The following is a 288358-nucleotide window of genomic DNA, read 5'->3' on the forward strand; positions in this document are numbered from 1 at the left end:
TTTCTTCTACAATCTTCTTTTTTCAGCCCAAGATCAATTTTCCCACGCTGTGTAAAATGACACAGAGCACTGTGATTGGATGGATTTCAAGCCATCCAATCACAGTGCTCTGTGTCATTTTACACAGCGTGTGAAAGATCAATTTTCCCACGCTGTGTAAAATGACACAGAGCACTGTGATTGGATGGATTTCAAGCCATCCAATAACAGTGCTCTGTGTCATTTTACACGCGTGGGAAAGTTCTTTGGAATTTTCCCACGCTGTGTAAAATGACAAAGAGCACTCTGATTGGCTTAAACCAGCCAATCAGAGTGTTCTTAGCCTAATTGCAGGGCGTGGCAAGGCTTTATAAGCCTTCCCCCGCCCTGCAGAGCTCAGTCTGCGCAGAGCCCTCCATGGGTGAAGATGGATTATTTTTTTGTGCGGTCGTTTTTTTTTTTTTGTTTTTTTTTTAATTGCGTCGGTTATTATGGTTTTTTTTTTGGCCTTTTTTGGGGCTGAAAAAAGAAGATTGTAGAAGAAAGAAAACATCAAATGGTAAGTTGTTTTTATCTATTTTTTTTTTACAGGGTTTTAGTTAAAGGTCCCCCCCCTCATTATTTTTAGGGTGAGGGGGTAGGCAGGTAGATCTTTTTTTTTGGGGGGGGGGGAAGGGTTAACAGGGGCACCCCCCTCCCTTTGTATTTAGGGCCCCCACCCACCGCTCAGGGGTGGGGGCCGGGGGGGACAATAGGTCCCCCCCTTATTGTTAATTTTAGGGCCCCCACCCACCGCTCAGGGGTGGGGGCCGGGGGGGACAATAGGTCCCCCCCCTTATTGTTAATTTTAGGGCCCCCACCCACCGCTCAGGGGTGGGGGCCGGGGGGGGACAATAGGTCCCCCCCTTATTGTTAATTTTAGGGCCCCCACCCACCGCTCAGGGGTGGGGGCCGGGGGGGGACAATAGGTCCCCACTTATTGTTAATTTTAGGGCCCCCACCCACCGCTCAGGGGTGGGGGCCGGGGGGGGACAATAGGTCCCCCCCTTATTGTTAATTTTAGGGCCCCCACCCACCGCTCAGGGGTGGGGGCCGGGGGGGGGACAATAGGTCCCCCCCCTTATTGTTAATTTTAGGGCCCCCACCCGCCGCCCAGGGGTGGGGGCCGGGGGGGACAATAGGTCCCCCCCTTATTGTTAATTTTAGGGCCCCCACCCACCGCTCAGGGGTGGGGGCCGGGGGGGGGACAATAGGTCCCCCCTTATTGTTATTTTTAGGGCCCCCACCCGCCGCACAGGGGTGGGGGCCGGAGAGGGGGAGGACAGTAGGTCCCCCCCTCATTATCTTTATGGCCCCCACCCGCCGCCCAGGGGTGGGGGCCGGGGGGGGACAGTAGCCCCCCCTCATTATCTTTATGGCCCCCACCCGCCGCCCAGGGGTGGGGGCCGGGGGCGGAGGACAGTAGGTCCCCCCCCCTCATTATCATTATGGCCCCCACCCGAACCCAGGGGTGGGGGCCGGGGGGGGAAGGAGAGTAGGTCTCCTCCCCCCCCCCCCTTCAACCACTATTGTGGGTTTTAAAATTCGCCTGCCTATTGAAGGCTATGGCGGTTCGCACGGTTCGCCGGTTCGCGAACATTTGCGGACGTTCGCGTCCGCCGTTCGCGAACCGAAAATTCTATGTTCGCGACATCACTACCTATGGCATCAAAAAACTTAACTACATTACTGATTATACTGTTGTGTTTTTTTTTTACCCTTGTAACAGATGACATGTGGGTGGATAGATGCATTTAATGGTATTTATGGCAGTTCTTGGCAGATTTTTTTAAAATTTATTTTTTATTTAAGTCTACCTAATGCATGCCAAGAGCTTGTTCTTGTTATTGTTAAATGTTGCTGAAAATACAGTTGATTCTTAATGGTTGAAAAAAAAAAAAAAAAAAAACAACAACTAAAGATTATAGACTTTATTCAGTGTAACATATTTGTTTCTTTATTTTTAACGCATTGGTAATTCACATGCTTTCCTGCATTCAAATAAACAATAAATAAGAAAACGGAAGTTAAAGTCAAGCATCAAAGAACTGGTAGATATTCACAATGCCGAATCCATGCATTAAGAAAGCTTAACATGTAAGCCCTTGACTACATGTATGTTTATGTTATTCTCAGCTCAATGCTTTTTCCCCCCCTTTGTGCCTGTTGATGTTGCGCGTGCTGCAGCTGCTGTTTATGTCTTATACATAAGAGAGAGAGCAAGTGAATGTGGCTTCATTATTCGCCTCGGACTGGCAGCCTATTTCAGTGGGATTTTTTTTTTTTTTTTTTTTACACCTGATTCACTCTGTGCTGCTCCTTACTTGAAGGCAGATCCTTTGACTTAAGAAGATTAGATGCATGAACGACACAGCAAGCTATCTGTGCTTTTCAAGGAAGAGATTTGGCTCCAAAATAGGGCACTAAGCTTTTCAGCCTTATGCCTATTTACCTAGTCAGCACGACGCAGTGTCTCAGGGTGCTTAGTAGCCTCCTGGGGCATCAGCTGGGAAACAAAAGCAGAAGTGGCAGCCGCAGAAAATGTGGAAGTCTGTGCCATTAGAGAGCGCGCCTGCTAATAATGGCCTGTGAGACCCAGGTTTCCTTGGTTTCCATGGTTTCCATTAGGTACCATAGAAATTGAATTGCTCCTGCTTTTGGGGGAGTGGAAGGGTGCCCGAATGACAGAGCATATTACTTAGAACTTGCTGTGTTCATCCTTTTGACAAAACTAACTGGATTGCATTTTGTTTCCTCTCTGAATTTTGAATATATTACATTTTTATTTTTTTTGAAGATACTCCTTTTTTCCTTATATGTGTATTTCTCTAGTAATTCCTTGGTTTTTGTGCTTTTTATTAGTATTTTGCTTGTGTAGCATTAAGCTTGGAAAATCAAGGATATGATCTTTAACACAGGTGGACTACAAAGGGGGAGTGATATTTTAATTTATTGGTCAGGTGTTGGCTACCTGCATCAGCAGCAGTATGCCCCTGCAACAGATATCTGTAGTCCCTGCTCGGGAGACTACTAACAATGGAAGAAGTTCAATGGGCAGAAACAAAGAAAAGACCAAAGAAATCGAGGTAGGTAAGGGATTGCTTTCCATGTGTAATGTACATGCTACTTCCTTGCTTCCAGAAAGTTAAAATAGTCAAAATAAGACAGGGCAAGTGCAAATGTTTTTTTTTTACTAAAGGCATTTAATATGAGAGTTAGAATAACCAATATGTGTATGTATATATATGTATATATACATACATACATAAGTGTGTTTACAAAAATTTCTTTAACTGTCCCTTTAAAACTCATTGTTATTTTTGTAACTATAAATTAATATATTTCTGTCATTTGTTAAGTCATCCTTTGTGCGTGGTTTTTGTATAATTATTATTACAGAATGTTCAGTGATTTGAAGTGGTTATGGTGGTAGGAGTCAGTATGCGCATGCGTTTCAGCTTGAAACACTGCAGAAACTGTGATATTTGTAGTTGTGTGCGGGGGATAGTTGCATCCCCAGCACACATGATATTTGTATCCCAGATCTCTGTTCCAGGAGCCCTTAATCATTAATTCTATACATAAAATACATCTGTGGGTCAGCACTGTAATGATAAACTGTTTATTGAGCATATTACATTATATATGTACATGTGTATATACACAGTCTCATGTATATGAATTATGTTTAAATTACATCTGAATGTCTTGCTCTAGCAAGTTTTACAATGGATTTTTTTTTTTTTTTTGCTCCTTTTGCTTCACATAAAAGTCAGGAATTGGCCGAGGTAGCTGAGCCAGTTCCCTGTCCTCCCGATGCTTTTTATGGGACAATTAGTGAACTATCGCGCACGAGTGATGTCATGCGCATTCAGCTCTCATATTTCTCTCATGGAACACTGCAGCCAAGAATCCACATCTCAATAATTGAAATATTCAATGCAAACACTCATGCAAGTGAATGGGAGGCTGAGACGACTTTTGTTCTCTTGTGTATTCATTTCCCATTCTTTTTTATCGCTCATACATATGCAGCATTCCACTGCTCCCTAGAAGAAATTTTGATCTGGGCCTCTTGGCAGTGAGCAATGATTTCTCTACTGAGAGCTGAAATATCCTGCATAGAGCAGATACCTGATTGGCTGAGAGTGTCGGCTTATATTTCGGCCAGCGAGCTTAACCATGCATCACCAGGCTTAGCGTAAAGATATACTATGAGCATGAAAACAACATTAGCCTAATGAAGTAGTCTTTGTATAGAGATCATGCCCCTGCAATCTGACTGTTTAGTCCTCTGCCATTTAAAAGTGAAATCATTTTTGTCTCTGTTAATGTGACCCTAGGAAAACTCCCTGGGCTCTGACTAAAACAGCCTTTATGCTAAAAAAAAAAAAGCTTTCATTTGCAATCAGAACTTACAGCACAGTGTGTTTACTTTAGAAGCTACCTTCTGCTCTTTCAATTAAACTTTGCTTTACCACATGAGGCTGTTCCAGGCTGTAGCAGGCTACTCAAAAAGCAAGAGATAAGACATTTGAAATAAATCACACTTGCAATAAGAGAAACTAAACATTTTCACCTCTCAGGAGGTGTGTGTGAAGGCTGTGTAAATATCAGCCAAGGGAAATGTGTCAGGGGCTACATAAATAAATTGAATAGTTCCCCGGGTAAACTAGATGAATGATCTAGACACTAAAACCACTTAATCAAACTAAATGTGTGTTGGTGTTTGGGTTGTCCCTTTAGGGCAGAGAACTTCTGACTCTCATAGAAGAGGTCACCAGTTCTTGATGGAGCCTAGGTAAGTTGTCAAACCATTAGCAAACCGTTTGACTACTTACATTGGGGGCCTCTAAAGCACACCTGACATCACAAACACTACAGACTACAATGTGATGTTTTTTTTGTGCTTGGAATTATTCTTTAATGATACAACTTGATATTCTAGCTATTGTTATAGTTGTATTATGGCATGCTGTTGGTTGGTTGTAAAAATAGATCCTACTTGCGTCGTGACACAGAAATGCTCCAGCTGGCATTAGTTTAATTTGCTGTATGTGGCCAATTTCTCTGTTTTCTGTCTTGTATAAGATTTTTGATTTGTTTCCAAGCTACATTTTCCTTTGGGAAGATGACGAGTAATGTAGCTGAAAGGTTGAAGATGTGACAGGAAGGTTGTGGCTTTCATGTGGCATTAGGTGGCCTGTATTAACCAGAATGTGTCAGCACTAACTGAGGAGGGATGAGTCGCACATTTATAATTGGTTCTTAAATAAAGAACAAATAATACATTTTTGTTCTCCTGAAATATAAAAGTTATTAATAGAGTATTTCAACCAATATAAAAAAATCGGCATAATAACTGTACGCCTGTGCATTATTTAATGGATGATTTACTAAACTCAAGCTAAGAGGAGTAGACTAGAGTTGGTATGAAATCTTAGTAATTTTGCCCAGTAAGAAGTTAAGTTCATTCAATTCATATCCTAACTGTTCCTGACTTATTTCTAGCGGTAAACTTGACATTTAAACTAAAATAACTTAAGTTCCTTAACCCCTTAAGGACACATGATGTGTGTGACATGTCATGATTCCCTTTTATTCCAGAAGTTTGGTCCTTAAGGGGTTAAATAACCCCCTTTGCTTAAAGGCAGCAATCATCACTGTGTGTACACAAAAAAAAAATCTCCCATTTAATAGGTACATATCCAAGAAGGTAGGTAAAAGTCAAACTCAAGTATGCACTGACTCTCAATTCTCCCATTATTACGGATGTTTATCAATCTATCAGAAATGCGTTTGCTTGCTTTTATTTCTATAACCCTGCTGACACCAGTTTAATAATATTTATTTTAAAGACACTACACTTCACTATAGTGGTAATGATGCCGGGAGTAACTTAGCCCTACCCATTTCCTGGTAATGGGGCAAACCATTTTACAATGAATTGCCCTCTTACCTGGGTTCTTTCCAGGTGCTGAGAATCCTTCCTGTTCTGGTGATATATATCTGGCTTCTGCAGATCTGCCGAAGCCGGATACCGGTCCAGTCATTATTCATTATTGGATGAGAGAGTTAGCTGAACTCTTAGTCAATGAATGCCATGAATTAGTCGATGAATAAACAGAATTGACATTAACCAGCCCAGAATTCATGTTCCTCTGTGGCTAATGACTCCTCAATGATGCTGTCAGAGTTGGTGTTACACTTCTAGCAGCAGTGGGGTTTAACTCTGGATATACAGTGTTTTGGCACCATAGTGCTCATACAGGCACCATGATTACTGAAGTGGTCATGGTGCTTGGAGTAACCATTTAAGTAACCATTTAAGTGGTTCAAGCAGGGCCGGCTTTAGGCATCCTGTGCAAAGAACATTCACAGAGTCTCTCCCTGGTCACAAACCCTCATCATTCACAATCCCAGGTGTCTCTTTGGTACCTTTAACTCTCTTCTTTGCCCTGCTGTGGCCAGCCCCCAAACTAACCTTACAGCCGTTTGCTTTCCATGCTTCTTTACTGACAAGATTAAACAGCAAAGGAAATAATTATCTTTCTCAACCACACCTACATCATGCCTTTCCTGTACTTCAGACATTCTCCTAGGCTACTGAACAAGAGGTGGCTATGCTTTTTTTTATTCCTCTCGCCACACCATTTGCTCGCTTGATCCTGTCCAGTCTCACCTTATCAGATCTCTCTCCTCTTGTCTTGTGCCTTCCTTAACACATATCTTCAACTGCATTGTCCCTGCTGCCCTTAAACATGCTACTGTAGTACCCATCTTAAAAAAAAAAAAAAAAAAATCTCTTCACCCATCCTCCCCTATTAACTATCGTCCTATATCCCTGCTCCCTTTTACCTCAAAGTGTATAGAAAAACCTAGTCTTTACCCATCTGGCTTGCATCCTCAATTTCAACTCTCTCCTTGACCCTCTTCAGTCTGGCTCTTATTAAAGTTACTAACGACATTATCACAGCTAAATCAAAAGGTCACTACTCTATAATAATTCTTCTTGACCTCTCTTGTGCCTTTGACACTGTTGATCATGTTCTCCAGGGGAGGGCTGGCAGCCTTAGGCCTGGGGGGCAAAACCAGTCAAGTGGTCCATTGCGCCACCAAATCAGTTCACCATCCATGCCCACCTTTTCCTGGTTTTATAACGGATATTGATGTTATGCTAATCAGTAGCTCTTTGCCATACCCGCTCCTTCACGGCTCTGACTTTCAATGTTGTCAGAGCACAGGCTGAGAATCTCTGAGCCTGTGCTCCGACTCACTAACTGAGCGCCGGAACCACGAGGGAGAGGATATGATCTGACTGCACCTACTGCTGGTGCGCACCAGTGGACCACCAGCGAATCGTTTAAATTAAATATGCTGGTGTACCCAACTTGTGAGCTGTGTTGGCCGCCGGGTGCCTCTGTTGTCATGGCACCCTGCGTGACCGCACAGCTTGCCCACCCCAACGGCAGGCCCTGCTGACACACACTGACGTTACTACTTAGACATCCCTCAATATTAATACAGACATCAGAGTAAACACCAATAAACTTTGGAAACAGAGCTGATCCCCCCCAAATTTATAAAGGTTTGCTTAGAGGATGTATTGTAAGATTAAATCATGCCTCCTCCTCTCTCTCCCCCATGCGCTGCTCTGTAGGCTGGGAGGAAGTGAAGAGTAATCACAGTCTCCCAGCACAACGCCACCTGTGGCTGCATGGGGAACAGCTGTTTAATGTAATGCTTGCAGGACGGCCATCTGCCGCAGAACCTCTTTGTTTCCGTCTCTGCAAAGGGCTCCAGGCACTGCTTGTTCTGAGTGTGAGCCACTGTAAATTAGGGGCAGAGGGCACTTGCACTGCGGTCAAGACGGGTCTGGACAGGAGGAGAGTGCAGTGCAATCAGTGCACTCCCCTCCTGTGGGTCACCAGTAGACTGGTGCACCTGCCCAGGATCAGAGCCGGTGCAAGGATTTTTGCCGCCCTAGACAAAATATAAATTTACCGCCCCCCCATGTGACATCACAATGCCCCACCCATATGATCTGCCATATTAACTAACGCCAGTGCTGCACACAGTGTGTGTTTACATTAAAAAGCCTGCAGGGACCAGCTATAGACACCAGAACCACTTCATTAAGCTATAGTGTCCCTTTAATGTGAGGTAAATTATAGATTAGTGTCACTAATAATATACTAGATTGCCTACTTACAATTAGATGAGGATGATGATGGGCTGCAGTTTGGCTCCACTGGTCTGGTGTAGAACAGGATCTCTGGAGGCTGTTTGCAACTGTGGTCACAAAATTCAATGTTCTGGGAGAATTGGAAGCAGCTCCATTTTTTGGGGGCCTCTTACACAGCTCAAGGTCTGGGCCCCAGGGCCTGACGGTGAGTATGCCCATAAGGCCCACTCATAAGTCCACTTATATGTTCCACCCACCCATGAGTTCGCTCACAGGGAGTGGAGTGTGTAGGGGATGTGTTATGTGTTATTGTAGAGGATCTAATATGTGTGCTTATGGTATGTAGTGTATAGGGATACCAGTTTGTGCAGGTGATGCAGTGTGTTTGTGTGTAGTGGAAGCAGTTTGTATTTGTGTATAAGGGATGTATTATGTGTTTCTGGTTGTGTGTAAGGGATGCATTGTGTGAATCTGTGTTTGTATGCATAAGGGATGCGAGGTGTGTGTCTGTATGTGTGTGCATTGAGTGTAAGAGATGCATTGTGTTTCTGTGTGTATGTAAGAAAAACAGTGTGTGTGTTTGCATGTGTGTGTAAGGGTTTGCATTGTATGTTTCTGTGTATGTGTGCAAATGATGCATTGTCTTTGTGTGTAAGGGTTGCATTGTGTGTGTGTGTGTAATGGATGCATTGTGTGTTTCTCTGTGTGTAAGGGAGGCATGTTGTGTTTCTGTGTATGTATAGGGATGCATTGTGTTTTTCTGTGTACGTATAGGGATGCATTGGGTGTGTGTGTGTGTGCGCGCGTAGTGTGAAAGAGCTCCCTGTCTTGCCCCCTGTCCTATAGAGCTGTCCCTTCTGTCCCTTAGAGCTCTCCCCTGCCCCTTAGTGGTCTCTCCTCTCCCCCACCCTCCCCTAGCAGTCTCTTCTAACACTTACCCACCCTCCCTGTGCTCTTCTCATCCACCCTCCACCCTCCCTGTGTTCTTCTCACTCCTCCCTCTGTGTGTTCTCCTCACCCCCCTGTGTTCTTCTTACCCCCCCTGTGTTCTTCTTACTTCCCCCCTTTTTCTTCTTACTCCCCCCTTGTTCTTCTTACCCCCTTCTTCTTATTACTCCCCCTTCTTCTTACCCCACTCTTCTTCTTCTTACCCCCTCTTCTTCTTCTTACCCCCACTTCTTCTTCTTAACCCCTTCTTCTTCTTACCCCCACTTCTTCTTCTTAACCCCTTCTTCTTCTTACCCCATTCTTCTTCCCCCATTCTTCTTCTTCTTACACCCCCTTCTTCTTCTTACACCCCCTTCTTCTTCTTACTCCCCCTCTTCTTCTTACTCCCCCTTCTTCTTCTTACTTCCCCCTCTTCTTCTTACTCCCCCTTCTTCTTCTTACCCCCCTCTTCTTCTTACCCCCTTCTTCTAATTACTCCCCACTCTTGTTCTTCTTACTCCCCACTCTTTTTCTTACCCCCCTTCTTCTTCTTACCCCCCTCTTTTTCTTATCCCCCCTTCTTCTTACTCCCCCCTCTTCTTACTCCCCCCTTCTTCGTCTTACTCCCCCCTTCTTCGTCTTACTCTCCACTCTTCTTCATCTTACTCTCCACTCTTCTTTTTCTTACTCCCTCCTCTTCTTCTTCTTACTCCCCCCTCTTTTTCTTACTCCCTCCTTCTTCTTCTTACCCCCTCTTTTTCTTATCTCCCCTCCTTCTTACTCCCCCCTCCCCTTACTCCCCTCCCCCTCTTCTTCCCCCTCTTTTTCTTTTCTCCCCTCCTTCTTACACTCCCCCTCCCCGCTTCTTACTCCCCCGCTTCTTACTCCCCCTCTTCTTACTCCCCCTCTTCTTACTCCCCCTCTTCTTACTCCCACTCCCCTTACTCCCCCCTCCTCTTACTCCCCTCTCCCCTTACTCCCCCCTCCCCTCTTACTCCCCCCTCTTATTATCCCCATCCCCTCTTCTTACTCTCCCCTCGCCTTTTCTTACTCCCCCCTCCTCTTACTCCCCCCTCCTCTTACTCCCCCCTCCTCTTACTCCCTTCTCCCCTCTTCTTACTCCCCCTCCCATCTTCTTACTCCCCCTCCCATCTTCTTACTCCCCCCTCCCCTCTTCTTACTCCCCCCCTCCCCTCTTCTTACTCCCCCCCTCCCCTCTTCTTACTCCCCCTTCTTCTTACTCCCCCTTCTTCTTACTCTCCCCCTCCCCTCTTCTTACTCCCCACTCCCCCCTCTTCTTACTCCCCCCTCCCCTCTTCCTACTCCCCCTCCCCTCTTCTTACTCCCCCCTCCCCTCTTCTTACTCTCCCCCTCCCCTCTTCTTACTCCCCCCCTCCCCTCTTCTTACTCCCCCTTCTTCTTACTCTCCCCTCTTCTTACTCCCCCCTCCTCCCCTCTTCTTACTCCCCCCTCCCCTCTTCTTACTCCCCCATCCCCTCTTCTTACACCCCCCTCTTCTTACACCCCCCTCTTCTTACTCTTCCCCCCTCCCCTCTTCTTACTCTTCCCCCCTCCCCTCTTCTTACTCTCCCCCCTCCCCTCTTCTTACTCTCCCCCCTCCCCTCTTCTTACTCTCCCCCCTCCCCTCTTCTTACTCTCCCCCCTCCCCTCTTCTTAGTCCCCACCCCCTTCTTCTTACCCCCTCCCCTGTAGCGTGGCCGAGCTGCTCTCCGGTCCGCGGGGCCCGGCCGGAGTGATGGGAAGGTGCACGCTCAGTGTGCACTTCCTGTCAGTCCGGCCGGTTACAGGAAACAGAAACTCCGCGCGGAACAGGAGTTTCTGTTTCCTTTACCCAGCCGGACTGACAGGAAGGTGCACACTCAGTGTGCACCTTCCTATCACTCCGGCCGGGCACCGCGGACCGGAGAGCAGCTCGGCCACGCTACAGGGGAGGGGAGGGGAGGGAAAAGCAGCTGCAGCCGTCTGAGCGCTCTTTACAGAGCGCTCAGGCGGCTGCAGCATTTAAAGGGCCGGTCCGCCGCGGCCGGTCCTAAAAGAATTTCGGGCGGCCTGGGGGGCAATTGCCTCCCTGCCCCCCGGCCCAGCCCGCCCCTGATGTTCTCCTTCTCCAAACTTTTCAATCACTTGGTCTCTGTGACACTGTCCTCTTGTGGTTTCCCTCCTATCTCTCCCAATGCTTATTCAGTGTCTCTTTCTAATGACACCTCCTCCCATTGCCCTGTTTCAAATGGAGTCCTCCAATGCTCTGTTCTTGGTTCCCTTCTCTTTTCTCTTTATAGTGCTTCTCTTGGAAATGTTATTACCTCATTCTGCCCCTTTCTTAACCCCTTCAGGACGGAGTCAATAGTGCACGTTCTGATCAAAACAAAACGTAAACAAAAACTAGAATTTACGCTATATGTCTGTTCACCCGTAGTTCTCCTCTTTCAAATTATATGCACCCACACTTATTATATATCATTTTGTTCAGGAGAAACAGGGCTTTAATTTATAATTAACTGTTCATATACGGAACATAATTTATTATGAATAAAATTTTTAAAAAAATGTGAGAAAATAAGATTTTTTTTAAATTTGCATTTCCGTCTGACATTTTAACTGTGAATGTCATAATACTGTTAGGTTTTACAGGTTTTATGTTGTTTTGGAAAGTTACAGGGTCAAATATAGAACGTTCCATTTTCAAATAGAAATTTGCCAGATTGGTAATGTTACCTTTGAGACGGTGTGGTAGCCCAGGAATGAGAATAACCCCCATAATGGCATACCATTTGAAAAAGTAGACAACCAAAGGTATTGAAAGTGGGGTATGTTTAGTCTTTTTTAGTAGCCTCTTAGTCGCCAACACTGGCCAAAGTTAGCGTTCATATTTGATTTTGTGTTAAAAAAGCAAAAAACAAATATTTGGCCAGTGTTTGTGACTAAGTGGCTACTAAGAAAGACTGGACATACCCCACTTGCAATACTTCGGGTTGTCTACTTTTGCAAATGGCATGCCATCATGGGGGTAATTCTCATTCCTGGGCTACCATACGCTTTCAAAGACAACATAACCAATCTGGCAAATTTCAATGTCAAAAAAATGAAATGCAAGCCTTATATGTGACTCTCTAACTTTCCAAAACACCATAAAACCTGTACATGGGGGGTACTGTTTTTCTTGGGAGACTTCACTAAACACAAATATTAGTGTTTTAAAACAGTAAAACATATTACAACAATAATATAGACCATAAAAGTGCCGTTCGTTTGTAAAAAATGCGAAAAACTTCACTTTTACTTAAAATATAATCATGTAATACAATTTACGAGTTTGAAACACTAATATTTAAGTTCAGCGAAGTCTGCCGAGTAAAACAGTACCCCCTATGTACAGGTTTTATGGTGTCTTGGAGAGTTACAGGGTCAAATATAGTGCTTGCGAATTAAATTCTCTGCACTTTCTCCCTGTGTTGTCAGGCATTTCATTCAAATTTTTATTAATCAAATCACATAATTATGTTAAAAGATTATTTAAATATACACGTAGAATTTTAATATATATGCATTTGTAGGTATTTAAATTCTACGTGTATACTAATGTAATCTTTTATGTAATTATATGTATTTATCTATATATATATATATATATATATATATATATATATATATATATTTGCGGTTATTTGTATTTTATATATAGATAGATATATATATATATAGAATGTCATTATAAGTGTATTTTGTTACCGATATATATATATATATATATATATATATATATATATATATATATATATTAACAAAATACAGTTAGAATGAAATTACATATGCATAATTTATATTAAATTTTGTTTCAATATTTTATTTATTTATTTTAGTATTTTATTTATTATTTTAATTATACGTATTTATATATAATATATATATCTAAAAATATTTTAAAATTATTTTTACATGTTTCATATTTTTTTTTATTACTTCCCACCAGCAGGGGGACTGTCTGATATTTTATACCGTCCCCCTGCTGGCAGATCCATAGCCAGCTATAGGGGGCCATGTGATCGCTCTTTGAGAGCGATCACATGGCCCCCGGGGGCCTCATTTGCCGGAGGGGGGCTGCCTGGGCTGTCAGGCAGCCCCCCAGAAGAGGATCGCGGCGGAGGTAAATAAATCTCACCTCCAGGGGCTCAAAGCCGTTACGACGTTCCATGCTGTCATAACGGCTTTAAAGCACATTTAATGCGGGACGGCATGGAACGTCGTAACGGCGTTAAGGGGTTAAGCAAATTGCTACGAAGGAACTTGTCCATGCTCTAGTAATCTCTCGCTTAGACTATTGTAACTCTCTCCTAATTGGTCTTCCCAGTAGCTGTACTGCCCTGCTACAGTATGTAACAAATGCTGCCGCCAGACTGATTTTCCTCTCCTGTCGCTACTCACACCTCTCCCCTCTGTCAGTCCTTACATTGACAGTCACATACACACACATACATACAGAAAGACAGACACAAACACAGGTACAGGCAGTCACATAAACAGGGAGACATGATATACATGCTATATCACATTAATGGCTGACCTTGGCACTGAAAATGTTGATGACCTACATTTCCCATGTTGTTCAACAAGAGATTTAGGGAAGTTTGTGGTGTGTGTTTGGGCAATGTAATGTGTGTAGGGAATATATGTGTATGTTTAGAGAACCAAGTTTATGTGTGCATGTGTTGGGGATACCGTTTATTTAAGTTTAAGGGAGGAAGTGTGTGTGTCTGTCTATAATGGATGAAGTGTGTGTCTATGATGGACGCAGTGTGTGTATAAGGAATGCACATTATAGAAGATTTGGAATAAGGGCAAATGTCTAAAGCAATCTGTCAGCAGCCATGCTTGCTACATTAGAATGTTTATCCAATACACAGGTACATTGCATTCCCATATTACTGAGCAAAACTCATTATTAAACTGTAATCAATTTTAATAACATAGTGGTGATTAGTGAGCAGTAATGGTTTAATTACTTTGAAGTGAAAAAAAAGGTGGCATACTGCAGTTTCACTTGACTGGAGTCTTTTATATTGCTGGTGTTACTGGTCAAGTCTGTATTAACCTGATTTACAATGAAAACTGCCAAACCATGTAATATACTCACAGTAAGTATCCTGCATGGCAACAGTTCGGAGCAATCATTATTAGATCTATTAGAATAACAAAGAAAACACCAATTCAAATAAATGTTCTTTAACGATCAGAACTGCCAGATAATAAACATTACATCGTGCATTTATATTGCATAACTATGAGGGATCAGCATCTTTTGAAAAATACAGAATACACTAGCCAATTAGTAGCCTTGGACCCCTAGGTATTGGTAATTACCATATTTTTCCATGTATAGGACTGTTGTTTTTCAAAAATATTTTTGTCTAAAATTGCGGGGTCGTCTTATACACGGAATGTCACTGTAAGAGTTACAAAAAACACGTGTGCGCGGGGTCTAAGCCACGAAGGCGCCTGTTGCATTTTTGAGCCACGGCCCACACACTTACCTGGTCTCCCTCCTGGCGTTCCATTTCTGAATGCTGTGGCAAGGAGGAAGAGGTCCCTATATGCGTGGGAGCTTCAGCAGACGTCAGCACTTACCAACTTAGCTCCAGAGACATGCCACACCATGAAAGGAGCAGCTATATTAAGGTATGCTCCACCTCAGGTAGATCTTGCTTTCTGATTTATATTTATGGAGGAGGAAATGGGGATCAGGGAGCAGAGGGAATACTGCTGTGATGTCCCAGCATGTCCTTACACCACCTGCTGTATTGTGGAAGCTGTAGTCTCCCAGCATGCACTATAGAGCCATTAACTTCACAGAGTACCGTAGCTCAGGGGAGGCATAAGAATCAGTAGTGTGTTGTTCTCCTCAAAAGTCACCTCTAAAATATCAAAGGTGTTCTATTTGATGTTTAAAATATGTGCTTCTTAGTTTTGGGTTAAAAAAAATAGGGGTCTTCTTATACATGGGGGCATTTTATACACAGGAAAATATGGTAATTTGTTATCAAAATCTAACTTTGGATTTAACAAACATCTGCCACACACCTGCCCAGTTCTCCATCTTTGGGGGCTCTACCCACGTAACTTTACGTATTCAACACCTGACCAAATGTGACACCATGTCTCATTTTTTTGTAGCACACTTGCTGGTGACACCATTACTGGGCACAGTAGTTTATATGGCAAATTAAGCAGTTAAGAGTAAGACTGTATAGCACAGGAGGTAGAAGAAATTGGTTCTCTAGCAAATAATCCTTGCCTTTGTACCAATGCCATTTTGCAAACTTGCAGAGAATTAATTTCCATGTCAAAAAATGTATCCTCTCCCTCCCCCCTCTCAATTGTGACATTCATACCTTTGCTTTCTCCAGATCACTACAGTCCATTACACATCAAACTTCATGGCTGTATTCGGCTGCTAGTAAAGAAGGAGCAAAGTAGGACTCAGAGCATAACAAGAATATCATAGGTATTAGGTGTATGCTGAGAAACTGGCATACACGCTCTATATTTGTGTGTGTGTGTGTGTATATATATATATATATATATATATATATACAGTGGGACCTTGGTTTACGAATATAATGCGTTCTCTGGGACGTTTCTTATTGTGAAAGATTTGTAAACCTAAACACGGTTTCCCATAGGAATACATTGAAAACCAATGAATCCGTTCCGGAGGTCAGAAAAAAGTCAAAATGAGCTGGCATGGAAACCAACCCCCAATGCAGAACACACAATAAAAGGCATGCAAATGACGAAGCTCAGCTCCCTACCTTTCCACAGCTGCAAACAATTTACAGAATGGCTCCAAAACTCAATGCAAAAGCCGCTTCAACACCTCCACACTCGATGCCACGTGCTACCCACAGGCTCCAGCATGCAGGGGGCGGTGCTATAAACCTCCCAGGTGCAATGCATCCTGGGGAAACTTGCTTTGTATTGCGAAAAAAAATTGTAAACCGAGGCATTATTTTCAATGGATTTTCATTTGTAAAACGAAAATTATGTTAACCGAGGCGATTGTAAACCGAGGTCCCACTGTATATATAGTTGCATTATACCTCATTTATGTGAGAATTATGCCAAATACAAACACTGCTCTGTTATTCCTAGTAGCTTTTTTTTTTAGAAAGTTAGAATCCCAGAAAGGCCACTAGTTTCCTTTAACATACCCATAAACAGGATATTTCACATTTTTTTATATATATTTATCACACCTATTGTATATAACAAAAAATTGCATTTCTGCTTGTATATAAATATTTTGACCATGTGCAAAATATTGCACTATAGACACAACGTTTTGAAAATGTGATAAATATTTCTATAAAGAATGAATGAATAAATGAAAAATTAAAATTGTATATATTTTAATAATTTTAACTTGTAGATATTCCTGGACAGCAATTTATAAACAAAATTGCTGATTTTATCATATGTTTGCAGAGCACTCTGAGCACCATAACCACTACAGTGCGCTGTAGTCGATACAGTGCTTTGAGTTCCCAGGAGTCACATGCCAGTTAATTTGTCACACCCTTTCAGAATGGTTTGACACTTACTGTGTCTGGCATTTGCAGTCCTTTGGTCCAAGCTGGTCTGAAAGGCAGATTTTCATTCTGCATTATCATACTAACTCATACCAGGTTTATACAGTATTCATTAGCTGAATGTGCCAACTCACAGCTTATAAACCATTTGACAGATTACTGACAGATGGTGCCTGGGGACTGCTGGCACCATAACCACTACAGCAGGCATGTCTTTGCAAATTAATAACATATTCCATGTCACTGTATGAAGAACAGGACACAAATCAAGTAATTGGTGATATAAATGTAATAATAATAATAATTGTTTCTTGAGGCTTGCACCGCACTGTTATATACATATATAGGTTAAACCCCTTAAGGACCAAACTTCTGGAATAAAAGGGAATCATGTTAAACTGCATTTCCAGTTAAATCTTTTGTTAAAAATAGTTGGGTTTGTATTATACAACAGGCATGTACTTTTTGCCTTTCCGTAATCTCTGTTACATATCCTCTTGCACATATGAGGGCAGGTCAACCTCTTGTAGAGGATAAAAGGCAATTATGTTTTGTCCAGCCTTTAAATGAAAAAGAGTAAAAATAACCAAACAAAAAGATCACTGTTGATGTATTTTTCAAAACCATACAGTCTTTATCCTAAAATAAAAAAATACATTTGCAGAAACTTCCACACACTTACTGGGTTACTCATCTGCGTGAAAATTAAAACTGAATTTAAAGGGACACTCCACTTCCCAAATACAAAAAAATAATAATTATCACTATTTAGTAGATATACTGGATTTGGAAGACCATAAATCCTTCTGGACAACTCCATATATCCCAATGTGGGGATTATACCGCCTATGAATTATGCAGCAGAGCTCTTAGAAGCTCTATATAGTGTTTTTGTTTTTTGGCATCAGCGTTATATGTTTATTCTGTTTTAATACATTGCACCATTATTTGTCGCCTTTCTCACCCTTTTTTAAACTCTGCTGTTTGCTAAGGAATACATCCATATAAAGTTTTATGACTGTGTAGATGTATTACCTCACTGTGGTTACAATTTAACTGTATATTTTTTGGGCATAGTCACACATGAAGCATAAAGCACATATGCTGAGTCTGGAGTGTCCCTTTGAGGTCAAACTAGTTGAACTGGAAAAATTCTCAGTTGAAGTCAGCTATGCCTTCAGTTTGGCTTATTTGGCCTTAAATAAAGGGGCTTTTTAGGCTCCAAAATGTGAGTTGGGTTTCTTTCCTTCTCTTAATTATTATGTAGGGATCATTTCACAGGTATGTTTTGTTTTCCCACTAGGAAAAATTTGGCCTGCACATTTTCTAATCAGAGAGGTCCAGTGATTGGGTGTGGAGCCACATATGGGGCATATTGTGTTTTCACCAATGATAAGCACATCTGCATAAAGTGAGTATGTTCGTTATATGCTCTTCCAAGGCAGATCATGTGCAGAGCCCTTCTTAAAAGCTCTTGCATTGGAAAAAGGCCCTGTGTAATCCGTTCGAGTTAGGCCTGAAAATAAAGATGGACATCTGCAGTCTCGAAGTATGAGTTGCAAGCATTTTTAGAGGAATGGCTTCCACAACTATATTCCTGTAGCCTTAACATTTGTAGTTGGGGACATAAAGCTGTACATGACCCAATTCTTAAGGCAAAGTCAGTTGAAGTGTGCCGGAAAGAGTTAGGCCTGGAAATAGATGACAAAAATATGATTACAATATTATCGAAAACAATCTTTATACAAGGAATTATCAAGATAAAATACCTGATGTGTAGCGAGTTTTTTCACAGATGAAGGACTGTGGTACTTAGAGGCATAACATTTTGAAGAAGTGTCCTCAGAAATAGAGGAAGTTCAATAAAAAATAATCAATGATGAGCATGTGTCTTTAGTGATAGAGGAAATTCAGTAACAAACCATTTATTTATGAGCATGTGTCCTCAGTGATAGAGGAAGTGGAGTATCAATGACTTTTTGATAAGCAGATGTCCTCAATGATAGAGGAAGCTCAGTAACTAACCATTTTAAAGAGCATGAGTCCTTGGTGGTAGAGGAAGCTCAGTAACAATTAGCCATTTTGATGAGCAAATATCCTCAGTAAGCCTCTTAGAGCAGATAGGTGAGCCTACACAAAGAGAATGTTTGTTTGTTCTACAGATAAAAAGGAGAATTTACATAGCAGCAAAATACACTGTGGTTAATCACATAGATTAAAATTATTGTATAGCAGAACCCCACATCAGCAAAACCCCAAGCTATATAAAAATCACGTCCCACATCAAAAGCTTATAGCAAAGTGACTGCCTATCAGTGCGCCAAACTCACTAAGTAACAATTGGAGCCTGGAGCTCCACAGCAATGAAATTACAAATGTGTATGTATGACAGGGTTCCCAAACAGCATGGCCCTAACAACCTGAGAGAATAGAACACAGAAATCCACAATTCAACCCACCAACTGAGTGATTGCATCATAGAGCTTCATAGCAAGTAATGCACTGGGCATTACAATACATACTTATGTAACAGCCCCCTGAGAATGGCTTTTAATCAAAAATAATCACCAAACTGAGACCCAACCAGTGACTTGCAAGCCCTCCCTACTCACCACCCTTTTACTAGACTATATGCATTGGGAACACTGTGACTCAGATATGTTTTGGACCGGAAATAACGTGGTTTCGTCCAGAATGCCTGCTGTCTTGAAGTACGATTTGCAAGTGTATAAAAGGTTGGCTAACATCACCCACAACTACAGGCCAGAGTCCTGAACATTAACAACGTATTTTTTTTTCTTTCAAAAAAACGGATTATTTAAAAATGTTTTATTGCTCCCTCCCTTCTTCTTACCTTTGGGCAGGGAGGGGGACTTTGAAAGCCTCAGTGGTACTTGGTGACTCTAGACCTGCACTGTCGCCAAGTGCAGGCCAAGATCTCTCTTCTCTCGAGCTCCTGCACTGTTCTTTGTTGGAGCATTGCCGTGGTAATTGTTGTGGGTTACCAAACCACAGAGGTGCCGGTTAGAGCCTCCCTCTAAAGCTTAAAGCACTGATTTATGATTTTTCCTTTTTGTTTGCACCCTCCCTTTTCTCGTTTTGATCCAGCTTGATGCTGGATTGGAAATGAGTATATCCTGTTAGAATTTCATTAAGGGTTATTTTTCTCTGGGGAGGAGTGTCCGTATCTATTGGGGAGGGGAGACCTCAGTTATGCAAGGCTCCTTTTAATACTTTTATTATTTTTGAATTACAACACCCATGTTGCCCAGAAAGGGGTAGGCCTGCTCATTAAAGGACTGAAGTGGCCTGTCTTATTAGCCCCATCCTGCTAAGAGTGCTGCTGAATGATGCAATTGTGCCATGCTGCTCAATGGTAACTGTCTGGTGTCCACAGATACTAAATCAGGACTGCTTGAAAGGCCCCTAAAATCAAGACTGTTGGGAAGCATTGGTATTGTTGTTCAAAGTTTGCTACTCCACTTTCAAATCGCCACAATGCAGCATGTATTGATCATTAAAATCATAATGTCAGGGATTTAAAGTGTACATTTTAGCTAGAACTAAAAACAGCATTATCGGGAGACTTTTTTTTTGCAAATTTGCTATTTCTGCATAAAAGTTGGAATTCACTTTGAACTTCCTTTTAATTCACAATTTACACTTTAGTGAAAAACACTTTAACAAAGTTGTTCATTAAATTGTGAACTGCAGGGAATTCTATGTAAATATCATATTTTTTGCCAAAATAGTCAAACTGAAAATATAAGTTGGCTAAATACAAAATCACCCTAATTATAATATGTAAAGGTGATAACGAGTACCGTATATACTCGAGTATAAGCCGAGTTTTTTAGCACATTTTTTGTGCTAAAAAACCCCAACTCGGCTTATACTCGAGTCAATAGTCTGTATTATGGCAATTTGCATTGCCATAATACAGACAGGGGCTGTGGGGGCTGCAGAGAGCGTTACTTACCTTTCCTGCAGCTCCTGTCAGCTCTCTCCTCCTCCACGCCGTCCATTCAGCACCGCGGTCATCTCCCAGTGTAAGTCTCGCGAGAGCCGCGGCTCTCGCGAGACTTACACTGGGAGCTGACAGAGGGAGCTGCACGGACGGCGCGGAGGAGGAGAGAGCTGACAGGAGCTGCAGGACAGGTAAGTACAGCTCTGCCAGCCCCCCTCTCCCCCCCCCCCACTGAACTGCCAATGCTGGACCACCAGGGAAGGAGAGCCCCCCTCCCTGCCATATATCAAGCAGGGAGGGGGGACGAAAAAAAAATAATTAGGGATAATAAAAAAATTATAATAATTAAATAATAAATAATACAATAATAATAATTAAATTAAATAAATAAAAATAATAAATAATAATAATAAAAAAATTAAAATAATAAAAAAATTAAAATAATAAAACAAATTAAAATAAAAAATTGCCCACCCCCCACCAAGGCTCTGCAACACACACACACACACACACACATACACACACACTGCATTCATACACACACACTGCATTCATTATACACACACTGTAAATAAATATTCAATTAATATATTTTTTTTTAGGATCTAATTTTATTTGGAAATTTACCAGTAGCTGCTGCATTTCTCACCCTAGTCTTATACTCGAGTCAATAAGTTTTCCCAGTTTTTTGGGGTAAAATTAGGGGCCTCGGCTTATATTCGGGTCGGCTTATATTCGAGTATATACGGTAATACTTATCAATCGTTAAGTATTAGCCTCCCTTGGATCACCCTCCGTCAGCGATCCCACATAAACCAAAGAATATATACAGAAAATAGGGAACCAGCTGATTATCTAAAAATGAACAAATGTACAAAACACAGTGTGAATCCACATTAATTGAATTATAAGCACTATAATCAAATGAACTCACACGATAGCAGCATTATTAAGCTTGTATAAGGTGCCTCCCTGGAAATGGGGATCCACTTCGCTAGATATTCACCACTAAGATGCAGGACTCCAGGTGGTACTTTGAAAAATAGCAGCTTTAATTGGTACAGCATAAAATTCTTAAAATAAGTAGTGACTGTATAGTAGGTCCTACGTGTTTCACCCTAGAGATATAGGACTTCCTCAGGTACCAAACAATAAAAACAGTAATCACAAATATAAATGCAACCCCCTCCCGCAAGTTCCTTAAATAGGGTTAATCCCTAAGTCCATCTGTAATCCAGTGGACATCTTCTTTCTTCTGATTGGACTTGTGTTGGTTAGAATCATCTGTTGTGCTTGATGCACTTATTCTTCAGTTCATCACAAGTGTTATTTTCATATTCATCCATGTAACCGGAAGTAGTGTGTGTTCCAACGCTATACTTCCGTGTATTCCATGTAACCCGAAGTGATATGCGTTCCAGCCATAGTTATTATGCGCTCCATCACAGACGATCGTCTATGATACCTTAGTGTTTCGATTGTGATGGAGCCCCACTGGAAATTACCATGGAGGAAAAACTATACTAAAGAAAAAAGACTGTTAGACTATAACACAGTTAAGTGTATACATACAGGGAGTGCAGAATTATTAGGCAAATGAGTATTTTGACCACATCATCCTCTTTATGCATGTTGTCTTACTCCAAGCTGTATAGGCTCGAAAGCCTACTACCAATTAAGCATATTAGGTGATGTGCATCTCTGTAATGAGAAGGGGTGTGGTCTAATGACATCAACACCCTATATCAGGTGTGCATAATTATTAGGCAACTTCCTTTCCTTTGGCAAAATGGGTCAAAAGATGGACTTGACAGGCTCAGAAAAGTCAAAAATAGTGAGATATCTTGCAGAGGGATGCAGCACTCTTAAAATTGCAAAGCTTCTGAAGCGTGATCATCGAACAATCAAGCGTTTCATTCAAAATAGTCAACAGGGTAGCAAGAAGCGTGTGGAAAAACCAAGGCGCAAAATAACTGCCCATGAACTGAGAAAAGTCAAGCGTGTAGCTGCCAAGATGCCACTTGCCACCAGTTTGGCCATATTTCAGAGCTGCAACATCACTGGAGTGCCCAAAAGCACAAGGTGTGCAATACTCAGAGACATGGCCAAGGTAAGAAAGGCTGAAAGACTACCACCACTGAACAAGACACACAAGCTGAAACGTCAAGACTGGGCCAAGAAATATCTCAAGACTGATTTTTCTAAGGTTTTATGGACTGATGAAATGAGAGTGAGTCTTGATGGGCCAGATGGATGGGCCCGTGGCTGGATTGGTAGAGGGCAGAGAGCTCCAGTATGACTCAGACGCCAGCAAGGTGGAGGTGGAGTACTGGTTTGGGCTGGTATCATCAAAGATGAGCTTGTGGGGCCTTTTCGGGTTGAGGATGGAGTCAAGCTCAACTCCCAGTCCTACTGCCAGTTTGTGGAAGACACCTTCTTCAAGCAGTGGTACAGGAAGAAGTCTGCATCCTTCAAGAAAAACATGATTTTCATGCAGGACAATGCTCCGTCACACGCGTCCAAGTACTCCACAGCGTGGCTGGCAAGAAAGGGTATAAAAGAAGAAAATCTAATGACATGGCCTCCTTGTTCACCTGATCTGAACCCCATTGAGAACCTGTGGTCCATCATCAAATGTGAGATTTACAAGGAAGGAAAACAGTACACCTCTCTGAACAGTGTCTGGGAGGCTGTGGTTGCTGCTGCACGCAATGTTGATGGTGAACAGATCAAAACACTGACAGAATCCATGGATGGCAGGCTTTTGAGTGTCCTTGCAAAGAAAGGTGGCTATATTGGTCACTGATTTGTTTTTGTTATGTTTTTGAATGTCAGAAATGTATATTTGTGAATGTTGAGATGTTATAATGGTTTCACTGGTAAAAATAAATAATTTAAATGGGTATACATTTGTTTTTTGTTAAGTTGCCTAATAATTATGCACAGTAATAGTCACCTGCACACACAGATATCCCCCTAAAATAGCTATAACTAAAAACAAACTAAAAACTACTTCCAAAACTATTCAGCTTTGATATTAATGAGTTTTTTGGGTTCATTGAGAACATGGTTGTTGTTCAATAATAAAATTAATCCTCAAAAATACAACTTGCCTAATAATTCTGCACTCCCTGTATAGTTTCTCTCTGATCCTTAGTGATTTAAATCTCCTTCTGTGAATCAAATAAGTTTTGTTTAAAAGTGAGAATTATATTATAGATTGGTATACTCCTCAAAATGAATTTCATCTAACATTTAATTTATCATGTGATAAGTGCTAACTTCAATATTGGTATTTACAATGCAAAGGATGCAATTAGATAACTAATATTACAGAGGGTAGCTTATTTTTTTTTTTATCTGTGCGATTGTGATTGAGGCTGTTTTGAAATTTATTGCAATTTGAATGTTCTTCGTATACATAATATATATTGTTTTTGAACCATTTGTTCTGAAATCATTTGCACACAGATAATGCAACATAATGAAAAAAATACAAAAGGAATATTAACAATACTTACTTTTCCATATTTTCTTACAATCATTTTAATACAACTACTGCAGAATAAGAAAATATATTTATTTATTAGTCCTGTTTGAGGAAATTCTTCATGTGTCCAGATTTCAATCAATATTTTAAAGCTGTAGTGCACATTTTGCAATCATTAAATTATTATTTTAAAGCTAAACATTTACAATTCTTTGGAGGGAACCATAAGTTTAACAGCAGTCACAAAATGTAGAACGTCTATACAAATGCATATATATTTAGTAAGTAGGCCTCCCAAGGCTATTTAATAAAGAACAGGACATTTTTCATTCACAAAACTCTTGATACAGTTCTTTTCCACTTAAACAAATGGTTAACGGTTTTTGATAACCATTTTAGTGCACAAAAACTCCACTTTGGGTTACACCATATCAGCTGAGCAAATTATCAGGTCAATATTCCAGCCGATTTTAGAATTCAGACGTAATTTTGCCAGAATTTGTTAAACCATTTCACAAAATAGAGCACATAAATACAACATATCCTAATTTTGGCACATCATTTGCAAATGATGGCACCATTAATGACAACTCTTTGTACTCTATTTTAAGCCAATGTTCTACCCAAGAACAAGAATTTTCATCTAGACCGTTTTTTTTGAGTTTGAACACTAACCCTTTTTGAATATAGGAACCCCATCTGCCTTCCTCCAATCCCTCCGGAATACTTCCTGAAAGAAAATAATCTTGAAAGGTTAAAAACAGAGCTTCACTTATTTCTACACTTAGTTCCTTAAGTACTCATGGATGAATATTGTCAGGCCCTGGTGCTTTGTTTATATTGACTTTCTTTAGTTGCTACAGCACCTTGTCTTGAGTTAACCAATTACATTTTTTCTGCAATTTTTTGGCTATTGCCATGGGTTCTTCATACATTATATATATATATATATATGGAGGAGAAATGGAGAAATAGTTATTTAAAATGTCTGCCTTTTCCTGGTCTTCATTAACTAACCCCACCATTCCAGTATTTAGTGTACCTACACTTTCATTTATTTATTTTTTTAATTTATGTACTTAAAGAATCCTTTGGGGTTGGTTTTGCTCTCTTTGGCTATCATTTTTTCATTTTGAAGTTTAGTGAATATAAGCGCCTATTTGCACGCATTATTGGCTTCCTTATATCTTTTATAGGAAGCATCTGATTTGTCTGATTTAAATGCTTTTAATGCCCTTTTCTTATTTTTACTCTCTTGTTTTACTTCTCTACTAAGCCACATTGGTTTCAATGTGTTTCTTTTATATTTATTACCCAATGGTACATACTGAGAAACGTGCCTTTCTAATATTTGTTGGAAGATGTTCCATTTATCCTCAGTGTTCTTTTCACTAAAGAGTTTATACCAGCCAATATATTGTAAAGCTGCCCTTAACTTATAGAAATTGGCCATTTTAAAATGATATGTTTTAGTATACCCCATGTGCTTCTGTTTTTTTGAGTTTATTTCAAAGGACACTATATTGTGATCACTATTTCCCAAGTGCTCATCTACTTGAAGGTCAAAAGATCAACTTTGTTTGTTAGAACCAGGTCCAGACAAGCGTCCTTTCTAGATGCTGCTTGTACAAGTTGTGACATGAAGGTGTCATTTAACAAGTTCTAAAACCTAATACCCTTTGCTACTAGTCCCTCTGTCCCAATTTATGTCCGGGTAATTAAAATCTCGAATAATTAAAGTGTTTCTCAAATTTGCAGCTTTCTCAGTTTGCTCAAATATCTGTTGCTCCTCGTCAATATTAACATTAGATGGTTTATAACATATCCCAACCAATAGTTGATTGCCCTTATTTTGCCCCATGCAGATATTTACCCATAAAGCTTCCACATTCGCAAAATATATGGAGCTATATATTCCCAAGTACAATTATAAATGTGCTGTGCCACGGTACATAGTTCCAAATTCAGTGTTTTTATTACAGGGTTATTTTCTAAAGTGAATCACTGCGAATCCAAAGTGAATTTCAAATGTTAGGCCAAACGAAGCCTAATTAGAAAAAATCTTAAGGGCCAATTCTATTTTCAATTTGACTATTTGGGTCTTAAATTTTAAATTCACTTCAATTTCAGTGTTATTTACTAAAGTGAGAATTCATAGTGAATTCAATATGAATTTTAAATGTAAGGTCAAAATCCCACCCACAATCGATCTCATTCTAGACCCCATGGTTACAAAACCCATTCACACCTCCTGTCACTTTCTCTCCTCCTGCTTCTAGCAGCTGGTGATGTCTCTCCCAATCCTGGGACCTTCACCTTCTCTACACACACACACACTAAGAAAACCAGAAATCCCACAAACCTCATCACAATACACTGCCCTTTACCCTCACTTACAACATTTAGTGTGCACTGTGGAACACACGCTCCATCTGCAGTAATTTGAAATCAACAGCCATACACAACTTTTTTATCTCAAACTCACTCACACCACTTGCACTTACAGAGACCTGGCTGTCCCCCTCTGATAGCGCTACTCCTGCCACTTTATGTTTTGGTGGGTTACAATTCTCTCACACTCCCAGACTCAACTGAAAAGGAGGTGGTGTAGGCATCCTTCTCTCCCCTCAATGTATCTTTCAACCAATCATAACCCCTTCCCTATCCTTTTCTTCTTTTGAAGTTCACACCGTATGCCTATTTAAACCCACTCCTTGTGGGGATATTTATGGGATAATAATTGTAAACAGAGAGAATTGCCCACGATTTCAATTGTCAGATCCCTAATCGTTATCGTGTGAAATGAAAGGTAAAACCATATACCGGTAATTAAAATTGCAAATTGTTATAAAAATATAATTTTTATTTTTATATTCAAATGATAATAATATAAGTAACATGCATGATAATAATCAATGGAATTTTCAGTATAACATGAATATGCAATACAATATGGCAATAATCAATGAATATTCAGTATAAAACAATATATGCAATACAATAGGCCATTTACTTCCTGCCAAATCACAAATGTGGGGTGTGGTTGCCTTCTAGGTAATAATTTTAATATTTGGACTCTAGATGGCAGCCTTGTTCCACTACACATACCTATCCAGGAAAGAGTTAACTTCTCCTGGTGGCTATTTTTGACGTCATTTACGTTATCTTTATGTAGCCAATAACTTATTTTATCTGTCAGATCAAGAGGATTTCTTCGGACTTATCCAGACTATGCGTCTGCAAATTCTGCTATAATTCCTAAAATTGATAGTTTGTGAACTAAGTTTCACCTTAAACTATAATGGGACGTTGTACAATATCGAAAGTAAAATTTAATTATTTAATCTCCTCTGTCACCTAAGTCTGGGGATAGAATTTATTATAGTTGCATTCGCAATTAGACAGTCTGTCCACCCCCAATCTCAATGTCTTATCTATTTGGTTTGTTTATATACACATTCCATTCAGCTTGGGCAAAGCAGTCAGTTTCAGAGAAAGGATAGAAATTTTGTGTCTCTTTGTTAACTTGAAGATACAAAATGGAGTCTGGTCTGTTTAGCAATGACTTCAGAACATACACTTTGTATTTCTATCATAGCACAAAATGTCTGCCGATATAAATACCCTGACATAACCCCCCTTTAGTGCATATCATAGCCAAATAATTTAGCTAATGAGTAGGCACTATGGAAGTCACAAGACATTGTGCAATCACATCATTTCTAACATAGGCTCTTGCACGGAATGAACATTTTCGTATGCTTTTGTACCTGTAAGTGTTTTGAACTTAACGCTTAGCACAATCAACCATAATAACATTATCATAACACACCCAATAACAATCTTAACATGGATGAACCAGTCAACACGATCAATAAGGTCAGTATCTAACTCAGAGTATTTAAATGTGTCCACAGAAATGTTATCTTTCTTGATTGACATTTGGATAGTGTGGTTGGGCTTATGGTCCAGCAAGAACTTTAGATTAGGATCTAGAGGGATATCTAGATTCTGGAAGGGATCCACCATCTCAATAGCACTTTCGAGGACGTCAGTGTACACTGGGTATAGCGTAACGTCACCGATGGTGATACGAGAGTCGTGGGGTACCTTGATCAGTGATACAGGTGCTGGTAAGGCAATTACTTTATTAGTCACCTGGTCCCTGCGAAAAACCACTCATGTTTTTAAGACACGTGCTGACCAACCATTTATTTTTAACTAAGATAGCATGTACTAACGGATTACTGTCGGTTTTTGACATAGTCACTTGACATGTTTCAGAGCCATGTTTAAGGTACTCGATCCCACACAAAGCATTGGTAGAATCGTACACAAAAGGTTTTCCATCACATTGGAAATTATTGTCTTTGAATTTCTCACAGTCATTCAAAATGGGTATTGAAAAGCCAAAACGTCTGGGGTTTGGACTTTTACATGGATATTTTCCTTCCATGTACCAACGTTGTAGATTGTTTTCATTTGAAAAATGTTTTTGGGAGTTACATATGGTATGGCCAATAAAAAGCAAATCTCCATACGTTCCGGATCAATTAAGAGAGGTATAGCGCTTCCCATCTCAAAGGCCAGATTTAATTGCATAGGCTCAATTGTTTCTCCATCCACATTGGCAAGCATCGCATGAACAATATCCTTGGATACAAAATACAGAGGTATGCGTCCCCCTGCCAATTCGATCATTCCAGTTTGCACTTCGTCGAGAAAAGCAAGTGTGTGGAATAATATTGGGTCATGCAGAAATAAAAGTTCACGCTTAAATAAGTCATGACTTTGGTGCAACTCAGTGGATTTGGCAATTAACTCCGAATGCAAATTTGTTGTAACAACTGTGTCTTCCACAATAGTTAACACGTCTTGGAGAAGTGTTCTTTGCTCTTTTATCACCTGATGAATATCGTTAATGTGTTGCTTTAGCGCATAGATTTCCATATCCAGCTTTTGGACAGTAATAGAGTTGGCTGCAGACATTCCAGTTGCGACAACTGCACCAACAGTGGCACAAACTAATGCAACAATTATAGCGGTGAGGAACCTTTTGGGTCGGTTACTCATCGAAATAGAACTGGATACAAATGGTTTCCGGGCTTGCTCCAAGATGTTTCGCACACGGTCCTGTGCTCTTTGGAGGTGCATCTGGTACCAAGTCTGTAACTCAGGAAGCTGCATCGATGAAATGTTGTACGCCTTCTCGATGGAAATCTTGGGGTCCAAGCTGACGAACACACGTCGGGTAAGGATCCTCTTCTCTGTTAAGATGAACCCTAGTGTCTCTTGAATCAGGATGCCGGTGGATGGTCCCATCTCTGCGATCGGGTCGGTCCGTAGCTCTTGGCACAGGAGCAGTACGATCCAGAAACACGCCACATCCTTCTTGGACATCTTTCGACAGTCACGGATCAGGAACTCGTTTCAGACTTATCTACTAATGATTCAAGGTTTGTTAAGTATACAAACTTATAACAGTATGACATCACTTGGCCTAGGACAACACATTATTACGATTCATCAACATATGTATTCTCTCTAATTCTATTTTTATAACTTCATCCCTCACTACATTTATTACTGACTCCTCAGCAATATGCCTATAGCAACTAAACACGTTAGTAACCTGCTTAGAAAATGTAGTTATTGGATGGCAAGGAAATGGTTAATGACATGAACGTACATGAGATCATGGCACATCACAACATTTTACATCATACTATACCACGTGAATCAAGCATTCATCCAGGTTAGTCGTTCACCCTTCTGCATCTGAATCCACACCTATAATCCTTAATTGAGATTTAGGATGACAAGCACGCAACTGGTTAATGTGAACCCATTTTTCAATAAAATCACCATTCTTATGGATTTTTATTTTGTACGCTACTGGGGAAATTTTGTCAATGATGACATATGGCCCTTTCCAAGAAGGTAAAAATTTATTTTCCTTGACTTGATTTTGCGCAAAATTATACAGATAGACTTGATCTGATCTCATATTCCTTTTTCGTGGTTTTTAAATCGTAATAGGTCTTAACCCCTGTCGCTGCTTTTTCTAGATTCTTTTGGGCAAAAGCAAACGCATGCTGTAAATGCTTGCGCAAATCTTCGATATACTGATGCGTAGTGGCAGCATTGATCAAATTATGATCCGAAGTACGATATAGTAAATGCTGTGGTAAAACCATCTTTCTTCCTGTCATCAATTCAAAAGGTGACAATTTGGTAGCAGTGCTAGGTGTAGCTCTAATCACCATTAAAACTAGGGGCAATTTAATGTCCCAGTCTTTACCAGACTCCTTAACGTACTTCTTCAGAATATTAACGATAGACTGGTTATATCGCTCTACCCCCCCGCTAGACGCAGCGCGGTATGCAATATGTAGCTTTCGTTTAACACCTAGAATATTCCACATCTTAGCCATTACTTCGCTGGTAAAATGACTACCTCTGTCTGACTCAATTCTTTGAGGCAGACCGAACCTGGAAAAGACATGGTTAATCAGCAAAGTGGCGCACACGGTACTCGTGTTCTCTTTACAAGGCAAACATTCTATCCACTTTGTGTACATACATGTAACGGTTAACATGTATTTGTTACCTCTTGAAGATCTTGTTACAGGACCTATAAAGTCAATTTGGATATCAGACCAGGGTAATGACACCCCCCTCTTCTGAAGTGGTGCACGATGGGTTGGGCCATGGGGTTGATATTGCGGACAAATCAAGCATCCCTGACAGTATGTCTTAACATCTCTTAACATGTGTGGCCAATATGCATAATCACGCAATATCTCATATGTTATCTTATCACCACGATGCCCAGATGTAGGTGCATCATGTGCGTGTTGGAGCATTAACCCTCGGTATACAGTTGGGACTACCCATTGTTGAATACCATGTTTAGAAGTTCTGACCAGCAACCCATCCATGATACTAAATTGGACTTTATATCTCATCAAGATTCGTAAATCTTCATTATCTTTGCAATCCTCATCTGTGATGGGATTGGCAGTAGGGTCTTCTATATGTTTATAGAATATACCAATGACAGGATCGTTCTTCTGACTGGTAATCAGGTCCTCACTAGGAGCTTCTTGACTCCATTGCACGACATTTAAGTCAGCATTATCTCTAGCCTGTCGTCTAGTTATGGCCTCAACGTGAATTGAACCCATAAGATCATCAATATTTAGGGTTTCACCATCGATGGCTGCTTGTTTTGCCAGTGAATCGGCTAAGTCATTACCATCCTTGTCAATACCTTCTATTTTAGAATGGCCTTTGGTTTTCTTCCAATATATGGTTAAACCATGTTCCTTAACCAACTCATCGATTTTGCAAAACAATTTCCCATGTTTAACAGGTTTGTTATTGCTTTTCAGCATTTGGTTACGTTTCCAGCTAGGCAGATATTCAACGAAACTGTTGCGAACATAGTTGGAATCAGTTATGATAACAAATTCTTTGATACTATATTCTATTGCCATTTGAATGGTCTTATATACTGCACAGAGTTCGGCTATCTGACTGCTTTTGGGACCAATACTGTATCCTATAGATACATTGGGATAATCACCTATCCAGGCGATTCCGATACCTGCAACTAACTTCCGTTCAGCACCAGCGACGTGGTGATATGAACAACCATCAATGTATACCCACGGTAGTGGTCGACAGTATTCCTCGTCATAAACTTTATAAGGGGAAAGCAATTGCTCTTCTAGGAAGTCATCTCCGGTGTCATTATCATCCAGAGATGGAGCAGTACAATCATGTAATTCTGCTAAACCTTGGGCAACTGGGCTTCTCTTATTATGTTTATAACGGACTTCTAACGGCCATCCCTGTAAGGATAGAGTCCATGCAGTAATCCGACTGTTAGAGAGATTACCGTCTCTAATTCTTTCACTCTGCAGATACTGTAGAGGTTGGTGAGCTGTTTCTACAATTATTTTCTCACCTTGGATATAGCTACGAAAATTTTGTAGTGCCCAGACAGTCGACAATAACGCCTTCTCACACGTGTTGAATTTAACTTCAACAGGTGACAAAGTCTTGCTAGCATATGCAATAACTTTGTTTAAACTGTCCTGCTTCTGATACAGAACAGCACTTATGCTTAAATCGGTATATCCTGTCTCCAGTTAGAAGGGTTTACCCCCCTCTGGGTATGCTAAACAGGGTGCCTGAGTGAGCTTCCTCCTCAGTTCACTTACCGCTAGGTCCTGAGGCTCCCCCCAGTTCCAGGTAGTTTCCTTTTTAAGCAGGTGTAAGAGTGGTTTTGTTATTTCTGCATAGTTATCTATAAACTTACGGGAGTAGTTAGTCATACCAAGGAACGATCTTAATTCCCTGATATTTGAAGGTGTTTTAGCCTTTAGTACGGCTTCAACCTTCTTCCTCTGGGGATTTAATCCTTCAGAGGTTACCTCATGTCCGAGGAAATTGACATGGGTGCGACACCATTGTGCCTTTTGTAAAGACAGTTTAATCCCTGCCTCTCTTAACTGAGTGAGAACATGTCTAATCTCTATGATATGCTTATCAAAGGAAGTGCTTTTCAGCAAGACATCGTCGACATAAGATAACGTTCCTCTCTCGAGTGCGTCAGGCATAGCTTTATGCATGAACACAGCGAATTCATGACCAGAGTTTATGTAACCGAAAGGCATACGGGTCCAGGTATACTGCTGCTTTCCAAATGTGAAGGCCAATTTGTATTGGTCTTCATTATGGACTGGTACAGTCCAATATCCCTGCGCACAGTCAAGGGCAGTGAATATTTTGGCTCCCTGCATTTGTACCAAACATTGGTCTATGTATGGCACTGGCCAACCAGACATATAGACGCGTTTATTTAACTGTCGTAAGTCAGCGCATAAACGCCATTGTCCATTAGGTTTCAGAATTCCCAAGATCGGATTATTATACGAACTGTGCACTGGACGTATAATACCCCTTTCCTTTAGATTCTGAATGATGTCTTGTAGACCATCGTATGACGCTAATGGGAGTCTATATTGTTTGAAAAAAACAGGTGGTAAATTTGGATCAGTTTGTATTCTGGCTACGTGGAGGTTAGTTAACCCACAGTCGTAGGAATCTTTGGCAAAAATATCTTGGAATTCCAAAAGGATTTCCTTTAGCTGCTGTCGCTCAGCATCGTTGGAGCAACCATCAGCTAAAGATATTTGCTCTTCTAGCCTTTCCTGAAATCCTGGAAAGATTTCGGGCTGGCCTATCTCATAAGCTTCTTCAAGCCTAGAAGTTAGGTCAGTTCGGTGTTGACTTACCTTTTCTCTTTGGTCGTGATACTCTTGTGATTCCTGCTCATTGAGCGGATGATCGAAGGTGATTGATGCTTCTTCGATTTTACACGAGCCGTCTTCGACATTGAAGGGATATACAGATAGGATAGTGAATAATCCTTCTGGGGAGGATTGGAATATTTGATCGACTATTTCGTCCTCAGTTAAGTATTCTTCAGGGATGAGGCCTATAATTTGGTTTTGGAAACCAAATATATAGTACTCAGCATCCAATGCTAGACCTAATAATGTTCCTTTTGGTAAAGTAACACTATTGGGTGTAACATTGTTGACCATTATATAGGTGGGATTCTTACCAATACTTACCATTGGTGTATGTGTTACCACCACCCCTAATTGTTGTATCCTGTTGGATAAACAGATTAGGGCATCAGAGTTTTCTAATCTCTGACCCTCCTTGACCTGTAGGGGTAAAAGAACGTTACTTGTCCCTTGTGAAATGGTTATGTCATCAGGCACTTGGATACTTACCGCATATGGGAGTATTTGTCCTGATTTCAGGGCATTTTCCTCGTGAAGGTATCCACAAGGATTGCCTTTTAACCTTGTCCACAAGTTGGAATTAATCAGGTCAAGGTGTATGGCAAAACGATGTATGACATCATTGCCAATGTAAACCTGATAGCGAGGTTCGTCTATCACTAGGAATACATGTTTAACTGTCTTATTTCCGATGTAAATAGATAGTAAACATTTTGCTATCACATTGTGACTCTCTGATTCGCCATCCAGGTTCTGGATCCACCTGTCATGTGGGGAAGCGTACCTGATCATTTTAGGATTAGCGATCTGCTTTAACAGACTTCTGCTAATATAGCTGTTCTCACTCTTTAAGTCCAGCTTTGCATTCCTATTTCTTCCTAAGTCATTTATCTGAATAGGAAAGAATAAGCTGTCATTAACCCTTTCAATTCTGGCAAGGAATTGAGCATGACCTGCCAGATCTACAGATTCAACATAGTCCCTGTGGAGAGAAATGGTTAAAACATCACCTTCCAGAGAGACATTCTGGATCCTCTCTGGAGCAATTCTTACGGAATGCTCATCTACAGGTGCGATTGCGTCATTCACCTGCAGGATAGTCACGTCAGGTGACTGACTATTCCTAAAATGTACCTCTATCGAGTCAGGTCTTTCTTCTATTACATGGCAGTTACGATCAGATTGTACATGTGATTTCTCATAGGTTATAGGAACCTTAGCTTGTGACCATACAATTCCATTCACACAGTCAATAATTGTGTTAAGTCTTCTGAGTATGTCTATACCCAGAATCAGTTGGTTATAGGGGAGATCTACCACTATCACCGGGTGTCTAAAGGTTTTGTTACCTATTTTAAACTTTAACCAAGTATTGCCAATAACATGAAGTGCATTTCCTCCAACACTCAACAGAGCATTGGGGAAATCTCTTAGCTTCGGCTTATCCGTTGCCAAGTCCATTACCTGCTGGAAGTAGGTATTGGATAAGATCGTGGCTTGTGAACCAGTATCTATTAACCCTTTGAAAGGTTGGGGTAGCGAATCCTGTATTTCTACAGACATGTAGTACCTTCCTTCATGTTCTTCTAATTCACATAAGAATTTAGAATGTGTCAACATATTACTTGTTTTCCATACATTACCGGTCACAGCAGTAGTTTCTACCTGTACTGAGGAATGCTCAGTCTTACCCACAGGCCCATCCTTTTCAGGAATATCTTGAACTGTCAAGCGGGAACTAGTGGTCGGCATCTCATCAGTTAACCCTTTCAGGGTCGGATCCTGGAAACTAGTGGTTGCTGGGGCTACTTTAGCCTTTGGCTGAAAGGAAAAAACAGGAACACGTTGCGCCTCCTTCACCCGGAAGTGAAGTGACGGGATAGGCAATAGGTTTCCTAACACAACTATTGTTTATTTGACTGTTAGTACCTGGAAAGGAAACAGGGTTAGGTATTACATCTACGGATAACCTAGCCTGTTTAGTCACTGTAGCTATATTTGCTGCGGCACTTGTTGTTGCAGTTGCAATTGCACAGGTGTCTCTGCAATTTGAGCTGTCCCTAAAAAAGGATTGATAGCAAAGGCTTTGTTAATCTTTGTTATTTTCTCCATTAATTTGCCCATCTGGTCTGTCAATTGACCAACCTGACGACGCAAATTATTTCCCCCATTGCCGTTTTGTCTTTGCCCATTAGAATTTGGCTGGGATGGCTGAGACTGTTGGGAGTTATTGGGAGCAGATTGATTGTTTCTGTTCCCATATCTCCTATTTCCCTGAGGATTCCTTCTCCATTGGGAATTGCCTTGGTTTTTATTAACCCAGGGGCGTTTATTCCCATTGGAATTGGATTTTTCAGAGTTATTGTCAGAGGAGTTTGCAGAATTGCTTCTGGCGTTTTCCTGTTTCTGAGGCTTTGGTGTTTTCAAAACCTCAGAATAGGTCCTCTTTTTCTGTTGGGTTTCTAAACCTAACTGAATTTTAGTCTCTGACACCATTTTATCACCAGGTTTCTTAACCTTTGGCTGATTTTCGTCATGTGCATGGTGTATGGTATACGATTTCATGCACTGACTGACTAGCCATTCTAATGGTAGTTTACAATCATAATCTCTTGCTAGATTCATTTGTATACTTACTGGCATGGCATGAAAATACAGATCTTTGAAATCTGTGCTTTCATACCTGGGTTTTCTTTGGGCCACGGAGTATGCATTTTTAAGAATTACTAAAAATTCTCTGGGGCTTTGATCTGGACGGCACTTTAAGTTATAAAGCGCCTTCTTTGCAGAAGCAACGGTTTTATACTTACCATATTCCATGATTATTTCATATTTCATCTTGGACCAGGACATTAATTGCATAGCTTGAAGACTTTCAAGATGAACACGGCACATTGAATCAAAGGTCCATGTAATGAACCATTTCTTTTGAATGTCCTCATACATGCCCAATGAATTCATTGCTCTATCATAATTTTCCAGATGTTCAGATATGTTTCCTGAACCTCTAGAAAATTGTGGGACAGTCTCTCTAAGGAACTTAACAACCTTTGGCGATTCATAAACAGACGTCGCTGTTTTGCGACTTCTGTTTCTGTGTTTGGGTAAACGTCTATGCGATCTGTCTGCTGAAGAGGAATTAGACCCATACAACAGTGCAGATGGCATATCATTCACATGGCCTTCAGAGTGGACAGTGCAATCACTTTCACTCCCATCACTCTGAGCTTCTCGTTCACGGTCATAATTCTGATTAGCATCAGAATCCTGCCAGTGTACAGAACCATGTCTGTTTTCATTCCTATCACCTTGAACTGGACTCTCCCTCTCAAGTTTGGCCAAGACAGCTTTTTCAAACTGTTCTGCCCAAGATTGCCAAGGTTGTTTGGCAATGCCAGGAGATGGAGAATTCTGTTTCACAGGTGATATTCCTGAATTACTCACCTCATTCCTTACAGTCTGTTTTATGAAAACCTGGTCTGGTGTGGGAACATCATAACAAGGAGGGGATTTATAGATAGTCTTTTCTTTCATTTTTGTGCACCTTTTTGGCACAGAATGATGGCTATCAACCTCACAGCCTGATTCCTGGCTTTCCTTTTCATATTTATCCAATTGCATTTTGAGCTGATTTATTTCCTGTGCATATTTATCCATCAAAGCTGTCATTTCTTTTTCATGATCAGACTGACGAGTTTTATGCTCAGCAAGTAAATCTTGGAGTTTCCCATCTTGAATGCCAAATTGTTCACTGTACGTGTCCAGTTTGGTATTCAATACCTTGTTTTCATCTAACGCCTTAAGAAGTGCTGTATAAAGAAAGGCCAAGAGTGTATTATGTACCCCATCTTTTTCTCTATGTTCTTTTGTTCAGCAATTACATTAAGGTTTCTTAGTATGTGTTCATCAGTTATCATCGTGCATTTAGCATCCCATTCAATGCTTTTTAACCAAACATCATAGCTTAAATCATTTTTCATATGTTTATGAATATTGATTAGAGCATTTTTTTCTTAGGTCTTCAATTATTTCACAATTATCTGTTACAGATGTATCGCTGCCGCTGGCCATATTTTATACAGTGATTTAATCTCGATACAAAACTCTTTTCTATATTAAGATTAATATTGCATGAATTACACAAATATTATTGTATATGGAATATAATTTTAACTTAAACGATCTCAGCAGTGCCTCCAATTTGTGGGGATATTTATGGGATAATAATTGTAAACAGAGAGCATTGCCCACGATTTCAATTCTCAGATCCCTAATAGTTATCGTGTTAAATGAAAGGTAAAACCATATACCGGTAATTAAAATCACAAATTGTTATAAAAATATAATTTTTATTTTTATATTCAAATGATAATAATATAAGTAACATGCATGATAATAATCAATGGAATTTTCAGTATAACATGAATATGCAATACAATATGGCAATAATCAATGAATATTCAGTATAAAACAATATATGCAATACAATAGGCCATTTACTTCCTGGTTAATATAAACACCTCTACAGCATTTAGCTGTCAGGACAATTTATGATAGGCTTCACAGAGACAAAGAATGTGAAGTTTCACTGGGAGACAGAGAATTCTTCAGCGTGTAGCGTAAGGCAATAAAGCCATAAAGACTTTCTGCTGGCAGAGTAACCCTTTCAATGCTGGCTAGACCTCCTAAGTAGTTAAGATCTACTCCTATGTAATTTAAATAAACATTTAACCAGTCATCAACCATTTCCTTGATTTTATCCAATGAGAGAAATCTACTATGTTATATTAGCTGATATTTTATTAATTTGTCTAAACAGATATTTAATCTTATTTATAGCAAATCAACACAGCTGGATAATATCACGATATTCTAATATGTGATTAATCACATAAATACATTATTATTGTTTTTATCTGCAGAATAAAAAGCTTAATTATGTATTTCTTATTTAGCTAAGATTTCTAAATCGAAATCTGATCGTGAATTATTCAGTCATATATCATGCTATTAATTTTAATTAATTAATTAAATGCTAGTATATTTACCAGTTTAAGTAGATATTTTCTCATCAGATGTTCTCAGGTAGCTAAATGTCATGGGTCTCTTTCTCTGCATGGAGTGTAAGAGTTTCTTGGTTACTCTGATCACCCGATTCTGCCTGGATCTCTCTGAATCTCCCGAGAGTGTTGTAATGTCTCTCTCTTCAATCTTTGAATTTTCGAATCTCCCTTTGTCTTAACTTTTTAAAGGGGAAATTCCTCTAAGTGATAGCCAATCACAAATGTGGGGTGTGGTTGCCTTCTAGGTAATCATTTTAATATTTGGACTCTAGATGGCAGCCTTGTTCCACTACACATACCTATCCAGGAAAGAGTTAACTTCTCCTGGTGGCTATTTTTGACGTCATTTACGTTATCTTTATGTAGCCAATAACTTATTTTATCTGTCAGATCAAGAGGATTTCTTCGGACTTATCCCGACTATGCGTCTGCAAATTCTGCTATAATTCCTAAAATTGATAGTTTGTGAACTAAGTTTCACCTTAAACTATAATGGGACGTTGTACAATATCGAAAGTAAAATTTAATTATTTAATCTCCTCTGTCACCTAAGTCTGGGGATAGAATTTATTATAGTTGCATTCGCAATTAGACAGTCTGTCCACCCCCAATCTCAATGTCTTATCTATTTGGTTTGTTTATATACACATTCCATTCAGCTTGGGCAAAGCAGTCAGTTTCAGAGAAAGGATAGAAATTTTGTGTCTCTTTGTTAACTTGAAGATACAAAATGGAGTCTGGTCTGTTTAGCAATGACTTCAGAACATACACTTTGTATTTCTATCATAGCACAAAATGTCTGCCGATATAAATACCCTGACATCCTTTAAGAATTGCTATCATCTACCATCCCCCTGGTCATCCTAGGCTATTCATTGAGCACATTTCTTCCTGGCTTCCCCACTTCCTCTCATCTAGCACTCTTTCCCTTGGGGTTTCAATATCCCAATCAACAACCTCAACTGCACTGATGCCTCTCATCTGCTCTCTGTAACCTCCTCCTTTGGCCTTACGCAATGCTCCAATTTAGCAATCCATACAGTGGGAAACACTCTTGATCTCGCCTTTCCCAATCTCTGTACCGCCTCTAATCTCGGCAATATTCCTTTCCCTCTATCGAACCACCATCTACTGACTTTTGAGATCGGCATACCTACGACCCAATTGACACCACCATCTGAACATCAATCTCACAGAAACCTCCAATGTCTTGACCTAGAGCATTTCTCCACTAATCTCCAGACTCTCCTTTTACCCATCTCAAACCTCACCTGTCCTAACTCTGCAACCTCCTTCTACAATTCCACCCTCTCCTCTCAACTAGACATCATCGCACCTCCTACATTTAAATGCAGCAATCACCCCCAACAACAACCTTGGCACACCAATCTGACTCAATATTTCCAAAAATGCTCCAGAACTGCTGAACACTGTTGGAGAAAGTCTCACTGTGCATCTGACTTTCTCCAGTATAAATTTATGCTGCACTCATACAGCTCGGCTCTTTCCTCTGCAAAAGTAAATTACTTCAATACCCTCATAACCACACTCTCCCGTGAACCCAAACGACAATTTCACACATTTAACTCTCTTCTTCACCCTATTGTTCCTCCTCCACCTACTAACTTAACCGCCTCAGTCTTTGCAACTCACTTCACTGACGATCTCTACAATCAGGGAAGACACCTCTCATATTTCTTCTTCCCCTTACAATACTTCCCCTAACCTCACTCCCTCTGCTCTTCTATGTTCATTTGTACCCGCTACAGCGGAAGAGGTTTCTGCTCTGCTCCAGTCCTCCCGTCCCACCAATTGCTCCCTAGATCCAATTCCCTCGCATCTCATCTGTACTCTGTCTTCTGTCTCTCTCCTCTGGCATATTTCCATTACCCTTCAAACATGCAATTGTAACCCCAACCTTGATCCTAACTCCCAGTCCAACTACCGTCCTATCTCGCTACTGCCTTTGGCATCCAAGATCCTTGAAAGAGTTGTGTATGCGAGATTGACAGACTTCCTTGAGTCCAACTCTCTGCCAGACCCGCTTCAGTCTGGTTTCCATGCTAAGCACTCTGTGGAAACGGCTCGGATCAAAGTATCCAATGATCTACTCGCTGCAAAATCTCGTGGTCACTACTCTATCCTAATTATGCTTGACCTTTCTCCAGCTTTTGACACTGTTGATCATCAACAGCTTCTTTTCATCCTCCGCAATATCGATCTACAAGATATTGCTCTCTCCTGGTGCTCCTCCCACTTCTCCCAGCGCTCTTTCAGTGTTTCTTTCTCTTGCTCTGCTTCTTCTCCCAAACTCCTCTCTGTTGGTGCCCCCCCAAGGTTCAGTCATTGATCCCCTACTGTTCTTCATCTATACTGCCTCCCTTGGTAAACTCAAACTTTGGATTCCAAAATCATTTCTATGCGGATGACACGCAAATCTATCTGTCCTCTCCTGATCTCTCCTCATCCCTCTTGCCTAGTGTCTCTGACTGCCTCTCTGCTATTTCTAACTGGATGGCTGCCCACTTCCTTAAACTCAACTTAACCAAAACTAAAATTTGGGTCTTTCCTCCCTCAAGTGTTGCTACTCCTGTGTCTGTCTCCCTCCAAGTCAATGGTGCTAACATCAGCTCCACCATGCAGGCTCGCTGCCTAGTTGTTTTTTTTGACTCTGACCTCTCCTTCATGCTTCATGTTCAGTCTATTGCCAAATCCTGCCACTTCCATCTCAAAAACATTGCACGTATCCGACCCTACTTAATGCCAGATGCGACTAAGGTGCTTGTCCATTCCACTGTCCTTTCTCACCTTGACTACTGTAATCCGCTTCTCAGTGGTCTTACGCTCCCCCCCAATTAGTTTTTAGGGCCCCCACCGACCGGTCAGGGGTGGGGGCCATGGGGGAGGACATTAGGTCCCCCCCTAATTAGTTTTTAGGGCCCCCACCCAATGCTCAGGGGTGGGGGCCAGGGGGGGAGGACATTAGGTCCCCCCCTCATTCTAATTTAGGGCCCCCACCCACCGCTCAGGGGTGGGGGCTGGGGGGAGAACAATAGGCCCCCCTTTAGTTTAAAAGCTGGGTGGGAGCTCGGGAGGGGCCACTGGCTGCTCACTGTTTAATAGACATGCCCCTACTCACAGTATTGCGAGTAGGGGCACAATTTACTAATACTAAGTAATTTTTACTTAGTATTAGTAAATTTGGCTGAAAGACCAATTTAGGTCTTTCAGCCTTTTGGTAGATAACTCTCTAATACCGTGGGAATTAGGGAGTTATCTACCAAGCGGCTGCAAGAGAAGTTCCGAAATCCCGAAGTCCCGAAGTGCCAAAGTTGCCGAAGTTCCAAAATGCCGAATTGCCGAGGTCCCAAAGTTCTGAAGTTGCCGAAGTGCCGAATTTCGGAATGCCGAACCAAAACGAAAATGTTTCCCATGCACATTCCTAATGTAAACAATGCAAATAAGAGAATTATAAACAAGAGCAGAAAGATTAGAAAGAAGCTGCTCAACACCAGGAATACATAGTGACCAGGTGTCAGCACTGTTTATTGTGCAATCTTAATCAGAAGATAATTGCCTCTATTTAATAAAACAATACCTGTTGTTCAGACAGCTATGAATAACACATTGTATAATATATATTCATGTGCACATTGGCTTATACTCTGCAAACTATGTATTCATACTGCAAAGCCTGTGCATATCATACATTTTAATACTAAGCATTCTTAGATTTTGAAACTAACCATGTACATTCTAATTTAATTTAGAATACTTCTGCTTTCTCCATTAACAAGTTTGCAAAGGTGTCAATCGATTTCACCTGGTTGGTCACATCTAAAATAATGTGAACCTTTTGTTGCTGGGAAGATAATTCCAGATCAGCAACATCTGATTATGTCAGGTGACATTCACGGACTAGTGGTGATGTTTAACTGCTTGCTATACACTGAGATATTTAGCAAACATTTTCAAACTGGTGTCATAAGAAATGTTAATTTTGAGAATTGTGTATTTTATATTAAGCAAGCTATATTGGAGTTATGGGCTCCAGATCTGCCATGATTTCTTGGACATATATTCATCCTAAACACTGATAGCCAATAGATGAAAAATGCTGCCTTGTAGTATGTAAAGTCTATATGTTGAGGGATAGAAATTTACTCATTAAAGTGACCTGTAGCTTTTGGGGATCTTTGCCAACTTCCCAAAATGATACCCAAAAGTGACAGATCTGGTATGACAGATCCATGAAAGAGCCTATATATAGATTGAGGTCTGAATCCCACAGCCATAAATTGTGACAACTGCTGGAATTAGACAATAGTTGACATTGGAGCTCCACCTTTGGTCAACATATGTCAACCTCAGATTCAACAAATGATAAAGTAGTCCCTTTATCTTATGATATCTTTGAATTGTATTGGAATTTCAGTAAAATTCCAACACAGTCTTGATCAGTATTTCATTAAGATTATAATTTATGCAGTTTGGATTTACCTGTGGAGTATTGCTCAATGACTAAGACACCACAGGTAAATCCCAGGGGAATTGATTAGTTTAGGTTAGAAAGCATCTGTGCACAAGTCTACCAAAAGGAATTCCTTAATTAATAGATTTTCCTCTTCCAGTAAATCAATTATCCATAGTACATGACAGCATGGTTCATGTGCTGCCATCAGGATGAAGACTTCATGCTTCTGCCACCCATATTGCTGCCTCATATAAAGTAATTACTCTTATTGCTGCCTCATATAAAATAAAGTAAAGTAATTACTCTTTTTTTTTAATTCTATTGCCCATGTTTGCAATAAATAATATGACAATACCAGATTTTTCTATGTAAATTCTATGCTCAAACACTTCCACATCCCATCAGCAGTCCTAACTAGGTGAATAACTGTGGCACACACACAAATAGCATGTTGGCACCAACCTCATTAACTGACATATGATACTGTCTTACAGTAAGTAGCCCACAGAAGCAAAATAGTGTGGTTGTCCCCAAGACCCATGAAAAAAGTAGAAGAGCTGGCGTTCATTGAACTGGCATTAGGGCCTGGAGATGTCTGACACTGTCCCTCTATTTCGTGTTAAACCATTTTCAAGCAGTTTAGCACTAAATAAAGGTCCACGACCACTCACAGGTCAGCCCTTACTGCAGGTATGGCTAAAGCAGAGTTTATACACTTCCTTCTAGACATACTGATTCATACCTTCAATGGATGCTGTGGTAGGCTGAATGTGGTCAGCTGCCACTCTCAGAGAATCACAGCCACCCATTGCTGCTAAGTAGTGATGTCGCGAACATGATATTTTCCGTTCGCAATAATGATGGAAAAGTTGTTTCAAGGGGACTAACACCTGGACTGTGGCATGCCGGAGGGGGATCCATGGCAAAACTCCCATGGAAAATTACATAGTTGATGCAGAGTCTGGTTTTAATCCATAAAGGGCATAAATCACCTAACATTCCTAAATTGTTTGGAATAACGTGCTTTAAAACATCAGGTATGATGTTGTATCGATCAGGTAGTGTAAGGGTTACGCCCACTTCACAGTGACAGACCAAACTCCCTGTTTAACGCACCGCAAACAGTCCATTTGCACAACCACAAACTCCCCATTTGCACAAGGTTGGATACCAAGCTAGCCATGTCCCGTTCCTTGTCCTCACGGATGTCATTGAAGGTCTCTTCCTCCACCCAGCCACGTACAACACCAAGGGTCCCCAAAAGGTGACAAGCCACCTGTATTTTTTTTTTTTTTTAATGTACACTACTGTTACACCAGATATGAGTTGCACTGGTGTGACACTGTGCCCTGGCAGGCCCTGAAAGGCACACGTGTGAAGGAAACTGACTGCTATTATATTAGTCAAAAAAGTTTGGGGATAGTTTGGGCTATGGGGGGATAATGTATAATAAACACAGGTTACTGGCACAGGTCACTGGTTGTGGGGAGATAATGTATAATAAACACAGGTTACTGGCTATGGGAGGATAATGTATAATAAACACAGGTTACTGGCTATGGAGGATAATGTATAATAAACACAAAAAAATGAATGCAGCTTCAGAATTAATCTAAATTGTATGCTGTCTAGGAGGGTCTGCTGCTGATTGGCTGGAATGTGTCTGCTGACTGTGAGGTACAGGGTCAAAGTTTACTCAATGATGACGAATAGGGGGCGGACCGAACATCGCATATGTTCGCCATCTGTGGCGAACGGTGACACGCTATGTTCGCCAGGAACTATTCGCCAGCAAACCGTTCGGGACATCACTACTGCTAAGGCTAAACATTCCTTATTAGCTCAAGCAGCTAGGGATAAGAATCAGCTGTTTTAAACAATACAAATGGTTTAATGCTGAATGGAAGGACAGCAGCAGGAGACTCCAAACATATATGAAGCAGTTATAGTACCTATAGTGATCCCCTGGTCCTTAGCACCCCTTTAAAATAAATACAGTGGAACCTTGGAACTCGAACAGTCTCCTTCTCAAACAATTCGGAAGTTGAACAAACATTTTGAGCAAAAAATGTCTCTGTACGTGAACAAATCATGCCACAAACATGTTCAATTAGACACATTTTAAATGCCTGAAGAACAGTTACCTATCCCCATCCAAACAATATCTCTTTGTCTTTCCACTTACGCCATCAACTTTCATCCTTACAGGTAACGTAAAGTTAAATTTTTATTTAATTTACTGAACAGTGTGTTTATTATTTTTTCACTATATGATGTTTCACATGTAAGGCATTATTAAACTGTAAAATTTATGTTAAAATTCTGTAATTTTGGGGGTCTAGAACGGATTAATCAAATTTGCATTAATTCTTATGGGAAATATTGATTCGGTCCTCGAACAAATCAAAACTCGAACAGCCTTCTGGAACGGATTAAGTTCCACTGTATTTCTATATGCAAATACGCACACAATTAATTCATGCATTAAATAAACTAAAGAGCTGATGGAAATGTAAACACAGCTATAATATCTCCATATACCAAAAGGGCATTTCCCGTCCAATGTAATTAGCTAGATTTAATTACAGGTAATTGCAGTACAGTGTGTTCCCTCCACAGACTCTGATGTAAAATAAAATGCCGAGAAGTACATTGCAATTGATTTATTGATTGATTGATTGATTGGGACCAATCTCAGCTAATAGTACTTTGTTTTCATATTATTTTTTTTTGCAGTAAAAAATCTTGTCCATTAACTCACTCACCATCATTTATACTCTGGTTATGATTACCAGTCTGTAGAAGAACTAATTTCTCTGCCAGAATCCACTAGTTACAGTTATAGTTTCTGCAAAGTTTCTGAAAATGTAAGCTCATCCCTTCTTCCAAGGTAGAAAACAGAGAAAGGTTGCGCCAAAGTTAAAAAATAATCAGTAAAAACTATACAGCAATAAAAATAATAATAGTAAATAAGTTCCAATGTGTGTCAGAAGGTCAAATGGTTTTAGTCTCTAATTCCGCTGTGGGGGTGACTTCTCTTGTTGTAATGGTTCACATTATAGTTACATATAGTTGTGTATAAAAAATGATAATGGTGCATATATCTAACCAAAAAATCATTTATTATTTTAAAACACAATATAAAATAACCATAACGCGTTTCACCGCTGGGGCTTTATCAAAATGGTATAACCTATTGGTTATACCATTTTGATAAAGCCCCAGCGGTGAAACGCGTTATGGTTATTTTATATTGTGTTTTAAAATAATAAATGATTTTTTGGTTAGATATATGCACCATTATCATTTTTTATACACAACTATAATTTTTATTATTTCAACTATCTTTCCTGGCATTTTTATAATATATATCCTGAAGTGGGGATTATACCGCTAACGCTACCCAAAAAGTGCAGTGAGACCTGCACTTCTTTTGTGAGTATATTTTATCTTATTTTATTCATCACCCCAAAAATACCATCAGAGAGCACTATCTGCTGTTTTTATCTTCTTCTTCTGAAAGTTGGACCAAACCCCTGGAGGACAAGCACCAACACATCCTGTAAGCGGGGATTATTCCGCTATATGCCTACAAACCCAGAGCTGGCTATAGCTCATCTAAATGTGAGTGAAATACATATGATTTAATACTACTACGTTTACTGTAATACACTCCGCACGATTGGTCCTCTCTTCTTGTGTCTTCCATATCACGAGACGGTGTGAACCATTACAACAAGAGAAGTCACCCCCACAGCGGAATTAGAGACTAAAACCATTTGACCTTCTGACACACATTGGAACTTATTTACTATTATTATTTTTATTGCTGTATAGTTTTTACTGATTATTTTTTAACTTTGGCGCAACCTTTCTCTGTTTTCTACCTTGTATTCCTTGTATAGAGGGTTAGAGGGTTACCCTCTATAAGGTCGCTGCCTGTCCAATATATTATTAGCGCTAACCTACACCCCTTTTTCTTTCATCCCTTCTTCCAAATAGTACAGAAACGTTTAATGGATCACTTTATTTTTACATTAGGAGGTGGGGGTGGGGGGGAGGAGGGGCAGAGGGAATGTACTCTACCGTTTCACTGTTAGCATTACATTCATGTTCAAGAGAGTGATAAAAATTGCTATAGCAGTTTTTTTTTTTCATTCTTTATTTTGGTGTGCATAGAAATTACAAACTTGCCGTAACTTCCACAACAGCAGGTGTCGGCGGTTCTGGGATATCAAACATAAGTTACAACTGCACAATTTTTATCTTTAACATACAAGCTTGGTTTCAGGCGAAGTAGTAGCTATGTCAGTGAACATGCAGCATGCAGCGTAGAAGAGTAGATTAGAACGTGCATGCAAACTGACATTAAAATGAAATGATTGCATACATGTACAAGCTCTGGTGTCTGACAATGATATTTGCTCTAATTCTTGCGTCCTAGGCCCTGAGTCTTGCTATAAGGTTATGTCAAGTAAAACGTGAATAAAACAAGAGGTAATGCAAGGTGAACTGTGGTACAATAACTTAAATATATTGTATGCTTATAAAGTACAAGTAAAAGTAAAATGGTGACCCGCAGAGGCTATTAGCTACACGTAAGTGAGAGTAATCTGGCATTAGACAGGTAGATAATAATCTGCTCGTAAAATGGAGAGAGCACGTTGCTTAATGAGGAGCAGATGACGGTTCTGCACTTATTAACAAAGTTAGGTGTGTAAGGATTAAGTGCTCGGAGACTCGGCTATTCTTGCATACGTGTTTTTTGACAAGAGTGTGGTCGGAGCATGTAAATAAATTTCCGCTAACTTTCTAAGCACCTGCCCTATGCACGCTAGGATACTGTAAAGAAACATGAGATTACAAGATGATATACAATATGAGATAATGGTCATGTGTATAGGACATGTTAAGCATGTGTAAATTAGCGCCTATTTATGTAATAGACATCTACATTACGACACAAAAGTCTCCCTGAGTCCCCCAAGTACAAGTCCCTGTTGATCAGCATGGTGAGATGTGTGTCTCCGGGATCTCGGGTTCGTGCCGTGGCTCAGGTTGCTGTCTGGCTGGTTCACCCGATGCCTTGTACTGGCTGGGACCTTCTCTGCTGCAAGCGCTCTTGTTGCCTCGTTGTAGTGCCGCTTATCAACGGGTGCTGATGGGGTCGGATAGCTGGATCGGGCTGCTGGAGCAGGGTCACCCCCGATGTCGTGGTTGCTTGTGGAGGTTTCATGCCTGGTTTCAACTGGCCCCTCCGCAGTGTTGCTTTGCGTACGCGAGGTGAGTGTCGAGCTTTGTGCCTCCATCTTGTGACTTTGGTTGCTGGCTTGTGCTGCGGGGCGTATGGAGGTTGTCGAGGTAAGTGGCTTTCGGTTGTTCGTAGGACCCCTTGGTGCAGTTTGCTCTCGAGTTTACGCCAAAAGTCTTCAAAGATTCGGTCCAGGCTGGACTTTGGGTCTTGTTGTGTGTCGTGGCTGATTGGGGCCTGCGTGGTCTCCGCCATCTTAGGCAGGCTCTGCAGCTCTCCGGCTTGCCCCCCCAAGGGTACTGCCGTGTTGCAGAGGGTCCCCCGAGGTGGACCGGGATCACCCCCACCGGTCCAAGGGAGGGGGTTGCGGGTTGCCCATTTGTAGCAGCCGGACTCCGGGGAGCCCCAGACTGGGAGGTCAGCCGCCTCTCCCGTCCGGTATTCACCGGGCCTTTTGCCCTTGTGGGCAGCGCTGACTGTTCGGTGTCCTCTCACGGGCCGCATTACCGGTTCACCGTGGGGCTTGATAGCAGGTTGGTCGCTTGAAGGCATGCTTTAGTGCATTTTGTGGGTGAGAAATGCAGTTTTAGCTGTTTCCAGTGAGGAGCTCTAGCTAGGCACGTCTTCCCTCCATGGCAGTCAGGCCCCGCCCCCTGCTATAGCAGTTTTAAATACCGTATATACTCGAGTATAAGCCGAGTTTTTCAGCCCATTTTTTGGGCTGAAAAACCCCAACTCGGCTTATACTCGAGTCAAGGTCTGTATTATGGCAATTTGCATTGCCATAATACAGACTGGGGGAGAAGGGGGCTGGCAGAGCTGTACTTACCTTTCCTGCAGCTCCTGTCAGCTCTCTCCTCCTCTGCGCCGTCCGGTAGCACCTCGGTCAGCTCCCAGTGTAAATCTCGCGAGAGCCGCGGCTCTCGCGAGACTTACAGTGTAAGCTGACAGAAGAGCAGAACGGACGGCGCAGAGGAGGAGAGAGCTGACAGGAGCTGCAGGAAAAGTAAGTTACGGGGCGTGGCCTGACGCCGGAGCTGAGCAGCCGCATGTTAGAGTAGCTCCCGGCGGTGAAACCGAAAACGAGCAGAAAATAAGCGGAACACAGAGCAAACCAATCTAAACAGCTAGGAGACAGACACCACAATGTCCCAGCGCCAAAAAACCAAGTCTGGGAAGACAGAACGTGCCTCATTTTTCCTGGCAAAGAATGCGGCCTCCAAGCTCAGAGAAGAACTGGAGCCCGAGCAAGATGGCGGCGGACACAGCAAGCGGGAGCACTCCCTCTCACCACAAGCGTCCCCAACTCGGGAGCCAGAAGAACAACTTATCACGATGGAGGGAATTCGTGCACTCATGGCAGAATTCTCAGAATCCTTACAACATAACATACAAAAGCAGATTCAGTCCCTGGCGACTGAACTCCGCAAAGACATACAAGAAATTGGTAACCGCACATCTCAAATTGAAACCAAGATGGACGAATACGCTGGAGCACACAACAGCCTAGCAGACAAACTCCAAGAAATGGAGGAAACTCTGGAAACGCAGAGACTGAAAATAGCTGATATGGAGGACAGATCCAGGAGGAACAACCTTAGGTTTCGGGGAATCCCGGAGACGGTACAAAACGCTAACCTGAACGATTACCTCCTGGACATGTTCCACGAACTCACGCCCGAAATTCATCCAGATCAACTCATCATAGACAGGGCCCACAGACTACGCAGGCCGAAACACCTTCCACCGACAGCGGCGAGAGATGTGATTGCGAGGATCCACTTTTTCCATGCAAAAGAAAGGATTATAAAGGCCAGCAGAAATGCAGACCTACCGGGAAAATATGGGACCATTAAAATCTTCGCGGACCTATCGGCGGACACCCTGCACTTCAGAAAATCTATGTCGGGTATAACCTCTATCTTGAGAGAACAAAGCATAATCTACCGCTGGGGATACCCGGCCAAACTGCTGATCTCCTATCAAGATGGAATACACGCCGTTAACAACGCTACGCAAGGACTCCAGAGATTGAAGGATTGGGGTCTCCCAATCCCGACAACGGCCCCAACCCATGCGACTACTGTTTCGCGGATGTCACCGGAATGGGCGACTCGCTAATTTCATCGTTCCTGCTCATCGACACGTAACTATGAACCACACACTACACATATTGCACTAATGACTGTTCCAGTTAGCTCTCTACGGGCTGCCACGTTCGCCCAGTTCCAGGGACAATGAGAACCCAACAGAGACATTCTTATGGACACTACTAACTGTATTGAAGGCAGCGACTTCGCTGGCTAGACTCCGGCACTGCCCAATTAGCATTCATACATAACCACGACAATATACTCTGCAAAGTAATGTTTCAAGTTTTACTAGTAGTACAGTTGTGAACCATGACATGTTTATTGGTTGTACCATAGTTAAGATGCAAATGCTCGAGGTTTTACGGTGATTGACACTACACAATAGTCAGTGTTACCACCACCCCCCCCACACCTCGCGCCTGCCCACCAGGCGACGAGTTACGGCCCCTCTCCTGGGAGCCGATTTGGGTACGAGACCCACAGGTTAACCCCTTCTCCCCCTGTCCCCCCCCAAAACCCACAAACCTTCCAAAAACCCATATACCTTTTTCATGTACCGAGACAAGATTTCATTTGCATGTGCTGAAGCCCCAAGATGTTAAACAAGCACACCCACCAAGTGACTTACAGAGACTAAATCCAGCGTCCACTACCCCAGTATCACCCTAGTATGAAAGTGTTGACATACAATGTTAAGGGACTTAATTCCCCGGGCAAACGTAGATTATTGTTACAAGAACTGAAGGACCAATCGGTAGATATTGCCTGTATACAAGAGACGCATTTCAAAAAACAAAAAACCCCTGAAATCTTCACTAAACTATTCCCGAACCAATATCACGCCCTTTCAGAAAACAAATCGAAAGGTACCTCCATACTAATACATAAGGATGTGGCATTCCAAGAACAAACTTGCTCCATTGATCCCCAAGGTAGATATATTATACTAGTAGGCCTTTTCAACAACGTACAATATACCCTTGTGTCCGTTTACTTCCCTAACACTGGGGCGGAACGCTACCTTAAACAGCTCCTGGTAGAAATTGACAAACACAAACAGGGAGGTCTAGTATTGAGTGGGGACTTTAATTTCTTTACATCTCCTGAATTAGACACTTCGGCCCACCCCAAGGAGGTGAGGAAAAAAACCATGCTGGCTGCAGGTAAAACTTTAGGAAAACTATTGACGAGGCACAACCTGTATGATAGCTGGAGAGTACTACACCCAAACGAGAGAGACTACTCTTTCCACTCGACGGTGCATAACACGTATACCCGTATAGACACCTTCTATGTTGATCAACCCACCTTGGCACAGGTCTCGGCCTGTACCATTGGAGACATAACTTGGTCCGATCACAGCCCAATCTATTTGAAATTGCACGATTCCTTTCAATTTAAGGGTAGGGGTCAGTGGAGATTGAATGAATCTTTGTTACATGACCAACCATTTGTAGACCAGATGAGGGCAGACCTCACTGAATTTTTCCACACCAATGCGACCAAGGATGTTTCAGATACGACGGTGTGGTCGGCACACAAGGCAGTAGTACGGGGCTTATTTATTAGGCGTGCATCTTACCTTAAGAAACACAGGCAAAAGACACTAATAGATTGTCAGAAACAATTAGCAATCCTCAACTCACTCAACAAACAGTCCCCCTCCCCAACCCTGGCGACCAAAATCCAAACCTTGTCCGACCAACTCATGGACTTACAAGCAGAAAAGACAGCATATTTCCTCCACAAAATGAAGGCAACCTCTTACCACCACAGCGGAAAGGCCACCAAATACTTAGCTAACAGACTAAGAGACAGAATAACAGCCTCTAAAATAGCACACCTCCTAGGCCCAAATAATAAAAAGATTCTGAACCCACCGGATATCACCCAAGAATTCGCAAATTATTATGCGGGGCTTTACAACCTGAAAGACCAACCGGGAATCATTGCCCGGGATGTCAAGACCATTAACGAATACCTGACCCATCTCCCCCTCCCCACTATTACACAATACCAACTTGACGCTCTGGTTAAGCCTATCACCCTAGATGAAGTGCTGCGCACCATAAACCAACTCCCTACAGGGAAATCCCCGGGGGCAGATGGCCTATCTAATGCATACTATAAAAAATTTGCAGGGATATTAGGACCGTGGCTAGTAAAGATATTCCAGACCACGACAACTACTGGCGAGCTCCCCCCGGAAATGCTACTAGCAACAATAGTTACCCTACCCAAACCAGGTAAAACCCCAGATCAATGCAAAAATTTTAGACCCATCTCACTCCTAAACACGGATGCCAAAATTTACGCAAAGATACTGGCCTCCAGACTAGGACCAATCTTACCATCACTCATACATGATGACCAGACTGGGTTTGTGCTGGGTAGACAAGGACTGGACAACACCCGAAAATTATCCCTCACTCTAGAGAGAATGAGGAGGTCAGGCCCAGGCGGCCTGCTATTAGCATTAGACGCAGAAAAGGCATTCGACCGTCTGAGGTGGCCATTTCTCCGACAGGTATTAGAGAGATACGGTCTCCCACCCCAATTCATTAAACAAATATTCGCACTCTACTCCCATCCCGCGGCCCAAGTACTCCAAGCGGGATTTATGTCGCAACCATTCCAAATTACAAACGGCACACGTCAGGGATGCCCGTTGTCCCCCTTACTCTACGTACTGGCCTTAGAACCCTTACTTACCGCAATTAGAACCCACCCGGAGATCACAGGAGTTGATTGGCATGATCGCCAAATACGGATAGGGGCATTTGCGGATGACATTCTGCTATACGTCTCCAGACCAGAAAGCTCCCTACCATATATCATGAAAATCATTAAGGACTATGGAGAGCTGTCCTATTACTCCCTTAATACCACCAAGACACAAGCGATGGGTCTCCGCCTTGACACACAAACGATCTCCAACTTACGCAAACAATACCAATTTGAATGGAGAAAGAACAACATAAAATACCTAGGCCTTACATTTACTAAAAACATAGCAGATATGTTCCCCTCTAACTATAACAGGGTGTGGAGGGAATGCACAGAAGTGCTCAGGGGCTGGGACAGACTCTTTCTGACATGGTCGGACCGCATAACGGCGATAAAAATGACTATTCTACCCAAACTGCAATATGTCTTTAGGAACCTCCCCATGCGAGCGCCACAAGCATATTTCAAGGACATACAAGCTAAACTGACGCAATTCATTTGGGGAAAAGGCCGAGCTAGAATCTCCCAAAAGGTATTGATGGCCCCGATTAAACAGGGTGGGATGGCATTCCCCCATGTCAAGTCATATCACCAAGCAGCAGTACTCACCTCCCTGCTGACCCACATTAATAAGGAGTCACAACCTCAATGGGTGCAAATGGAATCAGACTCAATAGAACCCTTTCAAATCTCCAACTTACTTTGGCTGAACAAAAAATCTAGACCTAAAACCCCAGACATACCTGCACAACTGGCCCTTGCCCTCCACACTTGGGATTTGCACAGATCAAAACTCGACACTGGGCAACCCATCTCTTTGGCAACTCCCATAGAAGCCATAACATACTGCATACCGACATTTCACGCCAAACCATGGATTGCTAATGGGGTCACCCACCTATCGCAGATGTGTAAAGAGGGCAAATTGCTTGATTTCACTAAACTAAGCTCAGAGTATAATATCCCAAACACATCACATTACTCTTATGTACAACTCCAATCTTTCCTAAACAAACAACCCAAAGAAAAACCCCAAAAAAGTCACACACAAGGACCGAATACCCTCTCCATTTGGGAAAAAATTGGTATTGCAGGAAAACCCCCAACTAAGTTTAAACCACTTTCAGAATGTTACAAACTCCTACAACAATACCAACCTTTCCACAGTTCGACCCAAGCCAAACAATGGGAATCGGACCTGAATCTAAACATCCCTGAAAGCAGATGGCGGCACATCACCTCGTCGGTGAGGAAATTGATCAAATCCGCCCCACTACTAGAACAACACCAGAAAACATTATACAGGTGGTACATGGTCCCGACAAGGTTACATAAAATATACCCGAACACAACCCAAACATGTTGGCGATGTGACCGAGAACAGGGCACGGTCTTGCACATCTGGTGGAGATGCACACGGTTAGCCAGGTTCTGGAAAGAAGTTCATAAACTTATAGCAGAGGTCACGGCCGTAGTCATAGACTTTAAACCCGCAACCTGTCTATTACTAGATTTTCCCGAAACTCTACCCCCCACAACAAAGAAGCTAATATACCATATGCTACTGACTGCACAAAAACTAATAGCTAGAACATGGAAATCTACCACACCCCCTTTGATTCCACACCTCGTCCAAGAGCTAGACAAACAGATGTCCTACGAAACACAGTTTGGTAAACTTTCTCCCCAATCACGTCATGCCCAAGGGGCATGGGAAAAATGGCGCAAATGGAGAGGGGTTAGCTCACCCAAACAGGGAAGTACTAAGTTAGACGTAGTCTAAGACGAGACACAAGACACTTACACGCAGAAGTACTGAACCAGTCCGCTACACTCACCAAAACAAACCAATAGGCAAAATTTTGTAGGGAGAGAGGAGTATTTCCCGAGAGAATAGAAGTGAGACAAAGAAAGGCATGGGGATAATAGCAGGCTGGGATGAATGGGTAGACAGGCTCCAGCGGGTGGATTGTGTAGAAGGTGTACAAGGTAGCACCGAAGTTCTCAATTCCTCAGTATGTACGAAATATGTATATGTTATGATAAAGGTATAAACCATTGTATTGTGTTGTATCAACCCCCTCCCCCCCCCCCCTCTTCCCTTCTGTACCCTCCCCCATCCCATTTGGTTGGAAAAATCAATAAAATACAAATTACAAAAAAAAAAAGAAAAGTAAGTTACAGCTCTGCCAGCCCCCCTCTCCCCCCCACTGAACTGCCACTGGACCACCAGGGAAGGAGAGCCCCCCTCCCTGCCATATATCAAGCAGGGAGGGGGGACGAAAAAAAAAATATATAAATAAAATAAGAAATAATAAAAAAATAATAATAATAAAAAAAATTAATAATAACAAAAAAAAGGGGTATAAGGACCACTATGGGAGGGGGGGGGGTATAATTGGGCCACTATGGGAGGGAGGGGGTGGGTTAAGGACCACTATGGGAGGGAGGGGGGTATAATTGGGCCACTATGGGAGGGAGGGGGTATAATTGGGCCACTATGGGAGGGAGGGGGGTATAAGGACCACTATGGGAGGGAGGGGGGGTATAAGGACCACTATGGGAGGGAGGGGGGATAAGGACCACTATGGGAGGGAGGGGGGGGATAAGGACCACTATGGGAGGGAGGGGGGGGATAAGGACCACTATGGGAGGGAGGGGGGGGGATAAGGACCACTATGGGAGGGAGGGGGGGGGATAAGGACCACTATGGGAGGGAGGGGGGGGGATAAGGACCACTATGGGAGGGAGGGGGGGGGGATAAGGACCACTATGGGAGGGAGGGGGGATAAGGACCACTATTGGAGGGAGGGGGGATAAGGACCACTATTGGAGGGAGGGGGGGTATAAGGACCACTATGGGAGGGAGGGGGGGTATAAGGACCACTATGGGAGGGGGTGGGATAAAGACCACTATGGGAGGGAGGGGGGGTATAAGGACCACTATGGGAGGGAGGGGGGTATATGGACCACTATGGGAGGGGATAAGGACCACTATGTGAGGGAGAAGGGGGATAAGGACCACTATGAGAGGGAGGGGGTGGGATAAGGACCACTATGGGAGGGGAGGGGGAAGTAAGGACCACTAGGGGAGGGGAGGGTAAGGACCACTAGGGGAGGGGTGAGTCAGGACCACTAGGGGGTGAAGGAACACGGGGGTGGGGAGGTAAGGACCACTGAGGGAGGAGGGGGGGAAGTCAGGACATATGGGGGGGGAGGGGGCGGCAAATTTTTTTTTGCCTACGGCGGCAAATATCCTTGCACCGGCCCTGCACACACTGCATTCACACACTGCATTCATACACACACGCTGCATTCATACACACACGCTGCACTCATACACACACACACGCTGCACTCATACACACACACACGCTGCACTCATACACACACACACGCTGCACTCATACACACACACACGCTGCACTCATACACACACACACGCTGCACTCATGCACACACGTTGCACACACTGCATTCATTATACACACACTGTAAATAAATATTCAATTAATATATTTTTTTTAGGATCTAATTTTATTTAGAAATTTACCAGTAGCTGCTGCATTTCCCACCCTAGTCTTATACTCGAGTCAATAAGTTTTCCCAGTTTTTTGGGATAAAATTAGGGGCCTCGGCTTATATTCGGGTCGGCTTATACTCGAGTATATACGGTACCTTTATTTTAGAAAAATATGATTTAACTGTGTTTCTTGAATGTTGACATGTCTGTTGCAATGTTTAGTAAACTCCACTAGTCGTAATGCCTTCAGGATTCTTACCTATGCGTATGGTATTTATTTGGGAAAACTTGCATTTTGGACCTTGTATGAAACACTGCAAGATAAAGGTAGACATACTTAAAGTGACACACTTGCAGATAGCTATAAAACCAGAGCTTTAAACTGTTAATATAATTCCCAAAGATAGTGCTCCACTTGCATATACACAATATATCAGATCTGGGAAAAATGCATGAAAACACAATGCTTATCAAAAAATAAGGTCCTCCAGTGCTTCACAGGTTGAATGTTAACTTCAATTCGAAACTGTATTCGATGTACTCTTGGACCGAATACCAGCATGCATTCCAGAAGTGCAGTGAGATGACTTTATGCGTTTCACTGAAGACATTATAGTGATCAGCCCAACGCATTTTGTAGGAGAGTCCTACTTCATCAGACATATCGCATGCGGAGTGAAGTAAGACTATAGGGCGCATTGCAATTCAATTCACAGAGGTAAAACTATAGACATGGATTTAACTATATGTATGCCTTGAAGACATAAATACATCAAATAAAAACCTTTTTAGGTAAAAAAAAAAAATGACCTACTCCTTTATAAAAAGAAGACACCTAGTCTTGTTAATAAAAACCGACAGTGATGTTGATTCCTACTACTATAAAAAGTAAGAAGAATGAATACAAGGTGTATTAAATAATGAATATCACGGGCTGGCAGCTACATACATTCACAAGCGTCTAAAATTGAGTGGTAGCTCAAAAGGATATAGAAAAGTATGTGCGCTCAGAAACAAATATGTGGAAAAATATGATAGCTATATTTATTGAGATATAACTCCTATACATTAACTATACATAAAATAAATCAAGACAAACACTAAATGAATAAAAATCACAATTTCTGCATGGACCCACTATAGTAATTAATTTACCAATGAACCCTCTATTACAGATACATGATATAAAGTGAAGTGTAGATAATTATATCAATTGACTCTATATTATAGATATAAAATAAAGTATCCAAACAGCTGCCCAAAGGATAAAACTGTGTCACAAAACACAGTATTGTAAACTATTAAGAATAGACAAATATATAAAAATACACACAATAATAATAAAAGTACCTGCCTCTGTGTGGGCCCCCCACCGAGGTAGTCAAAGAAAAAACAAAAAAAGGGGGAGAGAGGGAGTTCTATGCGGCAAGCTTCCGACCCACTTCAAAGGGGATCCGTCGAGAAACTATGATATACACCGCGGTCGGTATCTTCAAAAAAAAAGTAACAATAATGTTGTAGATAATTAAATGCAAAGCTATGGTAATGACACAATTAATTAGCACATAAAAACCAGTGGACACCCGTCATGTAGTTGAAGGTGATCAAAGCTAAACACTGGTAGTAAGGTGTTACAGACTGGAGGAAAAATTCCAGAAACACTGTTTCAAATGTAAATGGATACTTAAAATCAGTTCCGAAATAGAGATTGCTAAAATGAATTTCAGTATATGGGAACTAGTTGGGGTCTGACTAGAGATGTCGCAAACATAAAATTTTCTGTTCGCGAACGGCGAACTTCCGTGAATTTTAAAACCCACAGGGACTCTTTCTGGCCACAATAGTGATGGAAAAGTTGTTTCAAGGGGACTAACACCTGGACTGTGGCATGCCGGAGGGGGATCCATGGCAAAACTCCCATGGAAAATTACATAGTTGATGCAGAGTCTGGTTTTAATCCATAAAGGGCATAAATCACCTAACATTCCTAAATTGTTTGGAATAACGTGCTTTAAAACATCAGGTATGATGTTGTATCGATCAGGTAGTGTAAGGGTTAAGCCCGCTTCACAGTGACAGACCAAACTCCCCGTTTAACGCACCGCAAACAGTCCATTTGCACAACCGCAAACTCCCCATTTGCACAAGGTTGGATACCAAGCTAGCCATGTCCCATTCCTTGTCCTCACTGATGTCGTTGAAGGTCTCTTCCTCCACCCAGCCACGTACAACACCAAGGGTCCCCGAAAGGTGACAACAAGCCCCCTGTATTTTTTTTTTTTTAAATGTACACTACTGTTACACCAGATATGAGTTGCACTGGTGTGACACTGTGCCCTGCAGGCCCTGAAACGCACACGTGTGAAGGAAACTGACTGCTATTATATTATAGTCAAAAAAGATTTTTGTTTTTTTTAAATGCAAGCTTTTGTGACACCAGATATGAGTGGTGGCACTGGGCAAGTGGGCACAGTATACGCTGTGAGCCTGACACACATGCTGGCAGGCAGGCAACTGCAATTAGATTACACAGGAAAAACAAAAAGCAGACTGATGTTCTAGCCCTAAAAAGGGCTTTTTAGGGTGCTGTCCTTACAGCAGAGATCAGATGAGCCCTTCAGGACTGTAGTGGACACTGAATACACTAGCCTAGCTATCAATTTCCCTAGTAAAATTCCCTATTAAATTAGCAACAGCTACACTGTCCCTCCTCTCACTAATAATGCAGCTTCCGGGGGGCGGGGCCTAGCTGTCATGGAGGAAATACGCACTTCGTGTGAGCTCCCTCAATATCTCACTTTAAGCAGCTATCAACAAGCGAATTTCACCCCAGAAGGGGATGACCCAGCAATGTTGCTCCTACCTGACCGACCCAACATGCTTAATAGCGGTCAGCAACTTACTTACCTCCGCGTGGCAAGTGTGGCCTGGTGCTCACAGGGCGGGAGAAGCGGCCGATCTCCCGATCCTGGGATGCCCAGGAGCAGCTACTTCCTGGCAGGAGCTCTGTTACCCCCCCTCGGACCGGTGGGGGTTATCCACCCCTGAGAGGCTGTCTGGAGCTAATGGACGCACAGAGCACAGCCACCCAGGCTGACATACTCATCTGCGACTCTCCCAATATGGCGGCAGCCGCGTGTCCTCCTGGTACCAGCAAAGCATGGCAGGATATTGAGTCTAAGCTGGACAGACTCTTTAATCAATTTTGGAAGCAAATAACAAGCAGGAAGCCCCAACAAGCTCCACCACAGCCCCAACAAGCTCCACCACAGCTAAGCGAAGCAGTCCCCATTAAAATCCACCAATGCAAAAGGCGTTGCAGATGGGACCGGAGGCACAAACAGAAATGCAGAGCCTGCCCCACATCAAGCACTCGCCTCCACCTTAAGCCACCACAATCCCACACCGGACGTGAAGCACCACCGGGACAGATCCGACCACCCGACAAAACAAGCTTCCACCACCTCAAGCCGCGAACCCGGCACTCAGCCAGAGACTTGCCTTTGTTGTTCCAGGTATCAGGGACTCCCAGGGTCTGCACCTGGCGCCCAGAAGGGATCGGATGACCACAAGCAGTAAACAGCAGCCTGCCAAGCATGTCCCACTATAGCCGATCCTCCACACCATGCTTTTGATCACATTAACTGCTCTCTGCACATTAACTAATCGTAAAGTAGCAAGCGTTTAAACATGTCATTATTTCACCTCCTAATGAGTTTATTGTCGTAGTTCCTTACATGCCTTTACCTTAACCGTTCATGTATTATGTTATTCACTAGTCTCATCTCATGGGGCGACTCACACTTGATTTATAACTAGTGGTGGAGCTGCTGATATAAATACACAGTTGATAACATGCAAGCTGCACCCTAAACATGACAGCCATCTTTCACAACAATGTACTGCTATATACTCATACCCTCAGTGCAACTAGCCATGATATATGCACGTTCAGCCTAGCATGCTCAAATATAACTCAAATATATACACTTCTGTCTAAAAAAAAATAAAAAAATAATACAAAAAAAAAAAGAATGCAGCTTCAGAATTAATCTAAATTGTATGCTGTCTAGGAGGTGAGAGGGTCTGGGAGGGAGGGTCTGCTGCTGATTGGCTGGAATGTGTCTGCTGACTGTGAGGTACAGGGTCAAAGTTTACTCAATGATGACGAATAGGGGGCAGACCGAACATCGCATATGTTCGCCGTCCGTGGCGAACGTGAACAAGCTATGTTCCCCAGGAACTATTCGCCAGCAAACCGTTCGGGACATCTCTAGGTCTGACGTATCGACAAGATTAAGTTGTTATAGTGCCTAAAGCATTTCATTAATGGAAGGCCCTCATATTTCAAAGCCTAAAGTGTCTTACAGCAGTGCCAGTGTGACTTGTAAAATCTACTCCATATATTGATGTACCCGTCCAGTTTAGACTTCCTCCTTAGCAGGGTGGCCATGAAGCCATTTGAAACATTGGCACTTACACAATAACATACATAAAATCTATAATCCGTAAGATATAGACAGGATTAAGTAGTACTCATGTCATGCAATACAACTCTAAAATTTGCATTTCTTTTCTGTTCTCTTATGTTCACATGATTAGAGGAGATAACTTGTCACCCTATTTCTTTGTAAATATTACAAAGCTCAGTTTAAAGATTAATGCAATTGAGTAAATCTAATTTGCAATAACAAATTGCCTCCCATTGTTTAAACATAATGATAAATTAGGATATTTCCTTTCCTTGCACAATCTGAACAGAAAATTGAGCTACTGGAACAAGAGGTACTAAGCATCCATGAAAGCTTACAATTAAGAAGGATTAGAGGAACAGATTAAAGTAGAGGCATTTAGATGGCAAACATTGATTAAAAGGTCATCAGAGCTGGGGGACTCATTTTCACTGAGATGTCAGCTTTATGTAGCAGGTCAGTTATGCAACGTTAACCTCTTTAATACTGAGCATTTTAGAAAAAATAAAAAAATAAACTATTCCAAAATGTATAGAAATAGTTAAACATTTATGTTCATAGATTGTTTTTTAAATGTAAGACAACGGAATGTGTAGGGGAAATATTATTTATTCGACATTTAGTTGCAAAGATAATAAAGGAGTTTTTAAATAATAGTATAATAATGCAATTTGTATTGCACCCTACACTTCTGATTCTAAGAGGTGTAGTGGCAGGTAGGGGAGAGGAAAAGAGATATACATGTGGAGAGATAGGTGGGGACCTAATAAGTAGGGAGGAGAAATGGGGAGACCGAATTAGGGGAATGATATAGACTTGTGGGGGGGAAAGAGAAGAGACAGGGACGTAATGGGGATAGACAGGAAGTCTTTCAGCCAATAAAGGATTAAATAAAGATGTAGATTGATGCAGATTTGTTGAGGATCTACACATGTTGGCAGCCCCTGTTCTATGAAGTGGGTCAAAAAATGTCTTGCACAGAGGTCCTCTGTTAGTTCGTTTCACCAGTGACAAATGATTAGACGTAGTCTGTTAGAAAAAAAACTGAAATAAAGTAAAATATTCTATAATGTAAACTACACATTTTATGTGTAGATAAAAGTGAGGGACAAGAATGTATATAATATAGTCAAAACTGCTACTTATTATTACTACTGAAGAACATCTTTAAAGCGGCTCTGGCCTCTTCTGGTATCTTTGCATACTATGCAAAGACCCCTGATAGTGACATCACTGCTTGGTGTGTGGTGGCCTTGGGGTGCAATTCAGGAGAGTTAGGATTACTTGATTCTGTACTCTGTGGGTGTTGCTGCCATCTTCACTCTTCAACTTCAACTAGCATTTCATCTGCAAGGAGCCCATATCAGTGCTGTACTCTCATGCACGCAAGACAGGGAGAGCCTTCATAGATATTATTTGTTGTTGAGTAAGATAATCCCTTATTCCCGCAGTCATCATCAATGACAGCTGGGGGGAGGCGGGAGGGTAGTTCAACCTAAAAGAGGCTTTGGTGTTGGAGAGTGGAATCTGGGCCTTTCCCTCTGGTGCCTATATTCTAATATACCTGAACAAAATTGGAAATGGTTAAGGGTTCCCCTTAAAGGTGTACAGAATGATCAGAATTAGCTGACATTTTGTGTAGTAAGAAACATAAAATGTACTGCTCAACTCTCCAAGCGGGTATGTTGAACTATTTATTGGTTTTGTGCATTACATGCTGGTGTGGTGGAACTTGGGTAATTGCACCATCTTTTAACATTTCAGTGTGTGATGGCTAGTTTTTTGAAACGGAGATGAGAAAGTGCTTGCCTACTCCTGTCGTGGACTGGTTAATTACAATGGAGCAATTCTATTTTTATTATAGGACCACCATGATTTGCTTCATAAAGTGTTATTGAGCACAGTGAGAATTTCCAGAAATTAAAAAAAACTGAACTGGAAAATCTCTGACAGCTATGCTTCTAGTGCACCTATTTTTCCCTTTAATTTGAAGTTCACATTGCATTCCTGACTTTTTTATTTATTGCATAAGCCTGAGCTTTGCAAATGAGTGTGAATGGCATATTTACTGCACAACTTCATGCTAACTGACAAAAAGTAGTTTACTAAAAATCTAAATTATAGTTTTATATTTTCTATCTAGACATGGTACACAGGTACGGTTTTATTAAAAATGTGAATAAGAAATATAAATCATATTTTGTGTAAATATAGAAGGTTTTGTGTTTCGTAACGTACAGCAAAAATGTGTATAAAATAAATGCATTTTATGTTTAAGAGACAGGTCATAGATTGTAAATGTACCCATTAATATTTTTTTAATATCATATTTAGCAGTCTGACATGCAATCTTTGGGTCACTGAGGTGAAAGTATGTTGATAATGGTGCCATTTAACAGCTTTAAGATTAGCATATGCAATTTGTGAATCACACATGCCTGTCCATCAGCTCTCAGCCTAATACCAGAGCTCAAGACAAAACTTCCACATTAATTCCAGCAGTGGGAGGTTGACTGAGGAGGCAGTGTAGATGAGCGCCAACTTCTTCCCAGAAAACAGTTTAACCCCATGAAGTAAGAACACACCCAGGGAATCCAGCTGCATGATTACTTATCTGAGATGAAAGTGTTTTGCTCAATAACCAAACATTATTTGGTTACTGTTTTTGTTCCGCGTTGCCCTCTAAATTCAGCTATTACGCTGTTACTCTTTTGCTGACCACCAGATTGAACACATACTGCTAAACAGCGCACACATACAAATAGTTTTACATTTTATGAAGCTACCTAAAACCACCTATATCAGCAAACAAATATGGGGAATCATTCACAATACCCCAATATGGGTGGGTCCTACACTAATTCCAACGATGGAGACAAATCAAATTGTGCTAATGCTAACATTTGCTTGCGTCCACCAAATGTTGATTACATTTTGTATTCTCTTAGCTAGTTAGCTACACCTTTCATTGACCCTCAAACTTCATGTAGGGCCACTCGTGATGCCTGATTAGGGACTAGTTTTACCTAAATAGTGTTACAGGGAATTGTCTAGTAAGTTGTTAAGTTCTACTTATGTACTTGCTGTACTGCTTATGTTGTTTTAAAGGGACACTATAGTCATCATTACACTGAAGTCTCACTACTCAATTCTCTGCCATTTAGGACTTAAAGAGACACTCCAACGGATTGTTTTCCTGGCACTGCAGGTCCCCTCTCCCTCCCACCTCCCATCCCCGGTTGCTGAAAGGGTCAAAATCCCTTCAGGGACTTACCAGAGGCAGCAACGATGTCCCTCGCCGCTGCTTCTTGGTCAGCCCACGCTGAGACAGATCCCGCCCGCCGGCGGGGGAGACGTAATGCGCATGTGCGGTAATGCCGTACACGCACATTACACCTCTCCATAGGAAAGCATTGAAAATGCTTTCCTATGGGGATTTTAGCGACGCTGAAGGTCCTCACACAGCGTGTGAATCAGGAAGTGCCCTCTAGTGGCTGTCTAGTAGACAGCCACTAGAGGAGGAGGTAACCCTGCAAGGTAATTATTGCAGTTTATAAAAACTGCAATAATTACAGTTGCAGGGTTAAGGGCAGTGGGAGTTGGCACCCAGACCACTCAAATGGGCAGAAGTGGTCTGGGTGCCTGGAGTGTCCCTTTAAATAATGTTATTTCAGTCCATGCAACCCTAGCCACACCTCTCCTTGCTGTGACTAAATTAGCCTGCATGAAAAAAAATTAAATCAGATGTTAACTTACTTTAGAATTTATTTTATCTTCTGCTCTATACATTTAAAGGATCACTATAGGGTTAGGAACACAAACATGTATTCCTGACCCTATAGTGTTAACACCACCATCTAGCCCCCCTGGGCCCCTCATGCCTCCATAAATATAGTAAAAATTTTACTGTTTTCAAGCCTGCAGCTGTAATTCTGCATGCTGTTAGACTCAGAAAAACAAGCAGTCTGCTGTCACGTGGTAGCCTGATCCAATCACAGTGCTTCCCCATAGGATTGGCTGAGACTGACAAAGAGGCAAATCAGGGGCAGAGCCAGCATGATTCAAACACAGCCCTGGCCAATCAACATCTCATCATAGAGATTAATTGAATCTCGATGAGGAAAGTTCATTGTCTGCATGCAGAGGGAGGAGACACTGAATCACAGGATGTTGTGCACAGTGCTGCCCTGTGCTCTGCTGACAGCAGGTCCCTCTGGTTCACTCTGAGTGACTGCAACTAACTTTCAATGTAAACACTGTAGATAATTCCATAATTTGAAAGCAATATATCAAAGACTCACACTTCATAAATGCCCTGTTGTTCAGAAATGTAGCTGTATATCATGCCCATAGTATTATTACCCAGAAATGTATTAGGCACAGATAAAGGAATGTACAGGTCTTTATAGTGGTTATGGTCTCAGGACAGCCATGGTACTTCCCCACTGTAAGTGGCCAAACTGCTTTTGAATGGTGTGACTTCTTACCTGGGGTACTTCAGGTGCTGCTCCCTCAACCACTAATGCTATAGAGCTTTTCGTTTTAAAAACCATTCCTAAGCTAAGCAATGCTGGGTGTACTTTATTCAGTGTGACCAGATCCACAAAGTATCGTGGGGCACATATCATATATACATATATATGGGCAGCACTTGAAAAGGGTAGCCCTGCAGTATGTAGAATTCAAAAGAATGTGTCTGAGATTAGGCAATGAAGAATCCTGCAGAATATGCATTAGATGTACTGCAGGGCAACCCTTTTCATGCATTTTCATAAACATGACAAAAGTATATGTGTCCCTGTAGACCTAGTGGATCTGGTCACACTGGCTTTATTACCTTTGAGCGATTCAAAACATATTTGACTGACAACAGGTAAGTGATCTGACACTCCTAGCACCATAACCTCTACAGCTCTGTAGTGGTTATGGTGTTTTAGGTATTCTTTCAAAGTGAAATTACAACTTAACTTTAAAGGGACATAACAGGTAGATGTCCATATGTAATCTCATATGCTTTTTGAATAAACGATTAATGATGTGCACTGTGCACCCAGACATTCTAGTATGTGTATATATATATATATATATATATATATATATATATATATATAAATAAAAGAAACCAAGAGGGCTGCACTCACCTAAACATGCATACATTATAGGGTACTGCTGGGGCCAAAATATACCAAATACAGAATCCAGCACACTCGCTTATTAACTAAACAGTGATTTAAAATCTTAGAGATTGTAATAGTTTTATTTAAAAACACCTCACCTAGGCAAAAAATGATGGGGGTTTAGTTACATTATATGATCATACATTGCATAAGCCTGCCAACTACGTCAAAGTACAACATATTTGGCAGGTCCTATCCTAATAGCAGCCTAATGCTTGCTCTTATGAGATTAATCCACTTACTTGGCAAATACTTCCTTACTGGGACTCTCTGCAAGTCAAGGCTAAATAGGGTCCTGGAATGAGGCACCTGTAACAGGGAGGTGTGCAAAACCAAGGAGTTGGCTTGGACTCCCAAATATATAAAAGAAACCAAGAGGGCTGCACTCACCTAAACATGCATACATTTTAGGGTGCTGCTGGGGCCAAAATATACCAAATACCTGGATTCTGTATTTGGTATATATATATATATATATATATATATATATATATATATATATATATATATATATATATTATATTCTTGATATAAGTACTGTGTAAGGACTGAAATGTTGACTACAGTCTTGTTTTGAAACGGCTGGAATAAAAGCTGTGATATTGCATTGAATTAAAAATGACCTTGAGTGTGTTTCTTAAATTTCTATTTGTTACCTGGTCTGAGCTACTAGCACTGGGGCACTAACTGCAGTGGACACTGATATACATCAGCTAAAATAAACATTTGATTTCAATCATATAATACCTGATACAACTGTTCATGCCCTCCTCTGTCCTGCATATTTTTGGAAGCAAATGGAATAGATAAAAATCCTAACGCTTGAAGCATTTAAGGAAAATGGTTCAGCTTCCAGGCTAGTCATAAACCTGCAGGGCCAGCAGAATCTCATTTGCTTTCATGAAATATGCAAAACCTTGGCATATCTGACTTACTGTGCATAGGTGATATGGGGATTAACTTCAACAGACTTCATTAGGCACTAAACATTGTAGGAGGCCCCATCTGAATGAGGAAGCATTTAATCATTTTTACTTTTATTGTGTTTTAACACGGCTAAGAAGAAGTAGTACAGAGTTTTAGCTATGCAGCACTAAGGCAGGACAGAGCTGAATGCAGACCGAAATAGAATGCCACGCAGAGGAACGGGCTCCCGAGAGTGAAGTCCCAGGGCTAGGTCTGCAGGTGACCTTTTCATTTCACATTTTTATTCATTGCAACAGTAATGTAAAGGACAAGCGTGTTTGCATGTTAGCCAACTGTGGAATTTGAACATTCTTCAGTCTTTAGTTTAAAAATAATTAATACATTTACAATATTCTAATAGGATCCACAAGGTAGTTTCTGCGTGCACAGTGAACACGTTTCAGAAATGTAACCCTTCAATGACCAATGACACATATTATATTGCACGCTATAAAGTAATTATGTTCTAAGGGGTTAATCTGTATAATTGGTATGCATAGGTTAAAGCCTTTACGGAGGGGGGGGGGGGAGGGATGTTAATTATATATTTAATTAAATGGGGAGTTTCTATAATCAAAGAATACACATGAATGCATTTAGCATAGAAAGTCTCCATTTCTATAGTAAGGAAGATTGACATCTACCTACATCATATCTGATGTATTGATTAGGATCATTTTGTCAAAACACGTTTTTCTAGTGTACACTCATATAAGCAATAATCTTTGCATCCCGCACCTGAAAATATGCACTCAAAAAATAAGAAAAATACCCCTCAGTACCGCTTGTAATGTTCTCATTCTTGTCTAGAGTCACTGCAGTCAGAAAATGACTAAAACATAATCGCTCCTGTCCTTCATATTTCTATGAGGGACTCACACATGCAGATACCTGACATTGCATTTAAATGTACCTCATATGTGCGCGTCTTTAATTTATGGAATCCAACAATAAATGTGGATGGAAGCTGCTCTCATATGCTCCGTACAGATAAACACTAAATTCAGAGGATATTAAGTCTGTATGGAGTGGCTCTGATTCCATTTAAAAAAAAAACAAAGCCTTGGCATGTACAGAGTGAGCCCACAGTTGCCCCCTCTACAGTTTTAAAGATTTTAACGTGAAAAAGGTAAGGGAGAAGGAATACTGAGGGAGACAAAACATGTTACTTACATGGAAGTAAGCATATTAAAAAGGCTTGGAATAATTATAGCAAGTATGTCTACAGTTTGTATGCAGTGAATAATTTATTTAAATTGTCACCTGTAAGGGAACAAGTATGGGATCGTATAGGTATATCCAAAAACTTAAATTAATGCCTTATTGTGATTTCTAAAAAATGTCTTTTCCAGCTTGTAATCATTTGTATATGCCACTTGATTGGTGAGTGTGATTTAAATGAGCCCAACTGTTATTTTTTCGGAAGATCCAAGAAGAGGTTCAGGCACAACAAGGTTCAGCTTCAGGCAGCTTTGTTGGAAAATTTTGAACATCCATCTAACTGTTAATTTTTGGACTGACATACGCATTGCATTGAATAATGTCTGACATTATCTTTAAATGTATACAGCTATGTTACACAAATAAGCATAACATTTAGCTCCACTACAATTTCTTTCTTTGAAATGTGCTTGATCATTCGATACACTAGGTATAGCTGTTGGTTTAGGAAACATGATATATGTGGGATGCACACAGAACTCACTCTGGTTGTAAGATATTTATGACAGTCAGCTGTATTGATGTCTAGAAAGACATGGAATGTTATCGGATTCCTACCACATTGCTTTGGTTTAGAGTTATTAACATATGCAGTGGCGTCACAAGGAGGGAGGTGCGGACCACGGGGGGAGAGGGGGTTACACCAGGGACAGTGCGTCATTTAGGGTGCACCAGTTCTGGGGACGCAGTATACAAGTGACCTGGCAGGAGGGAAGCACACAGTGCTCCCTCCTGCCAGTCACTCTGAGTAGAGTGGCTGGGTGTTGTGGACTGCGCTACAGGAAACAGAGGGGAGGGGGGGAAGAGGGGATATGCCACCGGGGGAGGGAGATACCACCAGGGGAGTGGGGAGAGACCACTAAAGGACAGGAGGGGAGGGAGGAGAGTTTACTAAGGGACCTGGGAATGGGAGGGGAACGACACACAGAGGAGCCACAAACCCTCTCTTTCACTATACACACATACACAATGCATCCTTACACATAAACACAGCAACACGCCATGCATCCCTTACACGCTCAGCCTCACACACAATGCATCCATTACACACACTTAATGCACCCCTTACATACACAGAAACACACCATGCATCCCTTACACATACAAACACAGATTCACACAATGCATCCCACACACACACATACACAGAAACACACTACATCCCTTATACACAAACACCCTCTTGTTTTCTATCCCTTACACACACACTGCATCCCCTATACACACACACTAGATCCCGTGCACAAACTGGTATTCCTATACACTACATTCCATAAGAACACATACACATTACCTACTCTACAATAATACATAACATATCACCTACACACATACACTCCACTCCCTGTAAGCGAACTTGGATGTGGGCCATGTAGGTGAACTTATGGGCGGGCCTTGAAGGCACACTCACGGTCAGGCCCTGAGGACCCAAACCTGGAGCTGTGTAAGGGGCCTCAAAAAATTTAGCTGCTTCCTGTTTGTTGATTTTTGTGAGCAGAGTTACAAACAGCCTCCAGAGAGCCTGTTCTACACCTGACGAGTGGAGCCAGATTGCAGCTTGAGCTCATCAACCTCTTTTCCTCATCTGGTGGTAAATAGTCTAACTAATCTCTAATTTACATTAAAGGGACAATATAGTCACCGGAACCACTGCAGCTTGATGTAGGGGTTCTGGTGTCAATAGCCTGTTCCTGCAGGCTTTTTAATGTAAACACACTGCCTTTTCAGAGAAAAGTCACTGTGTGCAGCACTGGCGTTAACTCATATGGCAGATCATATGAGTGGGGCATTGTGTCACATGGTGGGCAGGGCATATGAAGGGGCAGCACATTTTTGTTTGCCTAGGGCGGCAAAAATCCTTGCACCGGCCCTGAAAGGAGTTATGATTTAAGAGTTATATTAGTAAAAAAAAAAAAAAAAAAACACATTATTAAAGGGACACTATAGTCACCTGAACAACTTTAGCTTAATGAAGCCGTTTTGGTGTATAGAACATGCCCCTGTAGCCTCACTGCTCAATCCTCTACCATTTAGGAGTTAAATCCCTTTGTTTATGAGCCTTAGTCACACCTCCCTGCATGTGACTTGCACAGCCTTCCATAAACACTTCCTGTAAAGAGAGCCCTATTTAGGCTTTCTTTATTGCAAGTTCTGTTTAATTAAGATTGTATTATCCCCTGCTATGTTAATAGCTTGCTAGACCCTACAAGAGCCTCCTGTATGTGATTAAAGTTCAATTTAGAGATTGAGATACAATTATTTAAGGTAAATTACATCTGTTTGAAAATGAAACCAGTTTTTTTTTCATGCAGGCTCTGTCAATCAGAGCCAGGGGAGGTGTGGCTAGGGCTGCATAAACAGAAACAACGTGATTTAACTCCTAAATGATAGTGAATTGAGCAATGACATTGCAGGGGAATGATCTATACACTAAAACTGCTTTATTTAGCTAAAGTAATTTAGGTGACTTTAACCCCTTAAGGACACATGACATGTGTGACATATCATGATTCCCTTTTATTCCAGAAGTTTGGTCCTTAAGGGGTTAAGCCCTTAAGGACCCATGACATGTGTGACATGTCATGATTCCCTTTTATTCCAGAAGTTTGGTCCTTAAGGGGTTAAGGGTGACACCGTGAGTTACCGCACCAGGTGACACCAACCCTAGTGACGCCACTGAAAATATGATTCATTCATTTTTTATTAATTACAACATTTAATATTTACGTTTTGTTCTCTATGATTACTATTTAAGAGAGATGGGTCATCTTCAAAAATGGGTGTAAAACATAAACAAAAATCACATGTATTTGTACTGTATACTTCCATTAACATTTAGTCCTCTGATGTAAAAAGTTAATGGCAGTCAGGAGTAGCTGCTCCTTCTAAGAGCCGAGGCAACAGACACTCTAATACGGATGGGATTGAATATATAAAAAAGTCTAGACAGGTTTTGGTAGTGGTAGGGGACTCTATTATTAATAAAGTAAACAGGATAATCTGTGAATCTGATCACATCAACAGGACAGATTGTGATGTCCTGGGTGTTCGGATTGCCATGTTGCTGACAGTGTGGATGTATTATTGGAAAGGGTTGGAGAAGACCCAGCTATCCTGGTCCATATTAGTACCAATACAGCAAAATAAGGCAAAAATATATACACTAAAAAGCTTATTACCTAAAATGTGGCTATTCTTATAGTTGCAAGCTTGTAACAATGCTACAATTGAAAATACATTTATAGGGTACTCACGGCTCCAGTGTTCGTAAAGGAAAGTCACTAAGGGTTTTGAAATAGTTCTTTAATGAAATGCATAAATTGTTCAAAAGCTATTGTACATGTTATGTTCTACTCTACGATTATGCCTGTATTATACTTGTGAGTAATTATTTCATTTGGTTATGGGTTTACAAATAAAACTTATTGTTTTTAGTTATCTTTTTAGTAATACTCTGTATGTTCCTGCTTTTATCATGTTGTATAGGTTCCCATGACAAAGCCAGGGGACCTAAAAATTAGGTTCAGGGAATTAAGAAACAAACATATAAATCACCTTTGCCACAGTACAGTACAATACTCTGATACAGTGGAAAGGCAGCATGAAGGTTACATCTTTGCTGAAGTCATTGTGTAGGAAGGAGGATTTAGGCCTTTAATAACACTGGTCTCATTTTGCACTTGGGTAAGCTGTGTTTGATTACACCTATATGGAAGAGGGTGGTGAACTAGTGGTGGGGGAGGCACACAGAATCTCCAGTAATAAAATAGAGATTGAATTTAGCTCTGACAAAACCACCTCTTCAGGCAGAGAATTCCATATCCTTATTGCTCTAACTTAGATAAAATCTCCTTCTTTCCAGCCTAAATGTGTTACCTCGTGTCCTATGTATAGCCCTGTTTATGAATAGATTTCCAGATAATGGTTTGTACTGGCCCCGAATATATTTGTATAATGTTATCGTATCCCCTCTCAGGCGCCGTTTTTCCAAACTAAACAGATTTAATTTTTTTAACCTTCCTTCATAACTAAAATGCTCCATTCCTTTTATCAATTTTGTAGCATGATATCTTTCATTAGAAAAGGTGCCCAAAATTGCACAGCATATTCAAGGTGTGGTCGTACCAGAGATTTATAGAGAGGCAAAATTATATTTTCATCCAGAGAGTTTATGCCCCTATTTATACATGACAAACCCTTACTAGCCTTAGCAACTGCAGATTGACATTGCATATTGCTGCCTAACAATTCCCAAATCCTTCTCATGTGTGGTTATCCCTAATTCGCTACCATTTAGGGTGTAAATTGCTTGTGCATTCTTAACCTCGAAGTGCATAACTTTGCATTTCTCTACGTTAAATTTCATCTGCCATTTTAGTGTCCAGCCCCCTAATCTATCCAAATCCCTTTGCAGCAAAGCAATATCCTGCTCACATTTTATTACTTTACAAAGTTTTGTGTCATCTGCAAACACTGATACATGGCTTTCAATGCCTATTTCAAGATCATTTATAAATATGTTAAATAGAAGCGGTCCCAAAACAGAACCCTGAGGGACACCACTTACCACTTTTGTCCAGCCTGAAAATTGACCATTAATGACAACTCGTTGTACTCTATCCTTAACCCCTTAAGGACACATGACATGTGTGACATGTCATGATTCCCTTTTATTCCAGAAGCTTGGTCCTTAAGCCAATGTTCTACCTGTTGTGGTCACCGGCCCGCCGAGCCTCACGGCCACGCCGACAACACAAGCTTACCTGCTCGTCGGCGAGCCGGGAACCGCTCCTTCCGTTCTTCCGGGCATCACGCCCGAATCAAACATGGCGCCGATCACGTGGTCGCGCCTAAGAGTAGCTCCGCCCCCGGAAATTATACCAACGTGTCAACGCACACGCACGTTTTGGGGTCAGAGGTCGCCCTCTGACCAATCATAGCCTAGAGAGGGGTATTTAAACCCCTAGCTTTTCCCATTACTTTGCCATGTCGTGGTTTCAGTTTCCTGATTTCCTGAGAGTGCTATTTCCGTGATTCTGATTTCCTGGTATCCTGATCCTTGGCGTTTCCCTGGTTATTCTGATCTCTGGTTTCCCTGACTTGGCTTGTTTTATCGGTATTGAGTATTTTCTGGCTTCCTTGACCTCGGCTTTCCCTTTGACCATTCTCTGTCTGTAGCGTATTAGTCCGGCCATTCTAAGGTCCGGTTTACGCTCTATCTTGTTATTTTCCTTTTCTTACCTATGTATATGTTTACATAATCTCTGCGTGCTGGACCACATTACTAGTCGCGACACTACCCAAGAACAAGAATATTCATCTAGACCAATTTCTTTTAGTTTGAAGACTAACCTATTGTGAGGAACTATATCAAATGCCTTGGCAAAATCCAAGTAGATCAAATCCACTGCAACACCCTGATCTATACTTCTACTTACTTCTTCGTAGAATGCAATTAGGTTAGTTTGACATGACCTATGTTTCATAAAACCAGTACATTCCTGAATATTATCCCTTAATAGCCCTTCAAATATTTTCCTGGTTACAGAAGTTAAGCTCACAGGTCTATAACTTCCAGGCAAGGATTTTGAACCCTTTTAAGAAAAAATAGGAACAACATCTGCCTTCCTCCAATCCTCCGGTAAAATACCTGAAACAAAAGAATCTTGAAAAATTAAATACAGAGGTTTACTTTTTTCCCCACTTAGCTCCTTAAGTACTTGTGGGTGAATACCATCAGGCCCCAGAGCTTTATTTACATTAATTTTATTTAGTTGCTGTAACACCTTGTCTCGAGTTATCCAATCACAAGTTATCTGCAAGTTTTTTGCAGCAATCATTTGCATATCTCTTGCCATAGGATCCTCATTAATATATACTGAAGAAAAATTATTTAAAATTTCTGCTTTTTCCTGGTCTTCATTAGCTAACAAACCCAACTCTGTTTCCAGTGTACCTACACTTTCATTTTTTTGTTTTTTTTAGAATTGAAGTACTTGAAAACATTTTGGGGGTTGGTTTTGCATTCTTTGGCTATCAATTTCTCATTTTCTAAATTAGCCACTTTAATTGCCTTTTTGCAAGCGTTATTGGCTTCCTTATATCTTGTATAGGATGCCTCTGATTTGTCCAATTTAAATGCTTTAAATGCCATTTTCTTATTTTTAATCTCTTATTTTACTTCTCTACTAACCCACATTGGTTTTAATTTGTTTCTTATATATTTGTGGTCTGTTAATATCGTATAGTGAAATACCTTGTGATTGGAATTAAGTCGGTGTGGTGTGCCGGAACCGACGTAGAGGGTAGGCCTGAAAAAGAGGGCCTCCCTGAATGAATTGTATAAGAGGAAGAGGTGGGTGGGGTGAACAGCGTGCGGACGGCAGGTAGGAAGGGGGGGAGTAGCGTTTATATGGAACGCTTAACTCCTCCCACAAATACAGGCCTTACGGCCTTAAACTTATCACCCAATGGGTGAGAAATGTACCTTACTTATATTTGTTTGAATAGTTTCCATTTATCCTCAGTGTTTTTATCACTAAGGCGTTTATGTCAGTCGATAGAGCTGCCCTAATCTTATTGAAATTGGCTTTTTTTAAATTACAAGTTTTAGTATACCTCACGTGCTTTTTCTTTTTTGAGTTGATTTAAAAAATTACCATTTTGTGATCACTATTTCCCAAATGCTCTTCTGCTTGAATTTTGGTTAAAAGATCAACATTGTTTGTTATAACGAGATCCAGACAAGCATCCTTTCTAGTTGATGCTTGTACCAGTTGTGACATAAAGGTGTCATTTAACACATTCAAAAACCTGATTCCCCTTGCTGAAGTACTAGTCCCTCTATCCCAGTTTATGTCCGAGTAATTAAAATCTCCAATAATTAACGTGTTCCTCCGATTTGCACCTTTCCCAATTTGCTCTAACAACTTATTCCAACCAATAATCGATTCCCCTTCATTTGCCCCTAGCAGATATCTACCCATAAAGCTTCCACATTTTCCTCGTCACACTCCACATGCCTAAGGTTTGACTTTAACTCATGGTTGACATACAAACATACCCCACCACCCTTCTTGTTTTTCCTATCATTCCTAAATAACGTGTGTATATATATATATAGGAAACATGGGGGGATGTGTATTGTTTATTGTGTATATATATATATATATATATATATATATATATGTGTGTGTGTGTGTGTGTGTGTGTGTGTGTATATATATATATATATATATATATATAATTTTATTATTAAAGGAACACTATAAGGTCAGGAACACAAACCTGTATTTCTGACCCTATAGTGCTAAACCATTCCTGACCATTGAGGTGGCTTCCCCCTTAAAAGCAAAGAAGAAAAAACAACACACCCTATTTCCAATGCCGCGCGAGTCCGCCGGCGCTGTCCCTGACCCCTTGGTGACATCCATGGGGATAGCATTGGATTGGCTAAAATCGGCAAGTGGGTCAATCAGCACCTTTTCATAGAGTGGTATTGAATCAATGCATCTCTATGAGAAAAATACAGCATCCCCATGCAGAGTGTGGAGACGCTGAACGGCAGTGCTGCCTACTGTGCAGCACTGAGCCAGGAAGCACCTCCAGTGGCCATCTGAGGAGCGGCCACTCGGAGGTGTTCCTAGGGGCAACGTAAACACTGCCTTTTCTGTGAAAAGGCAGTGTTTGCATTTAAATGCCTGCATATAATGATTATACTCACCAGAACAACTACATTAAGCTATAGTTGTTCTGGTGAATATAGTGTCCCTTTAAATTAAAATGTTATAGAAAATTAAATTTTATACAAAAAACTAAATAGATGAGAAATAAATAATATACTATACTTATAGTAGCATAATTTATTGCATCACTGGACACAAGTAACTCTCTGAGCTCCCTGTCCAAGCACCATTCCAAGTTATACCCCCTAGCCCAAAATTACATATTTACACTGCCCACTTGCAACATTAAAACCACTGACAGGTGAAGTGAACCACACTGATTATATTGTTATAAAGGCACATGTCAAGGATTCGGGTATATTAGGCGGAAAGTGAACAGTCAGTTCTTGAATTTCATGTGTTGGAAGCAGGTAAAAAGTGCAAGCGAAAAGATCTAAGTGACTTTGACAAGGGACAAATAGTGATGGCTAGATGACTTGGTAGGATAACCAGTGAACTGATGTAAATTTCTTGGGCACCCAAGGCTCACTAATGCACGTGGCCAAGTCTGTCTGGTCCAGTCACACACAAGATAAAATAATTCCCAATGACACCAATAGTTATTGCACAAAAGAGATTTTAATGCTTTATTATATGCATGATAAAGTGCAAAATGTACAAAACAAAGATACAAGAAAGTACAAGTGTAAAGTACTGCATGCATAACAATAAAGTGCTCTAGACATAAAGTGCTAACACCATAAACCCATTCAATATCTGTAAGGTATACTGACCTAGGGTAGGAGACCACAAAGTCCAGATGTTTGAGGAAGGCCAAGTGACAGAACATCGGGGCTTTGTGGTCTCCTGCTCTAGGTCCGTATACCTGACAGATATTGAATACAGTTAAGCATGCACTAACATTGTGTGCACTGATGACACACAAGGCCTACTGTAGCTCAAATTGCTGAAAAACTTAATGTAAGACATAATAGAAAGGTGTCAGAACCAAGGACGAACTGATTTGGCCAGGGGCGGGCTGGGACGGGGGGCAGGGAGGCCAGCCACCCTAAGCCACCCTAAGGCCACCCTAAATCCAGGGCCGTCTGTATCCAGCAAAAAAAATAAAAATGTCCCCCCCCCATGGGCCCACGTATAGGGCCGGCATACCCATAAAGTGGCTCAGACAGTTGCCTTAGGGCGCCAGAAGAGGGGGGCGCAAAAATCTGAATCCCCTGCCTCTGGCACCTAACAAGAATACAAGCCTCTGTAGAATTGAAAATAATGAAGACGAGAAGTCCTAACAAACAAGTGCCAAACAAGCAAAAGTGATCACCATGGCAACATCAATCATTTTAAAAATGTTAATATTTTTTGCAGGGTTGTGCTTCTAAGACCACCAATCTCTCTTTCCAGTCTTTTAAATCAGGAATTAGGTTATGTAAATAAGTACTGTATCAGTTTAGTGGTATATGTATTTTTAGAGGAGTATAGTAAAATACTTTTGCCTCTTGATTTTCTTCTGTACCGAATGTATTCATCTGGGGACAATGATAGGAACTATATGCAAAAAGATACATGATTAAGAACATCCATGTGAGTATTAAAGACATTCTAAAATAAAGGTTGAAACGTTGAATATACTTCAACATCATTTGCTCAATTTTTATGCTGGATGTCTTTGGATTTATTTTCTGTTTTTAACATAGTTTCCCAATCTCTATTTATAATCTATTAATTTACTTCAGACAAAAGAAATGGAAGTAGTACAGTCAAATCCATGTATCTATCAGCTACAATATGCTTACACTATACATTAAACACTTACAAAGTCTGCTGTCAACACAGTCTGATGTTTGAAATGAAAGGATGCACGGAGGCAGAATAAAATAGATACATAAACAGAACAGATACAGTAGAATAGTAAATATTTAATGATGCACTGATATGAAGAAATGATTGACAACTGGGGGCAACAATCGAAATTGTGCGAAAAAATGGAATTAAAATTAGGTATTGCATGCTATTTCAAAAAGTTAAGAGCATTAATGTGGGAAGAATCTGACACAGACACAGAATATATTTTGAAACGTTTATTTGCAGATCGTTTACTGTGGCACAAAATATGTAAAATTGTTTAGGAAAATCTCTTTTTTTACTTATAATAAATAACTCCTTACATTCACTTTCTGTGTATTTTCCGTATTTTGCATTGATTTTAATGCTATGAATTTAGTTTCCAATTTCTTTGCTCTTTGCTACGTCTTAAATGTTGCCTCATTCTTTGTTTGTACGTTAGTCTTTTTATAATCAGCACACTAGAGAATTGCTACGACTATATTGTATAATTAAAGTATTTGCAAACAAAATATAATTGCTGCTCAGCAAAATACAATTCTCATAATATGTTATTTATTGGCGAGTCAGCACCCCTTGAGAATTAAATCTATAATGAATAAATTGTGTGATTTAACTATAATTCTAACCCAGGGGTAACCTAAAATAAAATATCAGTTTTGTTAATAAGTGAAGAACATCTCCAGCAAGAACATTCAATACATATTCATGTTATTGAACAGACGTATAGAAGGGAGCCGCTTCTTGTGTATTTTCTGCTACAGGGAAAACTTTATGGAACCAGAAAGGTCAATTTCATACCCTGTTTCATTATCAACCAAATGGTAATCAAACACTATGAAAGAATATTTTAGAACAAAACCTAAAAAAATCCATTAAAGTATTGGTGACAAATCTAAGAATGTGATATGACCCATTACCCCTTTGGATAAAATTGTAACAAAACATCTATTAGGAAATGGTTGGACTACAGAGTTCCTGCATAGACTCCCCAGTGCTGACAGAATTCCACGCCTGTTTTGTGTGTCTAATAATAATAAAGTGAGTGTTCATGACTAGTCTACTGCCTATGCTTTTGGTTCTTGACCAGTCTGAATATGAAGAATAAATGAGTTTAGAATATCAAGTATATCAACTCAACCCGTAAAAATCTACAAAACAGCTGGTGTCAAACTCAGGAACGTGATGTCACCATTACTATTTATTGCGGTTTAAGTCACTATACTTCTGACAGTCATTTAAGCTTGATTTGTGAATCAGTTGATAGCATCATGGATCACATTTATTACTGCTTACTAGTCGGCGGTTGGTTATTGCATAAGCTTCACATGGCCCAAAATATTCCTAATTATATCTACCCTGTTTTAAATGCTACAGTATTGTGTTTATCCTGAACTGTCTGTTGTGCTCGTAATGATTTATACAGATTCAGCCATCAAACTAGATTTCCAAGACTAGAAATAATATAGAAAAAAATGGCTAAAGGGTTAGACAACGTCCAACCCTAGAGTCACAAATAGGACTAGATGGGCAATGAAATGGGCATAACCCAGAGTAGTGAATCAAAAAAGGATCCCCAGATGTCAAAGGTTGCTGGAAGGGAGAATAAATTCAGCTTCCAACACACATTAACCAGAGGTGTGCCCATGCAGAGGAGTATATGGCTCAATTACCATGTTTTGTACTGGATCACAAGAAAAAAAACAAAAAAAAAACTTTAATATAGAAATACATATAGACAACAAAAAAACAGTAAAGGATAAGGAAAAACAGTGCTGCCCTCTGGGGGTCTAGGTCGTAGATGGAGTCTAAATAGTATAGTACAATAAATTATGGCTAATGCCTAGTGTCAATAGGTTATCGAAATTAATCTAGATAATGGAGGAGGAAGTCACTCCTCTATATATTGGAGATAATAGGGACAGAAAAAGAGAAATGTCTACCTATAGAGTGAGTGCATCTGATATAGACAGGTGCTGCTAATAGTAGGGGCAACCCTGAAATAGTATATGAACCAGAATGCACATCCCTCTTGGTTGTGCCTGTAATCTAAGCTGTTTGCTTATAAACAATAATCCGTATGTTAGAGTCAGGTAGAGAAGGCAACGTCAGATCAATAGGTATGTTAATAAACAAATTAACTCTCAACCTGAAGTGCCAAATATCTCACACCTGAAATACGTGTGTCTGTGGCCACCGTGGCAAAGAGTCCAAAGGCAGCGAAAAACAGCCGCTAATTGGTGGACTTTAATCCATATAGTAGAGTCAGGTAAAGGAGGCAACTCCAAATTGATTAATATGTTAATAGTTCGAGTTAACTATCAATTATAGAAGTGCCCAGTATCTTATACCTAAGACAAATTTGCCGTAGCCACAACCAGTAAATAACACCCAAAATGCCACCCTTATAAGAAGTGGCTAAAGCAGTGTCCAAAAAGCTAGAATGCAGCTTAGAAAACCTTATGTAGAAAGTAGACTTATTGAAAGATCTCCTGTCTCATAGCATTGTAAGGTCGGCAAAGGGCAAAAGAGAACCCTAATACACCTGTCTAATAGTAAATGCTAACTGAACCCTATTAAACACTAATGGTCCCAAAATAGGAACTGACTAGACCATCCATCACGACCCATAACCCGTGAAAATAACCCCAAAAGTGAAAATAAAAAAGCTAACTAGGAGCCTAAGTATGGCATCATAATCGCCTAGAAGCCTAAATCTAGCGTCCTTGCTGACGCGCGTTTCGGCGCTATGTGGCGCCTTTATCAAAAGCAGAAGAATACCTGTACCCCGCCGGGCTTTTTAAACGGTGGGGCCCTGCCCATCCGTGTATGTCATGCGGCCAATCATGAGCCGCCACGGAGCTAAGAGGGGAGGGGCTACCGTCCGACAGAATCGGATAGGATAATATGTCCGAGGGGGGCGTGTAGCAGCGAACAGAATCGCTGTATCAGGCAGAGGTTTATGTTAACCCCTGAAGTCCCTAGTTATAAGCGGCGGAATGTACATATTAAAGTAACAAAAGATACAGGACGTGTATCTATATTGTATTGAAGCAAGTATGTACTTAAGGGCCAAATAGGGATAAAAATAAAGAGTAGAACACAGTCTCTCAACCTAAATAGGTATAGAAAGTAGGGGCAATAAGGTATTCATAGCACCCTAGAAATGGACTGTTGCTACGTTTTCTAAGAAATTAAAGATGTACATATTAGAAAACATGGGGAGTGTAATGAGCTGGGTAGCCTACCAATGAAAAATGTGTAACTTATAACGTATTATGCATAGATGGTATATGGTGGGTAATTTTCACAGAATTTAAAAATGTATAATATCCTGATTACTGGATGTATTACAGTCATATAATTTGTAAGGTCATATTTACAAAAAATGATCATGTTTGATGGATATTTACACTCATGTAGTTTGTAGGATCAGACAACTTTATTGGCTATTTACAGAGAAGTGAATAGTATTTACAAAAAAGTTCCATATTTACAGAGGATAATATTATTAAGTCCTGTTTACTGGATATTAACAGTCATATAGTTATAATGGTTATTTACAAATATATACAGAGATGTTTATAGAGATGTGGTATTGCCGAGAAAAGTTCCAAAGTTACAAAAAACTATTGGAAAATTGTATTCGAGAAAAGGAGAAAAGGAAAACCCTTCATTCAGGCCTTGAGGGCTCAAAGTCTTCAGTTGGAAAATCCAAAAGCATTCCGTCTGTCTAAGGAATTTGTCATAATTCCCTCGTCTGGGATTTCGTTTAACTAGTTCCAAACCGCAAAAACGCAACCCTTTTGGGTTGCTATCGTGATATTCACTAATATGTCTTGAGATAGGGCTATCAGTCAAGTTCTTACATGATCTGATATGCTCCTGTATCCGTTTCTTAAAGGGACGGAATGTCTTGCCCACATATTTTTTGTTGCATTCACAAGTCAAAAGATAGACAATGCCTGCTGTATTGCAGTTAAAGAAGGAGGTTAAATTGAATTCCACCTTCTCTAAACTGTCTTTCACTTTTTTTGAATCCTTTTTTATGAATTTGCAAGAGATGCATCTTCCACAGCCGAAAGTTCCCACTAGTGGGGTCTGAAGCCATGTTCTGGGAGATGGTAAAGTTTTCAGGTGACTGGGGGCTAAAAGGTCTCTTAGATTCTTTCCTCTACGAGCTGTGATGGTAACATTTGGAGCTAGCACCTCCTGTAAGTGTAAGTCACTCGTTAGCAGAGGCCAGAAGCGACCTAGGGAATTTTTGATGTTCTCCCAACCTGCGTCATAGGTGGCAATCAGACGCAGAACCCTTGGGTTCTTCAGATGGTTTCTGGATATTCTCACAGATCAAATTCTTACGGTCCGAATCCAGGGCTCTCTTATATGCTCGTTTTAGGCATCTCTTAGGATACCCTTTTGCCCTGAAGTGTTCTCTTAGTGTACTGGCCTTGATCTTGAATTCCTCGATCGTACTGCAGTTACGTCTGATCCTGAGGTACTGACCAGTGGGAATACCCTTTTTCAGGGGTGTCGGATGGAAACTGTCCCATCTCAGGAGATTATTAGATGCAGATGGCTTTCGATAAAGAGTGGTATGTATCTTGTTTTCCGACGTAATGGAGATCGTTAGGTCCAAGAAATTTAGGCTAGAGCCCCAAACTCATTCGTAAACCGTAAATTTTCACCATTGATATTCAGAATCTGAACAAACTCGTTAAAGTCCTCAAGGTTACCTAACCACACAATTAGGACGTCATCTATATAGCGACGCCAAAGATAAATCAAGGGGAGATATTGGGAAATCCCTGTGTGTTGGGATAGCTGTTCTTCCCACCACCCTAAGTGGAGGTTGGCATACGATGGGGCACAAGCTGTCCCCATCGCAGTCCCCCTAATTTGGTGGTTAAATTTGTTCTTGAAAGTAAAATAATTGTGTGTGAGTATAAATTCGAGTAGTTCGAGACAAAATGCAGTGTGTGGGCTCGCAGAGACACTTCTTTGTCCTAGAAAGTGGTTAATGTGACTGATACCATTTGAGTGGGGAATTGATGAGTACAGTGCCTCAATGTCCAAGCTACACAGTTTAGCCAGAGGAGGTACCTCAAGATTAGCTAGAAGGGCGAGAGTCTGTTTCGTATCTTGAAGGTAAGATGGAAGTTTTTCGACAAACGGTCTTAAAATTTTGTCTATGTAGATACTCCCATTCTGTGTCAGATTCTCCATGCCCGAAACTATAGGGCGACCCGGGGGTAAAGTCATGCTTTTGTGCACTTTGGGCAGGCAGTAGAAAGTTGCTATCTTGGGGTACCGATTGAGGATGAATTCGTATTCATCCCCTGATAGCAACCCTCTACTGCGGCCATTGTCCAGAATCTCCTTGTACTTCATAAGAAAGTCATTGGTGGGATCTGACTTTAAAACTTTATAGGTATTTTCATCTTCTAAAACAGTAAGTACCATTTTCACATAGTGGGTGAGATCCATCATAACGATGTTCCCACCCTTGTCTGCAGGTTTTATGATGATTTCAGTGTTGTTTCCAAGTGATTTTAAGGCTGTTTGTTCTTTTCTGGACAAATTCATGTTTGGGCAAAAATCAAGAGATCTTGTATCTAGTTTGTCTATTTAATTTTTCATAGTTTCTAGAAACAGATCAATATTGCGATAGTTGCCCAAGTATGGGGTGAATTTACTTTTAAGTTTTAGTTCGGTATATTTAGGTTGGTCAGGTTAGATTTCCAAGACTAGACAAGATTTCCCTCTTCCATCAGGTTAAAAAAAGTCAAGTGAACTTTTATTCTTTATGTCAACTTTATCATAGCCAACTTACTGACAGTAGTACTATTAACACTTAGTAGTAGTTCCACACTACGATCCGGCCATCAAACCAAGAGGTGCTCCATACCGAAATAGATAACCCAACAACTACAATTGTTTGTAGTTTGTCAGCTCTTAGCAATCTCTCAATTAAAGTCTATGGAATCAATCTCCAGCCATAGGCAAGTACTAAGGCAAAGATATCCACTAAAAAAAATATTCCAAGAACCATAAATTGATTTAACCAATATGACTCTTTCAATTATCAATCAAAACATATGACATTACAATTATGCATTCATATAAGATATTTCAAAACCTTACAGATTTTGCCTGGCTACATGTATGGCCACAAGTTAGACAAACTTTGCAATGCCAAGTGGTGGGGTAACTCCTTGGTCCAGGTCTTTTGAGCTTGGTGACAGAGCGGGATGGCATTGTAGAGACTACCAACATATCTATAAGGGTAAAACTGTCCTTTTTCAATATTTGGCCCCTTCTACCTTTAGCTCAGTGGCAGGGGTGGAAGCCCTTGATATATTTCCTTGGTAAGTACTCTATCAGATATGCCTTGGGCTAACCCTTTGAGTGATGGTCTCCTACAATGGCAGAATACATGTCTGCATCTAACAGGAGGATTTGATGCTCTGAGATTCCCTATCTCGGAGGTTTACTATTTCTGTCTCTACCTGCCTCGCCATGTAACTTTCTTGTAGAGTTCCTCTACCAAGTCCCCATTGGGCAACAATTGTATCCCTTGAACTGTTTGCTGGTTCTGCATAACATTTGTTTTTTGCTTCTTGTTTGATCATCTGGACATACTTTTTTGTTGTTTTTGGGTCTCTATTTAACAGTCTCCTCTCAGTTCCTCAAGGGATAAATATTACTCTCTGCATAAAATTATATATATAATTCACAAACACCAAAAAACAAAACAAACAAAGCAAAAACTGAGAAACTTTAAACAAAACAAACAAAAAGCCCAAAACAACAATAAAAAAAGAAAAAAGAAAAAAGCAATAAAAAAAAACAATAACTACATAAATAATCTAAATACTAAACACATGTGAGTGTGACTACATTTATTTTCTCAAAAATACTATAAGTTCTGCTCTATTCAGTGTTTTTAATATGTTAAAGGTTGCAATTTGAACAACACAAGTAACGGCAAGTTAAGTTGTATAATTTTTAGATGTGTTAGAAACATAGAAACATAGAATGTGACGACAGATAAAAACCATTCGGCCCGTCTAGTCTTCCCAATTTTCTAAATACTTTCATTAGTCCCTGGCCTTATCTTAAGTCTAGGATAGTCTTATGCCTATGCCACGCATGCTTAAACGCTCTCACTGTGTTAACCTCTGCCACGTCAGCTGGAAGGCTATTCCATGCATCCAATACCCTCTCAGTAAAGTGATACTTCCTGAAATTATTGTTAAACCTTTGCCCCTCTAATTTAAGACTATGTCCTCTTGTTGTGGTAGGTTTTCTTCTTTTAAATATAGTCTCCTACTTTACTGTGTTACCGTATATACTCGAGTATAAGCCGAGTTTTTCAGCCCATTTTTTGGGCTGAAAAACCCCAACTCGGCTTATACTCGAGTCAAGGTCTGTATTATGGCAATTTGCATTGCCATAATACAGACCGGGGGAGAGGGGGGCTGGCAGAGCTGTACTTACCTGTTCTGCAGCTCCTGTCAGCTCTCTCCTCCTCCGCGCCGTCCGTTCAGCACCTCGGTCAGCTCCCAGTGTAAGTCTCGCGAGAGCCGCGGCTCTCGCGAGACTTACAGTGTGAGCTGATAGAAGGAGCTGCACGGACGGCGCAGAGGAGGAGAGAGCTGACAGGAGCTGCAGAACAGGTAAGTACAGCTCTGCCAGCCCCCCTCTCCCCCCCCCCACTGAACTGCCACTGGACCACCAGGGAAGGAGAGCCCCCCTCCCTGCCATGTATCAAGCAGGGAGGGGGGACGAAAAAAAAATAAAATAAGAAATAATAATAAAAAAATATATAATAATAATAATAAAAAATAATAATAAAAAAAAGGGGGTATAAGGACCACTGTGGGAGGGGGGGGGGTATAAGGACCACTATGGGAGGGAGGGGGTGGGATAAGGACCACTATGGGAGGGAGGGGGGTATAAGGACCGCTATGGGAGGGAGGGGGGGATAAGGACCACTATTGGAGGGAGGGGGTGGGATAAGGACCACTATGGGAGGGAGGGGGGTATAAGGACCGCTATGGGAGGGAGGGGGGGATAAGGACCACTATGGGAGGGAGGGGGGGGGTATAAGGACCACTATGGGAGGGAGGGGGGGGATAAGGACCACTATGGGAGGGAGGGGGGGGATAAGGACCACTATGGGAGGGAGGGGGGGGATAAGGACCACTATGGAAGGGAGGGGGGATAAGGACCACTATCGGAGGCAGGGGGGTGGGATAAGGACCACTATGGGAGGGAGGGGGGGAGAAAAGGAACACTATGGGAGGGAGGGGGGGATAAGGACCACTATGGGAGGAAGGGAGGGGGGGATAAGGACCACTATGGGAGGGAGGGGGATAAGGACCACTATGGGAGGGAGGGGGGGGATAAGGACCACTAGGGGAGGGAGGGGGGGATAAGGACCACTAGGGGAGGGAGGGGGGGATAAGGACCACTAGGGGAGGGGAGGGGGAAGTAAGGACCACTAGGGGAGGGGAGGGGGAAGTAAGGACCACTAGGGGAGGGGTGAGTTAGGACCACTGGGGGAGGGGGGTGAAGGAACATGGGGGTGGGGAGGTAAGGACCACTGAGGGAGGAGGAGGGGAGGTCAGGACATATGGGGGGGGCAAATATCCTTGCACCGGCCCTGCACACACTGCATTCATACACTGCATTCATACACACACTGCATTCATACACACACTGCACTCATACACACACACTGCACTCACACACACTGCATTCATACACACACACACTGCATTCATACACACACACACTGCATTCATACACACACACACTGCACTCATACACACACACGCTGCACTCATACACACACACGCTGCACTCATACAGACACTGCACTCATACACACACGCTGCACTCATACACACACACGCTGCACTCATACGCACACACTGCATTCATTATACACACACTGTAAATAAATATTCAATTAATATATTTTTTTTAGGATCTAATTTTATTTAGAAATTTACCAGTAGCTGCTGCATTTCCCACCCTAGTCTTATACTCGAGTCAATAAGTTTTCCCAGTTTTTTGGGGAAAAATTAGGGGCCTCGGCTTATATTCGGGTCGGCTTATACTCGAGTATATACGGTAATTCCCTTTATGTATTTAAATGTTTCTATCATATCCCCCTGTCTCGTCTTTCCTCCAAACTATGCATGTTAAGATCCTTTAACCCCATAATGACCACAGACGTATAGGGTATGTCAGGCAAAAAACTGTTAACGACCATTGACGTACCCTGTAATTACAGCGCTGGAAGCGATCTCTAAGGGTCACTCTTGATGTCAAGGCAGCCTGCAATACCCCCCCCCTCACTGCCGGGCTGCTAGGTGATCGCTCCCCCGGAGCGATTACTTCCGGGTTGCCCCACGTGGCGCCAGGCAGTGAGGCAGAGCATTGGAAGCCATCAGGCAGGCTTCCGATGCTCTGCCTGTGTGTGGAGTGCCATGAGGGATCGAGGCACTCAGTGAAGATAACATTTTTAAAATAAATAAATTAACCCCTTTCTTCCCTCCCCCGTCCTCCATTACCATGTACTTACCCGATCGCCGCCGTTCCCCCGCCGACGATCAGAGTTCTTCTTCACTGGGGGAACTGTCTGAGAGCACAGACAGTCCCCCCTCTTCAAAAAAAGGACCCCGAAAGGGCCGTGTGGCTGCAAAAGGCATCCAGCAGTGGGACTGCCTGAATTGACAGGCAGTCCCCCTGCTGGTGAAAAAAGTTAATAAATGTAAAAAAATATATATGTTTTATATATATATATATATATATATATATATATATATATATAATATATTGTGTGTGTGTGTATATGTATATATATATATATATATAATATTGTGTGTGTGTATATGTATATATATATATATTCTTATAAAAATAAATAATTTAAAAAGTAAAAATAAATAAAAAAATGATATATGCAATTTTATTCTAACTGCATTTGGGTATCAATATAAATGTATATATATATATATATATTGATATCAAAATACACTTAGAATGTATACATAAATAAAAACAATACGAAATATACATATGTCAATATATATAATTACATAAATAATTTCATAAATATACAAGTAGATTTAAAATATATACATATGTATATATAAATCCTATGTGCATATTTATGTAATATTTTTACATAATTAAGTAATTTTATTGATTGCAATTTGGGGGACCTGCCTGACAACTCAGGCCAAAAGTCCAGAGAATTTAATTTGCTAGCACTATATTTAACCCTGTAACTTTCCAAGGCACCCTAAAACCTGTACATGGGGGGGGGGGGGGGGGGTGGGGGGGGGGGTGGGGAGGGGTACTGTTTTAAAAGAGTAAAACATATCACGGTAATGATATTGTCAGTGAAAGTGACATTTTTTGCATTTTTCATACACAAACAGCATATCCTCTAAGAAGCTAACAAGGCCCTGGTCTGGACGGATTTATGATTCCATTTTATGAATTCCACTTTATGAATTCATTCCCTGATTGAGGGGGCTGATGATTTTTTTTTTTTTTTTTTTTAGTTTTTTTTTTTTTTACAATTAATAGGAATAATAATTTTTTAGTTTTTTTTTACAATTAATAGGAATAAGCATATTTGCTGTCAGAAGTTGATTGAGAAGGAAACACTTTTTAGGTATTGGGAGTTGATAAAGAAGAAATAGAAGAACCTCTTGTGTTTTAGGTATTTAAACTGAGAAAAATTGTGCTGGGGTAGTTATCCTTGTCCAATATGCTTGGATTATAAGGCAAGACCACCATATATGCCCTGGTGTGCTTCTATATAGAGTGCATCTCCAGCAGTAATCTGTGGCATTGGAGAAGAAGTGTATTTGTGTATTTGTGATGATGTGTAGTGCCATCTGGAGATTCTTTTATAATTACTTTCCTAGGTGGTGTTACTTATCGATGATTTGTAGATGTTTGAAAATATGCATTTCCATTCTGTTTCGGTTTTGTTAAATGAATAGAAGGGCTTGCCAGGTGGGAAAAGTGGGTTAGTAGTCAATGAATAGAGGGGGCAAGAGTAGCTAGAGGCTAGCAAGGCTTTGATTTGAGATCATATCTATATAGTTGGTGCTATGGTAGAGTGGGAAAGATTTGTCGACTTAAAATATATACTTCCAGATTTATGCCAGTTAATTATATGGAGTGGTTCCTGAAACCCTGACCCAGTTGTACCCAGTATTTATGGTTTTAAGGTTGTGAGCATTCATATATCCTCGTGAGAATTACCACTTTTTAATACGTTTTCAGATTTGGAAGAGATAGACCTCCTTTATGACTTGTCAGTACTTTGAAGGGTATTCTGTACTTTGAATGGTATTAGTAGGTATTGGCATGGGCAGAGCTTGCAGTAGGTATAGTATTTCCAGAATCTTGTTCATTTTTAAGATATGGATCCTGCAGAACCAACCATATAATGTTTTTTTCCAATTTGTCAGATCTCTTGTGATTATTTGTAAAAGGGGTGGGAAAAAGAGGCTAATAGAGCTTATTTATGTTGTGTGTGTGTGTGAGGTAAACCCCTAGATATTTGACTGCAGTTTCTGCCCCTAGGAAAATTGAATTTTCTCTGAAGGGATAATTTGGTTGGTTAGTCTATGTTTAGTGGTAGGATTTCACTTTTCGTAAATTGACGTGGAAATCTAAAAAGTCTGTTTTAGATATAGATTTTCTCAATGATGTGGGGCATATAAGTCAGTTGGTCCGTAATCAATAAAAGTAAGTCATCAGCAAAGGCTGCTAGTTTAAATTCATTGTCTTGTATCTGTAGGCCATTAATGTATGGGTGATCTCCGATACCTTGGAGAAACGGTTCCATAATGAGAATAAAAGTAGTGGGGAGACCGGGCACCCCTGTCTCGTGTCATTACTGTTTAAGACAGGATCTCATAGTTGGCCATTAACTCTGATCTAAAGCCTTCATCCATTGTAGCCAATTCAAACTGAAACCCATGGCTTTAATGGTTTCAAATAGTAGGGACCCGTCCAACCTATCAAACGTCTTTTCCGTGTCTATGGAAAGTAAGAGGCTCTGTGCTTGGTTCGTTGTTTAGAAATAAATTAAATTAAGCATTTAAGTGGTTTGTTTGTTTTTTTGCCTCAAATTCAGGTACAAAACCTACCTGGTCAAGATGGACTAGTCCCTGCAAAAGGCGGTTGGCTAATATTTTTGGTAAATTTTTTGGTTTATATTTATCAGTTAGATTAAGCAATAGCTCTTGCAAATCTTTCCCTGGTTTCGTAATTAGAGAAATATGAGCTTCCAGAGCTCAGTCTAGGAGGAATGTACAGTGGGAAAGAAAGGAAAGGCCCCAAGAAAGTTTGGAGAAAAGTCAATATATTTCAATAGGATGCAATAGTGCAAAGTAGTAATTATAGGTTAAGATATCCTCAAGATATCCTATAATTAGTACCCTATAGTCACTATGTTGCACTATTGTATCCATTTGTTTGTTTTTAATTATGCACTTATGATGTTGCTGTATCATGTTCTCGTCACCAACATTCAATTGGAAGCTTTCTGCTCACTCACCGTCAGCTATTGTGACTTCTCCTGGCTGAGGGTGATTGCTCTGGCAGTCCATTTGGCACATTAGCGGCATGCATTCCATATATAGATATTGTTTTTTCAGTTTTTTTAAATAAATTTTCCCAATGCAGGCAACATTGTTATTCATAATTACATGAACAATGTAGATCATATACAAAGATGGGTAGGAGAAGAAAGAAGGGTTATGGATAGAATAAAGTAGGGAAGAATAGGTTGGAGAGCTTAGAGAAGGGGAGGTATGTAAGGGGAAAATAGTCAAGATTGATGACAACTTAAGATAGGGAGAAGGAGGAAGAACTACATGACCATGAATGTCTTAACGGTCTGGAATCGCATTGTGGGAGACAGCAACTCTTGAAATGCAGAAATCAGAGTTTGGTTAGATGTAAGATGGTTTCTTCTGTACAAGTAAGTTCCCATTATGTCAGTGGGTGTAAGGGGTATACCCCTGCTGGTCAGGTTATTGTATGTCTAGAAGATGGTTACCATAGTTCGAGATGCCAGTTGGAGAAGAGTTGCTGAATGGTAACGCAGGTCGTTGTGCTGTGGAATGTCAGAGTTCCAGAATCTTTATATGGATCCGCAAAGAGATGGTTTCCAGAGATCAAGAGAGTCCAGGTAACGTAAATCCTGTAAATCTGTGTCCTTTGACAATGTCACTTGAAAATGTTCATGCAAGAGGTACAGGTGCGTGACAGGAGATTGCGGTTTGTGCATTTGAGAGTAATAATTTAGTGAGATTTGCGATTACTTTTAGGTGACCTAGATCCCATGGAGATGTCACCTTGGTAGCTGTGGTAGCTGAGAAAGAGGCATCAGTTGAACTGGATCATATCAGTCCGTAATATGTACTTCAAGCAAGTTCCGGCACCATATTGGGGCATTTGGCACCTGATTGTAGTTCCTCATTATTGCAGAATAATTTTGCTAACTCTCCCGATTTCCCTAGAGGAAGATATCAGGTGGTTGCAGGAATGGGAGGACTATTTTGGTAGGTTGTTTGCTTGATGCTGATCTATTTGCTGCTGGTGCACTTGGAGTTCTCTCAGAATAGGGCCATTCAGCGCAGAGGTTGGCTAGGCCCCCTGGAACTCCTTTCTTTCTGTATAGTTCTTATTTAGATTCAATATTCATGTGCTATTTTAAGTTTTTTGCAATGGTCTTATGCTCTTCTCTTTTATTTATTGGAGTTGTGTAATATTCTCTATTGCTAATTAAAAAAAAAAAAGTAAAACATTGTACTGGCAGATTGCATTTTCAATTCCTGTACTGCACACTGGCTGATGCTATCCATGCATTTATTTTCCATAACAATTAATTTGACTAACAAGCAGTGTTGAGGCCCTAAATATAATAAATGTCTCAGACTGTCCTGGATTAGTTACAGCAGATGCTGTTTTCGTGTCAATTTGCTAAAAATAAAGATTAATAACATGTATTTGGGGAAACAAAATACAATATCTTGATTCTGGTCATATTCATAAAGCACTAACTTTTTTTTTTTGTATTGTCTTTTTTATGGCATATATGCATATTATGTATTTAATGTAGCAGTAAACTAGATTAAAAAAGCAAGCCTTTACCCAAGCAGTGATTAAAGTTAACCTACATAATTTTATGAACACCTGCCAAATGTAACGGATTTGAATTTATGGAACATGTAGAAAACTGCCTAGAACTAATTCTTTACCTTTACTTCACTCCTGCTTTTAAAGCCAACACTAAAGGGAAGAAATAACACAATTTGATGAGAAAAAAATGATGCTACTAACATAAAAAATATTATAGATGAAAGCTCTGACATGCAGATAAATTTGATTTATGGGCAAATGTTTGTAAATTATATCAAAATATAGATGAAAATGGGTTAGCTCTTCCCTATCCCTAATTAGACAGGAACAGAATTAAAATAGAGGTATAAATGCCCCCTCCCACCACCACTCCCTCAGTCTTGTAAACAGCAATATCCCAGGGCGGGATCCTTGTGCTGCCATGGCCTATGAACAGGAAAGGAAAATGGCGGTAAGTATGGATATATTTTCATCTTTCCTGGCCATATCCATGGCAGCACAACAATGGGTAATACCCAAGCAATAACCAAGGGAGGGAATAAAGAAAAACTCAGACTCAGTAATTTTAGAGATGCTGGTGTATTAGAAAACCACACGTGAAATTGTAGACAAATCAACTAAGATGAGCTGACTGCGGACAAAACAGATTTGCTAAAAAAGGTCTAACTGGCTGGCTTTTACATCAATCTGGTAATGTTTTATAAAAGTATTCAGAGAGGGCCATGTGGCTGCTTTGCAGATGAGTTCTGGTGATAAATTAGCCGCTGCTGCCCAAGATGAGGAAAGGGACCTCGTAGAGTGAGCCTTGAGTCCCTCAGGAATTTTCACATTCGATGCCTTGTAAGCCTGAATGATTGTGGCTACTATCCATCTACTGATGGCTATTTTAGAAGCTTGAAGCCCTCTTCTGGGACCATTGGGGATGATGAACAGTCTTTGAGAGTTACGACAAGCTGATGATTTCTGTAGATAGACAGACAGACATCTCACAAGATCTAATGACGAAGGATTGGGTTCTGCATAATTTTCAGGAATCTCCGAATGAAGAGCTGGGAGTACTCGTTAATGTGAAAAGCTGATACTACTTTAGGACGAAATTCAGGAACAGTCCTCAAAATAACTCTGTCCTTATGGAATACTGTAAAAGGCTCTTTGGACGATAAGGCATGGAGTTCAGAAGCCCTTCTGCCTGAAGCTAAGGCCACCAATAGTACTGTCTTTATGGTGAGAAAGTGAGGAGAGATGGATTCTAGAGGTTCAAAAGGAGGACTACTCAGAGCTTTTAATACCAGGGGTAGATCCCATGGTGGAGCAAAGGCTTGATAGGAGGCTTTTTCTTTAATACTGCTGCCATAAATCTAATCACATCCGTGTTTAAGGCCCATCTTTGATCTGTAAGGGCTGAAATGGTAAAATATGTACTTTCAGGGTATTGTAACTTAACCCCTTGTCGAGACCTAATTGCAGGAATTCCAGGATATCTTTGGTAGAGATTGTCTGAATGTTAATTTTTATTAGATGTAGCCCAGGAGGAAAACACATCCCAGATTCTGTAGTAAGTAGTAGATGTAGAGCGTCTCCTTGCTTGCAGCAGAGTCTCAATTACAGAATGAGAAAAACCTTTACCTTTTAACTGTTCCCTTTCAATTGCCATGCCATCAGCTTGAGGGAGGCAGGGTCTGGGTGGAGAATAGGACCTTGATGTAGAAGCGAAGGAACCTTTGGAAGCTGCCAAGGGTCTGCATTGCAAAGGCTCAATAGCAGGGGAAACCACGGTGTCAGGGTACCTGAGGTCTCTACCTCTAAAAGAGGTGGAGACTTAGTAGTTTATCCGTCCAAACGAGCTGTTTCCTTCGTTCCTCGCGGTTCATCCAGTCACTTAAACACCGACCGCGAGGAATCTACGTCCTTTTCTAGCGGGACGCTCAATACGTGACGTCATGACGCTATCACGAGCGACCTGCCACTCAAGTGTCCGATATCCAATCGGTACTTGTCAGAGGCGTGTCTACCATCCGGAGCCAGGGTATTTAAGCTTACTTCTCACTTCAGCTCATTGCCCTGTCGTGGTTCTAGCTTGTCTAGTCACTCAGTGCTCTGGTATTCTAGTTTGCTCTATTGGTTTTGACTCGGCTTGTTGTACTACCCTGCTTATCTCTGTTATCCCTTGACCCGGCTTGTCTCTCGTTTATCTGTCTTCTCGTTCCCTCGACCTCGGCTTGTCTCTGACTATTCTCTATTACTCTTGGTACGTTAGTCCGGCCATTCTAAGGCCCGGTATACGTACCTTTCCACTCTTTGTACCCTGCGTGTTGGATCCCTGTCCCGATCCTGACATTACGACAGGGCCAATGGATCCTGCAGGTACAAACAGTCAGCTTGGTTCTTCTGATCCCAGGTTTGACGCCATGGAGCATAGGATGGATCAGATGGCTCTAGCACTACAGGCACTTTTGTCTCGTGCTAGTAACCCACCTGAGGAGACACGTACTCCTTCTATTTCTCCTGCAGTCTCAGGTCTAGAGGTAGCCACTGTAGGTGCTTCTTCCCGTATTACCCCACCAGTACGTTATGGCGGGTCACCGGAGAAGTGTCGTGGCTTTCTGAACCAGATTAGCATCCATTTCGAATTACAACCCCGCTCTTATCCTACAGATAGAGCGAAGGTTGGATTTGTTATTACTTTACTCATTGAGAAAGCTCTGAGATGGGCCAATCCTTTATGGGAGAATGATAATCCACTAGTCTATAATTATAATGCCTTTGTAGCTGCGTTTAGAAGAACTTTTGACCCTCCTGGTAGAAAGGTCAATGCAGCTAGATTACTGTTGCGCCTTAGACAGGACGATCGAACACTTGTGGATTATGCACTAGAGTTCAGGTCCTTGGCGGCAGAAGTTAAGTGGAACGAACAGGCTTATATAGATGTGTTTCTGAATGGGTTATCAGATGTAATTCTTGACGAGGTCGCTACTAGAGAACTCCCTGAGAATTTGGAGGATTTAATTTCTTTTATATCTCGTATTGATGAACGCCTAAGAGAGAGGCAGAACACTCGAGATAGGAACCATAGACCCTCCTTTAAACTAGCGCCTACCTTTCAAAATTCTGAGTTCGAGGACTTACGTATTTCTGAACCTATGCAGATAGGCAGTACTCATCTCACAGAGAGGGAGAGACAGTACAGGAGAAGGGAGGGTTTATGTATGTATTGTGGAGTCAGAGGTCATTTACGCCTAAATTGTCCTAATCGTTCGGGAAACGCTCGCACCTAAGTTTCTCTAGAGGACAGGCCTTGGGTGTTTCTACTTTGTCCTCTATTCACAACTACAAAGAGTTCAGGCTTCTGTTACCCGTTTCTTTAAAGTGGGAAAAGGGAGTAGTAAAGACTATGGCACTAATTGATTCTGGAGCTGCTGAGAGCTTTATAGATCAGGGTTTTGCTGCCAAGCATGCTATTCCATCCCAGTTAAAAGAGACACCACTGGCTGTTGAGGCCATCGATGGTAGACCGTTACTTGAGCCTGTTATTTTCCGTGAGACCATACCGATTAACTTAACTGCTGGCATCCTACATAGAGAGGACATATCCTTACTGCTCATTTCTTCTCCGTCTATTCCCATAGTCCTGGGGTACTCCTGGTTGAGGAGACATAACCCTATTATTAATTGGGAGTCAGGGGAGATAGTTTCATGGGGACAGAATTGTCAAGAGAAATGCTTGCGGAAGGTCTCACCTCTCTGCTTAACCAACACCTCGGCTAACTCTGACAACCCTACAGAGACACAAATTCCGCCTCAGTATCTAGATTTAAAGGCAGTATTTGACAAAAAGAAAGCCGATACCTTACCCCCACACAGGTCCTTTGATTGCAAAATTAACCTACTCCCTGGTACCATGCCGCCCAGAGGTCATGTATACCCGTTATCTACAAAAGAGAACTCAGTTCTAGAGGAGTATATTCACGAAAATTTAGACAAGGGATTCATTAGGAGGTCCTCCTCTCCTGCCGGGGCTGGATTTTTTTTTTGTTAAAAAGAAGGATGGTTCTTTAAGACCTTGTATTGATTATCGAGGCCTAAATAAGATAACCATTAAAAATACCTACCCGATTCCCTTGATCACCGAACTCTTCGATCGTTTGAAGGGCTCTACAATTTTCACCAAGTTAGATCTCAGAGGGGCATATAACTTGGTGAGAATCCAGCAGGGACATGAATGGATGACGGCATTCAATACTCGATATGGCCACTATGAATATACAGTTATGCCTTTTGGGTTATGCAATGCACCAGCTGTATTCCAGGATCTGATAAATGAGGTTCTTAGGGAATTTCAGCAAGATTGCGTCATTGTATACCTAGATGATATACTCATACATTCTAGTGAGATTGAGACTCATCACAAGCAAGTCAGGAGGGTTTTGCACAAGCTTCTCCAGCATGGCTTGTACTGCAAGTTGGAGAAATGTAGCTTTGATCAAACCCAGGTAACCTTTCTCGGCTATGTGATCTCTGGGGAGGGATTTAAGATGGATCCGGATAAGCTCCAGTCCATTCTAGAGTGGCCTTTACCCAAAGGTCTTAAAGCCGTACAGAGATTTATTGGTTTTTCTAATTATTATAGGCGCTTTATTAAGGGTTATTCTTCAATTATCGCGCCTATCACCAATATGACCAAACAGGGGGCTGATACTAAGAATTGGACTACTGAAGCTCTTCTTGCGTTCAAAACTCTCAAGGAGCTTTTCGCTTCCGCTCCAATTTTAGTTCACCCCGACACTTCCCTGCCTTTCCTACTTGAGGTAGACGCATCAGAGACTGGTTTAGGTGCTGTCCTATCTCAAAGGTTGGGTGTTGATAAACCATTACATCCATGTGGATTTTTCTCTAAAAAATTGTCTGGTACAGAGAGCAGATATGACATTGGTGACAGAGAATTACTAGCGGTTATCAAGGCTTTGAAAGAGTGGAGACATTTATTGGAAGGTACATTACATCCTGTTACCATTCTAACGGACCACAAAAATTTGTCTTATATCGGAGAGGCCAAGCGTTTGTCCTCCAGGCAAGCTCGTTGGTCGTTATTTCTTACCCATTTCAATTACGTTCTGACTTACAGACCTGGGTCAAAAAATTCTAAAGCCGATGCGCTATCTCGCCAATATGAGCCTTCTGCTTCAGTTGAACCACTTTTGTCCTCCATTGTACCCAAATGCAATATTATTGCTAATACCAGTCTCAAAATCCATTCTCCGCTACTTGACCAGATCTTGAAGTCACAACATCTGGCACCCGGAAACACTCCTGAGGGAAGAAACTTTGTCCCTCCTGAACTCCAACTGGAGCTCTTACAATGTTTTCACGAAAGTAAAGTAGCTGGTCATCCTGGTATTCGCAAGACATACTCTCTGATATCCAAGGATTTCTGGTGGTCTTCACTACGAAAAGATATTGAGGAGTTCGTCGCAGCTTGTGAGACTTGTGCCAAGACTAAACAACCTCATACATCTCCTTGTGGTCTGTTACACCCCTTGGACATTCCTGAGAGACCTTGGTCCTGTTTGTCCATAGACTTTATCGTAGATTTGCCTGCTTCCAAGAGACAGACTGTTATTCTCACGGTGGTGGATAGATTTACTAAGATGGCCCATTTCGTGCCATTGCCTAAACTTCCGACTTCTCCTGAATTGGCAGAGATTTTTGCGAGAGAGGTTTTTCGCCTACATGGGATTCCTTCGGAGATTGTTTCTGATAGAGGTTCTCAATTTGTCTCACGTTTCTGGAGATCCTTTTGTTCTCAAATGGGAATCAAATTGAACTTCTCCTCTGCCTATCACCCTCAGTCTAACGGAGCTGCTGAACGTACCAATCAAAAGATCGAGCAGTATCTACGTTGCTTTGTTTCCGAACACCAGGACGATTGGGTCGGTTTGATTCCTTGGGCGGAGTTCGCACACAATAACCTTGTTTGTGATTCAACTCGTTCTAGCCCTTTCTTCATGAACTATGGCTTTCATCCTTCAATTTTTCCTTCGGTTTCCTCTTCTCAGGGGATACCGTCGGTTGATGATCATGTCGCCAACCTGAAGAAATTATGGGATCAGACTCGGCAAATTCTGTTACATAATTCCTCGTTGTTCAAGAAACACGCTGACAAGCATAGAAGAGCGGCTCCTGTCTTTGTTCCTGGGGATAGGGTGTGGTTGAGTACTAAGAATATTCGCCTAAAAGTTCCATCTATGAAATTTGCTCCTCGCTACATAGGTCCTTACAGGGTTCTCACTCGTATCAACCCGGTTGCGTATCGCCTTGCTCTGCCACCTGCCTTACGCATTCCTAACTCTTTTCATGTCTCCTTGTTGAAACCTCTTATTTGCAACAAATTCTCCTCTAAGGTTTCCTCACCTCGTCCTGTTCAGGTGGAGGGTCGGGAGGAGTACGAGGTCAGCTCCATCATTGATTCCAGAATTTCAAGGGGAAAATTGCAATATCTGGTCAACTGGAGGGGATATGGTCCTGAGGAGAGGAGTTGGGTACCTCAGGAGGACGTTCATGCCTCTCGCCTTCGCAGAGCATTTCACCTTCGCTTCCCATCTCGTCCCGGTTCCTTCCGCCCGGTGGGCGTATCTGAGAGGGGGGGTACTGTCAGGGTACCTGAGGTCTCTACCTCTAAAAGAGGTGGAGACTTAGTAGTTTATCCGTCCAAACGAGCTGTTTCCTTCGTTCCTCGCGGTTCATCCAGTCACTTAAACACCGACCGCGAGGAATCTACGTCCTTTTCTAGCGGGACGCTCAATACGTGACGTCATGACGCTATCACGAGCGACCTGCCACTCAAGTGTCCGATATCCAATCGGTACTTGTCAGAGGCGTGTCTACCATCCGGAGCCAGGGTATTTAAGCTTACTTCTCACTTCAGCTCATTGCCCTGTCGTGGTTCTAGCTTGTCTAGTCACTCAGTGCTCTGGTATTCTAGTTTGCTCTATTGGTTTTGACTCGGCTTGTTGTACTACCCTGCTTATCTCTGTTATCCCTTGACCCGGCTTGTCTCTCGTTTATCTGTCTTCTCGTTCCCTCGACCTCGGCTTGTCTCTGACTATTCTCTATTACTCTCGGTACGTTAGTCCGGCCATTCTAAGGCCCGGTATACGTACCTTTCCACTCTTTGTACCCTGCGTGTTGGATCCCTGTCCCGATCCTGACACACGGCCTGCGAGGCCAAAAGGGGGCTATGAAGATGATGGATACCATCTCTTGTCTCAACCGTCTCAGAAGTGGAAAGATGAGAGGTGTAGGAGGGAATGCGTAACCTAGGTGGAATTGCCAATCGCTTGATAGAGCATCTCTTCCTACGACCAGAGGATCGATGTTCTTTGAGAAGAAGTTTCTCACTTTCCTGTTCTTGTTTGCTGCCATGAGGTCTATTTGTGGCATTCCCCATATTCGCATAATTTCCTCGAATATTTTGCTTGACAGACTCCATTCCCCTGGGTCTAATTCCACTCTGCTCAGGAAATCTGCAATGGAATTCTGGATTCCCGGAAGATGAACTGCTGATATGCCTGCTAGATGTTTCTGCGAAAAGGACATCAGAGGCTTCATAATTGACATCATTTTCCGACTCCTTGTTCCTCCTTGATGATTTATGTAGGTGACTACCGTGGCATTGTCCATTCTGATTTTGACCCACTTGGAGCGTATGAAGGGGAGAACATTTTCTAGAGCTCTTAGTACTGCCATCAGTTCTAATAGGTTGGAGGGAGTCTCTGTTGCTGGAAAAGTCAATTTCCCTTGAATAAATTGATCTTGCAGGTGAGCTCCCCATCCCCATTGGCATGCATCCGTGGTAACGACGGTCCATGTGATGTTCCCCAAGGAACACATCAGTGATTGATGGACCTGAGGAGGAATCTTGATAGGCTGTCGTGGATTTCCTGTTCTGAACTGGAGGATGAAGTTCTTCTGGAATTTCTTCATCCTCCATTGGGCCCATCTTGTTAGCCCTATGGTGGAGGACATTAAGCCTATAAGACTCATGCATTTCTCTGCTGAGGTCACATTGGATGCCAATATGTCTTTGACTTTCTTTATAAATGTTGTACCTCTTTCTGGAGACAGTTGCACCGTGCCTGCTAGTGTGTTGAATATGGAACCCAAATATTTCATCTTCTGAGCTGGATGTAATTGACTCTTCCTCTCATTTATCTTCCATCCATGGAGGTGTAGGAAACGCATACAGATGTGCCCATGGGTCTGAAGGGTATCTTTGTCCTCTGCCAAAATAAGGATGTCGTCCAGGTAATGGTAAATGGCTATGCCCTTTTTCCTGAGCTCTGCAATTAAGACACCAAGACTTTGTAAAATGTTCATGGAGCTGTGCTGAGACCGAATGGTAGGGCCCGGAATTGAGAATGCCCTTTTCGCACCGCAAAACGACGGAACTTCTGATGTTCTGCTGCAATAGGGATGTGGAAATAGGCATCTGCCAAGTCTATAGAAATCATCCATTGGTGTGGAAAAACAACCTTTATGATGGATTGAATTGACTTCATTTTGAACTTTCGGATGAGTAGGAACTGATTTAGCTTGCTTAAGTCTAGGATAGGTCTCCAACCACCTGAAGCCTTTCTGGTGAGGAAAAGATGAGCGTAAAAACCTTGACCCTGTAGGCTCCGAGGAACCTGAATGATGACCCTTTCTTCCTGGAGTGTAGAGACGAAATCCTTCAAGGCTTTTCTTTTTTCTACTTCTCCTGGCCATTTGGTTATTTGAAAAGAATGAGCTGGAGGGGGTCTGAAGAATTCTAAACGATATCCTCTTCTTATGATATCCAACACACATCTGTCTGTGGTGGATTGTTCCCATGCTTCTCGGAAAAGTAACAGACGTGCCCCCACTCCTACTGACTGGGGGGGAGGGGGACCCGTCATAAGGATCTGGGATTTTTGTGAAATGAGGTGCCTCTAGATTTTCCACCTCTAGAAGATGACTGACCCCCTCTCCATGGCTAGGGTCTTCCATGCTCTCTTCCTGGTTTATAAGATCTAGCATCTCGAAAGGAATAATAGTCTGGATATCTTTTGGACCGAAAGGATCCTCTGGGATTACGATCCTGTGGGAGAGGCTCTTTTGCCTTCGGCTGCTCTCTTGATACATTCATCCAGGTTTTTCCCAAACAACATGTCTCCGTGGAATGGTAAGGCACATAAACTGGATTTAGAAGAGGTATCTGCTATCCAGGATCTTAACCATAAAGCTCTTCTGGCTGAGACAGAGAGAGCCATATTTCTGGCTAAGGCCTTAACCAGGTCCACCGAAGTGTCAGAAGTAAAGTCTACTGCTAGATTTATATCTTTGAGACTTTCTAGAAGACTGGATCTGCTTCTGCCTCTTTGAATGTCCGCTTCTAGATTTTCCATCCAGATTTTTAAAGCTCTGGAAACTGAAGTAAGAGCTACTGCTGGATGGAGGCCTGTGCCTGCTGCCACATAAGCCTTAGCGAGATCCATCTTTTTATCCATGGGATCTCTAAATGAAATTGTGTCGTCAACTGGTAGGGTAGTGTGTTTGGCCAGTCTTACTACGGCCGCATCTATCTTAGGAGCCGAATCCCAACAGCTGGAGTCCTTCGTTTCGAATGGATAAAGATGAGCAATTCTGCCTTGAGTTGTCCGTTTTCTGCGTGTGTTAGACCATTCGTCTTCAATCAGTTCTTTGATTGTCTCGTGAACTGGAAAAGCAGCTCTTTTCTTTTTTTTAGATCGGCAAAATATCTGCTGGAAGTAGAAGGTTGTTCAGAGGATACTTCCTTGAGGCTCAAGGACTTACGGACTCTAGCTATTAAGTGATCTACTTGAGCAGGCTCCATAAATTCTGGGGCTAAGGATTCTTCTTCTGAAGAGGACAGCACTTCTCTATAGGAGTCCATGGATTCACCTGAGGATTCCTCCTGAGAGAAATTAAAGGGTTCAGCAAATCTGGGCATTTTGTGAGATTTTCCGGCTTCTCTGATGCCCTGAGAAACAGTTTGTTTAATAAACTGCATTATATCCGGAGTATATTGTTTTTATTGGCAATTTTAACTTGCTACCCCTAGGGTCACTGCAAGTGGCTCCCGGTCACTAAAGGAGCATCTCCAGGGGGTTTTCCTTTGCGCAGGGCCACGTACTGGAGACTTCCCAAGGAAGAGAGGCTGAACTCCCTTGGGGCCGAAGGAAAAACCCTCAGGTTAGCCAAAAAAGAAAGATGTTCTCAGTCTATAATGACTAGAGTCCTATAGGGATAGGACAGGAACAAAAATACTGAGGGAGTGGTGGTGGTACCTCTATTTTAATTCTGTTCCTGTCTAATTAGGGATAGGGAGGAGCTAACCCATTGTTGTGCTGCCATGGATATGGCCAGGAAATCTATATATATATTATTATTTTTTATACGACAGTATGATACGCCCAGTTTATCTTTTTTCTAAATCCATATTAAAATGGATGCAGATGGAATCTTTATTGACATATGTACTTATTATGATTAAAAGTTACATTATCTAGAGATATAATTTAGAATAAAAAAATAATTTAAAAGAAGATAAAATGATCTTAAATGCAAATTAGGGATATGTCATTCATTTCAGTTAAGTGTCACATTATTTTGACTGAAGAATTACAAAGGCATGAAGTCTGTATCTGTGTAAATCATAATTTGTCAAGCTCTGTATTTCATATATCTTGCATTTTTTCTGAATATATAAAACTAGAAAAGTAATTTGATGTAACTTAAAATTTGCAATTAAAATATTCCATATGTCCATCAGAAAAATGTTCATGCGAATAGGTTTAAAAAACAGAAAGAAGGTGTCACAGTATATAAACAGACACTGGATAGACAGAGGAAGTGCAGTGACATACAACTGGGACTTAGAATGCTTGTGCTTGACCAAAGGAGCAAATGATAACAGAAAGATCAAGGACAAGTCAGAGGAAGCCATAGATCAGGCAAGTGAAAGACAAGCCTGGTCAAGGATGACAGAGATCAGAATAGTCAAGGAAAGTCAAATACCATAAAACCAACACACTATAAACACACAATTGTGACCAGAAAGAAACCACAACAGAGCAGAGTCCACGAGAGAGACTGGCATATTTATACCTACTGAGGCTTTATCATTCCTTTGCAGCCATAGTGTGTTAGTTTATTGTCGCTTAAATGACACAGGGTGTTCCACACCTTTATTTTAATACATGCAGGAACTCTATGAGTTCTACACCAGAAGTAATGTGAGAACAACAAAAATGGTCAGTATGGAGCCGGTAAGAATGGTCACAAAAATGACACATACTTTGCGATGTGCTGCAGCTACATACAGTTAAATGGTTACTTCAAGCACCATGACCACTTACATGCTTTGAAGGAGTCATGAATGAGTCATGAATGTAGGATTTCTGGATGTGCAGTGCTACACATCACGAGTTAACTGCACTTGTGTGTCGGGCACATGAGACCCTGACGAGTCAGGCAAGACCTAGACAGAACAGGGAAATGCGAGATGCACTGACGCTGGGGAGAGAGACCAGTTGTGTCCTCTCCCTGTGAGATGCACTGACGCTGGGGAGAGAGACCGGTCTTCTCCTCTCCCTGTGAGATGCACTGATGCTGGGGGGCGAGACCGGTTGTCTCCTCTCCCTGTAGGATGCAATGCCGCTGGGGAGAGAGACTGGTTGTCTCCTCTCCCTGTGAGATGCACTGCCACTGGGGAGAGAGACCAGTTGTCTCCTCTCCCTGTGAGATGCACTGCCGCTGGTAGAGAGATCAACAGTCTCCTCTCCATGTAGGATGCACTGCCGCTGGGGAGAGAGACCGGTTGTCTCCTCTCCCTGAAACTCACCCTGCCGCTGGGGAGTGAGACGGATTGTCAGTCTGGGACTGCCACCCAACTTTCCTGTAGGGTATTCTGAATTGAGTGGAGCAGATGTTGGTAGTCCTGCTCCAGCTCCTACTCCAGTGTCACTAGATAGGTCAGGTCTGGTCTCACCTCGTTGAGGTTATCCCAATCTTGCATACCCTCCCTGTAGTTGTAGATTTCATAAAATTGGGCCTACTTAGTGCTCCTGAATTCTGGTTCTGTAAAGGCTTCCCACAACAGGCCAGGTCCATCGTAATCATCACCCTCAGGGCTCCGCCGTCCAGGGGGTATGCTGAGCTGTATACCACCAGAGCGCCTGGTATGCGTCCTCTAGCCACAGCTCCTGCCATACCCAGTGCTCGAGCTCCTTCACCCACTCCTCCAGGGGCTGATCTCCCAGGAGGGGCATCTGCAGGGCCATTCGCATCTGCCACCGCTGCTCCTCACTCGGGAGACTCTCACCCCGCCGCCAGTCGACATCCTCCAGGGCCGCACGCCAGACTGCATTCCGGCATGCATCCCTGTAGTCTTGTAGTCCCTGTAGGTTCTATACTGCCTCAGCCAGGGGCGCTGTACGGGGACAAGCGTTGCCCTAATCCACGAACGGTGTCTTCCAGGCTGCTTTACCTTGTACTAGGAAGCCGTCCCACTGCAGTCACCAAATGTAACGGACCCTCCGTCAATCGATGCTTCTAGTGCTTACCAAGGACCATCAGCACTGCATCAGACACCATAAGCACTGCAGACCCCACGAACCACCTCTGCCTGTGATATAATTGATAAAGACAATGGACTAACTCAATTAACTCTAAGCAGAAACAACATACATTTTTACAAACCCCCAAAAGTACCCCAAAATATAACATATCCCCACAAAACCCCGATCTGGGTGAATAACATATCCAAAAATCACCCAGATAGGTTCCGGGGTTCAGGAATTTCTTGGAAGTTTTATTTTTTATCACCGTGCACGTGGTCCCATGCCCAAAACAGTTCCATACACTCAACGACAAAACCCTGCTGGACAATTTAAGATGGCCGCTGCCACATGTTTGAATCTGTTCCGGTTAAAAGTCCAAGGGGCAGAAACAGTACTTTTGAACATGTGTTATCACAGGGCCCACAGTCCCAGGGTAGAAGGCTGGCAAACAGGCCCCTCCAAAAACCAGTGGCGAGGTTACTTTCGCCACACTACCTATCTACCCAATTTTATATCTCTTCTTCCTAGCCCCACAGTTTCCTGTCTCTCATCATGCACCCATCTTTGATTCACTCTCAATGCTCCAATGTTTAAAAAAATTCCTTGACGACTCCTATGTCCCCTCATTGTGAGAGTTTGTGATCTGCACCTCTTATGGGTGCAGATCAGTCAGTGCTCCTTCACAGCCTAGCTATTCTATGTGACTTACAGTAATGCATCCTGTGTTCTGACGAGTGCTGAACTAGAAGGAGCATCAACTGATTCTGTTCACAATTTTATTACTGTTATTCTAAATCACATTCTTATTCATAAGGGTAATATTTCAATCAATTTTGTTCAGCAGGTGACATGTCTGCATTTTTAATTTGTGGTTTGATCTTGATGATCTATAATTACTTCTTCTAATGAAAAAATGAACAGTTCTAAAACGGTACCCCAGACTGGATTATATTTATTACATTGTATTGTTTACCTATATGTTATATTACATACCTTTAAAGACTACATTGCAGGTGCAACACTTCTGTGATAAATTAAACCTGTATAGTAAACTATTTGTAAAAATACTTTGAATCACTCTATTCAGTTCAGTGCGTATTTCCGGACTGCCTACTTGATCAACTTAGAAATACAATTTAAAGTTCTTTTTGAACTTCTCGTATTGTGTTCAGTGATTAAGTCATTTATTCAGAGAAAACTGTGTGAAAATGTAGCTCTATTTCAGACACAATTCTTGCAAAATAAAACACCATACCTTGGGAAAAAAAGCAGCAGCTGAGGTGATAACGAACATAAAATTCTGCATGAGTCATTTATATCATAACCGGGATATAGTTTAAAGTGTCAGGCTTTAACTTGTCAGTACCATAAACACATTGCGTTACTCAAAAATTGCATTGTACTTCGTGCCAATCAGAAAGCCTAGATTTAGTTCTAGGTTGCCAGTGTCAATTTATTTTACCTATTGTGTATTGAGCCTGAACCCACTGCGCACATTATTAATATTATTATTATTATTGCCATTTATATAGCGCCGATTCTGTAGCGCTTTACAATATTATGAGAGGAATTACAAGAAAACTTACAGGAACGATAGGTTGAAGAGGACCCTGCTCAAATGAGCATACAGTCTATAGGAGGTGGGGCATAAAACACATTAGGACAGGAAATAGCAATCAAATAAGGTGGGAGTGAAGCAGAGCTGGAGGAGAGAATAGTGTGCTGCCCTTTAGGGGAGAGCAAGACACAGGTATATAAGGTAGAGGTTACTCTGGTAGGCCATGAGCTTTCCTAAAGAAATGGGTTTTAAGGCACTTCTTAAATAATTGAAGACTATGGGAGAGTCTGATGGCTGTAGGCAGGCTATTCCAAAGGAAGGGAGCCGCCCAAGAGAAGTCCTGCAAGCGTGAGTTGGCTGTACGGGTGCGAGCAGCAGACAGGAGAAGGTCACAGGAAGGGGGGAGAGACCGAGAAGGAGCATACCTATGAATCAGTGAAGAGATGTAGGAGGGGCTAGAATTTTTCAATGTTTAATAGGTATGGGTTAGTACTTTGAATTGACTCCTATTGGATACAGGAAGCCAATGTAAGGACTGACAGAGGGGTGAGGTGTGAGCGGACCAACTAGAGAGGAAAATCAGTCTGGTAGCGGCATTTATTACAGACTGTAGCAGGCCAAAATGGCTTTTGGGAAGACCAATTAGGAAAGGATTACAATAATCCATGCGGGAAATTACTAGAGCATGGACAAACCTTAGTAGCATCTTGCATAGGAAAAAGGGAGCAGGGATATGGAGCGATAGTTAGAGGGGGAGGATGGTTTGAGATGTTTTTTTAGGCTAGATACTACAGTGGCATGTTTAAGGTCAGCAGGGACAACGCCAGAAGAGAGAGAGCAGTTGAAGATGTGTGTTAAGGAAGACAAAAGACAAGGGGAGAGAGATCTGATAAGGTGAGATGGGACAGGATCAAGCAGGCAAGTGGTGGGGCAAGAGGAAAGGAGAAGCGCAGCCAACTCTTGTTCAGTAGCCGGAGAGAAAGTCTGAAGGGTAGGAAAGACATGATCTATGTGTGGTTGAGAAAGAGAGCGGCAAGATAGGGAGAATTCTTTCTTTAGCTGTTCAATCTTTTCGGTAAAGTAGCATGCAAAGCTATCTGCTGTAAGGTTAGTTTGGTGGGTGTCCACCGCAGGGTGAAGAAGGGAGTTAAAGGTGTCAAAGAGACGCCTGGGATTGCAGGAGCATGAACTAATGAGAGAGGAAAAGTATGACTGTTTGGCGAGGGCAAGGGCTGCACTGTATGAACACAATATGAATCTATAATAGAGAAAGTCTAAATGGGTGTGAGACTTCCTCCAGGAGTGGTCAGCACAATGGGAGCATCTTTGCAGGTAGCGTGTTGATTTTGTATGCCACGGTTGGGTGTGTGTCCTCCTCGAGGTGCATGTTTGGAGCCGGGCTGCAGCATTCAATGCAGAGGTGAGGGTAGTGCTATATGTGGAGATGGCCAGTGAGGGATAGGAAAGGGAAGGGATGGATAGTTGTTGTGGATCAATATCAGCTGACAGCTGCTGGAGGTCAATAAAATTAAGGTTCCTCCTGAGTTGAGGTTGTTGGGTGAGGGGGTACTCGAGAGTAAATGATAAGAGGTGGTGATCAGAGAGAGGAAATGGAGTGTTGCAGATATTAGATACTGTACATGCATAAGAGAAAATGAGGATGAGGGTATTGCCAGCTACATGGGTGGGATAATTAGCCCACTGTGATAGCCTGACAGAGGAAGTAATTGAAAGTAGCTTAGAGGCTACTGAGGGTTAATGAATTAGGGATGGAATATTAGAAGAGAGGAAGTAGGGTACTCAGGCAGCAAAATGGTCAAGGAAGAGGAGAGGGGAACCAGGGGGGGGGGGCAATAAATAATAGTAATGTTAGCAGAGAAGGGTTTGACTCAAATGAATTTCAAATGATTTGAAAGAGAGGGAAGGGGGTGGGTAGAGGTTTCAAAGAGCAGTGATGTTTACATTCAGAGTGTCTTGGGTTGTGGGTAAGTTAAATACCTCCAAAGGATAAAGATGCAGGGGTAGCAGTGTCAGAGGGGGGAGACCCATGTTTCTGTTAAGGCTAGTAAATCTAGGGAACAAGAGATGAAGAGGTCGTGGACAGCAATGGATTTTGTAATATTGCAGACAGAGCGTGCATTCCAGAGGGCATTATTGAAGGAGGATTTAGAGTTACATGAGATGGGTATGAGATTGGTTTGGTTCCTTGAGTTAGTACGTGGTGGGAATGAGGTTTGGGAGAGAGGGAGTGCACTATCCTTTCAGAGGGAGAACCAAACATATTTGAATAGTTCCGATAGTCTACATTTATACAGACCTAGGTTTATATTCCAAATCTATTACTAATGTAGAAATCATCTTATGTTCGTTATTTTGCATTTTGATATAGCAATTAAATGTTTTTTTTTTGTTGTTTTTTTAATGGAGCAGTAGCAATATAGGTATGTACCATTCTATTTACTCTATAATAGTCATTATGAATAACATTAAGCATCCCACCTTTGTTACAACTAAGTTAATAAAATAATATTGTTATAACTGGTGAATAAAAAGCTCACGTTGGTAACGTAATGGTTGGCATTACTATAATTAATATTAATTTCTGACTTAAACATAATTTTATACACTATTATTTATTGCAAAAAGTTCTGTTGACTCATATGTTTATAAATATACACATTATTTCTCTTGTTACATTTTTACAAAGAGAAAAAAAGCCTTAGCAACTAAATTGAAACAAATTAATTCTCAGCAATAGGCATTTTAATTGCAGTAGCTTTTTGTGCTATATATGAATATTTATGAATTCATAAAAAATCATGCATAGTTTAATTGCAATAAACACAGTTAAATTGCTGTTTCACCCATCATGTCAGTGGTATTCTACATAAATATAATGCTTTAAACACTACATAACAAAAATATTTTTCAGTGTTTTTATTACAATCTATAGTACTTTCAATGATTTGTATATTTATTTTGTAAAAAATAGTAACAAAAAAATGGCTTTTGCTACGTACCAAAAAGCACAAAAAGAATTGAAGGTGAACATCAATTTGGTATATGCTTTTTATTTTTATTTTTATTTTACAATTGTCTTCTCATAGTTCAGAACTGTATATTATTTTTCCTGGTTATGTGCCATCTTCCCATGATTCAAGATCTATGAATGTATATGTATATGTGCTATAAATGAGATAGACTTTTATATCAGTTCCTTATTACTTTTCATTGTCACCTTCTTAACCCCACAATTAAACAGGGAGGTCTCCACATGGCTATCCCTATCCTAAACTCCTATACCCGGTCCCTACAGCAGATCTAGGCAGTAGGAGCAGAATAATATGCTACCAGTTCATACTCACACTTTGCTACAAATGGAGTGTAAGTCTGTGTAGGGAATTTCAGTCAATCAATGTAATCTACACACCCTAACAGAGAGATTGATGCCGGACAACAATGTTCCACAGTAATGTGCAGTTAGTGTAAGTGAATCACAGAGCTCTATGTAATGTCCATAATCTATAAGTACATCACAGAGCTCTTCAGCAAGGTGCATGCATGCATATTTAAAGTGACATGCATGCATATTTAAAGTGACAAAGGATTCAGGAGATAGAAGGGATGTAAGGAACTAGAAACCACTTAAGACAATGCCTTGAGATTTTCCTGTACCTAAGGCTCTAATGTATTATGAGCAAAAGGAATGTTTCGCCTTTACACTAAGTCAGTGGCCTTGAGTAAATTTGGCAGAGAGGCTTTGAAGTTTAAGTTCTGGTTGACTGATTTTAGCTCCACGTTCTGCACCTTGGCACTGCCAATGCAATGCAAGGTCATTTTGGTGCTTGTCTAAACACCATAATCTCCATTGTGAATAGAAGTTAAAGTGCCTTTTCTCCACAGGATTAAGAAGGTCTCATCCCAAGAAGACTCTTTACGTTGCTTTTCTTCTTTTCAGTGCTTTGGAGTCAAATACAGACTTCTTTCTTGTCATCTATAGGTGATATACATTTTTTATTTGCTTCAGTCAGTGTGGAGTTTTACTGTGTTTTGTTCTAATGACTTAAAGGACCACTATAGTGCCAGGAAAACATACTCGTTTTCCTGGCACTATAGTGCCCTGAGGGTGACCCCACCCTCAGGGTCCCCCTCCCGCCAGGCTCTGGTGTGAGGAAGGGGTTAAACTTACCTCTTTCTCCAGCGCTGGGCGGGGAGCTCTCCTCCTCCTCTCCGCCTCCGATCCTCCCTTTCGGCTGAATGCGCATGCGCGGCAAGAGCTGCGCGCGCATTCAGCCGGTCTCATAGGAAAGCATTTACAATGCTTTCCTATGGAGGCTTGCGTGCTCTCACTGTGATTTTCACAGTGAGAATCATGCAAGCGCCTCTAGCGGCTGTCAGTGAGACAGCCACTAGAGGATTTGGAGGCTGGATTAACCCTAATATAAACATAGCAGTTTCTCTGAAACTACTATGTTTATAAAAAAAAAAAAAGGGTTAATCCTAGAGGGACCTGGCACCCAGACCACTTCATTAAGCTGAAGTGGTCTGGGTGCCTAGAGTGGTCCTTTAAGGACCTTTCATGCTATCCTCCACAGAGTGACGTCTTCTGCTGTTAGGACAAATGTCATAACGTTTTGGTGTGAGCCAGCTTAAATCGTAGTATTGCTCACACCATGGAGATTAAGGGATCAATACCCAAGGCTTCCCTGTGTCAGCTGGGGCTATTTGATAACCCACGTCGCAAAACAAACCATACATTACTCCTACTTTTAAATAGTAGCATAGCACGCTCAATGATAATTCTTATATAAAACCCAAATCCCCGTTGAACTCACAAAAGTAACTTTATTTAATACTTTACGTAGATGTGTTAAGATGCTATTATACATGATACACAGTATGCTACTGTTCTAATTTGTGATACAAAAATGTATCTGTTGAAAGAAATTCCTGAAGTAATTACTTTGGCAGCAAAAAAACATTTCCATGGTAGGTAGTATATTTTCAGTAGTTCTGAAAAAAACTTTCAATTTTTATTCATACTTATCCAAATCTCTATAGATTATTGCTTAAAATGCTATTCAGATTTCCAATAATTTTTATATTATATCGGCTGTTGCACACATTCTTAAGAGACAATAAAGAACAATAAAGCATTTAACAACAATATCCTAACTGCTTACTTAACAACAAAGTAATGGCTAACAAAATAACATACCTAACATCACGTGTGTACAATACTTTACAATTCGCATCCAAAGGAAAAAAAAACACCTAAACTATTCCTAATAAAATACAAAATACAATTTTGTGCATTAGGGACTAGGTGTACATGGAGATGCACAAGAATACAACAGACAAAGGTCTGTGAAGGGTGATCCACATGATCCTCTATAGATCTTATCTTGTGATGTGGGAATTGACTAAACTTGATGGTTGAAGTTTCACTTTTTGTCATCTTGACATAGCTGCTTTAAAGAAATATATATATGAATGAAATACTCCATAATAACTTATTAAATTGTTAATAGTTTTACATTTTTTTTTAAAGTTTATAGCATGAAGATTCCTGAAAACAATTTTATTAGACGATAGTGGTGATTTGCACAAATTATTTATAAAAGTTATTGTGAAGGAATTGCCCATCACTGTTCGGCTATTAACGTTCGTGTTGGCATCCTGTGTAAGTTTGTTCATTGTTTTGTTCGGTTCCCAAACCGAGACCACCCCAGAGACCAATTAGAACATGGAACGTTCTGTATCTTGTATAAAAACCACAGAGAAGATCATTAATCGAATGCTCCACTAGGTGGCCGCCATTTCGTGCATATGAATACACGTGGTTGGGACAATGGATGGCGGCCATCTTGTCTCCTGAACGCTCTAGCGGGACCTGGTTGTCGAGTGTCTGGAACTCATTTTAGCCAGGCACTCTCATGAACACCGGTCTCTATGGAGCTACTCTATGTTCTCGTTTCCATTCACCTAGACGAACGGCATTCGGGAGTTCCAGAATACCAAACACAGGGAGCATTCTCCATGGACCAGCTTGACTTTATCTTATGTGGTTTTCATGCAAAACCCCATGAAAGGAGACCAGCTCTTGACACACTTTTCAATTAACTCTTTCTGTTTTTTTTGACCTGGTGGCAGACCGGTCAAATCTTCTCTGCGGTGCCAATCACAAACTACCAAATGGATCTGGGTGATTTTTGGATATATTGTTCCCCCAGATCCAGGCTACCCAGGCTACTTTTGTGGGGTTCCCATGCATTTTGGGGTGCTTTTGGGGTGTTATAAAATTTTAACTTTTTCTGGACCAGGAGATAATTGAGTTTAGTACATTCTGACTCAATAATCTCTCTGGCTCAGAGGAGGAGTTTCCTGACTGTATAAATTTGATGCCTGTTTTCCATTTGTGACAAACCTCCCTGCCTCTGGATTATAACCTTAATATTGGTTTTGTCTGTTTTTTCTTGAGTCCACTTGTGTATGTCTATTTCCCTGGTTTTATTCACTGAAATGAACTAACTACCGAATGGCGGGCCACCCAGCAGGGAAGTGGGCTGCTTGTTAACCTTTTTGACCTCTTTAACACTGTGGTTAACCACAGCCACTTCCATCTCCCAAACGGTCGGCTGGGTGGTCGTCTATTGTATGATTGAACAGGTGGCGGCGGCCATTTTAACTATTGAACGCCCAGCAGTGTTTGGTCGTCAACTGCATAGAACTATTTTCGGCCACAGTTTCACACGAACACCGCTGGTGTCACGATTCTGGGAACCCAACACGCTAACACACACACACACAGAACAGGTGCAGTACCGGACCTTAGAGTGGCCGGGCTAAGCACACAAAGAATAGTCAGGAGACAAGCCAAGTAAGGGGAACCAGAAGACAGAATAACGAGAAACAAGCCGAGGTCAAAGGGTAGGAGAAAGTCACAAAGTCAGATTAACAAGCCAGAGAGTACGTAACCAGAAACACAAGTTCAGTAGCAATACTAGCAAGCAAAGACCACAACAGGGCAGGGAGGAACAGGAAAGGTAAGTATTTAAACCATAAGGTTAATTCTGATTGGATAATTTCCAATCAGAATAAACAATCACACGTGGGAGATATCTAAACCTCCCACTGTGATTTTCGGCACTGTGCCTTTAACGCCGGGTCAGGTGACTGACCCCAGCGTGTAATATATTGGGTGGTCTCCCAGCGTGCAGCATCATGCATGCTGCCGCTGGGGGACATGGAGGAAGACGCGGAAGGATGCCGCTCGCCGAGCCCACGAGGAGGAGGGGACTGCGGACGGCTTTAGGGTGAGTACCGCGAGCGGAGTGCAGCCTCACCTCGCAGCCGCCCGTGGGATCCCAACAGCTGGGACTTCCAGACTTCCATCCTTTCATTTGGATTCACACAAATGTGGCGGCGTTCGTTACTTCTAAACTCATGAATCAGACCGACCCTGAGGACTAAAACCCATAGAGCTGATTCTGGACAGATTATGCCGAACGGTTCGTGAAAATAATTAAACCCCATGGTGATGTGACTGTGTTCGTGGGATCTGATCGCTTTTCGGACATATTGAGTGCTCAGATCCAAGCTATCTGTGGATATGTCGACCATGGGGGTTTTATTATGATGAGATAATTAACTTTACTACAGCCTCTTAACCCAATTATCTCCAGAATAGAGAGGAGGGATTTTACTGTTTGTGTTTCACTTTGTACTGTAATTGGGATTTGTTACTGTAACTGTGTTCCAGTCCTCCACAAGGACCCTATAGGAGTGTCCTTTGCTGGAGGACCTGCATAAACGCCAGCCTGTGTCACTCATTAAACCAGTGTTTTGACTCTCAACACAGAGCTTCGTCTCGTGCTTGGGGGGATATTTCTTCAAGGTTCGTGTTCAGCACTTGGGATTATTCGACAGCAGACATCACACTTGGGGGAAAGAACATCTTTGACGGCGTTAACCCCTTCTTATACCCGGGGTGTCGTCACACCTTTGGCTCATGTGTGGGCTATTTTGTGATACCGGCGATATTGTAACCTATGGATTATTGTCGTATGACTATTATGGGAAAACGGTGTTCATGGCGGTGATACCTTAACAGACCGTCACAGTTATAACTAAGCTTTTTATATATTAGTGACCCATTCCACAGTAGAAAAAATGCTCAGAGAACTTAAAATTAAGAAGTATTTGGCAAAACCTTTTTCTAGTACCAAATGGTTTTCCATTGCACAGGGGATAGCATGCTGCTTCACTAAACACGTCATAGAAGTTGACTGGATCCTGATAATGTGATTGCATTGTCGAGTTTCCTTTGCATTGCTGGAAAGCCAAAAGTAAGACGGTTTGTTTCCCAGCAAATATCTGTGATGGAGATTTCTTTTTTTTTCTTTCTTAAATGTGTTTTACAGGGATGAATAATTGAGAGTTCATCCTTGGTTTTATGAAAGTTGGTTTCAATGATGGAATCATGAAAATGTTGATAAGTTGTTGCTGGGTAAACATTTTTTTTTACTTACAAGAATGTTAAGAGTTAAGAGTTGCACACTAAAAATAAATTTGGTTGTGAACCCTTTCCAATGTAAGCCTGGAAGGTGATGCATTTTAAATTAGTTGGCTGTCCAAACTTACACATTATTATAGTTGAGATAACTTAACTTTTTTTAAAAAAAGAAAACAAAAATGAAAATAGTTGGCATTAAATGTCTGCAAAATCTTCCATATCTTCAAGTTAAAAATCTTCACAAAGCACTTATGCTTCCCAAGGGACTGTGAGATAAAGCTCCAAGAACATGCAATCAGATATGGTCACTGGACATTACTTGAATCACCAGCATAAAACAGAACACAATGAATCTGGAAAAAGCAAATGCAAAAGGCTGTCATAGCTGTACCCTGCTAGCAGATTGTTTAAGCACGGCTGTCTTAATGCATGGTTGACGCATGGGCATGTTGGACAGTTGCTAGGGGCTCAAAGAGAATAGAGGGCCCCATAGACTTTCTTCAGTATATTATTCCAGGAGATTTATTCAGAATCTTCAAACCCTCTTAATTAAAACACTTTAGGTTGACTAACCACTTCAGTATTAGCTGTTATCTGTACAAGTGATCTTGATGTTGTTAATACATATCTTGACCTGGACGAAAACAATGTACACATACTAAATGTACATAAGCAAAACAAAATCAACATACATGTCAGTTGCCTCCCCCTGCTACCTACTAAATGTTTGTGTGGATTAATCTCTGCTGTACAGCATGTTTTTTAATGTTTAAACACTGTTTTTGTTGGAGGTACCAATAAATCTGTGTTTAATTTTATCGATAATTAAATTTTTTATTTTTTTTGTCAATCTTTCTTTTATTGAGGCATATGGTTATGGTGGTACAGAATAAAGAGAGGGAGACTTGCAGGGGTTACACAGGCTAATATCATCACAACAAATTACAAAATCTCCTAGAGTTATCCGCCTCGTTTTATATTTTTTAAACAAGCTTAGAACATTGAGTTATTCAAACAGGTGGGTTATAATAAATGTCTTGGTTATCCAGCTTGATTAATGTAACGTTGAAACATCAATATACATTTAGAGTAAAAACGTAGAAATATCAGGCTTTATAACAGTAATAGGTTGAACACGCTAAGCTTGGCAGATGTATCATTGGTCTAGTAGACTATTAGAAATACATCAGGATAACTGTCGCTTTTAGTAGAATCAGGTGAGTGATTATTATGGTAAGGCATGGGTTATAACGAGCTATTAATTAACGCCAAACTTAAGATCAGGGATTTCTCAGGGATGTTTAGGCTAGTATGTAACCTGTTAATTTAACAGAGCTGTGTAAAGCACGTGTTAGGTAGGTTCTACATTATGCAGTTATACATTTATACATTTATACAGGGACAATTTAGCTGTTTCTATCCAGCAACTAAAACAAGTAAAGTGAGCTGCGAACAGGTTAATTCTCGGCATGCATGTTTCCATGTGAGCATTTTATACACAGGCTTAAGTTCCCTATCCTGAAGTGTGTGCAAGAGGATTTAAACAAGCATTTACAGCATAAGCTCAGGCCTAAAAATTGTTAAACATTTAGGTGGTAGGTAAGGCAATAGGCAGGGTAGACAATATGCCGCAAGAAACATAAAGACATCTCTGTACTATAGTGTCTTAGCGATATGATGCATTAGCTATGCTTGTACAGGTAAGTTCTTACAGTACGTTACAAGGTCTGTTGCACGGTTTGATCACTGCTGATTTAGCCGTGTAGTGTCCTTGGGGTCGGGAGTCCATTATCAGCCGATGCCCTTGCTTGGCAAGGTAACACCCCCATCCATGGGAGTCCGCGGGGAGGCGGCGGGGCGCCATTGCCCGATGGCCATCAGCCAGCCCCAGGTCGTTGTGAAGGCCTGCACCTGCTCTCCACTGACTCGGTGTCTCAGTGAGGCCGGGTCTTCCCGTCTTTGGGCGCCGTTATCCGCTTGGGTGTTCTGCCGCTGCCTGCAGCGGCCAAGCCTGCGGCGTTGTGGTCGGTGCTTCGGAGGTTTACTCCGGGTGGTCTTCGGCCTAGGAAGGCGCTTGGGACGGCCATTAGGCGCGGCGGCCATTTTGCGTGTGACATGAGGTGGGCTGTCAGCCTGCCGAAGCTTTGCTTGTTGTCGCTGACGCAGGGCCAGATTTCTCCAGAAGCTGTCAAAGATCTCATCCAGCTTTGCAGAGTAATCTGTACGCTCGGCGAGGTAGTCAGTGGCTCTCGCTGTGTTCTCCCAAGGCTGCGGTAGTAAAGCCATGGTTGTCCCTTGTATGTGGTTTGTCTCGTTTGTCGGCGCCATTTTAAGTGGGCCATGTGCTTGGAAGCTCTTTAGATTCTCTCCCGTGAGTTGCGATTTCAGGCTCCGTTTGTCTCTCCGGTTGTCCATGCCGGACCGAGATAACCCCCATCGGTCCAAAGGGGGGGGGGGCTAGGCGTTGGGAACCCCTGGGAGTCCATACTCAGGTCTGCAGCGTGGTGAGCGGCCGTCTCTCCACTGCCCGATCTCTGGTAGGCCTCAGGTGGCAATGCAGGGTCTCGATGGATTACAGGCTTCGTTTTTGCACCCAAGTGTCACCCAGGTGTTCCCTACTTAGTGGCACCTCTCCAGCATGTGCTTGTGTCGTTTTTTGGGGGGTAAATTCCCCAATTTGTGCCGTTTTGAGCTGGAGCTGAGGTGCAGCACAACCGCTCCGTTTGGATGCCAGGCTCCGCCCCCCGATAATTAAATGTTTTATTTCTGTGAGTAGTTGTGTAGGCAGGGCCCCAGTGCACTGCTTTGTCCAGAGGCTTATAATCCTGTTAAGACGGCCCTGGGTTTAAGGCCCATTTTGTTTAAAATTTGTGGACAAACCAAGTCTGCATGCCGTAGCATAAACAGAATGAATAGTAGAAGAGAACAGATTTATTATTATTATTGGCATTTATATAGTGCCAACAAATTCTGTAGCCCTTTACAATATTATAGGAGGGGGAGATTTGACCAAAACAAATAAATCACAGTCTGTATAAAGCAGGGCTCAACAAATCCCAGGAACCAGGTCGCAATTGCGACTGGGCTTTTAAGCGCTTTAGCTAAAGGCAGGATGGGGAAACAATGGAGCCGGCCAGTCGCCCTGAGAAGCGTGGACGGCCATCTCAGGGAGCTTCCCTGTGGTCGGCTGGGGCAGCGTGCGAGGGAGCAGTGATCTTCAAGCAGCTCCTTTCTGCTCCTTCGCAATGTTTAATGATGCCGGGAGCCAGAAAAAGATGTCATAGCGGCCCTGGCATCAGTACATGGAGCAGAGAGGAGATGCTTGGAGATCACTGCTCCCTCACACGCAGGATGAGCGAGCAGCCCCACTGGACCCCAGGGAAAATCCACTTAGCTCTCCCAAAGGTAGGGAGGCTGAGTGGATTCAAATTAAAATGGAAAATGTCTGTGCGTGTGTTTGCATGTCCATGTGTGTGTGTATGTTTTTGTATGTCTCTCTCTCTCTCGGTCAGTTTGTGTGTGTGCACGTCTCTCCGTCAGTGTGTGGGTGTCTCTCACTGTCAGTGTGTGTGCACGTCTCTCCGTCAGTGTGTGCACGTCTCTCTCCATCAGTGTATGTCTGTCTCTCTCCATCATTGTGTGTGTGTCTCTCCGTCAGTGTGTGTGTGCGCGTCTGTCAGTGTGTATGTGTGTGTCTGTCAGTGTGTGTGTCAGAGAGTGTGTCTTCCGCAGCGTGTCCTGCCTTCATGGGTGAGATAATAAATTTTTAAGATCTCCGCTAAACCAATGCTTTCCTAGGAAAGCATTGGGAGTATATTGCGCATGTTTTCTATATGTAGCATTCAGCACCTCCATGCAGAGCGTGGAGACTCTGAACAAAGGTGCCGCATCACTGACACAGGACTCTCTAGTGGCGTCTTAGTGACTGTCACTAGAGGTGTTACTAGGCAGCAATGTAAACACTGCCTTTTCTCTCAAAAAAATACTTATTTTTCACCAGATGTATGAGCACCCGGCTCAGCCACTGACAGCACTAAATGATCTGAACTACAAAGCAACCTGCATGAGCAGAGCACTCCCAAAGAGACATATAGTAGGGAATAATTAAATAATAATATCATTACCTGATTGTAATTTCTTTGACTGTCTGCAGCCAGACTGTGAATTTAAAGCAGGTCACTTGGTGCTGTTGGGTGCATACTTTTTTTTAAAATTTAAAATAAGTTTTTATTATTTTCAATATCAACAGGTAACTGGGATACAGAAGAAATTATGGGAATTTGCATGATGTCAACAGAACATCATAAGGCTTTTACATTCCATTCAGTTTTTAATGAAAATGTATACAGCTCCAACCATCTATCATTCCCTGTAGCATTTCACATTCAGGAGTTATTTAGTTTAAGATAAATTCTTAAGTACAATTGACTATCTGTCTCCTCTCTCCGGGAGACGCACTCCCTCCTGTATGAAACTGGTGGGGTTCACATAATTAGGGCTATAACGCCCCTGAATAAGTTGGGTCTGCTTCGATCTCTGGTCGTTGTTCAAGGTGTGTGCACTACATTGCCTCTATATCTAGCTTGTGTGACTCATGCAGTTTGGGACAGGGGGAGCAACATGGGGGAAGGGGTAAGGTAAGGGGCCTGCCTGGCGCTGTAACTGGGTAGGTTCTCTGCTATTCCAACACTGATCTGTGTTAGTAATGGTGTGGTTACATATCTTCTTGAGTTCTCGAGGGTCTTATTTCTAACTTGGAGTACCTAAGGTGTATCTTTCCAATGTTGTATCCAGGGTGACCATGTGCCTATGTGTTTTTCTCTATTTCCTATTGTTGACCAGTAAATTTCCTCCAGCTCCCTCACTCTCTCCACCCTCTGCACCCACTGTTCTCTAGTGGGTATACTCGCCTTTCGCCAGTGAGCATTTGCCTCTCCCAGCAGTATGTTCAGCAGTATGTTGAGTAGTTATTGTTTGGGTGTCTCACTAGTGGAATTAGGCCAACCTAGAAGGACTTGGGATGGTGTTAGACGGGCTTTCAAAGGGATGATAAGTGAAATGTCTGCTATTACCTGCTGCCAAAATGGGGTGATATCTTGGCACAGCCACAAGATGTGCTCCATACCTCCCTGTTCCCCATTGCATCTCCAACATTTGTCACTCACTGCGGGCCAGTAAATATTGAGCTGTACAGGGGTTCTGTACCATCTGGTGACCCTCTTGTAGAAGGCCTCCTTCCTGGAAATACTGACCGGGGCTTTGATCCCTGTCTTAAGCAGGTGCATCCAATCTTGATTGGACATATGGATATGCAGACCTCTCGTCCATTTTTGTTGAAATGAGACCTCTTGCTGGTTTGGAGTATATGGTAGATTTTGGACAGAGTACACCTGTGGTCCTGCCCTGTGCCACATATGAGCTCAAAGGGGGTTTTCTTTCTAGTCTGCCAGAATGGCAATTACTGATTTGTGTAAAAAGTTTCTCAATTGGGCTAGCAGTGTCAGCAGTGTCATACGCTTATTCGGTCTATTGGAATCCTTCAGTCTGGGTGGATCTCCCTCTGTCAGTACTTGGGTTATGTCTGACTTTGGTTCCCCCTTCAGTCTGGATAGTATTATGCTGCCCTAGCCCATTTTGAAAGTCAGGGTTGTTTGTAGGGGAAAGAGGGAAGATATCCCTGGTGCCAGGTTCCATGTATTTTTGTGCCTTCTCCATGTTTGTAATGTGTGTGATAGGGTGGACGGTGGGGGTGAGGTAACGAATATTGCATGTTTGCCATGGGAGCGAGTGGAGGGGTGCCCTTGCATAACTCTGTTCTAGGGTGTACCAGAATTTTTTCTTGTCTGTGGCTGTCCATTCTTTTATTCTTGTGAGCAGGACCGCCACATAGTATCTGTACAAATGTGGGAGGCCTAAACCCCCTCTGCTTATGGTAGAGGTCACCGTGTTATAGGCTAGACATGGAGTTCGGTTTCTCCATATGTATGATATGAATGCTGTTTGCATGGTGCTGAAGAATGTGGTGGGTAGGGGGACTGAGAGGGCCTGGAACATTTTCAAGATGTTGATCCTTTCCATGAAAGAGATATATGGTAAGTCTCATTTCTTTAGGTTCATTTTTAATTTCCTTCAGAGAGGAAGTGTAGTTTAGCTTATATTGATCCGAGGATGTTGTGGCTAGGCGGATCCCTAAATAGAGGAGACCTGTAACCTTCCACTTAAATTTATGGGTTTCTTGGATGCGTGTTCGCCATTTAGGTGGTACTGAAACCCCCCAAATTTTGCATTTGTCTGCATTGATTTTTAAATTTGACAGGTTTCTAAATTTCTATATTTCCGCTCGAACTAATGGTAGAGTGCGCAAAAGGGTCAGTGATTGTGAGTAGGACGTCATCCGCAAAGGCGGGGACCGTAACCTCCCCCCCCGGGTAACTGTAACTGCGCGTGCCATTGCTAATTACGAAGGGACTGGACTGTTGTCCATTAACACCAACACCAACACTGGCCGCAGGCCCTCTATATAGTGCCTGGATCCAGTTTCTCTGCCTCAGCCCAAGCCTCAATGCCTCCAGTGTAGTAAAGAGATATGACCAATCCACCTATTCAAATGCCTTCTCAGCATCGATCGCCAATAGTAGCGTTGTTGTTTTGGTTGTGTTCGCCCCATGGAGTATGCTCATGATTTTGGTGGTTTTGTCCCTGGCTTCACTGCCTGGCACAAACCCAGCCTGGTCACGGTGGATCAGTCCAGGCAGAAGGGGCTTGAGCCTATTGGCTACGAGTTTAGTGATCAGTTTAAGGTCCAGGTTAATGAGGGATATTGGTCTGTAGCTACCGCACATTATGGGGTCCTTCCCTGGTTTGGGGAGGATATTGATCGAGGCTCTTAGCATTGGTAGAGGGAGTGGGGAGACAGGGGTCAGCCCCCAGTCTTAAGGAGGTGTGGTGCAAATGTGGACTGGAAGGTTTGGTAGTAACGTGTTGTCTGGTCATCAGGTCCTGGGCTCTTGCCCTTGAGCATGGTCTTAATGGCTATGGAGAGTTCTTCCACAGAGAATGGCCCATCTAGTTTGGCGGCTGTTACACTAGAGACTGCGAGTGGAAGATTTGAGGTAATCTATTCCCGTAGTTCTGAGGGGTTACAGGCCAGGGACAGGATCTTGTAAAGGTCATGGTAGAAGTCCCTAAAGGTGGAAGCTATGTCCTATGTGGTGTTGCACTGATGGCCCTTGCTATTTAATATCTTGGCTATAAAAGATTTTGGGAGTTTTGCTTTCAGGGCCTTTGCTAGTAGCTTCCCACTTTATTGCCATGTGAATAGAAAGAGCTTCTTGTCATTTGGAATGCTTTGTGTGCTTTTATGGCTAATAGGGACTGTAATTCTCCCCTATGCATTGTTAGGTGTCGAACGTTTTCTCGTGTGGGGGTCTGTTTATGCAAGGTCTTTGATTCATTAATGGTGTTAATGAGGGATTGTATCTTGGATGTGCGCTCTTTTTTAAGTCTGGATCCCCTAATGACTCCCTTATGTGCCTCCCATACCCAGTAGACTATAGTGTCGGGTGTAGTATTCTCTTCAAAATACCTGTTCAATGTTGTGTAGAGATCTTCCACTACCCGAGGGTCATCTAGTAGAGTCTCGTTCAGGCGCCCATTTGTGTTGCGTCTAGTGTCACCCTGCATGTCTATAGACAGGAATATAGGGGCATGGTTGGTCTCTTGGGTAAACATAATATCGGCTTTTTGCCTGTCTAATTCTTGTGTCAACATGGAATGCTTTTCTGGGGTATTGAGGCCTCTCACATTTAGTGACTGTAGGTTAACCTGGGCCATATTGGGCTTTTGGTAGAGTTTCCGCTATAATGACAGCCCCATATCTAACACCATGATAGTTGGGATGTGGCAGAGTGGTGATTAAGGAGCATAAGAAAAAGTTACAGGTAGATGAAGAACAAAAACTATACTGACAGAGTATACTGAGTATGGTACTAAACCTGTAGGAGACGTGGTTGTATCCACAAGTAGTTGTGAGGCACCTCTTCGTGGGGTAGGGGACCTAGTTACCATAAGGGGAACTGAATGATTGCTTCAGATGCATTGGTAGCGCCATGTCAAGCTCCGTGGGCCATGTCAAACTTAATGGGCGTGTCCAGAGGCCTAGAGAGGATCTGGTTGAAGTACCTTCATGGGGTCCTCTGTGGTTCCCTCAGGGCTTTCCGGTATGCCCCTCACCCACAAATTGCTCTGCCGCCCTCTGTTGTCTTCATCTTAAAGCCTCCTTTGTAGGTATAATATAGCCTCCATGTGCAGCCTCTGAGTGGTGTGCCAAATAGACCATTACTGTTCTGCTGCTTTGGCATCGTTCTCCAGGGCCTGTACTATGTCACCCAGGTGTTGGATGTCGGAGCTGACGGCTTGTAGTTTTTCCCCAAAGCTCTCCTCCAATCTCTGGAACATAGCAGCGATGTCTGCCTTGGATGGGAGTTGTGTGATTAGTGCCCGGAGGTTAGTATCCTCAGTGGAACACTCCGAAGTCGACGGGCTTGTTTATTGGCTGCCATGTGTACCGGCCTGGGGCGCCATTTTGCCGCACTGCTCCGGCTCCGTTTACTCAGAGAAAAATCTCTGTAGAGATGATTTAGAAGAGGCAGGGTTGGTGGCAGGTGTTGTCCCCGCTGCATTGTGCTGCCATTATTTCTGTTTTTCCTGACGGGTTTTGTTGTTTACATTCATTAACTTGCGGAACCATCCACGCTGGAGTCTAGGCCATGCCCCCTCGGGTGCATACTTTTGATAAGGAAGTCTTTCTGGCATAAAGACCGTGTTGGTTTAATAATTTTATGGATGTCACCTCATCATTTTGTATTTATGTTTAAAAAGATCAGCTATAAGCTGCTCCAACTTTGCTGTATTATTTGATAACCGGAAATAAACTGCTTATTATAAAATGAAATAATTATGGAAACTATGATCACATTTTCAGACAGTCTTTTTATGATTTGAAGGCTTGGGCATTTTGCTTAATGTTAAACATGATTAATCAAAACAGCAAACATCAACAGAGCCAGAAAAGACAAATGTTACCAGGAAAAAGACAAAAAGAAAAAACTTTGCAGTTCAATTACTTGGGGGGGGGGGGGGGGAAGGGTCCCCCTATATTATATATTCAGATCCACACTGTTTAGGTCACTTTGATTTATTTTATATTTTTAACTATATATATATATATATATATATATATATATATATATATATATAACTGAACAAAAAAAGTTATTTTTTTCCGAACGAATGACTGGGGAAGGAGGCATGGGAGAGATATAAAACCTCAATTGTGTTGGGGTGATAATTGACTCCCACCGACTTGTATTTTTTTTTTTTTTTTTTACTTTTAATATGGTGGCTGGCTTGAAGCTCTGACCAGACACCAATAGAAAGACACATTTGATTTCATTTGAACATCAATGCATTCTATTTCTAAGCAAGATTAATTTGTCTAATCCTATTTTACAAACCAGCTTAATTTATTTACATAGAGATTAATGTTTGAGTGAAGTCTGTAAAATCTCACAGAATTTCGGTTGAACTGAATAGATATACAACTGAATTTCAGCTGAGATAAAAAAAAGATAAAATGATTCTCCAATGACTGAGCTGAAACAATAAATATTTTCATGCACATGTCTATTGAACAGCATGTCCGTCATTCTATAATGTCCAGCTTCTTCTGTAGAGGATTTTTTGATCTTCTAACAATGGTTTGTTGAATACATATGTATATTTTTCTTAGTAGAATTCCTTACTCTTGGAGGTCCCTGAGAAGGTGTTGCTTCCAATCTATATGCTTAGTACTCCAATTGATCCCGTCAGTCTGTGCCAGCTTTATATATCCTTGAGGGCTTTAAAGAGTTGGCATGGGATTCAACATGTCTAGTATTAGTACTAGTACTTCCTTCCATGATAGTGCTGCAGCTAAATACTCTGAATGTTATTGAAGTAAATGTAATACTTGCTTTCTTTTAAAAAAAAAAAAAAAAAGTAGCTGTGGGATCTCTGACCCAATCAACATCAATATATACAGTTGACTTTGGATTTGGAACTGCTGGCAGTTGTAACTCAATTTGTATTGTTACTTCACCCTATTTACAGTATGAGTTGCCTTTGGAAACTGCTGGTCCGAATGCCTTTTCCAGGTAGGTTTTTTTACATCCCTATATTCCAGGATTGAAAAAGCCTGCAAATATTGGGTGAATCCAGTATGGTAAATGTAATACACACTGTAGATTATTTTGATATTAATTAGTTATCATGCTTTTATTGTTATTTATTGGTTTAGTTCTTCTACACCATATATCTGTTTACCTTCCTTGTGTTATCATGTTTGATGACGTTATATTAGTAGGAAGGATATCACAAGAGGTTTGCAGTGTTGCCTACTCTGAAGTACACTTAAGGCTTTGAGTATTTGAGCTGGTACATCCTTAAGCCACTGTGTAAGTGTGATTTCAACCTCTGTTTTCGTATTTTTGATTTATATTACAAACTCTACATTTAAACCGTGTTATGAGTACTGATCACACTCAGCTAATGTGTGCAGATTGCTTGTTATTGCTTTATATGCATATTAGTGCTTGATACCTTCTTTTTGTAAGTGTTGTCACTTTGTATGTTGATGAGTTAGTGCAGAGAAAGGTCACATTAGTTTCTATCTATTAGTTTTTGACGAGCATGTTTTACCGTATGGTATTCATTACATAATACGTGCCTTAAGCACAAGTTTCTCGTTTCTGTTTAGAAAGAATCACTATCTTTCTGTTTATTAATATGTTCAGAATTTTCCCTCTTATCAGAAATTGATTTTGATCTTTTTCTGTCTAAAGTCCCTGTGGAATATCCTTTGTTATGTAATTGAGGGAGTAAACAGTAAGCTGTAAAACATGCAATACTTTGTTGTTGTTTTGTTGCTGGCTGGCCATTAATTTTTACCGCACCTTCTAACTCTAACCCTAACTGTAAGCTTAGTGCACACCAGGTGCTACATGCACATTAGAAATTGCTACATGGGGAACTTTTTTTTTTTCCTCTCCTGCTGATGGCATCGAACAGCTAGTGAGATTAATTCAAACTTCAAAAATAAAAACTTTATTCTTGGCTAACCTCACTTAAAACATGAGGTGCAATTTTTAACCAATTAGAGAACAGCAAACGGAACATTTACTTTTTATATTCTGTATGCGTCGGAGAGTGACTGGGTGTGACTGAAACTGAACATCTGTGGGTTAGAATGCGTGCCAAAGCATATGGAGTGCCAGAGATAGGCAGTTAATGAGCTCGCAGACACTACTCACTCTCATGCTCATTCACGCACATAACGTTTTGCTGCTTCTGATTATGTTATGGGGTGGGTGAGGATATTAGATGAAATTTTATTTCCATCAACAGTTCTCCGGAAATTATACCATTGAATAAACACTGAAATCTAGCAATGGTTTGTATTAATATTCGTTTCCATGTGATGGTTTGTTTTATTTAACTGTATACTAAACATCTAGTAAATTACATCAGAATCCAGTTACATCCTGGCACAACCAGGGCACAAATTGCTTTGGCACACATTGCTTCTGTTTCTCCTCTTCTGTTCTCTTCTGGCCATTAATTATCCAAGTCTCCATGAAGATATCTGATACATGTTGCAGGGCAATCTCTACGATCGCACACAGGCTCTTTTTTAATAACATAAAAGGGCAGAGATTATACAAATGATTAACTGAGAGCCAATATGGAGGTAATACTTAGTTCCATGATGGAGGTAAATAGAGCAGTGTGGTTTTGTACATGTTTTATTTTTCAGACCACAAAATAGTGTCACAATATACATGTCAGTGCCACTGCTATTTAGTCTGGTTATTATTGTTAATATTGACATTTATACAACGTCAACAAATTGCGTTATTAGAGGAGGGGGAGATTTAACAATAAATGGGACAATTACAAAAACTTACAGGACCAATAGGTTGAAGAGGACCCTGCTTAAAGCTTACAGTCTGTAGGAGGTGGGGTATAAAACACAGTAGAATAGGAGATAGCAATCAAACAAGGTAGGAGTGAGGCAGAGCTGGAGGAGAGAATGTCATTTTGCACTTTAGGAGAGAGCAAGGGACAGGTAAGTGAGATAGAGGTTACTCTGGGAGGTCATAAGCTTTCCTGAAAAGATGGGTTTTAGGGCACTTTTTAAATGATTGAAAACTAGGGGAGAGTCTGATGGTGGAAGGCAGGCTGTTCCAAAGAAAGGGAGCCACCCGCGAGAAGTCCAGCAAGTGTTAGTTGGCTGTACAGGTGCAAGAAGCAGACAGGAGAAGGTCATGGGGAGAGCAGAGACACAGAGAAGGGGAATGTTTATGGATCAGTGAAGAGATAAAAGAGGGGCTAGAATTGTTCAGTTATTTCTAGGTATGGTTTAGTACTTTGAATTGACTCAAATAGGATACAGGAAGCCAATGTGAAGACTGACAGAGGGGTGAGGTGTGAGAGGAGCGACTGGAGAGGAAAATCAGTCTTGTGGCAGGGTTCGTACAATGCATGAAATTGTAAATTATAATTATCCTTTTAATATAGTGACTGACCACAAGAAATTATGGTGATGGGAAATATTATTCCCTACATATTTTGAAATGTACTTGGATGAGTTGAATTGTACATTCTGTGTGTATTCTATATGCAGTGTATTGGACACTGAAATGGAACACATGCTCGGTTATAACATTGAGCTGCAAGTGGGAAATCCTCTCTGGGCTTTCACACTGTCTGCACTCCAGTGAGTTCTGCTAAATATTAGATGCAACACTAGTTAAATACCTATGAGCAATGACCTGCAGAAGGGAAAGTCAATTTTACATAGTGAACAAAGCTTGGATCTGAATGTACTCTGTCTGCAAGTGAACTTTGACCTGAATCTTTATTTTGCTGGTAAGCAGATTAGCCACACAAACTTAGCCAAGCTTAAAAGCCTATGTTTAGTAAGGGCTCAGTGGAGCAAAGATCTTGTTTTTTATTTATAGAGCGTGTGCATGCGAAACAGCAAGTGGTATGCAAATACACATCAATGCACACATGGTGTTTCCACATGGACGCCCTCTGATCTGCCACTGACGCGTTTTGCACCAAGCGGTATCGAAACATATCATCATAGAGGTGGAACAGAGTGCGTGCGGAAAACCCACAGCTGGCATTGGGCTCTAAATAGTGTAAAAGGACACTTCACCTACGTACATTGTGAATATATACATTGATTTAATAATTCACTCTGCCCTATTATTTTTTTGTTTGTTTTTTTTATTTTCTTTGTATACATTTCACATATGAAGACACCAAGCTTCTTCTGTATTAGTAAGGAAAACAATTTGCAAGCACTTGACTTGTAATTTTTGAGTGGAACAATAATTTGCTTACCCCGATATATAAATATATAGGTCTTGATGTGGTTTAAGATGAAAGAGAAAAATAAAACAACAATAGTGCAGATGGTATTAAACAAAGTGCAATGTGCAGCCAAATATAGGTGATTACACTCACAATAATCAGAGCCTAGATGATGAGGCTCGATTATGACACAGATGTGCTTTTATAGGTACGACCCCACCCTTTTTTAAATGGATTTCAATCTTAAAATAAGCAGAGTTGAATATAGGGAATCATGGTGTAGTATAGCCACGTATAAACAGTAAAAGATGAGTAAAAAATCCCTAAAATAGAATGGTGCTACAATCACCTCTGTGGGCCACACCGCCACAAAAAACAACAAGTGATACAGAAAATATATCAAATTGGTGAGAGCACTCAAAATAAGACAACTTTACCCAAACTTGGTCAGTCAATCTAAAATGTTAAAACAAAAAGAAAGACATAGGGTAATATTGTTAACATAAAATTATAATGCAGTAAGTAATGGTCTCACTCACATATCCAGAGCCACTTAAAAGTTGGCTCAAACTTCAGGCTTGTAAGTAGTGGAAATCAGGACTTTGCATTGGAACCTCCGAGAATTATGTAGCTGGTACCCTCAATTTCATTTAGAACGCCAGAATGAAAGTGGTAAAAAACTAATTTTATTTGTATAAATAAAACAAAACAGAAAAAAGCTCGGTAAATAAAGTCCCATAAACGTAAACAGTCCTGTCTCAACGCGTTTCGGCTTTCGCCTTCATCCGGAGATATACTTCTCGGAGGTTCCAATGCAAAGTCATGATTTCCACTACTTACAAGCCTGAAGTTTGAGCCAACTTCTAAGTGGCTCTGGATATGTGAGTGAGACCATTACTTACTGCATTATAATTTTATGTTAACAATATTACCCATTATAATTTTATGTTAACAATATTACCCTACCGGATGAAGGCGAAAGCCGAAACGCGTTGAGACAGGACTGTTTACGTTTATGGGACTTTATTTACCGAGCTTTTTTCTGTTTTGTTTTATTTATACAAATAAAATTAGTTTTTTTACCACTTTCATTCTGGCGTTCTAAATGAAATTGAGGGTACCAGCTACATAATTCTCGGAGGTTCCAATGCAAAGTCCTGATTTCCACTACTTACAAGCCTGAAGTTTGAGACAACTTTTAAGTGGCTCTGGATATGTGAGTGAGACTATTACTTACTGCATTATAATTTTATGTTAACAATATTACCCTATGTCTTTCTTTTTGTTTTAACATTTTAGATTGACTGACCAAGTTTGGGTAAAGTTGTCTTATTTTGAGTGTTCTCACCAATTTTATATATTTTCTGTATCACGTATAAAGCAGGTTTAGATCAATATAGGAGACTCACATTGCTTAGTGCTCTGCTGTGCCTTGGCTCTAAGGTGGAAACACTTAGTGTCAAATTGTGGGGTGACACTCCCCAAACTGGAACCTGGAGCAAGACAGACTGCAAGTAGTGCTAAGATTAAATATTTATTATATAGAAATTCAATACAATTAAAAACATGAAACAAATAAAAACAGATGTAGTATGCACTTATCCAGTCCTGATAGTCCAATGGAGTGATACATTAGTGTAAGCTCACCTGCCATGTCATTGCAAACCTCAAACGTTCTTGTTGCTAAAAGGCAAAATCTCTAATGAGACAGAGTGGAGTATTTTTCTTAAAACCTACACAATAATTCACCCTTAACAGTTCACACATAGGGTGTGCGGCAGCACTGTAACATTCCTGTGCAATACAAGAGGAAATACAAACAGTGCCGTCTTTAAAGAAGGTGCTAAGAGGAGTACATATATCAAGTACATCACAGTACCTAGAAAGGTAAACCTTATGTGTCATGAAATACTTAAAGCTTGTAGAGGGGTCATTAGAGAAGATAATAAGAAAAGTCTTTGGTAAAACTAGTGTTCTGAAACATAATATTCTAACAGTATCTAGGAAGGTAAACCTGAAGTCTCATAAAATACTTGAAGCCAGTAGAGAGGTAATTAGAGAAGATCTTAAGAAAAGTCTGGTGTAATCTAAAAGTTACTGGAGTTGTCCTATCATATTGGTAGCAAAACCAAAATTTTTGGTTTTGCTACCAATATGATAGGACAACCAGGAGTTATCCTATCATATTGGTAGCAAAACCAGAATGCAATTTTATAATTTGATGCGTATCGCATGCTGAGAATCTAAGTATTATCTTACTATAATAGACCCACCTTGGTGCTATTGGCAAGTGCCACACAAAGAACAAACAGCTTTTTTTCTTGATGGTCTGCTTCAATACATAGTTGTACCTTTGTGGTGCATGGGGTACATGCTATTTACAAAACAAAATTAAGATCTAACTGATGTAACAAAGCTGTATATTTGGATGATGTAGTAATTCACAGTGAAGAATGGAAAACCAAATTTCCTCACAATCTGTGCTCAACTCACTTGCTGCTGAGTATTCGAGGCAGCAACACTTGTTAAAAACCCAATAAAAACACATTAGCGGTGACCTTTAGAAAGTGAAGTCCGTTTTGCAAAGAGGCAAAGCGAAGAGCACTAGAACGTGAATATCAGGATTATTCATTGAAGTCCGAATGGACCCCAAACCAAATGGGGTAACACCATCTGACTGCATACAGGGCTATGGACTGCAAGATCTGATCATTGTTGAAGGACCCTTATATTACTATAATGGAAGTTATGTACCATCCATCAGGTAGGGGTATGTCTACTAAACATGTAAAACCCCACTGGAATGGGGTCTGGGAAATAACAGAGGGAGACATAGCCCCCCCCCCCCCCCTCCAACTGTGCTGTGGAATAGCTCCTTTCCAGCCCTTCAATAATTTTGATTTTGACGGACGGAGAATCATGTGACGCGGAAGTTCGGCAGACACGGAAGTAGTGACGGACGCCGGCAAAAGGCGCCAAATTTGACACGAGAAACACTTTTTAAAGAAAAGAATACCAGTATTTACCACACACTTTGACAAAGACCTGGAGGTCGAAACGTGTTAGTGTTGTGGACTTTTTATTCTTATGTTATTTTAAGCTTATTTCTGTTCCCTGTGCTATTGTATCCAGTAAAGTTTATATTTGTTTTCAACAAATTGGATACCCTGGAAATTATTGAAGGGCTGGAAAGGAGCTATCCTGTCTAGGAAATTTGAAAGCCAGAATAAGCTTATTATTCACCTGCCAGTAAAGTCAGAGCCAGCTCCATGTGGCTCTGCATATTGTGAGTGACCCAATACCTTCAAATTGATCAATTTTTCCTTGTGTAACAGTATTATACTATGTATATGTTTTTATTGTAGGAAGATCAGGAGGTGGTCCACTCATTATACTAAGTATACAGCTATATTTTGTATATTTTCTCTGCACCCCCCTTATACTCTTTTCTCTCACTTTATATCTGAGTGCAATTTAGTGATTTTGGGCACTGGGGGTAGTTGCTTATTCCTTGGTTTTAAGCGCCAATCCACCATCTTTCTGTTGTATTTAGATTCCATAGCGCTTCACAATATTATGAGTGGGGTATTTAACTATAAATAGGACAAGTAAAAAAACTTATGGGAACAATAGGTTGAAGAGGACCCTGCTCAATCAAGCTTATGGATATGCATGAAGGCACACACATACACACTCACACTCATGTACATATACACAAGTAGCGCATATGTACAAGTATACACACTATACACAAGTACATACAATATAAATACAAACAAATGCCCAAATATATGTACATGCACACCTACACATACATCCACACACAAGCACCAATACATGTACCTACACATATACCAATGTTCCTACACATACATAGACCCATATATATATATATATATGTATGTGTATGTATAAAGTGTATATATATGTAGATCTATGTATGTGTAGGCACATTGGTATATGTGTAGGTACATGTATTGGTGCTTGTGTGTGGATGTATGTGTAGGTGTGCATGTACATATATTTGGGCATTTGGTTGCATTTATTTTGTATGTACCTGTGTATAGTGTGTATGAATATATATATATATATATATATCACTAAGAAAGATTGTCAGCCAAATATAGCAGCACAGTGTTTATTCAAAGAGAAAGTGTATTTCTTAATTCTGCTGAGATATTTAGGAATATAAACAATGTGCATCCTCTGCTAACACTGTGCATAGCAATTTTAACTCATCAAAAATTCAGATGCAGTTATGTCTCCCTCACTTTTCATACTCTTTGGCAAAAAAAAATAACTTTTAGAATCACGCATCAGTACAATACTTTGATAATTATAGCATTTAAAGACATCAATTTCAACACCAGTACTCTGCCTGGTAATTAGAACAAATTGTCCCGATACGGATGAAAGTGAATAGAGAGAGAAAAGAACTGCTTACTTCTCACATGTATTTTGCTAATCTAATTTTTTTTTCTCCAGAATAACAAATCCCCCGGGCGCTCAGCAAGTCGATCAAGCAACATATCAAAGGTTTGTATAATAAACAATTCTTATGCTTCATGGAGTGTATTTAGGTTTCTATACTTTACGTTTCAGTGTTGACTATACATTTCATGTCTGTCTTTTAATGAATCTGTTATTTGGAATTTAAGTAATACTTGACTTTAATTAGGACCAATGTCAATCCAATTTTCTTATGGCAAGCTATTCATATGCACATAGTATAGTATTCAAAATAACCACCAAAATAATGAAGTAAAGCTGAATCAAGACACTGACCATATAACTTATTTCTCTTCTTACTTTAATGCTATGAATATGCACACTGTTATCATATATACAATTGAGAAAAAAAATAAAAACTCGAAAAGAACACAAATAAAAAATACAACTGGCACAATTAAAATATATTTAGTTTTTTGTTTTTAAAATTTTTTATGACAAACTGCTTCTGCCAACTGTACAGCGTGTGCTGTTCCTAATGGCAGGAACATGCTTGTTTAAAATGCTATGTAATTAATAAATTAAGAAAATATGCACAGACATTTTTCTTAATGAATTATAGGTTCTGGTCATACTGGCAGACTATCTAGTTAACCATATACTAATGCAAGGCAAGAAAACAAAGAATGTATTCTTATTAAAAATGTAAGAACTGATGGTGGCAGAGCCAACTGAGCTGTTGGCAAGATGCAGGCACTCAGAACTCCTTCCCAATATGTGTAGTAATGAGCTGAAAATTGAAAGGAAAATGTCACATGTTTAGAAGGCCACAGTCTGGCAAGTCTAAAGTGGCACCAGGTAAGTTGCAGCCGCTGCCTGTTCAGATTCCAGTTTCAAAGTTGACAGTCTGAGAGCCCTTCTCACTTCTCCCCCACCACCAAGTTCTGCAAATCTGAAAAGAAAAAGGGGAATATCAAAACCATTTTTTTAGATTTTAAGGCTGATAAACGTAAATGTAATTATACATTTTTGTTTCATAAGTTAATCAAAATGTATTATAATTTATATATTTGTATTTTTTCTTCTGTAATACCTGCCCTGCAAACTCATATTGTAAAATCAGCACTCCTAATGCATTTCATGTGCAGATTGCATGTAACCATAATTACCAGATTCACCATCTTGTTCTGGACAAATAACAAGTATTCATGCCCAAACACGCACAGTCACCCTATCACACTCAGCCCTTTACACATCATTCACCCTGACTCACTCAACACTCTACAAACACAGTCACCCCTGCCCCTCACACACAATCATCCTGTCACACTCTCCTCCCACACTGTTTCTGCTATAAGTGGCTTCTATTATGTCATGCTGAAAATCAATGTGGAATGAACTTAATAATGAGTAACAGAAATATAAATTATGTTAAACGTTGTTGATAAAAAGAATTACAATGTTTTATATGCAAAAATGGATAGTTTCTGAAAATAAATAATAGCGCACAGCATTGTGATATACAATGTTATTTTCCAATAGAGATCACAACTTCTGTAGTGTCATTTTAAAGGGAAAGGTATGATGAAACTAAAGAGTTAAAAACTATACAATTGCAAAAGTCAGTAATATATAATTAAAATAAAAAGAAATAGATAAATGAAAAAAAGACAAGATGGTGAATTAAAAATACATGCAATGATGAAAAAATAAAAAAAAATAAAGAATATCATTAGGGATACTTTGAGAATTCTCTGAGAAGCCATGTCACTACTACTGATGGTTAATTGGGGAAAGGAACCTCTTCCGTTATCTTCCCTCAGTTTTGGCTTGAGTTGTGTACATGAAATTGATAATGGTGGGTTTGTTTTTCTTATTACAATAAATTAGGTAATGTATATGTATGATAGTGTATTGTATAAACTAACACAACTTTATTCAGCAAAATAGGTGTTTGTGTTGCAAAATTAGTTGGTGCTTGGTGGATTTATAATATTAATGTATTTGCTGTTAAGAAACACGGCACGGTTTACCCACATTTGCAGAGCCCACACTGGCATGAATACGCTGAATTATAGGATTTTTTTCTCCAAATGGTTAACAAAAATGTTTGATAAGTTAGCTCTGCACCAGGATCAATGACATAAGGGATGACAATCTCTTATCTCCCATTCAAGTTTGTTTCAAGTGTCTCTGGCAGTAGCTTCTAGCTAGAAACATGAGAAAGCTAAACCCACTCTTACACTAGAAATTAGAATCCATGACCTAGGCTAGAAAACAGAAACTTTTTTCCTTCGTTGCTAAACACCACCTTACCCAAAACAAGGATTTTCTTTTCTCCAAACAAAACTTTTAACAACTGTGTATTGATAACCTAGTCTCGAACTAGGATCAATGACAAAATGCCCGCCAATCTCCTATTTTCCACTCCTAGTTGTTTCTAGTGCTCCAGGCATTAGCTGTTAACTAGATGCAGAAAAAAGCTAAACCTAGCCTGACACTAGAATCCGTAACCCAGGCTATCTCCCACTCAAACACAGGCACGGCAAGGATAAGCACACAGTATCACTGCTTGTCTGTGTCCCTCAGTAGCTGAAATCCAAGTGTCTAGAAGAATTCTGCTTGGAAGCATAGTTGTTTTTACTGCTCCTCCTTTTTCCCCTTCTATTTGTCAATTCCATTGATCTGGGAATAAAATGCACGTTCAGTGGTTGTCACCAAACCATCAATCATTTCATTTTTTTATACCTCTTGATTGAACAGGAGAAATGGCCCACATGATTGTGTTGACCTCTAGTCCATTATTGGGAACTAAGCTGCTTGTTTTCCCCCCTGCCTCCCTAAAAAACAGCCTCTACTCCTTTCGACCCTCCTTTTTTTGTTTTTGTTTCCAGGAACAACACTCTGAGTCAAGAACTGATCAGAAAATGTTGGTGTTGTGCATGTTGATTACCATGAGGTTGTGCCACCTCGGAAATCAGAATTTCTGCCAGTCACCCGATCAGGCCAAAGTCAAATGACTTGTTCTTTAGTTCGTAACAAAGCTCCAAATCTAGTTGTTACTATGTCATCCTAAGAGCCTTTCTTAATAATAGCATGTATACATCATATCATACATGCAAGAATTTGGCTGTTTCGGAATGTGTTTGCACAGTATACATTCATCATTAAAATGAGAAAGATCCACAATGCAGTTGAAATTCCCATTAAATATGTTAAGTTTTATATAAATGTATGTATATGTACTAACAAGCCAATGATAAATGCAAATGGATGGAACTTATTATCATCACTAGGTTCTGCTTGGATGGTAAATTTGTACAATACATACATTGAAACTCAGTTTCTCTTCAAAGGTTACATGCAGTAGGTATCGCATTACATTATTATTATTTTTTTAAATGCATATTTTTATTGTTTTAATGCTTTCTTTTTTTCAGGCTAGTAGCCCAACATCAGTTTGTCCATCAACTCAGGATATATGTAGGTAGGTAAACCTGAGGGATTTTTCATCTTTCCCTGTTGAAAATACAAACGTGTGCTTGCAGAAAGCAAAGAAAGCAAAACCCCCACTGATTTCATAGTTATTTTTACTGTTTATTATTTCTATGATTTACTTTTCCTATCTGTTTATCATTCTTTGCATGTCATTTTTTTTCCATTATTGTTTATCATTATCATTTCTTATCATTATTTTCTTTTCTTTTTTTTTTGCTTGCTGCTCTTTGTTTTAGAAGCACGACTTTGCATGATTTATCAGAAGATGACATTACACATACTCCAGTTATGGCGATAACTGTTTCTAGTAGGGATACTGGTATAAAAAAAGTCAAACGAAGGTTTAGACGTAAAAAAAGAGCAACATGCCCTACGTGTACTCACACAAAGCGAGAAAGCATAAAACCACATGAAGGAACACAGAGAATAGGTCTGACTGAAACAGATTCCTCATCAGATGAGATGCAGTGGGCCACCTCAAGATTAAAAAAGAAAGAAATGGTTAAACCATCCAAGAAAGGAAGACGGAGAAGTAAACCATCTTACAGTAACAATGGGTTATCAGACCCTAATGCTGTGGAGATGGTTCCCATACATCGCAAAGACACAAATGAAGTACAGGTCCAAAAGCCACATATCTCCAGTGTCACTAGTTCTGCTCCTCACCACAGAAGAAGAAGAAAAGTTATTTTACATAAAGAACCCAGTGTCTCTTTGTCATCAGAATCATCCCTTGAAATTCGAAGATTTTCTAATACAAGAAAATTAAAGGCTTGTTGTGAGAATACTCAGAGATGCCAGTGTTGTTGCAAAGAAGAGTTTATTATCAAGAAAAGTATAAGAGAGGATGGTACTGGTACAAATACCTTGGCACCAGTTAGTGCAGTTCCCTATGAAAGTGAGGCTACTTCTGCCATCTGTGATGAATGGGGTGATGATTTAGAACTGTGCAGGTCAGTTTTGTTTTTTTAATCAAGAACACGTTCTATCTTTTGCGATTAGATATTAGTACAATGCTTTCTTTTTCCTAATACGTGTTATCATAATTTTTTATTTCTTACAGACTTCCAATTAATTGGTAAGAATCAGATGTACAGGCTTGACCTTGTATGAGAGATTTGGGGACATATAGAGTATTACTCTTTATTCAGTGTTAAAAGATAAGCAACAGTTTTCATATCGCCATCAGTTCTAGATCAGTAAACATTTAAAAAAGTGTTAATTTTCTGAAGAAAATCCAGAAAAAAATAAATAAATGTGTATGTATTGTCACACTATATAGATGTGCTATTCTGAGCAGACAGTAGAGTTCAGGAAGAAGGCACAACTACAGTTTTGATATTGGAATTGTACTACTGGGATACTGAAAGGGTATTTGTTTTAATGTATCAAATTACTCCTATGAAATGCAACAAAATAAATGTAGTCATAACCTCCAATACCTCCACACATGGGTTAATTCTGAAAACATCATGAAAACAAATTCAATATATAACAAAATAGTGTGGATAATAGGTTTAAAAAAACAACAAGAAAAAAACACATGCAATGTGAATGTACCCCTAAAACTATTATATTCCACACGTGGACTTGGTCACTTGGACCTGTTTTATGACTCTTATTGCCACTTCAATGGCATGTGTGTCTGAAAGTGCAATAGAGTATAATTTCACATGTTTATTTTATGAGGTTGCAGTACGTATGTTTTCTATTTTCTATTAAGTTAACAAGTGTCAAGTTTGTATTACTACATCCTCTACAACTGTCCCTTGCATTGCAAGTCCAATGTGTTATCACCTTCATGAACTTAATATATAATTTGTTCTGCTACTTGCTACTCTGTACTAGAATGTAATTACTTTTCCCACCATTGTGACATGTTAAAAAAGCTAAACTGGATATTGCTAGAATTCTGGCGCGCTCTTAATCTTTCCAGCCTTGTGCATAAGAGCTTTACTGGAAAGCTCCCACCCTACCTGGGTAGAATGCTCTCCCCGACTGTTCCCACCTCCTATAAACTCCGATGCAGTACCAGCACGATATTTAGCATACCGCAATACAAAAATAAAGTGGCTTTAGCCTCATTTTCCTACAGAGCACCGCAATTATGGAATAACCTCAGGGACACAGTCAAATCTTCATTCAATTTAAAATCTTTTAAGAGATCTATGGCAATATGCACCTGTCATGGTTGACTATATTTACTACCTGTTATGCGTATATGCGCATATGTGTGTGTGTGTGTATATATACACATAGTTTGTATGTTGTATTTTTTTTTATATTGTATTCTATTCTATTGTATCCTGTTTTGTGGACCCAGGATATACTTGAAAACGAGAGAAATCTCAATGTATCCTTCTTGGTAAAATATGTTATATTATATATATTAATAAATAAAATAAAATCTTAAGAGATATAAGGCAACCCATGTTTGCCGTGTGCTTCATCTGTGAAATATAATAGTTTTAGTGGTACATTCACTTTGCAAGTGTTTTTCTATTTACACCTGTTGTCTACACTATTTTGTTTATATAGCATTAGTTCTTTTATTTTTTTTCTATTTTTAATTGACTTTGTGAGTGTGCGCGCGTGTGTGTGTGTGTATGTATATATATATATATATATAAATATATATATATATATATATATATATATGTATAAAACTCACCCCCCTCCCTCCCCTTCTCTAACATCAGTTGTTTTAAGTGTTAAACTCTATCAGATTGATCAGTATTGCCTCAGAGCTGAGGAAGAGAGGACAACTCTTGAAAGCTTGTCTTTGAAATATTATGTTTGTCCAAAAAAAAAAAAAAAAGGTATCATTGCATACTGCAATACTCTGGTATTTTGGCATAATATATATATATATATATATATATAGCAAAAAATATAAATAATAGCAGACTGTAGAGTTATATATACATATATCCCATAAAGTCCAAAAATAATAATTGAAATAATTTATATCATCACCATCGACAATATAAAACCTGCAAACAAACTAACAATTAGTTGTTTCTTGTTATCCTTCGAATGACTTGATTCATCAGTATAAATGTTAATGTAACCTAATTAATTCTGTTAGTGAGTCACTTGGGCCATTAGTAAATCTATTACTATCAGAACTGACACATCAAATGAAAATCTAAAAACCTGCTGTGTGCATTTCAAATACCAATATGAAGAGGGTTACATGCTACTGCAGGAGATTTAATTAAACACCAAAAATGATAGCATGTCATACATATTTATCAATTTGACAACAGTTTAGAACTTTACAATAAACTACACAAGGTCTATAAGCCAAGTTAAACTCAATAATAACTTTCGGCCGTCTTTAAATGAAGATGAATATTTTAATTCATGAGTTCAAATATGATCTGCTTTTCTTAAAGGAACATCCAATAGAGAAAAAAAGTAATGTATTCAGTAGTCATCACCCCTCCCCCTGAAAACATAATTGTAATATCGTTTACATATTCATTTACATATTTGAGGGGGGGCTAACTTCTAATATCTGCAGAACTAGTTTTTGCAGCTACTCGAAAGCTTTCCCCTTTTTCTCTAGCACAGACTTTCCCTCGGCATTGGACGTGTCCAATCAGAGGTTTGTCTAATACGTGTTTAGAGATTTCTCACTGATAAGTCTTGTGGCCAATCACACGCTTCTTATTGAGTTGCATTACATGTATGAGAGACAAGTGACATGGCAACTATAGTTCAATGTTTGCAAGGCAGTAAAATCTCATTGCAGTCTGAGTTGAGGTGAGTTGAGTGTTTCTTTATTCTGCCTATGTTCAGAGATGGTGTCCATAATATACTTAGTTACCAGGATCATTTCATTCTAGTAGTAATTTGAGAATTTGCCAAAGTAATGCCCTGTAATATTTTATTTTATAAGAAAAAAAACACAACATTATGGGTGTCTTTGCTTATGCTATGTTTTACCAATAGATAACATTTGTAAAACAACATACTATTTAAAAAAACAAACATATTTGTAAACTTAGCTAGGATATGGCCCACATTCAAAAGCATGGTTTAGCCTACTAATGGTTAAAAGTGTCCCTCTGTGTTTCAAATCATAAAGTCAACCATAGCTGCAACCTCTAAAGCCAAACTGTATTAAACAATATAATATATTCAGCAATGCTTCTGAGGAATATGTGTAGAATTTCATAGCATGCATATTTGTACTGGCAGTGTCTTTTTATGTTACCGTATAGTAATCCTGATGCTTTTTCATAGAATCTGTCACTGTGAGGGAGATGAAGAAAATCCCCTCATTGCACCATGTAGATGTACGGGAACACTGAGATTTGTACATCAGGCTTGCCTGCATCAATGGATTAAAAGCTCAGACACAAGATGTTGTGAACTTTGCAAGTACGACTTTGTAATGGAAACCAAACTGAAACCTTTACAGAAGGTAAGAACTTGTGAGACTATTACAATATAGTTATATTTCTTACAGTGATTTATCGTAGATTTCCTAGGCCATAGTAATTTACTACAATCTGGATTTATTTGGATTTATTTAAATCTACAAATAAGGACGTACGTATGTATGTACGAACATACATACATCCTTATTTGCAGATTTAAATAAATCTGAATAAACCCCCCCCCCTTCCCCCCCCCCCCCCCATAGTATCCAGGGATCTCTGTAGGCCACCATTGCCAGTTGTTTGTGAATGGAGTACCAATCTCCAGGACTTTTCCAGATTTGGAGATTCCTAGGGATCTTAATTTTTTTTTTTTTTACTTTTAGACACGTTGCAACTTTCCTGTGATTATCTTATAGATGCTGTATATGGGATGCAATGCTTTTTAATTTATCAGAATGTCTTTGTGTGTTTACTTTCAGTGCTGTAGATAAAATTTGCATTGAAAGGATTAGATTAGTACTAGGTAAGAGGTTCTTCCTGTGTAGCGAGAGTTTACAGGATGGCTCAACTCCTTAGAAAGTGTTTTTTCCATATTAAAAGAACACTCCAAGAACCATAACTACAACAGTCAATTATAGAGGTTATGGTGCCAGCAATTGATCTTCCCTGTCGGTCTCAGCCCATGGCCATTGTGGCCCAGCATGCATTTGCCTGGTTTGCTGATGGCCATTCTGGACCTGGGCTGGACTACCCCCAATAATCAAGGCTTAGATTTGGACACCATGAAAGGTAGTCCTGCTGTTTAGTGGTATATCCTTGTATTAATTGTTTATCATGTAAAACAAATTCAAATGCTTTATTGAGGTTATGTATAAAAAGGTGTTTCTTCTCAACTGCGCAACGCTCCTATCGAGCTGACACTACAGATAAGCAGAATGGTCGAAAGGCTTTTTTTACTTACATGCCAACAAGGGGGGAATGTTACTGGTGCAAATGCTTAAAGGACAACAAACTCATGCACAGGTCCATAGGATTAAGACCGCCGCTGACACACAACTCAATCACCCAAAGAAATTGCAGCAGAATTTCGTGCCTTTTACTCCTCCTTATACAACATCAAACAAATGGGAGAGGGTGACTTGGATGGAGATCGGGAGCAGGAGGTGAACAGATTACTAACAAATTACACTGCCTCAGTCCTACAGGTGAACAACGCTTCAACACTCGAAGCTCTGATTATGGGAGAAGAGCTACTGAGAGCAATTAAAACCTTGACCATTGACTATTACAAAAAAATTCAGTTCTACCATAATAACAAAACTAACCAAAGCTCTTAACACATTATCCACCGGTGTTCGGTTCCATCAAGAATCATCGGCTACAATCGCCATCTTGCCCAAACCGGGGAAGGACCTGGAGTCATGTGGTAGCTATAGGCCGATTTTATTTTTCAAAGTTAAGCTCTTCATAAAGATCTTGGCTGCTAGACTTGATACAAAGCTTCCTGACCTAGTCCACCCAGATCAAATGGGGTTTATCCCAGGTAGGGAGGCAAGAGATAGCACCCTATGGGTGCTTTCCATCCAACATCTTGTACGTAGGGACGTACACCCTTGCTTCTCCTTTCCACAGATGCATAGAAAGCTTTTGACCGGATTGACTGGTCTTTCCTCATGGCAACATTCCAAAGCTTTGGTTTTCTTTGTAACTTACCCACTGTCATGATCTTGTGCAGGTCAGATAGGAGGCTTTGGCCAGAGTTAACAACAGAAGTTTTATTGGTAGGTTTTGACATAACAGCAGGGTAATTTATAGAATGAACTAATTGGGAGAAGGAAAGTAAGAGAAATAAAGGTTAAGGCCCTATATAGATAATAAACAGGTTTACAAGTAATAAGAAAGCTAGAGATAAAAGTATAGGTGGAATAGTAAGAAAGGTATAAAGAACAATAAGGTTTCAGGGTAAGAAAATAACACCTTGTAAATAAGAGTAAGCAGCAATGTCCAGAAAGGGGTTATGCAGGTTTGTATAATTCAGGTTGGAAGGATAACGCAGGGTTGTAAGCAATCCAGGTTGGTATGGAGCAGGGTAGGTAGTAAATCTGGTTGGAAGCAATGAAGGTAAGTCTCAGGAGCCAGGATCTAAAGTCTTTCAGTAAGAACATCCAATTCAATGTAAAGGCCAGTTGGTTTGTCAGGTGTGGCTTTTTACAGCAGACTTGATTCATGTTATGCAGGTGAGAGACTGAGGTGACTAGTGGCTTGGGAGGCCACTAGTGGTGGAGAGGAGGAACTTGATTTAAAGTAACAGAAATAAATGAACATAGTTGTCAGGATAGGATTCTGACACCCACAAATGACCGTACTGATCCTACTCACATTGATGGACACTTACAGAGCTCTGGCGGGGCTCAAGCTTAATTTATCTAAGTGTGAAGTACTCAGTATATCCATGCCAGATAACGAGAGTGAAAATCTCCATAACCAACTTCACTTCCACTGGTGTACTTCCCACATGAAATACCTAGGTATCTGGATTACAGCTGACCCACTGGACCAATATCAGAGAAGATCTGGCCCTACCCTCACATTTCTAGGCTTGGACGCATAGCAGTCGTCAAGATGAACAACTTATCTAGGCTCCTCTACCTCTTCCAGATGGTCCCAATGGCGCTACCTATGACATACTTCTCCTTCCTACGTTCAACAATGTTACGATATGTCTGGAGGTGCGGGAAGCCGCGGATCAAACATTTACATCGATACCACCAGGCTGCTGCCCTTCAAAGAGCACTGGAATGGCACTCCAACCCAAAACAAAAACAATGGTTGGCACTGGAAAAGGACAGCATTGGACACTCCCTACACGCATCCATGTGGAAGACTAAAAAACAATTCCTGGAAAGACGCCACCAGACATGCCCAGCAGTCCAAACACTGAAAATATGGGATGCAGCCCACGGAGCTCAACATGTCTCTCCAAAACAGAGTCCGATGGTCCCTGTGGCAAATAACCCCTCTTGGAGGTGGACTGCCGCCGAGAACGTGGGACTTCCTGGGATACGAGGATGTTACACACTATATAATGTTCTAAGGAACACAGGCTTGAGGCCTCTCACAGAACTTCTAGAAAGTATCCCTCCAACTCAAACATTCCTATTCTCGCAGTTATGACACTTCTACCACACACTACCAGACAAAATAGCTGTACATCGTGAACTCACCTGGTTCGAAAGCTTATGTAACGACAAAACTAACCTTGATGGAGTGAGCTCCTCGCTCTACCAACATCTACTCATTGGGCATCTCGAGAGTAACCACACCTTCAGACGCTCAGGGGAAACCAACCTGGGTAAAACTATCACAGACACACAGTTGGAGTAGATCCTTTTATTATCCCATAAAACCTCGGTAAGCACCAGATACCAGGAAACCAACTACAAACACCTCTCCTCTTGGTACAGAACACCTGAATACCTGCACAGGGTGTTCCCCGCAGTACCAAACACATGATGGAGATGCGAGGAGGCTGAAGGGACAATCAGACACTTATGTTCCCAAATAAATCCATTCTGCGAATTGGTTAACTTCCAGGTCTCGGAAATACTGGGCGAGATCCCACCCTTTAAAATAGAAAATGTTCTCCTGCAACCCCATCCCCATTAGCCGTATGCAAAAAATCCATCTACCGTCATCTCCTTAATGCATCCAAATCTCTGATACCTGCCCTCTGTAAACAAGACAAGATCCCCACAATTGAGCAGTGGTTGGATAGGGTAGGGGAAATCCAGTCAGTGGAAGCAATGCAGGCATTGGGAATGACACAAAACACACGGACCTGTGGCAGCCCTGATTTGGGTATGTGACGCAGGCAGATGCTATGCGTCGGGGGACAGGCCTGACTCGCAGGGTCTTGAATAAAGGGTCCATCCCACAACTCACCACTATGTTCCCCCCCTTACCGCATTGCTCATCTATCTTATACTGTTCTGCTACCTACTGCTTCATAATCTACTTTTTTCTTTCTAACTATTGCCTACCCAGAAAGCGATTACTTAGGTGGGCTCGGACAGTGTAGCAGGAATCATGGGAGCAAACCACTAAAATTGATACTGACATAGTCATAGACCAACTCCGAGAGTCCTTTCCTATAGCAACATAGGACTTATGAGACATATGGGGATGCATACATACGCCGCCATACGATCCTGGCCACAACCTGGATCTCCTGCCTCAAATTTTGCCCGACTCCCAAAATTTAGGGCACTTGGTCTTTTCAAAAGCACATGCATAAGACCAATAGTCCAGACACAACAATTACAATTCATATGTCCCCGGTGTAACCGAACCTGCTCGAGCAAAAACAGAAACAAGTATGATAACAATGACGCAGACTCCACACATAGCCTATCACTGAAGGATATGTCTGCTACTGCATTATATTCTGTGATATCCTGTAGGCCTTGATACCTACACACTGGTAAATGTTTATCCTCTTTATCCCTATGTAATACTGAAAACCGGATACCTATTACTCAACTGCATCTTTGTTGATATGCATTGAGACCTGCATGTCTCACACACAAACTGTAACGGATCGACGGGCACCCCGACTGGGTACCTCTGTTGAAGGATGCTCCTAGTGCTTCCTGAGGGATTCCAGCACTCCAGCAGACACCATAACCACCGCAGACTCCTTCAGAGAGCAAAACAGGAACAAGCTCTTACAAGAGCTTAGCAGTGAATATAGCAAGAGAGTATGCAGAGCATAGCAATCCCTTGTAGCAGATTCCCCCAATAAGAGATGGCACTCCAAATTGAGGGTGAAGTAGAATTGAAGCTTTAATCCAACAGTCTGCTTTTATGCACATTTTACACACATAGTATTGCCCACAGGGTTTTGCAGAACAACCAATCAATACGTACAATACACTCAGACACTCCCAGCAATTACACACAAAATCCTCCCCTCTGCCTGTGATATAATTACTGAACACAATGGGCTGACATAATTATCACAGGCAGGAAAATACACAATTTTACACAATATTCATAACTTTAAAAAATATAAATCACATTCACTTACATTTTCAGAATCAGCATACTCCAAATACAAACATATGTCAAAATCATACAAATTGGTCCAGTGGTTCAAACGTTACTTGGAAATCCCTTTTTGACCAACTGCAAGCATGGCTTGGGTGTGGTAAGCCAATTATCTCCAGCATACAGAAAATATCTCCATTTACAACAACAGTAAAAACACATAAAAATACATAATTCCTATCATACTGAACAGAACCCCCACAATAAACCTATCCCCAGATAGCTTAGATCTAAGCGCTCACTATATCCGAACAGCGCTCAGATCCCACAAACACAGTCAAATTGCCATGGGGTTCAAGTTTAGCAACAAGTTCCAACTGGTCTGGCAGTGTCCCTGAGACAACGTGCTGGAGAACAATAGACAGGAAATGGGGGAGGGGCACACCTTCTCATGTAGCAGAAAAAGTGTTTAAAAATCCAATAAGCCCAAATAAGTTTCTTAAAGGGCAATACATCCCAGGGGCCATAGTCACATGGCAGGAGGCTGGCAATCAGTCTTCTCCAATGCCCAGTGGCGAGGCTGGTTCCGCCACACAAACCAATTGCCCTATTGCACTTATATTACTATGTTTTCTTTAATAAAGCCTTGTTAACATAAAAAAAGGTTCTGAATAGTGGTGCAAACAAAATTCTGGAGACTGCTGGTTACACTGGTTTCCATGGTGACTGCCCCACTTTTAGTACTTGAGACCACAACATATTTTATACATAACCTTCATTATTTATGGTGTTTTAAGACAAGAAACCATAATTTTTGAGTCTACAAAAATGCATTATTATCTAATATATTTTAGAGAGAGAACATATTTTTGGTCATATTACAATAAAATTAAACACATTTTACCTTTTATATTGTACTCGGATTTAAATCATTTTGAAATAAAGGCATTGTTTTATGGAATTATTTAAATAAGTGATCACAAAATGATGGATGAAATATTGTAACTGATTATCGATTGTAATCTATTTTAGCTGTTTATTTTAGCTTTGCATTTATTTCCAATTCAGTGTTATGATCCTGAAAAAACCTAGGAGTAAATAGAAAATATTTGATGTTGGTTCCATGATGGCTCAGTGAGTTGTTTGTTCAGTACTAAACAGATAGCATAAGCAATGTCACATTTAAACAGCAGTGGGATAGTCTGCATCGTAAATACTTTCCTCAGCATTCAATCACCGGTGACAAACAACAGAAAAAAATGTTATTTGTGATAGATTTTGAATAATATATGAGAAGAAAATCACATCTTGAGGCTTATTTGTACAGAAAATATGTTGTATTGTGTGACAGCTAAAATCCTGTTTACTGTATTACAGAAAGGAATGTGCTTATTATATCATATGTTGTTTTAAGAAGACATGTGATGAAATGTCACATATTAAAAAAAACAATGTAGTGTTTATAAAAAAAATTATAAAGCAGAACGAATAGAATCTTCTATATTGAGTGTTTTTTTATCTTATAGTTGGCAGAATGTCTCGTATTATAACTAATTTTAAAGTTCTCAGTACACCAGTAAAATATTTTACAAACTTATGATAATAATAGCAGTAATTATAATAATAATTTATCAGTAATACAAATAATATGATAGTATTTAAAGCAGCACTGTGACTTGTGGGGTCTTTTTTATTTTTATTGTTTGCAAAGACCCTTAAAGTGACATGTTTGCTTACAGGGTGGCACTAAGCAGAAAGGAAGAAGAAAGATACTCTTAGCTTAAATACTCTCTCTCCGTGTTACCATCTTCCTCTCTGCTCCTGGCCACTGCCTTTGCCAGGAGCCATAACTGTATATTCTCATATCTCCTACATAGACAATTTTGTGCATGGGGAAAGCTGATTACTTTAAGGGAACATGACAAGAAAAAGCAAGCTGTGATACCGAAGGCTGTTTAAAGCTCCACCCATTATCACAATTTTTAAATTCTGCATAAATTTACACATCCTTTCATTATAGATATGGAGAAACATCTTGTAGGCTGGTAATAAATGGAAGGCCTTAACTGAAATAGAAAAACAGCATTATAGTAGCTAACAAAGGTGGAGCATTCTTTATTTTAATGAGAATATATTGCTAATTTATATTGTCATACCATAATACCATAAGTAAAAAAAAAATTAAAGGAACAGTCCAAGCCTTGCTGAAATGTTCTAGGGGTTAACAGAGTGTCACCTCTTTCACACTTTATAAAAGTGCCAATTTCAAGAGAATCCGCACTTGCATATAGATGGCAGGGTGTTCTTCCTGATTTCCTCAACAATGGGACAGGTCCAATACATTGTTCAGCCTGGGTCTAACGATGAAATGCTGCCCCCATCCCCAAAACTACACTCTCCAAAACAAGCCTATATGCCTTATGTTATTCAGTGTGTGTAATTAATGCAGTGTCTTTGTTTGTGTAGTGGATGCAGTGTGTGTATTGTATACAGTGTGTATAGTGAATACTTTGTGTGTGTGTATGTGTTGTTTAGTGGATGCAGAGTGTGTGTTTGTGTAGTGAATCCAGTGTGTATAGTGGATGCAGTGTGTTTGTTGTATGAAGTGTGTGTAGTGAATGCATTGTGCTTGTGTATTGTGGATGCAGTGTGTTTGTGTAGTGCAGGGCTTGACAAATTTGTTTGGAATCTTGGAGGCAGGTAAAGTTAAAAGTAATATATTTTTAATCCAAAAAAGCTTTATTTTTAGCAACGAAAATAAAATTCTTAGAGGGACAAAATATTCACCAGAAGCACTAGAGCTGAATGTTTTGGTTCTGGCGTCCATAGCAGTGGTTCCCAAACCAGTCCTCAAGGTACCCATACCAGTCCAGGATTTAGGGATTATACAGTTGTCTAAAGTGATTTTGGAAAAAACAAAACAAAAAAAAAACAATAGACATAACCGGGTAATCCCTAAATCCTGGAAAGGAGTTCCTTCGGGACTGGTTTGGGAACCACAGGTCTATAGTATGTTCCTGCAGGCTGAGCACTGTAAATACTGCATTTGACAGTGTTAACATTTGTGCCTAGTAACACCTCTAGTCACTAGAGGTGCTTCCTAGTCAAGTGTTGCATAGTGTACAGCACCTACGTTCAGCGTCTTTACGCTCTGAATGGAGGCGTTAAATGTTCTCCATAGTAATATATTGATTCAATTAATCTCTATGAGGAGATGCTGACTGGCGCAGTTCAGCATTTTGTTGCGCATGTGCAATAGCCTCCCAATGCTTTCCTGTGGGAAAGCATTGGATTGGTTGAGATCATCAAGATTATCTCAGTCATAGAGATGGGTCAGCCACGGTGTGACCGGCATGGCATTGGAAAAAAATGAGTAAAAACTCCTTTCCCATGGGATTAGAGGAGGGGGGGTGGGAGAGGGGAGGGGGGGGGGGGGGGGGGTTGGCAGCCTAAACAGGCACCCTCACTGACAGACACACACACACATTCTCTCAATTTATCTCTCAACATACTCACAATTTATAATTTTTATTTGTTTTATTTTAATTAAAGTCCACCCAGCCTTCCTATCATTTTTGAGTTGGAGTAGGTCCTTTTCCTGGGGTCCAGTGTGCTTGCTCTGATTCTGTATTTGTTATCTTCTTACTCTGCCCCTCCCGCAGTGTTTTAGTGATGCTGGGGTGATGTCCTATACTGGCACCCAGCATTACAGCAGGGTGTGAGAAAGCAGAGCATGAAGAGCTCGAAAATAACAGCTCCTTCATGTCACAAACTTACCTTCATCTGGTGCCCGCGCCGCTCTTCTCCTCAGTGCTCGGGCCGCATGGCCCGAATGCTCCACGTGGCCGTGCGGCCTGAATATAATGCTTACCTTCAGTTCTGTAAATGGCTCCCTCTGCTGGTTCGCTGGATGAACTGCAACCCTATAAAAGATAAAGTCATGATGTCATTACCTTAAAGGGACCACGTCATCTAGGCAACCCAATGCTGTTTGGGCTTGCAGAGAGGACGTGGCCCTGTTTCTTGTTGTATTAATATGTTAAGTCCGGCCATTCTAAGGCTCAGTAATACGCCTTGGGTTTCTACTTTCCTGCATGTTGGGTACAACTCCCATGAGACCTCGCCATTTCCTCCATTCCATGGCTGACAAACACCCAGATGCCACAACAAAATTTGTAGCGTCCATGGCGACCTGTATTTGTGTAGCCCTGGTTTAGTGGATATGTGTGTGTAGTGAATGCAGTGTGTGTAGTGGATGCAGTGTTTGTTTATGTAGTGGATGCAGCAAAATGCTGCCCCTGTCAAAGTGCCACCAGGACCTATACACAGGCTGGCCCTGCTCAACAGAGCTTTACAGAGTCTCAATGAGAGAAGCATGCTATTGGCTTGGAAGATCATCAACACGGGTAATTTCCCAGTGAGTGGAGCAAAGCAGCATTAAGGGACCATCTCTCTGCTGCATTAGAGGCAAGTTAACACTTTATGTACATGCAATAACGTATCCAAAATTATAAAAAAGGCTGTAGTATTCTTTTAAGGGATTTCATTACACAGTATAGAACTATATACTTCATTACAGGGAAAATTTCCTTAAAATATTTTTATTTGCCGATACTACGCATGTCCATTACTAAAACCTTGACGAATCTTATAGGACCATGCATTATACCAGTATGCAAATGTATTGATTTTTTTTTATAGGAACTCCGCTCCCTATATATATCACAGACCCATCACATACACCTGAAGTTTTAAATAAACTATGTAGATTGGATTAGTATTTCTGGCACATTTATATTAACAAAGTATTTTTCTCAAAATTTTACCATAGTCCCAAAGTTTATTATTCATATAAAACAGATGGAAATAACTAATTTACAAGTACATATTCTTCTAAACCTCACTGCATTATCACACCAGCATAATTATTTTCTTAACCATCATTTTCTTTAGCATTTGGAATGTCACTGAGGGCAGGTATTAAACCTAGCTTTGTTCAGGCCAAATTAGTCCATTTTACTTTGTTTTGTTCAGGGGAAGGCTACTTTTTGGTAGCACGGTGCCAAAGTAAAACTTTTAAGTACCTTAGGATGCCAACTTATTGATTTAGTAAGTTTATTGCGAAATTTGGCTTTTGTCATGTATAGCACTGTATTTACAAGTGATTCAGAGCACCGCAATGTAGTCCAGGTGAACTCTGCCCATTTGGATCAACACCCTTGTGTGCCATTCAAAGGCATCTTGCGTGCCATAGGCTGCCGGTCCCCTGGTTTAGTTGATATCTTCCAGACAAATTGTATTCTCAAATTTTCTCATCATTTCAACAGTTATTAATCGTCAAGTAAACCAAAAAATGTGTACTATAAATGTTGCTGCAAACTAAGTGTGAATACAAAAAACTAAATGCTGCTTGTTAACATAGTGAACACAATCAAAAAATCTGACCCCAAAGTACAAAGAATTGTGAACAACGTACTTTGTGTAAATAAACAGTAAATATGTGACACACTGTATAAATAAACATTAAAATGTGGTACAACAAATATGTGAAACCATATATATCATATTACATAGTTACATAGTTACATAGCTGAAAAGAGACTTGCGTCCATCAAGTTCAGCCTTCCTCACATATGTTTTTTGCTGTTGATCCAAAAGAAGGCAAAAAAAAAAACCCAGTTTGAAGAACTTCCAATTTTGCAACAAGCTAGGAAAAAAATTCCTTCTTGACCCCAGAATGGCAGTCAGATTTATCCTTGGATCAAGCAGTTATTACCCTACATTGAAAGATTATATCCTTGAATATTCTGTTTTTGCAAGTATGCATCTAGTAGCTGTTTGAACATCTGTATGGACTCTGATAAAACCACTTCTTCAGGCAGAGAATTCCACATCCTGATTGTTCTTACAGTAAAAAAACCTTTCCTTTGCCTTAGACGAAATCTTCTTTCTTCTAGTCTAAACGCATGACCTCGTGTCCTATGTAAAGTCCGGTTTGTGAATAGATTTCCACACAATGGTTTGTATTGGCCTCGAATATATTTGTATAATGTTATAAATATCCTTTTGCACACAGAGTATATATACAAGTATAAATACATTCCAGATGGTATCACACTCACATTTTCTTGAGTCTGTATTTTACTGGCTCATATACATCAACATGGGTGTGACCTAGATCCTGTTCTTTTAACTACCTTTTAGTTAACTGTGTCTGTTTTGGTATACCTGCTCCCTAAGGTCTAGCTATAAGTTTTCATGTACTTACCTATTATTTAATTTTGATTGCTGCAATATTTTTTCACATTGGCGACAATATTTTTCCTTTATACATATCACTGATTAATACATTTTTTAACTCGTACCAATGTAAGAGAATTTTCTTACAATTGTTTGTTTAAATTATGTAATTCATGATTGATTTGTAATTCACTTCCTGTCACATGGTATCTTGTACCTTTTAAACTTGAGAAGTTTGATAAAGGCCTCCATAACCATCTCAGTGCTCATTCATGGATAATTTTGCTACTTATCTTTTTATGTATGTTTATAATTTGTCTGTCTGTCTGTGAGTGAGTGTGTGTATTGTAAGAATCTATGGAATTAAGTGGGTCAATATGGGTTATTATATGGGTTAATGCATCTATCTATCTATCTATCTATCTATCTATCTATCTATCTCTACCTGTCTATCAGTCTACCTACCTACCTATCTATCTAGCTATTTATCTCTCTGTATATAGTGTGTAAGTATCTATGACATTAAATGGGTTAATGTTTTTATATTGTTTATCCAGGCCTTCTAACATAGAATAGAAAGGATTTTGCTTTTATCTTAATAAAGTGGATACTTACAGTCCTTGACACACCAGAATGGCAGATGTGCCTACTGTACAAAGGATTGCCATAGCAACTGCATCAATGTTATAGAATATTCCTTGTTATATTTAATGCTACACAGGATGTAATTTGTTTTGCATTAACACAGTACAGCCAAAATATATTTGACTAACTGATTCAGTTTGATATATTATATATGTTTTGAAGCTAAATTCAAATCTCAGGCCAAACTGTTTTTAACAATTTCACATTATCCATAACACATAGCTTGCTTATCTATTGTAAGTATATTATTTTACTCTCTATACTTTAACCATTTTGTTCATCATCATTGGGCAGCCATATTATTTTTACATTTATTAGCTCAACCTTCATTAGTTTAACCTTAGAATGTATTATTCTGAATAATATTAGACATGCTTTCAAAACTGAGGTAATTTTATATTTATGAAATATCCTATTTTATTGCCACTCATTGTTCAAGATATTACAACGTGAAGATATATTGGGAGAACATTGCATAATAGAGGTTTTTCAGTTCCTCCATTTTGAAAATGGATTATGTAGAAATGCAAAATTATTAGCATTGATAAATAACAAACATTATAGTTATCTAAAGGAGATATTAAGAGGTCAGGAAGGCCCTGCTTGAGCAATCTTACAATCTATGAGGATTTGCCGTAGGCGGATATATTTTATTGGGTGTCTTGACTAAGGACACTCACTGATCTGACCAGGATTTGAATCAGTGGGTTCCAGATCTAAGACAGTCATGTTACCTCTGCTCTAACCAGCAAATACCACATTGCGCTTATATGTAGAAGACCAACTATCTGGATGTACAGGTTCTCTCCTGAGTATCTCATCGGAAGAAGGTACCAAAGATTAAACAAGAAAAATATAAGCAAAGATGCTGGTAATTCAGTTGTCCAATGTATGGAGGTTATAAATATGTAGATAGAATATTTACACATTTATTGAATGTTAAACCTCTTGCACATTGACTCAGTGTAATTGTTTGCACTTGATTGTGGGGAGGTCTGAGTGGCACATGGTTGAAATCAAGAAAAGTTTAAGTGCTTTATGTCTTCCTTTAAAGTTGTGAATTAAATCCTTGCTCTCACATCACAAAAGTATAAACTGCACAGTCCCATATATACCAAAAAAATAAATGCAAGTGAGCCATGCATGGGCCCCGGGCAGAACAAGCTTTCAAGGCAGGAACATCCTTTTAAAAAAGTATTTCCCATGTTTTGAATGCTTGGTTTGTAAGTCAATAATGTATATTCCCATGCAAGTCTAGTGAGAGATGAGACTTGCCTATCAGAAAGCTCTGATTGGCTTGTTCTGAGTGAGCTTTCAAAGCATGGGAAGGTCTTTACAAAGGCTTTCTCCCGACCTTGAAAGCTCATTCTGTGCAGAGCCGTCACAGGGATCACTTTGATTATTTTTAATTGTGTTTTTATTTTAATTTTAGAGTTGGGTTATAATGGAGTTCTGTAAAATGAGGTAGTATTACAAAAAACAGAAATCATAAAATATAATTAAAATCTAAAAAAAAGTGGTAGATTTACTAACAATGTCTATAATGAAAAAAGGGGGAAGTTAAAAAGGAGTTTTAACCCTTTAATCATTGAGCTGTGGTTGGGTACCTACAAATGTTCAATATTCAATGTGTTTTTATATCCATAATTTTATATATTTTATATAATGTGATTTTTTTAAAAAAAAATTTAAATTAGGGTTAGGGCTCAAATTCCTTTCACCTTTAATCCTTACGTGCCCCTCATTTCTGATATTAGTGGGAGTAGCATCAGTATTCAGAAAAATAATGCAAAGTTTACAAATAACTGAAAAATAATAATAAAAATACAGAGCATGTTGCTCATCTTTCCAGCACTAATGTTTGATCAAACTAAAGCAAATAATGTAACCTATGCTATTTTCTGACGGCTATGTATGTTTATAAAATACCATAGCACCATCTAGTGTTCTCATTGCAGATTTATTTGGATGTATAGATAATAAATTGTTAAGGAAGTTGCAGTTAAAGTTATTCACTAAATTGTATGACCATACTGTAAATATTATGTACAGTATGTATTTAGCAGTACACTGGCACATTTTCCCAACATTTAGTTTACATACCATTTGAGAAAAAGTAACCAAATAAAAGGGGAAAAAATGCAAGAGCGGAAAAAGAAGAACAAAGCTACAGGTTAACCCAATGCTGTCCTCCACAGAGTGGACTTTAATGCTGTTAGGACAGCTTAAAACATCATACAGTTTTGGTGTGAGCGGTTTTAAAACCCTTTTCACACCAGAGAGTCAATTGATACCTGGGGCTACCTTCTGTCAACTAGGGCCATTTTTAGTGGCCCCAGGCTGCCAGATGAGCTGTATGCAAAGCTCAAATGGAGCTCTATATAATGCTCTTTAAATGAGCATTTAAAGCTGAATAGTATGTAATGCAGTATGAGCAGGGTTAAATATTTGCCTGCCTGGAAACCTATGTATCAACAGATACCTGGGGCACCCCTCTGTCACCCAGGACCATTTTCAGTGGCCCAGACTGACTGATGAGCTAAACGCACTGCATACACCCCTTTACATTAATTGAAAACACTGCAGCTGAACAATTAAGGAATCAGTTCTGGGCTTTGCCAGTGTCACAGCAATTCTAACCTGATATGCGGAACTTACAGAAAAGACAGAATAGTCATAATACTGGACCTTAAAGTGGCTAGGATTAACATATAAAAGAGAAACCATGGTCAAAAGTAAAGCCAAGGTCTGAAAATAGATAAACGGGTGATCAGAGGATCAAACCAGGTCAGGGTCATAGATTATTGAAAAATGTATAACTAGCCAGGTCAGGGTCACAGAGGGTCTCAGAACCCAAACAACAAGCCAAGGTCAAACCATAAATGCTAGATTAATATCAAGAATGTGTTAATCGGTCACCAGAACAGAAACCATTATAGGGCAATGAAAAAGATGTAATGTGCCTTTTAAATATGCTTCATTTCACACCTGTGACCCCAAAAGTATGAAAATGGGGTTGCCTGAGTAATATGGTCCCCACAGGACCAGAAGTGATGGGGGGACATTTATTTTATAAAAGGACGTGCCCTGCAAGTGGACAGCATCCATTAGGCAGTCAGCTATGATTGGTTGTCTCTAAATGACCTTTCAAAGCATGGGCATGGCTTTACAAAGGCTTTTCTCCTGCCTTGAGAGTTCATTCTGTGCAGAACACTCACAGGAATCACTTTTATTATTTTTCATTGCGTGTTGATTTTGTGAATCTGTTCTTTTTTTTAAAAAAAATATTTTAATAGTAGAGTTGCATTATGATGGATTTTTAGTTAGCCTTTTTTGGTGTGCGTCATTAGTTTTCAGCATATATCATAATTTAACATAAATACTAATATTAGAGATAAAGTCGTAATATTATTATTATTAGATAATTATCAAGACTCTTGGCTTACATGATCACAAGGTAGTGGGGGCCCTGCTAAAAGGAAATTAGCAAAAAATTACACAAAAGGAAATCATAACATTTGTACAATTCAAATTTAAAAAAGTGTTAGACTAACACTTGTTTTCTTAAATTTGTTTACTAACAATACAGTATATAATCAACGTGTAATGTGAGTAGAGGTAGAGGACAAACAGACAAATAATAAAGAGAAAAAAACTATAGATATAAACAAAATTCAGGCATCCGCACGACATCTGCAAGTAGGCAGCATCCATTAGGCTGTCAGAGGGTGAGCGCCACTCTTTTCAGGTAAGATTCACTACATTCAGCTGCCCAGCACAGATCACAGTGTACCTGGCTGGAAAAAACATGCTCAGTTCAGTAATACAGGGAATAAAATATGCTGTAATACTGAAAAAGTAAGTAGATAGTGGCAACACACCCCTCTTTACTGTTTTAACGAGGAAACAAATCTGCTGATATCAGTGTAATATTAAGAGTTTTTTCTTAGAGTTATGTTTAAGGGTACGAATGGAGTTTGGTGTAGGGTTACAATTAATGTTTCATGTAGGGTTTGGGTAATTGTATGGTTAGTGTTAAGGTATGGATTAATGCTGGATTAGGAATAACGCGGTGTTAGGGATATGTAGGGTTCAGGTTACGGTAGTGTTAGTGTAAGCAGCATAGGGTAAGGGGTATGGTTGGTATAGCATTGGGAAAAATAATACAAAAAATAATTTAAATCCCAGATATCTTAGGCATTTAAAAATCAAGACTAATGTGTGAATCTATTTTCTTTATTTATTTTTTTTGTTGCACTGGATGTGTAAAAAACATCATAAGCAAAAAGTTAAAAAATTTTTTTTTACCATTTTATTCACACTCAATCTTGTTACCTACAAATATAGGTTATTAAAAGAAAGCCATTTTAAAAAATAAAAATCAATATATAATAGTATAGTATTGAGAAGTGGAGTGATATCAAACTACAACAAGCCCCTCTCCCACATGCAACAGAGTTTCCAAAAGGAAAAGAAAATACTTTATACTTCTCACTGGATGGTGTTATACTAAATCAGCTGGATATGAAACAATTTATTACCAGTTTATCACCAGTATATAACAATATCAAATATAAAACAAATAAAAATGAATATAAAAACACAAGTGTAAAGCAAGTCACTGCTTAGTTAACAAACATGAAGCAGGTCATTGCTTAATATGCAAACACAAGGCAGATCACTGCTGGATACATAAGATATAAAACAGATTACTGCTTACTAGATGGAATGGTGGGTAAACGGTATATGTTCCCGTTCCCCACAAACAGGCTTTCCCACACTGAGAGATGTCTCCTTCGTTAAGGGGTCAGTGGAGTTCCTTTTTATGCTGTCCGGGTAGCTTGCTCGTAGGCTCCGCCCCCTTTCTCAACGTGCTTCCGTGTCTATGCGTTTCTCCATTCACGAACGGCTTCGTCAGGACGTAATGTGCTAAATTCCTCCTCACTCTCAAAGGTTTTTATATGGCAAGTCCAGCATATAATTGGTGCATTCTAGCCTATTTCATTTGCATATGTGGGACGTCCAGAGAGCGTCCGGATGGGCAAGCTCGTTGTTTAAACGATCAATGCCTGCTATGCCTTCATTCAGAAAGGGCATCCCACATTTGCACCAGCAGTATACATACTTATTCATAAATATAAACATAAAAATACAAAATACAGAATCAATTATATTGTAAGAAAAATACATTTAACCAATAAAATACGTGCAAATTCCAGCTGAATCAACATGCATTTCCTTTTGAATGCCTAATTAATAAAATAGACAGAAAAAAGAGAGAGAACATGTGTTAATATAGATCCTTCTTATTCTTAACCATATACACATGTCTTATAATGCATCACCCTCTTAACTGTGATAAGTAACATTTAAAGTGACATAGTGATAGTATCATTTTTTATATAGATCAAAGTGCAATTGTTTAGCAACAGAAACAAGACCTGAGTGGATATCTGAACCATACTCATGATATTCAAGGGATATAACTCCCCAAAAAACAATGAATAAAAATAAAAATAAAAAATAAAAATTAATAAAAATTCAAAAATTATAAAAAATGACAGATCTCAAAATTATTATTCATTACATTAGGAATGAGAGTATTCAGTTCAAATATCCACCTCATTTCTATACGGCCTAAATTTTGAATCAAATTGCTCCCCCTCCAGTCCTTATTAACCTGTAGGATCCCCATGAAGTTTAAAAGGGAGGGATCAGAATTATGGAACTCCTCAAAATGTAGGGAAACTTGATGCAATTGATATTTTCTCTTAATATTATATGTGTGTTCACATATTCTCGTTCGTAGCTGTCTAGTTTTACGGCCTAAATATCTTAAGCCACATGGGCAAAATAGCATATAAATCACATTTTGTGTTTGACAAGTTATGAGCTCTTTTATCTTGTATATCTTCCCATTGACTGTAAAATCCTTAATGCACTGCTTTGCACTACCCGTGTTCCAACAGGCATTACAATAGCCACACCTAAAGAATCCCTTTAGTTGATTAGTGAAGTTGGAGTTAGTTTGATTTTTGTTCGGAATATTGTCTGTTAGAATTATTTTTAAATTTTTCACACCTCTATGTACTATTTTTGGAGTGGGGGGTAAGAATTTCGATAGGACTGGATCCCTTAATAGCCAATGCCAATGTTCAGAAATGATTTTTCTGACTTGATTGTTCTGAGGCCCTGAAAACTGACAGATGAAAGGAACATCATTCTCTTGTTTCATAGTTGTTTTCTGAGTCCTATAGTTCAACAAATTATCTCTATTTATATTCTGAGTGTCCTCTACAGCTTTACATAAAATATGATCGTGATAGCCTCTCTCCTTAAAGTCAGACAAAATCCGTTGGCTTTGATGTGCAAAAACATTCTGATCCGTACAATTCCTTTTTATTCTAGTTAGTTGTCCCTTCGGAATGTTGGTAAGCCATGGGCTAAAATGGCAACCACTAATTTCTATGTAGCTATTTACATCGATAGATTTAAAAAAGGATTTGGTCTTAATATTACCTGCTTCTATATACACAGTGAGGTCTAAAAAATGACCTCTTTATCGCTATAATCAAAAGATAGATGTATCCCCCACTGATTGGAATTTACATATTGAATAAACAATTTCAGAAGTTCTTCTCCTCGCCAAATAAAAAACAAATCATCAATGTAGTGTTTATACAACACCAAGTTCGACTCCCAGCCACTATCTCCTCCAAAGTGGAAGGATTCCCAACGCGCCATAAATACATTTGCGTAGCTGGGAGCAAACTTGGTGCCCATAGCTGTGCCACAGACTTGTAAATAAAAATCGTGGTTGAACCAAAAAAAGTTGTTACGTAAAATAAACTCAATGGACTCTACAATAAACTGAATTTGGATATGAAGATTTATGTTCCAAATTATATCTTATAGCTTGAATGCTAAGTTTGTGGTCAATGTTAGTATATAAAGCAGCTACATCTGCTGTGACTAGAAGCCAATCATTGTCCCATTTAATGTTTTGCAGTTCCTGTAAGATACTGGTCGTATCCTTAAAATATGATGGGCAGGATTTCACTAAAGGTTGTAGTAAATGATCTACATACTCCGAGAGTCTACACGATATTGAGTTTATACCCGAAATTATGGGCCTTCCCGGTGGTTTGAGCTTGTCTTTGTGTAGTTTCGGGAGGAAGTAGAATATTGGTACCCTTTCATATTTGATCTCAATATACTCCCTTTCCTTTTCATTTATAGCCTCTTCCTTAAATCCCTTCTCTATTACTTCAAGGAATTTCTTTTTTATTTCTTGTGTGGGATTCTGGGGTAGCTTCTTATAAGTGGAACCATCTCCAAGTAATCTATTTGATTCTTCTAGATAATAGTTATAATTCATAATTACTACCCCACCCCCCTTGTCAGCTGGTTTGATCACTATGTTGGTATCTTGTCTCAAATCCTTAAATGCTGCATGTTCCTGGGGGGTTAAGTTTGACTCAACCCTATTTGATGGTTTTAATCTTTGTATGTCTGAATTGACCATATTCTGAAAAGTAATCATCCCTTCAGACACCAACCATTTGGGATAAAAGAGGTATTTTATTTTCAATGAAGTATGTATTACCCTTTCATTTTCAAGTTCACATTGTTCGTTTACAGCTATGGGAATCTCTATGTTCTTATTAAAATGTTTTTTAAGACAAAGTTTCCTTGTAAATTTATTCAGATCCACAAAGAATTGGAATGTATCCAAATTCCTTGTGGGAGCGAATTTTAAGCCCTTATAAAGTAGCAAAATATGTGCTTTTCCTAGTTGTTTATCAGACAAATTAAATATCCCTATTGGTTCCACTGGAGCTTTATGGTCCCTTATACCTCTTTTTATTCTTTCCCCCCCTCTGTTCCTCCTTCTCCCTTCATTTTCATTCTTTTGGTATGCACTGCGGGTGGACTCAATTCCAAATTCCTCCTTCGTTTCTCTAAAAAAGGAGTAGTGGGGTTATCGTTCATTTTCCCTAAGGGTTCAAAACGATTCCTAATCGGCATATAGAAATTATCCTGTCTTTGGCCCCTATATTGTCATTGGTAATTCCTTTTTTGAGTCTCCCACTTTTGGGACGCATAAACATTTGTTCTCTTTCCTTCATTTACGGACTGATTACTTGATCTCCTAAAATCATTCCTTGAGGGAATCCTAGGGCTGTTATAATACCTGTACCCTGTATTATATGGAGGCCTAGATCTTTGATTAAAAATGAAATTAGGATTGTTATTTCCCTTTCTCAGGGGTTTATTCTGAGTATTTTCATTTTCATATTATTTCACATAGGCCGTTTTAGTCATATAGTCTTTTTGATCTCGATAGTATTTTTTCTGTTTAACCAATATAACATCATGTTCCAATTGATCAATTTTTTCACATATGTTTTTTCTATAAATTATTTTTCGCTTTTAAATTTCTCACATTCTTTTTTAAGTTTCAAAATGTCCTTATCCAGTTTTCGCAGGGTCAGCTGCCTGCGTTTGATAATGAAGGTCATAGTCTGGAAGGAGAGGTTGTCCATTAGCGTATACCACTCCTCCATAAATTCTCCATCATCTCTATCAAACGCAGGGAGCTTTCCATACCTCAGACCCCTTGGGACTATTTTGTCTGAGATATATTTCTCTAAAGTGACCACTTCTAATTTTATTTTAAGCTCTTTTGCCAACAAAGTTTCTAATTTACGGCAAACTGATTTAATTTCTGAATTATCCCCATTTACTTGTTGATTGGTATAGTTAGAGGGCATATTTTTAAATTTATTTTCTATGTCCATACATAGAAGCATCCGTTTATTAAATACATCCATATTATGAAGTTCCTTTAGAAAGCAGCTCAAACAGTAATTAAAGGGAGCAAGCAAATATACAGAATAAAATACACAATACTGGAGCGCTTAGTATATAGAAACTCTATAGGAGCAAAAATAGAGTTATTTATAGACTATATAAATTCTCAAATATTTAATAGATACTAGCTACCACACTTCAAAGTGATCCCTTCACCACATATAGAGTATTCAGAGTATAGTATTGAGAAGTGGAGCGATATCAAACTACAACAAGCCCCTCTCCCACATGCAACAGAGTTTCCAAAAGGAAAAGAAAATACTTTATACTTCTGACTGGATGGTGTTCCAATTTATCCTCAGCATGTAAGAGAAAAATATGAAAAGATCATAGAACAGATCTGTATAGGTTAACTGGCACTTCTTAAAATGTATATATAATTACTAAATCAGCTGGATATGAAACAATTTATTACCAGTTTATCACCAGTATATAACAATATCAAATATAAAAGAAAATAAAAATGAATATAAAAACACAAGTGTAAAGCAAGTCACTGCTTAGTTAACAAACATGAAGCAGGTCATTGCTTAATATTCAAACACAAGGCAGATCACTGCTGGATACATAAGATATAAAACAGATTACTGCTTACTAGATGGAATGGTGGGTAAACGGTATATGTTCCCGTTACCCACAAACAGGCTTTCCCACACTGGGAGATGTCTCCTTCGTTAAGGGGTCAGTGGAGTTCCTTTTGATGCTGTCCGGGTAGCATGCGAGTAGTCAGCTGCTGCTCTTGAACTCAATATCGTGTAGACTCTCGGAGTATAATTCTGTATTTTGTATTTTTATGTTTATATTTATGAATAAGTATGTATACTGCTGGTGCAAATGTGGGATGCCCTTTCTGAATGAAGGCATAGCAGGCTTTCATTGTTTAAACAACGAGCTTGCCCATCCGGACGCTGTCTGTATATCCGTGAGCTTGTAGTGTGCATCAGTGAGCTTGTGTGTTTGTCAGTGAGCTTGTGGTGTCCTTGTGTGTATCAGTGAGCTTGTGGTGCGCTTTAGTGTGCTTGTGTGTGTATCAGTGAGCTTGTGGTGTGCTTGTGTGTATCAGTGAGCTTGTAGTGTGCATCAGTGAGCTTGTGGTGTGCTTGTGTGTGTTTCAGTGAGCTTGTAGTGTGCTTGTGTGTGTATCAGTGAGCCTGTAGTTTGCTTGTGCTTGTATCAGCTGGCTTGTAGTTACTTTCCAAAACACCATAAAACCTGTTAATGGGGGGTACTGTTATACATGTGAGACAGCGCTGATTACAAATATGTGCATTTTTTTGCAGTAAAACCTAACAGTATTATAACATTCACAGCTAAAATGTCAGACGGAAATACAATTTTTTTTTTTTTTTAAATCTTATTTTCTCACATTTTTTAAAATTTTATTCATAATAAATTATGTTCCATATATGAATAGTTAATGATAAATTAAAGCCCTGTTTCTCCTGAACAAAATGATATATAATAAGTGTGGGTGCACTGAATGTGACAGCGGTGAATTACGGTTGAACAGACATATAGCGCAAATTCCAGTTTTTGTTTGTTTTGTTTTGATCAGAACGTGCACGATTGACTCCGTCCTGATGGGGTTAAGCATGCGGTTTGTTCATGCATCCTGCCATCAGATGCGTATAGTGATCAGGAATATTAATATTGTGAACTAGGAAATGCTAGAAAATGTGAAGGAAGTTATGAGTACTGGTGCCAAACAGGGAGAACATACCCTAATAGTTCATTGGGATCTATCAGACAAACTTTCACAATTGTGTTTGTTTCAGAAAGCTCACTTGATAGGTTGAATGAAAAAGTATTACCTATGGCATGTCTATATTCCAAAAGACTTTCTGGGCTCTTTGACTTTATTTTCTATAGCCTGAGGGTTTTTAGATATACGTTTTCAAAAAGATTAAGATATATACAGATAGGTTCCCGAACTGGTTACATTCAGTCTACTTGGTGCAAAGAAAACTATTTTCTTAGGTCTGGAGGTTTGTATAAAAAGCAAGTCAAATCATGTCACTGAGTGTTAAATGTGTATTAGAAATACATTTTGTCCTAAGGCCTAACTCTGTAAGAGTGTCTAGTTTTGCTTTAATACTCAAGATTAAATTGATTTTCATTGGACTATAATTCAATTGGACATTTCCATTTGTCTATAAAATCATCCCACTTTTTCGCTTTATCTCCTGGGTTGTATATAACATTCTCTGTCACTCTATAGAATGATGCTTTAAATTGCTCTTTGCATATCATATTGGTGCAGATTTTCAGATACATACAATACTATACACTGATCAGCCACATCCTCAAAACCACTGACAGGTGAAGTGAATAACATTGATTATATCGTTACAATGGCACCTGTCAAGGAATGGAATATATTAGGCAGTAAGTGAACAGTCAGTTCTTGAATTCCATGTGTTGGAAGCAGGAAAAATGGGCAAGCAAAAAGATTGGAGTGCCTTTGACAAGGGCTACGTAGTGATGGCTAGATGACTGGTCAGAGCATCTCCAAAACATCGTCTTGTGAGTTTTTCCGGTATGCAGTGGTTAGTACCTACTAAAAGTGGTGCAAGGAAGGACATACGTGCCCAAGGAATGTGGGGAATGAAGACTAGCCCATCTGGTCCGATAACACAGTAACGCTACTGGAACCCAAATTGCTGAAACTTAATTCTGGCTATGATAGAAAGGTGTCAGAACGCACAGTGCATTGATGTGTTCTGCGTATGAGGTTGTGTATCCGCACACCGGACAGAGTCCCCATGATGACCCATGACCACCGCCGTAAGGGGATGTGAGCATCAGAACTAAATGATGTAATGAATCATATTTTCTTTTAGATCAGGTGGATGGGCGCGTGAGTGGGCATTGTTTGCCTGGGAAGAAATTACAGCAGGATGCATTCTGGGAAGAAGGGAGGCAGGCAGATGTATTTTTATGTTCTGGTCAGTGTTCTGCTCGGAAACCTTGGGTCCTGGAATTCATGTGGATGTTACTTTGATGCGTTTCACACCATCACAATGGGATGATGAAGAACCATGAAGTGCATGAAATTACTGAATGTTCTGCATGAGAGCTTTATATAAAAAAAGAGTATTCTATCCTTTGCTGTCACTCCAACTTTGGCAACAGAATATTTTTGTTAGACTTTATGGAAATCTAAGCCTACTCACTTGTCCTATTTTTTGTAGGTCAAAATGTAAGTTTTTTCCTTAACCAAGTCCTATTTCCATCTTGTAGCAAAGGCAAAAGTGATTTTTGCTGAACAAAATGTAATTTACATTACGCATTATCTTGCTCAAATTTTTAGGGTAAATAATGAGCAAAAGTTACTTCAGGTGTAACGGATACCCTATACTCTGACTGAGTATCCATTATAAATCCCCCGAGTCCCAAGCGCAGTAGTGATTATAGCTCAAGTTCCCCCAAGCATCAGCCTAGACTTGATGAAGGAGTAAAACTAATCTCTTTATCCAGGCTCAATTGCCTGCTTTTATACATTTCAGAGTCACAGCAAACACACCCAGGACACTCCCACACAAAACAGGGTAATCCCTTCTCGGTGCCTGAGAGATAATTAAGTCAGGAACTGTACAAACTCCATTATCTCCTGGCACAGAAAATACACAATTTATAAAAAACCCTAAAATACATAAAAACCCCACAAAAGTTACATCCCATAATAGCCCCTATCTGGGTGACCAACATATCCAAAAATCACCCAGATCGGTTCAGGGGTTAGAGATTTCCATGGAAGTCAATTATTTGACCGACCGTGCACGTGGTCCTATGCCCAAGACAATTCCATGAAATCAGAGCTAGCAGTCAACTTTAGTAACATAAAAACAAAGTTTAAATGGATTCCCGAACTAAGGAAGAGAATAGTTCCTGGGAAGGCAAAATAGGGTTTTAGTCACATAGCCCCCCACAGTTCTATGGGACGGCATTCCCGCATAGACCCCAATGGGTTGGCTTGGGGATGTCCGGTCCGGGTATTTCTCTAGCTCCGGAAAGTGCCGAACCAGGGACACCCAGGGAAAGCCACTAATGGTGGTTGGGGAGATTTAACTCCCGAACAGGGCCTTTGGCCCATAGTCAGTGGGCAGGAGGCTAGCATCCACACTCCTCCAGGAGCCCATGGCGAACGTCCAGGCAGAGGGGTGTTTGTCACATATCTCCCCCTCCTGGGGAGACTAACCAGACCCCAGACCTCAAATCAGTTTGGGTCTGTGTTAGTCTGGTGTTTTTTCCCAGACTGTGCCGTGCACCAGAAAGCCTCCTGCCACACACTCCCAGGTATAACTCAGTCTCTCTGGGCAGGGCAACAGCTAGAATCTGCTCCTGCGGCATCGCTTGGCGTGCTGGAGGGGAAGGGCGCAATTCTCCCCTCTCAGGGATACACAGAGCCATTGGGGAGGGAAACGGAGGGCACCATATCTCAGCTCTGCTGAAGGGGCAAAAGGGTGACTTGGGCTCCCACACTAGGGGGTTGGAGATCCAGGCCAACTACCCAGCATCCCTGTACTCCAGGGATTGAGACCATGGTCCCATCCACCCCTCCTGTGCCAAAAGCTTCATGGACTGGTGGGCAGAGGCCAGCAGTGCTCTGCCCTGATGCCAGCTCTTCCGCTGGGTAGGCACTAGGCTGCTGGGGTGAGAGAGAGACCGACTGTCTCTACTCTCTGAAACTACTGCTGCTGTTTGGGATCTGGGAAGGCTGCCCAGCATCCCTGTCGGGTTGGTTAGAGAGACCGACTATCTCCACTCCCAGGGATGCTTGCTGTTGAACTGCATTTCGTAGGTTCTGGTATTCCTGCTCCAGTTCCCATTCTATAGCTACCAGACAGGTGATATCTGGCCCCAGACCTGTAGCATTAGGGAGTTCCAGTGCATCCATACGGTATTCCCAGATGCCCCAATACCAAGACTGCTCTGTTCTGCTGAAGTAATTCCTCCTCTAAAGCCTCCCATTGTAGACCAGGGCCATTGTAGACCTCTCCCTTTGGTCTCTCGTTCTCCACCATCCACGGGCATCTTTGAACCAAGTACCACCGTAGTGCCCCTTATGCCTCACTCATCCAGCCACTGTTCCTTCTTGAACAGCCGCTGCAATTCTATAATCCACTCTTCCCGGGGTAGATGCTCCAATAAAGGCAGCCTCAGCACTGTTTGCTTCGGCCTGCGCCGTTCTGAACTGGGAAGACTCTCTCCCCCTTGAGCTTGAGACTGCTCCAGGGCCTCGTGCCAGAGATCTCACCGTACGCTTTCTTTCCATACCAGCTCATCTTCTGCAGAAAAAGGGCCATACTCCGAGGCCAAGGTGCCCTGCAGTGTCCTTTGGAAAATCCTTCTTATATGGGGATGCTGCCCAGGGGCTAGCTCGCTCCATCTCCAGAGTTCCTCTTTAGACAGGGACGCTGCTGGACCCTTCACTGCGTTTCCTGGTTTTGGATATCCATTTGGGAGAAAAATCCCGCCACTTGCCACCAGTGTAACGGATCCCCTATACTCCGGCTCAGTATTTCCATTCTAAATCTCCCGAGTCCCAAGCGCAGTAGTGATTATAGCCCAAGTTCCCCCAGCATCAGCCTAGATTCGATTAACCCCTTAAGGACACATGACGTGTGTGACACGTCATGATTCCATTTTATTCCAGAAGTTTGGTCCTTAAGGGGTTAAAGGGTAAAACGAAGGAAGAGAATGGTTTTTGTCACAACAGGATTTACTGAAAATAGGATTGCAACACAACATAGCACAGTTGCTATGAATTGTGAGGTGTGGTTGCTAGGACAGACTTCCAGAAAACATGGAAACACTTGCTAGACACAGTAGCAATGCTACATAGTGTAGGGTATTGAGAACATGTGACTAGTAATTTTATACTATGGTGCACTTGGGCACAATGAGTTCTCTGTCAAACAAAGTAGTAGAGAACAAGGTATAGAGCAGTGAGAATGAATATATGACATATGCATATGAAATCCATGAAAACATACAGAGGAAATCGAAGTCTTATTTTTTGTGGATTTGCATGAGATCAACATTTGGGAAAAAAATGCTGATATTCGTACTTTAACCCCTTAAGGACCAAACCTCTGGAATAAAAGGGAATCATGACATGTCACACATGTCATGTGTCCTTAAGGGGTTAAAGTGTGACAGTCACCTTCTGGGGTCCTTGCATATTTTGTAAACACACCAAATGATTTCTGTGGTAAGCAACTTTAACTTACCTAAAGCTGTCCCTCGTGGTCACTCCAATCTTCTTTCATGGGTCCTATTCAGCTCCTCATCTGCCAGAAGCCCATGTCAGTGCTGTACTCTCACACATGTATGAGAGTACAGCAATGAGGTCTATGGACGATCCGAGAGACTATGGGAACCTCAAGAGACAGTGTATTTTTCCTCACCGCCACTTGCCAAAAAAACGAATCCACCTTTTGTCAAGCATACTTAAAATACATAAGGCAAAGTAGTCCCTGCTTCGTCTTATGTATTTTAGGAAAAATAGAAGAGAAAAGAAGAATCGATTGGGATACTGTAAGTATATCATCACAGAGCCACTCTAAATCAAGCTGACTATTAATAGCGTACAAGACTGTGTCTGATAAATTCATTATCACAGACAAATCAGAAACAAAATCTACAAAAACTGTTGCCTGGGCCCCTTCATGATCATCTTTGGTTCTCTGGCTTGGATAGATCACAAAGGATCTCCAGACCATTATGTATTAACAACAAAAAGTGAAATAATGTACAAGAAGACACAAAACATGTCTAACTTGTCTGCTGTGACTTCCTGTTAAATGCTGTTAGCTGTTTGCTTCAAGAAAGCAACATGTTTAATGTGTTTTTTTGAGATGTCTAGCACAGAAGATACATAAACCGGGATTACATGAATTTTAATATACACAATTTCTAGCTGCTGATGTTTATAATAACATTAATTGAAACTATGATTTAAAACATACTGTATACTATTAATTTACCAGATATGTTCATATTATATACAGTGAAATATATTTTTATCTGTAATTAATTGCAATAATGCTTATGTTCAGTAGGTGGCAGTAGTGGTACATTACTGCATTGCAGTACACTTTTAAGAGAAAAAAATGGCATTACATGGGAATTGGAACAATTTTAAATGATGAACTAGTTTAATTGGCATGCGTATCAATCTATGAAACACACAACAGGACGACAGCAAAGAGAGAGAGACAGAAATGAAAAGAGAAACATACACTTCAAATAGTTTCATGGCCAGGTGCCATATTCAGACCATTTACAAATGTCCACTGCAGAAAGAACAACACTAGTAAATAAATTTTGCAGAATAAAAATAAATAATATCTGTGTGTGTGTGTGTGTGTACACACAGGTATGTCTTGTACACCGGGGCTAGATTTCTGCTGGCAGGCATGGCCCTCTTTACCTTTTATATTTGTCTGTTTATATTGTACTGTCTTTTTTCCCAATTGTGCAGCACTGTGAAATATGTTGGCACTTTATAAATGCCACTAATAATAATAATAATAATACGACATTGTAAACATGAAAAATAAAACTTTAAAAATAAGTAAATTAATACAAATAATACTAAATAATGTATGTATGGAATCTGCTGAGGACAGATAGACAGAGCGAAAGATACAGATTCTCAGTCATATTTCTAGATCAAGTTAATGGAACACTTCACTGATTAAAATGTATTGAAAGGTATAAGTAACTCTAACATAAGTACTTCTTTAATAAGCAAGCTTAGATTGTGCTCATCATCTGCATGGCAACACAAACTCTGTCAATTTAAAAAAAATTATAAGAATTCCACACTAAGATTTTCTAATATGACTAATGAACTGTCTTTACCTCTGCAACATGTATTAAACAATTAACCATACTTACATGTTCTGACCATGCAGTCCCGTGCTTTCCTTCTGCTCCTCCAACATATTAAAAAGACATACCTCTCTTCATGGACAAATAAGGCACGTTGGGTCCACTGTAGTGGTTATGATGCCAGTTGTACTCTGGTATCATTACAAACTAATGGAGTTAACCATTTTGCAATGGTTTGCCCTCTTACTGGGCACATAGCCTTCTCTGATGCCAGGTGATGCAGATCCAGGTTCTGATGAGCTGCAGAAGCTGGATGCTGTTCCATAGTTTATTCACTGACTGAAAGCATCACCTGTGTGCTATCAGCCAGTCAAAAACCCTCTGTGCAAAAAATATGCACAGAATTGACATTAATCACCATTAGTGGTTGATGACACTTCCAGAGAGTTACACGTCATAGAGCAATCTAAAATATCTTGGAATGAGCAGCACTTCAAACTTCTATCCCATACCATACTCCTAACCTTCTCTTATTGTAAACCTGTCCTAAGTCCTATCTCAACCCCTAACCCTATCCCTAATATTAACTAGCCCTTAATCTAATCCAACCCAGTAACATATGGCTAGACTGAGACCATAGGCTGAATGATTGATGATAGAATCACTCACAGTTATTACTCAGTCTTAGCTTCTATGCTGCACTAAGGTAATGTACATATGATTAGATTCAATGCATGGTGTAACCAACAGGGGAGTCCCAAAAGCCTTAAAAAGGCACCATCAGTAGTTGAGTCTCACTGAGACTGGCAAGAACCACAGCTGCAATAGTATAGTCTTTAACAGGTTATTAATGGTGGTGATATACTATCTTTGTATATCATCTTTAAGACATGAAAGAGAAACTACATGATGGATTTGTCATCTACATTATAATCTAGATAGAGAAAATATGTCCTTGAAATATATGAAGTATTTTTAAAAAGATATATATATATATATATATATATATATATATATATATATATATATATATATAATGGCCATCTTTTGCAGGGTTAGGAAAGCAGATATATCACCTATTTGTGAACACAAATCTCTCATTAACAGAGAAACGGTTTCAAGATCTTGGGCTTCACTTGTGCACCCTGTTCTCAGTTCAGTTTTTTAGCAACCATGTGAATGCTTACTAACTGTCAATGTTTAATTAGTTCATTCAAGTTGTTATCATGTATTATTTTTGTGAATAAAAAGCTAATGTAAAGAACACCGGGAACACTAACCACTGTGGGAAGACCTGTTTCTAAGTTTTGTTGAACACTGGTTTATGTGTAAAGTACCTTCTCCTCTTTTTCCCAATATACCCTATGCAGATAAATAATGTTTGGTTGAGTTAAGGTGCAAAAGATATATTTGCATTTTTTTTTTTTACAAAATAATTATTTACTTTATGTGCATTAATTTCTATCAAATTCTTTTCATGTTCCATTAAGCATTTTTTCTTATGCTTTAAGAATATTCAAAATAAATTTTAAAAGCTACATTTCCTGTCACTTTATTTGCTAAATTTCTAAACAGTATTATCATTTCATAATATTTTACTTATATTATACACATGGTCTATGATCTATATCATCATCATCTTCATCGTATGTTTAAACAATTTAATAGCTTTACTCAATGAATCCGTATTTCACAATGTTTAATAATATTACTTTCTCTTTCAGTGGGAAAAATTGCAGATGACAAAAAGTGAGAGGAGGAAGATAGTTTGTTCTGTTTCATTTCACATTATTGCCATCACGTGTGTAGTATGGTCTTTGTACGTGCTCATAGATCGAACTGCAGAAGAAATCAGACAAGGAAATGACAATGGTAAGTTCCGTACTTTCACTAGCTGCTGATAAAATATGCAAGGCTCATTTTAAAGGACTTACATTTAGTACACTAAAACCACTATAAACATTTACAAAAAATGTTTGGTTCTAGTCGTGGTTCAGCAACATTACCTCAAAGTACGGCAAAGTACTGTGAGCAGCTTTGAATGGGTTCAGTTGGTAAAAATATATAGAACAACAGAGGAAAATGTAGTGTTGCCGGAGGTAGATACAGAGGCATAACTATACACCACATACATTAACGTACACCACATACTACTGTGAGTTGTATTACTGTGAAGTTCTGTGATAACTTATACATACTGTGACGTTTAGTGCTGTACAACTTTCTTAGGCTGACTGCCATAATTCCTGCTAATATTTGCATTTTATTTAGCAGTGATGTGAGGACACAATAACATGAGTAGTAAATGAAAATACTTTACTTTGTAATACTTGGCATAGACTGTGACGATTGAGTAAGCGTGATTCACAGTTAATCATAAAAAGGTACTTGGTCAAGTGAGGATTCGGCAGACCTCCTTTAAGATCCATTAAAGTAGTTGGTACCAGTAGTAAAAAGGATTATTCAAACCACCATTTAGTTGTACTGAGCTTGTAACCAACTTTAAAAGAGAGTATAGGAGTTCAATAGTTACATAGGCAATCTGTTATTACAAGAACCTGAATCAATTAGACATGACATCACTGAGCAAGAAACATAGGTGTGAGTTAACCGTTCTTTGGGCATTCTGACAAGTACCTGGTTATAAATTATAATATGTATTCTGTACAATAATTCCAAATGAATTTATTAGTATAGTAGTGTAATTCTAAGATTACCACAAGCTACAGTAAATTGGCTGCTGAGGAGCACATTACTCTGTGTTATTTCAACACACACACACACACACACTTTTTCTTTTACACACGTTATTCCCTGATATTTACAATGCCAAATATTCTTTCTGTTCCTCCTTTTCCCTTTCACTCCATCTATTTCTCCTCTAACACTGTTTCATATCTCTCATCCTCATTACCAGAGGTCTGTATCTCTCTCCCTACCACTCTAGACCCATATTTATCTTCCCCACCACCCCAACACCCTAATTCTACATCATTTGCTCCCCCAACCACCCAGTCCCATATTTCCTTCACCCACAACCACTGCTCTTGATCTTTCTCTCCACCTGCCATCCCAGTTGTATATTTCTGTCCCTAAGTCCCATATCTCTCCCTCAATCTAATCATGTCCATGACCCCCTCCTCTCACTCCAATCTCAGATCAATTGTTATCTCTCAGCATCTCCGCCATAATTTCTGTGCCACTTATATTGAGTATAAATCGCATAGATCTCTGCCACTCTACCTGCAGAGACCAGCTCCCTCACAGTATTATGTGGATAAGCCTATTAACGAACAGTACAGGTTTAAAATTTCACTTCCCCATAAACTCCCTTATGGATCTCTCAACCCATTATATCATGACAGAGCAAATCTGTGCAGGCTTGTTCCCCCACGGAAGTTTGTCAGAGATGTTTTGGCAGAGATCCTTAGATTGCATTAGCAACACGTGCATTATTGTTCTGCTGATAAATTACTTTTAAATATTAAAAAGCAGTTTGAGAAAGAATAAAAGGTGTATGTGTAAATAAGGTATAAATAAAACATGTATGGCAACCATTATACCGTACACATAGATATGAAGAGATAAAATTAGAGTGGATAAAATAAAAAGTGGCATGCAAAATGGGTAAATGGTAGAACAGAGATGTTAAATTGCATTTAGGAAGGAGACAGGACTAGGGCCAAAGGCCTCATATAGATGACCAATAATAAAAGTGATAAAGATGGGAAGGAGTAACACAAGGGGCTAAATGGAACATAGTTAAAGGCCAACTTACACGTTCACATTCAAAATATACTTTTGCTTAGAACAGGCTCCCCTAAAATATATTTAATTATATTCTGAGTACGTAATGTTCTAATATATTTGTTTACTTTGCTATTTGTTCTGTTCTGAGCTTTCATGTTTAATTTTAAACTTTGAAGAAGCTTTTCTGTTTTTAAGTGCACCTGTATTGACGTACTAGTGCCTAAAGTAGGCCACGTCTACAGTTTGCAATACACAGCACAAATCTCTTTTTTAATGATATTTGTCTTTGAAACTTGTTTATGTGCAAGACTATATTTAACACAAATGTTAAGTGCACTTGATGAATGTGTATTGAGGTTTCAGGGTTTTTTTCGCGATAGAACCTGTAAATATTACAACAGATAATTAATTTAACCCAAACACTTACATTTAAAAAGCAGTCCCTATTTTGTCTTATTTCTTTTGACTACATTGAAATTTCAGTGAAAGTCCACCACAGTCTTTATGAAAAGCTCAAATTTTTTCGGAGGTAACAGCCACTTTCAAAAGTATTGTGACAGGTCCCCTGTGCCCAGACTAAGCACACCCGTCTGAACAGCTTCTTCCCGCCGCCAAACCACAGATGTCAGCCCGTTCACAAAGATCCAGTCAGCTAACACCTCTCCGCCAAGAACAGACAGACACACACAGCTGGAGGGTAGAACAGGAATTAGGAATGTTTATTAGACACACCCAGATATTTGTATACAAGTAAACTCATTAGTAAACACACAACGTTTTGGAACAGCAACCAATCAAACCAGGCATAAAACAGCCAATCACACTAAACCCATTAATAACCAATAGGACACGCCATCACAGAACACCTACTTTGCATACACAGGAAAACATTATGCATTAGGTAAAGGGATTAACACACAGTCAACAATAGGTGACTCAGCTCCCTGAGTCACAAAGGGAAAAGTCCCAACCCCCACCCAGTCTCTGGTTCGGCGCCATCTTGTCTCTCTCTGTTGTGGCTAGGTCTAAGTCTGTGTGGTCTAAATGGCTGCTCCCCACCAGAGCCCAAGTACAGGCGTACCAGCATTCCGTCACAAGTATATTACAAGAACATGTTATCTAGACTATGCATTTATTTTCTCCCCTTTGGCCTATAATATGGGATGGACCTACCCTCTGTTGGTAGCTTTTCTAATAGATTGTGGTAATTTGAAATCTTTAAACAGAATTATTAAATTGAGGCCCAGTTATTTTCAAAAGTAAACCACACTAATCTCTTCAGCGCGACATGAATGGCCTGTGCATGCTCACTTTCTCTCAAGCATCTCAGGCAATGTAAATTAAAAAATAGTAACCAGGGGCGTACCTAGAGCATTTGGCACTGGTGGTGGGGATTCTTTTTGGCAGCCCCCTCTCCCCCACTTTAAAATGTAAAAAATGTGATTTGTGTTTGTGTATGTCTGTGAAAATGTTTTTAATGTATATAGCACTGAGTGTGCGCTGCCATTACATTATTACCGAAGCCCCGTCGCACTGTTAAAGCCCTGCAGCGCACAACCGGGCCCCTGAAACAGTGGCGACTCTAGTAACAATATACAATGGAGGCACATAAGATACCACAGTCAAAAATTGTTTAGCGCATAACTCACCTATTTGCTATCCTTATGTGAGATTTCCATATTTCAGGACACCAAATATAACTAAACAGCACCCTAATTTGGTATCTTTCCATATGGAATCTCACGTAAGGGCACCAATATAGGAAATTATCTACTAAACAGCTAAAATATAACAATTTAAAAAGCCTTTTTCTATATTTTAATCTTTCAGTTGTTTAGTAGATAACTCCCTTATTTGTTATCCTTATGTGGGATTGACATATTTAAGGACACCAAATTAGGAAGCTATCTACTAAACACATACACATTTATATACACACACACAGACATATGTATTTATGTATATAAATACACACACAATCACAGACATACACCCATATAACCACAGACACGCATAATCACAGTCACACACACAATCACAACAAACACACGCTTAACCACACACATAATCACAGACATACACAATCACATACACACATAATTACTGGCATACACACAAAAATCAAATTCATACAAACACATTTAGTAATTAAGAGGTCCACCCAACATCCCTACCTTGCTCTAGGAGGGCTGAAGTGGATCCTCCCCCTGTTGACTAACTGTGTCTAACTCGGCTGGGATCTCTGTGCTCTTCCTGCATCGCTCACTCACGCTCCCAGTAGTGATGTCGATGCCAGGATGATGTCATATCCTGGCTGCCGGCATGCACAAACTCCTATGTAGTCCATAAAGAATGTTTAATCTCACTACCTCCCACTATATATCTGTCCTTGTGCTGTGTTTGAAAATGTGTGTTTGTAACAGAGTATGTATGTGCAATGTGTGTGACTGTATATGTAATCTGTAAATGTGAGCCTGTGTGTAATGTGTCTGTGTGAGTCTGTGTGCGGGGGACCAGTTGTATTTGCCTGGGTGGGTGGGAGTAGATTGGGGTCTGGGACTTAGTGTGTGATATTGCATGGGGTAACGTAAGGACGTGGAGGTATATATGAGTATTACCAGCAGGAGAGGGTATATGTCAGGGAGGATATTATGACAAGGTGGGTGTATATGTCAGGGAGGGTATTATAGCAGAGTGAGTATCATATGAAATGTTGAGGGGTTGATGCCAGGGTGAGAATTATGACCAGGTGGTGGTTTTATGGCAGGCAGAATATTATGATAAGCTGGGTTTGGGGATATATAGCAGGGACGGTGTTGGTATAATAGCAGGGATGGTGGGGGTATATGGCAGGGAGGGTATTATGACAAGGTGGGGATTGAGGTATAATGGCAGGGAGGGTGGGGGGGTACAGGACAGGGAGTGGGGTACAGGGCAGGGAGGGTGGGGGTGTAATGGGAGGGTAAGGGTATAATTGCAGAAAGGGTATTATGACAAGGTGGAGATTGGGGGTACAATGGCAGGGAGGATGAGGGTATATAGCCCTTTAGGGCAGGGAGGATGAGTGTATAATGGTAGGGAGGTTTGGGGATATATGGTTGGAAGGGGGTTGGTATAATGGCAGGGATGGTGTTGGTATGATGGCAGGGATGGTGTTGGTATAATGACAGGAAGTGTGAGGATATATGGCAGGGAGGGTGAGGGTATAATGGCAGGGTGGATATTATGACAAGGTGGGGATTGCGGGTATAAGTGCTGTATAATATTATTAACTCACCATTCAAGGGGTGCAGGAGCAGCAGGGGCTGTCTCAGCGCTTTCAGCCTCCAACCAGCTCCTTCCCAGGGTCAGGCAGTGCAGCAGGTGCAGCCTCAGGATCTAGACAGGCTGACTCTGACCCCCTGCATGTTTAGAGTGGCCACGCAGGGGAGAAACCTGGCTCTGCGCTCCCTGCTGCTCAGTGTGAGTCAGAACACAGGCTGGGAATACCCTCCTTGTGCTCTGACTCACTGACTGAGAGCCGAGCAGCGAGGGAGAGATTATTATGGCTAAACCAGCAAGAGGTCTAGAGCATGGCACCTCCCTACTTAGTGACACCCGGGGCAGACCCCCCCCCCCCCCCCCCCTTTTACCAGTTAGGTTTTGAAAAAATCTCAGCAGCGTGAGTTCTGTTTTAATGGAGTGTGATAAATATGTGTGATCAAAAATGATACAGAGGTACTTTACACCACAACATCTAAAAATTATTTTTGCTAAAGTTTACTGGAACGGAGTTAATGAAGCATTATGTCTGGAAAATTGACAGGTGGTTATTAGGTTTGCTAGATCTCCCATGCTTTATTGGACATATATCACTTATACACATTTCCAATGCTGCAGGTAGGAAACATGTTAATTAAATGAGAAATAGAACATCATTTGAATGCTACATTTTAAAAGCAGTGATTTTCACATGCATACCCCATTATCATGAAAAAGTTATCCATAGTGCAGGAAGCATGATGTATACGGCAGTCATAATTGTGAATAAATGTGATAATCATACACTTGTATTAGAACATTGGATAAATGTATGTTGGTCTAAAGATCCACCTGTTGAAACGTCAAGAAGTATATTAGCCATTCCATCTTTCTGTAAAAATAACTACAAGTACCACTGCCTCATTTTCAACCCCATACAAGCTCTTATTAAATCATTTACATGACTGCCCTTTTATTTTAATTTTTCTTGACTACACATGACCTTTCATGTAGCATCAGCTAGCAATCAACATTTAATTTGACCATGGGCCTATTAATAATTTAGGATACTTAAAACAACTAGTAAGGGTTCTTTGCACAGAAGGTCATGCATCTTTTAATATTTATCACTATGCCGTTTGCCAATTAAAGCAATAAATATGTATTTCCCTCTATGAATCTGAATTTCTTTAGCAAGCAGCCATTCTAAAATCATAATGCATTTCAAGGACACTTATTCAATATATAATGTCCAATTGACAAACACAGTCATATTTCTTGTTGCTTTACAAAATCAAAAGAAGACATTGTAAACCAATAATACTTGTCGACCCTATGTGGCCTCCATTTCTTTGGCTGATCTATAGAGCCATAAAACTGCATACATACGTACGTAAATGTAATTCATGTGGAATACAATATAACACAAATGCTAAATAGTACACCTTTTAAATAGTCTAACAGAAAACAAAATTATATTTTTTAACCAGACTCGTGAAGAGTAATCTAAGTAGTAATTGTAATAATAATGAATATTTATATATTAAGTATAATCCTTTATAAAGCTTGATTTCATGTGTCCTCCGAGGATAGCATTGTTTGTAAAAATGTGCAATAAGGTACAGCATGTAATATACAAATCGTGAGTACTATGTTTAAATAGTGCTAGCAAACGTGTGATTACTTTTTGGGCTTCATGTAGTTTATAATAAATTAACTTCATTATTGAAAAGGCAGTGAGTGCAGTTAAATCTTTTATATATATATATATATATATATATATATATATATATATATATATATATATATATATATATATATAAAATACCTCGATGGAGTGCACTCACAGGATTCGTAACAGAGATAAGATGTTTTTCTCAAGACAAATTATAAGTGACAAAAACCGTTTAAGTATACAATGCTAAAGTGTTCATTTTAGGGTGAAACAAGTGAAAACAAGATTATGTGATGTCATTAGTGATGTGTACATGTGAAAAAAAAAATCATCAATTCAAATTAACCCTAACAACCACATTGCTTATGTGAAAAAGTGATGATAGAGAAAGAGATACAAGCCATATACAAAGTATATTACAAAATATAGATGCTGTCTGGGAAGCAATCCCAGGGTGCTAATCTCATATCTCGTTTTCACTTTTTAACCCTCCAATGAACATTTTAGCATTGTTTACTCAAACGTTTTTTATCACTTATAATTTGTCTTGAGAAATGTCCGGATGGACTGAAACGTTGACATTATTTGTTTGTTAATACTTACATCTTATCACTATTACGAGTCCTGTGAGTGTACTCCATTGAAGTATTTTATACAAAAGGCCGGAGGCTGCACCGAGGCAAGGACGACAAGACCGTGAGCTGTGAGTGCGGGACGCAAGGTATTATATATATATATATATATATATATATATATATATATATATATAGAAGGCGTATGCCTGAAGTTGTGGGAGGGATTTATGACTATTTAAACCCAGCTAATCCCCTTACTCACCTGTCTGCGACGATTTCGGAAATTCGCCTTCATTTCCGTTTTCACAGACCTCTGACGTCATTCTCCCGCGACGCTCGTACACTGCCCGCCGGTTTGTGAGTAGTTTTGTACGCTTCGGAAGCCATCCGTCGATTCGAACTGTAAGTCCTTTCCGATGTTTTCGTTATATACATCCTCTTTGTACGCTTATTCACTTGTCGGTATTCCATTCTCCGTACAGCCGGTTCGTCTCGGCATGCAATAATGTATAGAGTGTTGGTGTAATTCCGTCAGTCTATGCTTCACGCACGCTGGTCCATGCTTGTATTTAGACTTTCACATGCTTGTTTCGCTCTCATGGGGGTCGGCACATTCCGGGCAGTGGTGTATCCTGGTTTTGTGCTGCCCTAGGCAGGACAAAACTCAGGCACCCCCCCTCCCCCCGTGCCACCCCCACCCAACCTTTCCCCCCGCCCCGCATTCTAAATACACACACACACACACACTCGCTAACAGAAACACACACACACTAACAGACACACTCACTAACAGACAAACACACTCACTCACTAACAGACACAAACTAACATACACACACACTCACAGGCAAACACACACTAACAGACACACACACTAACAGACACAGACACACACTAACAGACACACACACACACACACTAACAGACACAAACACTAACAGACACACACACTGACACACACACACTAACAGACACACACACACACACTAACAGACACAAACACTGACACACACACACACTAACAGACACAGACACACACTAACAGACACACACACTCACCCACCCACATTAACCCTTTTTTTTTTTTAATTTATTTTTAACACATTAACACATTTTTTTTTATTTTTTTTTAACAAATTGTTTTTTTAATTTTTTTTTAACACGTTTTTTTTATTTTATTTTGAACACTTTTTTTTTTAAATTAATTTTTAACACATTTTTTTTTTTAATTTAACACCCCCCTCCTTACCTTTGGGAATGCTGGGGAGGGGGGTGTCTCTTCCTCCCTGGTGGTCCAGTGGCTGCTGGGCGATCGGCGGCACTGCCTGGCGGGCGGCCGGCTGGCCGGCGAGGGAGCACTTCCCCTGAGCTGTCTGCTCAGCTCCCTCGCCAGCCGCAGAGTGAGGCTGGGAGGCGGAGCCGGAATATGACGTCATATTCCGGCTCCCAGCCTCACTCTGAGGCTGGCGAGGGAGCTGAGCAGACAGCTCAGGGGAAGTGCTCCCTCGCCGGCCAGCCGCCCGCCCGCCAGGCAGTGCCGCCCGATCACCCAGCAGCCCGCCGGCATGTCTGTTAGCCGCAAGGCTAACAAGACATTTGCCTTGGGCATTTGGGGGCGGCTTTTTTTGCCGCCCCCTGGAAAATGCCGCCCAAGGCAAATGCCTTGTTTGCCTCGCGGCTAATACGTCCCTGATTCCGGGTTAATGCGAGCGCACGACTTTTACTCCATGAGCGGAGAGGGATTTCTGGTGGTGGGTGGAGAGTGTTACTTTGAATTCTCCGTCCCCCGAGTGCCACAGATCGAGTCTAATTGCCATTCTCCAGCCGTGACTCAGTACATGCTTGCTATATACATATATCTTAGACGTGACACGCACACAGGTGAGGCAAGTACATGCATTGCATCTTACACACCTATATCTGACATACCTTTCCTAGCACAGCGGACTTCAAATTCCTTTATGTATATAATTGATTTTGGCTCGGAATTCTGCATTCGAATTATTTTACAGAAGTTAAATGCTTGCCCTAATTATTTATGTAAACCATACAATATTTGCTCCACATACTGTAGGCAGCGCTTGAAGACTGCCATCTCCAGCTGTTGTTCGACTACATTTCCCAGAGTTCTCTGTCTCATAATTTTGGGACACAGTCCGATAATACATCGAGTTTTAAAGTTTAATGCCCCGTCTCTAAATTCTACTGGCAAAATGCCTGGTTCATTTTTCTCTGTGTCCGTTAACACTGCTCAGGTGCAGAATTCGTCACATGATGGATTGTGCAATTGATCTACAGTCTTGCCTCTTTTCATTAATTCAACAGTGATTTAGACAAAGAGGACAAGATGATACCCACTAATGGGCGTTTATTCACTAAATAGTGAGCAGACAACTTCGACATCAGGGGATTCGGTACGTTACGCGCTTTAAATCGTTCTAGACAATTAAAGTTCCAAAATGAGTCATTATTGCATTAAAGAGCCCAGTCATCTGCCCTCACATGTGAACTCGAATTCCACTAATACTGAACTGAAGAAAGGCTTAAATTTAACGGACATGTCTGCGTATATGTCATGGTTCGGCACACCTGTTAGATCGCTAACTCTCCAGCCTTAGAATACTATTACGCTCCTCCTGCGCTACCCGCAACGCACAGACTCGGTGCCGCTCACACGCTGCATGCGGATAGTCTTTGTATACAGTGTCTTGTCTACATTACACTGTCTGTATACTGGGTGGGAAGGTGATCCCCCTCTCCTCCCCACTCCCCCCTCTCCCATTGTCTGTGCACGGTTGCACATTCATGACGAGTTACAACGGAGTGAAGGCTTCCTCCGCACGGTTAGTTCCTTCATACGTAAACATAATCCCCACAGAGGGCTTAATTGACATGCTGGTGGCATTGCAGGACGTCATACGGGCATCCGATTAGGAGCACCGATCATGGGTAGTTTGCAGCGAACGCCGCACTGGCTTTCCTTCACCCGCTCACCATTGCGAGGGTCTTTGGTTCACGGCATTTACGCTACAAGCAAAGCATTATCCGTACCAGTCCTCATTCATCCTCAGTCGGTGTAGCATATGCGTTAAATGACAACCCGGCGTATTCCTACGCAGTCAAGCACATATGTTCCGGGCAAGTGCATCTCATTTCACACCGCAGTTCTAGTGAGCGGGCCTCGGCAACGGCTAGCACGTGTTTTAACTATTCTATGTACAAGGTCTGCATATATATTTATATATATGTACATATTACAAAAAATAAATAAATAAATAAATAAAATTTCGCAGTACATTTTCGAATCAAGGCCACGGTCTGGCACCACGAGGCCCCGAGGGCCGTACATACGATCAAACACGCATTCCAGTTCATACGTCCCGACCATCTGGACCCCACATGCTCGCTGGGCACTCCAGTTTCGCTCAGAACGTACGATCCTACCTCATTGCTACCCACGTTTCGCTCTGTAGCATGTCCTCTCTCACTACCCGACCTTCCATCTTAGTTAGCAACTGCTGGCTGTTAGGTTCCTAGGTGTCCACTAGTTGTTATTCCCCCTGGCTTCTTCGCCATAGGTTAGTGGTCCCGCGAGGCCAACACCCATCCTCATACTTGGAGGTACTATGCCCCTCGGGCCAAATCATAGTTAGTCGCCTCGCATTGTGGCATAGAGAGGGCCTCATCCGTCACTCCCATTCTATCTTATGTTTAACTGTCACCGAGAGGCCAACACCCCGCCACCTCATTCAGTGGCCACGCTACCCCCTCACGCCAACGCATAGATAGAGCCTCTCAAGCCGCTTGGCAACTAGCAGGGCCTCACCTGTCACCAACCTAGTGTAATCGTTTAGCCGCATTGCGGCACTAGCTAGTCGGCCAGCACACACACACGCACTCACGCTCGCGCTCCTAGTAAGCTGGGGGGGGGGGCGGCACACCCCACGCCCGTCGAGCATATTCACTGTGTTTTAGATCCCATAACCGCTGCAGGTATCCTAGCGCTTTATTTCCCGCCTTTGTTTCGATCGTGCGTTACATACTCCTACATTGATGCAAAACGGTATTTCAGAACTATCATACCCGGCTACTCCGGTGCTTTCAATACGTCATCTCTTACAGGCCATGGGTCTGCTAGATGCTTAGTTCTAGCAGTACGAGGATACATATATATATATATATATATATATATATATATATATTACCCCAACCTGTCGCTCACTGGCGATCCTTAGGTACCACGTACACTACGTGCCCAGACCAGACACCAAGACCAGCGGTTCCTCCGGCGACTTGTTTCAGACATTTCTTACTTATATTCAGTCAAATAGGTATGTTGGGTCTCACGTTGCCCTCCACATTGCACGTTGTACAGATTTGGCCTCGTATTGGACCATCGTCGGGTCCTCCAGGCGCTGACGTGACGTACAGTGACTGCTTCCGGACTCATGTATTACGGATATACCGTTTATTTCTTCGCAACGTTTTGGGGGCACTTTGGTACATTGAGTTCTAAATTACTGTTTATCAACTCACGCTATCACTCTATTTTCACGTCGGCGTCACTTATACAAGCAATGCAGGATAAGCTTTAGCGATCTGATCGGACCGGGTGAACAGAATTCCCGCTTGTTTCATATCGAACATCGAGGCATCACTCCGCCTCCTTTTTGGCCAAACAAATACAATTCGAATCCTTAATCTACTAATTAGGGACTTGTCTGCACGCCTGACATCCACAGGGTCCTCCATGCGCAGTCAATTCATTAGTCACGCATTGGTCGTTGTTCACGCTTCTCTTTATGTATGCTTAAGTAGTCCATCGGGAGTTACTTTCGGTCATGCTGGATGTTTTGATTTAAGGCGTAACACCTTATGCATCCTGGAGTACAATCTTTTACGATCTCATGCCCACCAAGTAACTGCTATAGGGTACTTGCTATACGAGCACATATCGTCTTCGAATTTAGTCAAAGCTTCTTTTCAGGTTCCTCTCTCGTGCAAACATTTCCCTACGGTGGGTCACGGCTTCGCATTCTGTTCTTCGATTCACATCACGGCAGTTTCATCAGGCGCCTGTTTCAGTCCTTTTTCGCTATGGTTTAATGCAGGTAATCGCACGTGTGCGGTCAGGTTAACGCTCTTCCACAAGAAGTTAATATCCTGCCGCGCATAGATGATACATGTCCACATGACCCAAATCGTAGGTAGGGCTTCTCTCAAACACAGGGCTACTAGCAACTCTTACGGGATAGTCCTTATCTTCACCTATTGGTACCCATTAGCTAGCAGCTCTACTTCACGAGAAAGCTCAATGGGCTTCTGAATTTTGCATAATTTAAACTTATTTCGTTCCCTTCCTCCTCACAGCATGCTACAAGAACTAGCTCCAGTCCCCTGCAGTATCCTCCGCTTTAGCCACTTCCGAAGTCCTGAAGTAGGACCTTGCTTAAACATAACGGTTGAGATAAAATAACACGCAGTCCAGATTTCCTCTGCAGGTCAAAAAAGGTATCGATCACGCCTGAAATTAGAGTCTACGCAGGTAAGATTTGCCTACTAATACTAAGCAAACGTACTCCACGGCCTACGATATGTGTAAGTATTGTAGGTGGTTCAAGATACTAAATGCGTTCTGATTATAACGGTTGCTCGTACAATTTTTGCCACATCTCTCAAACAGTTCATGCTATACATTCGCTCCTTGCTTGTTAGTCTTGGCCTCAATCCGAATTCCTTCTCGGGACATTCATTCCGTGTTAGGGCCGCCACAGCAGCCTCAAGTCGTCCAGTTCCAACTCGTCTTGTAGAGAAGATGGGTCGCTGGAAGTCCTCGGCATACAACCGGTACATTCCAAATCCAGAAAGAAATCAGGCTCGCTTTCTATAATATGTCTAAATGTTTTGTTATGTTTAATAAATGTCACACACTTTTTGGCCCTCTTTTGCAGGCCTAACCTCACGTCGGTTTCGGCACACCTCAACCGACTCTCATATATTAAAATTACACACAGTTTAATGTGCGCCCCTTCCATAATCCCGTACACAAATAGAAGGCGTATGCCTGAAGTTGTGGGAGGGATTTTATGACTATTTAAACCCAGCTAATCCCCTTACTCACCTGTCTGCGACGATTTCGGAAATTCCCTCCCACCACACCCTCTTCATATATCATTATACCTGGGTGGGCCCTCTTTTGCAGGCCTAACCTCACGTCGGTTTCGGCACACCTCAACCGACTCTCATATATTAAAATTACACACAGTTTAATGTGTGCCCCTTCCATAATCCCGTACACAAATATATATATATATATATATATATATATATATATATACACTTCATTTATTGAGTTGTTATATTTCCCCTCTCAGTGCACATCTATTATTTCTTAATAGATTTATGCACTACAAAAATAAGATATTATTTGTTTGTTATACTTTAATTTGATATTAAATGTATTTTATTATTGTCCCTAAAATAGATCATATAGTTTATAGTATAATGAAGATAATGGTACTCCCTAGCTAGGAAACCTAGCAGGAGGTACAAAGGGAGATGGGTTATCGGGGTGGCAACAAGGGCATAACCCTGCATAAAGCACAAAATATACGAAAAATAAAGAATGAAGGAGAAACCACCTCGTGACAAGACGGGCCGTTCTCCTTCAAACCACCCCACTGTGAGCGTCTTATAGAAAATAAATACATTTTATTATATTGAAAATAATGGTATAAAAAACCAAATAGCTTTAGGACTCATCAGAAGATCTGGCCCATTCACTGCATGGTATGTCAATCACTAGAAAATGTAGCAATATACACTTAAACAAAGTTGATGCCAAAAGTGGTGATAAAAAGTGTATAAACCACTATTGGATGTGGCAATCAAAGCTTGAATTAAGTTAATTGCTAAAAGTGATGGTTGCAATATAAACTAGACCTTGTAGAGGGCCACAGAGTTTAAACATTACTTAGTCTGGCCTATTGGCTGCCTGGTATATCAATCACTAATAAGTGTAGCAATATATACTTAAACAGAGTTAGTCTAGCTTATTAGCTGAATGGTATATCAATCACTAATAAATGTAGCAATATACACTTAAACAAAGTTGATGCCAAAAGTGGTGGTAAGAGTATGCAGATCACTATTACATGTGGCAATCTAAGCTTAAATTAAGTTAATTGCTAAAAGTGATGGTTGCAATACAAACTAGACCTTGCAGAGGGCCACAAAATGCCAAATTCCTTAGCCCCAAAATTCAAGTCAGAAAGGGGGGGAGGGGGGGGAGAGGGAGGTGAGGGAATAATATGTATCAATCGCTTAAGACTTAGACAACGTAAATGCTAGATATGGTAGTTGTGATAACAAATCACTATTAAATGTAGCAGTTTAGCCAAATGGATGCTAAATAGTGGTGATTATAATGCAACCTGGACCTTGTATGGGATCAGAGAGTTGCAAAGTAACTAGTACATCATAGAAATCGAAAGGATAGAGGAGATCATGTAGAGGAGGAAAATATAGGTTGAAAATGGATTCAAATATACAGAGGCTGAATAGATCAACCTAACAGTAGCTCTATATGATAAACTCCAATACCCCAGCGTATTTACCAGACACACTCACCTCAAAACACCCCAAAGGAATGGCTATAATAGACTAAGGAGTCCACTTTTGGTTAGGTAAAATCAAGAGTCAAAGATATACATCGGGTAGAAGAGCCCGACGCGCGTTTCGGCGGACTGACCGCCTTTCTCAAGGGCTGAATAAAGTGTGTCAATTTGAGGCACCCCCTCATCCATTTAAATACCTCCTGTGATCCTCTTATCAGCTGTAGCTGATCGCCATCCATCCATCGTTCGTGCGTGCGCGCCGGTCTACAGTGACGTCCGCTCATGTGCACGGACTTAAAGTATAGAGATATTTGAAAACGGCATTCGCACATGCGCGCAAGATTGACGTCCGCGCATGCGCACGGACTTTAAAGTGTGGAGATCACTGAGGTGACGTCCGCGCATGCGCACGGACTTAGAGTGAAAAGTACTCCAGACTGGCCTTTGCGCATGCGCGCAAAAACTGGAATGCCGTCCGCGGTGGGGTGGCCAGAAGTACGAAAGTCACTTGAGAGGTTCTGGCCTATCCTGCTGAATGACACACATCTTAAGGGGGCTCTCAGCCCACATGTGGATATTACAGCTAGGAGGGGACGTAATATCTGTGACTTACTGGTACCTAGTCACTTCTCTACTAAACCACAACCACGTGCCACTTGGTTGGGCACTCCCCCGATGGGCACATATGGCTGTGGTAAATGTGTAGCCTGTAAGTTCATCCTCAAAAACTCTAAGACCGTCAGTGACAGTCAAGGACTGGGTTCCTTTAAAGTTAAAAGCTTCTTTAACTGTAACACAAAGGGCCTGGTCTACCTACTATCCTGTACATGCGGACAGAAGTATGTAGGGAAAACATTCAGGGCATTCAAAGATAGGATCATGGAACATGTGAGATCCCCTAAAAATCGTCTCAAGACACCTATCTCGAGACACCTCAGGGAATTTCACCAGGGGGACTCCAATCATCTCAGGTTCTGCGGACTAGAACTAGTGAAGAGGACTCCCAGACGCGGATACTTTGATAAAACACTCAGACAGAGAGAATCGAGGTGGATATATGAACTCAAAACACTTCAACCTCTAGGTTTGAATGAGGGTTTCTCTTTTGCCCCCTTCATATAACCATTAGAGTTAGCTTTTTTATGACATTGAGCAACATATAAACAAACATCACATCTCTGATTTTTTCTCAGTGTCATTCTCTGTATACACCTGCCATTACCAGCCTTATTGGGAACAATTTCTACCAGTCACCACTCTTGTTTTGTCTTTAATTTATATAATCTACTATGTATTATGTTCTTTGTTACTTATACGGTTTTTAGTAAAATAATTTTCCCTCCCCTCCTCTCCCTCCCTATTTTTTCCTCTTCTCCTTCGTCTTTCGTCTATTCATCTACTATCATAAACATGCTATTACTAACATATCTAAGAGAGGTACAATGAATAGGATTGGCCTGTATACTTTCTATAAACTAACTGTGGTCTCTCCTGGCTAGGGCACTTATTTGTTGCCCGGACGTACTAAGGATCCAACCCTCTAGGGGAGACTATCTGCCTACATATATATATATATATATATATATATATATATATATATATATATATATATAGTCTGTGGCATAAAGATAACCATCTTTCACTTTATGCCACTGTATGTGCCAATTTGTGTCATTGTTTGTACCAATCTATCTCTATATTTGTGCTGCTCTCTTAGTTCTGACACGTTTTGGAGTGTCTGTACATTTTAAAGTCCGTGCGCATGCGCGGACGGCATTACAGTTTTTGCGCGCATGCGCAAAGGCCGGTCTGGAGTACTTTTCACTCTAAGTCTGTGCGCATGCGCGGACGTCAATCTTGCATGCGCGGATGCCCGTTTTCAAATATCTCTATACTTTAAGTCCATGCACCTGCGCGGACGTCACTGTAGACCGGCGCGCATGCACGAACGATGTACGGATGGCGATCAGCTACAGCTGATAAGAGGATCACAAGAGGTATTTAAATGGAGGAGGGGGGTGCCTCAAATTGGCACAATTTATTCAGCCCTTCAGAAAGGCGGTCAGTCCGCCGAAACGCGCGTCGGGCTCTTCTACCCGATGTATATCTTTGACTCTTGATTTTACCTAACCAATAGTGGACTCCTTAGTCTATTATAGCCATTCTTTTGGGGTGTTTTGAGGTGATTGTGTCTGGTAAATACGCTGGGGTATTGGAGTTTATCATATAGAGCTACTGTTAGGTTGATCTATTCAGCCTCTGTATATTTGAATCCATTTTCAACCTATATTTTCCTCCTCTACATGATCTCCTCTATCCTTTCGATTTCTATGATGTACTAGTTACTTTGCAACTCTCTGACCCCATACAAGGTCCAGGTTGCATTATAATCACCACTATTCAGCATCCATTTGGCTAAACTTCTACATTTAATAGTGATTTGTTATCACAACTACCATATCTAGCATTTACGTTGTCTAAGTCTTAAGCGATTGATACATATTATTCCCTCACCTCCCTCCCTCCTCCCCCCCCCCCTTTCTGACTTGAATTTTGGGGCTAAGGAATTTGGCATTTTGCGGCCCTCTGCAAGGTCTAGTTTGTATTGCAACCATCACTTTTAGCAATTAACTTAATTTAAGTTTAGATTGCCACATTTAATAGTGATCTGCATACTCTTACCACCACTTTTGGCATCAACTTTGTTTAAGTGTATATTGCTACATTTATTAGTGATTGATATACCATTCAGCTAATAAGCTAGACTAACTCTGTTTAAGTATATATTGCTACACTTATTAGTGATTGATATACCAGGCAGCCAATAGGCCAGACTAAGTAATGTTTAAACTCTGTGGCCCTCTACAAGGTCTAGTTTATATTGCAACCATCACTTTTAGCAACTAACTATAATTAAGTTTAGATTGCCACATCTAATAGTGGTTTATATACCTTTATCATCACTTTTGGCATCAACTTTGTTTAAGTGTATATTGCTACATTCATTAGTGATCATTCATTAGTGATTGATCTATCCACTGGACCATCACTCTTAGCAATTAACTTAATTCAAGCTTTGATTGCCACATCCAATAGTGGTTTATACACTTTTTATCACCACTTTTGGCATCAACTTTGTTTAAGTGTATATTGCTACATTTTCTAGTGATTGACATACCATGCAGTGAATGGGCCAGATCTTCTGATGAGTCCTAAAGCTATTTGGTTTTTTATACCGTTATTTTCAATATAATAAAATGTATTTATTTTCTATAAGACGCTCACAGTGGGGTGGTTTGAAGGAGAACGGCCCGTCTTGTCACGAGCTGGTTTCTCCTTCATTCTTTATTTTTCGTATATTATAGTATAATATGCATTCGAAGACACTTGCTGCAAAACTGTCTTACAAAATACAAAATACCTAATACTTCATGGCATCTTTTAAAGTTACATTATTGCTGACTAGAGGCTTGTCTGAAGAGGATAATTTATTATTGGATATATTCTGACATTTAACACGCTGTCACTTTGCTTTGATGGATGGTGAACATATGATTTATATTTTACATTTTTTTGGGATCAAGAAATCTAAGCTTGAGGTGTAGTGATTTGGAAACATACTGAAAACTTCTATGTTCCAAATTATTTCCTGTGGCATTGGATGGAAGACAGTTGTTAAATCACCACAACCTACTATATTCTGAATAAACCCTTCCTTTTCAGAACCTTGTTCAATAGCTAGCTATATTTTTATTTTACTAAATTAGGTGCATTGGATTATTGTTTATTACAATACAATGTTTATCTTTATACTTGAGCCTAAATCCAAAAGTTTTTGTCTTCTGACACTATAACCACTACAGCATGCTTTAATGAACAAATTCTATATTACCAGGTACAATACTTATTTACCTCCCTTCAAGTAGTTAGATATTTACATTTAAATTTTATGCAAAATCCTGACAAAAACCTTTTCCGAATCATACAATTTTCTATACACCTTATTTTTAGTGTGCACATCAATAAATCAGCCACATGTCTAAATACTATTGGGGAGTAGTTTAAGATTTTTTTTAAAAAAAATACATTCTAAAAAAAGGTTCTGTTTTGTCTAATGTAATAAAAGGCAAGCATGTTCATTTTTTGTTTCCTTTAATATAGCAGATTTTTGATCTCTGATCTAGGTCATTTAGTAAAAATGTGTATAAAATAAGTATAGTATATGTGTGAATATGATCTTTTTAGATATAACTATTCCTGACTATTGATACACATTTCAAAAACAAATTATTTCATGAGATTAAAGCAATGGCTGACCGTACAGAGATTTTCTTTCACTTTGTGGTCTCGGCATGTGCTTGTATGATTGTAGAGATATTCAATTCAATAGATCATTACCAAATGGGTCTTTTACTACATGAAGCGGCTGTTAGTCCTGGTAAGACTGGTTTTCTTGATAATCATCTGTATCTTGGTACAGGACAGAATGACATTTGAGTTTTGAGAAGTTAGGGATGTATAGACTTTGTAACAGTTAAAGGGACACTCCAGGCACCCAGACCACTTCTGCTCATTGGAGTGGTCTGGGTGCCAACTTCCACTACCCTTAACCCTGCAAGTGTAATTATTGCAGTTTTTCATAAACTGCAATAATTACATTGCAGGGTTAACTCCACCTCTAGTGGCTGTCTACTAGACAGCCACTAGAGGTCACTTCCTGTTTTCTAGCACAGGAAACCTATGCTAGAGCGTTGCTGGACGTCCTCACGCTGTGTGAGGACCTCCAGTGTCGCTCAAAACCCCATAGGAAAGCATTGAAATGATTTTTCAATGCTTTCCTATGGGGAGACGTAATGTGCATGCGCGGCATTTCCGAAGTACTTCTTCTTGTGTTATGTTTGAGTACCTACTATCCTAGCTTATCTGAAAGAAGATGTTGCTTTGGTCAAATATTTGGGTGGTACCTTATTTTTTACTTAATAGGCATCAGTTGTTATAGACCATTAAAGGGTTACTTTAAAGTTATTATGACCAATTGGACAGTATTTAATAGGTCCCCTGAATTTAGCAATAAGAGCTGCAAACTGTTTTTTTCCCCACTTACCTGGAATCCAGCGGGTTCAGATGCGAAAATCCCTGATTGTAAAATGTGCAGAGTACATCCTGCTGATTGGTGCAGATTCGATCGGGATGTCTGAATTCCGCCCATAATTAGCCTTAGCAAATTTGAGTTGCCTTTCCGGTCAGAATTTAGCCACTTTTACTAGATTTTGTGCATTCGGACAAAATCTGGTGTTTAATGATTAACTCTGTGAGTGTTTATCTTTCTTCTTGGTCTAAAATTATAGTATAAAACATGGAATATAAACCAATGTATAAATGTATACGCATTAAGAGAACAGGGAACACATTTCCATTTGTATATAAAATTGTCAAATTGCTAGCACAGGAATTACTAGTTTTAGTAAGAGTGGCAATTAATAAAGCCTAATTACAATCAGTGGTTGACAGATGTAATAAACCTTAATAGTTGAGCTACTTCAGGTAAGTGCCAGTTATTACAGAAATAAAAATTGATAGCCTTCAAGGTAAATGTGGAACTAATCCATGAACACCCAGGGAGAGAGAGTTGGAACTGAGGGACTGGATTCAAGTCAAGTTGCCAGAGAAAGAACTGCATTTTTTTACATAAGTCCACACTGTGAGCTCTGCTCAAATTGTGTGTTAAATGTAATGTTATAGAGGCACAGGGAATGGATGTATTGAATAAATGTATTCAGTCAGGCAGAAAGATTGTATATCAAGTTAATAGCACTATTAAAGTACAGAAGGAGATGATCAAAGCCAATGTTAAACATCAGTACCAGCAACAGAGGAAGTCTGATTTGGTAATACCCAAAGTGTGACATATAAAATGCCACTGAACATTCAATAACACTCAATATAACCACTGACGTCATACCTCCCAGCATTTCAAATGAACTAAGAAGGACACTTTAATGTTAGGGGGGGGGGGGGGGGGGGCAGTGGGGTTGTAGCCACGGATGGAGCTGTTCTGAAAAATTTATTTTACTTTTTCACAAGTTATGCAACCAAAATATAATTGAGAATAAGAACAATTTTATCTTATTAATCTTATTTACGAAGATTGATTTCTAAACACATTTATTATAGTTTAAAGACATGTTACTGTGAATATTACTGCTGTAGAGGTCAGTTATACACTCAGACCCGCCAACGAAAGGGAACACCTGTCCTGATAGGGAACAACTCACAAAGGGCAAGGAGGTTACAGTACACACTTTCATTTTTGAATTGTAGCATAGTACCTCTTCTTCAGTACCTTTAATGAGATTTCATGTTTGTTTGTTTTTTTGTTTTTTTACACCTTGGACTTATCGTATTTGCAAGATTTGTTGTTTGTTTTTCTAAGATTTATGTGTACAAGTGTAAAAAAATATGTTTGTTTAAATGTATGTTTTAAAAAATTCCTTTTATTTTGATGCTCTCTCCTCCCGGTTTTGTTTCCTTTTGTCTATACCATCACCTGATTGATTTGGAAAGTTATCATGACTACTTCATATATAGCTGCATGTGGGTGTATATTTTAGCATACTAAAGAGGTTTCCTTCACTGAGGAGTGAAAAGTGTTCTGATTAAATGCGAGAGGACAGCTGATTTATAATGCACTTATCTTTCTTTTGATTTCAAGCATACATTATTTTATTGATTTTGGTATACTGTGCATTGATTTTATTACTCAGAAAAATCATAAATGGCATTTTAATAAACAACACACTGAATGAATTGTGCCACCTATGGAAAATGTAATCTTGATTGATTAGAAGACTGTTGGGAAGAAAATGTAAATGTTGAATATGGCTAAGCAGTTATTTTGCCCATCCTTTCAATTTATCACCAGGAATAGCTGCTAAAGATCAAATATCTGTCATGGGATTACATATTCATTTATAAACTGAAAATTAATACTGTATAACTAATTTGGGACAAAGTATAGGAAATAAGTAAATTTCAGGTGAAAGGATGTTAACTACAGAAATAAAGTTATATTATCATTAAATAGCCATTTCAGAAACTGTCGAACAGACAAAGATATGAATCTAACCTTATACAGTATTATGCCAGGATGTAAATGAAAATGTTATACTTAAAAAAGGTCATTTTGTGACATAAATGCAGCTCCTGCAAACTTGCAAATGTAAATGAAAACAGTGTTTTTTTTTTTCTAAAAAAACAAATTGCAAGCTTTCCATAATGCAATGTCTTTACCTACCAGTGGCTGTCAGACACTACTAGGCAGGGACTTGCTCTGGACTTAGTTTCAATAACTGAATCTATTTACCCTCCAGCATCAGCACCCAAAGTATACTACTGCTGATCCCTGTGTGAGTCCACTGCTTCTCAGAGAGAAGCATTCAGTTGGTGGGTTGCAAATATGTGTCCTCAATACATTTGATTTGACCAAAGCCATCAGGATTGCTAATGTCACCAGATGAGGATTAATAGCACAGTCAAGAGTGTGTTCTGATGATGAACTACAGGTATGCTTCATAGCTTTTTTAGTAATTTAAAAAAAAAAAGTGGTTGGGGGTATTCTAAAAAGATTAAGGAACACAATAATATATCATATATAAATGGAAATGACTTCTACAAGGAGCAATCGTGCGTGAATGTTTTTTTGTACATCCACATGCTATTCACATCACCATCACCTGTAAAACACAGACGCTTTCAGAAATATTTACATGGCTATTCTGCAAAGGGAGCATAACCAGGAAATCAATGTGAAATTCAAATTATTCAAATTCAAATATATTTTTCCAGCTGAGCTATTTTAGTCTAAAATGTAAAATTCACTATGTATGCCTAATAATGCTGACATAAGTAAATAACCATGTTGTTATTTTTTGTAAGCTAAATTATATTTGCACTCTGGATGCCTGTTCGACAAAAGTATCTCAAAAAGCATATACAGTACACTGATAGGTGCATTTTCACAACATTTGGTTTAAAGATCAACTGAGAAGAAATGACCACTAGAGGTAAAAAGAGGAGGAGTAAAAAAAAAAAAATCTATATATTTCTTAAATACATAGTAAACAAATATAGATATGTATTTGTTTATTTTTTCTGCTCCTCTTTCTTTTCCCTCTATTAGTAACTTCTCACTCGATCGATAAATGAACTCAAGATCTAATGGCTATCCCCTAACCATCAATAATTGTTCCCCTTATCAATAATCTTATATTTGGCGCCATGGACGGAACTCTGAATCACAAGACAAATTATAAGGCTTCACGTTTCACCAATATATCATTTCAGAGTTCTGGGATTTAGGATGAATTTCAAATCACCCAAAATTTGAATGAATTTCAATTTGCTTAAAACGCAATATCCAAGCCTACACATAAATGTGTTTCGAACCATCCCCAAATATCCCAGATGCTATTAATAACCCCAATTAACTGGCGACAGTTATCCCTGAATCCTGAAAAGTTTTGGTTATCGAGTAATATTGATCATCATGCTTTATTAGATGATGGTTTGTATAAAGGCTTCCTCTGTAATTCCACTGTCAGCAGTAGTATACAAGGCATTATTGTTACACACAATCTCTGTATTGTTCTTTATTTTAACATGTTCTCTAAGTATGGCATTTATCATGCACCACTCTATCGAGATTAAAGCACTAACTGTAGAGATAATTATATTCTTAAAATAATTGTTGCATTTCTCAGTAAAACAAATGCTTTAAGTGTTATTATGTTAATACATTATGTTTTCGCTCTCAATGGATTTAAAACACAGCAATTACATTTAAAATTAATGGTAATATAAACCTAACTACCTCTACAGATTTAGATGTTCTTCAAATATATCAAGATATCTTTTAAAAAAAAATATATATATATATATATATATATATATATTTATTTTTCACAGCTGGAGGATAATAATTAACTACATGAGATCAAAGGGGATTTGCAACTAAATTGAATACCTTAATGCACCTTGAAAGGTCATCAATACCTGCAGAGAATTACGGCTACAAACAAAATCCCTGACATTTAGCATTTACGTTCCTTTCAACAGAAATAAAATGAAAAGGTAAATTAAAAGGCATTAAATTAAAAGAGACAAGAGACAATATATGATAAAACTATATATGATATCTTTGAGAGAGCATGTTTTAAACTCCTTTGGGTTCTACTATACTAGAGAAACTAAAAATAAAATAGTTTTCAAATAAAATTGGTGACATTTAATATGTAATAAAAAGGAACCCCAAAGAGTCTATTTACTATTATTCACATTTTCATTCGAGAGGCATTGGTATTCTAAGTAAATACTTATTTCAATGGGTACTGGCACTAATAAAAACATAACAAAAATATGTGAACAAAAGTAATGACTTCATTATGAAGAGATGTGGTAGAACTAGCATATCTTTTCTCCTTGTTTTGTATTTTTCCTCAAATTCATCTATATTTTTTTTTAGTTATACCTAGTAAAGAGTGGGGACTAATTTCCCATTTCGGTTGCTATGCTAATTTACCCCCAATCCATCAGGTAAATCTACCTTACAGGAGTGTATACTGTAGAAAGCATGAACAGAAGAGAATAAATTGTGGCATCTGGTATAGATACCAAGTCTAATTAAGAAAATATAATAAATATTAAAAAAAGGCAATAGTGAAAAAAGGGAGTATAATCATTAAGATGCAAAGTGGGTAAGGAAATGAAGACAGAAAGACAAAAGTGATAATGCTATTATAATACAGCAGATGGACATTAGACTGTTTATAAGTTTCTAGAGTTTTCATACTTTGCTATTGCGTTCGCTAAAGTGATACAGATCAATTGAGGCACATTCATGGGGACACTCGGGGGCAACACCTCACCAGTTTTTAGGTGGATAAAATTGTATTGACAGTAGTGTAGGACCACTAAGATTTATTTTCTAAGGGGAAAGGGCAACCTAAAATATATGTGGGAAAAAAGTGGATTAGTATACTACATAGTGCATTCCTACATCCTCTCACATCACTCCCGTCTATAGTAAGCTCTTTACCAAGTGCAGTTTTCCTCATCTGTTTGCTGCAGTATATATAGCCTTTTTCTGGAAAGGTTGTTTGATCAAAAGGAGACACAGATGTGAAAGCAGATATTGAAGAAAAAAAAAAAAAAATGTACCACTCCTTGACAGAAAGGAGTTTTCCATGTGGAGGTAGGGCACTGTCTAAGCATGTCTCCAGGGAATGTATTCTCTCTTTCACATTAAACACATTCCTGGTGGATAATAAAACACACTACCATGGCTCTAATATAAATACTATATTAAAAAAAAAAAGGCCCAGCACTCTTATTGTTTAAATACATAGAGTATTATCGAATGTCTCTAGACAATATTAGATATTTTCTAACTGGCTGTTGGTCCGCTCAACAGATAAATATATTTTAACAGAATCTTAATACCTTGCAGAGGAAACATGACAGTGAAGTGCCTTTGAGGGTTTCCATAGACCAGTAAAAACTGAAGGATAATAATTAATATATTAACAAAAAGAGGAAAGGTCAGCCATGAGTATTGCATTACCACAGTTACTCTCCTGCAACTTTTCACGCATTAACTCATTTCATTTTATGGCAAAACAGATTTTGTATAATTAATGCCCTCTTGCAAAGTTGTAAAAGCCATAAATATTTTGTTTAAATATTTTAAAAGGCTTTGATATCACTGCCAATGTAGGCAAGAAAACACAATTGTGGTGAGTTACAGTCCCAGGACTGAAGCAAAGGCTTCATGTGACCTAAACAGAATACGCCATTGAAATGGGTTTTATTTAATTTTATTTTTTTACAATTTACTAGATATACCCAAACATAAAAAGAGGAAATGTCAGCCATTCACATGTATTTTCTCTTTTTTCCGCATGTTTTTTATTTTTTGTGGTTACATATAAACAGCTAGTAAAAGCTGCGGACCTGCTATCTGCAGCCATTGCAATTCCTCCCCTTCTCATTCTGATGCAACAAGCAGATGCACATGTAGAAACGAGTGTGCCTTTTCTATTATCTGTAATATATTTATTAAGAAGGGGGCAGCCAGAGCATGCTTGTCCACAGCACCTGCTTCTACAGAGCTAACAGAAGAAGAAGAAAACCTCCCTGGCTTTCTGTTGAAATTATGACTTTTATAAACTGTCACAAACCTGAGAGACTCAGTGGCGGAACTAATGGGCCCTGGTGCAAGAAATTAAAATTAAGTTGGAATTTTTTGTATTTTTGTTTATTGTGGTTTTTGGGGTATCCACTGAGTGTTTTATCAGCTGCTACTTATCATGGTTATTCACCAAGCTCCTATTTTTCACAATTATTGTTATATCTGAGATCTTAATTAGACTTGGGCATATGTTTTTGGAAGAATCACAAACCAGCTTGTTAGAGTATTCGTCTGAATTCTAAATGGCACAATGGATGAATGAACTAATAATCAAATTGCTCCAAAAAAATAAAATTTGATTAGTTATTTTGAGTAAAATCGCTACTCTTATGCGAAATTACCAATCCTTATTCAGGATTTATTTACTAAACAGCTCCCTAATGTGGTACAGTGTTTCAGGCCCACAATAATTTTAAGAATATTATAGACTAGACACACAAGTGTATTACTCATTGCACATTAGCTTCATTACGGTTTTCAAAAAATGTTTATTAGTTTAGTTATTATTTTTGCCACGTGGCCATATGGATAGGTCTCTAGGAGTGGTCAAATGAATGTAACATGAAATATGCTTAATTTGTACGGCTTTTGCCCTATGCTGCTGCCTAGTCTAAGATAGCAAGGTGTCTGCAACCAAGTTGGGCTAGAGGGTACTGGTCTTTTGTGGGGCTAGTATTAACTATCATATTCCTCACCCCTAGTAAACATTTAATGTGTAAAATGAGGAGAAAAAACGAAATTATAAAAAAAATTCAAAACGCACCGGGACATTGAATATTCCCGTAAAACAAAGAAATAAAAATAAAAAAAAACGTAAAAAGAGTTGAATCGTTTATGCCCGACACATGTGTCTCCCCGTCTCGCACCATTCCGACCTCTGAACGGGAGTCTAGACATGTAGTACCATGTAAAGCTCTTGTATATCTCAGCGCACAGAGGGTAAGCATCCATGTACTGCCCTAACCCAGGGATAGATGCAGACACAATAAGAAAAGAATTATAGGATCTGATGAGCCAAGTTTGTAGGGGCTCCACTGAACCTCGGCGGAAGCTAAAATGGATTTGTATTGTTCACAGTGACATTATAGTGATAACTGAGGGATAATGTGTTATTGTTTATTTAACCTGACAGCTGGAAATTGCCTGGCTCAATGTTCATATCAACGGAGCTTCGATGGGGTGCTCAGCGGGCTGGATATCCGTTCTGCTTGTGGTGATTCCCTCCATGGAACAAATAGTCACCCCTGATCGGCCTTTTGTAACATAAGACCGGGAATTTGTGTTTACTAGTTCTGTACAATCATTTAACATCATACCTGCTACTAAGCACTTTCTTATCTTCCTTCCACTTTACTTTTTCTCTCTTCTTCTTCCACTCTCCCCAATCTTAAATCTTTCATCTATTCTCTCGCTCTACCTACTATTCTCCACTTCTAACACTTCTCAATCCTTCCTCTTCCTTCCTACCATCCTCCCTTCCCTTCGCTGGAGGAGGGGGGCAGATACTACAAAGAGAGCCAACTACCAAGAGCAGTGAGCCAAGGGCGCAAGTTCCCAGAGACTTTTGTGCAGCCCCCACAACACCTTAACACACAACCTATAGTCAGCCAATGGCACTGAATTTAACCTTGTTGAATGTCAATGGCCTGAATGTCCCTAATAAAGGATGCCTTCTGTTATGAGAACTTAAACGACAAAAAGCTGATTATACAGGAGACTCACATATAGCACTCATCCGGGGTTCAACTGACCGAAAATGTGTGCACCACAGATATGTAGTCCTCACATGGACATACCACCACTTATTAAGCCTAATACACCTAATCACCCTGACGCCATTTTCTGGGACCAGATAGAACCAGTGGTCTCCTCCACAGGGTTGTGGTGATGGGTGTAGACTTTAATGTGGTGCCATGTTGACCACAGTGGCAGTGGCAGACTCCAGAGGTCCCACGTTAGAAGGGAACACGATAAACTATCGCAAAGATTCATCAAACATCTGGGAGTACTTGATTATATATTTTATTCTGCTGCCAACTCCACGTACTTTTGTATTGACTAATTCCTTGTCAATCATGTAGGTATGCAATGAGTTCAATCCTCTCATATAAATCTTATCTCATGATCTGACCTTGTGAACATGACCTTGTGCTAAGCCTCCAATTGCCGGGTACGCATCCCAATGGAGATGGAGATTAATATATTTGCAAAAATTCTAACTTCTCAGCTAAATCCACTCTTAACAACATTGATACATGCTCTTAAAAAAATACTAGACAAAGTGTAGATTTGTGTCTAATTCGGTAGGAAAGGCGGACATGTACGCTTTCTCAGTTTCTATCACTTTACTCTGAGAAAGCATTTGATAGGGTCCAATGGCACTACTTGTTTGCCTTACTACAACATATAGGCTTACCACAGCCGTTTTTCACAGGGATCAAAGCCTTTTACTCCGAATCGAGAACTCAGACCTATATCCAGGGATCAACCCCTATCCCGTTCACACTAAGAAATGGTACCAGACAGGCGTGCAAACTCTCCCTCCTTCCTTTTGTAATAGCCCTTGAACCACTCCTCCAGCTGATAAGAATGCACTCCTACATTAAAGGCCTTAAAGTAGCAGGTGAAGAGTACAAAGTCTCAGCATACGCAGACGATGTGTGCTGCACATCTTAGTGGAGACAACTACCTCTCTATTCATTCTACAAAATATACTTGACACCTACAGTTATGTTTCCTGTTAAAAGATTAACCTAGACAAATCTGTATGCCGCTGGAGTTGGAGCAGGGAGAGGAGATCCTGCTGGGATCCTCACATGATACTAAAATGACAATTACTTTTAATAAACACCTGGAAGTCAAACTCACAGCAGATCCTGACAAATAAAACACTGAAAATTGCACCAACTTAATCTCTATATTGATACTCGTCCTGGAAATGTGACATGAATAAGTGATTTTGTGAATTGGAAGATTGCATGACATTAAAATGAATCTGCTGCTGAGATTACTAGTCCTTTTTTACGCCTTACCAATTATAGTAACTAAACGAGACCTGATTCACTTACAAAACATGATAGATCACTTTATCTGGGCTAGTAGGAGACATAGGGTTGCAAGACAAGTGCAATACTGACCAAAGATGAGGGGTGGCTTGGGACTCCCTAATATGTACCTATATTACCTGGTTGCTTGATTGGCACAAGAGGTGATCTGGAATTTACCAATAGATACTTACTGATGGGTGGACCTGGAAACCCTATTAATGGCCACTGACCTACCTCAATTCTGGGTCTGGGTATCCATAGCTGAAAGACCAGAGTTATGTACATCATGCCCTGTTAGCCTAAATTTCATTAGAATATGGGACTTGACAGCTCACGAACACTCTCTGAAACACACTCCCTCCCCAATGATGCTATACCTCAGAAATAAGGCTTTCGAAGTGCCAGGGAGTTTAGAGGCATCAAAGCCACAGGTATACAACAACACTGCCAGTTATTTGAGAATGCCACATTCAGATTCTTTGACAACCTCACAATGTTAGCGCCTTTGACCACAAAATACTACTTCTGCTATATTCAACTCAACGTAGGGACTACTCCAGGGGCCAACAGGCGCAATGACAATCTTTGAGAAACTCTGCATGTTGGAAGCCACCCAGAAAGGTCTCATCACTGCTCTAAAGACAATTTAGTGCCCCAGTAGGTGAGAAAGATAATCCCCATAACATAGACCAATTAGAGGCAGAACTTGCACAAACACTAGAGGGGAAGGACTGGGCAGACATTTGGGAGGTGGCCACCAAAACCTCTATATGCATCATGCAGCAGGAGCAGTCTTTTAATATGCGGATGAGGTGGTACACCACCCCTGTAAATCTATTCAGAATGGGTAAGACTACCACTGATGTCTGATGGAGAGAATGCGGTAATAATATACACATGTGGTGGACAACCTCTTGTCCAACCTCTCTTAAAATACATATTTGATAGACATATGGATATGTAGCAATGTTGTCCAAACCAATGGAAGGCCTCACATCAAAAGAGCAAAAGCTCCACAACAAAATTTCCTTAGCAGCCCTGGTCCAATCAAGGCTCAAAAACTCTACACCCACCCTAAATATACTAATCTTCAAAATTAAAGATACTTACCTCATGGATAAATTGAACTCCCAAGTTTGAAACACAGAAACAAAGTTTGTAAAGATCTAGCAATCCTGGGAGGGCTACATTGACTCATAGATATATGAAATGCAGTGCAGGAGGCAAGAGTGCTCGGTGACGGGCTCTCTGCCACCCCTCTACCCTGTGGTCAGAATTATTTCCTTCCCACTTCCTCCCATCTCCCCCCTCTCTTCACCCTCTCTTTCACTCATTCTCCACTATGTCCTTTATGATACTTAACACTATTTAAATTGTAAATAGTTGGAACCGTGATGACATATGGAAATGTCATGTAAAACGGTTACCGATAAAATACTCTCATTACCTTAAATTACACTAATGTTGATATTTTGTACCCAGCAGTAATGCAAGACGGAAAACCTCATCCACAAAAGACAGTGTCACAATTGCGATATGACAAAAACACTGATATTAATGTTTAAGATTATGATGATAGATTTAATTTTTAGACTGGTATTATGCTCACCATGTTATCATCTTAACATCTTAAAGCCGAATATGCTTCATTATGTTGATAATGATGTAGTTTATATGTGCAACTGGACATCTACCGGATTACCTTTGAGCCTGCAAAAAAAAAAAGACATGGAAAAAAAAAATCAAAGAACTACACAAAAGGCTTTCGCCATCTTGCTCTCCTGACTCTCAGCAGATTATGCTCATAAAACTAGCTGTTAAAACCCATTTCTCTTTCCCCTACATTCTCTATCCTCATGCAAATAGGATAGGGGATGATCTGCTAAATGTAGATACAATAAAAGAACATAGCGTTTAACTGTGTGGGGACTGATACTTAATGTGAAATCACAATTGGTCGAGTTAAAAAGGCCTTCAATGGTATCTTTTCTTTTCAGTATCCAGTATGTTGTCCCTCCTCACATATTCATCATAGAGTGGATGTATGTATCTCAAAAGAGAAAGATATATACACAAATGTAGTGCACTTCCAGAGTTCAGATAAAAAAGTATTTAATAACTTACATTTGGGTATAAAACAAAACAGCTTGTCACCGTACACGTCCTACGCGTTTCGTCCTAAGTTTGGACTTCCTCAGGGACTTGGTGCAATAAGGTGCAATAAAAAGTAATAGCAGCATTTCAAACAATCCCTCCCACAGTCCTTTTATACATCCCCTTTCAGTATAAAACGTCTGTCAGCTGGCGTTCAATTTTCGTTTTCGCGGCTTGGAGCCGGATGTCGTCATCACGTGCGTCGCTGTGTATAGCCCGGTGACGTCATTACGTCCGTCGTGTGCGTTCCGCCTTGCGTTTCACGGACCCAGAAGTGGGTCACAGCCGTTAGTCTGTCTTGCTCATTTTATTACACAGACTCAAAGCATATGTAAACGGATGAGCAATCGGGAAGGGGGGAGAGAGAGGCAATTAAGAAAACTCTGGCTAGCACTACTTTTAAAATTCAGAAAGAATATATATTTATATTCCAATCTTTAGTTTATAAATCAGCAAATATATATCTAGTTTTGATGAATAAAGGTTTAAATAAAAACATATGTTATTAGTCTATTTAACATGAATATATGTATCATTCGTCTATTTCACAAGCATATGTCGTTATATATATGTATAATTCATCTATTTTACAAACATACATCGTTCCCACAATTTATAAGCCTCACATAAAGAAAGGTTATATGGAGTATATCAGTATTGCCATTATTTAACATCTTATTCATTTGTAATACAGTGTACATTGTTTCTACATACATATAGTTACTAATATGGTTGGTGAAACCCTTTTGTATTGCACTTTTATCTCTTTCTACTTAAAGGTAAATAAAATACATTTATATCTTTAAATAAATAAAATATGTGAAAACAATAAAAATGTATGAAATGAAATGAAAATGAAAATGAAAATATATAAGAAGTGAAAATAAAAATAAAAATAAAATAAAAATAAAAATAAAGATAAAGATAAAGATAAAGATAAAGATAAAGATAAAATTAAAATAAAAATTAAAATAAAAAATATATAAATAAGAATAAATATTAATAAAAAATTATTAATAGAAAATAAAAATAAAAATAAAAATAAAGATAAAAATAAAGATAAAAATAAAAATAAAAAATAAATTAAAATAAAATTAAAAATAAAAGTGTAAAATTAAAAAATAAGAAATAACAATAACGATAAAAATAAAAATAAAAATACAAATTAAATAAAAAGAAATAAAATAAAAAATATAAATAAAAAATGAAATAAGAAAAAATAAAAATAAAAATAAAAATACAAATAAAAATAAATAATAAAAATAGAAAATATATTAATGATTAATAAAAAATACAATAAAAATCCTTAATTTTTCGAATAAGAGAAAAATGCAATGATACCCACACTCAACAGAAAACAGAATATAAAAAAAGGCGAGGATCACAGGACGATCTGTCATCATTTATAGATTACATCCACCAAAATGATTATGGTTTAAAATTTACACACGAAATAAACACCACTACCATTAATTTTCTGGACTTAAATCTCTTTGTAGAATACAATCAAATTCAATCAAAATGTTTTTTTTTAAAAAAAACAGAGGGCAATAGCTTTATCCATAGAAAGAGTTGCCATAAGGATAAATGGTTGGAGACCATACCAAAAAGCCAGCTAATACGAGTGAGAAGAAATTGTACAAAGAACTCAGATTTCAGAGAACAAGCTGAGCATTTAAAAAACAAATTTGTAGCAAAAAAATACGAAACAACATTGTTAGATAAAGAAATTAAAGAAATAGGAAAAAAGAATAGAAGAGATTTAATAGCATCTAATTCTAAAAGACACTATAAGGATAATTATAATTTTTCTTTCACTACTCAATACAACACACAACACTGGAAAATAAAAAAGATTCTCAATAAACATTGGGATATCTTGCGCCAAGACCCCATTTTAGGTAAAATCTTACCAAAAAAAACACCAGTTATTTTCAGGAAAACAAAAAATTTAAAAAATGTATTAGCCCCAAGTTATGCTCTAAAAATTCCACGCAAAAGTATAACTCGAAATATTGGTGGTTTCACCCCCTGTAATTCTTGTAAAGCCTGTAAAAAACAAAAATTTGTACAAAAAAGAGAATTTATAAGCTTCACCACAAAAGAGAGATTTAAAATCAAATCTAATATAAATTGCAATACAAGAAACGTGGTATACATGCTACAATGCCCCTGCGGGAAACAGTATGTGGGGAGAACATGTAGGAAACTAAAAGAAAGAATACTAGAACATCAAAACAATATTAGAAAGAAATCAACGAAACATATAGTACCACTACATTGCAATGCTTGCAATAAATTTGATTGGCAAAGCTTCACCTTTTTGGGCATAGAGCAGGTGGACCCATATTGGAGAGGAGGAAATTTGACCAAGAAGCTCTCTCAAAGAGAGACTTTTTGGATCAATAAATTAAAAACACTTCAACCTCTTGGTTTAAATTTAGACATTGATTTGTGGAGCTTTTTTGAAGATTAAATGAACCACCAATTTTTTATATTCTGTTTTCTGTTGAGTGTGGGTATCATTGCATTTTTCTCTTATTCGAAAAATTAAGGATTTTTATTGTATTTTTTATTAATCATTAATATATTTTCTATTTTTATTATTTATTTTTATTTTTATTTTTATTTTTTCTTATTTCATTTTTTATTTATATTTTTTATTTTATTTCTTTTTATTTAATTTGTATTTTTATTTTTATTTTTATCGTTATTGTTATCTTATTTTTTAATTTTACACTTTTATTTTTAATTTTATTTTTATTTATTTTTTTATTTTTATTTTTATCTTTATTTTTATTTTTATTTTTACTTCTTATATATTTTCATTTTCATTTCATTTCATACATTTTTATTGTTTTCACATATTTTATTTATTTAAAGATATAAATGTATTTTATTTACCTTTAAGTAGAAAAAGATAAAAGTGCAATACAAAAGGGTTTCACCAACCATATTAGTAACTATATGTATGTAGAAACAATATACACTGTATTACAAATGAATAAGATGTTAAATAATGGCAATACTGATATACTCCATATAACCTTTCTTTATGTGAGGCTTATAAATTGTGGGAACGATGTATGTTTGTAAAATAGATGAATTATACATATATATAACGACATATGCTTGTGAAATAGACGAATGATACATATATTCATGTTAAATAGACTAATAACATATGTTTTTATATAAACCTTTATTCATCAAAACTAGATATATATTTGCTGATTTATAAACTAAAGATTGGAATATAAATATATATTCTTTCTGAATTTTAAAAGTAGTGCTAGCCAGAGTTTTCTTAATTGCCTCTCTCTCCCCCCTTCCCGATTGCTCATCCATTTACATATGCTTTGAGTCTGTGTAATAAAATGAGCAGACAGACTAACGGCTGTGACCCACTTCCGGGTCCGTGAAACGCAAGGCGGAACGCACACGACGGACGTGATGACGTCACCCGGCTATACACAGCGACGCACGTGATGACGACATCCGGCTCCAAACCGCGAAAACGAAAATTGAACGCCAGCTGACAGACGTTTTATACTGAAAGGGGATGTATAAAAGGACTGTGGGAGGGATTGTTTGAAATGCTGCTATTACTTTTTATTGCACCTTATTGCACCAAGTCCCTGAGGAAGTCCAAACTTAGGACGAAACGCGTAGGACGTGTACGGTGACAAGCTGTTTTGTTTTATACCCAAATGTAAGTTATTAAATACTTTTTTATCTGAACTCTGGAAGTGCACTACATTTGTGTATATATCTTTCTCTTTTGAGATATATACATCCACTCTATGATGAATATGTGAGGAGGGACAACATACTGGATACTGAAAAGAAAAGATACCATTGAAGGCCTTTTTAACTCTACCAATCTGTGAGTGACCAATTGTGATTTCACATTAAGTATCAGTCCCCACACAGTTAAACGCTATGTTCTTTTATTGTATCTACATTTAGCAGATCATCCCCTATCCTATTTGCATATATCTATTTGAAGACAAGAGGAAGTCTTCGGGGATTTACCTGGATACTTCACCTATTACACAAAGGGAAGTCCTGGTTTGCTTTAAACTACATATATATTCACTGGGTTGTGTTCACATATATTGTTGTTTTTTGTTTGTATTCTCTATCCTCAACCCTCTGCCTCTTTTCCCTATCCTCTCTTCCTTTTCACAACACTACGCTACAACAACTTAATTGATAGGGAGTTGCGCAAGGTTTTCTGTTCACCAATATTTAACTAGCAATGAAAAGCAGCTATCCAATGAATGTTTTGGCTGCTTACCAACTACATAAGCATTTTTTCTTTCTGTATTCTTCTTCATTATATGTTTAGATAAAACTATTGGTCCTTTACAATGGCCCAAATTTAGGTACACCCAGAGTCACTTCTACATGTTCTACCAAGACTGTTCTTTATTTATAATGACATGTATTTTTTGTGATTACAACTACCTCAAGGTGTGAAATTGCTATGTTTTCTGACCTCTTTTGTACTGATTGTCAATACAAATAAAGAATACAAAAATGTATTTTCATCCAAATTCATTCGGACAAACTGAAAAAAAAGTCTAATTCTAACCCTTTCATCCCCCGACTAGATTTTCTTGGGGAGATTTATCCTTCCATACCCTTGCTTCTTGAACAAGTGTAATTATAAAGCAGATCATTGCTAAGATATCTGTGGTACCGTGATTGTTAAATATTTTACAACACACATAACCTTTTGTACTCTACAGTGATTTCCATTTTTCCTTCTTTCCTTAACGTGAATAAATTCACATTACATATGAAAATTGGATTTTACACCTTTATCACTTTAGGTGTGAGCATATTTGAACATCAATTGCCATTTGCTCTGTGATCATTTTATTTTTTGCTATGTGTGATTTCTAAATGTTTGTTATACAGAACATTTCCCTCTTTACTATTGCTACTTTAAATACATTTGCAGTTGGGAGAAGACAGAGAGGATCCTCATTTAACAAGATGTAAGAAAAGGAGACAATTAAGACAGGTATACATGTATACTTAAAGGGACACTGTAGGCACCCAGACCACTTCTGCTCATTGGAGTGGTCTGGGTGCCAACTCCCACTACTCCTAACCATGTAAGTGTAATTATTGCAGTTTTTTATAAACTGCAATAATTACCTTGCAGGGTTAACTCCACCTCGAGTGGCTGTCTACTAGACAGCCACTAGAGGTCTCTTCCTGGTCCATAGCACAGGAAACCTGTGCTAGAGCATCGCTGGACGTCCTCACGCTGTGTGAGGACCTCCAGCGTCGCTCAAATCCCCATAGGAAAGCATTGAAATTCGTTTTCAATGCTTTCCTATGGGGAGACCTAATGCGCATGTCATCGGCTTACAGGTGGTAGTGAAATCCAAATGAATTAATGAGTTTGCCAAGAGAGGCAGTATAGAGAGAGAACAAAAGTGGACCAAGAACTGAACCTTGAGAGACTCCGACTGAGACAGAACAAGGAGAGGAGGGGTAATTGGAAAAAGAGACTCTGAAGGAGCATTGGGAGAGATAGGAGGAGAACCATGATAGGGTTGTGTCACAGAGACCAAGATATTAAAGAGTTAGGAGTAGGAGGCTATGATCAACAGTGCAAAGGCAGCAGAGAGGTAAAAAAAAATAGTATGCAGTAGTGGCTTTTGGATTTAGCTGCAATTAGATCATTTGTAACTCTATTCAGAGTAGTCTCCGTGGAGTGGAGGTAGTGGAATCCAAACTGAAGAGGGTCAAGGAGAGTGTTGGACTTGAGGAAGCAAGTCAAATGGGTAAAGACAAGTATCTCCAAAAGCTTTGAGGAGAAAGGGAGCAGGGATATGGGACAATAGTTGGAAGGGGAAGTAGAGTAAAGAAATGGCTTTTTGAGCTTAAGGGGAGCTGGGACAATACCAGAAGAAAGAGCAGTTGAAGATGTGTGTTAACGACTGCCCCAGACAAGAGGCGAGAGATCTGTCAGGGTACCTTGTGTGTTGGCACAGGCTGTGCCACATGCTGAAGCCATCCTGCAGGAGGTTGGGGACCTTTCCAGTGCTGCTTCTCTTGTTTCTAGCAGTTCTCGCGTGTCGGCTGCGATAGCCCCACAACTTTTAATGACGCGGCGTGCCGACGTCATGATGCTAATGATGTCACGGCCCACCAAATCGTTTGAAGTCGTCCATTTTGGGGGCGTGGCTAGTAATTAAAGGAACTCAGTATATAAGGGGAGTTCAGGACATGTCTCATTGCCCTGTTGTGGTTCTGTATAGTCCCAATAGCGTGTTATTATTGTGTATTTCTCTTGGTTTTCACTTTGACTTTTCTACCTTCTGTATTCCTTTGACTCGGCTCTTGTACTTTCGCTGTTCCTGATTTCTGGCTCCCCTGACCTCTGTTGTTCCTGATTACTCTCTGACGTAAGCCCGGCCATTCTAAGGTCCAGTATTTGTTACTATTCTATTATGCTCTGCACGTTGGATCCCCATATATTCCTGACAATATGATGAAGTGGGACGGGATGAGATCAAGCGGACACGTGGTGGGATGAGAGGAAAGGAGAAGCGCAGCCACCTCCTGTTCAGTAGCTGGAGAGAAGTCTTGGAGGGTAGGGATAATATTGTCCAAGTGAGGTTGAGATAGAGAGAGGAGAAGGGGGGAGAATTTATTCCTTAACTGTTTAATCTTGTCCATAAAGTAACATGCAAAGCTACGAGCTGTATGATTAGCTTTTGGGGTGGCCATAGTAGGGTGAAGAAGAGAGTTAAAAGTATTAAAGAGATGCAACAAAATGCTACAAAAGGGCTGCTACAAAAATGTGTTTGTAGCAGCCCTGAAGGAGTTAAAGCACCACAACTGCTAGATGTTAAGTAGTCAAACCTTTTGAAAATGGATTGAAAACTTAACTGGGGTCCACAAGGCACTCGCTGTCTCCTTCTCTACAGTCAAGAGGTCCTGCATTGAGCCAAGCCCAGTGGTGCAGGGAGCACCTATTGTTTGAGAATGCTCAATTGGCACTCTCAGCCAATGCATGCCAGAATGGAGCCTAGTGGAGCGAAAAAAAGTGTGTCCCAAAATTCTTGATTACCTTCCCTGGGAGGATGCTAGGTCATTCCTGGCTCCATAATTACTACCATAACTACTACAGATGGCTGCATTGATTATGGTGATTGAGTGTTCATTTATGTTATTGACATCTAAACATGGCATATATGTGTAATGAGTGTTTAAAAATGTTCTCAAACAGTCTATAATTTCCATTTTAGCACGTTTGCATACAAAATTCAGCATTATTTATATCTTTCGTTACAGATTCACAAGCTAGTACTAAAATGTCATCATTTGCTAAATAATTTAGATTTTAAAAGAATAATATAAGGATTATTTTGGAATGTTTTATTTTTAATTTTAAGTTAAAATTGCAGGTGCATTTTTCCTCCTCATCAAAACACCTGAAAAAGCAAAACACCTGGTTATAACATGCAGATATTTAGATCTATTTTAGAACTACATGTATTTTATATACTCAGTAAATGTATTAAGCATCTATAAAACTACTATTGCCATACTAAAATAAAATGCTATGAGTGCTGTGTTAGTAAACTCCATATTTTAGTTTTATTCCTCTACAAAGAACATTTCATAATGAAGATTTTGGATAATTAAAACATATTAAAGCTTTTGGGTAGCTTTTTAATCACCCTTAGCTGTATTGTAATGTTTTGGAATTTTGAAATGCTTGTACCAATTGGTGACATGCCTACTTAAAAAAATGACAAGAAATAAAGGTTCATAGACTACAGCAATCTATACATACACAAACATGGTTTGTGGGCTAAACTCTTAGCTGTCAGGAATTAAGCAGAGAATTGCAAATTTTAGACCATAATATCCAAATAAAAATATTTCACTCTGTGAACTATGTCAGTATATCAGTTATTTTGGCCTTAAATGTGCCTTTCTTTGATGAATTGCCAACCGTTATAGTTTATCGAGTAACTCTGACACAAGCACTGGTAATACTTTGCCAGACACAGGGGTCAAAGTGTCATGATTTGCATGACATATCTGGAAATTCATAAAAATAATGTTTTTTTTTTTTCTTTAATAGATTTTTTTTTCTCAGAATATCAGAACATAAAGTGTGTTCATTGTAAGAAAAAATATAATGAACAGATGTCTTACAATGTCAGAATTTAAATCTGTGAATTAATCCTTGTTAATTCTGAGCCACTGATTTAGAAATATCAAACACAATCAGGGTTTGCAAACTGTGCAAATTCCTAATTGTATTGTCAGAAAAAAATAAATATATATATATATATATATATATTTATTTATTTTTTATATATATATATATATATATATATATATATATATATATATATATATATATATATATATATATATATATATATATAGCAGTAGTAGAGATGACCAGCACTCATGGTTTTCAAGTGAAGATTAAAAGTTGTAAATTTTAATGTTGATACCTGTTAAAAAAATAGATCAACGTTTCAGTCCACGTCTGAGACAGTATACATTATACTGTGTTTAGTATTTTTTATTTTTTTGCATTTACATATTTAAGAGCATAGCAATACACAAATTATAACTTATCCACTGGAATTCTGTTCCATTTTAAATAAATCCCAGTAGGCTTCCCATTCTCTGACTATGGGCTAAAGCACAGAAGCATTTACGAAGATCTCTCATGTATTTCTTCTTGCTCATATCTAATTGTTCTTGACATCAACATTTGACATATTCTTAGCAGCTGCCTCCAGAGAAATACATTCTCTAGTCTCTCTATGCACTGCTCTTTAATGAGCATTTGGTAGACTATCCGTGCTTTTATACAAGTCTAACAACTGGATGCATTTCTCTTACACGTGGCATGGAAATAATTCCATATTACTAGCTTATGTTACGAAGAGCATCTGAGCGTTTTTGTAGCTCATTATGAGCACTGAGCACTTGTAGCTTATCAGGTAATAAAGACTAGCAGAGCTATAATTTTATGTCTTTCTGCTTTCTTTGTATCAATCAGTTCATTCTGTCTCCATTAGTTCTCTAGTATGCCTTTCAGAATCACTACTTCGTCTCCCAGCTTCACTCCCATAACCTTCATTACCCTCTTGTTTCTGTCAGTCTACTTGTGGTTGTCAATAACTTATATATGTCTGTAAGCTCCCCCCCATTTTTAATTGTTGTCTATCAGATATCCCCACATATATATTTCTCCAACTCCCTGTTAGTGAACGTGTCGTATACGTCTCTAAGAATGTCTTTATGTATCTCTGGGCCATGCACCAGTTTATCACTAGATTTTAAAACCACCATGAATGTATTGCCTGAAGCCACACATGGGTCTACATTTTGGTGAAATAAATATTCTATTTGCACAAGTCACTAGGCTCTATCATTCGAACCGTACTAATGGAAAGACTGAACAATTAGTACATTACATTCTTAAAAGAGTAATTATAGTGCTGCGGACAACGTGTCAGAGAAGACAATCCTGACTTTCACTGACAGAAATGATATTTAGGACTTGAGCAACCTAAGAACATAGGCAAGAGTGACTGCACTACTAGGCAATCCACAAAACAGAAGATGTTTGGGCAAAAATTCGATACAATCCCAGGCAGATTTATGTTGCAACATTTCGGCTAATAAAAGCCTTGATCAAGTTAACACACTTGACAAGCAGTGCAGTATAAATTATATCTCTTAATAGCTGAAATGTTGCAACTATATATATATATATATATATATATATATATATATATATATATATATATAAAGAACAAGTGTAATGGCACTCACCCTTGCTGGTAACTCAGTGGTTAGTTAAATGCCCTGGTGCAATCCCACGCTGAAGTTATATACAATATATACAAAAAGGATGCACTCTTCGGAAGACCCGAATGGGTCGAAAAGTCGATTAGATGACTGTAAACCTGTTGATGGAATAAATACCTTTCTATTTTTTGCACAAGACTGAAGAGTGCATCCTTTTTGTATATATTGTGTATGTATGTGTGTATATATATATATATATATATATATATATATATATATATATATATATATATTATTTGTAATTGTAATATGTACAACAGTGACAAATGTGGATGATGTCATAATATACAAAAAAATATCGCAACATGCATAAAACTGCCAAAGATATCTAAAAAAAAACAGAAGAATTCATAATATTAAGAATGACAGTACCTTATTACTACATACGACTCATTATAATTTCAATATGGATGTCCTATCATATTGCTTTTTTCTGTCTGTGATAATTTAGTTTTACCCTTGTCTCTGTGTCTACTGCTGCAAAATGTGTTCATGCCATATTAAAAAAAAATAAGATAAGAATACTGCAAAACATATCTACAGGGGGCGGAGCCTAGCATCTGAAGCGGATGGTCGCATGGCCTTCTAGCTCCGGACCAACAAGCGAAATAACTCACAATACCAGCGCTCAAACCCTTGCCAAACCTTACAAGGGGAGACCCCGAGATTCCACGGGCACGATGGGCAGGAAAACCAAGAAGGTAAAACCCGACAAACCCCGCCAGGGCATGGATATCGGGGAATTATGGCGGCAGGCACACGACGCTGCAGGAGCCAAAATGGCGTCCCTGCATGGCGGCTGCTCCGACTTCACTGATGGGTCGTCGGACGAAGATGGGGGAGACCCCTCGCTGCCCATGCCGACCCCGCAAGCACCACAGACAAAACCACCCACAAAACCCCATACCCCAGTGACCATGGAGGCAATTGGGGCCCTCATGGCGGACCATCACAAAAAAATAGCGGACGACGTTGCCCTGATTAGAGGGGACATTAAGGGCATTACCAACAGATTGACTGCAGTAGAAGCCACCTCTACCAGCCAAACTAAACAGATTGCAGACCTCCAGACAGCACTAAGGGACCTGCAACATAAAATTTGGCAGCATGAGCAACAAATTGCCGCACACGAAGACAAGGCCCGACGGAACAATTTAAAACTAAGAGGGGTCGCAGACTCCATCCCCGAAGCTGAGTTGCCACATCTTGTCAGGAGATTACTCGCAACACTACTCACCCCAAAGGCAGCAAAGGCGATCGTTTTGGAGGGTCTGTTACGCATACCGCGACCTGCCTCGGCCTCACCAACTGCAACAAGGGACCTGATCCTCCAGTTCCAGTCATTCAGGGACAAACAAGCGGTCCTAGAAGCTGTTAAAGGTCAACCTGCATACTCCTTCGAAGACATGTCCATATCGTTCTACGCGGACCTGTCGGGTGGAACCCTAGGGTGGAGGAGACAAATGAGTCCATTCACGGCTCTCCAACAAATCCGGTACTGATGGGGCATCCGCGACTTACAGGAGGCAACTGAGAAGCTGAGCCTGCTCGGCCTCCCCCTGAACGCAATGGCCCAGCCGACACGTCCAGCAGGCCAAGTACACCCACTGGGGAGACATCCTGCTGAAGCCCCGGAGTTCGTGCCCCGGAGAACACCCGCAGACCCATATGCCAAAGTCACAACTTGAAAACGGACGTATCTTGGAGGTCTACCACGATTGGCTGCACGACACTGTGCGTACCTGCCGATGACTTGAGGACTGAGACAGTCTGAGACACTCTCAAGTACAATACGCTATGTGACTCTTTATATTTTTTATATGTTTCTTCATATTTTTAGTCTCCTCTCATCTAATCTCTAGTTATGTTCTTATATATACATGGTCCCTCTAATGTCATGTTCTTATTTTTGATGTTGTAACCGCAGTGGGCCTATGAACACACGCCCTGACAGCCGACTATACTAGCAGACACTAGCCGGTTGGCCCCATCGACCGTCCGTATACTTACCTAGTGAGATTTCTGTATACCCAACTGATGTGGTATTATCCACACGTAGCCCTCACACGTTGCGGGCATGCTATACTTACAAGACCCCGGTCTTAACCTAGGGCATACTCCCAAGTATGTTCCCCTCATTACTTGCCCGGTCACACATGCAAAGAGGGAAGCCTCTACCGAGATATTGACTGCACTAGCCCAACAGCATATACAATACACGATGACATATATCACGAAACTACTTTAGGAGTGAGACATCGCATGATTACGTTCTTATATGCTCACTAACATTTTTTTTTATTTTTTTTTAACTATTTTTCTTGTTTTCCACTGCTTCTTGATATCCTCTTTATATCCACTTACTATGTTTTGAAGGTACTCAGGCTTGAGCGCCATATTACACATGAATCCATTTATTACACGTATCGACATGCCAACCCTCATTTACTATGAGTCTGACACCCGACAGTTGCTTTGATTACATGAACCGACACTCGGGCGCACTTTTACATGTTATAGTGCTGCATACTGTTCCTTTGTATAAAACTATTTTTACCTTTTACATTCTACTACGGTATTTTTATGCATAAAACCGGTTTTAACTGTTAAAATGTGCATGATACTCTGTGCCCCGCATGTTTCGCGTGGGATAAGCTGGAGGACTGCCTTTGGGGCACCTCTTGCCTGCTTATGTTACATCTATGCGCTACAAAAATAAAGAATTAAAAAAAAAAAAAAAACATATCTACAATTCTGTCTGTATTCATCTTTTATATCGCTAGTGTTTATAAGCCAGTTTACACCAAGTGAATTATTTTTATTTCACAATAAATCAGAAATCAACCAATTATTTTTGAGTACGCAATGCTTATATGTACAGGGTTTACAGATCTAAATAATTGGTGAGAATTTGTTATATGAACTGAAAGGGTTAATCAGCTACAGCTATTGATGTATCTTTGTGCATAACATAAAGACTGAGAGAGATGATTGAAGTTTTACTCTGTACATGGAAATGTGCGTTTGCAAAGACTCTGTGGATCTAGTGAGCAAGAGAAGTAAAATTACTTTTCATCTCCCTCCTTCTTGCTTCACAGCGTATGATGCCAATTAAAACTGCTGGAAGTCGACTTTTTTTGCACAAGTTTATTAGAGGCTGTGCTGAGACTGTCAGCACTGAAATCAGTTTATTCAAACTGTGTTTTGTTTTTAGCCTGAATGAAAGTACATTTCCTCAAGTTAATGGATATTCTTCACATGTATGCCAAGCGAGTTGTAGAGGGAGTGCATACTATGGATTAGATATTGGAGGGGAATATTATTTTAATGCCACGTTTTGAGTTGTACACACTGAATTCAAATATACATATCCACACACGCAAATTAGACAGTGGTTATGAATATTTGAATTCAGTGTGTACAACATTAAAATAAATAAAAAATATACATATCCACACACGCAAATTAGACAGTGGCCATCCATAAAGGAAGGGCTTCTTTTGGTATTGGAAAACTAAAGATGTGAATTGGCATTGAGGCAACCATCCCCTAATAATGCTATATTACGGTTTCACTGGGATACTTGGGTGGATGAAATAAAGAAAAAATATTGGATATAATCAATCTTACACACCCTGCAATACCATTTATATGATAACTATTGCATTTTCTTTTGATCTACTTCAATGTACTCTGTATTATACATCATGACTTTAAACTGTCATTTGCAATTTTGATAGATAAGGATGAAATCCACCTTTTTCCCCCCCTTTGCTTCTTGTTACCCCATGTTATAACTGTTAAGTTTCTATTTTATTCCAATATTCTATAAAAATCTGTTAATAAAAACCAATTTGAACAAATTAGGCAGTGGTTCCTATTATAACAATACATAGTGACCACGAGATTTTGCAACGAGTAGATCATCGGATACTTTTGTCACAGCTGTTTCAACAGAGTGATGAGCGCGGAATCCAGACAGAAGCAGGTCTAATTGATGATATATTAAGGAACGGTAAAATTAAAGATTTTAGTTCCTTAAACCTGGAATATAATATTGATAGCAAGTAGATTTTTACATATATAAGGGTGCAGGGTTATCTGAATGATCATCTACTTATTTATAAATCAAGTAAACAAGTAAAACTTGAAAAAAAATATTTAAAAAAGAAATGTTATAAAGAAAATGGTGTCAAACTGTTTAGATCTATATGAAAGATTCTGAAAATCTTATTTGTTTATGAATGGGAAAAAAATATACATAATAATATAAGTTATGAGGAATAGAAACGATCTATAGCTATTGTTTCAAAGATATATATACATTGTCTCAATTTGTCCGAGGTTCAGTGTAAGATCATAAATAGATGATACCTAACTCCAAGCAGATTAGCAAAAATGTATTTGAATATCGCTGATAGATGCTGTAGATGTGATTCTCATAATAAAGGGTTAATGCATATCTGGTGGGATTGCGGGTCAATATTTATTTTTTGGAATATGATGAAAATAAAAAAGCTAACTAATATTCAGTCTGATTTACTACCTAGTCCATTTTTATTGCATCTAAATATGCATCAAATATTCAGCAATTTTCTGCATTGGTTATACACAGCTGGCTGCAAAATTATTTGTGGCAAGAAACTGGAAATCTACTAAGGTTCCTTGTTGGGAATTAGTTAAAGAACAACTGAAATACCAACTAAAAATGGAAATGGGAATAACATTTATAGCTAGGAAAAGGTTGCAGGAATGGCTGCTTATAATACAACATATTTAAATCTCCTCTCAATCCCCTTAACCTCTTAAGGACCAAACTTCTGGAAGAAAAGGGAATCACACATGTCATGTGTCCTTAAGGGGTTAAGTACATTTGAATATAACAAAATATATCATAAATTTAAAAAGAAATTAAATAAAGAACTGAATGGGAACATGATATATTGATGTTATAGATAATCTGGTCTGTCTCGCAGGATAACCTTAGGTATTACTAGGATGAATGGGAAAAATAGATCACAAGGGAATAAAGACTCTGAATATTTATTGTACTATAAGGAAAATAAAAGGGAAACATTGTCATTTTCATGCAATATATTGTACCAGTTATTACTGCATTATATTTGTGCCTAACATCTTCAGATACTAATGTTCTCAGAAAAATAATTTACAACTTGTTTTTTCATGATGACTGCCCTCTCCCACCCCTTTCCTACCCCCAATTTTGATGTTTGATGAAATTGTTTAATACGTAAATTGAATACTCATACGGTGAGTGAAAAATGTATTTGATCCCCTGCTGAATTTGAACGTTTGCCCACTGACAAAGAAATTATCAGCCTATCATTTTAATGGTAGATGTATTTTAACAGTGAGAGAGAATAAAAAAATAAAAAAAATCCAGAAAAACGAATGTCAAAAAAGTTATAAATCGATTTGCATGTCAATGAGTAAAATAAGTATTTGACCCCTTCGACTTAGTACTTGGTGCCAAAACCCTCACAGAGGTCAGACATTTCTTGTAGTTGGCCACCAGGTTTGCACACATCTCAAGAGGGATTTTGTCCCACTCCTCTTTGCAGATCCTTTCCAAGTCATTAGGGTTTCGAGGCTGAAGTTTGGCAACTCGAACCTTCAGCTCCCTTCACTGATTTTCTATGGGATTAAGGTCTGGATACTGGCTAGGCCACTCCAGGACCTTAATGTGCTTCTTTTTCAGCCACTCCTATGTTGCCTTGGCTGTCTGTTTTGGGTCATTGTTATGCTGGAATACCAATCCACGACCCATTTTCAATGCCCTGGAGGTTCTCACCCATGATTTGACGGTACATTGTCTCTTTGATGTAGTGCAGTTGTCCTGTCCCCTTAGCAAAAAAAGACCCCTACAGCATAATGTTTCCACCTCTACGTTTGACGGTGGGGATGGTGTTCTTGGGGTCATAGGCAGCATTCCTTCTCCTCCAAACACGGCGAGTTGAGTTGATGCCAAAGAGCTTGATTTTGGTCTCATCTGACCACAACACTTTCCCCCAGTTCTCCTCTGAATTATTCAGATGTTCATTGACAAACTTCAGACGGCATGTACATGTGCTTTATTGAGTAGAAGGACCTTGCAGGCACTGCAGGATTTCATTAGATCACAGCATAGTGTTTAACCAATTGTTTGCCTTGAGATCATTAACAAGATCCTCCCATGTAGTTCTGCGCTGATTCTTCACCGATCACTGATCATTAAAACTCCACGAGGTGAGATCTTGCATGGAGCAGCAGACCGAGGGAGACTGACGGTTATTTTGTGTTTCTACCATTTGCGGATAATCGCACCAACTGTTGTCACCTTCTCACCAAGCTGCTTGGCGATGGTCTTGTAGCCCATTGCAGCCTTGTGTAGGTCTACAATCTTGTCCCTTAAATCCTTGGACAGCTCTTTGGTCTTGTCCATGGTGGAGAGTTTAGAATCTGATTGATTGATTGCTTCTGTGGACAGGTGTTTTTTATTCAGGTAACAAGCTGAGATTAGGAGCACTCCCTTTAAGAGAGTGCTCCTAATCTAGGCTTGTTACCTGTATAAAAGACACCTGGGAGCAAGAAATCTTGCTGATTGATAGGGGCTCAAATACTTATTTCACTAATTGAAACACAAATCAATTTATAACTTTTTTGACATGAGTTTTTCTGGATTTATTTTTGATATTCTCTCACTGTTAAAATACACCTACCATTAAAATTATAGACTGATCATTTCTTTGTCAGTGGACCAACGTTCAAAATCAGCAGGGGATAAAATAAATGTTTACCTCACTGTATGCGATTTGTATACGTTGATATATTATAACATGTATAACATACATTGTGATTTATATATCATTAAAATGTTTTTTATATAAATATTAATGTAGAAAAGGTGAAATACAAAGTGAATGGATATGTGTGGTAGCGGTAACTGCTACAAACCACCTTTGTGGGAACCCCTTATACCGCTCTAAAGAATTAATAAAAATACATACAATAGGTGGAACACATGTCTGATGATTCTAAAAAAATATAGTGCAATATTGCCGGTATACACAAAGTACAGATATTATGGATATCAAGTACTCACAAACCTGGAGCCAAATAATAGCATATGGCTCTCATAGCAATGCTATTGCTGAAATAAGCCCCACAAGAGAACAAAGAAGAGACGTAAGAAAAAGCAGAACTCCCTATAGAAATAGCGAAAGTAGACCATCAGCTCCAGAAGTAGAATCTAGGGACCTGGGAGACCATCAAGAATCCGCCTCTTTGTTTTTTCCCAAGGAACCAACCACAGAGAGACTCAAATGGCAGGAGAAACCCAAATCGTGGGAATCCCCAGGCAAATGCCAAAGATCCACAGAATATAAAATAGAAGAAGAGAGAGGAAACAGGGAGAAGACAGGAAAGAAATAAGTTCAGAAGGCATCTTTAATCTCGCAGAACATCCCGTAACTAATGAGGAAATAAGAGTCCTCAAAAAAGGCCTAAAATTTATGTCAAGACTTGAATTAAATAAGTTTGAATTTTTCATAGACATGAACAAATGTATAAGACAATTGTGTTTAAAAAAGTTCTTCCATAATAAGGAGGAACCAATACATATAGAACAGGATCTTGAGTATATACATACACAATTAAAAGAGAAATCCTTTTTTTTTCCCAGAAATATGATCTCTGATGAAATGAAAACTTTCAAGACCATGGTTATGGGAGAAATAAATAAAGTAAAACAAAATTAAACAAATTTCAACACAACATGTCATTACAAGAAAAACATTTTTCAAAAAGTTGCAACAAAATGAAAATCTAGTTATAAAACTGTCCGATAAAGGGGGAGGAGTAGTAGTCCTCTCAAAAATATATGGAAGAATCCGAAAGAATGCTTTCAGACAATAGCACTTATCAAACGCTAAGCTCAAATCCCACAAGTAGAGTGAAAGGACAATTCGAGAAATTAATCCAAAAAAGGCTTAGATAAGGCAATATTAACCGAGAAGGAAAGCAATCACCCTAAGATTGCAGTATTTTATTATCTTCCCAATGTACACAAAAATGCACTAACTCCACCAGGCCACCCTATCATATCAGGGATCGATTCTATTTCCTCCAGAGTCTCCGAATACATTGACACTCTTTTACAGCCCATAGAAGTGAAAAATCCAGCCTATTTTAAAGACACTATTAATATACTACAACTCTTAGAGACACCCAAATAGGACAAAAATAACTATCTAGTCACCAGTGACGTTACATCCCTATATAGCATTATTCCCCATGACATTGGTCTTAACGCTGTGAAACATTTTTTAATCAAATCAAATTTTAAAGAAGAATAGATGGAGTATATATTAGAAGGGATCCATCTTATTTTAGGCAATAATTATTTTGGTTTCAGGACACTTTTTACCTCAGATTCGTGGTGCGGCGATGGGCAGAAAATTTGCACCGAGTTATGCCAACCTACTCATAGCATACTAGGAAGAGAATTTTATATTTTCTGAGCATCCCTGGGTGTCGAATTTAGTGTCCTATCGCAGTTACATAGATGACTTATTTTTAATTTGGAATGTCCCCACAGACCTTTTAGAGATGTTCCTGTCTTTTTTAAATGAGAACAATTGGGGGATTATCCTTACTACAACACATAGTCAAACAGATATTAATTTTTTAGACCTTCATACAAAAATTAACAGATAAAAGTCAATTTCTAAGAATTAGATGCAATTGTTCAAATGAACAGGATTATATAAGTCAGGCAATGAAAATAAAAGAGCAATTCCTGGAAAAAGGTAACAAAGAGACCAAACTAATAACAGCCATGGAAGAAGCGAGAAACAAGAGAACAACTATTGGTCTATAAACATAAAAGTACTCAGAAAATGAGCACAAAATATGCACTCTTTATATGTAATTTGAATAGCAATAATGGAAAAGTAAATAGGGCAATAAAAAAATTGGTATATTTTACAAGGTGACCCAGTTCTTAAATATCTTTTACGCACACAACCAAAAATTGTTTATAGATGTGCTGCCAATCTTAAGAGATCCCTAGTCCATAGCAGTGAGGGCCAGCAAATAACAAGACACGTTTTGAATCAGAAGAATGGCTTTTATGGCTGTGTGACATGCTTAACATGTAGGTCAACCAAAAGTAAAAAAAATACATCTAATCAATATTAATGAATACATCAATATAGATTATACCATCAGGGATCAACTTACATGCTTCTCAAAAGGGGTAATTTACATATTGAAATGCCCTTGTAATTTATTATATATTGGAAGGACCATCAGATGTGTAAACATCAGAATATCAGAGCATGTAAGAAATATTAAAAAAGTGTCTCCAACCATTTTAAGATTCAGCACAATTAGAATCCAGAGAATTTGTTTTTCTGTCCTCTGAAGTTCGTTAAGAAAGATTGGAGAGGGGGAGATTACAAATTGGAAAATAGGAACAGAAGAAATGAAATTAATTTTCAATTTTGATACACTTATCCCTAACAGCTTAAATTCAGACTTTGAGGTCTGTCATTTCTTTTAACTAAATCTATATTCAAAAGCATATTACAGTAGGATTCCACACTATAATTAAACACTGGATATTTTAAAGAAATAATTTTCATCCATTATTATCCACTTTCTCACATTGTGGTGTTGTAATAGGTGCTTGATGCATTGCTTAGATGGTATATTATATAATCATTCATCTCTCTTGTATTTATTTTTATTATTTCTATACTATGAGATGTATTATGGAATGTTATTATATCTCTTTGTTGAATATTTTAATAGAATTGTATTTTGGTGAGTCTACTACTACCTTTTATTCTTTTTTTTTAAGTATTTTTGGCTCCTTTAAATTTAGGAGCAATATTCTTACCTACAAAATGTATTTGGATTTTGACAGTATAGCTAGCTTTCTACTTAATACCATATTATCTAAACCTAATAGAATACTGTTAGTCCTAATGTGCACTGAAAGCATTAAGTTTCCTTTTATCTACTGTAACGGACCGTTTCAGCAGACAAGGGGTTAAAATCCGTTTAGGCGATATCCCCCTTTCCAGATGCACAGGCAGTTACTGCAAACACCACTCTCCCGACTGGAAACACTCGAACACTGGAACAGCTGAACAAGAAAAGCATACCATCCACTTACACTCCTGGCAGTCAGCATACAATCCAATTCCCCCAAAGAACGAGACGACACATCGCTTTGAGGGTTAAGCAGGAACTCTGGACTGGCTCATCCAGCCTGGCTTTTATTTCCAACTCACACATACAGGCCACACCCAGGGGGAGGCATAAAAGAACCAATGACATAGATGTTACATCCCACACATCCCCTCCCCTTAGTGTGACACATAATCCCATTATGCATACAGTTTAAAATATACTTTTACACAACTTTCATAACTTGGAAACCATACATCGCATCCACATAAAAATCACATATTCAGACTCAGCATACTTTAAACATAAACACTCTCAAAAATCATACCAATCCCTTCAGTAAATAAAAAGTTACACGGAAGTCCTTTTATGACCGACCGCAAGCACCTTTTCTTGCCCAAAATAGTTCCATGGATTTGGGCTGTGCGGTCGGTCCCTTCCGGTATAAAACGACTAAGTCCCGTTCGAAGTGTGTTCGGTACTTCGATTTTAGTCGAAGTGCAGTCGATGGTACGGGTCGGCGGTGTTCGAGTTAAAATGGCCACCGCCACGTGGTCCTTTGTCCGATGCCGGTCACTTTGACGACTTCGACAACTTTGGTAACTTCGACACTTCGGCAACTTCGGCACTTCGGCTGTATCCGAAGTGCCCTCTAGTAAGTGCCAATCCTTCTCCCATAATAATTAAAGGGGCGAACACTGTTTTTAAAGGGCCCAATCTCCCAGGGCCATAATCGTTGGGCAGGAGGCTAGCAACCAGGCCTCTCCAGTTCACAGTGGCGAAGTTGGTTTCGCCACACTTCTCCCCTTTACCTCCTGCCGGTCAGTGCCCTGGTTAGTCCAGCAACCCACCCACAAAACAGAAACAGCAGAGCAGCCCACCCACAATAAACGGTTACTACACCTGGGTGAGGGAGAATCTTGTCCAGGTTCAGGTGCCTCACCACTGCTGGGTGGGAGACTGGTAGGCTGCCTTGGTGGGTTGCTGAGGGGGCAGAGACCAGCGGTACTCTGTCCGGTTGCCAGCACTACCACGGGAGTAGTCTGGTTGGAGCCTGGTTGCTGGAGACTGACTGTCTCCCCTTTGGATACACCGCTCTGTGGCTGGGGAACAGGACCGACCGTCCCTACCCCTTGTGCTGTAAGTGCAGAGACTACGGTCCCATCTGCACAGTTGTGGGGCTTAACATCTCCCCTTGGTGGGTTAGGCTGCCGCTGGAGAGAGGGTTTAGCAGGCTCCTCTCCCTGCCACTCTCTCTGCTGGTGGAAAGGGAGACCAGCTGTCTCCCCTTTCATTCTCTTGTCCTGCTGCTGGGGTGTGAGACTGACTGTCTCTGCTCCCTGGGTTACACACTGCCGCTGGGGAGGACGGACGACACCATCAGCTCCCTGGGGTACACACTGCCGCTGGGGAGGAAGGACGGCACCTTCTGCTCCCTGGGACACACACTGCCGCTGGGGAGGGAGGACGCTGCTCTCCGCTCCCTTCACTTCACACTGCCTTCTTGGCATATCACTTTGCTGCTGGGGGGCAGGAACAACTACCTCTGCCCCCTGTAACTCAGCCTGCCGCTGGGGAGGATGGACGACACCATCAGCTCCCTGGGGTACACACTGCTGCTGGGGAGGAAGGACTGCACCTTCTGCTCCCTGGGACACACACTGCCGCTGGGGAGGATGGATGACACCATCAGCTCCCGGGGGTACACACTGCCGCTGGGGAGGGAGGACGCTGCTCTCCGCTCCCTTCACTTCACACTGCCTTCTTGGCATATCACTTTGCTGCTGGGGGGCAGGAACAACTACCTCCGCCCCCTGTAACTCAGCCTGCCGCTAAGGAGGGAGGACGCTGCTCTCCTCTCCCTGCACTTCACACTGCCCTCCTGGCATATCACTTTGCTGCTGGGGTTGCTCACAGGACCAGTCTAGGAGATCTGCTACCTCGGGTACTGCTGGTTGCTGTTGGGAAGGAGGACCGGTTGTCTCTTCCCGGGCCTCATTGATGAGTCGCAGGTAATCCCCCTCCAGGTTCCATTCCTTGGCAACCAAAAAATGTAGGTCTGCCTCGAGGTCAATAGCGCTAGGGAGACCCAGCATGGCCTCTCGGTCGTAGTACAGGTCCCAAAAACGAGAGTCGGTCACTTTCCCAAAGTCCTCATCGTCAATATTATCCCAAAATCGGCCACGGTCAGTGTAATCTCCGCCTTCTGGGAACTCATACTCCGCCATCTCGGGGACACACTGAGCTGCGTACCATTGTATCGCCTGGTATGCGTCGTCTAGCGCCAGTTCTGCATATACTAAAATCTCGAGTCTAGTCACCCACTTTTCCTCGCTCTGTTTTCTCAGGAGGGGCATCCGCTCTGCCATTCGAGCCAGGATTCGCTGCCTTCTGCTGCGGCGCCGATCCCCTCGCGAATACTGTACTTCCTCTAGGGCTTCGTCCCACAACCAGGCTCTGACAACCTCTCTGTACATCGACATGTTCTCCTCTGAGACTGCACCAGACCCCGGGACGTAATCGTTCAATCTAACTTGAAACTTCTCCTCCATTTTCTGAGTTCCTTTGTAGATAGGGTCGCTGTACGGGTACTAGCATTGCCCTCAATTGTAATCCAGGAATGGTGTTGTCCGTAGCTGTCCTTCTGGCTGTAGGAACGATCCCGCCGCTTGCCACCAATTGTAACGGACCGTTTCAGCAGACAAGGGGTTAAAATCCGTTTAGGCGATATCCCCCTTTCCAGATGCACAGGCAGTTACTGCAAACACCACTCTCCCGACTGGAAACACTCGAACACTGGAACAGCTGAACAAGAAAAGCATACCATCCGCTTACACTCCTGGCAGTCAGCATACAATCCAATTCCCCCAAAGAACGAGACGACACATCGCTTTGAGGGTTAAGCAGGAACTCTGGACTGGCTCATCCAGCCTGGCTTTTATGTCTAACTCACACATACAGGCCACACCCAGGGGGAGGCATAAAAGAACCAATGACATAGATGTTACATCCCACACATCCCCTCCCCTTAGTGTGACACATAATCCCATTAGGCATACAGCTTAAAATATACTTTTACACAACTTTCATAACTTGGAAACCATACATCGCATCCACATAAAAATCACATATTCAGACTCAGCATACTTTAAACATAAACACTCTCAATAATCATACCAATCCCTTCAGTAAATAAAGAGTTACACGGATTTGGGCTGTGCGGTCGGTCCCTTCCTGGTATAAAACGACTAAGTCCCGTTCGAAGTGTGTTCGGTACTTCGATTTTAGTCGAAGTGTCGAAGTGCAGTCGATGGTACGGGTCGGCGGTGTTCGAGTTAAAATGGCCGCCGCCACGTGGTCCTTTGTCCGATGCCGGTCACTTCGACGACTTCGACAACTTCGGTAACTTCGACACTTCGGCAACTTCGGCACTTCGGCTGTATCCGAAGTGCCCTCTACTAAGTGCCAATCCTTCTCCCATAATAATTAAAGGGGCGAACACTGTTTTTAAAGGGCCCAATCTCCCAGGGCCATAATCGCTGGGCAGGAGGCTAGCAACCAGGCCTCTCCAGTTCACAGTGGCGAAGTTGGTTTCGCCACATCTACACTACTGGATTAAGATCTTAAACCGCGATTTTCGCAGAGACACAAAATCCCCCCAGTGGAATGGTCACACGGCATGCATTCCAGTGACACCAACCATGCGCCCTAAGTCGAACGCATGATGTTTGTATTGGAATGCACAATGCGTTCCAAGTGCGGAGAGCCGAACCTGGAAGTACCCACAAGAGATGATTTAAAAGGATGACAAGGAGGCCCCCCACATCACATACCGAATGAGGAAGCCCCCACCATAAGGTGAAACGCGTTTCGAATCCACCAGGCAGTATATTGGACTAATTTAGCTGGTTAAATAGCTCAGTGTGCTAATGCATCATTAGTAGAATCTGTTGCAGGTTCAAATCCAGGTTGACTCAGCCCTTCATCCTTCTGAAGTAGATAAAATGAGTACCATTAAATTTGGTAACAGTAGCATCCCCTGGGGGCTGGGCTAAGGAAACATCCCAAGGATGTACTTGAAAACCAGAGTAATCTGAACGTGCCTTTAAATACTTTATTATTATTTACTAAATACACTTACATCAAATGCTGACATTAAAATAATTAAATAATAAGTAATTAAAAATAAGGAAGGAATACTTTTAACTTTTTTCAATTACCTATTTATATTTTATTTTATTGTACATAGTGCACTTTGTTTATTTTATTTCATCAAATAAAGTATGTTTTATGGGAACCCAGCTTTCCAGCTCACCTTTACTCCAGAAATCCTAAAGACCATACAAGGACCATCTGGAAGAAGGATAGGGACATCCTATTAAAAGTTCCTCTACATTACCCAGGAGAGCCATATGCTATCATTTGGCTCCAGGCTTGTGAGAACTAGTTGATATCCATAATATCTGTACTTCGTTTATGCCGGCAATATTGCACTATATTATTTTGTCTTTTTTTTTTTTTAGAATCATCAGACGTGTGCTCCCCCTTTTGTATATATAAGTATTAATGTGTTGTTGTTTTTTAAATATTCTTCAATAAAAATAGTTTGAAAAGAGTCAACTCAGGTCATGAATAGCATGAGTACAGCTAAGATGTGCAAAAGTAGCTGTGCCTAGTGGAAAAGTGTAACTGTATATAATCTGGTTTTAAAATGCGATTAGTTGGTTTGATTTGATTATAATTATATATTTTTTCTCTCACATAGGTGTTCTCGAATGGCCATTTTGGACAAAGTTAGTGGTGGTGGCTATTGGATTTACAGGGGGTTTGGTCTTCATGTATGTTCAGTGTAAAGTTTATATGCAGTTGTGGAGACGGTTGAAGGCATACAATCGGGTAATTTTTGTCCAGAACTGTCCAGACAGAGCTAAAAAACTAGAAGAGAAAATCTCTACAAATACTCAAAATACTGAACAAAAGGACCCTGTGATGGTTGCCCCTTTACAGACAACAACAGTACAATCATGTTCTGAACCAGTTGTGCCTGAAGTAATGCCTGTTTGATGAAAAAAGCACTTTGCATCAAAAAATGTACTTAATTATTTAATTGAAATGGAACCAACGACAGCCATGCTAAAGAGATGTAAATATATGGCCCATGATTTTCTATCACCTAAGTGAATAGAGCAGGGGTAAAAAACTGTGGCTCCCCTGTTGATACTAGACTAAAACGCATGTAATTCTCTGATAGGTTATAGGAATTAAAGAAGAAGGGCATGGAGGCAAAAGGTCAACAACTCAGATACAGAGTATTACAAAATATAAGTAAAAATTGAGTTAACATTTTATTTGTTACTAATTAGAAAAGAAAGAAAATACATCAATCAGAAAAACTTTAAAAGATAAACAGTATGATATGTAAGGCAAAAAAGCAGAAAATATAATCTAGAAGAATGATGTGTCTATGCAACCTCATTGAGTGAGTTACATGACATATTAAAATGCACTACACATTTGTCCTCTAAAAATTACAGCGTTTTTTTTTTAAAGTGGATTAGTCACCTAAAAACATGTTTATAGTAGAGAGGTAACTGTCTATAGACTGTGTATTACCAATTTTAAACGGTTCAGCAATTTTAAAAAGAATTAGAAAATAAATTAATGAATTTAGATTTTCCTTTGTTGAAATGCATAGCAATTTCCCAAAGCAAGCAAACAAATATGTTATATCCACTAAAAAAATATTAAACTTCGCACTTATTGAATTGCTTTAAATAATCTGTACAGTTCTTGTTGTTGTTGTTTTGGTTAAAAATGATCTGTTACCTGCACAGCTTTTGGTGTCCTTCAATGTATTTTATAAATATCTTACAGCTGTATTTTATGTTTGTTTTTTTCCAATGAGTGGAATTGCTTTTGTGGGGCAAAATCTGCATAACTCGTTACTGCTCAGTATTGCTCTTGGAAAATGATTCTGCTAAGGACTGGAATAGCTAAGAAGCTTCCACTAAAATGGGTGAAAAATGTAATGTAGAGGGAAAAACGTGAAAATGTTGTGTAAAACGGTTAAATGACTGCTCTCATTGGCATTGAGATATGGATAGTGCATTTGTAATTCATATTTGTGTATTTGTAAATACCATTACATAATTATATTAGAAATATATGTCTATAAAATTTAGGATGTAGGAAGGTAATAGGGCCAATGTAAGATGTTTGTGATTTGTATGTCACATTTATGTGACATGTATGGTGTATCAATGTTGTTTAATGGTTTGAGGATAGATTCTGAGATATATTCCTACATAGATTGGATTTAACATGAGATAACTCCTTTCAAAAATGCTACTTAATCTTACCAATGCAAACAAATTTTATACAAAAGTGTTAATAATGTTCCTGTTACGAGGAACAAGCAAAAGTGCATAAGCACATCACTATATAAATTTACAGTGAAACATGTGTTTGTCACATTTTAATTTAAACCATGGATGTCAAATGTTTTGTACACTGTATTTTCACAGTGTATTGCATTTTAAATAAAAACAAGGGATGTTGCCTAAAATGCGTTTTGTGTTTCTTATTATTATGTATCCTTTTACTTTTCTTTGATTAGTTCACAAGTGAATTGAGCAGGAGTGTTATTAGGTTGTGCATATTTTAGGCAAAAAAAAGTCAAAAGGGAAAATGTGGGTGAGTCAGACTTTTTTTGCAGTTTGGTAATTTTTTGCAATAGTTTGGATAACTTCCTAGTCATTTCTTGTCAATTCACAGTTTAGTCAATAAAGCTGTACCGGTACCTGTCTTTTACCATCACAATCTTGCCAACAAATTGTCTGACTAGTGTTAGACATAAAGGAGCAAGCATGCGTATAGGCACTTTGGAGGGAATGCCTAAACTACAATACAATGATATCATCCATGACAGAAACATGCTGGAGAGATAAGTATATTCAATATTCACCTCAGTTAAAGAAATACTTCAATAGCATTTACTGGGCTGGTGCCATAACTACAACAATCATAGTGATACCGGAGAAACTGACGGAAGCCAAGCACAGAGAGATGGACACAGGTTTCTTCAGGAAGGAAGAGATTCTTTATTCGGTTCACCGATCGGGACTCAGAGGGACTAATGTCACCAAAATACAGCAAGTTCTGAGCCCCGGACAATAGTGCAGGCTCCTTATATAGGCATATAACTCCTCCCATATTAAGCTCCACCCGCACATTCTCTTGACCAATCAATACAAATAAGAATTAACTTCCTGCTTGACCGCATGGCTTGTCCAGCACAATGGAGGAGGGGAATACTGCATCCGGTATTCTTGCACATGCTCCGTACACTACTGATCGTATCTTGCCACGTGCAACCAACTGATCGATACGTCAGCATATGCACGTACACATGCCACGTGGTAATCTCGGCCTACTAAATTTATTTTTACCAAGATTCCACCACATTCCCCCCTTTGATGCCTCTTGATATTTCACAATTACTTGAGGCATCACTTAACCTTGGTTTGCATACACCTCAGGTTACCATGAACCAGACCAGACTTTTCCCATGATGTTAATCCCTCAACACTCCTCTTCCTGCATTGGTTCTCCCTGATCTAGAGCCTCATATTTATATATGGCCATTATCTGTGCTGCAGCCTTCCTTTCTGCTATATTTTCTATCAGGCTTTGCACAGACCTAACTACTAAGGGGATAAGACATGGCAGGAGCAGACACAACATTAAAATCAGTAGGACTCCGCCTACCAATGCCTTAAGCCCTCCAAACTGCTCATACCAGCTACCAAACCAACTACTTGGATTATACCCTTTCCATACCTGAGTAGGCACATGCGCTAGTTTAACCATATGGCTAGTAAGCTCAGCTATTGCTTGCCCTTCATCATCTATTTGAAGACAGCAATTGCTCAGGTTAAACTTCCCACATACACCTCCCTCTACTGCCAATAGGTAATCCAAGGCTAATCTATTTTGGTATACTGCTGTCCTCATCCTGGTATTATGCTTCGCTAGAAGATTGAGCGCTTGTGAGGTCTCATTAGTAATAATCTCAACCACCGCCTGTAATCTTATAATACGGTTGAGCATATAAATTGGGGTTCTATAACCAAAAGTACCATCCTCTGCCCATGTGGCTGGCCCATAATAATCTATAATACGCTGGGGAGGCCATTCATTATCTTCCCAGGCGCCTATCTCTATGGGTCCCCTTTTCTTCCTATGATTCACATCATACACTTTAACACCCAAAGTCTCACCTGTTTCCATAGGTAACAAGAAGAAGGATGGTTTGAGCATACCCAACACACATGCCCCTTCCCAGTCCTGTGGTAACTCCGAATAGGCCTTCTTACCACAGATCCAGTACAAATTTGCTGTGGCTCTCCAACTAGATGTGATGGATAAATCAAACCACACGTCCTTTAAATTGGCATATCTTGCAAACGGGTTAGATGGTTCTGAGACATTTGAAGCCGACCACCAAGTTGTATTCTTTGTATCATCATCATAAGCTTTTTGCCCTAGACAAGTTAACTCTCCTACAGAAGTATTATACATCATTCCTTTCCTTGCTATGCAAACATAACCTATGATGGAGGTCTTTAATCTCCACTCAGATTTACCTCTAACACTCATCTGATAATCGGCTTGTGAAGATATTAATTGTTCAACTGCCTCAGAACCGGACATTACCTCCTTTGCTTCCCAAGGCCATTGGTCTCCCATGTTAGTACCTCCACACACATAGCAGTTGGTAACATTAAGACTACCGGCAATACTTTCAGCTAAATCAATGAACAGGTTTTTAGCATTATGGGGGATCTTATTATCTATACTCATCTCTTCATAAAAGGAATGGTATACCTGATGAGTTTGGGAGGTTACCGTATCGGTCTCTATCCCTATAAACAATACTGTCCCAGGGTCTAAACCCGTCCCGTATATTTGAAACCCAAATAAATTACCATATCTATCCAAGAATTGGTCAGGATTATTTATAAGAATATGGACTGGATTGCATTCCATAGACTTACAGTATGGATTGGTAGGCAACTTAGTCACAATCATGTCCTTGTCTGCTGTCTGTCCCCAAGTTGCCCACCCCACACAAGACCAATATGGGCAAAAATTATATTTTCTATTTGGGCATCTAGGACTCACATACTTATTTTTACTACTGGGACAAATATATTTATCATTAGACCCATACGTTCTCTCCCATCTAAGATCCCCACATACATTCCACGGCTTTCTACCACTTGATATCGCCTTACATGCATCAAATAGCAGAACACCCGAAGAATGTAGGGATTCTAATACCGTTTTATTTATTAGGGTCCCCTGAGGATCTCCATTCCTGAGAGTCAATCAAATTGTACGGGGTTGATACTCTGGATTGAAGCACTTAGGTTCTCCTACCCCTAGTTGGCATACACTATACTCTACATTTAAGTATCTACACCTAGACACATCACCTTTACACTCATATTGCGAATGCCAAATTAGGGTCTGGGAAATATGGTTACCTGTTCTTGTAGTCTTAATGCATACCTCACAGCTAGGAGTGTTGGTACCTCTACCTTCCTGAATATAAAAATACATATAAATAAACATTATCATAAGCACATCTTTCATCGGCATCCTCAGTCTTCGTCCGTGCGATGGCACCTCAGCTTCCAGTATGTAAGGGCTGCAGGGAATGGAGTTCTGCTCGTCTTCACAGGGGTCCCTTCGAGACTTTTCCTGACTTTTAAATCACTCGTTGGTGGGCGGACAGGCTTTATTATGGCCGTCTCACTCACTTACCAATCTCTGAAACAATAAAATTTGTAATCCACAAGGTTCCTCGTCACTCCGACTGAGTCGTGCGCTTTAACCGGATCTTGCAGGGATTCTCTGGATCTGCTGTAACTTGCCAAGAATCGACTGCTGCTGGTTTAACCCTGGAGTGATGTATCCACGGAGTCACTTCGGCCACTTTTATCGCTGTAGGGGTAGACAAAAGAACAACATAAGGACCTCTCCACTTGGGCCCTAACGGTACATTATTCCACTCTTTAATCCACACTTGGTCTCCTGGGTGGTAACTATGAACAGGGGGATAAATATTCACAGGTAATCTATCTTGTACCCATTTCTGTACCTCCTCCATAGTCTTACCCAACTCTACAACCTGCTGCCGAGTAATTCCTTCTCCCAACTGACTCAAATCCCCCCTTAAGTTACCAAGTACGGGAGGTGGTCGCCCATACATGATTTCAAAAGGAGAGAGGCCCATCCTTCTGGTAGGTGTACTGCGGATTCGTAACAGAGCTATGGGCAAAAGAACATTCCACTTAAGTTGGGTTTCCTGACACATTTTTGCCAACTGGTTCTTAATAGTTCTATTCATTCTCTCTACCTTACCAGAACTCTGAGGTCTATATGCCGTATGAAGTCTCCACTTTATACCAAGCATATGAGTCAGTTGTTGTAGGCACTGATGAACAAAAGCTGGACCATTGTCCGATCCTATAGAGCAGGGTAGTCCATATCGGGGTATTATTTCTCGTAGCAGGAATCTCACAACTTCTCCTGCTTTCTCTGTACAAGTAGGACATGCTTCTACCCAGCCTGAATAGGTGCACACAACTACTAGTAGGTAGCGATGTCCACCAGATTTAGGCATTACTGTATAGTCAATTTGTAGATCGGACATAGGGAGTCCCCCCATATACTGGACTCCTGGTGGCTTCACTGATCCTTGCCTTGCATTATTTTTAGCACACGTTACACATCTTCGTACAATGACTTGAGTTAAGTTGGACAATCTTGGTATGTAGAAATGTTTTCTGAGAGATTCTTCTGTACTATCTCTCCCAGAATGTGTCCCGTTGTGATAGTTTTGGACAATTTCTACCGCTAGTGATGCTGGGATAACTATTCTCCCATCTTCTAACTGATACCATTTGTTCTCCAAATACTTTCCAGGTTCAGTCTTTAACCACTCTTCTTCTTGAGCTGTATAAACTGGAGTCCATTGAGACAGTGGGGTTGGTATAAGAGCAGCTATATGTTCCACATATTCCTGTCTTCCGGATTCAGCGGCACGCTTAGCTGCATTATCTGCCATCCGGTTTCCTTTGGTTACATCACCATCTCCTCTCAGATGCGCTCGACAATGTATAATACCGACTTCTTTCGGTTCCCATACTGCTTCCAATAGTTGTAGGATTTCTGCTGCGTACTTGATTTCTTTGCCCTCTGAATTCAATAGTCCTCTTTCTTTATACAAAGCTCCGTGGGCATGAGTGGTTAAAAACGCATACTTGGAGTCCGTGTAGATGTTCACTCTTAAACCTTCAGCCAATTGTAACGCTCGTGTCAGTGCTATCAATTCTGCCTTTTGTGCTGATGTTCCTTTTGCCAGTGGCCGAGCTTCTATCACCTTGTCTATCGTTGTTACTGCATATCCTGCATAGCGGATCCCTTCTTTCACGTAACTACTGCCGTCTGTGTAATATTGAACATCAGGGTTCTGGATGGGAAAATCACGAAGATCTGGTCTACTTGAGAATACTTCATCCATCACTTCCAAACAATCATGTTGACTTTCAGTAGGTTGTGGCAAAAGGGTAGCTGGATTTAGGTATTTACAGTCTCTAAATGCACTCTTGGGTTTTCACACAACATTGCTTGATACTTAGTCATACGGCTATTACTAAACCAATGATTTCCTTTGTAATCCAACAACGTCTGTACTGCATGTGGGACTCGTACATAAAGTTCTTGACCCAGAGTGAGTTTATCGGCTTCAGCTACCAGCAGGGCGGCTGCAGCTACGGCTCTTAGACAAGGTGGAAGTCCGCTGGCCACTGCATCCAGTTGCTTAGACATGTAGGCAACAGGTCTTTGCCATGATCCCAAGTACTGTGTCAATACTCCCACAGCCAGTCTTCTGTGCTCGTGTACATACAGGTAGAATGGTTGTGTGTGATCAGGTAGACCTAATGCTGGGGCACTCATCAAAGCCCTCTTCACATCTTCAAATGCCGTTTTCTGCTCTTGAGTCCATAAGAAGGGGTCGTGTTCTGTACCCTTGATAGCTGCATACAGAGGTTTTGCCAATATCGCGTAACTGGGAATCCATATCCTACAGAAGCCTGCTGCCCCCAAGAACTCTTGCACTTGTCTTCTATTCTTGGGTGTTGGTATTTGGCACACAGCTTCTTTTCTCTCTGGCCCCATTATCCTTTGACCTTCAGAGATATGGAATCCCAGATATTTGACAGTTGGCAGACACAACTGAGCCTTCTTCCTAGACACCTTGTATCCTGCCTTCCAGAGAATGTGTAGTAGATCGTGCGTTGCTTGCTGACATATTTCCCTTGTGACTGCGGCTATCAACAAGTCATCTACATCTTGTAACAATACACACTCTCCTGGGATGGACTCGAAATCCAGTAGATCTTGACTTAGAGCTGAACCGAACAGGGTAGGTGAATTTTTAAACCCTTGGGGCAGTCTTGTCCAAGTCATTTGGCGTTTTGAGCCCGTTACAGCATTTTCCCATTGGAAAGCGAAGATACATTGGCTTTCTGCGGCAATTCGGAGGCAAAAGAAGGCATCTTTGAGGTCTAAGACTGTAAAATATGTAGCCCCGCCCGGAATTAAAGCAAGCAGGTTATACGGATTGGGCACAACTGGATGTATACTAACAACCGCATCATTGACTGCTCTCAAGTCCTGCACAGGGCGATACTCATCTGTACCGGGCTTTTGAACAGGCAGCAATGGGGTGTTCCAGGGGGAAGTACAGAATTTTAGGATACCATACCGTATGAACTTATCCAGATAAGATTGAATGTTCTTCTTAGCCTTCTGCGGAATGTGATATTGCCGTAGGCTCACTGGATAAACCCCAAGTTTTAGTTCGATTTTAATAGATGGAATATTGCGGGCCAGTCCTGGTGGGTTGTTCTCTGCCCAAACTCCTGGTATGTTGAATAAGGATTCATCACTCCTAGGGTTTTGGCTAGTCAACGCTGTATAAAGTCGCCACTCTTCTTCCTTTGATATGGATAATGTCATAATACCCGAAGGTCCATTAAACTTTAAGGATGTTGTTCCGTTTGGTAGGAACGTAATCTGCGCTTGTAATTTGGATAGCATATCACGTCCCAGCAATTGGACTGGACATTCAGGCATGTAAAGGAATTGATGTTTTACTACGTGGCCTCCCAATGTACAGAGTCGACTTTTAAGAACCGGTTTTGCAGCACTTCTTCCAGTTGCTCCTATTACGGTAATAGTTCTTCCAGATGGAGGAGCAACTAGGTTAGTCACCACCGAATGTTCAGCACCAGTGTCGATCATGAATGCACTCCTTTTCCCCCCTATTGATACATCGACCATAGGCTCCGCTCGACCAAGGGGGATGGAGCCCGGTTGGTATCAATAGTCTTCCATGACCGTGTCAGCCAATCCTACAAAGTCCCTACCTTCTCTATCGCGGGACCTTTGCACTGCGGGATAGTATCTATCCTCTCTTACACTTCCTCTATTACCATTACTCCCTCCGGGACCTCCTCTACCTCTCGCTCTGCCTCTAAAGTTTCCATAACCTGCCCTGGGTGGGTCTCTCTCGTACTGCTCTCTTTTCGGACACTCGCTTCTCCAATGCCCTTCTTCTCTGCAATACGCGCACTGATTCCTACTCAGGGGCTCCCTATTCCACCTACTATCGCCTCTATCTGGGCCCCGTCTATCTACGCCTGCGATCGCTACCGCTAGCATATCCGCCTTTCTACGCATCTTGCGCTCTTCCTCTTTCTTACTTTCTGATTCCCTATTCATATATACCTTATTTGCTACCTCCATTAGTTGGGTGATAGACATTCCTGCAAACCCTTCTAACTTCTGTAGCTTGCGCTTAATATCCCCGTAGGCTTGGCTGACAAAGGCAGAGTTTACCATTCGGGAATTCTCTGTGTCTTCCGGATTAAAGGGGGTATACAGGCGGTATGCCTCCAATAATCGGTCATAAAAGACACTGGGCGCTTCATCACTTTTCTGAATCACCTCAACTGTCTTCGACATATTTATAGCTTTCTTCCCTCCGGCTTTCATGCCAGCAATTATTGCATCTCTATAGGCCTTTAGATGACGCATATCTGCGCCATTAACATTCCATTCGGGATCGGTATTAGGATAATGAGTTGCGGCCCATGCTGCTGAATTGGCTTGATTTAAAGTACGGGCTTCTTCGTCTAGCGCTTTAATGGCCGCTTGATTAATCCTAGTCCTCTCCTCATTATTAAACAATGTCATTAATAATTGCTGGCAATCAGCCCAGGTTGGATTATGCGTCTGGACTATCGAGGTGAACAGGTCGGTCATGGCTTGTGGTTTCTCAGTATACGAGGAATTGTGGGTCTTCCAATTCAAGAGATCGGTAGTCGTGAACGGGACATATACGAAGACTGGGTCAGCATACACCATTTGACCTGTGGCATCAAGATAGGCTGACCCAGGATTCAAACGAAGAGGCATCTGATAATGTTTGGGTTGTTGGGTACCGGTCAGTTGTCGGGTTAGTATAGGGCTACGTGGAGGGGCGTCGGTTATGGGTTCCGGTCGGGGGGTAGTAAGACATGAGGATGTAGAAGCTTGATTTTGGGGAAGGTTGGTAAATAGAATATTCCGAGCCGGGCTAGAAGAAGCCTGACCGGAAACTTGAAATGGCGCCAAATCGGAATAGATGGACTTAATGGGGGCTGGTGTCGGAAGGGGAGGTTGACTACGGCGGGGGGTGGATTCTGAACTGGAGGAGGATGGGGACAACGGGCGAGTGGGTGTGGAACTTCCTGTACTTGTATCACTTCCCTCTACAGGGAAGTAAGGGGGCGGCTTAGGGATCTCGGACTCAGGGGGCGTGTCCAAAATGGGCTTAACCGTAGTCCTAGTGGACAAACAAGTCCTGGCCACCATGAGGCGACATTGCTCCTCGTGGCATATCCGGATCCATCTTGGCGAGTCGTTTACGGCCTGCCTCCAACAATCAATGTATGGAAACTGTCCGTAAAGTTCAGGCCTACCTGATACAGCCACGTGTACACGCTGTACCAGATTTGGATCCAAACTGCCACGCGGCGGCCATGCTGCGACCAAAGTAGGCCACTCCCTAGTGCACAAAGTGACCAAACGTACAGAAGACATTTTAACCCCAAAATCACGTTTTGTAAATCCCTTTTTAAAATTCTTCACCATACAACCTAAGGGATCCAAAATCGTTGACTCCGACGCGCCCATACTTATCAATGGAGCGTCGTTGACAACGAATACTATACACACGCTCTATTCAACAGTCACACCCGTTCCTTCGGCAACAGCACCACGTGGTACAGTTACCAAGTGAAACGTACACAATAACACGATAATCACTCAGGGAATTCCCGTACACACACAGCTGTTACACCAGTCACTAAGTAATCGATATTATGCCCTTTGGCGAAACTATACAGTCACCCACGCTATAATTCTCTATATATGAATTACCCGTCTATAACACACCCCAGTAACATCGTCTTTTACAAACAGCGGTTACAGTACAGTTAGCATACGTCAAAGTACAATTTAAGGTCACAATACAATTATTAGTGGTTATGGTGTTAGACATGCAATAGACGACAATGATTAGTACTTATATACAATGTCAGTAAATATACAGGGTTATGGTACCGTGCACTATAATACAGCAACACACTATTAACACTCTCGCTAGACGGCTGAGCTCGCGCTATCTAACAAGATATACACTTTACTAACAATCTTTAACACATATACAATCCCAACTAAACTATTGGCCAGTACCTTGATGGACTACCTAAAACTATCTACATCCGTTTTGGTTAGCCACACTGCCCAAGCACCACATATAGCGAACTAGAGGGCGGAATTTACAACAGAACCCTTTTAGTCTTTCTACTCTATCAATAGTCTAGTGGGTTCCAAATTTACACGCCTTCCCACTTAGCCAAGATAGGTTGAGAGCTAGCGGACCGAATTTACACAGACGCCGCTTAGTCTCCCGGTCCCTCCGACCTAGCGAACAATATTGTACACCCTAGAACGCTAGTCTAGACAAGACACCGGTGTCCGGCTAGGGCTATTTACACAGAACCCCGCCTGACTCCAAACCAAATCAAACGGTCTTACTAAAGAGCGTTCGATTGAGCGGTGCGCCTTCGCTCCTTCCCTTCGACAGAGGGGGCAGATTCCATACACAGATTTAACCCCTTATGGGCCTACCGCACAATCGGTATACCCCTAGTGGGTCCGCCGTCTAAAACAGCGGTCGTTTTACCTCCTCGTTCCTGAACCTGAGTTCACACTCATCGACGGGGACACCCCAGCACTTACTACGTAGAGGCCGATGATCTCCTGGACAACAGACCAGTGGCGCCGAGACGAAGGGAGGTCCACGCAGAAGTTCAGGGGTGCAGCCGTAGAGAACGTGGGCAAAGATAGACCGTCTCACGCCTCTGCTTCTCAGCTACCGTTGAACGATGAGCTTCCCGACCAATGCACCAAATGATACCGGAGAAACTGACGGAAGCCAAGCACAGAGAGATGGACACAGGTTTCTTCAGGAAGGAAGAGATTCTTTATTCGGTTCACCGATCGGGACTCAGAGGGACTAATGTCACCAAAATACAGCAAGTTCGGAGCCCCGGACAATAGTGCAGGCTCCTTATATAGGCATATAACTCCTCCCATATTAAGCTCCACCCGCACATTCTCTTGACCAATCAATACAAATAAGAATTAACTTCCTGCTTGACCGCATGGCTTGTCCAGCACAATGGAGGAGGGGAATACTACATCCGGTATTCTTGCACATGCTCCGTACACTACTGATCGTATCTTGCCACGTGCAACCAACTGATCGATACGTCAGCATATGCACGTACACATGCCACGTGGTAATCTCGGCCTACTAAATTTATTTTTACCGAGATTCCACCACAATAGCTTGAATGTTTATGGTGCTCTGAGTTCAAAGTTTAAGAACATCACTTTTTTTCAGCTCAAATACAGCTTGATTTACTAGACCCCATCAGACAGTTGCACAGTTAAAGGGACACTATAGTCACTAAAACATTTGCTTAATTTAAGAGTTTTGGTGTATAGATCATGCTTTATTAGTCTCACTGCTCAATTCTCTGCCATTTAGGAGTTAAGTCACTTTATTTATGCAGCCCTACTCACACCTCCCTGCATATGACTTACACAGCCTTCCTAAACACTTCCTGTAAAAAGCCATCTAATGTTTACACTTTCTTTACTGCAGATTCTGTTTAATTTAGATTTTATTTTCAAATAATTTTTACTAAATCTATAATTTTTTTACACAGCAAATACTAACGAATAGTCAAACATACTATTTGGGGAAGTAAAGGGCAGGGGAACTTGGAAATACGAAAGGGGGGATCCATCCTTATTAGTAAACATATGAAATAGTTTACAAAACATTAGTTATACATCTTTGAACTTAACAAAATATTTATTCTATAAACAGTAACTTTTTTTTAATATCTTCTTCCCATTTATCTCAAATATGTTGAAGATTTATAAATAAATGTGTTTTTTTTTCTATAAGACATTTAGTTTTGTTTTACTATCTATGACCATTGTTAAAACTTCTTTACGTGTAGGTAAAGTTTTAGACTTCCAGTATCTAGGGAGACATGAAGTAGCTGCAATTAGAATGTGGCCTATTATTATTTTGTAAATTTTTGCAACAGACTCTGGGAGTTTCTTAAATAGTGCTAGCTCTGATGTCAAGGTACTTATATTCTTATCCACTTTAGTAATCAAATCGTGAATCATTTTTCAATAACTGGCTAATTTTGGACAAAACCATCATATGTGTGCCATGTTCACTGTACCTCCACAATCCCTCCAACACCAGTCCGACTACGCATTGTTCATGTTGTGCAGTCAAGACAGAGCCAGGTACCAATGATATAAAATCTTATAATGGTTTTCAAAATGGTCGGTACAGTATGAAATTCCCAAGTGCAGTAAAAAAAAAAAAAACATTCTTTCAAGCTGTATTGTGTACCCAACTCCGTCTCCCATGACAACATGTGTAACTTATCTGAAGGTTCAACATTATAAGCTGAGTAGCATGATAGAAATTATACCTTTTTTTCTTGGTTCATGAAGGAAAACCTTTTCCAAGGTTGAAAGTTCAAGTGTCTTATAGTTTTTATCGGTTTCTGGAACATTGAATTATTCTTTCAACTTACTTATAATCACTGAACAGTTACATTTAGATTCGTCCTTGCCATGAAAAAAAAGTTATCCAGATGATTTATGGAATAAGAATGCCAGAAATCTGTATCTAAGGACGGCACATATTCCTTCAACATTGTGAGTGGCATAGCTCTATATAAGCCTCTGGTATGATTATTGTTTCTAAAAACAAGGTCCCAAGCCTTGAGTGTTGTTTTAGTTGAAAAAAATAAACTAGTAGTTCTAGGTCTCTTTTCCAGGCCTACCCAAAGAATCTCCTTAAGTCTAAATGGAAAAGCCTTAACCTCTTCCATTTTTAGCCATCTCGGTTCATTAAAATTGTTATTAAAACTAACTGCAACCACGGCATTGTTAGCGAAATAGTATTTACGAATCTTGCAGGTACACCAATATCCCCTCATTTTTGAGAAAGCTTCGGCGAAACGCGTCAAGTGAGGAAGAATTTTGGACTTTTATACAGGACTGGTTTTATAGTGTATTATTCACTTTTTACTTATTGTATTAAAGTATATATATTTTTTAAACCATCCAGTCATTTTTTTTGTCCTCCTTCCTATTTAATACTGCTTTGCTGCTATACCTGGGTCCACTATATCCCGAGGTGGGGATTATTCCACCTGAAATTCTCCAAACTAGAGCAGGTCGTTGCTCTAGTATATGTTATATACTAGTTATAAAATATTTTATATTTACGTACTAGACCATGTGGCGTATTTTACTCATGTTTTTCATATAACGAAGACTTACACCTATAAACTCACCAACGATCTGGAACCTCAAGAAATCCATAGACGGGGATTATTCCGTCCAAGCTCTTAACACCGAGCTGATATAGCTCCTCAAAGTGTGAGTGTGAATATAACACCTTTGTTCTTGTGGAATTATATCGTTCATACATACTGTACCATTATTTGTATCTTTGTTTCTCCTTTTTTTTAAGTTACTCCGCTGGTCAGTATTTCTACTAAACGTATGTACAATTTCTGATCTTTAGCGCTGTTCACCTTTCTATTTTATCTGTCCATTTATCACAAGGTAGAGGGAACACCTTGTTGGTGAACTGCTGCTCACCCTTGAGAAGAGAGCGCTTATTACCCTTTTGCATTTGACACCAATATCCCCATTGGATGTATTATGTTACAAAGTAGTCAGTTTGATCCTACTTGGTTTCTTATTCCAAATAAACTTTAAAATTACTTAATTCATTTTTTTAAAGAACGATAACGGGACAGACAGGGGTATGGTCCTGAAGTAGTACTACATTTTTGGGAGGATTGTCATCTTAACAGATGCAATCCTACCCAACCATGAGAGCTCCAACCCACACCATCTCTCCATCTCCTTCTGTAAGTCGGGCCACACCCTATTCAAATTATAAGTATGCATTTTTAAATTTTTGCATAAACGAATTCGCTTCTCCAATCGTATGGGTATGAACTCTTTAAAGCCATAAGATCTAAGTGACTAATATGAAAGGGAAGAGCCTGTGTCTTAATTTCATTAAGCTTGTAATATGATACCTCTCCAAACTGATGCAATATATCTTTCAAATGTCTCAAGGATTGTTTCAGGTTTTTAATTGCTAAGATAATATCATCTGCAAACAATCTGATCTTGTAAATTGTTTCACCAAACCATATACCTTCTATATCTGGAATTAGTCTGATGAGCTCAGCCAAGGGTTCAATAGCTATGACAAATAAGAGTGGAGATAAAGAGCACCATTGTCTGGTTCCATTAGACAGAGAAAAAGTCTCGGACTTGAAACCAGAAGCATTTACATGAGCTATGGGATTACTATACAATGATGCGATTGCTTTTATGAATGACAAACGAACATTAAATTTGTGTCTTCCATAACTCCAGTGAGTAATTAAGATTTTCTTATCTTCTGTTCTGTTAAAAGCTTGCTAGACCCTGCAGGGGCCTGTTGTATGTAATTTAAGTTCAATTACAGAACAGGAGATTTAAAAAAAAAAAAAAACATAAAAATTAAGTTACCTCTGATTAAAAATGATACTGTAGCAGAGCTCCCTGTACCCCGGCTGGGTACCTCTGACAGGATCACTCTCTAGCTGGAACCGGGAAACCTTTCAAGCGATTCTGCCCCAGTTGCCGTGGCTTGACTGGGATCCTTCTGGATCTTCTCTTTCCTGGAAAAAGATAGTTTGATAGCTCTAATTAGCTTTTTTCCCATAGGTGCTATAATCCCAGCCTTCTCCCTAAACACTAGACGACACTTAGTGTGGGTTAAAACAATGACCACTTTACTGTCTGAACCACAGGCTTATATGCACAGAAACTTAAGACTGTCCAGGCGCCTCTGTATCTGGGACATAATTAAGTCAGATATCGGTTAAACCAATTATCTCCCGGACACAGAAATTGTGACACAAAATACACATAATACAGTTGAGCACCCCCACATGTCATGCACTCCCAGATAGCTCATCTCCCAGCGCTTAATTTGTCCAACTAATGCCCAGATTCTAGGTAGCTAGCCCGAATTAGGTGGAAGTCAAACATTTAGCAGGTCACAGCTAGTTTCCGATATGCTGCATAGTACCATAGCGTCTGGGTAAAAGTCCCGGTCAATGAAAACAATGGTGCTTTCCCCGAATTCCTGTAGCTCCCCAAGCCTAGGGTATCTACAAATGCCTCACCACTTTCTCTAGCTCCCATTCAAAAAGTGCCCTGCAGTGGAACCGCGATCCGCTCCAGAGTTCCAGGGCAAAAGTGGTTATTGCTGGTTGAGTACCGGGAGCTCCTGCGGCCAAACAAAAGGGGGATCCCCCTGGCTCTCTGGAAGCGATTGTTCTCTTTACTCTGTAGTACCTTCCCTCCAAATACTGCTTTCCTGGCATTTCGGGAAGTGGGGAAAAAACTGTAGCCAAAGTGACCGGTACCACGAGGTGAAGTGACTGAGTAATAGTTCCATGGAGTTCATGGCTAAGTACCGCTGAGGACTATTTGGTAGTTTGTACAGCCAAATGACTGCCAGTGTTTGGGAGAAGGGAAGGTACCAAACCAGGGGATAATAAACAGTTCTCTTAGGGAAGCAGTGTCTCTGGATCCCGCCCATAATCCGTGGGCAGGAGGCCAGCTTCCACACTCCTCCAGTAGCTGGTGGCAAGGGAGTGTTTGCCACAGAAACCATTTTGTTTTCATTCATGCCTTATCTGTCAGAGCCAGGGAAGAATGTCTAGGGCTGCATGAAAAGAAACAAAGTGATTTAACTCCTCAAAGGCAGATAATTGAGCAGTGAAACTTCAGAGGCATAATATATACACTAAAACTGATTAATTAACCCCTTAAGGAACAAACGTCTGGAATAAAAGGGAATCATGACATGTCACCCATGTCATGTGTACACAAACGTGTTTCTGACCCTATAGTTTTAAAAACACCATCAAACCCCCCTCTCCCTCCCATCCCCCCAATAAACATAGCACAATCTTACCTTTATTGCAGTCTGCTGCTGCTGGCTCTCCCCTGATCTCCCTGCTTGGCTGACATCAGAAGTGATACTCTAAGCCAATCACCATGCTTTCCCAAAGGGAAGGCATTGGATTGGCTGAGACTGTCAAGGAGGCAAATCAGGGGCAGAGCCAGCACAAGCTAAACACAGCCCTGGCCAATCAACATCTCCTCACAGAGATGCATTGAATCAATGCATTTCTATGAGAAAAGTTCAGTGTCTCAATGCAGAGGGTGTGGACACTGAATGGAAATGTGCAGCATTGCCCCAGGATGCACATCTAGTAGTCATCTTAGGAGTGGCCAGTGAAGGTATACCTAGGCTGTTATGTATTGAATCAATGCATTTCTATGAGAAAAGTTCAGTGTCTCAATGCAGAGGGTGTGGACAATGAATGGAAATGTGCAGCATTGCCCCAGGATGCACACCTAGTAGTCATCTTAGGAGTGGCCAGTGAAGGTATACCTAGGCTGTTATGTAGACCCTGCATTGTCTCTGAAAAGACAGTGTTTACTGCAAAAAAGGAATGTTTATACTCACCAGAACAAATCCATTGAGCTGTAGTTGTTCTGGTGACTATAGCGTCCTTTTAAGCTAAAGTTGTTTTGGTGACTATAGTTTTCCTTTAAAGGGACACTATAGTCACCCAGACCACTTCAGCTCAATGAAGTGGTCTGGGTGCCAGGTCCCTCAGGTTTAAACCCTGCAGCTGTAAACATAGCAGTTGCAGAGAAACTGCTATGTTTACATTTGGGGTTAATCCAGCCTCTAGTGGCTGTATTCCGGACATGCTATGCTATGAAATAAACCATTTCAAGAGAGCAGGGGATGAAGCAGTTCTAACTGCTCAACGTGTAATAAGAGAGACCTGATTTTATTAAAGACATGGAGGCTCCTATTATGCATATCTCTTTCTTTATTACTCTCAGCAGCAAAGATAGAGAAATATAAATATATCAAAATGAAAGAAAAAACTGCATAGGCACACAGGCAACCAATCACAAAACAGAGGAAGTGACTATAAAAGGCCTGTGTCACCCACAATCCCCCTCTTTCTTTGCTGCTCTCAGACCAGATAAGTACTCTCTGTTCACTCTCTGTCTAATGTGTTATTTATGGAATTTCTTTGGTTGTTTATTATTTGTATATATTTTTTTCTGGGGCTTCTGCTTACCTTTGCCCCTTCCTGTGCCTGCGTGGTGTGCCCTGCTTAATTTTTCTCCCCTGCCGGCCGGTCGGTTTTTTCCCCGCCGTCCTCACCCTCTCCTACCCTCTCCTCTTCTCGTTGGGTGGCCTCCTGGTGGTGGCCATGGGTGCTGCGGTTGGAGAGGTGTTTGCGTGCCTCCGCTCCTCGCGACGGTGGCTCCCTGGGTGCAGTCAGGTCGGACCGGACCGCATGTGTACCATACACGCGTCCCTCCCCTGCACTTTCTGCTTCTCCCGAGGTGCCTGTACCTCGTGCGGCGGCCATCTTGGATCGCGGTTTTACCGCGATCTTCCTGCAGGCTTCCTGGGTTCCCTCTCCTACTGCCCGGCCGTCCTCCCCTTGCTCTGTCGGCCTCTGAGGCTTCTTCTTTTCCTGGGCAATCCACCATTCAGGTACTCTGTTTAATGTTATGTTTAATGTTATTATTATGCCTAATTAACCGTTTCTTTTCTCCTATGGGTTACTCAACCCTGTCCTGCTAGGTTTATGCTTTTGGTTTTCTTAATGTGTTTTTACAGTTTTCTCATACTACCTCCCTGTTATGCCTTTGTATTTTGCCATATTTAATGATGGGAATTGCATGAATGTGTCCAGATCACATGGGCCTTTACTCTACTAGTTGTTTTACGTCCCAGAGGGACCTGATCTTTCTGACTATTTATTTTATTTATTTTAAAGATTATGTATTCCCTTTCTATATTATTGCAGTTTCTCAAATCTGTTTTTATCTAATGGACAATACATTTTCGTTTTACATAACAACCCTCTCCCTATGATGGCTGAGGGTGATGAGCCTGAGAGCCGTTTTTCATGATTTTTCATCAGGGGCAGCAGAGCTGACTGTCAGACATTAATAGTCTCCTATATGTCGTATCCCATGCCATGAATTTTTATCTTTATCCTGGGTGCGGAGTCGTCTTCGCTTTCCCAGTATTTCTGACGCAACTCCCTTAATGCCCCCTGCGGCTACCTCTGCTCTACTGGGTATGGGACCCTTTCCTCCCCCCCCCCCCCCCCCCCGCTGCCCTGCCTCACCGGGGCCCATAAGGCTACGGCGGAGGATTATAACCTCATAACTCCCACTCATTGACGCAGATCCTGCCTGATATGACGGACTCGCTGAGGCGGTCAAAGATGGCGCGCTCCCACCGCGCATAAGAGCCCCTGGTCGGGCTAAAAAGACCAATGTGGATACGGGCTAGACACCGTACTGAGAGGTCGGTTACCGACCGGAGTGAGGAGAAGGATTATGTGGTTATGGTAGGTGCCTTCCTATGGCGACCCCTACTGGGGCTACTACCTTATCAGGTGCTCCCGCTCGGGCGGTTATTAGGGGTACGACCCCTTTTGGGTCCTCTGGATACGCCCCGTTTTCTTTAACGAATCGGGCTGATACTTTGATACCTCTGGTCTCCTCCCTGGAGAATTTCAGAATTTACTTATGAGAGCGATGGGCCCCCCTTCCCTTTTTTCTGTACAAATGTATGTCCTACTTGATTCCGCTTACGGCGGTGAATATGAACGCCCGGGTGCATCACCTGTTGGCACTATTGGCAAGTTTTCTATGGTCGTCACGACTGGATGCCAGAAGGCGATTCTTTGAAGGTTCACCCTGATTGGCGAATATGGCCATCTCCGCACCGGCCCTTAGCTGAAGGGAGGCTGTTCAGATGCAGACTTTTTGTCATGGAACCGGGGTTTTATAAGTGAAGACGTTCACGTTGATTGCTAAGCCCCAAGTAATTAGAAATGGTTTTGGTGGGGCCGGGCGTGACGGGAGCCGCCCGTCTGGCCGTGATTTATGGGACTCGTTCCGAGAATGCCAAGCTCCTTACTCCCTATGCGGGATTTCCACAAGCTCTAGACTCCACTCCTCCCCATCCAGGGGGAGAATATATTAAGCCCCTGCCACCCCGTGGTTACTCCCTTCTGGTGGATACCCTATGTTCCCCTCCTCCTTATGGACGGGTGGCGGACAGGATTGGTCCAGTTTCTGCTAAAGATGCTGCCTTAGTAGTTTTTCTGAGCGGTACGGAGCTACCGTCTAGTGTTTTTTCTGTCTTGACCTGTTGGCATTTTGGCCCCATTGCACTTGCCTGTCAGGGGGACAGGTATCGTGATTCTCCACGGGGATCCACGACCTGCTCGCCTTAGGGAAGATTTGAGGGTTACCCTGGGGTTACCAATCTTCAGATCAGTATAGTCTTGGTACCTAAACGGTGGGGAGGGGTTCGCCCCATTCTACTTCCCCGTCCTCTTTGTTTTCCCTTTGGTACCACCATTTCAACTGATGGGCATCCATTGCCTCCGGGATCATTTCTAGGAGTAGGTTTGGTTGGCCCATCTGGAATTGACAGACTATCTTGTTATTGTTACTATGAACACGGAATACGGGTTTTTTTTCCCCGTTTTGCCTGGCGAAGGAAACATTCGAGATTGTTCTTTTGCTAGGGCTACTGTTAAGTCTCTCATCAGCTTCTGGATGTCCGACCAGGAGGTGCTAGGGGTACCCATCTGAATGTCTACCTGGACGACGTCCTGGTCATATCCCTGTCCAGGTACCAGTTACGGTTGCGTGTCAACTGTCCGATCACGATGCTTCGGGTTTTCCATTTATTAATGAGCGGTTAGGAGCCAGTTTTATGTAGTCCTCACGGTCGATGGAGTTTTTTTCTTAGGTTTAACGGTGGAACTCTATCAGATTGTTCCTTCCTGGCTCCGAGATCTAAACCATTATGAAGTTTGTCATGTAGACTTTTAGTACAGTGGTCCTGGTGGTCGGGCATTTAGTGCGGGTGCCAGACCTGCCAATGGCTTCCATCCAGGCTATGTCTCCAGGACCACCTCACTTTCTACCCCTTCAAGTCAGTAGGATTCCTATCTCTGTCCGGGTCACTGTTATGAGGCAAGGCGGGAGTTGGACGACGGTTCCAGGATCTATCTGATTCAAGGCTTGGCTCATAAGTAGACCTGGATCAGCGGGACCCTCTGTGAGGCGTGAATCTTTTCTCCAAGGGACAAGTGGTCCAAAATCGAGAATGTGGTGCACTCTGACTATTGTAAATCTTGGCGGGAACATTTTGTTTTCGCGGTTTTGCCCCGGTCGCGCATATGACTACGTTATGTTTTGAGTGGGCTATATGTCGGCGATGGGTTCCATTGACCAGCTAAGGGCTAAGTTAGCTAAGTGGCTAATCGTAGCGTACTGATTCTGGTGCTTTTTTGCCTTCAGGGTCTCAGTGACGGCTGAACACGTTCCACCTGGACACTTCTAGGTCCGCTTGGACTTCACGTTTATTCAAGAGTTTATGGCGTTTTTTCTCGGTTTGTAACGGTTGTGGAAGCAGTTCGAGGTGGATCTATTGGCATCTTGTCTTTACACCTCGTTACCGAGGTTTTTACGTATGGAAGGCGATACCCAGCAACTGTCACGATTGGCGTGTTCGTTCTGGACTGATCGGATATTTGGATGTATGCATTCCCTCCGTTCGATTTGGCTGCTTGCGGGCTCTTGCACTTGGCCCAGCACTAGGTGGCGTTGGTATTGATTGCTGCTCTGTGAAGGTCGCATCCAATGTTCCCTCGATTACTGAGAATGGCGATGATTTGCCAGGTTTGATTCCAAGCATTCGGAACCCTTCTAGACCGAATGGGACTACACTTCGTGGATCAAGACCTTCTACATTAGATGATGTGACTCCTTTCGGGACGTTTGGATTATCTTGGCCATTCTGCGATCAACTCCCCGTCTCCTCTGTGAAACACGGATCCCGGGTGATCGACCGGCCTTAGGTCATCATGACAAGTGTGGTCCGGTTGATGCGTGGGACTACCACTGGTTTTTCCGTATCTATCCCTGGATTTGGGATTTTTCCTGGTCGGTCAACAACCTTCGTAGATCATCTATATAGAGGATTCACCTTGCTACGTCAACTGGAGCATACATTTTTACCATACGTTCAGGACGTTTTTTTGACGCTATGGCCGGTGGGGTGTCTGGGAACTTACCTGGAGGTTACACAGCCACTACGTTTTCCGGATCGTGCACTTTGTTCTTTCCTTTCAACGCTCCCCACCTACTGGTGTCCGCTCTTACATTGTCAAGATGGGTTTCCTGACTACTATGTTGGCTGGTATCGACATGTCATCTGATGCATCCCACTTGGTACACGAGGGTATGACATACGGGGCCTTGGAGGGCGGTTGTCGTTTGGAGGATACACTACGGGCTGTTCTCCAGTGGCGAGTGTTGAGTTTCGTGACTCTATATTCCAGACCGATTGATCACATTGCATCTCATATGGTGGCTCAGCTTTGAACTTGCATAATAGGAGCCTCCGTGTCTTTAATAAAATTCTCAGATTTTACTATTAACATGACGTAAAGTCATGATTTTATTAAAGACACGGAGGCGAGTATTATTCCCGCCCACCCTCCCGGTGTTGGGTTTGGGATGAGATGCTGTTGGACTTACAGGTATGTGGCAATCCAGTCTGTTTGTTGTATGTATTTATTGTGTATATTTACTAAAGAAGTTTAAATTTTCCATGGTTTGGTTCTAATGGTAATTTTTCCTACTATAGGTTTGGTTTCCTAGACTGCTCCTGACGAATTTATTTGGTGAGTTTCAGTTTGGAGTTTAGATTTTACCATATTTCTCTCTCTTTTGTAGCTTGGAGTTCGGTTTGTTGCCGTTCCTGTTCTTACCGGTGTGTGATGTCGGTTCATGTTTCCTGGTCTTCGGTTCGCAAGAAAGAGGGGGATTGTGGGTGACACAGGCCTTTTATAGTCACTTCCTCTGTTTTGTGATTGGTTGCCTGTGTGCCTATGCAGTTTTTTCTTTCATTTTGATATATTTATATTTCTCTATCTTTGCTGCTGAGAGTAATAAAGAAAGAGATATGCATAATACTCGCCTCCGTGTCTTTAATAAAATCATGACTTTACGTCATGTTAATAGTAAAATCTGAGAATTATCTCTCTCTTTGAAAGAAAAAATAAAAGCAAAAAGGCCAGCACATAAAAGTGTTGTGATTGGTCAGCTTGCTAGCTGAGCATTGCAGGCATCTATTACCACTTTGAACTGTTTCATCAGGTTATTATGGTGTTGTTTGCCCTTTTTTGGGGCTAAAGAAGGAAGACAAATAATAATAAAAAAAAAAGACTTCCAGGGTTATTCACCAACATTTAAATGGCCCAGTAATGAATGGAGCAAAACCATCTTCAAAATCTAGACATTGTTCATGGAAATTAAAGGTGTCCTGAATTTTTTTTTTTACTATTTTCCCCGCGGTGGGAGGGGTGGTCACTACTACAATGGGCTAGACTGGGCCTTTTCTTGGTCCTTTAATGAGGGTGTACATTTTAATAAAGGGTTCATAACTGCATAGAACAAAGGACTGGGTATCTTTTGGACTCTATTTAATACTATATATTAGTCTCTATGCCTATGTAAAATAGAGTGGACTGGCTTTCTCAGAGTATTCATTGGGTAATATAGCTGAATCAAGACATGTCCCCATCAAGTTCAGGCTTTCTCGCACCTGTTTGTGCAGTTGATCCAAAAGAAGGCAAAAGACACAGCTTGAAGCACTTCCAATGGTGTAGCAAACTAGCAAAGAAATCATTCTTAACCTCAGAATGTCAGTCAGATCTCTCCTTGGTCAAGAAGCCAATAAGCTATTACCAACAAATTAAAAATGATATCCATGAATGTTATGTTTTTGCAAGTATTCATTCACTTATTATAAAATACAAGAAAACAGGAAATGCCAAAAGGTGTAAAAAAATGAAATAATAAAAAAAATATATATATATATATATATATTAATAAAAGTCCAAAAATTCACAGTCCAAATATCGCAATCCCAGCCATTTCTGGATTCTTGGGGAATGTTGGTTCTTGGTTAAGATGCTTTCAAATATATGTAGGGAGACACAAAGTGACAAATAATAATGCAGACTATTTTGGCAGGAAAATAGGACTCACAACAGTGGCATATGAGGTAACACTCATATGTTATGGAGCTTAAACTAGCTCTAAGTAAAATTGCTTGTAGCGGTATAATCCCTACTCGTGGATATAACTTATGAGGCTAATATCTCGGTATGCAGGTAGGTATATAAAAGAAAGAAAATATCCAGTAGTGCTCACTGTAAACATAAATATGTGATGCAGTACAAAAATGCATTATACTCACATTTGATAGAGCGTTAAGTCGTTCAAACATCAGCACATGGGTGGTATAATCACCACCAGTAATATGTTGGTAAATTGTTGTCCAGATCTGGAGTTAGGTATGCTAGGAACAAATACATTTTTAAATTGCATAAAAAGTGTAATAAATAGAGATGTCCCGAACGGTTCGCAGGCAAATAGTTCCCGGCGAACATAGCTTGTTCGCGTTCGCCACAGATGGCGAACACATATGCGATGTTCGGTCCGCCCCCTATTCGTCATCATTGAGTAAACTTTGACCCTGTACCTCACAGTCAGCAGACACATTCCAGCCAATCAGCAGCATCCATTTTAGATTCATTCTGAAGCTGCATTCTTAGTGAGAGGAGGGACAGTGTAGCTGCTGCTGATTTAATAGGGAAATCGATAGCTAGGCTAGTGTATTCAGTGTCCACTACAGTCCTGAAGGACTCATCTGATCTCTACTGTAAGGACAGCACCCCAAAAAGCCCTTTTTAGGGCTAGAACATCAGTCTGCTTTTTTTTCTGTGTAATCTAATTGCAGTTGCCTGCCTGCCAGCGTGTGTGTCAGGCTCAGAGCGTATACACAATAGCTTGCATTTAGAAAAAAAAATAACTTTTTTGACTGTAATCTAATAGCAGTCAGTTTCCTTCACACGTGTGCGTTTCAGGGCCTGCCAGGACACAGTGTCACACCAGTGCAACTCATATCTGGTGTAACAGTATTGTACATTAAAAAAAAACTAGAAATTTGACTGTGAAATAATAGCAGTCAGTTTCCTACACACGTGTGCGTTTCAGGGCCTGCCAGGGCACAGTGTCACACCAGTGCACTCATATCTGGTGTAACAGTAGTGTACATTTTAAAAAAAAATACAGGGGCTTGTTGTCACCATTCGGGGACCCTTGGTGTTGTACGTGGCTGGGTGGAGGAAGAGACCTTCAATGACATCAGTAAGGACAAGGAACGGTACATGGCTAGCTTGGTATCCAACCTTGTGCAAATGGGGAGTTTGCGGTTGTGCAAATGGACTGTTTGCGGTGCGTTAAACGGGGAGTTTGGTCAGTCACTGTGAAGCGGGCGTAACCCTTACACTACCTGATCGATACAACATCATACCTGATGTTTTAAAGCACGTTATTCCAAACAATTTAGGAATGTTAGGTGATTTATGACCTTTATGGATTAAAACCAGACTCTGCATCAACTATGTAATTTTCCATGGGAGTTTTGCCATGGATCCCCCTCTGGCATGCCACAGTCCAGGTGTTAGTCCCCTTGAAACAATTTTTCCATCACTATTGTGGCCAGAAAGAGTCTCTGTGGGTCTTAAAATTTGCCTGCCTTTTGAAGTCTATGGCGGTTCGCCCGTTCGCGAACATTTGCGGAAGGTCGCGTTCGTTGTTCGCGAACGGAAAATTTTATGTTCGCGACATCTCTAGTAATAAATGGTCTATCACAACAAAGTGAATTAAAACCAAATACATAAAACATAAATGTTACAATATTACTCAACATGTTTCACCAATAAAGGCTTTTTCAAGTGTAAAAGGGTTTTTACATGTGAAAAAGCCTTTATTGGTGAAATGTGTTGTGTAATATTGTACCTTTTTCCACCCTAAGGTTTTTACACTTGAAAAAGCCTGTATTGGTGAAACGCGTTGTGTAATATTGTAACATTTATGTTTTATTTATTTTAAGCATTGAAGTATATTTGGTTTATAGAGATAAAGAGACATATTTTGGTTACCCTTTCTTCATAACTAAAATGTTCCTTTCCTTTTATTAATTTTGGGGCCTGTCCCTGCACTTTTTTAAATGCCATAATGCCCTTCATTACAACATGTGTCCAAAATTGTACAGCATATTCAAGGTTTGGTCTAACTAGTGAGTTAAAAAGTGTCAAAAATATATTTTCCTCCTGAGAATGTATGCCACTTTTTATAAATGACAGTATCTTACTTGCCTTAGCAAAACCTGATTGACATTGCACATTGTTGCCTAGTTTGTTGTCTATAACAATTCCTACATCCTTCTTGTGTGTTGTTATTGCTAATTCACTAACTTTTAGGGTGTAAGTTGCTTGTGCATTCTTCATCCCAAAGTGTATAACTTTGCATTTTTCTATATTTAATTTCATCTGCTATTTTAGTCTCCAGTTCCCCAATCTATGGGTATCTAAAGCCCTCTGCAGCAATGTAATAACCTGCTCACATTATATTACTTTACAGAGTTTTGTGTAAGCTGCAAACACTGAAACAGGACTTCCAATTTCTATTTCAAGATCATTTATTAATATGTTAACTAGAAGCAGTCCCAGAACAGAATCCTGAAGGACACCACTTATCACATGGTTTGACAGCCATATCGGATTGCTCGAAATTCTTTAAACAATTTCTTATCTGAAACCAATTGTTAAAACATTGCAAAATTTAGCACACATTTCCACAACAATGTTTCTACCATGGTTGTTCAAAGCAAATTGGCATGACATTCAAAATGGCCACCCTGAGCCAATGACATTTAAGAATGAAATTTACCATTGAGGACACCTCTCTGTACTTTATTTTTAAGCGAATGCTCTATCCAAAAACACAGGGTCTCCTAAGCTAAAGTCTCACAGACTTTAACATGCATTTTTTTTTTTACTGTTTATCGCTGAAGCAGCAATAATATGCTTTCTTTTGCAGTTAAAATTGACAGGTGTACATCTGCTATTTCACTAGAATTGTGCTTTCTTAGCAGTTATGGTAGGTAGAGATACTCACTAGTATAGTGTATGTATATATATATAGTATAGTATAACGAAAGTATAACTAAACTCAACATCTGCTGCATGGCTACTTGCATGATTTGTAAAGTGTCAAGTGAAAATCATTTGTGAATAAAAGAAAAATGCTACTTTTTTTTTTTACAGGTTTCTCTCTAATTGTGCTAGTTGAAAATAAATTACTGTAAAATGCACAAAATGTGTTTTTAGGTGCTGGACAACCTATTTTTTGTTAAAGGACCACTATAGTGCCAGGAAAACATACTCGTTTTCCTGGCACTATAGTGCCCTGAGGGTGCCCCCACCCTCAGGGTTCCCTCCTGCCAGGCTCTAGGGGGTGGAAGGGGTTAAACTTACCTCTTTCTCCAGCGCCGGGCGGGGAACTCTCCTCCTCCGTCACCGGATGAACGCGCATGCTCTGCAAGAGCCGTGCGCGCATTCAGCCAGTCCATAGGAAAGCATTAACAATGCTTTCCTATAGACGCTGGTGTCTTCTCACTGTGAAAATCACAGTGAGAAGTGCGGAAGTGCCTCTAGCGGCTGTCAATGAGACAGCCACTAGAGGCTGGATTAACACCTAAAGTAAACATAGCAGTTTCTCTGAAACTGCTATGTTTACAGAAATAAATGGTTAATCCTAGCTGGACCTGGCACCCAGACCACTTCATTAAGCTGAAGTGGTCTGGGTGCCTATAGTAGTCCTTTAAGCTTATTTTTATATTTAGGTGGCTAAGCAACAAACTTGCTGGACAACTAATTGCTTTTGTTAAGATTATTTTTATTAGGGGGCCAGGCAAAGAATTTGCAAGACAACGTATTGGATTTATTCAGATTATTATTTCTATTGTGATGCTTTTTCCAAATACCTATACAAACCAAAAACTCTTTAAAGTTGGCCCAATGGCAAAAACCAATGTTGAACTATAGCCTTTTCAATAAGAAGGTTACAAGTGATATAGCCTAGCAGCCATCTTGATTTTGGCTATTAATTTCACACAATATCCTAAAATCTGCTTCTACAGAATCATCTATGCTTCAGAAGTATAACATTGCTGTGCAAGGTCATTCTGTGGCCTAAATTCAGATTTGTTCAAGAGAAGTTAATAGGTCATATGGTTTGGCAGCCATATCGGATTGCTCAAAATTCTTTAAACAACTGCTACTCAAACTGATTGATAAAACTTTGCAAAATTTAGCACAAATGTCCACAACAATGGTTATTCAAAGCAATCGTTGTGAAATATAAGATGACCGATTGATGATTGCATACATGTGCATTTATTTCACATAGTGATGAACTAAAACACAACTTGTTAAACATACAGGGAGTGCAGAATTATTAGGCAAATTAGTATTTTGACCACATCATCCTCTTTATGCATGTTGTCTTACTCCAAGCTGTATAGGCTCGAAAGCCTACTACCAATTAAGCATATTAGGTGATGTGCATCTCTGTAATGAGAAGGGGTGTGGTCTAATGACATCAACACCCTATATCAGGTGTGCATAATTATTAGGCAACTTCCTTTGGCAAAATGGGTCAAAAGAAGGCTCAGAAAAGTAAAAAATAGTGAGATATCTTGCAGAGGGATGCAGCACTCTTAAAATTGCAAAGCTTCTGAAGCGTGATCATCGAACAATCAAGCGTTTCATTCAAAATAGTCAACAGGGTCGCAAGAAGCGTGTGGAGAAACCAAGGCGCAAAATAACTGCCCATGAACTGAGAAAAGTCAAGCGTGCAGCTGCCAAGATGCCACTTGCCACCAGTTTGGCCATATTTCAGAGCTGCAACATCACTGGAGTGCCCAAAAGCACAAGGTGTGCAATACTCAGAGACATGGCCAAGGTAAGAAAGGCTGAAAGACGACCAACACTGAACAAGACACACAAGCTGAAACGTCAAGACTGGGCTAAGAAATATCTCAAGACTGATTTTTCTAAGGTTTTATGGACTGATGAAATGAGAGTGAGTCTTGATGGGCCAGATGGATGGGCCCGTGGCTGGATTGGTAAAGGGCAGAGAGCTCCAGTCCAACTCAGACGCCAGCAAGGTGGAGGTGGAGTACTGGTTTGGGCTGGTATCATCAAAGATGAGCTTGTAGGGCCTTTTCGGGTTGAGGATGGAGTCAAGCTCAACTCCCAGTCCTACTGCCAGTTTCTGGAAGACACCTTCTTCAAGCAGTGGTACAGGAAGAAGTCTGCATCCTTCAAGAAAAACATGATTTTCATGCAGGACAATGCTCCATCACACACGTCCAAGTACTCCACAGCGTGGCTGGCAAGAAAGGGTATAAAAGAAGAAAATCTAATGACATGGCCTCCTTGTTCACCTGATCTGAACCCCATTGAGAACCTGTGGTCCATCATCAAATGTGAGATTTACAAGGGGGGAAAACAGTACACCTCTCTGAACAGTGTCTGGGAGGCTGTGGTTGCTGCTGCACGCAATGTTGATGGTGAACAGATCAAAACACTGACAGAATCCATGGATGGCAGGCTTTTGAGTGTCCTTGCAAAGAAAGGTGGCTATATTGGTCACTGATTTGTTTTTGTTATGTTTTTGAATGTCAGAAATGTATATTTGTGAATGTTGAGATGTTATATTGGTTTCACTGGTAAAAATAAATAATTGAAATGGGTATATATTTGTTTTTTGTTAAGTTGCCTAATAATTATGCACAGTAATAGTCACCTGCACACACAGATATCCCCCTAAAATAGCTAAAACTAAAAACAAACTAAAAACTACTTCCAAAAATATTCAGCTTTGATATTAATGAGTTTTTTGGGTTCATTGAGAACATGGTTGTTGTTCAATAATAAAATTAATCCTCAAAAATACAACTTGCCTAATAATTCTGCACTCCCTGTATGATTACTCAACGGGGGTCCAAGGTCACATGTCAGTGGCCGTTTTGAATAAAAACATTTGAAACCTGTGCATAAACCTGTGCCAAAATGTAGAGGTCTACTATGAATGCACATTTCTGAAATGTACTTCTCTATATGCAAGCTTTATGCTTGATCCCTTCTAAAGGTAAATTAGTCATGCGATTTAGCAGTCATTTTGAAATATTTAAACTATTACAGTGCAGTTGTGAAATAACAGTAAAATCATATAACTCCTTAACAGGTGAAAATAGTTAAGGTGTACTTCGCGATTTGCATTGTGTAGCCCATATGTCTCATGGTCTGTTGGCCAACATTGGGAGGTATGAAATCAAGATGGGGTGGGCGGACCATGAGGTGGCATCACAAGTGATGTAATTTGCATCAATGGTGATGCTCATAACATTATGTCAGCATAGTGTCAAGCATGCCAGACAGACAGGCTCCTGGCCAGCCCCCTCCATACAGAACCATGCAGGGAGCACTGTTGACATGCTCTCTGCCTGGTCCGAGTACCCTTTCACAGTGCGAGCAGGTCTAATGATATTTGATTACATGACCAATTTTGAAAATTCTTCCAATACGTTTTTAAAGTACATATCTTTCCTATTTAACTCTTCTCATGTTTCTATCCGGGTCTTTGTGCTTTGATACCTTTTTTGCTGCTTGTGGCTATCTTTCACTTTTGCATATTACCATACAAACTATGCGCATCTATGCGACATACACAAATTGACTCTGAGGGTAATCCTGTTACAGTAACTATGACAACATGCATCACATCGTTATCAAAGTAAATCAACTGATTTTTGCTGCTATAGCAACATGGCAACAAATAAGTGATAAGATATTTAGATAAACCAACACCTTATGTAATTACTTCATTCAAACCCCTTGCAGGCTGGATTGGTATGCATCTTATCTGCAATGACAGAGAGAGATTGTAAACAGATAAACCTGCATGAATCTCAGTAAGGTTCACAGGCTATAAACTCTACTCACATATCTTTCAAATAATTGTATTTTTTTTTTTAATGGGAACTGATAATGATGTAAAATCTGTACTGACCACATTCAAACAATATGCATTGTGGCAAATACAGAGTTATGGCATGTATGTCGTTACTCTGTATTTTCATTGTACATTGTTCTATGTGTCTCTAGACTTTGTAGGAGATTTTTTGGGAACTCCACAATTAATGAACAGCCCCAATGCCTCTATGCAAAGAGTGTTTATGAACTGATGAATAATTAGATCTTCTCTAAACTCAGTCTCAGTGCTAAACTTCACCCATGCTTTAACTTGCATTGCCACAAGTGGGAGCATGTCTGCTAAACACTGGCTGCTCACTTGCTTTCATAAATTACTAGCAACTGGGCAGCAATGAACAATGGTGGTGTCCCTCCTCAGTGCCAACCTATTTATGGCGTGTAAGGGGATTATTAGAGCAATCAATCAGGGGGGATACATTAAGGATACCATAGGTGATGGTGGTGACTCTAATATTAAGAACTGATATGGCCACCCCATATCCTTTAAATTGAAGCCCCCATCCATGTGCTTTGTCCCCCCTGTTGGTCACTAGAGACTGGGTAGTAATAGCTGCCCAGTCGCTAGTCTTTTATTACAGTGAGCAGTCACTGACTGTTTGCAGTGTCCCCACTCAGCAGAGGATTTTTCTCAAGCAGCCACTTGCATTAAATCCACTTAAAATTTGAAAAACAATACGGTTCAAATCCAGTCAAGTTGGGTGAACTTAGATAATTTTTCCAATGCATGGACACTGTATGCACCCAGAGCACTTCAGCTCATTGAAGTGGTCTGGGTGCAAGGTCCCATGTCCCTTAACCTTGCAATGGTAATTATGGTAACCACCAAGGTATCTGCCATGTTTAAAGGTATTACAGACCTACGATCACTAGCTTTGAGTATTACGGATAAATCCCCATAACAATATGTTTTGTTTTCAATTAAATCCGGTGAAGCAATCTATAATGTTATAATAAAGTTGACACCTGAAGTCAAGTGTAATAGATCCAGGAGCTAGTTCACTAGAAAAGGCTTTGTGTATATTCAAATAATCCTAGATAAACTGCAGCACTTACATATATAGGGTGTACGCCTTTAAATCTGCTAGAGGCAGAGTCACTTGACCACACACCAAATACTGTACTTTTAGCAAAAAGATTTAGACCATATAAATGATGTAGAAAAACAGTATAAGAAGTATAAGGAACTTTCCTATATTTCCTGTTATATGTTTCCTATATTATATTGTGATGGATGCTGTCACGGTTATATACGGTGAATACATCTTTAAATCTGTTAGTGACAGAGAAAAGTGAAGTATATACCAGATGCTATACTTAAGTAACAAAAGATATAAGCTTCATGTGATAGAAATACAGTATATGGAACTGTATTCTATAATGCAATAGGTTGAGTATCGCTTTAAAATAATGAATTAATTAAGATTATTAGAAAAATCAATACAACGTTTATTAAATAAAATAGGTATATCAAATAAAAACGCTAAAAATATGGAAATATTAAAAATATAAGCCAGGAATGGAAGAATATTACCAGCAGTTATGCAGTTCTTAATTCGAGTTAACCGCAGGGACCGACTAGGATGGATGTAAATAAAATGTTGCTGAAACAGAGATCTCTAGCTGGCGGCTGTGAGGTTGGCGTGCGTCCCAGACCTCACTCTGGGTGATGCACGCTGCTGGCCGATCGGTCCCCAGATTCTAGGATGTTTCACTCTCAGTGGATGGAGAGATTCTTCTGCCGGTTTCACGGATTGACAAGTCTGCGTCAGATTCTGACTTAAGAATGTGGTCTTTTTATCCTCTTGGAACGGCAGGTCCTTATTTATTCCACCCATTTCTGATGATTCCCCGGTAATATGTCGTGACGCAGCAGGAGCCATAGGTTACGCCGCTATATTCGGCAATGAGTGGGTATATGATGCTCGGCCACCAGAAACCTCTACCTAGATGCAATGGGAATGTATATTCCACACGAAATTTATGTTCCCATCCTAGATGGAATAAACTGTGAAGATAAGAATTTTTTTCTGATTATAAGGCATGCAGTAAGATATGCTAGCACTTTGTAAAGCTCTAATCACACTAAATAATATTTAGAACCAAACCTCTGCAAAATGAAAGATAAAAGATGTTGTGATTGATTATGAGAGCAATGTAATAAAATTATAATGAAGCAGAAATAGGAAGAGAAGAGTACATCATATTAAATGTAATAAGTAAAGATGAAATCTTTAAATTCACATATTTTATTTTTCTTGCCACGGACATGGAATCAAAGGTTTTCTATGTTTAATTCTAACAATAAAATTCTATGTTTTCCCAGTTTTCCCAGGCTATGCAATTCCAGTCAGAGCATTATGATTGGTTGGCTTGTAAATCTCTCTACAAAGGGAGAATTCTCACCTTACGTTAAAGGGAGGACTCAAGAGGAATCTTCATAGGTTCCTGGACCTGAAAGTCAAACCATAACACTAAACTGTCACAAACTTTTATATCTATACCCACACCTCTACTGTAGTGATGTCGCGAACATAAAATTTTCCGCGAACGGGCGAACCGGGCAAACCGCCATATACTTCAATGGGCAGGCGAATTTTAAAACCCACAGGGACTCTTTCTGGCCATAATAGTGATGGAAAAGTTGTTTCAAGGGGACTAACACCTGAACTGTTGGATGCCGGAGGGGGATCCATGGCAAAACTCCCATGGAAAAAATGGAGTCTGGTTTTAATCCATAAAGGGCATAAATCACCTAACATTCCTAAATTGTTTGGAATAACGTGCTTTAAAACATTAGGTATGATGTTGTATCGATCAGGTAGTGTAAGGGTTACGCCCGCTTCACAGTGACAGACCAAACTCCCTGTTTAACGCACTGCAAACAACCGCAAACAGTCCATTGGCACAACGCAAACTCCCCATTTGCACAAGGTTGGATACCAAGCTAGCCATGTCCCGTTCCTTGTCCTCACTGATGTCATTGAAGGTCTATTCCTCCACCCAGCCAAGTAAAACACAAAGGGTCCCCGAAAGGTGACAACAAGCCCCTTGGGACGCCTGCTGTGTTTGGTCTTCCACCTCCTCAAAGCCACCTTCCTCCTCTGACTCCTCTTCTTCAGACTCCTCTCTCTGCGTTATTATAAGGTGTGTTAAGTAGTACTATTCCTATCAGTTGGTGCTCAAACTTAAAATTTGGGGCACTGCGCGTGTAATCTAATGTGCCACCAGATAGGAGTGGTGTGTTAAGTAGTCCCCCTCTTCAGGCCTTTTTTAGTCAAATGTATTGCCCACTGTCAGTCCCTTCGGGATCCATCCCTTAATAAAGGTGAGGTAATCTAGACTTTTTTGACCTAGGCGACTTCTCTTCTCAGTGACAATACCTCCTGCTGCACTGAAGGTCCTTTCTGACAGGACACTTGAAGCGGGGCAGGCCAGAAGTTCTATCGTAAATTGGGATAGCTCAGGCCACAGGTCAAGGCTGCACACCCAGTAGTCAAGGGGTTCATCGCTCCTCAGAGTGTCCATATCTGCAGTTAAGGCGAGGTAGTCTGCTACCTGTCGGTCGAGTCATTCTCTGAGGGTGGACCCCGAAGGGCTGGGGCAATGTGTAGGACTTAAAAAGCTCCGCATGTCCTCCATCAACAACACGTCTGTAAAGCGTCCTGTCCTTGCCGGCGTGGAAGGAGGAGGATTACTTTCACATCTTCCCCTGTTAGATTCCCGTTGTGCTGTGACATCACCCTTATACGCTGTGTAAAGCATACTTTTTAATTTATTTTGGAACTGCTGCATCCTTTCCGACTTGTGGTAATTTGGTAACATTTCAGGCACTTTCTGCTTATACCGGGGGTCTAGTTGCGTGGACACCCAGTACAAGTCGTTCTCCTTCAGCTTTTTTATACGAGGGTCCCTCAACAGGCACGACAGCATGAAAGACCCCATTTGCACAAGGTTGGATGCCGAGCTACTCATGTCCCATTCCTCGTCCTCAGTGATCTCACTGAAGGTATGTTCTCCCCCCCCAGCCACGTACAACACCACGGGAACCAGATAGGTGACAACGAGCACCCTGGGATGCCTGTTGTGGTTGGTCTTCCTCCTCCTCCTCCTCAAAGCCACATTCCTCCTCTGACTCCTCTTCCTCACAATCCTCTTCCAGCGTTGCCGCAGGTCCAGCAAGCGATGCTGATAAGGCTGTTTCTGGTTGTGATAGTGACCACAACGCTTCCTCTTCCTCTTCACGCTCATCTACGGCCTGATCCAGCACTCTTCGCAGGGCACGTTCCAAGAAGAAATCAAATGGTATCATGTCGCTGATGGTGCCTTCGGTGCGACTGAGCCTACAGGCATTGCGCATGAGCCTACAGGCATTGCGCATGAGCGTCCAGTAACGTGGCAAAAAAAATCCCAGCTCCGCAGAAGCTGCCCTAGCACCCCGGTCATACAAATACTCATTAACGGCTTTTTCTTGTTGGAGCAGGCGGTCGAACATTAGGAGTGTTGAATTCCAACGTGTCGGGCTGTCGCAAATCAAGCGCCTCAATGGCATGTTGTTTTGCCGCTGGATATCGGAAAAGTGCGCCATGGCCGTGTAGGAACGCCTGAAATGGCCACACACCTTCCTGGCCTGCTTCAGGATGTCCTGTAAGCCTGGGTACTTAAGCACAAAGCGTTGTACGATCAGATTACACACATGTGCCATGCACGGCACATGTGTCAACTTGCCCAACTTCAATGCCGCCAACAAATTTCTTCCGTTGTCACAAACCACTTTGCCGATCTCCAGTTGGTGCGGAGTCAGCCACTGATCCACCTGTGCGTTCAGGGCGGACAGGAGTGCTTGTCCGGTGTGACTCTCTGCTTTCAGGCAAGTCAACACCAAGACGGCGTGACACTGCCGTATCCGGGATGTGGAATAGTACCTGGGGAGCTGGGGGGGTGCCGTTGATGTGGAGCAAGACGCAGCAGCAGAAGAGGACTCAGCCGAGGAGGTTATGGAAGAGGATGGAAGAGGATGGAAGAGGATGGAGTAGGAGGAGTAGAGGAGGTGGCAGCAGGCCTGCCTGCAAGTCGTGGCGGTGTCACCAACTCCTCTGCAGAGCCACGCATTCCATGCTTGGCAGCCATCAGCAGGTTTACCCAATGCGCAGTGTAGGTGATATACCTGCCCTGACCATGCTTTGCAGACCAGGTATCAGTGGTCATATGGGCCCTTGCCCCAACACTGTGTGCCAGACATGCCATTACTTCCTTTTGCACAATCGAGTACAGGTTGGGGATTGCCTTTTGTGCAAATAAATTTCGGCCGGGTTCCTTCCACTGCGGTGTCCCTATAGCTAAAAAATTTTGGAAGGCTTAGACTCCACCAGCTTGTATGGTAAAAGCTGGTGGGCTAAGAGTTCAGGCAAGCCAGCTGTCAGACGCTGGGCAAGGGGGTGACTTTGTGACATTGGCTTCTTACGCTCAAACATGTCCTTAACAGACACCAGACTCTGGGCAGATGAGCAGGAACTGCTCAAGGCGAGAGACGGAGTGGCGGATGGTTGAGAGGGGGCAAGGAGGACAGCAGTGGTTGACGTGGCTGAAGATGCTGGACCAGGAGGAGGATGGCGGCTTTGAGTTTGTGTGCTGCTTGTACTCATGTGTTGATCCCATGGGCGTTTGTGATGTGCGATCATGTGCCTTTGCAAAGCAGTTGTACCTAGGAGGGTGTTGGACTTCCCACGACTCAGTTTCTTTTGGCAAAGGTTGCAAATGGCATCGCTGTTGTCAGAGGCAGACACACAAAAAAAATGCCACACTGCTGAGCTCTGCAATGACGGCATTCTGGTGGTGGCAACAGCATGCGTTGATTGGCGTGATGTCTGGCTGACCCCGGGTGCTGATGCATGCTGTCTGACTGTGCCACTAGCTCCTTGCGACGACCTCCCCCTGCTTCCAACTCGTCTCCTCCTCCTCTCTGTCTCCCCATCTGAACTTTCCTCCTGTTCTTCTTCTCTTCTAGCGGGCACCCACGTGACATCCACGGACGCATCGTCATCATCAACCGCTTCACTTGTATCTGACAACTCAGCAAAGGAAGCAGCAGCGGGTACAACATCATCATCATCATCATCACACCGTACGTCCATGTGTGTAATGCTGCCTGACTGAGGCATATCCCTGTTATCTACATCCTCTGGCAATAATGCTTGCGCATCACTCATTTCTACCTACTGATGTGTAAATAACTCCTCTGACATATCAAGTGAAGCGGCTGTGGTGCTAGTGTTGGTGGTGGCGGCAGGCGGGCGAGTGGTAACTTGAGAGGTGCCCGAAGCTAAGCTGGAGGAGGATGGTGCGTCAAGGTTCCGAGCGGAAGCTGTAGAAGATTGGGCCAAAGGGAATCACAGCACCACGACCACGACGGCCCCTGAGGGGTGGCCTGCCTCTGCCTGTCATTTTTTTTTTCAATTACTGGTACTATGCGTGCAAACTACTGAGACAACAGATATGACTGGCACTGTGCACTGGCAGAAGTTGGCAGAGTAGACGCTGTAGGCCTGACACACACGCTTGCAGACAACTAACTGCTATTCAATCTATTACAGTCAAAATTGTATTTTTTTTTTTTTTTAAATGTACACTACTGTTACAAAACCTAATATACCACTGGGCAAAAAGCAATCCAGCCAATTCAATAGAAACCTCAGTCATGCTATTATATTCCTCAGAGTGAACGCCTAACTTTAGAATTCGGAAACATCACCTCAGAGGGAACAAAACTATTCCCAATCTGCAGTACAGACTCTTAGAACGTTTCCCTGAAGGAAAAGAGTAAACAATCCATGATTACGATGAAATGTATCCTTAATGATTTATTTCCCTCACCTAGCACAGCATTTGTTGTAAATGTCTTGGATTGATGGAAACTGAACACAAATGATGTATTGAGCAGTCCTTGAAGTCCTTGTCCTACTCATTGAAGAGCCTTCCTATCAGCAGCTGAGCAGTTTCTGTGTCACGATAAGATACAATGTTTAAAATGCACTCAATTGTACAGCGATAACAGTTTGTCATTACCTGTGGTGATAAACAGACTTTCTTTAGTTTTCTCAAGAAAAAGAGATGCTGTCGTTTTTGCTTGATTACAGCTGTAGAATTTGTGCTACGACACTGATCATCTGAGATATACACTCCCAGAAACTTGAAATCAGTGACCATATATGAATAGGGGTGTGTGTATCCCCTCTTACTGCGTCGAAAATCCACAATGGGTTCTTTCGTTTTTTGAATATTAAGAGCTAAGTTGTTATAAATGCACCAATCCAACATGGACTAAACCTCACTCCTGTAGGACATTTCATTAGCATTATTAATAAGGCCAATCACATTAGTATCATCTGAAAAATTGATTATAACTTTGAAGCCATGCACAGAAACACAATTACAGGTATATAGAAAATAGAGGAGAGGATTAAACAAGCATCCCTGTGGAACACTAGTATACAATGTCACAGGAGGAGAGATCATAGTGCCAAACGTCACATTGTGCAGCCCATCTATAAGAAAGTCCAATATGCAGTTGTAAAGAGAACTAATATTCATCTGTGTGAGCTTATTTATTAACTCCATTGGAGAAACAGTATTAAAAGCAGAACTAAAATCACAAAACAGCATCCTTATATAAACGTTGTTATTATCCAAATGAGCCAAACATAGTGAAGGGAAGTGGTAATAGTATCCTCTTTATAACCTATTAGAATGATAGGCAAGCTTATAGGGGTCTAGGGTGGGGTGCAAACAAGATTTTAAATGAGAAACAACCAACCTTTCAAAGAACTCAGCAAAACTAGAAGTGAGAGCAACAGTTTTTTTGTTTTTTTTAAATGAGATTCTGAAGGTTTTAAAATTAATAATAATAAAAGAGAATTGTTGTGATTAGATAGTATAGTCACACCTTCCTCACGGATAAAGACATTTCCCAGAATGAGATATGCAGTAGGTAAGTCAGTAGATACAGTAAAATATGAAGCAGTAATTATACATGTCCTAGTAAATGGATTCCTTTTCATTGACACGAGTGAATGTGTTTAACAGCAAGAAACAAACTCTTTGTATTTAACAACTAAAGAGAACACAATGTAAGGAAATGATAGCATTTACTATAGATTGATGTGGAGATTAGTTCATTGATATTCCACTGGTGTTTTAATACTTTGTATTGCATGTCACAGTTAAACCTGAGAAATTATGGTACAGCGTTATCAACACGAGTAACTCACTGCTAAATCACTGTTTTCTAAATAAGCATTCATCTATCTGAAAACAACTTTGTTGGAAAAATACACTTGGGAAATAACGACTAGAGGCAATAAAATAATCGATCATGGAAACAGAGGCTCGTAATATCCTGAGGTATGATTCTCCTGGCTCTGCAGAAAACAAGGCGAGCTATTTGGTGGTGCAATAAAGCATTGATCCCTAATAGTGCTATTAACCCCTTCAGGACCGGCCTGTTTTTGCGATGTTTGTACGTTAAGGACCAGAGCAGTTTTAACACTTTTGTGGTGTTTGTGTTTAGCTGTAATTTTCCGCTCTCTCATTTACGGTTCCCATACAAGTTATATATTGTTTTTTTCACGACAAGAAGGGCTTTCTTTACATACCAGTATTTATATTATGTCATATATTGTATTTAAAAAAAATAATAAAATATGGTGAAAAATAAAAAAAAAAAACATGTTTTTGGACTTTTACTTGAAAAATCTTTTACTTATCTACAAAAGCTAATGAAAAAAACTGCTAAATAGATTCAAAATTTTGTCCCGAGTTTAAAAACACCCAGTGTTTACATGCTTTATTGCTTTTTTTTGCAAGTTATAGGCCTATAAATACAAGTAGGAAATTGCTGTTTCAATATATATATATTTTAAATGTATCAATAGTGACATTGTTACACCGTTATCTGTCATAAATCCCCGAAACACACCTAACATGTACATATTTTTTAAAGTAGACAACCCAGGGTATTCAAAATGGGGTATGTCCAGTCTTTTTTAGTAGCCACCTAGTCACAAACACTGGCCAAAGTTAGCATTTATATTTGTTTGCGTGTTAAAAATGCAAAAAACGCTAACTTTGGCCGTTGTTTGTGACTAAGTGGCTACTAAAAAAAGCTGAACATACCCCATTTGCAATACCTTGGGTTGTCTTCTTTTGCAAATGGTATGCCATCATGGGGCTAATTCTCATTCCTTGGCTACCATACGCTCTCAAAGGCAACCTAACCAATCTGACAAATTTCAATAAAAAAAAAAAAAGTAAAATCAAGCCTTATATTTGACCCTGTAACTTTCACAAACACTATAAAACCTCTACATGTGGGGTACTGTTATACTCAGGAGACTTCGCTGAACACAAATATTAGTGTATCAGAACAGTAAAATATATCACAGCAATAATATCCTCAGTGAAAGAGCTGTTTGTGTGTGAAAAATGCAAAAAATTTCACGTTCACTGACAATATCATCGCTGTGATATGTTTTACTGTTTTGAAACACTAATATTTGTGTTCAGCGAAGTCTCCCGAGTAAAACAGTACCCCCATGTACAGGATTTAGGGTGTCATAGAAAGTTACAGGGTTAAACACAGTGCTAGCAAATTAAATTATCTGGACTTTTGGCCTGGGTTGGCAGGCAGGTCCCTCAAATTGCAATCATTAAAATTACTTAATTAGGTAAAAATATTACATAAATATGCACGTAGAATTTTAATATATATACATATTTATATATTTGACGTCTACGTGTATATTTATGAAATTATTTATGTAATTATGTATGTAGACATATGTATATTTCGTATTAATTTTTTTTATTTATTTATACATAGATATATATATCATTACATTCTAAGTGTATTTTGATATAAATATATATATATCAATATCAAAATACTGTTAGAATAAAACTGAATATATATATATAATTTTTTTTTAATTATTAAAAATTATTTTTATTTTTTGTTATTTATTTTTATTAACATATTATTTGTATTTTATAATAATATATATATACCATATATATAGTTATTATATATATTGTATATATTCGTGTGTAATTTAAATATAAGTGTATTTTTATAATTATATACGTATATATAAATAAAAAAATACACTTAGTGTGACATTATATATATATGATATATATACATATATTATATATAGGTATATATAGATATAATACATGTATATATAGCATATATATATACACATATTATTATTTTTTTACACAGATTTTTTTTTTACACTTTATTTTGGATTTTACAGATGCAGGGAGACTGCCTGTCAGCACAGACAGTCCCCCTGCAGGCAGATACACAGACCCCTATTGCGGTCATGTGATCGAGTGATCACATGGCCGTGGGGTCCTGATCTGCCGAGGGGGGACTGCCCGGGCAGACAGGCAACCCCCCTGGACCGGGAGGAGAGCTGATCGCCGCCGTGGGACCGACGGCGATCAGGTAAGTAGCCCAAAACCGTTATGACGGTTCAGGACCGTCAGCGGTCCAAACGCACGTTTTACCGCTGACGGTCCTGAACCGTCAGCGGTCCTTAAGGGGTTAAGGAGCATGCATCTAGTAAACACAAACTTTGTAATGCTTTTCAATAATATGATGGAGTGCCAACATATGGGGTTACCTTTTTCAGGCATCAAATTAAATAGGTTAATTTGTATGTTATCAATTGCATTTTACAATAAATATCTCAATGCACAGTTCATAATTTTACAGTTTTTATTGTATTACAGTTCAGTTCATTGCGAATCAATATTTTCATTTATCTTTTAAAAAAAGAACACTGCACTAGTTCTAATTTGTGTCAAAAAATTACAAGATTAACCAGCATAATACAATAAACCTGGGATTTTTTTTTAGCAGTTTTGGCAACCATTGCCAATTTACACAGTTTGTGCCTTGGTGACCGTTATGACCATTTTAAAATGAAGTGTCATTGGGTTGTTTGGTTAGGATGCAAACACGTGTTACATAATTTGCTGGTTACGTGTTGAGTTTGGCAGACTTTTTACAGTTGGAGCCTAGAGGAACATTAAGGCAACAATCATTAAAAAAAAAAAACGAAAAAAAATAAACCTTTGTGATAGAATTTATCTTGATTCCAAGGCTCAAGCTTATAGGTGTCATATAATGATATCCTATATTAAAATTGGCTAACTTGGAATTAGGATTGATTGCTTGATGCTTGAACAACACTTAAGACCATATATGTCTAAGTCCCGGGAGCAGAGAGCCCCCACCTAAGATGTCTCTACTCTAATCTTGTTGTTCTCTCTTACCTTGAAACTTATTTGTTATGTATACATGGCGCTCATCCCTATGTCTTATCTGTATTCCCTTGCTATTTTTGTTCTAAGAGTATTTGCACGTAAGCACTTACTTTTTAATGTATAAAACCCAGCTGATAAATAAAACGTCAGAGGCTTATTTTGAATACCAACAGGTGTCTGGTGTCTAATTCTCGCTTCTCCAAGTGCACTTGTAACAACAATTTGGGTTTCCTCTGAATATAACAAAGATCAACATTCTGATCCACAACAATTTGGTGCCGTGACCCCGGGATCAGACGAATCAAGTTCATCCGGACCCAGAAGGGTTGGCTCGGAGCCCAGGCGGTTAATCAGCTGCAGCGGGTAAGAAAAAGCTTTTATTTTTCTACCTATAAATGATTTTGACTCTCTGGTGCTCTTTGAGACCCCTGTCCGGGTGGGTAAGGATTTTAAAAACGTCTGATCTAAAGAACTTGTTTTCTGTGGTATTATGGTTATATTCAGGTGGAGGTTGTGTTATGTCTTGTGAAAGGAATATTGAGATAGTGGAATATAACTGTGGGTTGTAAGTTATTTTTATTGTTTACCTTGTCATTTGTTTTATAATTTGAGTTAGAATCCTCCAAGGGCAGATCTCCTGATCTGTGTTTAGAAGACAGAACTGTGAAAATTCCACTGCATTGGTCATAAGTGTTTTATACACTGTTATTGTACAGTTTGTCTTGTGTAAGGAAGTAATTAACCCTTACAAGTTTTAAGATGGGTAGCTCTGAAAGTACCCAAGGGGGATTTACGGCTTTGACTATTGTTAAGCATCACAAAGGACAAGGAGCAATTAAGAATGTTAAGAGGTTACTTAAGAAAGCTGGCATGCCCTCAGAGGGCACTCTAGACCCACATATATGGAGTAAATTTATGGCAAATTACTGAGGTTGGTTAGAAGATAATGACTTAGTAGAAGTTGCACAAATGGCATGATACTGCTGTTGAATTAACTAAATGTGTTTGTAGAGAAACCACCAGGAAAGGTGTACCATATTATCAATGTTTTGGACCTCTAGGGTGCCAGAGTAGGCAGGATCCTGGGAAAAATCTTGTAAACCCACCCCTTTACCAGGATAATGCAGGGACTCCTTTGGTCCCTAAAGGACAGGCGCTTTCCCTTTTACAGAGATCAAAACCTCTCTTTCCAGTAATATTACGCAGTGGGACTTCATATGGTCCCCTAGCAGCCCCTGTAAGACCTATGGGTTCATTAGAGCAGGCAGATAGTCCAGACTTAAAGGAACTAGTTGCCCCCATAGACACCCCAGTGGGGCCATTAGCTCAGCAATTTTCTACTCCAATGATAAACAAAGTTGAGAGCGTATACCATGAGAACAGACAGCCTAGCTCAGGTATCCAATACTGGGAAGAATATAAGCCCTGGACACCCAGTGAACAACTGGCAATAATACAGCAGCTGGCAGATGTTGAAAAGGCCCCCTTAGCTCTAGTCCAGTCTCTATCCACAATTCAAGCTACTTACCAGTGTACTTGGATGGATTTAAAACAGATTGTGGCACTAAAAGCTGGCCCCATTTTGGCTAGAATAATTGCTAAATATACTGATGCCCATGAAGATAACCTCAGAAAAAGCAACATGCAAACAGATTAATGGTTTAGAACCAAGTCTGCATCTGGAGCATGCTATGTCACTGCAATGAGAGAATGGGCTAAGGTAAAGACAGAGGAACTAGCCCATAAATTAGGAGATATATTACAAGGGAAAGATGAACCTGTAGAAACATTCTTCACCAGACTACAGATGGCTTGGGAGGCATTGGGTTACACAGATATTGAAACCACTTCGACCAGACTGCTTATTAACTGCTTCATGGATGGTATCCACATACCCATAAGGACTGGTCTCCAAAATGCTAGACCTGAGTGGAGAAGTTTAACCAATGGTGATCTGGTGAAGGTGGCTAGGGGAGTGGAAGCTAATCTAAATACTAGAAAGAGGAGCACACCTCTAATGGCTGTAACTGTCCCTTGAGCTGATGGAGACAGAAGGCAGGTAGACTGCTGGAATTGTGGCAGGAAAGGACACATTAAACGTAACTGCAAGTGTCCTCCTAAAAATAGAAAACCCCAGGATTCTAATGATAACTCCCAAGACAGCCAACCACCTCCACCACCTCCCCCTCCCCAATAGTAAATTGGCAAACCAGTGTCCCTACATATTATAAATATCCCTGACTCTGCAGGACCCTCACCCATTTTCAATGTTACACTACCTGGGGACCGAATAGTCCCTTTCCTGTTGGACACTGGCGCTGCTAAATCGATGTTACAGGAAAAATATGTGTTCCCGTATGAGAAATCTAATGATGTATTATCATGTGTAGGGGTGGATGGTATCGAAAATGACATTCCCCTTACCCACAAGCTGAAATTGAAGCTACACGACTCTACTGCCCTTGTAACAAGGCTACTTGTCAGCCCTCATGCCCCTGTTAATCTACTAGGCAGTGATATACTGTCTGCTCTTAGTGCAAATATCCAGTATAGCCCCACTGGAAAAGTAACATTGTCTGTGCCTTTGGAGGACAAACAAATGATATCTCTTTCAAATGTTCTGGCAACTTTCACTATGCCCAGGTACCCCATGATTTGAGGGCAATTAATGCTGTAACTGAACTGATTGCCCCTAATGTTCCCAACCCACACACCTTGTTGGCACAAATACCACCTTCCTCTAAGGTATTTACTGTTATTGACTTGGCAAATGCATTTTTCAGTGTCCCCCTGGATCCCGACAGTCAGTTTTTATTTGCATTTACACATAAACACAAGCAGTACACTTGGACAGTATTGCCACAGGGCGCACAAAATTCACCCACTATGTACAGCATGGCAATGGCCCAGATTCTTGAAGAATGGGAAAGGCCAAATAATGTAATTTTATTGCAGTGTATCGATGACCTACTCCTATGTTGCGATAATATGGAATCTTGTATTGTAAACACTCTTTCCTTGCAAAATTTCTTAGCAAAAGCAGGCTGTAAAGCGTCAAAAACGAAACTGCAAGCTTGTGTAGAGAAAGTTATTTTCCTAGCACATTGCATTTCCCAGGGCATAAAACATCTCACAGAGAGTAGAAAGACTGCAGTTCAAAATATTAAACCCCCCCGCAGCTTAGCCCAGCTTCGTACATTTCTCGGTTTGGTATCTTACTGCCGTCCTTGGCTGTGTTCAGTAGATATCTACATGCAACCACTGTATGATTGTCTTGCCAACGAAAACAAACCATTTAAACTAACCCATGCGGCAGAAAATGCCTTCTATACACTTAAGATACTGGTAACGTCAGCTCCAGCACTGGGTCTCCCAGATTACAGAAAGAATTTTAACCTGTTCTGTACTGAGCAATCAGGTTATGCTACATCTGTCCTTACACAGGACCATGGTGGTAAACAAAGACCAATAGCTTACTATTCCACCAGATTGGACCCTGTTGCTAGGGGTGCCCCCTCATGTGTTAGGGAAGTGGCGGCTGTTACTGCCCTCCTGGACAAAGCCACTGATATTGTTTTAGATAATCCGGTGACCATATACACACCGCATGATATCAACAGCAAACTGTCACAAGTTCAACCAAAACACATACATACTGCAAGGAATCTCAGAATGCAATGTGCCTTGCTTATGCCACCTAATGTTACTCTTAAAATGTGTATGGTGATAAATCCATCTACATTACTTCCCCTGGATTTAAAAGGGGAGGGGAGTGGGAATGGTACTTGTACTTCTGATCTTTTTGTAAATTCACTTTCACCAGATGAGTTAGCTGATGCCCAGGTACCCCATGATTGTGCAGCACTAATGGCACAAGAAACAGCAGTTTTTTTGCATGTAATTGATTCTCCATTATCTAATGCAGATTTTGAGTTTTTTGTAGATGGTTCCAGATATGCTGATGAGAAGGGTAATTTCCACACTGGATATGCTGTAGTCTCTGCACATGAGGTAATAAAAGCTGAACCACTCGCTCCTCACTGCTCTGCACAGGAGGCAGAGCTGAAGGCACTCGCTGAAGCATGTAAAATGGCTTCTGGTAAGACTGCTAATATTTTTACAGACTCTCGCTATGCTTTTGGTATAGCCCATGATTTTGGCCCTATATGGCGGGCTCGTGATTTTCTCACCTCAGCAGGAACTCCAATCAAGAATTCTGAAGCCGTGAGTGCACTTATGGACGCTATCCTGTTACCCACTCAAGTAGGCATCATCAAGGTGGCAGCTCACGTGAAAATCACAGATGAAATGTCAAGAGGAAACCACAGAGCAGACGAAGCTGCCAAGCAAGCAGCAATTCAAGTTCATCCCTCTACAGGTAAAACCTTCCTACAAGTTGTTCTTACAGATGACGCCGTTGACTACAATGTACTGTTGAGCTTACAAAGACAGGCAAGCAAGGAAGAACATGACCTCTGGAGGAAACAAGATGCAGAACCTGATGATGACAAAATGTGGAGGAAAGGTAAAAGACTGTGTTTGCCACGAGTATTGTACCCCATGATGGCCCAGATTGCCCATGGACCTACACATCTATCCAAGATGCACATGAACAGCATAGTAAACACCCATTGGGTAGCACCCAGATTTACTGTTGTAGCAGCTAAACACACCCAAGCTTGCATGATTTGTGCTAGAAACAATCCAGGACAGGCTGTCAAAACACAGTAAGCACACACCAAGGCAACTTTACCCGTTTCAAAGACTGCAGATAGACTATATTCAACTACCTAAGGTAGGAGTGTATGAATATGTGTTGGTGTGCATTGATCTCTTTTCAGGTTGGCCTGAGGCCTACCCAGTGTCGAAAGCCACAACAAAGGTCACAGCAAGTAAGCTTCTGAAGGAACTGGTATGTAGATATGGAGTACCTGCAGTGATTGAAAGTGACAGAGGTAGCCATTTCACTGGGGAAATAATGCAAGAAATTATTAAAGCCTTAGGGATCAGTCAGGCCTTCCACACCCCTTATCACCCCCAGAGTAGTGGTAAAGTAGAAAGGGCAAATGGCACGTTAAAGAACAAGATTGCAAAAGCCATGCAAGACACTGGGAAGCCCTGGACTGAATGCCTTCCCCTAGCACTCTTTTCTATGAGATTCACCCCAGACATGTCCTATCCCCTTTTGAGATCCTGTTTGGATGTGCCCCAAAGACAGGCCTCTATTTTCCCCAAACCCTCCAGATGCAGCATGGTAGTATGACTGCCTATGTTCAGGCCCTACACCAAAGATTAAACAGGGTGCATAAACAAGTCTTTGATTCGATTCCAGATCCAGACTCTGACTCTGCAACTCACAAACTGCAGCCTGGTGATTGGGTGGTGATAAAGAGGCATGCGAGGAAAGGACTTGAACCACACTTTGACGGTCCATTCCAAGTGCTCTTGACTACGGCTACCTCGGTAAAACTAGAAGGAAAAGCCACGTGGATACACGCCAGTCACTGTAAACAAGTCACTCCGACTGATCCACCAACATGAAGCTGTTCATATCCTTTACCATTTTGTGCTCTGTTCAGATATGCTACTCTGACTTGAGACCAGAAAATAATAATGCATGGCAGGAAAATATATGGTTGCAGATAGCAAAGGCTTTTACATAGAGCAGCCATTGACTACTTACTAATGAAACATGACTTAGGATGTGAAGCTATTGAAGGTATGTGCTGTTTTAACCTATCTGACCATGGCACTATGATACATAAACATATAAAAGATTTACATGACTTAGTACAGAATATAAAACAGGATAACGGCTTCTTTGGGGATTGGGATTGGACATTTGGGCTAGGAACATGGTTGACTTTACTAATTAAGAAAATGTACTTTTTGCTATTAGCTGTATTTGTCATTATGGCTATTTTTCTAACATTTAGATTTTTTTCATGTCTACTAACCTCTCTATGTAAAAGCAAACCTACTGTTGGTCGTACCTTAACTTACATTCCAGCTCTGACTTCGGAAAGGTTTTATGATGTTACCTCGCCTAACAAATGAAAGAACTCTCCTCTGCTGATTCTGGTTGTCTCTCAGTCCAAGGGAACCGTGGTGAAGCAATAAATGAAAGTCCCACAGGCTTTGGCTCGCAGGCCTGGATATACCTTGGACATTTGGGTGACCCTTGGATCAAAAGAGGGGATTGTTATATAATTTATCTTGATTCCAAGGCTCACGCTTATAGGTGTCATATAATGATATCCTATATTAAAATTGGCTAACTTGGAATTAGGATTGATTGCTTGATGCTTGAACAACACTTAAGACCATATATGTCTAAGTCCCGGGAGCAGAGAGCCCCCACCTAAGATGTCTCTACTCTAATCTTGTTGTTCTCTCTTACCTTGAAACTTATTTGTTATGTATACATGGCGCTCATCCCTATGTCTTATCTGTATTCCCTTGCTATTTTTGTTCTAAGAGTATTTGCACGTAAGCACTTACTTTTTAATGTATAAAACCCAGCTGATAAATAAAACGTCAGAGGCTTATTTTGAATACCAACAGGTGTCTGGTGTCTAATTCTCGCTTCTCCAAGTGCACTTGTAACAACAATTTGGGTTTCCTCTGATAAAAAAATCAACATTCTGATCCACAACACCTTTAATAGCCTTGGAGCCCAGGAACTTCGATTTGAATAGTTTTAATATTACAAGATTGTAACAAGTGCGAGCAATGTTGTTTCAGGTAAATTATATTTTGTGCTTTTAGTACACAAACATCTTAGATACATAGCAACATTTACATTGAAAACCATGAGGCAACATTAAAACACAGATGGATGTCCAAGGTGCGTAAGGGGAAATTCAGTGTTCGGATTAATATGTTTAAATGAGTACACAATGTTAAAAGGGAAATGATTTAAGTAAATGTAAATTTACACATTACAGTATTTTAGCACAAACTTGAGATTGAAATAGATGTAAACAATTAGGGGAATTTGCATAAATTTAAAGAAACACTATAGTCACCAAAACAACTTTAGCTTATTGAAGCAGTTTTGGTGTATAGTGTCAGGATTACAAGTTGATCCAGCACGCAGAACTGTGTCACACCTAGGACTAAGGATAACGTATAACCGGACCTTAGAATGGCCGGACTTAACGTATCCAAGATTAATCAAAATACTTTCCGAGGTCAGGAACACAGAGTCAGACACAATGATGAGGGAAAGCCAAAAGTCAAGGATACCAGAATTCATGGAAGTCAAAACAAAGCCAAAGTCAAATACTAGAAGCACTCTTGGATTACTTTCAGAATGAAACCACAACAGGGCAATGAGCAAAAGGAGAATTTGGTTTAAATACCCTTCCTGTGGATCAGATTGGCCGTAACCGGCCTTTGACCCCAAAAGCAATTACCAGTCTTCCATGAGCGTGATTTCTGCTCAGCACAAACCCTCATGTGGATCTGATAGACCGTAACCGGCCTTTGATTCCAAAAGCAATTACCAGGATTTCATGTGCATGATTGCTGCGTGGCCCAACTTTTCCTGTCAGGACGGCAATGTTACTCGGCACAACATTTCCAGTCAGGGCGGTAATGTTGCTCAGCACAACTTTTCCTGTCAGGACGGTAAATGCAATTAACCACATTTATATATGTGGATGAATACATGACATTACCCCCCACTTGAAGACCGCCCGCTGGGCCGGCAGGACCAGGTTTAAGAGGAAACTTGGCATGAAAAGAATACATTTTACGGGCAGCATGGATATCAGAAGCCAAAACCCAAGAATGGTCAAGCAGGCCCATACCCCCTCCAATCAACCAAATACTGTAAGGAACCACGAGAAAACCTGGAATCAATTATGGAGGAGACTTCATACTCCACCTGTCCAGAAAAGACCAAAGGAGGAGAGGGAACAACCAGACTTGTGAAGCAATTGCAAATAAGCGGTTTGAGCAAGGACAAATGAAAAGTATTAGGTATACGTAAGAATGGTGGAAGGGCCAGAGAATAATTAACAGAGTTGATTCTCCTAAGTACACGAAAAGGACCAAGGAACTTCAGAGCAAACTTCATGCTGGGAACCGTTAACCTGTTGTTGCGTGAGGATAACCAAACCCGATCACCCACCTGGTAAACTGGATTGGCACTCTGCCGTTTATCCACATGAAGCGAGCAGGGCCGGACTGGCCCACCGGGATACCGGGAAATTTCCCGGTGGGCCGTGGCACCTGCGGGCTGCTCTGGCAATATATGTGCCACCGGGTGGCCGGTCCGGTGGCACATACTCTGAGGGGGCCGGCCGGCGGCCGCATACCACGCTGGAGCCGCCGGACCGGGTGGCAGCCTCGCCGGTCCGGCGACATTTCTAATGCTGGGGGCTGAGCCTGAAGGAGGAGGGAGGAGCATGTCTCTGTACCATGCTCCCTCGCGGTTCCTGTGCTGTGAATTGTGGGAACCGCAAGGGAGCATGGTACAGCCCCCAGCATTAGAAATGCTGTTGGACCGGCGAGGCTGTAGTGGAACGCGCTGCCCCCCTGACTCCTCTCAGGTAGGGGGGTGGGGGGCAAGAAAGAGACAGAGGGGGAGGGAGAATGGGGGAGGGAGAATGGGGGGGGTGCAAGAAAGACAGAAGGGGAGGGAGAATGGGGGGGGTGCAAGAAAGAGACAGAGGGGGAGGGAGAATGGGGGGTGCAAAAAAGAGACAGAAGGGGAGGGAGAATGGGGGGTGTGCAAGAAAGAGACAGAAGGGGAGGGAGAATGGGGGGTTGCAAGAAAGAGACAGAAGGGGAGGGAGAATGTGGGGGGTGCAAGAAAGAGACAGAAGGGGAGGGAGAATGGGGGGTGTGCAAGAAAGAGACAGAAGGGGAGGGAGAATGGGGGGGTGCAAGAAAGAGACAGAGGGGGGAGGGAGAATGGGGGGTGCAAGAAAGACAGAGGGGGAGGGAGAATGGGGGGTGCAAGAAAGTGACAGAAGGGGAGGGAGAATGGGTGGGGGGGTGCAAGAAAGAGACAGAGGGGGAGGGAGAATGGGTGGGGGGTGCAAGAAAGAGACAGAGGGGGAGGGAGAATGGGTGGGGGGGGTGCAAGAAAGAGGCAGAGGGGGAGGGAGAATGGGTGGTGGGGGGTGTAAGAAAGAGACAGAGGGGGAGGGAGAATGGGTGGTGGGGGGTGCAAGAAAGAGACAGCGGGGGAGGGTGCAAGAAAGAGACAGAGGGGGAGAAAGAATGGGGGGTGCAAGAAAGAGACGGGTGGGGGGTGCAAGAAAGAGACAGGGGGGGTGCAAGAAAGAGACAGGGGGTGCAAGAAAGAGACAGGGGGGAGTGCAAGAAAGAGACAGGGGGGAGTGCAAGAAAGAGACAGGGGGGAGTGCAAGAAAGAGACAGGGGGGGTGCAAGAAAGAGGGGGAGGGAGAGTGCCACAGGAAAAGGAGGGAGAATAGAGAGACAGAGGGGGGAGAATAGAGAGACAGAGGGGGAGGGAGAGTGCCACAGGGAAAGGAGGGAGAAAGAGGCAGAGGGGGGATAATAGAGAGACAGGGGAAGAGATATGTGGGGGAGAGAGAGAGACACATGGAAAGGGGGGAGAGAGACAGAGGGGAAGAGATATGTGGGGGAGAGAGACAGATGGGAAGAGATGTGTGGGGGAGAGAGAGAGAGACACATGGAAAGGGGGGAGAGAGACAGAGGGGAAGAGATATGTGGGGGGGAGAGAGGGAAAGGGGGGAAGAGAGATGTGGGGGAGAGAGACACAGGGAAAGGGAGGAGAAAGAGACAGAGGGGAAGAGAGATGTGGAGGAGAGAGAGACACAGGGAAAGGGGGGAGACAGAGACAGAGGGGAAGAGAGAGACAGGGAGAAAGGAGAGAGACACACAAGGGGAGGGGGAAGAGAGAAACAGAGGGAGAAAGGAGAGACACACACAAGGGGAGGGGGAGAAAGGCAGAGGGGGAAGAGAGAGACTGGGAAGGAGAGGGGAGACTCTTCCCCCCTCCCCCCCCCCCCCACGAGGCTCTCCCTTGGTGGTCGCAGTGTTGAAAGTGAATTCTAGCCCCATAGACACACTACCCCCACACACACACCATACACATGCACACATTGCCCCACACACACATTCACAGCCCCCCACACACACATTCACAGCCCCCCCATACACACATTTCCCCACACACCCTACGCATTCACACACTACACCCCCCCCACACACATACACTGAACCTTTCACACACACACTGCACCCCTCACACATTGCACCACTGCTCCTATACCCTACTACAGCCCCATATCCCAGCAGACCCCAGGTAAGTTGTCACACTGTTCTTAACTCCTTAAGGACCAAACTTCTGGAATAAAATGGAATCATGACATGTCACACATGTCATGTGTCCTTAAGGGGTTTTAAACGGTTTGACTTCTTACTCTGTGAAGGGGTCCCGGCACTCCTTGCACCATAACCACTACACAGAGCAGTACTGGTTATTGTACATGGATTTTTTTCCCCTCCCGGGATCAGGCTCTGGATCCTCCAATGTTATATGACATGTATATTAATGTGTGTATTAGTTATATACATACATACACACATATATATATATATATATATATATATATATACACATACATACATACATATATATATATATACATATATACACATATATACACATATATATATATAAAATTATGCCTTTTATATTTACAATAACATATTTAAAGTGAAGCGCGCACCCACAGGACTTCAATATAAATAAGATAACGTAAATTTTTTACAGTTGTGCCATACATACATTCACTATTTCAGTCCCATTACCAAGCTTTCCTTAATATGTCCAGGTAGTTGGACTGAAACATTGATTACATGCACGTCTGCTTAAAATAAATCAGCGCTTTTGTTTATTTTGAAGCCTATGAGTGCTTTTCTTTACGTTGGAGTAATAGTTTTTAATTTTAAGTTCTCTTTTCTAACTCTGTATCTGCACACTATGCTGATTAACGCATTATGGGGCTGGTAAATATTTTTTTCAAGGGCTGCTTTTAATTCCCAGTCCGGCCCTGGAAGCGAGCAGCCGCAGTTTCAAGAGCAGAGTGAACCTTAGTCCAGATATCACGAATAGAGGTGAGGTGATCATCCAGAGTAGAGATAGCCGTATCAGAAAACACAGCAGGTAGAACAGCCGGATGACGGCCGGTAGTGACAAAAAACAGACTATGCCCAGTCATAGGTAGCGTTGAGTCATAGGTAGCGTTATTCCTTGCAAATTAGGCCCATGGCAATAATTCAGCCCAGTTAGACTGTTTACTATTCATGAAGCAAAGTAAATACAGCTCAAGTGATTGGTTAGCTCTTTCATTAGTTTGGGGATGGTAAACGGAGGAAAATGACAATTCAATGCCGAACTGTTTATTGAATGCCCTCCAGAACCGTGACACAAATTGGGAACACATTTCAGACACAATATTTTGAGGAATACCATGTAGCCTGACAATATCGCATATAAATATGTGCACCAGATCCTGAGGTGATGGCAAGTTTTTAAGTGGAGTAAAGTGTGCCATTTTGGAAAAACGGCCATGAGGATGGTTGTATACCCATTGGAACTAGGCAGTTCAACAATGAAATCCATCGATAAATGAGACCATGGGATACTGGGTATATTAAGTGACTGTAAGAATCACATGGAAGTTTATGAGGAACCTTTGAAACTGCACAGACAGAGCAGGCTTCTACATAATCTTTAATATCCCTACTGAGTGACTCCCACCAAAATAACCTTGAAAAGGCAGATATAGTTTTATTAATACCCTGATGCCCAGTGGTCACATTGTCATGGAATACCTTCAGCACCTCTTTCCTGTCAGGCAATGGAATAAACAATTTATCTTGAGGTTTGTTGCAAGGTGCCTGGGGCTGAGCCATGATAGCATGGAGCAAAGGGGATGATAAAGAAAGGACAGTGGATGCAATAATACACTCAGGAGAAATAATAGTGGAAGTCTCTTGTTCTAGATCCGATTCAACGTCAAATTGCCTAGACAAGGCGTCAGCTTTAACGTTCTTAGAACTGGGTCTGTAGGTGATAATGAAGTTAAAGAGAGACAAAAATAATGACCATGTAGCTTGTCTAGAAGACAGTCGTTTGGCATCCCCCATATATACCAGGTTCTTGTGATCAGTAATAATCAAAATGGTATCCTTGGAACCCTCCAAAAGATGTCGCCATTCCTTAAGCGCTAGTATGATGGCTAACAGTTCTCTATTACCAATGTCATAGTTACGCTCGGCAGGAGACAACTCTCTGGAGAAGAATCCACATGGATGCAAAGGGGCATCCTGACTCTCTGAGAAAGAACAGCCCCGACCCCTGTCTCGGAGGCGTCATCCTCAAGTAGGAAAGATTTACTAGTGTCAGGATGTCTTAATATGTCAGCAGATGCGAACATTTGTTTAAGAAGCTCAAAAGCCTCTTTAGGCCATTTAGTACAATTAGCCCCCTTGCGTGTCATATTGGTGATGGGGGCTATTACCGAAGAGAAACCTTTGATGAATCTCTTATAATAGTTAGGGATACCAATGGATTTTAACCCATTGAGTAACGGCCAGTGTAGAACGGCCTCTAGTTTGCGAGGATCCATTTGGAAACCAGAGGCAGAAATATTATACCCCAAATACTGAACCTCATGCTCATCAAATATGCATTTCTCAAGTTTACAATAAAGTCCATTATCAAGCAATGTTTGTAATGATGATTCTGGAGGTCTGGGGAATAAATAAGTATATCAGCCAGGTAAACTAGAACAAATAAATAGATATAGTCCCTGAGTATATCGTTACTAAAATCCTGAAACATGGCCGGAGCACTGCATAATCTGAAGGGCATGACAAGGTATTCATAGTGCCCACTCCTAGTGTTAAATGCCGTCTTCCATTCGTGATCCTCCCTAATCCTCACCAAATTCTATGCACTCCTAAGGTCAAGTTTAGTAAAGATCTTAGCACCATGGAGTCTATCAAACAATTTGGATATCAGGGGAATGGGATAGGCATTCTTTATAGTAATCTTGTTTAACCCCTTAAGGACACATGACGTGTCATGTCATGATTCCCTTTTATTCCCTTTTAATCACGTCATGATTCCCTTTTATTCCAGAAGTTTGGTCCTTAAGGGGTTAATGCCCTGTAGTCAATGCAAGGATGTAACTCTCCATCTTTTTTAGCTACAAAAAAGAATCTTGCTCCAGCAGGGGAGGATGATTTACATATATGGCCTTTTCTTAACGATTCTTTGATGTACTCATCCATGATCTTACTTTCTTGTCGGGATAGGGATATACTGCCCCCTTAGGAGGCAATGCCCCAGGCAACAGATCAATGGCGTAATCATATGACCTGTGTGGAGGAAGAACATCAGTCTGGCTTTTACTAAATGCCTCCCTAACCTCCTAATACTGTATGGGAATTTTGGGGGTCAGAGACGTAGCAGCGGGTAAAGAAACAATGCCCACATGTGAAACATGCAGTTTTCCTGACAGTCTTTACCCCATTCCAGTATTTCCCCTTTAATCCAGTCAATATGAGGGCTATGCTTGATAGGCCAAGGGAAACCTAATATGATAGGACAAGAAGGGGAAGTGATTATCTGGAAGGTAATGTCTTCCTAATGCAAAGCTCCTATCGTAATGCAAATAGGCAAGGTCTCATGGGTAATCAATAGTTGAGATGGGGCTCCCCCATCAATAGCCTCAACCGCTAGAGGTGATGATCTCTCCTTGACTGGTATAGTGTGTTTCTTAACAAAATATAAATCAATAAAGTTACCAGCCGCACCTGAGTCAACCAGGGCTTTGCATAAAAAGTTCTTCTAATTGCAAAAGGTGGAAATGTCAAATCTGCTTCGGGAATTGCTTGAGGACATATCCATTACACCTAAGACCTGTCCCCTTAAGGTAGGTGCCTTATATACTGTAGGTTGAGGTACATTAGGCAGCGGTGACATAATTGGAGAAGCCTCGGGTTGTAAATGAGACGTCCTAGTAAGGAGCATGCTAAAAGCCTGGGCAAATTGATCCATACGGTGATTATTCTCCTCTAGCTTTCTCTCGCAAGCTGCTATGTGCTGACACAATTCTGGATCTATGTGCTGACACAATTCTGGATCTATGGCCATGTCGTAATGTCAGGATTACAAGTTGATCCAGCACGCAGAACTGTGTCACACCTAGCACTAAGGATAACGTATAACCGGACCTTAGAATGGCCGGACTTAATGTATCCAATAATAGTCAAAATACTTGCCGAGATCAGGAACACAGAATCAGACACAATGATGAGGGAAAGCCAAAAGTCAAGGATACCAGAATTCAGGGAAGTCAAAACGAAGCCAAAGTCATATACCAGAAAATCAAGATCAGGAACGCACTCTCGGATTACCATCAGAATTAAACCACAACAGGGCAATGAGCAAAGGGAATATTCGGTTTAAATAGCCCTCCGATGGATCCGATTGGCTGTAACCGGCCTTTGACGCCAAAAGCAATTACCAGGTTTCCATGTGCATGATTGCTGCTCGGTACAACTTTTCCTGTCAGGACAGTACTGTTGCTCGGCACAACTTTTCCTGTCAGGACGGTAAATGCCATTAACCACATTTTTATGTGCGGATGAATACGTGACATGTAGATCATTTCCCTGCAGTGTCACTGCTCAATTCTCTGCTATTTAGGAGTTAAATCACTTTATTTATGCACCTTAGTTACACCTCCCTGCATGTGACTTGCACAGCCTTCCTAAACAATTCCTGTAAAGAGTCAGCTAATGTTTATACTTCCTTCATTGCAAATTCTATTTAATTTAAAATATATTATCCACTGCACTATTGATAGCTTGCTAGACCCCACAGAAGCCGTCTGTGTATGATTAAAGTTCACTTTTTAGAGCAGGCAGTAAGAACTTTTAAAGTAAGTTACAACTAATTGAAACTGAAACCATTTTTTTTCATGCATGGTGTGTGAATCACAGCCCGGAGAGGTGTGATTAGGGCTGCATGGACAGAAAAAAAGGGATTTAGCTCCTAAATTGCAGAGATTTGAGCAGTGAGACTGCAGGATCATGATCTATACACTAAAACTGCTTCCTTAAACGACCACTCTAGGCACCCAGACCACTTCAGCTTAATGAAGTGGTCTGGGTGCCAGGTCCCTCTAGGATTAACCCTTTTTATTATAAACATAACAGTTTCAGAGAAACTGCTATGTTTATAATAGGGTTAATCCAGCCTCCAAATCCTCTAGTGGCTGTCTCACTGACAGCCGCTAGAGGCGCTTGCGTGATTCTCACTGTGAAAATCACAGTGAGAGCACGCAAGCGTCCATAGGAAAGCATTGTAAATGCTTTCCTATGAGACCGGCTGAATGCGCGCGCGGCTCTTGCCGCGCATGCGCATTCAGCCGAAAGGGAGGATCGGAGGTGGAGAGGAGGAGGAGAGTCCCCCGCCCGGCGCTGGAATAAAGGTAAGTTTTAACCCTTTCCTCATCCCAGAGCCCAGCGGGAGGGGGTCCCTGAGGGTGGGGGCACCCTCAGGGCACTATAGTGCCAGGAAAACGAGTATGTTTTCCTGGCACTATAGTGGTCCTTTAAGCTAAAGTTGTTTTGGTGACTATAGTGTCCCTTTAACTGATAAATAGTAGTTCTTCCATTGACCTCTATGAGGATTTTTTTATATTTAACTATTATTACGTTTTTAGAAAGAAACTGTGTATAGAACACAGAAAGCATCAATAACTATCTTTAAAGTGCAGCTGTATTCCTAAGATGATTTCTGCCACCTTTACTCAAGGTTTGCAGATTGACAAGGATAAAATTGATAACTCCTTATGTACTTACAGCAATTGTCATCTTAACATGTTATATAAATATATTTTTTTTCACTTTCAATATTTTATAAAAATGTTTCATTGTATACTAAAACAAAAACTGCAACTGCAACAAATAATTAGTCATTCCAAGACTGTGTAGGCACAAATCAGAGTCACATTAACAAGCAAAACTTGAAGTGATGCATATAGTATTCCTGCTGCTGAAATTAATTTATGTAAAGAAATATTCCTGTGCCACTGGTCAGCAGTATTTTACCTACAGCATTCTGGAAAGATACAACAGTTTTTTTGGAGGTGTGAGTACCAAGGGAACAATACTAAGGCAAATCGTTCAGGTTGTCATGGTGACAGAGCAGGACCATACAAGGGCTCAACAGCTTTATGTAATATAATCATTCTATTTGCATTAACCCTTTGCATAATGGTATGCCATCTTTAGGGCAAAATAACCATATATATATTCATATAGTATAGTTATGCTGGAAATTATGCTAAAAAGGATTGAACTTTACCTAAGTGTACATCGGTTAAATTACTAATAGTTCTGCAAAATTAACCTATTTGATGAGTCCTAGTTTTTCCAAACTTCTTCCATTTAAGAATTATGGCAGCCACTGTACTCTTGCACACTATAACAGCACACTATAACAGCCACAATTAGTAATATAAATCTTTAATTAGAACAACTTAAAAAAATCAATATATAAAAAGACAAAGTAACAAAATAAGGCAAACAGTAATATGTCTATACCTCACAAGCCTCAAGACAGAAACACGAGCCACCAATCCACCTATGTTCCGGCACCTACTGGTTGCCTTTATCAAGAGTATCTGTACCTGTGTCCTAATTTGTCTGTTTATAATACCCCCTAAACAGCTGATGGCTATCAGCATGCAATTATAGCCAATCCTGGATGTGACATTATCACCTTGGTGTCAGCATAACTCTATAAACTAGCTAAATGAAAAAAAACTACCAGCAAAAACGTGTGCATGAACTGAAACATACAGTCAGGTCCATAAATATTGGGACATTGACACAATTCTAATCTTCTTGGCTCTATACACCAACACAATGAAACAAACAAGATGTGCTTTAACTGCAGACTTTCAGCTTTAATTTGAGGGTATTTACATCCAATTCAGGTGAACGGTGTAGGAATTACAACAGTTTGTATATGTGCCTCCCACTTTTTAAGGGACCAAAAGTAATGGGACAGATTAACAGTCATAAATCAAACTTTTACTTTTTAATACATGGTTGCAAATCCTTTGCAGTCAATTACAGCCTGAAGTCTGGAATGCATAGACATTACCAGACGTTGGGTTTCATCCCTGGTGATACTCTGCAGGCCTCTACTGCAATTGTCTTCAGTTCCTGCTTGTTCTTGGGGCATTTTCCCTTCAGTTTCATCAAGTGAAATGCATGCTCAATCGGATTAAGGTCAGGTGATTGACTTGGCAATTGCATAACATTCCATTTCTTTCCCTTAAAAACTCTTTGGTTGCTTTTGCAGTATGCTTCGGGTCATTGTCCATTTGCACTGTGAAGTGCCGTCCAATGAGTTCTGAAGCATTTGGCTGAATATGAGCAGATAATATTGCCCGAAACACTTCAGAATTCATCCTGCTGCTTTTGTCAGCAGTCACATCATCAATAAATACAAGAGAACCAGTTCCCTTGGCAGCCATACATGCCCACGTCATGACACTACCACCACCATGCTTCACTGATGAGGTAGTATTCTTTAGATCATGAGCAGTTCCTTTCCTTCTCCATACTCTTCTCTTCCCATCACTCTGGTACAAGTTGATCTTGGTCTCATCTGTCCATAGCATGTTGTTCCAGAACTGTGAAGTCTTTTTTAGAGGTTGTTTGGCAAGCTCTAATCTGACCTTCCTGTTTTTGAGGCTCACCAATGGTTTACATCTTGTGGTGAACCCTCTGTATTCCCTCTGGTTAAGTCTTCTCTTGATTGTTGACACACATACAACTACCTCCTGTAGAGTTTTCTTGATCTGGCCAACTGTTGTGAAGGGTGTTTTCTTCACCAGAGAAAGAATTCTTCGGTCATCCACCACAGTTGTTTTCCGTGGTCTTCCGGGTCTTTTAGTGTTGCTGAGCTCACCAGTGCGTTCTTTCTTTTTAAGGATGTTCCACACAGTTGATTTGGCCACACCTAATGTTTTTGCTATCTCTCTGATGGGTTTGTTTTTCAGCCTAATGATGGCTTGCATCACTGAAAGTGACAGCTCTTTGGATCTCATATTGAGAGTTGACAGTAACAGATTCCACATGCAAATAGCACACTTGAAATGAACTCTGGACCTTTTATCTGCTCCTTGTAAATGGGATAATGAGGGAATAACACACACCTGGCCATGGAACAGCTGAGCAGCCAATTGTCCCATTACTTTTGGTCCCTTGAAAAGTAGGAGGCACATATACAAACTGTTGTAATTCCTACACCGTTCACCTGATTTAGATGTAAATACCCTCAAATTAAAGCTGAAAGTCTGCAGTTAAAACACATCATGTTCATTTCATTTCAAATCCATTGTGGTGGTGTATAGAGCCAAAAAGATTATAATTGTGTCGATGT

The 288358-nt window shown here is 40.5% G+C and overlaps 1 protein-coding gene across 1 annotated transcript; it reads left to right on the top strand.

The window, feature by feature from the left end:
* Nucleotides 1–2242: 2242 nt before the first annotated feature.
* Nucleotides 2243–229172, top strand: MARCHF1 (membrane associated ring-CH-type finger 1). The gene is made up of 7 exons (XM_063458206.1): nucleotides 2243–3104; nucleotides 132766–132816; nucleotides 136170–136216; nucleotides 136464–137180; nucleotides 140479–140659; nucleotides 170987–171134; nucleotides 227397–229172. The coding sequence occupies exons 1-7, from the start codon at nucleotides 3006–3008 to the stop codon at nucleotides 227693–227695; spliced, it is 1542 nt and encodes a 513-aa protein (XP_063314276.1). The 5' UTR covers nucleotides 2243–3005; the 3' UTR covers nucleotides 227696–229172.
* The last annotated feature ends 59186 nt before the right edge of the window (nucleotides 229173–288358 follow it).

Source organism: Pelobates fuscus, chromosome 6, assembly GCF_036172605.1.
Source record: "Pelobates fuscus isolate aPelFus1 chromosome 6, aPelFus1.pri, whole genome shotgun sequence".
NCBI classification, from domain to species: domain Eukaryota; kingdom Metazoa; phylum Chordata; class Amphibia; order Anura; family Pelobatidae; genus Pelobates; species Pelobates fuscus.

Coding starts and splice junctions, on each gene's coding strand:
- MARCHF1 (XM_063458206.1), top strand. CDS start 3,006: ATGCCCCTGCAACAGATATCTGTAGTCCCTGCTCGGGAGACTACTAAC. Junction 136,217..136,463: donor TCAACTCAGGATATATGTAG/GTAGGTAAACCT, acceptor TCTTTGTTTTAG/AAGCACGACTTTGCATGATT. Junction 140,660..170,986: donor AACTGAAACCTTTACAGAAG/GTAAGAACTTGT, acceptor TTTCTCTTTCAG/TGGGAAAAATTGCAGATGAC.